Source organism: Phacochoerus africanus, chromosome 7, assembly GCF_016906955.1.
Source record: "Phacochoerus africanus isolate WHEZ1 chromosome 7, ROS_Pafr_v1, whole genome shotgun sequence".
Lineage (NCBI taxonomy): Eukaryota > Metazoa > Chordata > Mammalia > Artiodactyla > Suidae > Phacochoerus > Phacochoerus africanus.
In genome coordinates, this window is record NC_062550.1 from 29,178,297 (window position 1) to 29,466,654 (window position 288,358).

General features: G+C 34.7%; 1 non-coding gene across 1 annotated transcript; it reads left to right on the top strand.

Annotated features, from left to right (window-relative positions):
• The first annotated feature begins 122,732 nt into the window (after positions 1–122,732).
• Positions 122,733–122,839, top strand: LOC125131900 (U6 spliceosomal RNA). Its single transcript, XR_007136075.1, has one exon. It is a non-coding gene; the product is annotated as a U6 spliceosomal RNA (small nuclear RNA).
• The last annotated feature ends 165,519 nt before the right edge of the window (positions 122,840–288,358 follow it).

Here is a 288,358-nt window from a genome sequence, read left to right on the forward strand (position 1 = left end):
TTGTATTTAATTTTTGTCCATTTGATTAGTATGTGTCTTGCTGTGTTTCTCCTTGTGTTTATCTTGCGTGGGGTTTTCTGTGTTTCCTCAAACCTGATGAGTGTTTCATTTCCCATATTAAGTAAGTTTTCAGATGTTATCTCTTCGAATATTTTCTCTGGCCCTTTCTCTCTCTGTTCTCCTTCTGGGACCCCCATGATAAAATGTTGGTATGATTGATGTTGTCCCAGAGATCTCCTAGGCTCTCCTCAGTTCTTTTCATTCTTTTTTCTTTTATTTTTTTCCCCTGTGGCAGTGATTTCCACCAATCTCTCTCTCACCTCACTTATTCATTTTTCTGCCTCCATTATCCTGCTGTTGATTCCTTCCAATGTATTTTTCATTTCAGATATTGTGTTATCCATCTTAGTTTGCTAGTTCTTTAGGTCTTCTAGCTCTTTGTTAAACATTTCTTTTAACTTCTCAGTCTGTGCCTCCATTTTTTCCCCAAAAAAATCTTGGATCATCTTTACTATCATCACTCTGAATTGTTTTTCAGGTAGTTTACCTATCTCCTCTTCATTTAGTTTTTTTGTATGTCTGTGATTTTTGTCTTGTTCTTTTGTCCGATAGCTAGTTCTTCATCATCTTTTAATGTCTAACTTTCTATGTTTATTGTATCCTTGACAGCAGGTATCTAGATGCAGCAGCTGGTGCCTAGTCTTGGTGTTCTCAGGGGTGGTAGTGGCTCACATATACCCAGATCTCATGATGGGAGCTGTGGCATTACACTACCTCCCCCAGAGATGGGTGGCTGCTAGGAATTGAGTCTGTGTGTTGGCTGCAGTTCATGGTTCATGGGATTGTTTTTGTGGCAGAAGTAGCAGCACTGCTTCCTGCAACCCATCTTGTTTCCAGGTAGAACTCAGGACAATTTCCTGTAGTTGGCAATATCAGCAGCTGGTCCTGTAGTCCCTCTCTTTGTCAGTAGGCTCTCGGTGTTACTCTCTGCAGCTTCAGCAGAAGAGACCTTTCTGTAATCAATCCCTTTGGATGGTCTAGGAAGTGTTCTCTGTAGCCCCAAGCGTGTGGGCTGCTCCCTATCTGTTAGTAAAAGGCTCTCTGTTGCTACAGACCCTGCACCATTTCGGTAGTCCCTCACATACTGGGCTGATAGAGGAGTGCTCTCTGAGGCCCCTGCAAAGTAAAACATTTGCCAGCAGGACCCTCTTGACTCCTTTGGCTAGTTGTGCAATGTATGCTTCTTCCACAGTCTCGTACTTGATCATTGGCTGGGATCACAGAACTTGTGCTAGTTCAGAGGATCCTTCATGCTGTTTCAGAAATAACTTTCTTCACCCCCTAGGCAAATTGAGCCTCTCTGCCCACCTAGGGGCTCTGTGTGGACTCCTGCACAGTCTGTGCTGCTTCCAAATTCACCTTCCACCTCCTAGACAAATTACACCTTTCCACCCACTTAGGAGACCCCTTCTGACTCCCAAGATCATTTTCCGAGTTTCAGGAATAATTTTCCCACCCCCTAGGTAAATTGAGGCTCTCTACCTACCCAGGGGGCCCCATGAGAACTCCTGCACAGTCCACACTATTTCCAAATTCATCTTTTACCTCTGAGACAAATCACAGCTTTCTGCTTACTTAGGAATCCCCATCTGATCCCCAGAATTATCTGCACTGTTACAGCAATCACTTTAGTGTTCCCCTGCCTGGCTGTTGGATGGCATTGCAGGGCCTGTGCTATTCCTAAGATCCCTTCGCCTGTCCCAAGGGATACCTCCATTTGCTCCACTTTCTCTGTAGCATTAAGGGCAGTGTACTGCTCCCCAGTTGTTGCTAAGCAGCCACTGCTTGGGGATTGATCCTTTAGCTGGAGCAGTTGGCAACTTGCAACCTGAGAGCACTTGCAGGGTGTAAGGCTATAGTGGTGGATCCTGCTCCTTCCATTCAGCACCATCTAACAATGGCTTCTAGCTTCCAAGCCTGAATAGTTTCCCTCAGTTTACAGTCTCAGATGTGGTCACTCCAGACTCTAGTACCTTTGGGCTGTCTCTGTGCCACCAAACTTAGTTTTTTTTCCCATGTATCCAGCCCCAGATCTCTGAGTCTGGTCTCTGAAGCTGGAGCTTCAGTTCCTGGCCCCTGATCACATAAACCTATGTGCAGGGTGGTCAGACTGACTATTTGTTGAGGATGGTTTCTGTTTCAACTACTTTATTCCAGATATCCTCCTCTGTCTTGGGTGGTCTCCTTGCTGGTGTGTGGAACTTCCCAGGGTGCAGGAGTCATTCATCTTTCCAGCTCCCTCTCAGGGGCACAGGACCTGACTCGCTTCTCTCCATTTCTTCTTTCTTTTTTCCTACACAGTTTTGTGAAGTTTTTCCTGCTTTGTGGGAATCCTGGGGTCTTTTGTCAGCATTCAGCTAATAGTTTCTGTGAGAATAGTTCTGCATATAGATAGATTTTCAATATATTTGTGGGAATAGGTCAGCCTCATGTCCTACTCCTCTGCCACCATTTTTTCCTTCCTCCCTCTCTCTATATATACAATCTCTAGGGTCTGATATCTGTCACTTTGCATTTCTATCAGTATTTATCTTTAAAATGTGATGTCATTGATGCTGATGATACCTATGAAGAAAATGATAATTATATTGAATATCTGCTGTTTGACAAACCCTGAGACAAGTGTTACATGTGCATTAATTATTTTAATTTCTTAGAAATTACTTTCTTTCAACCCTGCAAGATGGCTTTACTTATTTCCATTCTACATACTAGCCATATTGATAGTATTCAGAGAAAATGTATAACTTCTTTAAGACCACACAACTAGTAAATGCGTTTCTAGATTTTCTCCTTAATCAGGCAAAATGACACATGGTCAAGCCCATACTTCATGGATTTGACTCCTAGCTTTATCACCTGTTGGTTGTGTGACATGGATATGATATTTTCTCTCCATTTCCCCATGTATCAATGGACCAGTACTAGTAAATACCTCATAAGTTATTCTAAGTGTCCAGCAAATCAACAGTTACAGAAAATATTTTAGAATACCATTTACTGTGGAGTAAGAGTAATAAACTTATTTTTATCATCTCCCAGAATTCTCTAATTTGTATTCCTTTATTCCCCCAGAATTATCATATCTTTATACCCAGTTGCTTCACTCGCATTGCTTCTTATATATACAGTGACCCATGAATAATAAAGTTAAGTATTTTTATACTTTAAGTTTACAGTTAGAGAGGAGTTCTGTGGTCTACTAAGCACATTTTTATGATACATGAGAGTGGATTAAGAAAATATTTGGCACAGTTGGAGTTCCTGCTGTGGTGCAGTGGGTTGAGAAACCTACTGCAGCAGCTCTGGGTTGCTTCAGAGGCATGGGTTCAATCCCTGGCCCAGCACAGTGGGCTAAAGGATCCATCATTGCCGCAGGTGTGGCATAGATCACCTTTGCAGCTTGGATTCAATCCTTGCCCGGGAACTTCTATATGCCATGGGTGTGGCCATGAAAATATGGCACAGTTAAAGAGAGACTGGAGTAAAGAGTTTTATACTGGGGGCTGGCCAACTACTTCTGTAAAGGTCCAGGTAGTAAATATTTTAGGCTTTATAAGACACACAGTCCTTGTCACAACTAGCAAGCACTGTTCTTGAAACACAAAGACATCTGGAGTTAATATATGAATGAATTTACCTGGATATTTTCCCCAGAAAACTTTGTTTTTAGACAGTAAATTTCACATAATTTTTATATTTCAGAAAAAAATAATGAATTTTATCAACCATGTAAAAATATAAAAAGAAATATTCTCAGGACATGAGCTTTTTCTTGTGGCCTTAGTTTGGTGATCCCTGATTTAAACAAAGAAACTCAGCCCAGAAATGTTTATATTTAGTTCTCCTCCCATAGGTTGCTGTGTTAATTGCTATTCAAACATTATTTTATTTTATTTTTTAATCATCAATAATTACACTATTTTCTTTTTGAGTTTTAGCTGAGGCTCTTCTCTGAGGCAGGAATAGGTAAGGTCTGTGTTTGAAATATCTGTGGATGAAGAAGGAGCTAGGACGGTGTAATTAACAGGACAGCAGCTACACACATACACTTCTACTACCTCTGTAGAAGATTTTCCTAGCACATGTGTACCAGTGAAGAAATGTGACAGGTGGTAACTCTGAGTTGGAAGACATGAGTTCTGAATGAATTGAATAGAGTGGGCATGCAGACAGCTCTTCCTTTATTTATTCAGGCTGATCTGGCCATTTACTCTCTGTAGATGAGGTTGAAATATCAAATGTTATTTGAAACTTAAGATTCTTGAGATCTGCCTTTAGTTACTCCCAGCACAAATTACTTCATTTGGAAAAATCTAGCATTTGAGAGGTGAAGCAAGAAAGGGCCCTTCTGACATAATGTGTTTCCTTTGGAGATATCCTGACAAAGAGAAGAGCAAATGTAGGAAGTAAATATCTGACAAAAGCAGAAAAATCAGAAAGGTTCAGTTTTTCATTTCACTGCCTACCTTGCAGTTTAGTTCCTTTGGAAATCAATGAGAATCTTTAATGCAGGGGAGCTCTGCACAGGCCAAGAGAAATGAAGGTCCGATCTGCAAAGATTGGTGTTCAATAAAAGATTAAATAAATTGCAGCTGTTTTGTTTTTCCTTTTTCCTCCTGACTATGAAAGCAAATGATTTTGGGGTAGACATTCATGTAATAATGTAGTTATCTGGTTAATTGTTACATAGTACTACTTTACCTAGGGTTTAATTCAGGTTTGCTATGGGTTGAAAAATCTTGGCAATTTCAACATGAATAAAAAACATGATAATTGTGAATGTTAAGGGAATTCCTGTCTTGGCACAGTGGAAATGAATCTGACTAGGAACCCTGAGGTTGCGGGTGGATCCCTGACCTCGCTCAGTGGCTTAAGGATCTGGCGTTGCCGTGAACTGTGGTGTACATTACAGATGTGGCTCGGATCTGGCGTTGCTGTGGCTGAGGTGTAGGCTGGCAGCTGTAGCTCCAATTAGACCCCTAGCCTGGGAACCTCCATATGCCATGGATGTGGCCCTAAAAAGACAAAAGACAAAAAAAATTGTAAATGTTAAGCATGATGTAATTAATAAAGAGAAGATTTGTGATTGAACCTGTAAGGAAGATTAAAGTATGTGATATATTTTTTGGTAAGGTGTTTTTGTTTTTTGTTCCATTTTTAGTTCCATCATAGAAGAGTTTACCAGCCCTAACAAAACATTCTTGCAAAAAGCTGTACTTAAGTCTTTGCACATCTTGATTTTTCCAATTTGCTTTCAAGCCAATACTCCACTTAAACTTATTCATTGTCTCATGATTCAGGGCCAGACAGCTTCTATCTTTTTGGAAAACCTGATTGACTATAAATTTCAAAAGAGAAAAAAATTCTAATCATAAATTCCCTAGAGATTACTACAGTTTAAAAGGTATTAATCCTTATGATTATATATATGTATAAATTCACTTAAGTGGAGTGAAATTGTGGAAGGAGTAATGATGCTAATATCAATCACAAAAACTTGAGTCTATTCATTCTAAAACAAGTATATAAAAATTAGGAAATCCTAAATGTAAGACTTTCCTGTCTATCACGTCTCTGTCACCTTTTACTATTGTGTAAGAGGAAACATATTTATAAACAGGAAAGTATATTTTTATTGTCTCACATTAACCCACTATCCATGTTGCTTAGCGTCTTATGAAATAATCTGACTCGTTAGCAAAATGTCAAATAGTCAGTTCATAGATTGTAAACAGTGGCTAGATAAAAAATTATGAATGAGCCATCAGGATTGTTGCCCACCCTTCTGAAAGCTTTGCCTGATAGCAAGAGTTCCCACTGTGGCTCAGCAGTAACAACCCCGACTAGTACATATGAGGATGTGGGTTCAATCCCTGGCCTCGCTCAGTGGTTTAAGGATCCAGCATTGCTGTGAGATCTGGTGTAGGTTGGAGATGCGGCTTGGATCCTGTGTTACTGTGGCTGTGGTGTAGGTCAGTGGCTATATCTCTGATTTAACCCCTAGCCTGGGAACTTCCATATGCTTCAGGTGTGGCCCTAAAAATACCACACACACACAAAAAAAGAGTAGAGTACAAAAGGACTTGACCACCATAGGTTTTCCATTATTCAGTATTATATGGAGGAACTATTTGGTACTGTTTTCTTATTATTAAATTACTAGAGAAGAACCAGACTTTATCCCTACAAAGGCTGGTAGTTTTCTTAATCCTCAATTTATATATATTAATTGTTCAACCTGCTATTTATAAAGACTATGGTGGTACTAGGACAGGTCTTCAGATAATGATTTAAAACACAGTCCAATTGATAAAATTTTTTTTTCTTAAACACCTTTTATAAAGAAGAATTTAAATAAGCTATGTAGATACACAGCCCTCCCCTCCTTGAAAAGTTGGAACATAATTTCCCATCCCTTAAGTGTAGGCTATTTTAGGTAACTCATTTTCAAAGAGTAAAGTAATGAAAAGAAGAAAAAATAACTTTAAATGAAGAAATCTGGCAAAATTTATAGTGGAAAACCCAGCATACCTTTGCCATATAATAAAGGGAAACATTACCAGTGATAAGTTATGTTGATAGAATGTGCTCTTGTTATGATATATTGGGAATATTTTCTTCACCTCTATTGTCTTTCACCCAGAGACATATAACCCCAATCTAATTATAAGAAAATACCAGACATATCCCAATAGGCATGCTACAAAATATCTTATCATTACTTTCAAACTGACAAGGTCATGAAAAACAGGTTAATTCTGATAAACTTTCCCAGTCAATAAAAATCCAAGGAGACATGATGACTAAATGCAATGTGATAGAGATACCCTGAGTGAGAGTGGGGACTAGAAAATAAGATATTTGGTAAGGACTAATGAAATCTGAAGAAAATACAGACTTTAGTTAATTATACATATTATTGGTTCATTAATTGCAACTAATGTACTATAACTAATATTAGGAAAAGCTACATGTAGGATATACAGGAACTATGTTACTATTTTTGCAGTTTTTTGTAAATCTATAACTATTCTAACATAGAGTTCATCAAAAATTTGTTATAGTTTTTAAGAAAAAATTTGCAAATAAATAAAAGATCATGTATTTAACAAAAATTGGGGGAAAAAATATGGAAAGCCTAACAAACCCAGTATCAGTGGATGTGTTTTTGACTAGTTTGAAAACTTTGGTGCTATATCATCTGTTGTAAAAGTAATACAGAAACAAAAAGTAAAGTTACAGAGGTGTATCATACACCAAATAAATTTATTTACATACTTATGTCTGGCACAACTGAAGAGCTACAGTAGAACACAGATAAGTAACACAATCAGGAAAGCAATACAGGAACAAACGAGAAGTTCAACAAAAAGAAAACATTAAGAAGAACCAAACAAAAATATATGAAATAATGAAAAAAATAGGACATAGGAGCAAGTAAGTCCAGTGTAAAGGTTCAAAATTTCTGTCGGAATTGAAGAAAAGGGAAACAAATAATTTATATTAATCCATAATGAGGCACAAATACATATTGTAGTCTGTAGAATAATCACTAATATATGGTTCAAAATATGTAATTTACAAGTTGGAAGTAGAAAAAAAGAAAACAATAGCATTTGTATGATCTAAAAATCAAGACAGGAAAAAACATTATTACTCAAAAACCCGACACAAATAGAAAATGAATATTAAGATGGTAGTTCTAAAGAATACCATTAATTGCATTAAATCAAAAAGAAAAATGCACCAAGTAAAAGTTTACAATTGTCAAATCAGAAGAAAAGTTTACTCACTTTCATATAGCTTAAAAGACACTTCTATAAGACTACTCAGAATGATTTAAAGCAATAGTGCATGCAAATGTTAATTAAAAGAAGCTGATATATTTCTATCATACAATGTTGATTTTAAGTAAGGGATCTTTAATGCAGAGAAAGAACACTTTACAATAATAAAAAAGGTTAATGCAACAGGAAAAGATCATAAATTTTCATGGTATACCTCCCAGAATTAATCTGTTCTAGGAACTATTAGGCCAGCACATAAATATATTACTCTTATCCACAGTCATTTCAGCCTATGAAACTGTCACTAGAAATACACAGTGGTAACCAGTGTGAACACTTAAGAACCGAAACTCATGAAATTTAATTGATTATTTGCTTTATCCATGAAACTGGTTTTAGTCTCTAGGAAATATAAATGATAAACACAGTAGTTACTTTGCAGATGACAATTTCATGCTGAATACCAATTTGTCTTATTGTATCCATAATAATGGCAGAATACATTTGGCTTTGATTGCCAAGTATCTTTATATTACTGACCCTGGAAATGTTTAACAAAAAAGAATTTACAAATTTCTCCTTTAGGTACTTTTTTCACATATATGTTTACACTGCACAGTTTGATCTTTAAGGAGTAATAGTTGTAAAGCTATTGATATTCTGTGGTCACGATAATTACTAAAAGTATTTAAAAACATCTAAGAAAGTCATCAATGTTAAAAAAATAATAACCAGTTCATGTTGTGAACTTTCTTAAGAAGTCATAGTTTAAACCAAAATTGAATTTACCATTAAAAATAGTAAAGGGCTCTTCTGTCAAGAAAAAAAATAGAATTTATTATCTTGAAAATATCTTAACTAGTAAACATTTTGCTTTTTAAAATCTATAATCAGATAAAAATTGATTTGAAATAGCAAAGCCTTTGTTCCAGTTACTAGGATCGAAATTGAGAATGGACACCAAAATTAAATAGCTGTCAGAATTTTCTTGGCTACTGACTTGAAAATTTCAGATATAGGTTATGATTTATCTGTAATCTTCTATTATTATATTGAAAAATCTTGGCTTTTATGAATGATTAAATTTGCCAATTAGTCCTACAGCACTGTTGAGGGAACAAAGGTATTAAACAAAGCCAGCTCTTTAATCTAGGAGATTCCCCACAGTGATTTCATGTACTGCCAAATTTCACAGATTGACATCTTATTGTAATCCTTCATAGAAAAACAGAAATATTCACAAGAGGTAGATACGTTGACCTGGAAAAGAGATGATAGCATAATTACAGTGTCTCCACTGTAGAGATTATTGATATTTTTTGAGATATGGTGAAAATAAGAGACCTGATAGATAATCTTTTCCACCTGTAGCTTTATGACAAAAATATTACACAAACAAAAGTCCTGCCACATTTTTTAAGAATTAATGGGAATATATATATATATAAATAGCATATCCTCTTTGTTTCTTTGCACTTTTTGGATAGGTATACAATACTAATTTATGGGTCATTTATATATATATAATATTTAGAATTGTAGTGGTTATTAGATTTAATCAAGCATTCATTTTACAAAATGAGGAAACTGAAGCTGGGAATTCAAGTGTTTGTGGAAAAATCTATCAATCTTTGACTCAAACCAATGACCTTGAATATGTGTACAACATAACTGTCATATTATAATGCAAATGAGTATTTTCTTCTCTGAATTCCCTTTTATAAACTGTCTTTTAAGAACAGAGATAATAATTGGTTAATTTTTTGAATAAGATATTAATCATATCTCATTTGGTACGTTATAAGTGTTAAATAAATGTTTCTGAATACCACACAATATCTTCACAAAAATTTCACAGTTACAGTTTACTCATTTGAGAAGGAGTTTATTACTTTTAAAAAGCAGATGTTTAAATGCCACTTATTTTCCAGATTTTCATAAAAAAATAGTGTGATAGTAAATTAGCAATTAATACAAATTCCAGTGCCAGTCTATATGGCCAATAACTAAACAGTTATATACCCCTTATCACTGGCCTAATAATTTGCATGGTTTAGCTCAAGGAAACTTTAGGGTTAATCATGCCTAAGAGGTAGGTACTGTTGTTATCATGCTTTTACAGGTAAGGAAATCTGAATGTAGCAGAGCTGGAATTTGAATTTAGGCTCATAAGAACCACATTGTTAGGCCTTATGGGTTTCATTTAAAGTGTCTTAGCGACGTCCATGTAAAGATGTACAGTAGGGTATTGGAAACACAGAACTGCCTAAAGTTCAGGAGAAAGTGAAACTTTGAAGATATAAATTTGGAGCTCATCATATATCAAGGGAGTAGTTGAAAGGTCCAAAAAACATAAATTAGGCCTTGTGGAAATGTATCACTGCAGTTCAAATTTAATAATGTAGAGTTTGAGTAGCAGAGTCCTTAAGACCAAATCGAGTCTCTTACACCAGAAACACAGTTATAATGAAGGGTATAATTTAATAGATATTTTTAAAATCAACAAACTGTCATATATTTTCAGTTTTATTTTCATTGTTAAGTACCATTTTCTGGGTTAAATAATTGATAATAAGAAATATTTATGCATTGCTATTCTAAATAAATTATGGAATTATCAAAATAGAGAAAGCTTGTTCACTGTACATTGTTTTGTAATCTGAAAAGATTTTAAACATATTGAACCTTCTACCATGAAATTGCCTCACTTCACTTGGATAGTGATAGATACATAGGCATCATTGCAATTTAATTCATTCTTTTATTCCCTAAAGAATCTATTTTGAGAGGGAAAGAACAGTCACATAACTTTAATTGTAGTATCTTGTTATAATTGTCCTATTTTATTATTGGTTGTTCATTGCTTAACTGTGCCTAATTTATGAATTAAACTTTAACATAGTTATGGATGTATAGGGAAAACCATAGTACATAGAGGGTTTGGACTATTCATGGTTTCAGGCATCCACTGGGGGTCTCAGAACACACCCCGCACGGATAACGAGGGACTGCTGGAGGTTGGGTAAGGAATTGTGATACTTGGTCTAGGAATGAAACAGTGGAAACTATGAGATGTGACTAAATTACCAGTATACTTTGGGGGAATTTCCACTGTGGCTCAGCGGGTTAAGAACCCAACATAGTGTCCATGAGGATGCGGGTTCGACCTCAGCCTCTCTCAGTGATCTGATATTGCCATGAGCTGTGGTGTAAGTCACAGATGCAGCTCAGATCCAGCAGTGCTATGGCTATGGTGTAGGCCTTCATCTGCAGCTCCTGTTTGAACACTGGTACTTCCATATGCTGAAGGTTTGGCAGTTTAAGGAAAAAATGTATTTTAGAGGTAAAACCAGGAGTGCTGATGACTGAATATTGAAACAGAGGGACATAAATTGATCAAGAATAACACCTGGAGTTTTGGTCTGAGCCATGGGGTAGATGATATCCTATGCTGAGATGAGGAAGAACTAGGGAAGAAGGGGCTTGTGAAGGGAGAGTGGGAGAAGAGATGCAAAAATGCCTTCAAACCCCTTTCTTTTCTTCATCACTCCAGTGAGCTTGGATGAAACTATTGGAAGCAGATGGGCCACTTTATTTTGTATAGAAAGAATTAAGTAGTAGAGAGAGGCTTGGGGATAAAGGAGGGATTTTTAAGAATGGGCATAGCTTGCTTTTGTTTAAAGACTGAAGGAAAGGAGCTACACGTGATAGGTAAAATGATAGAGAGGAAGTGATTGATGAGCAAACCTCCTGAAAAGGCAAGAAGGCAGGACGTTATGTGCACATATTTTTGAACTGGTTGTCTATAAGGTCTTCCACATTATAATGCTTGAAGAGGAGCAGTAAGAGTTGGTTTGGATGAAGTGATGAAAGTGGTAAAGCCTTTCAAATCTAAAAGTGATCTATTACAAATCAGAAAGGATGCCGGAGAGATTTAAAGACTGTTAGACAGCCTTGGGTAAGATATTACTTGGTGATGATATATAATTCATTTTTCCATGTGACTGGATGTGATTAGCTAATATTTGTTAAAGATTTCTGGATTTATGTTCATAAATGCTATTGATCTATAGTTTTTTTTTTTTCTTGTGTTGGCTTTATCTTTTTTTGGTATCAGAGTAATATTGCCTTATAAAATGAGTTGGGAATGGTTTTCTTCTCTATTTTCTTGATGTTGTTCCATTATCCTCAGATTTACAAAATTTGTACTATTTTTTAGCAGGGCTTATTTTTTGTGTTGTGATAGTGAGGACTCCTGCCTAGCTGTGCAATTTTTTTTTAAATTACCTTTTGTTTGTTTTTTTCTATTTCCTTGAAATAATGGAGATTATAAGAGTAACCATGTCTACGAGAGAGGTTGAGAAGATTAAATAAGACATCATAAAGGTTCTGTTATTTTTCTTCTTTTTCTCTGTGATTTTAAGATCATGTAATTTCTATTAATCTCTCAAATTCACTGATCCTTTTCACTGCCATTAGAAATCTGATACTGAGTACATCTACTGAATTTTTCATTTCATTTATTTTCCTTTCAACTTTGTAATTTTCATTTGTTTCTTTTTTATAGCTTCTATATCTATTGAGTCCCTCTTTAATGTCATTGTAATCTTATTTTACTTCAGTTATTTAAATATAGTTTCCTTTAATTCCTGGAACATATTTATAATAGCTGCTTTGAGGTCTTTGCATGGTAAATTTAACATCTGGGCCCACTTATGATTGTTTCTAATGACTTTTTTTAACTGAGTATGTGTCATACTTTGTTTCTTTGCATGTGTCATAAATATTTGTTGACATATGGAGGTTCTTAATAATACACTATAGTAATTTTATATTCACTTTTGTTTCCTGAAAAAAAAATAACTTGCCTGAACTTAATCTGATTTACATAGCTCTAAAATGACTGCTTTAATCATACTGTGCAGTATTATACTTATTTCTTGGACGGAGGATAAGCTTATTTTTTGTAATGTGATAGCTAGGACTCCTGTCTAGCAGTGGAATTTTTTAAAAGATACCTTTTAATCTGTTTTTCTATTTCCTTGCAATAAAATGGAGATTATAAGGGTAACTCTGTCTAAGAGAGATGTTAAGATTAAATAAGACATTATAAAACACTTTTAAAAATGTTTGGCACATTGTAAGTATAACATAAGTATTAGCTTTTATTATTCTTTGCATTCTTTTTTTTTAAGTACCATAAAATCTGTACAGGGAATTATTCATATTTAATGAAGTTGTGCCTCAATAAAATGCTTTTTTTCTAAAAATAACAGTGATTATTTATGCAAAACATATAATTTATTGAAGACTGTTTCTGTACATGAAAAAATTTGTTCCAGTAGTCATGGAGATAAAAAATCAGCCTTAAGGTCTAACAAAAGTCCCACTAAAAAATAGTACAAATTTTGTAAATCTGAACGTAAAGAAAACTCTACTGAAAAAATCACATGCTGCTGTAAAATAAAATTACACCCTAAAAACTTTACCTTTAAATTAAATTAGATTAAAAAAACACTTTTTGTATCATCTGAATATTTAAATCCATTATAAGTTTTAATTTCCTTTCAAAGTAAGTATAGAAAAACAGTTTTTTTTAATCTGCTTATATATCTTTAAAAATAAGCCTGATACCTCTGATAATATACTGCACCCACCTAAATGTTCAGATTTATGATCTTCTGAAAGGAGAATTATGTAGCTGCCACTGACAAAGGACAATTTATGGATGTACATATACCCTACATGCTCCCAAAGAACTCTGTTAAATTAGGATGTTACTAAAACTTCTACCCCAATTAGTTGATGCTTCCTATATTTGAAAGCAACAAAATCTAATTTAACTCTATTCAATAAATATTTATTCAGGAAATATAATGTGAAGCACCCTTCTAGAGTTTCAAGAGCTATGCATACATGCAGTGATAGATGGATAGATCTTGCATCAATGGACAGATCATCTAGATAAATCAATATGTGTAAAAGAATGAAGTTAGAACATTTTCTTATACCATAATCAAAAATAAATTCAAAATGGATTAAATACCTAAGTGTAAGACTGGAAACCATAAAACTCCCTAGAAGAAAATATAGGCAGTAAGCTCTTTGCCATAAATTGTAAATTTTTTTGCATCTGTCTCAGTCTTTTAAGGTAAAGGAAACAAAAGCGAAAGTACACAAACAGTGTCTAATTAATCTTAAAAGCTTTTGCACAGAAAAGGAATCCAATGATGAAATTAAAAAAAAAAAAACCACAACCTACTAAATGGGAGAAAATATTTGCAAATGATATGACTGATAAGGGGTTAATTCCCAAAATAAATAAAGAGCTCATACAGCTAAATGTAAAAAAAAAAAATTAAAAATCGACAGATCTGAGTAGACCTTTTTCTTAAGAGTACATACAAATGGCCAATAGGCACATGGAAAGATGTTTAATATTGTTAACAAATCACAACCACAATGAGATATCACTTCACATCTGTTAGAATGGCTATCATTAAAAACACAGTACATAACCAATGTTGGCAAGGATTTGGAGGAGCGAAACACTTGTATCATTCTGGTGGGGATGTAATTGGTGCTGTCACTGTGGAAAACAGTATAGAGGGTTCTCAAAAAACTAAAAATGGATCTATCATATGATCCAGTAATTTCACTCCAGGGTAAATATGCATGTACACACACACACACACGCACAATGGGATGCTACTCAGCCATAAAAAAAATAAATAAAATTTTCCATTTCCAACAACATGAATGCACCTTGAAGGTATTATACTTAGTGAAATAAATCATGCTGAGAAAAACCAATCACGCTGTTACCACTTATATTTGGGATCTAAAAAATAAAACAAACGAATGTAATAAAACAGAAACAGACTCACAGATGTCAATTACCAGTGGGATGAAGGAAGGGGAATGGGCAGGATAGGGTTAGGGGATTAGGAGGTTAAAAAATACTTTGTATAAAATTAATAAGCTGTAAGATAATATTTTACAGCATATGTAATATACCTAGTATCTTATAATAACTTTAAATGTTGTATAATCTAAAAAATTTAAATCACTACATTATATACCTGAAACTAATAAAATATTGTAATTCAACAGTAATGTAATAAAAGAAAAGCATAAATGCATTTGTTAATAGAATGTAAGTAGATCAGTGTTTTATTAAATATGTATTATTTTTCATGAAACACCTTTTTTTTTTATTTAGAATTTTTTTTTTATTTAGGATTTTTTTTTTTTTTTTTTTTTGCTATTTCTTTTGGCCGCTTCTGCAGCATATGGAGGTTCCCAGGCTAGGGGTCCAATCGGAGCTGTAGTCGCTGGCCTACGCCAGAGCCACAGCAATGCGGGATCCGAGCCGCGTCTGCAACCTACACCACAGCTCACGGCAACGCCGGATCGTTAACCCACTGAGCAAGGGCAGGGATCGAACCCGCAACCTCATGGTTCCTAGTCGGATTCGTTAACCACTGCGCCACAACGGGAACTCCATGAAACACCTTTCAATCTAAAATATTTCAGAGTTTCTTTCCTTTGCAAATGAATTTAGGATTTAGCTAGAATATTTTCAAGATACCTTCAAGTCTTCAAATCTACAACAATCCACAATGTATTATATTTTAGGGATGCTTTTACTCAAGGTAAGTCATAGCCAGACCAAAAGTTTTGGAATAAGGTAATCCTCAAAAAGTACATTAGGCTGAAAAAATAATAATTAAATGAACACAGCTCAAGAGTATAAGTTATTTTCTAGGTTGTTAGGTTTAAGTCATAACCAATTTTACATATGCTCAATTTCTAAGAGATCAAGTATTATTTCAACTACTTGATATATATATATATCTTAGATTATCTATCCTAATTTATTAATGAAGTCAGTACTATAGCTGATCACTTCACTTAGAGAGACAATTCCTGAAGTCAACATGTGACTGACAAAGAGATTATCCAACCAGCTGAATCATGCGCAAAAAGAAACCTTTCTTTCTACATCAATTTATCATCTCTTTTCAGTACCTTTTCCAAGCTGCTTCAAGTTTGGCACTTTTACTGACTTCAAGGAAACTTTGGCAGTGTACCAGCTTTGTAGGAGTATGCATCCAGGCCAAGACACAGCACCTTCTGGCATGAAAAACAGTCAATGATCCATATTTTAAAATAACTGTCCATAAAGACAAAGCCATTTGTAGAAAGGAGTCAGGCACCTGAATGAGGAAAGTATGTTAGGCAATTGATGAGTCATAGAAGATAAATATTGCACGAAAAGGAACCACACCATTTAATTCATAATTCCACCTCTGTGAGAATTTGAACATTATTGTATTCCTTAAGGGGTGTTAATATATCCATGGACATATGTAATAAGCAGTTCTAAGTATAGTAAGACATACTTTGTTCTTATACTGTGGTCCAGTTTTTTACTTTCTATGTGTGACCATCTGTATGTGTATAAGCACCACTGTTACACAATTATACCACTGCTTTCTGGGTAAAAATACATATGCTAGACACAGGTGGAGAAGAAAGGTGACAAATAAAAAACAATAGTTAAGTAGAGACCTCTTCAGTCTTTCATAACATGCATAGCATTGTTTTTTTTTTGGGGGGGGGGAGATTCTTTGACCAAAACAATATCTAAAATTTTAGCACCTTGGTGGTAATACTTTCATTCTCTCCTCAGAAACACAGTGAAGACGGTTTTACCTCCTAGAGGTCAGTCTCTGAAAATCAATAACAAGAGAATAGAATAGCTGAAAACATTCTTATTAAGAAATTATGTATTAAAACCAAAAAATGAATATAGAGTTAGAATTGAGCTAAAATAGCTTTGACTAAATTCTTACCTAACCCTACCAACAAAACCCTGCCACTGGTCCTAGCGACCACAACAAATGACTTCCGAGGGACTCTCTTTGGTAATCCTCATTGTTAATCTTTTATAAATATATTTTAAAGAAAATAAAAATATGTAACATCTAAAAAGAGATATCTTTGTTGACATTAATTTCATCTTTGTGGTTTTTATCTCATCTGTGATGTGGAAGCACAATAGGATAAAGTTACTACTTCAGAGTCTTTTGGAACAAAGGCGGCCCTCAGCAGCATTTGATCAAGCAGTTACTTTACTGAATAAGTATGATCATCTTTTTTTAGAATTGGAATTTAAGAAAGTTGAATCCTGTTACAATATTTGCCACTAGGTTTTAAGTAGTAAAGATAAATAATAGCTTTATACAGTATAATAAAAGTTCCTTGAAAACATGAGTTAGAAATCAGTTTTTTGTAACTAAGTTATATGTTAATATATAGAAATCACTTTTAATAGAGTGCCAGAAATGCAAATTTCATGTTTATTCTTATTTAGATGCTTATGTGAGTCATATATATTTTCCTAGGAGTAGACTAATTGAATGAGAACAGCTGTATCTTATTACAATTACAGCAAAATGAACACACAAAGAGAAATATTGAAACTAATAAAGTTTTTGATTCTCTCAAGTAAAGTTAGAAACATTTTAACTAAAATGAGGTGTTATAAATACATATTTTTAAAGTTCTTGATAGTTATTTAATATTTAGTCAATGTATTTTCAAAGCTTTATTCAGGACACAAGCCCATTTAAAAAGTCAACCCTGCAACTATCTAATAAGATATATTTCCCTGACAGCATATTAGAAAGCAATCAGTATCTCACCTGACATGGCTCATTTTGTCCCAATTAAAATGAAATATAAATTCACAAAAGCAATTTCAGAAACTGCTTGAGCAAAATAAATTCTGACAGACCAAACACATCACCAGTATTTGTCTTAAATCTTGCTGCCATGCAAACCTTTTCACCACTGGATACCGTAAAAGTATGTGTAACACTCCTTAATAGAAGAGAAATCCCTTCCAAAATTAACTCTAAAGCACTGTTTTATAAAAAAATGGAATAGAATTCTACTAAACTTGATTACAGTAATGATTTTAACTTGAGAAACTGACATTAATAGTAGGAAAGTAAGGAAAAAGCTACCAGTAATCATATTTCACACAATGGAATTTTCTTTTCTATTCTTATATTTGTTTCAGATTTTCTGATGTTCTTGTCCAAAAATATATGTTTTACATAAAGTCCTTATTTTATAACTACAAAACTTAGTTGGCAGTGGGAAATGGGTCATTCTTATAATTCCTTTATTATTCAGCAATGTAAAACGAAAATTAAAAATGTTCTTTTTGAATGTATAAGTGATTATTATTAATATTATAGTACTTAATCCTGGAAGTGCCAGAGATCTGATTTTGTATATTTTATGGCCTTGGACATAGACACTTAAATATCTATTATCATCTAAGCCCTTAGTTTTCACCTCGATGTGAGACAAATATTAAATATTATAAAATTTTATTAATTACTGGAGATATATATATATATTTTAGGGCTGCACCTGCAGCATATGGAACTTCCCAGGCTAGGGGTCAAATCAGAGCTGCAACTGATGGTGTATGCTACAACCACAGCAACATGGGATCTGAGCCACATCTATGCATCTGTGACCTACATCAGAGCTCATGGCAATGCCAGATCCCCGACCCACTGATTGAGGCCAGGGATCAAACCTGTATCTTCATGGACACTAGTCAGATTTGTTTTCCACTGCACCACAACGGAAACTTCTAGGATATAAAACAATTTTAAAGGAGGGTTTGAAAAGGAGGGGGATACAACAGGAGGGAGAAAAATGAAGAAGAATGAGGAGGTATCAATTTTGAACTCATATTACCTAGGTATATGAATATATGCTAATTTATTAAGTCTACAAAATAGTGCTATGACAAATTCTGTTTTTATACAAGATTTCATAAAGTAACTATGAAATTGCATATTGTAAATAATAAGCAATCTCTAGAGTGTCTCAGATATAAACTAAATCCCAAATTGCCCTACTGCTGATTTTATGGTTTTGACATGCCATTTGACCTTACTGAGTTTCATCCTCATCAGATATACAATGAGATAATATTTGCTTTAAAAATGTGTTCAAGATGGAAACAAAGTATATGTAGAATGCTTAACAAAGTGCTTAGTACATGGTAAATATCCATCCAGTGCATGTATTCACCACCCTTTCTGATGCCACAGAGCTAATATATGGGACCCAAAATAAATGTGAATTCAAAGCAATTCCACTCCGTTATCTATGGATTTGGAACATGGATGTGAATAATTAAGGAATTGCTTAGTAAATATATTTCTGGGGAAAACCACAAATATTTGGTATAGAACACTCCTAAATGCCTTAGCTTTCTGAACTAAAACTCTGCCAATTGTAAGAAAACAAAATCAAGTGGGAAGGTAAATATTTAGATATTCATGAGGCATTAAAAATGGTTGGGTTTATTTCTCTATGAATTAAAATTTGTTATAACTTTAATGATAAAATGCCAATAAATTATTATTCATCTAGAAATTATAACATGCATTTGAATATAAAATATTTGAAAGTGGTAAAAATAGCACCTCTCTAAACCTTGACTAAAGCAACTCTCATTGGTTTTACACATTGATAAATAAATTCTTGAAATTCATTATAGATGGAAGGTTCCATAAGTTTGAATGTTTACAAATGTTTGAAGTAGAGTAAATATCACCCGGTGAAGCAGACAGATCATCTAGCCACTGCATGTCAACACCAGTCTTTCTTCAAGACACTATTTTCCAGAAGTTTCACACAGACAAAGGAGGACTCACACTTTTACAATAATTCTATCTTGCCAAGAAGCAAAGTCCTAGCTAGTTAGAATATCTCCTGTAAAGTCCACCACTGAAACTTTCCAGTAATTCCTCTTGACTTTTTATTTCTTAGATACAAATTTCTATTCAGCATAAAAAGAGGACATTTTAACTTGCAGAGGTATCTAAGATATTTGTATATGGGTTTCATAGAGTAATAAAGTATGTCTCAAGAAAATATCAGTAATTAGAAAATAGAGAATGGAGTTCCCGTCGTGGCTCAGTGGTTAACGAATCTGATGAGGAACCATGAGGTTGCGGGTTCGATCTCTGGCCTTGCTCAGTGGGTTAAGGATCCAGCGTTGCCGTGAGCTGTGGTGTAGGTTGCAGGCGCGGCTCGGATCCCGCGTTGCTGTGGCTCTGGCATAGGCCGGCAGCTACAGCTCCGATTCGACTCCTAGCCTGGGAACCTCCATATGCTGGGGGAGCGGCCCCAGCAAAGGCAAAAAGACAAAAAAAAAAAAAAAAGAAAAGAAAAAGAAAGAAAAGAAAATAGAGAAGGCATGTAAAAGTGGGTATAGTTGTTCATATCCAGATTATAACACAGCATCTGCAGTCAGATGACTTGGGGTCAAGTCCTGGGTAAGCCAGGTAGTACTCAGACATATCAATCAATCACTGATATTTGATACCCTTTTTATTCATTAAGTTAATTCAGATTTGCAAAATGATTTTTATGGGACTTGCAAGATTCAGATATAATAATGATTGTAAAGGACAATCTGGGCCACAAAACACACCTCAGCAAATTTAGAAGAATAGAAATCATACAGTATCTACTCTCACACTGCAGTGAAATAAAGATAGACATCAAGAATAGAAAGATAATAGGAAAATACATGGAGATCAAATAACACACTTCTTTTTTTCCCCATTATAATCCTTTTTATTTCTGTAAGATTAGTAGTCGTGTTCTCTCTTGTTTCTTTTTTTTTAAATTAAATGAAATTGATAATATTTATGGTTGTACAACCATCATCACAACCTCATTTTAGAACATTTCCATTCCATTCCAAACCCCAAGCCCCATCCCTATCCCCTCAACCTGTCTCCTTTGGTAACCATAAGTTTTTCAAAGTCTATGAGTCAGTTTCTGATCTGCAAATAAGTTAATTGGATCCTTTTTTTTTTTTTTTTTAGATTCCACATATAAGTGATACCACATGATGTTTGTCATTACCTAACCTCATTTGACATGATGATTTCTAGGTCCATCTACGTTGCTGCAAATGCCATTATTTCATTCCTTTTTATGGCTGAGTAATATCTCATTGTTTATATGTACCACTTCTTTATCCAATACTATCAGTATTGCTTCCATGTCTTGGATGTTGCATATAACACTGCAATGAGAACGGGGGTACACATATCTTTTCAAGTCTTGGTTTTCTCTGGATAGATGCCCAGGGGTGGGATTGCTGGATCATATGGTATTTCTATTTTTAGTTTTTTGTGGAATCTCTATACTGTTTTCCATAGTGGTTGCATCAGTTAACATTCCCACCAACAGTGTAAGAGGATTCCCTTTTCTCCACAACTTCTCCAGCATTTATTCTTTGTAGATTTTTGATGATGGCCATTCTGGCTGGTGTAAGGTGGTACCTCAAAGTAGTTTTGATTTGTATGTCTCTAATAATTACCGATGTTGAACATCTTTTCATGTGTTTTTGGGCCATCTGTATGTATTCTTGGAGAATTTTCTGTTTAGATCTTCTGCCCATTTATTGGTGAGGTTGTTTCTTTGTTTTTTTTTTTTTTTTTTTTTTTTTGGTATTGAGCTGCCAGTAGTTTTTATACATTTTGGAGATTAATACCTTGTCAGTTGGCTTCATTTGCAAATATTTTCTCCAGTGCTGTGGGTCATCTTTTTATTTTAAGGTTTCCTTTCCTGTGCAAAATTTTTAGGTTTGACTGGGTCCCATTTGTTTATTTTTGTTTTAGTTGTCATTACTCTAGGAGATGGATCTGAGAAGATATTTCTGTGGTTTATGTCAGAGGGGTCGGTCTGTGTTTTCTTCTAAGAATTTTTAGTATCTGTCTTATATTTAGGTCTTTAATCCATTTTGAGTTTATTTTTTGTAGATGGTGTTAGGGAGTGTTCTAATTTCATTCTTTTCTGTGTAGCTGTCTAGTTTTACCAGCACACTTATTGAAGGGACTGTCTTTTCTCCATTGTATATTTTTACCTCCTTCATCACAGATTAATTGAGTATAGGCACATGTTTTTAATTTTTGGCTTTTTATCCCGTTCCATTGATTTATATTCCATGCCAGTACCATAGTGTTTTGATTACAGTAGCTTTTTAGTATAGTCAGAAGTCAGGGAGCCTGATTCCCCCAGCTCCATTTTTCTTTTTCTTTTTCTTTTTTTTTTTTTTGGTCTTTTTTTCTTTTTAGGGCCACACTCATGGCATATCAAGGTTCCCAAGCTAAGGGTCCAATCAGAGCTGTAGCCACCAGCCTATGCCAGAGCATCAGGGGATCCAAGCCTTGACTGTGACCTACACCACAGGACAAGGCAATGCCAGATCCTTAACCCACTCAGGCCAAGGATTGAAACCACATCCTCGTGGATGCTAGTCAAGTTCACTAATGGCTGAATCACAATGGGAACTCCTCCAGCTCCATTTTTCTTTCTGAGGATTTATTTGGCTATTCTGGGTCTTTTGTACTTCTGAAAAAACTTTAAAATATTTTGTTCTACTTCTGTGAAAAATGTCCTTGTTAATTTGATGGGGATTGCATTGAATCTGTAGATTGCCTTGGGTAGTATAGTCATTATAATAATATTGATTCTTCCAGTCCAAGAGCATAGCATATCTTTCCATCTGTTTGTGTCATGTTTGATTTTTTTCATCAGTGTCTTAGAGTTTTCAGAGTACAGGTCTTTTGACTCTCTAGGTAGGTTTATTCCTAGACATTTTATTCTTTTTGATGCAAGGGTAAACGGGATTATTTCTCTAATTTATTTTTCTGATCTTTCATAGAAATGCAACTATGCATATAGAAATGCAACTATGCATATAGAAATGCCATCAATTTCTGTGTATTAATTTTATGCATTGTACAACTCTACTAAATTCATTTATGAGCTCTAACAGTTTTATGGTAGTTGTCTTCAGGATTTTCTATGTATGGTATCATGTTATCTGCAAACAGTGATAGTTTTACTTCTTCCTTTCCAATTTGGATTCCTTTTATTTATTTTTCTGCTCTTACTGTTGTGGCTAGGACTTAAATATATCTTGAAAAGTAGTGGTGAAAGCAAACATCCTTGTCTTGATCTTAGCAGTAATTCTCTCAGCTTTTCACCATTGAGAATTGTGTTAGCTATGGGTTTGTCATATATGGCCTTTATTATGTTGAGGTAGGTTGCCTCTATGCCCACTTTCTGGAGGGTTTTTATCAGAAATGGGTATTGGATTTTGTCAAAAGCGTTTTTCTGCATCTATTGAGAGGATCATGTGGTTTTTATCATTCAGTTTGTTAATGTGGTGTATCACACTGATTGATTTGTGAATACTGAAAAATCTTTGTATCACTTCTAAATCCTACTTGATCATGGTGTATGATCCTTTTAATGTGTTGCTGGATTCAGTCCTTTTTTTTTTTTCTCTGTCTTTTTAGGGCCTCACACACAGCATGTGGAGGTTCCCAGGCTAGGGGTTGAATTGGAGCTTTAGCAACCAGCCTAGACCACAGCCACAGCAACGCCAGATCCAAGCTGCATCTGTGACCTACACCACAGTGCACAGCAATGCCAGATCTTTAACCCACTGAGTGAGGCCAGGGATCAATCCTGTGTTCTCATGAATGCTAGTCAGATTCATTTCTGCTGAGCCATGATGGGAACTGTTGGGTTTCCTTTTCTTATTTGTATGTATATCTATTGTACATTTTGAATTTTCAGTTATAATGAAATTTTGTTAAAGGATTATATATGTGTATGTATATATATATATGTGCATGTGTGTGTGTGTGTGTATTCCATGTCTGTGTTTGTGTGTGTGTCTATACACCAGATTGTTTAAAGTTGTTGGTCTCTTAATTGCAAATGCATCTCCATTATCCTGCATTTGTACCCTCCTCTCCTCACAATTTCTGGTTTTGGTAGCATATTTTTGTGTGAGTGTTTTCCTATCTTAGCTATACGTATGCCTTTTCATTTTTAATATTTTTGTTTCTAGTTGTGGCCTTTTCTTTTCCACCTAGAGAAGTTCCTTTAGTGTTTGTTGTAAAGCTAGTTTAGTGGTGCTAAACTCTCTGGAGTTCCTGTTGTGGCTCAACTAGTATTCATGAAAATGCAGGGTCAATCCCTATCCTCGCTCAGTGGGTTAAAGTATCAAGCATTGCCATGAGCTGCAGTGTAGGTCACAGATGTGGCTCCGACCTAGTGTTGCTGTAGCTGTGGCGCAGGCCAATGGCTGTGGCTTCAGTTTGACCCCCAGCCTGGGACCCTTCATATGCTGTGGGTGCAGCCCTAAAAAGACAAACAGTTAATTAAATAACTCTCAGTAAATGAGGAATGGAGAGGAATTATTTCAACATCATAAACACTATGTACACAAAACCTACAGATAACATTTTACTTAATGATGAGAAATTTGAAGCTTCCCCACTAAGATCAAGGACAAGGCAAAGATCTTCACTCTTCCCACTCCTTTTTAACATTATACTCCCAGTATTCATTATACTGGATATTCTTTCTCATGCAATTTAACAATGAAAGGAAATAAAATGTATATACATGCTCATCTATATAGAAAATCCAAAATAATAGAGAAAAAAATCTCCTGTAACTAATGAGCAAAATAGCAAGATTCCAGGAAATAAACTTAATATATAAAAGACAATTATTTTCATATACCAACAATAAAAAATTGGAATTTGAAATTAATAACACATTTACATTAGCACCCCCAAAAATGAAATCCTCAGGTATCAATCTAACAAAATGTTTATGAGATCTATATGGGGAAAACTATAAAAGTTTGATGTAAGAAATCAAAGAAGAGCTAAGTAAATTCAGTTATTCCTTGTTCATTGATAGGAAGACTCAAAATGGTCAACATGTCAGTTCTTCCCAAACTGATCTATAGATTCAGTGCAATCTCAGTCAAAATCCTAGCAAGTTTTTTAATGTATATTAACAAACTTATTTTAAACTTTATAAATAGAAGCAAAAGACCAAGAATAGCAAACAGTATAAAAAGAGAAGAATAAACTAGAGAACTGACACTATCCTACTTTAGGACTTACCATAAAGCTCTAGTCATAAAATGTGGTATTGGCAAAGAATAGACAGATCAATGGAGGATAATAAAGGGCCCAGAAATAAACCCTCATAAATATAATCAACTAATCTTTGACAGAGAAGCAAGGCAATACAATGGAGCAAAGACAGTCTCTTTAACAAAAATCCTGGAACAACAGGATATCCTCCTGCAATAACCTGAACCAAATAAAGACCTTATAAACTTTAAAAAATTAACTCAAAATTTATCATGGACCTAAGTGTAAAATATAAAACTATAACACTCCCAGAAGGTAACATAGGAGAAAAGGTATATGACCTTAGGTATGGTGCTATAACGCCAAAGAGACAGTCCATGAAAGAAATAATTGATGGCCTGGGTCTCATTAAAATTAAAAATTTCTGCTTTATGAAAGACAATATAAAGGCATTTATCAGACAAGCCACAGAATGGAAAAAATATTTGCAAAGCACATATCTGGAAAAGGATTGTTATCCAAAATATACAAAGCTCTCTTAAAACTCAACAATTAAAAAATAACCTGATTAATAAATAGGCCAAAGACCTTAACAGAAACCTCACCAAGAAAGATTTACAGTTGGAAAAGATATTTCACATTGTATGTCATCATGGAAATGCGAATGAAAATAACAAAGAGACATCACTATATACCTATTTTATTGGCCAAAATACAGAATACTGGTAACACCAAATGTTGTTGAAGATGTGGGGCAACAGAGTCTCAGTCATTGCTGATAAGGATACAAAATGGTAAAGCCACTTTGGAAAATAGTTTGTTACTTCTTATTCAACTAAACATACTCTTAGCATATGATCTGACAGTCATATCCCTTGGTATTTACCCAAAGGAGCTGAAGACTTACATCCACACAAAACCATTCACATACATGTTTATAGCAGCTTTATTCATAAATGCCCAAATTGGAAGCAATCAAGATATCCTTTAGTAGGTGAATGGATAAACTGTGGTATATTCAGAAAATGAAATATCACCCAGTACTGGAAAGAAATGAGGTACCAATCCAAGAAAAGACATAAAAGGACCTCAAATGCATATTACTGAATGAAAAAAAAAACAAATCAGAAATGTCTATATGGTATATAATTCCAAATATATGACATTCTGGAAAAGACAAAAATATAGATAAAATGATCAATGGTTAACAAGGATTGTGGGGAATTATGAAAGGGATAAATAAGCAGAGCAGAGAGAATTTTAGTGCAGTAAAAATGCTCAGTATGCTATTATAATGAAAGATATATGTAATTAGAAATTTGTCACAACCTATAGAATGTATAATACCAAAATAGTTGAATCTCAGGATAAACTATGGATTTTAGGTGATTATGACGTGTTGGGGTAGGGTCATTGGTAAAAGATATACCATTCTGGTTAGTGATATTGATAAGGGGCAAGGCTATGCATGTGTGAGGGCAAAGGCCATATGGGAAATCTCTACCTTTCTCCCAGCCTAGTTGTAAATCCAAAACTGCTCCAAAAAAGTGAAATCTTTAATCAACAAGTAAAATATACTAATAAACACAGGCAAAGATCTTGGCACTTCATAAGTACTGAGTTTATATTAGCTAGTCACTTGTGTAAAGTGAGTTTCTAGATGACACACATTCTTATTTCCTACTCATTCATTCTCCAAAATAATAATAATAATAATAATAATAATAATAATAATAATAGGAGTTCCCGTCGTGGCGCAGTGGTTAACGAATCCGACTAGGAACCATGAGGTTGCGGGTTCGATCCCTGCCCTTGCTCAGGGTTAACGATCCAGCGTTGCTGTGAGCTGTGGTGTAGGTCGCAGACGCGGCTTGGATCCCGCGTTGCTGTGGCTCTGGCGTAGGCCGGTGGCTACAGCTCCGATTCGACCCCTAGCCTGGGAACCTCCATATGCCGCAGGAGTGGCCCAAGAAATAGCAACAACAACAACAACAACAAAAGACAAAAAATAATAATAATAATAGTAATAATAATAATAAAGGTTTTTAAGTACGTCACTTAAACTATATATATGTTATTTCCTTGAAGGCAGTGATTCCTTATAATTCATTTTTATATACTCTTTACTAGCTTATAGGGTACTTTACAATGTAGGCATCCAATAAATATTAAAAGGCTGAATAAATATGCTCCATTGGCCTCACTGCCCAAAAATAACACAGAGTTAAACCTCATGTTCTTCAGATTTTTTTAAAATTTAATTTAATTTTTTTTTTTTTTTTTTTTGCTTTTTAGGGCCGCATCATGGCATATGGAGATTCCCAGGCTAGGGGTCTAATTGGTGCTACAGCTGCCCTCCTATGCCACAGCAATACCATATCTGAGGCGCATCTGTGACCTACACCACAGCTCACGGCAACGCCAGACCCTTAACCCACTAAGTGAGACCAGGGATCAAACGCCTAACCTCACGGTTCCTAGTGGATTTGTTTCCACTGCACCACGACAGGAACTCCCCGATATTTAACTTTTAGATGGATTCACCTTTTGCAGAATTATTTTTATACAAGAAATGTAAAACTAAGTACCTTATCCGATTAACTTACAACCTCTCTATCCCTAACTCATTTTTTTTTTAAAGGGGATTTGTGGATGTTCTCATTGTGGCTCAGCAGCACCCAACTACTATCCATGAGGATGTAGGTTCAGTCTCTGGCCTTGCTCACTGGGTTAAGGGATCCAGCATTGCCGTGAGCTGTGGTGTAGATCACAGATACATCTCGGATCCCATGTTACTGTGATTGTGGTGTAGACTAGCAGTTTTGGTTTCATTTCGACCCCTGCACAGAAAACGTCCATATGCTGCAGGTGTGGCCCTAAAAAGCAAAAGAAAAAAAAGGGGGGATTTGCATAGAGAAACATTTTAATATGGGATAGGCATATGGAAAGGAAAATAAAAATAATTTATATTCTTCAAGCAATGATTTAAATCTCCAAAAAAAAGGTAAAAACACTACTGTATACCTTAGCCACCAGTGGCATTTTAAAAATGATGTTTCCAGCTTATATCCTCTATTACTTTATCTTGAATTATAATCCATTAGAATATCAACAAGGATATGATCTAAATCATCCTTTCAGTTCTTCAGTACAAATGCAATGGGAATTGCACTTGAAATCCTATATAGAAACAAAGATCCTATGAAAACTATGACAAAGTAATCTTAGAAGAGCAGATATCAATATGTTGTAATATTTCCATTTGTCTAAATAAATGTAAGAATGTGTTAAAAGTCATTTCTAGACAAATAAAGGAAGCACAAAGTTTTAGATTATTCATTGAATTCAAGTTTTCTTAATAGACAATTCAGGTGGTTCGGGCAGAACAAATCTCAATATATGATTTAGAGACACCGGAGCTAAACAATAGCCATAGACTTGCAGATACAGGTTGCTTTATAATCATATGAATCTAAGATGAATGCTTATATGTGTTAAAATGCAGGGTATTAAGGAATTTGAAACACTGAGTTGGGCATGAAATTTTTAGAAAAATTTTTAGCTCTATGGTTGAATTGTACATAGAAAAACAATTTTCAATATAGGCAAAATGGTATAAGGGAAGAAATAATGAAGTGGAATGAGAAAGCTTTTCCAGAAACAACTCTATTAAAAACTACATTGAGCAGTTAGATCTAGCCTCTGAGTTTCAATTCCTTAAATGGTAAAATCAAGTGGTGGAGATAAATTATTTTTAATATAATGTCACGTGGTTTGTAAATTACAAACTGTCACTTAAACAGTATCTCATGTCTACATGCTCTGTTATCAGTATAGAGAAAAACATTATTTCTGTTATAATTAAAGGTATATGGACAGGATTTTTTTTTTTTTTTTTGTCTTTTTGCTATTTCTTTGGGCTGCTCCCGCGGCATATGGAGGTTCCCAGGCTAGGGGTCGAATCGGAGCTGTAGCCACTGGCCTACGCCAGAGCCACAGCAACGCGGGATCTGAGCCGCGTCTGCAACCTACACCACAGCTCACGACAACGCCGGATCCTTAACCCACTGAGCAAGGGCAGGGACCGAACCCGCAACCTCGTGGTTCCTAGTCGGATTCGTTAACAACTGCGCCACGACGGGAACTCCATAAAGGTATATGGACAGGATTTTGACCTCAGTCCCTTGTGTAAGAAGTTATTTTTTTACAAATTATCCCGGAATTGGCATCTTTTTAATACATTTCCAAAGAGAATTGTCTTTTCATTTTATTTATGGTTTCCTTTAGTGTGCATAAACCACCTGCCATGAAGTGTCATAAACCACCTGCCATGAAGTGTCAGCAGGGTCGAGGCATCCTCCCACAAAGACAGAAATACTCAATCTTGTGTTACTGCAACTACATGTAAAGAGCAGAAGTTACACCTTATACTTGTGACAGTCACTACAAACATGTTATGGACTGAACTGGACGTTCCAAAATGTACATGTTGAAGTCCTGACCTGCAGTATCAGAACATGTGATGGTTTTTGTAGAACCTTTAGGAGGTAGTCAAGTTTAAATAAGATCATATAGGTGAACCCTAATCCATTGTGACTGATGTCTCTATACCTAAGAGGAAGAGACACCAAGAAAGTATGTGCACAGAAGAAAGGCTATGTAAGAACAGAATGAGGAGGTATTTATTTGCACATCAAAGAGAGAAAAACTGCAAAAGAAACCAAACCTGCTGATACTTTGATCCTGCACTTTCAGATTCCAGAACTGTAAGAAAATAAATTTCTGTTGTTTAAGTCACCCACTCTATTATTTTGTTATGACAGCCCTAGCAAGCTAACATTGAAAATGTTACTCTATATTTTTATCTTTCATATGTCCATGTTGGATTATTTTGAAATGTCTCATACATCCTGATTTTAAAACAAAGTTCTGCATATAAGAGTATTTTGTAAACTATAATGTTTTCACAAATGCAAAGCATTTTCATTAATATTTAGGATGTTCTCTGAGTGCATTGTTTCCAATGCATTGATTTGTATATGGTTCATGGAAATATTCTGTGAATAAAGAAAATATCTTTCTAATAGTGTCAACGTCATATGAAAATATAACTTCACACATGTTGGTTTACTGCATCCTATAAAATCTAATATATGATTCTGGCAGGACTTCACATGGGCATAATTTCACATGAGAATATTATGGCTCTTATAAATATCCTCACCTCTCTCAGAAAAATCATTTAAGAAGTTGAAGGTATCAGATTTGTCTCTTTCATAATCAAAAGCATACTGAAGAAAATTTCTGGGTTTAGAGATATATAAACAAGTTATTTTACAAGGATCATTTTACTTCAAGAGAGAAAAAAACGAGAAGAAACATATCATAATTGAGAGTATTTGTGATCATCAAAATGTTGCTTTTAAAACTATTTGAGGAGTTCCCGTTGTGGCACAGTGGTTAACGAACCTGACTAGGAACCATGAGGTTGCGGGTTCGATTCCTGGCCTTGCTCAGTGGGTTAAGGATCCAGCGTTGCCGTGAGCTGTGGTAAAGGTCGCAGACGCGGTTTGAATCCCGCATTGCTGTGGCTCTGGGGTAGGCTGGCAGCTACAGCTCTGATTCGATCCCTAGCCTGAGAACCTCCAAATGCTGTGGGAAGCGGCCCTAGAAAAGGCAAAAAGACAAAAAATAAAATAAAAATAAAAAAATAAAACTATTTGATATTCAATTTATTGAGTAATTTACTTTTTTTTCTCTTTATAATGGGCACAATCCCAATAATTGCATCTGATAGCCACAAAGCAGTGGGATAAAAAGGATTCATGCTTTGATTGTAGTAGTAATTTATTTAAATTAATTTAAAGAAATAATGTTTCATTGACATCTAATTTCACTAATGGAGAAAAATATCAAATTCAAGCAGGTAGCTGGGATTTTAAAGAAAAAGGATTATTTTATGGCCAAAGTCATTTACACTTGTCTCTGTGAAGAATGGGATGATTAAATCATATAATATCTAGTGATTTCTAAATTGAATAAAAGCTAGTAAAAATGTTTTCTACTATGTTTTGCAGAATTTCTCAAATGAGTTATTCACTGTAATGGATATTCATTCTTTTAATGTGGAAGTCAAATATTGTGCTCTAGTATATTTTCATAGTTTGTTTGTAGACCTTGCTTAGAATTTAACCATCCTTAAAACAGTAAAAGCCTTTGGAAATTGCTAACCATATTTACTGCTGAGTAATTTGCCTCCAAAGATTTGATAAAAGTTATTCCAATTAACAAAACTTGATAGTGGATTACTCTTAGAGAAAAATTTTAAGCAAGGCAAACAATAAAGTTGTATGAATCTTCTTAACAGTATTTCTTAGTATCGATGAAAGTAATTTTATAGCTCTGCTAGATGGAAATACAGTGGTTTTAGAATGCTTGGTAGAACTATCTGAATGGCATTGCAAGTGAGAGAAAATTACTGGTGTATAAATATACTCAAATTATTGATTTCAAGAAGTGAAAAAAAAGGGTTTTATTTGATGTGAGGGGTTTAAAATGATTAGTGATAGATTACACATGGTCAAGTTCAATATTTTGCATTCAAAGTAAAACTAAATTAAAACGGAATCAGTCAGAAAGTCATAAACAGAGAGAAGCAATACAGGAATTTCCCACTTTTTGAAAGTTCACTTTATGCCCCTTTGCTTTTATGGAAGATCTTCCTTAGATCTTTCTTTCGCTAACCAAAAGAAATCCAAAATGAGAATAGCATTCATTGTTAGTTTTGCAGCGAGCTCCTTGCAGAGGCAGGACATACCCTGACTTGGGAGAGTTACACCTTCGTGCTCTTTCCTGGGAAATACACTTGACATCTCAGCATCAAGCCTCCATAGCTTTGAACTGTGTCTGTGAACATCTGTGCTTTATCTTGATTTGCTTTGTACATTCATTAGCAAGATATGTCTGTCTTAAGGTATTTCTTTTTTACTTTTTACTATTCTGGCTTAGGAAAGGTTTCTTAGGGGAAACCTATACATAATTCAATAGTAACAAAATTACACAAACATGCCTATGTAGCCAAATCCTGATTGGATCTTCAAGAATATAATGTTTAAACAGCAAAAACAACAATAGAAAAAACAAAGTAACAAAAACACTGACCCTATGTAAGTATAATTTACAGAAGAGAAAAGGAAATTCTAATAGATTTTATTATAAACTACTGTGGAACTTATTAATAATTTTCAATTTCAAGAAAAAGTCTTAAATTGATTCACCTTCATGATATATTGCAAATATATATATATATATACATACACACACACACACACACACACACACACACATACATGTGTATATATATTTTATCATCTCAGGTTTTTCAAAGTGTGTATTACCCATAATCTCATTTTTATGCATGCATTTATATAACTGCACCAAGCTTTCATCTTCTCAATAGAGTTATTAGCTTAACCCAGATAAAGTAGATCAACTCGCAGTAATAGGGGGATAAGGATAGTAGCTTGTTTGTGTGTTTATCAATAGGGAATTACTCTGTGCTATACAGTGGGTCCTTGTTTTTATCTATTTTATATATAGTAGTGTGCATATGTTAATCCAAAATTCCTGATTTATGCCTCTCCCCTTTCTCCTTTGGTAACCATATATTTGTTTTCTATGTCTGTGAGTCTGTTTTTGTTTTGTAAATAGTTTCATTTGTATTCTTTTTTATATTCCACATGTAAGTTATATGATATTCATCTTGCTCTGACTTACTTCACTTAGTATGATAATCTCTAGGTCAGTCCATGTTGATGCAAGTGGCATTATTTCATTCTTTTCTATGGCCAAGTAAGAGATCTCTGCATATATGTACCACACTGTCTTTATCCATTCCTCTGTTGATGTTTAGGTTGCTTCCATGTTTTGCCTGTTAATAACACTGTAGTGAACATTGCAGTGCAGGTATCTTTTCAAATTATGTAATTTTTTCCAGCGATATGCTCAGGAGTGTAACTGCTGGATCATATGGTAGTTCTGTTTTTAGTTTTTAAAGGAAGCTTCATACTGTTCTCCATAGTGGTTGTACCAATTTATCTTTCCACCAGCAGTGTAAAAGGGTTCCTTTTTCTTCACACCCTCTCTAGTATTTATTCTTTGTAGACATTTTAGTGATGCCCATTTCGACCAGTATAAAGTTATACTTAGTGATGTTGGGCATCTTTTTGTGTGCATTTTGGTCATCTGTCTTCAGAGAAATGTCTGTTTAGATCTTCTGCCCATTTTTTGATTGGCTGGTTTGTTTGATATTGAGTTGCATGAGCTGTTTGTCTGTTTTAGAGACTAATCTGTTGTAGGTCACTTCATTTGCAAATATTTTCTTCCATTCTTGGTTATCTTTTCATTTTGTTTACGGTTTCCTTTGCTTGTAAAAGCTTTTAAGTTTAATTAGGTCCCATTGATATATTTTTAGTTTCATTACTCAAGGAGGTGGGTCCAAAAAGATATTGCAGTGATTTGTGTCAAAGATTGTTCTGCCTGAGTCATTCTCTAAGAGTTTTATAGCATTATTTATATCATTATTTTATATTATAGTATTATGTTTATATGTAGTAAAATATATAATAATATAATGTATTATTTATAGCATTTATATATATGTGTGTATATATAGATAAGCATATAGCCTTACATTTAGTTCTCTAATCCATTTTGAATTTATTTTTGCAAATGTTGTTAGAGAGTCATCTAATTTCATTCTTTTTCATGTAGCTGTCCAGTTTTAAGCACTACTTATTAGAGAGACTGTCTTCTCCATTGCATATTTTTGACTCCTTTGTTGTAAATTAATTGGCCATGGGTGTGTGGGTGTATTTCTGGGCTTTCTATCCTGTTCTGTTAAATTATATTTCTGTTTTTGTGTCAGTATCCTACTATTTTGATGATTGTAGCTTGGAAGTATGGTCTGGTATCAGGGAGCATCATTCCTCTAGCTCTGTTTTTCTTTCTGAAGATTGCTTTGGCCATTTGCAGTCTCTTGTGTTTCTATACAAATTTTTGTTGTTATTCTTCTAGTTATGTGGAAAAATACCATCGGTCATTTAACAGGGATCACGTTGAATCTGTAGATTTCCTTGGACAGCATAGCCATTTTGAGAATGTTTATTCTTCTCATTCAAGAATATTTTATACCTTTCCATTTGTTCACCATCTTCAGTTTATTTCATCAGTGTCTTACAGTTTTAAGACTGCAAGTCTTTTGCCTCTTTAAATAGGTTTATTCCCAGGTATTTTATTCTTTTTAATTCCCTGCTAAATGGAATTATTTCCTTAATTTCTCTTTATAATCTTTCATTGTTAGTGTAAAGAAATGCAAGAGGTTTCTGTGTTTTAATTTTGTATCATGCAACTTTGCTGAATTTGTTGATGATCTCTATTAGTGTACTGCTAGCATTGCTGGGATTTTCTATTACCATGTCTTCTGCAAACAGTGACAGTTTTATTTCTTCCTTTTCAATTTCAATTCCCTTCATTTCTTTTTCTTCTATGATTACCTATCCAAAGACTTCTAAAACTATATTGAAAAAAATGGCAAGAGGGGACATTTTTGACTTGTTCCTGATTTTAGAGGAAATGCTTTCAGGTTTTTACCATTAAGTATGATGTTAGCTGTGGGTTTGTCATATATGGCCTTTATTATGTTGAGATAGTTTCCTTCTATTCCTACTTTATGGAGAATTTTTATCATAAATGGGCATTGAGTTTCATCTGAAGCTTTTTCTGTATTGAGATAATATGGTTTCTATTCTTTAATTTGTTAATATGGTGTATCACAGTGATAAATTTTCAAATATTAAAAAACCTTTGTATCCTTGGGATAAATCCCACTTGATAATTGTTTTGGATTTGTTTCTATAGCTCTCTTCTTTTCCCTTCATCTTTTTTTCTCTTCTGGTTTTATGACCATCTTTAGTGTTGTGTTTGGATTGCTTATTCTTTTGTATATGTGTCTATTGTAGATTTTTGGTTAGTGGTTGCCATGAGGTTTTGATATAGCAGTCTATATTCATACAAGATTATTTTAGGGTACTGGTTTCTTTTTTTATTGTTATTTCCCCAATACAATTTCTTTCTATGGTACAGCATAGTGACCCAGTTACACATACATGTACACATTCTTTTTTCTCCCATTACCATGCTCCATCATAAGTGATTAGACAGAGTTCTCAGTGCTACACAGCAGGATCTCATTGCTAATCCATTCCAAAAGCAATAGTTTGCATCTATTAACCCCAAGCTCCCAATCCTCCCCACTCGCTCCCCCTCCTGCTTAGCAACCACAAGTCTACTCTCCAAATCCATGATTTTCTTTTCTGTGGAAAGGTTCATTTGTGCCATATAGTAGATTCTAGATATAAGTGATATCATATGGTATTTGTCTTTCTCTTTCTGACTTCACTCAGTATGAGAGTCTCTAGTTCCATCCATGTTGCTGCAAATGGTATTATTTTGTTATTCTTTATAGCTGAGTAGTATTTCATTGTGTATATATACCACATCTTTCTAATCCAATCATCTGTCAATAGACATTTGGGTGGGAGTTGGTGTGGAGCTGGGTCTTGTCCTTCTGGTGGGCAGGGCCATGTCAAAGTATGTTTTTAGAGGTGAGATAGCTATAGGCTCAAGGCAAATTTAAGCAGTGTGTCTGCTCATGTGTGGGGCTGAGTTTCTAGCCTGTTGGTTTTTGGCCTGATATGTCCTAGCACTGGAACCTACAGACTGTTGAGTAGACCCAGGTCTTGTTACCAAAATGGCAGCTTTTGGGAGAGCTTATGCCAATGATTAGTCTATGGTGCCTCCACCACCAGTGTCCTTCCCCCTGCAGTGAGCCACATCTGACCCCCCACATCCCTAGAACACTCTCCAAGACTTGTAGGTACATTTGGTATAGGCTTCTGTGGAGTCACTGCTTTGCACTGGGTCCCTGTGCACATGGAACCTTGTGTGAGCCCTCAAAGAGTCGAGTCTCTGTTTCTTCCAGTTCTATGGAGCTCCTGCACTCAAGCCCCACTGGCTTCAAACCCAAAAGCCCTGTGGGCTTCTCCTTCCAATACCAGGTACCCAGGCTGGGGATCCTGACTTGGAACTTAGTATTCTCACTCCTGGGGGACAAACTCTGCTATATCATTATTTTCTACTTTGTGGTCACCTACCTGACATGTATGGGATTTGATTATATCATGAAATCACCCCTCCTACCATATTGTTGTGATTTTTCTTTGTCTTTGAATGTAGAATATCTTTTTGGTAGGTTCCAGTCTTTTGTGTCAATTGTTGTTCAGCAGTTAGTTGTGATTTTGGTGTTTTCATGAAAGGAGGTGAGCTCAAGTCCTTCTAGTCTGGAGTCTTGTCGCTGAGTATTAATTGGGCTTTAGTGATATTAGGAGCTGGCCTGCTTCTATCACCTTTGCCTTGGTTTCTCTTTAGAATTAATACTAAGGAGAAGGACACAAAATAACTTATTGGCTCTCTTCTTCTTATCTTCAGCAAGGGAGGGGGTTAAAGAAGAAAAATACCAAACAGGGAATGTGATCCATTGTTACCTCAGTAAACAAAGAAGCAAAAGATGGGTCTCTCTCATCAGTACTCTGGCAAGTGTCCCCAGATGGATATTACTGCTGTTCTCCTAGAAGTTCCTTTTGGCCTCAGAAATTAATATCATCTCCAGTGATATAATTTCCCATCTTTAAAAATGAAGTAAAATTACAAATTAATTATTAACAGATCTTAAAGAGTTTGGAAAAATCCATATACCAGTGTAATCCATTCCCTCATCAACAAGTATTTCTATGAACAAAAAACGACCCTTGGCAATACTCACCAGGATGCCCTTTCTCTTTTTTATCCAAAGGAAACCATTTTTCTCATTCTCCTCAAAGCAGATGTAGGTGTGTGTTTCTTTCTCTGTGTGTATAATGTCTTTGAGATTCATTCATGATGTTTTATGTATCCACTGTTCATTGTTTTTCACTGCTTTTCATTTATTTAAAAAATATATTTTTAATCCAGTAGGTAATTGTTTTGTTGCCAAATTGTGACTGTTATGAATTTAGATGGTATTTTTTTTGTACATGTTGGGAACATATAGTTTCATTTTTACTGGTAAATGCCTCAGAGGTAATGGCTGTACTTTAGATTATGTATGTTTTTGACTCACAAATCTGCCAAACCTTTCCCAAGTGGGAAAATATGCAAACATTTTGCACTCTCACCAGCAGTTTATGAGAGTTCTAAATGCTCCACATCCTCAATGACATTTAGTGCTGTCAGTAGTTTTCTAAGACAATTTTAGCCATTCTACAATGTATGTAATGATATCTCATTGTTTTTAATTTGCATTTCCCTGCTGATGAACACTATTAGCAGTGTTTCATATGCCTATTTTCTTTTCATATATCTGCTTCCGAGAAGTTATCTATTCACATCTTTTGCTATATATACTCTGATAAGAGTTACAACATATATTTTTTCCCAAGGTGTGGCTTTTATAACAATATTATTGATGAGACATTTTATAATTTGATATAGTCTAGTTTGTCTTTTTTTGTTGTTTTGTATTTAGTGCTTTTTGTAATCTGTCTCTCAACTGACCATGTAAATGTGGATCTGTCTCTGGATTGTCTATTAGTTCCATTAACTTAATTCTTATATCAATACCACATTATCTAATTACTCTATTATTACAATAATTCTTTAAAAAGGAAATGTAAGACCTCAAATATTGTGTTAGGTCTTTTGAATTTCCATATAGAATTTAAAAGTTTCTGATAATATTTATGATTAAACCTCATTAAGATTTTGATTGGGATTGTGTTGAATCTATCAGTTATTTTGTGAAGAACTGATATGTTAAAAAAGTGGGCTTTGAATCAGAGGATGTTCTATAGCTTTCCATTTACTTTGACCCTTTTAAATATATCTCAGCAATAACTTGTTATTTTAATGTATACATATTGACTATATTTCATTAAATGTATCCATAATTATTTCAAGTTACATAATATGATTGTTAATGAATGTCACTTTAACTTCATTATCCATTTGTTTGCTTTATATAGAAATAAAATTGATTTTTGTATACTGACCTTTTCTAAATTTACTTATTACCACCTACTATGTCTAGTAGTTTGTGGGGAATTCCTGAGGAATGTCTCTGTACACAATTATGTCATAGGAAATAATGATAATTTTTCCTCTTCCTTTTCAAATATTATATATTTTACTTCTTTCCCCTTTAAGCAGTGGATATGGCATCTAAATAAAAATGTTGAATAAAAATGGTGAGAGCACAAATCCTTGCTTCTTTTTTTTCAGGGAAGTAAGGAAGAAGCATGTAGCAGTTTACATTTATGGATAATGATTGCAGTCATTTTATGTTGCTGCCAGAACAGATTATCACAAATGTCAGTTGCTTATAACTAAGCAAATTTATTATCTCATATAGTTTTATGGGTTGGAAACCCAGTACAGATCTTGCTGGGTTAAAATCAAAGCGACAAGAAGCCATATTCTTACTTGAACTTCTGTGGAAGAATTTGTGTCTTTGCCTTTCTCAGATTCTGGAGGTAATCCACATTCCTTGACTGTGCCTCTTTCCTTCACCTTCAAAGTCAGCAATGGCAGTTCATGTCCTTTACATGCCATCATTTTTTCTGGTTCTCTTTCTGTCTACAGCTAGGAAAAACATTCCACTTTTGAGGATTCATGTCTCTAGATTGTTCTCACCCAGTTTATCAAAGATAATTTTTGGATTTTCAAGTCTTAATTGTTCTTAATTACATTTGCAGTGTCTCTTTCACCATGTAAGGTAATATTGCAAGGTCCCAAGATTAGGATGAGCCTCTCAGTGGCCAATGGTCAGCCTGTGATGGTTAGAATGATAGTTATAGATTTTCTAAACAGATGCCCTTTTCCAGATAAAGAAAGTCTCCTTCTCATGCTAGTTGCTGAGAGATTTTGTTTTTTGCATGATTGTTAAATTTGTTGTCATTTCTACATCTGTTTGAAGATAATGCATGACTTAGGACTTTTCTTTTTTACTCTGCTAATGTCATGAAACATATTGATTGATTTTCAAATATAGAATCAAACTTGCTTTCCCGGGAAAAATACTTCTTATTCATGATGTACTATTCATTTTTATATTGATGAATTAATTCTGATATTTAGATAAATACTTTTTATATATTCATTGAACATTTTAGTCTGTAATTTTCTCATCATGAAATGTTCTTGTCTATGTTATGATTATTATGATGTCAGATCATGTGGACTTGAAAAAATTGAGGGAAGTCTTATTTTATTACATATGTAAGAATTTAAGTTTAGGATTATATATTTTTTGCATAGTTAATAAAATTCGCAGGTGAAGCCATTAATCTGAAGTGTGAGAAGCTTTGTGAGAAGCTTTTTAAATGAAAAATAAATTTATTTAGTAGACATAGTACTATTTAGATTTCCTATTTCTTCCTTTACATCCTGTAAATTTTTATTTCAGGGAGTTTGTACATTTTATCTAGAAATGTTACTTAATTTTCAAATATTTAGGGATTTACCTAAAGATATTATTGATTTTTAGTTCAGTCACTGTAAATGAACATGCTTGCTATAATGAAATCCCGTAAAATTTATTGAGACTCATTTTACAATGAAGAATATATTCTATCTTGGTTAATAGTTAATGTGTTCCTAGAGGAAAAAAGAGTGTATACCGCAAGTGTTGGAAGAGTGCGTACAAATTTCAATTAATTGATGATAAAGTTTTTGAAGTCTTCATCCTTACTGGTTTTTTTTTTTGTTTTTTTTTTTTTGTCTAAATGTTCTATAAATTCTTACAAGAAAAATGTTAGTATGTTTAACTGAAATTTTGGGTGTCTCTTTCTCCCTAAAGGGAGAACTAAAGTTCTGCTGGGTTTTGTTTCATAAATCTAAACTTCCATAATGTGCACACATTTCTCTACTTGTGATGTCATTTTTATAAATCAACCTTTTATTATTATTGGATATCCCTTTTATCACTGCCATCAAATCCTTGGTTTGAAGACTGTTTGCCATAAAGTCACAAACTCCTAATGATAAGGGTTGCCATAGTTCAAATTATTTACCCTTATAATATCAATGTGATTGGTACTTCAATTCTCTTTCTCTCTCTCTCTCTCTTTTTTTTTTTTTTTTTGCTTTTTATGGCTGCACCTATGACATATGGAAGTTCCCAGGCAAGGGGTCGAATTGGAGCTACAGCTTCCACCCTATACCACAGCCACAGAAATGTGGGATCTGAGCTGCATCTGTGACCTTCACCACGGGTCAAGGCAATGCCAGATCCCCAACCTTCTGAGCAGGGCCAAGGATCAAACCTGCATCCTCATGGATACTAGTCATATTCATTTCTGCTGTGCCACAACGGGAACTCCAGTTCCTTAATTCTTAAAATGCGCCTCTTATGTTTGCTTTTGCTGCCTGTATTTTTGTTGTCATATTCAAGAAATCACTGCTTAGATCACTGTCATGAGTCTTTCTCCCTGTTTTTAGTCTAGATGTTTTTACAGTTTTAAGTCTTATATTTAAGTTTTTGGCCACTCTGAGTTCATTTTTGTGTGTGAAGAAAATAAGGGTACAGTTTCATTCCTTTGCATAACAAGTGGGATTCCATCAAGCCTAAAAGCTTCTGCACAGCAAAGGAAACAGTCAACAGAATGAAAAGATAACTTTTTGAATAGGAAAAAAATATTTGGAAACTACATAAGAGGCTAATATCCAAAGTATATAATGTACTCTTGTAACTCAAGAGCAAAAATATATATATCACCCAATTAAAAAGTGATCAAAAAGCTTGAAAAAAAATATTTCTTCAAAGAAGACATACAGATGGCAAACAGGTATATGAAAAGATGGCATTACAGTTCATCAGGGAAATGCAAATCAAAACTATAATAAGTTATCTTCTCAAACCTATTAGAATGACTATTATTAAAAAAAAAAAAAAACAGGTAACGGTGTTGTTGTTTTTTCTGGCTGTGCCCATAGCATGTGGAAGTTCCCAGGCCAGAGACTGAACCTCAGCCACAGCAGTGACAATGCCGAGTCCTTAACCACTAGGCTACTAGGGAACTCCCAGATAACAGTGTTGACGGGATGTGGAGAAATAGAATACTTTTATGCTGTTGTTGGGTTTGTAAAATGCATAGTCACTATAGAAAACATGGTCAAAAAACTAAAACTAGAACTACTTTATGATCCAGCAGTCTTACTTCTGGGTGTATAACCAGAGGAATCAAAAGAATCTTGAAGAAATATATGTATTTCCATGTTCACTGCCGCATTATACAGAATATCCAGGACTTGAAAACAACCTAAATGTCCCTTGGCTGATGAATGCATAAGAAAAATGTGTTGTATACAAACAATTGAATATTATTCAGCCTTAAAATGAAAGAAATCTTGCCTTAATATGTAAGCCACAAGGATATAAAGCTAAGTAAAATAATGATTTCGCTTATAAATATATCCAAAATAGTCAAACTTAGAGAAGGAGATAATAGAATGTTGGTTTACAGGGTTCAGAGAGAAGAGGAAATGGGGAGTTGCTGTTCAATGAGTATAAAATCTTATCATACAAGGTAAAAGATAAAGAGATTCTAGAATCATCTGTACAACATCATACCTATAGTTAACAATCCTCTTTTGTGTACTAAAAAAAGTCTTTTAAGAGGGCGGATAATACATTATATGTTCCTACAACAACAACAAAAAAATCTCTTTTGAACAGATATAGGCCCTCCTGCTTTTTTTTATTCCATTTGCTAATTTATGACTTTGAGTGCTTGGTCAGTTTACATTTGCTATATTTATTATATGCCTGGAGTTAAGTCTCCCATCTTGGTATTTGCTTTCTATTTGCTTCTTCTTTGTTCCTGCATCCCTGCCTTATTATTAGTTATTTTTAATATTACCTTTAATTTTTCTGCTGACAGTTTGCCTATACATGTTTGCATGTGTGTCTGTATGTATGCGATTGTTCTAAGGATTTTAATATACAACTTGATATAATCACAGAAAAATATTTATATAATATTTTAATCATTTTACAGGCAATGCCAGAACCATAAAACAGTCCGTTTCCACATAGCTTTTTCTAACCTTTTATACTCTTGAAGTTATACATTATATTTTAGGGCCATTATTTCTTTCAGTGATTTTTCTGCATCGGTCTCTCTCCTCTCTCTTTTCCGTGTGAGACTCAAATTACAAGATATTAAGCATCTTGATATAATTACGCAGGTCACTGAGGCTTTGTTCCTTTATTTCCTCTTCTCTTTTGAAATCCTTTAAACTTATGTCCTTCAGTCATCAAGTTTTACTGTTCATTTCTCATGCAGTTTCTAATTTTCTCTTAAGTTCATCTATTTAGTGATACTTTTATTTTAGATATTGTATTTTTTTTCCATCTAGAATTTCCATTTGGTACCTTAAAGATTACACTTCTCTGTTAATATTGACCACATATTCACTCATGATACTGGTCTTTTTTGTTTAAATAATTACACCTGTTTATAATGCCTAGTTTTAATTACTTCTAATTAATTCTAATTACTGCTAATTCTAAAATCTGTGTTTTCCTCATCATATTTGTATGACTGTTTTCTTTTCCTGGCTATGGGTCAAATTTCCTTAACATTTTAGTATACAGTATGAATTTGATTTTATCCTTGCCATAGTAGATGCACCACTGTTGAAGATCTGAGTCATGTTATCCTTGTGCATGTAGTGAATTTCATTACTGATGGCACAGCTAGACACTTTGTCCCTTAGAGTTCATTTGTCTCCCATGACCATTGGCCAGTCTCTGATCCTCCACTTATATATACCATTGCTCTTTGTATGGGCTTTATTTCTCTATGCCACTATTTAGAGGGATTTCAAGGCACACAGCTAATGCTTATGTGGATCTTACCTGTGCGGTTAGGATATATAGGAACAGCCCTGGCTATTTGTTGCCCAGTCCTGGAAAGCAGTTGCTTTTATATATTTTTCCAGTTTTATATTTTGTGGTGTTTTTTGTTTGTTTGTTTTTTGGTGGGAGGATAAGTTCAGTAGCCAGGTATTTCTTATGGATAAAATTGTAGGTTTTCCTTGTTGTTTTATCTGGATCAAACAACTCCTACTACCGTTGGGAGGAGAAATGTGGCTCCAATATAGCTGATCATGGCACTGTCTTTGCAAACTGTTTTATTAATCTTTAATGTGACACAGGCCCTATTTTCCTGCATGATTGAGTTTTTGAACTCTTTGTATTCTGTTATGCTGTAGATTTAATATAATGATCAAGGCAGAAAAAAAAAATGAACTTTTCCTTTCTCTTAAGCATATTGAGTGTATGCTCTGTATATGACATGGCAGTTTTAATGGAAGTAAATGAGGCCAAGTGGCTATTAATCTTTCTTTTCAAATCAGAAAGACAGGAAATGAAATATTAGGAATATGTGTTACAGATATAGTATGACCAAAGGATTCCCCTGTCAGTATGAGAGAGATAAAATATATTTAAGTAGTAAAGAATTGAGAGGAATGGAGACCTATTGTTTTAAATGCCAGTTATAGAGTTAATTGTGTATGTGTGCTTATGAAATTTAAAATGGCACTGTTTACAAATGTATAAAGTAGCATTCAGTTATTTTTTAAGTTATTTATGATGCCAAGAAGCTTACGAGCACTGCCTCAAGGACATTATATCCCTCTGTTCACTAAATTTGAAATTCCTCTACTTTTTTTTTTTGCTATTATAATGAATCTGTATGTATGTAAGTTTGGCCTGCACTTCCACACATGTGTTTAAACATATTGTCAGACTCTCTTGTAAAATGGAGTACCCTCCCCCTTTGGAGTAAGAAAATTTCTGAGAAAATAATATTTTACACATTCTGGGGAAAGTAATATTTTGGTGACACATTTTATATTTCAGGTACATTAACATTTTAATCAGGAAATTCAGTAGTGCATCAGTTTTTACATATTGTATCATTAGTTTTCATTGCTGACATTTCAATTTTTGATTAAAATTTTCGAAACAATATAATTATAACATCATTAATACTTTGATCAACATTGATAATAATATTAGGCTAAAATATAGTTGTAGAGTAGCCAATTTTTAAGCTTGCTTAAAATGTGTTTTCTTGTTTGGTTTTTGAGCTGCTTAATTAGAAAGTATATTTTATTTTATCACAGCACGTTTTCAATATTGAATTTTTTAAAAAGATTTTTGCAATGCAAATGATACCAATAGCTTAAACTTTACACAATAAATTTCCCTTTTCCTATTAACTTTTTATCAACCCTTTAAAATAATACCCTTGGAATTTCTATCACAGACGTTAGTAAATATGTCACCTTAATTATCCAACATCAACCAGACTTTGTTCAATTGCCAGGCAAACCAAAATAAGAGATCTTCCTCTATATTTTTTCCTGGAATAAACTGCATTGGCTGGCCTTCTTCTTTCCATTAATTATTTTTGATGGAGAGTTTGGATTTTTATTATTTGTGAATATAGATCATGCCTTCAAGGAATTTAAACATTTCATAGTAAGGCATTATTTTTTCAACAGAATAATTGGAAAAAAAACTAGATGTATAAATGTTAAAATTATAAAACTACCCTAGAAGCTGAAAATAGGTAGTGAAGGCTTCGTGGAGTAGATTGAATTTGAGTTAATATTTGATTCCTAAAAGCTATATTTAATGAGTATATACTGGGAGTCAGCTCCTTGGGAAATGGTTTTACATGAATATTTTAAATTTTACAAAGACCAGGTAAGTAATACTATTAATAATTTTTTTCTCAATTTTCAGATGATGAAACACTAAAAAATAATAATTTGATCAAGTTCACACAGCAACATATATTGCTTAGTCAGACTTTATAAGTCAATATAACTTAAATCCTTCTCTATTAACTACCATATTTTAAAGCAGAGGACAAAAATTGGTTCTATAGAATAAGAAAATCAATATTAATCCTATAAGATATATAGATAAAGAGACAGATAGTACATATTTTAGGCTTTTCAAGCCATTCAGTCTCTATGGTAACTATTCAACTCTGGTTGTATCATGAAAACAGACAATATGTAAATGGGCGTGGCAATTTTCTAACAAACAAACCTTTAATTACAAAATAGGCAGTGATCCAAATTTAGCAAGTAGTGGTCCATAGATTGCCAATCCATAATATATGGCCCCAGCTAGTTGTTTTATTCTGCCACGAGAAAGCAAACAAAAATATTCTACTTAAAAAATACAATAGAGTTATTTATATTCTACATCACAGAAGTAAGTTTTCACAACACAACCAAGGTTACATGTCCTGAGTGCACAAACATATTTAGAGCTACATAATGCATCTGTGTAACTTATACATAAGGCTTTTGATAAATATCGAAAGAATAGCACTGAAGTTCTTATGTGAATATTTTCCTTTCCTCTTAACGCCGTTCATTCAACACACATTTCTAGCATCATAAAAATCTATTTTCTATAAACAATCATAGACAGATTTCATAATTAGCTACCACTAATTGTTTTGGAAACCTTTCTTCATATTTTCAGCTCAGATTATTTACGTGATAGGCATTGTTGATTCTAAGGGCTGCCTTCTAAGATGAGTGTAGAATGAAGATCTGTATCCAAAAGTAGTCACATTGAATTAGGCACTGGAAACAAATAGCAATTGGATTACACAATTTGAGTTTCTAGGTTATATATTATCTCACAATAAAATTTTTGATAATAAATGAGAATTCAGGATGAATTTGCCTGCTTTTCTTTTCTTTTTCTTTTTTTCTTTTTTTGGCCACACTTGCAGCATGTAGAAGTTCCCAGGTTAGGGGTTGAATTGGAGCTGCAGCCACCAGCCTACACCTCAGGCTCATGGCAACACCAGATCCTTAACCCATCAGTGAGGCCAGGGATCAGATTCACATCCTCATGGATACTAGTTAAGTTTGTTTCTGCTGAGCCACCATGGAAACTCCAGGAGCATCTTTTATTATTATTATTATTATTATTATTATTATTATTATATAGTATAATTGATTTACACTCTTCCTTCAATTTCTGATGTACAGCAAACTGATCCAGCCACACATACACATACATACATTTTTTTCCATCATCTTTTTTCCATTTTTTTCAATATACTATCTTTCATCATGTTTTAACTGAAGAGAATGGGCAGTTCCCTGTGCTATACAGTAGGATCCCATTACTTATCCATTATAGATGTAATAGTTTGCATCTATCAACCCCAAACTCCCTGTCCATCACCTTCTCTCCCCCTCTCCCTCAGCAAACACAGATCTGATCTCCATGTCTGTGATCTGTTTCTGTTTTGTAGATAGATCATCTGTGCCATATTTTAGACTCCACATATAGGTGATATTATATGGTGCTTGTCTTTCTCTCTCTGACTTACTTCACTTAGTATGACAATAGTTCCATCTCCGTTGCTGCAAATGGCATTCTTTTGTCCTTTTTAATGGCTGAAGAGTATTCCATTATATATATGTATCACATCTTCTTAATCCATTCATCTGTTGATGAACATTTGGGTTATTTGCATTGTTTGTTGTGAATAGTGAGTGCTGCTGTGAACATAAGGGTGCATATAGCTTTTTGAATGAACATTTTGTCCATATATATGCCCAGAAGTGGGACTACTGGATCATATGGTAGTTTCTTATTTAGTTTTCTGATGAAAGTCCTTAGTGTTTTCCATAGTAGTTGTAACAATTTACATTCACACTGATAATGAAGGAGGGTTCTCTTTTCTCCACATCCTCTCTAGTATTTGTTATTTGTTGACTTGTTAAAGATGGCCATTCTGACCAGTGTGAGGTACATCACTAAAGTTTTGATTTGCATTTCACTAATAATTAGTGATGTTGAGCATTTTTTTTATGTACCTACTGGCCAGTCTTTTCAATTGGGTTGTTTGTTTTTTTGTTGTTGAATTGTATGAGTTGTTTGTATATCTTTTTTTTTACTTTTTAAATTTTTTTTATATTTTGTCTTTTTGCCATTTTTTGGGCTGCTCCCACGGCATATGGAGGTTCCCAGGCTAGGGGTCAAATCAGAGTTGTAGCCACCGGCGTACGCCACAGCCACAGCAACTCGGGATCTGAGCCGAGTCTGTGACCTACACCACAGATCATGGCAAAGCTAGATCCTCAACCCACTGAGGAAAGCCAGGGATCGAACCCGCAACCTCATCATTCCTAGTCGAATTCATTAACCACTGAGCCACAATGGGAACTCCTGTTTGTATATCTCGGAGATTATTATTTGCAAAAATATTCTCCCATTCTGTGGGTTGTCTTTTCATTCTTAAAATGGTTTCCTTTGCTATGCAAAAGCTTTTGAGGTTAATTAGGTCCCATTTGGTTTACTTTTGTCTTTACTGTCATTATTCTATGAGGTGGATCAAAAAGATGTTGCTGTGATTTATGTCAAAGAGCATTCTGCCTATGTTTTCCTCTAGGAGTTTTATAGCATCTGGCCTTACAGTTAGGTCTTTAATACATTTCAAGTTTATTTTTGTGTATGGTGTTTGAGAATGTTCTAATTTCTTTCTTTTACATGTAGCTTTCCAATTTTCCCAGTACCACTTATTGAAGAGACCGTCTTTCTTCCACTGTATGTTCCTGCCTTCTTTGTCACAAATTAATTAACCATAAGTGCTTGGGTTTATTTCTAGGCTTTCTCTCCTGTTCCATTGATCTATATTTCTGTGCTGGTACCATACTGTTTTGATGACTATAGCTTTGTAGTATAGTCTGAAGTCAGTAAGCTTGATTCTGCCAGTTCCATTTTTTTTTTTCCTTTCAATATTGCTTTGGCTACTCAGGATCTTTTGAGTTTCCATATAAATTTTAAAATTATCTGTTATATTTTGGTGAAGAATGTCCTTGGTAATTTGATAGGGATTGCATTGAATCTATAGACCGCCTTATGTAGTATAGTCATTTTGACAATATTGATTCTTCCAATCCAACAGGATGAAATACCTTTCCATCTATTTGTGTCATCTTTGATGTCTTTCATCACTGTCTTATAGTTTTCAGTGTACAGGTCTTTTGTCTCTTTAGGTAGGTGTATTCCCTATGTATTTTTTTCTTTTTGATATGATGGTAAATGGGATGGTTTCCCTAATTTCTCTTTCTGACCTTTCATTGTTACTAAATAGAAATGCAATCGGTTTCTGCGGTTTTTTTGGGGTTTTTTTTGTTTTGTTTTGTTTTTTGTTTTTTGTCTTTTTAGGGCTGTACCCACAGCATATGGAGGTTCCCAGGCTAGGGGTCGAATCATAGCTGTAGCCACCAGCCTACACCACAGCCACAACCACAACAATGCCAGATCTGAGCCACATCTGTGACCTATACCACAGCTCACAGCAACACCAGATCTTTAAACTGCTGAGCAAGGCCAGGGATTGAACCTGTCCTCATGGATGCTAGTCAGATTCATTTCCACTAAGCCACAATGGGAACTCCCCATTTCTGTGTATTAATTTTGTATCCTGCAACTTTACCAAATTCATTGATAGGCTATAACAGTTTTCTGGTAGTGTTTTTATGTTTTTCTATGTATAGTATCATACAAACAGTATGATACTGCAAACAATGATGGTTTTACTTCTTTTCCAATTTAGATTCCTTTTATTTATTTTTCTTCTCTGATTGCCATGGCTAGGACTTCCAAAACTATGTTGAAATACTTTGATAAAAGTGAACATCCTTGTCTTGTTCCTGATCTTAGCATGAATGCTTTCAGTTTTTCACTACCGAGAATGAGGTTAACGGTGGGTTTGTCATGAGTGGCTTTTATGGCGCTGAGGTAGTTCCTCTCCATTGCCACTCTGGAGAGTTTTTATCAGGAAGTGTGTTGAATTTTATCAAAAGCTTCTTCTTCATCTATTAAGATAATCATATGGTTTTTACTTTTCATTTTGATGCTGTGGTGTATCACACTGATTGATTTGCAGATATTGAAGACTACTTGCATCCCTGGGATAAATACTGCTTGATCATGGTGTATGATCTTTTTAATATATATTTGAATGCTATTTGCTAACATTTTGTTGAGGATTTTTGCATCTGTCTTCATCAGTGATATTGGTCCATAATTTTCCTTTTTGTTGTATTTTTTGTCTGGTTTTGGTATCAGGTAATTGGGCTTCACAGAATGAGCTTGGGAGTGTTCTTTCCCTAGAAATTTTTTGCAAGAGTTTCAGAAGAATAAGTGTTAACTCTTCTCTCAATGTTTGATAGAATTCACCTGTGAAGCCATCAGGTCCTAGAGTTTTGTTTATCGGAAGTTTTTCAATCACATTTTCAATTTCAGGTCTTGTGATTGGACCATTCATATTTTCTATTTCTTCATGGTTCATTCTTGGTAGGTTGTACCTTTGTAAGAATCAGTCCATTTTTTCTAGGTTGTCCATTTTATTGGCATACAGTTTCTCATAGTAGTCTTTTATGATCCTTGGTATTTCTGTGATGTCAGTTGTAGCTTCTTTTTCATTTCTACTTTTATTGACTTGAACCCTCTTTCTTCTTTTCTTGATGAATGTGGCTAAAGGTTTATAAATTTTGATGATCTTTGCAAAGAACCAACTTTTGGTTTAATCTGTCTTTATTGTTTGCTCTGTCTCTATGTCATTAATTTCTGCTCTAAAGTTTATGATTACTTCTACTAATTTTGGGCTTTGTCTGTTCTTCCTTCTCCAGATGTTTTAGGTGTAAGATTAGGTAATTATTGGAGTTTTTCTTCTTTCTTGAGATACAATTTATTGCTATAAACTTCCCTCTCAGAACTGCTTTTGCTGTGTCCCATAGGTTTTGGATTGTTGTATCTTCATTGTCATTTGTCTCTAAGTGTCTCTTAATATCCTCTTTGATTTCTTCAATGATCCATTGATGTTTAGTAGCATATTGTTTAGGCTCTGGGAGTTTGTGGGTTTTGCTGGAGGTTTTTTGGCTTTTTTTTTTTTTGGTCATGTAATTGATTTCTAGTCTTAGCATTGTGGTCAGAGAAAATGCTTGAAATGATTTAATTTTTTAATAAATTTAGCTAGGCTTGATCTGTGGCTTAAGATGTGATCTATCCTGGAGAATGTTCCATGTGCCCTTGAGAAGAAAGTATATTCTGCTGCTTTGGGGTGGTAAGTTCTATAGATATCAGTTAAGTCTATTTTGTCTAGTGTGTCATTTAAGGCTTGTGTTTTCTTGTTGATTTTCTGTCTGGATGATCTGTCCATTGCTATCAGTGGGGTGTTAAAGTCCCCTACTGTTATTGTATTGCTGTTGATTTCTCCTTTTATGGTTGTTAGTAGCTGCCTTATATATTGAGGTGCTTCTATGTTAGGTGCATATATATTTATGATTGTTAGATCTTATTGGATTGATACTTTAATCATTATATAATGTCCATCTTTGTCTCTTGTGAACTTAATTTCAAAATCTATTTTGTCTGATATGAATATTGCTACTCCCACTTTTCTGTGATTTCCATTTGCATGTAATACTTTCTTCATCCCCTCACTTTAAGTCTGTATGTGTCCTTAGATCTGAAGTGCAGAACATATATATGTGTCTTGTTTTAGTATCCCTTCATCCTGTCTGGGTCTTTTAGTTGGAGCATTTAATCCATTTACATTCTATGTAATTATGGATATGTATGTACTTATTGTCATTTTCTTAATTTTGGGGGGGATAATTCAGGTCTTTTTTCTTCCCTTCCTCTTTTGTTGTCTTTTCTTGTGATTTGCTGACCATCTTTCGTGTTATGTGTGGATTGCTTTTTCTTTTTTATGTGTGCATCCCTTATAGCTCTTTGATTTGTGATTCCAGTTATATTTAGATAGAACCATTTATATGTGTGCAGAATTGTTTCTGGTTGCTGGTCTCTTAATTTTAAATGTATTTTCAATGTTCTGTATTCATCCCTTCCTCTTCTCATGCCTGCAAGTTTTTTTTTCTTTTTTTCTTTTTGCTATCTAAATTAGGCTGGCACACTTCTAGGTCCTCTGTACTGAGGCTTCAGACATCTATTTTGGGGGTGTTGGGGCTACAGGGGAACATGAAGCCCAAGGGGATGTGTTTGAACCAGAGTTATAAGGCTTATAAGGTTGGCCTAATGCTGAATTCCTCATATCTTCCTGCACATTAGACTCCATGTCTAGATGCTCAGCTCCATCCCAATTAAATCACAATCTCTAGAGTGGGTTGGTGGCACAGATATTTTTAAAATTTCCCAGGGGACTCTAATGACTGGCCGAGAATTACTGAGTTTGATTCAGAGGTTAACAGAGAAGGGAACCCTCAAGACAAGTGGCTGGGGACTTCTCTCAACTCCTTTCAGAAGGACTCTGCTTGATATCATTTTATTTCTTTCCTCTTTCATTATAAACACAGGAATAGGAACATTAAAAAAAGTCACATGAGAAACTGGAAACTCGAAAGGCCTTGTTGGTGGTTACAAGTCAGAAACCATTAGGATTCTTTCCAACACTCAACAGGCTCCATTTTCTTCTCATGTTTGCTAGTTTTGATATCATATTTGTCAATGTGTGATTTCCTCTTTTTATATTATTTTTGCCTTTATCAGTGAGCTGTGTGATTTCCTCTTTTTATATTATTTTTGCCTTTATCAGTGAGCTTCTTCATTTGTAATATTCTTGTTTCTAAGGGTGGCTTTTACTTTTCTGCTTAGAGAAGCTCCTTTAGTTTTTGTTGCAGAGCTAGTTTGGAGGTGCTGAATTCTTTTAGCTTTTGCTTGTCTGAAAAGCTTTTGATCTCTCCATCAAATCCAAATGAGAGTTTTGCTGAGTAAAGTGTTCTTGGTTCTGGGTTCCTCCTTTTCATCCCCTCAAATACATCTTTCCACTCCTTTCTGTCTTATAGAGTCTCTGCTGAAAAATCACCACCTCTTATCCTTATGGGGACTCCCTTGTATGTTATTTATTGCTTTTCCCTTGTGGCTTTTAATATTTTTTCTTTGTATTTCATTTTTGTCAGTTTGATTAGCATGTGTCTCACTGTGTTTCTCCTTGGGTTTATCCTATATGGGATTTTCTGTGCATCCTCAACTTGAGTGTTTACTTTCCCACATTAGGGTAATTTTTGTTATAATCTCTTCAAATATTTTCTCTGGCCCTTTCTATCTCCCTTCTCCTTCTGTAACCCCTATGATGCTAATATTGGTAGGTTTAATTTTGCCCCAGAGGTCTCTTAGACTCTTCTCAGTTGATGCTCAAGGTATTTGGGAGGCTGGGACTGTTGAACATCTCTTTAAAAACAAGCTTCCAGAGTTCCTGTCATGGCGCAGTTGAAACAAATCCAACTAGGAACCATGAAGGTTGTGAGTTTGATCCTTGGCCTTGCTCAGTGGGTTAAGGATCTGGCATTACTGTGAGCTGTGGTGACTCAGATCTGGTGTGGCTGTGGCGGAGGCTGGCAGCTGTAGCTCCAATTGGACCCCTAGCCTGGGAACCTCTATATGCCATGGGTGCAGCCCTAAAAAGAAAAATAAATAAATAAATACATAAATAAAATAAAATAAAATAAAATAAAAACAAGCTTCCTTGTAGTTCCTGTTGTGGCTCACAGTGTTACGAGCCTAACTGTGAGGATGCAGGCTCAATCCCTGGCCTCAGTGGGTTAAGGATCCAGCATTACCATGAGCTGTGGGGTATGTCAGAGTTGTGGCTCAGGTACTGTGTCATTGTGGCTGTGGTGTAGGCTGGCAGCTGCAACTCCAATTCGACCCCTAGCCTGGGAAATTCCATATACTGCAGGTATGGCCCTAAAAAAGAAAAAAAAGATTTCTGATGATATTGTCGTAATCTGTTTTGTGCTGTGATCAGCCTTGGCTCAGAAACAGTGCAAGGCTGAAAATAATGGTATTAGTTTACTAGGGCTTCTGTAATAGACTCCACTAATTGGGTAATTTAAATGACAGAAAGGTACTGTCCCTAATTTCTGGATTCTAGAGGAGATCAAGTATCAACAGCATTGCTGCCTTCTGACAGCTATGAGAATCTTTTCCATGCCTCTCTTTTAGATTTTGGTGGTTTGCTGGCAATCTTTGGCATTCTTTGACTTGTAGAAGTATCACCTCAGACACATGACATTCTTCCTGTACACATGTCTGTTTCCAACTTCCCCCTTTTTATATGGACATCACTCATAATGGATTAGAGGTGCACCCTGCTCCAGTATGACCTCATCTCAACTAATTACATCTGCAGTGACCCTATCTCCAAATAAGATCATGTTCTGAGGTGGGATTTCAACATGTTAAATTTGAGAGGACACAATTCAACCTATAACAATATTCATACTGGATCTTCAAGTCATTAATACTGATTCAGTTCTCATGGTAAGAGAGATTCCATTCTCTGAAACAAACTGATTTATTTTTGTCACTAAATAAACATTGGGTATGTAGTCATAGTTTTATACTTACTTTAATCTTAATTTTAACATTATAATCTTTTAAATTTATCTTTAATATGAAATAAAGTACTTTAATAACCGTCAGCTCAAGATATCTGTATTTCAAAAATTAATATGTAATCCTTTTACATGTAATTTAGTTATACACAAAGAAAAAAAATTAAAAGTCCATAGTTTTTAAAAAAGTGGGTCATGATTAATTTTAAAAGGTCATTATTTAATTGCTGAAGAAAATTCAGTTACACACATAATTTATATATTTTCAGTGAAAATTCAGTAAAATCATTCTCCCACTTGTATTTATAAACTGTGATATGCTAAAGCATTGTCATGTGTCTGAGCTTAGCTATTTCCAACTCTTTCAAACTCCTCACATAAAGCATTTAAAATTTTTCCTTTGTTTCAATACCAGTATTTGTGCCCCAGTTTTAAACTGTTCAGTAAAATATTTTATAAATAAGAGGTATTTTTTTGAAATTATCTTTTGAGTACCACATAAACTCAAAATTACTGCCTCAGATCATAATTATTGTGTTCTCTATCTACTCTATTTTAATAAGTTTAGCATTTAACTGTGAAAACAGGCCAACACATTTTGTGTGTGTGTCAATGATCTAATCTTACTTTTTCTCAATGTTTAAAGAGGTGATGATCACATGCATATAAATGAATTGACCTTGTCAAATCTATTAACCAAATAGTCTGATGACACTGACAAAACTTTTTTTTTAATACAATATTAGTTTTTTTTCTGTACTAAATTAAAATCCTCTGCATATTTGCTATTACTGTGGTAATAGGTAGTTTAGCAATGTGAGGCGATGATACTTGTAACTGCCTAGGACAGGCATTTATTGCTTTGGTTTTGTTATTTTGATACTACTCTTTCTCTTTACACATGAATTTTATTAAGGACTATTGAAATCATCTTCTCCTTTTTCTTCTAAAATTTTATTGTGAAATAATGTTAAATTTACAGTAGAGTTGTAAAGATAGTACACAGGTTTCGTGTATACCTTTTACCCAGCTTCCTCTGATGTTAACATCTTACATAACAATTGTGCTTCTATCAAAAGTGGTATGTTAATATTAATATAATGTTGTTTTATTTTATATTTTTCCTTTTTGTGAATGCATGTGAAGCACATGGAAGTTCCTGGGCCAGGGATGAAATCTGAGCTGCAGCTGCGACCTATGCCACAGCTTGGTGTAGTGGGATGCTTAACCCACTACACCATAGTCGGAACTCCTGATACAATATTATTAACTCAATTCAGACTTTTTAAAAATTGCATCTGTCTTCCACTCATTTTTTTTCTCTTCTAGAGGGCATTTTCTTTATTTGTACCATTTTTTCCCCCAATTTGGGACAGCCCAGTCTTTGCTTGTATTTCATATTACTTTTAAAGACTAGGGTTAAATTTGAGTTTGTCTAATATTTTCACATGATTGGACTTAGTTATGAGTTTAGGGGTACAATATCATAGAAGTGAAGTGCCCTTTTCATCACATCATATCAAGGAGTACATCATATCAACATGAGTTATTACACTTGATGTTAAAGTTGATTATTTGGTTAAAGTGATGTCTGTCCAGTTTCTCCAATGAAAAGTTAACTATTTTCCCTTTCTATTTTCTGTTCTTTGGAAGTGAGTTACTAAGTCCAGCCCATATACAAGGGGACACAAATTAAACACATCTCTTAGAGGGAAGTATATCAAAGATTTTGTGGACATGTATTAAAGCAAGCACAGGAAGTATGTTAACTCATTTCTAAATACATATCTATATGCATTTCTGTTTTTATCTATAGCTAAATATTAGTTCATAGTTTTCTCTCCAGCTCTAATCCAATACTACATGGTGCATTCCTCCTTACTTGTACAATAACTTCTTTCTTCGAGAGTGGGAAAGTGGGAATCTTGGCTCTCATTATTCACCACCTGTTTACTCATTTGTCCAACCAAAATATACATGTAAATTACTTTCAGAATCACTAAATTATAGCTTTTTGAGAAACATAATTACCTGCTAGAATATACTGTTTGTCTTTAACCTTATAGTATCTAGAAAAAACACTGTTCAACAGTGATTTTAGTCAATTTCATTTTCCTAATCGCCTTCAGTCAAGTTATGTCATACATTTATATCACAGTTAATTCATTTTTCATAGTCTTGATCATATCCTTATTTCCCCTGATATCCTGGTTTATTATTTTTATTGTCTGATAAGAGAAGTCATCTAGTGTGGTATACATTTTTATGGGCTTTAATGAACACATAGTCATGGATCAACTGCCACAATATCATAGAGAACAATTCAGCACCTTACATATTCATTTATATATGGCTCCTTTGTAGTAACCCAATCTCTCCCCCATAACTCTTAGTAATGATTGATGTATTTTCCATCTTTGTAGTTGTGTCTTATTAGAATGCCATATAAACGAAATTGTGCAAAATGGAACATTTTAGGCAGGTTCCTTTCACTTAGGAAAATGCATTTAAAATGTATACATACCATGTATATCAAATCATTCAGGCATCTCTGGGAAAAATCACACTTGATAATGGTATATGATCCTTTTACTGTATTAATGAATTTTGTTTGCTAATATTTTGTTCAGGATTTTTAAATCTATGTTCATGTCTGATACTGACCTCTAGTTTTTTTCCTATCCTTTCTTCCTCCCTTCCTTCCTTCCCTTCCTCTCTTCCTCTTTCCTTCACTCCTTCTTTTCTCTCTCTCATCTTCCCCCTTTTATTTGCCTGGTTTTGGAAGCTGGTTATGCATGTGCACCCCTTCTATCATCTCATTATGGTTCCTTCTTTATATCTATAGTTGCAGAAGAGCTAGTCTTCCAAAATTCTCATTGATAATTACTCTGTAAATAGTTATAATTTTGGTGTGCCCAAGGGAGGGGGTGAGCCTAGGATCTTCCTACTCTGCCATCTTGGACAGTACCTGTTCATGGACCTTTGTATGTTTATTTTGTAGGACTGTGGCCTTGCTAAACTCACTTATTACTTAGAGTAATAGATGTCATTGGATTTTCATTTAGACCTTCCTATGGCTGCTTTCATGCTGCAGTGTCAGAGATGAGTAGTTGCAGAGAGATTGTATGGCCCTCATACAAATAATTATATTAAAATTAAATCACTTTTAATTTACTTTCTGGTTATTTACTTCTTTGAGTTAGTTTTTGGAAAGTCATGTATTTCAAAGAATTACAGAATTTTATGTAATTTCTGAAATTTATGGAGATAGAGTTGGTAGTGATATTCCTTTTTCTTTTAATTTCTGTGGGGACTGTAGTGATATCCTCACTTTTATTCCACTATTGGCAATTTGTGTCTTTTTTTTTGTCTTTTGTCTTTTGTCTTTTCAGGGCTACACCTGCAGCATATGGAGGTTCCCAGGCTAGGGGTCCAATTGGAGCTACAGCTGCCAGCCTACACCAGAGCCATAGCAATTTCCAGATCCAAGCCGCATCTGTGACCTACACCACAGCCCATGGCAATGCTGGATCCTTAACCCACTGAGCAAGGCCAGGGATCAAACCCACAACCTCATGGTTCCTAGTCAGATTTTTTTCCACTGCACCACGATGGGAACTCCATGTGTCTTGTTTTATCTTGATCAGTGTGGTTATATCAATTTTATTCATCTTGTCAAAGATGAATTGTTTTCACTTAAAAAAATCTTTTGGAGTTCCCATATGGCTCAATGAGTTATGGATTTGATGTTGTTACTGTGGCACCTCAGGCTGCTGCTATGGCTCCAGTTCAGTCCCTGACCTAGGAACTTCCACATGCTGCAGGCACAGCCAAAAAAAAAAAAAAAAATTGTTTTCATTGTTTTTTTTTTATTGTTGTTTGGTCTAAATTTCATTAATTTCTGTATTATATGTCATTGTTTCATGTATTTTGGCAGTTTTTTTGGTTTATTTTTTCTTTGTATTTTTTAAGGTACTCCCTATGATAACAAATCTATCTTTTTTTTTTTAACAAAACATGCAGTGTTCTAAGTTTCCCTCTAAATATACCAGCTGCATAAAACAATTTTGAAATATTTTATTTTCATTTTGCGTCAATAAGGCAACAGAGATCCTAAATGACACAGTAGAAAAGTTAGACTTAACTGACATTTTTAGGACATACATCCAAAAGAATCAGAATCTACATTCTTCTCAAGTGCACATAGAACATTCTCAAGGATTGATGACATAATGGGGCATAAAACTAACCTCAGCAAATTTAAGAGTACAGAAATTATTCCAAGTATCTTAACTGACCACAATGGCATGAAACTAAAAATCAACTGCAAGAAAAAAAATTGAGAAAAAATAACTACATGGAGACTAAACGACATGCCACTAAAAAACAAATGGGTCAATGAGGAAATCAAAAAGGAAATTAAAAAGTACCTTGAGACAAATGATAATGAAGACACACCATTCAGATTCTATGGGATGCCACAAAAGCAGTGCTGAGAGGGAAGTTCATAGCAATACAGGCCTTCCTCAAAAAAGAAAAAAATCTCAAATTGACACTTAACCCACCACCTAAGTGAATTAGAAAAAGAAGAACAGGAACCTAAAGTCAGGAGAAGGAGGGAAATCATAAAAATCAGACATGAAATCAATAAAATAGAGATTCTGGGGTTCCCTCCTGGCTCAGTGGTTAACAAAATCCGACCAGGAACCATGAGGTTGTGGCTTTGATCTCTGGCCTCACTCAGTGGGTTAAGGATCTGGCATTGCCCTGAGCTGTTGTATAGGTCGCAGACGTGGCTCGGATCTGGCATTGCTGTAGCTCTGGCCTAGGCTGGAGGCTACGCTCCAATTAGACCCCTAGCCTGGGAACCTCCATATGCCATGGATGTGTCCCTAAAAAAATAAATAAATAAATAAATAAATAAATAAATAAATAATAAAATAGAGGTTCAAAAACATGAGTCATTGTCATGGTTCAGCAGAAACGAATCTGACTACGAACCATGAGGTTGTCGGTTCCATCCCTGGCCTTACTCAGTGGGTAAAGGATCTGGCCTTGCCATGAGCTGTGGTGTAGGTCACAGATGCAGCTTGGATCTGACATTGCTATGGCTCTGGCATAGGCTGGCAGCTGTAGCTCTGATTCGTCCCTTAGTCTGGGAACCTCCAAATGCCACGGGTGTGCCCCACCCCACCCTCAAAAAGAGAAAAAGAAAAAAAAAAATAAAACCAGGAGCTGTTTCTTTGAAAAGGTAAGCAAAATCTGTCGTATACCACATTAACAAAAGAAAAGTCCAAAACCACATGATCATCTCAATAAATGCAGAAAAAGCATTTGACAGAGTCCAACATCCATTCATGATAAAAACTCTTACCAAAGTGGGTCTAGAGGGAACATACTTTAATAGAATCAAAGCCACTTATGACAAACCCACAGCAAATATAATACTCAATGGAGAGAAGCTGAAAGCCTTCCCACTAAAATCTGGAACAAAAAAGGATGCTCACTCTCACCACTTTTATTCAAACAGTATTGGAAGTCTAGCTGCAGCAATCAGACAAACAAAAGAAATAAAAGGTATCCAAACTTGGAGAGAAGAGGTAAAATTGTCACTGTACGCAGATGATGATATTATATATAGAAAACTGTAAGGACTCCACACAAAAACTGCACGAACTGATCAAAATATTCAGCAAAGTAGCAGGATATAAGATTTACACTCAGAAATCAGTTGCATTTCTGTATACTAACAATGAACTATCAGAAAGGAATACAAAAATACAGTATCTTTTAAAATTTCACCCAAAATGATCAAATACCTGGGAATAAACCTGACAAAGGAAGTGAAAGACTTATACACTGAGAACTATAAAACATTAATCAAGGAAATTAAAGAGGTTTCAAAGAAATGGAAAGATATTCCATGCTCCTGAGTTGGAAAAATGAATATCATAAAATGGCCAAACTACCCAAAGCAATCTATAGTTTCAATGCAATCCCTATCAAATTACCCATGATATTTTTCACAGAAGTAAAGCAAACAATCCAAAAATTTATATGGAACCACAAAAGATCCAGAATTGCGAAAGCAATCCTGAGGACTAAAAACCAAGCCAGAAGCATAACTCTCTCACACTTCAGGCAATATTACAAAGCCACAGTAATCACGACAGTGTCCTACTGGTTCCAAAAGAGACATACAGACCAATAGAAAAGAAGGGAGGACCCAGAAATAAACCCAGACAACTATGGTCAGTAATCTTCAACAAAGTAGGCAAGAATATAAAATGGGAAAAGACAGTCTTTTCAGCAAGTGATGCTTGGAAAACTGGACAGCCACATGTAAATCAATAAAATTGGAACACACTCTCACACCATGTACAAAAATAAACTCAAAGTGGCTTAAAGACTTAAACGTTAAGACAAGATACCATCCAACTCCTAGAAGAGAACACAGGCAAAACACTCTCTGACATCAACCTTACAAATGTTTTCTCAGTTCAGTCTCCCAAGGCAAAAGAAATAAAAGCAAAAATAAGCCAATGGAAACCAATCAAACTTACAAGCTTTTGAACAGCAGAGGAAACCATAAAAAAACCTTAAAAAAACAGCTTACTGAATGGGAGAAAATAGTTTTAAATGATGCAACTGACAAGGAATTAATCCTAAAATATACAAACAATTTATATAACTCAACAGCAAAAAAGCCAACAACCCAATGGAAAAATGGGCAAAAGACCTGAAGAGACATTTCTCCAAAGATACACAGATGGCCAACGACATGAAAAAAATGCTCAACATCACTGATTATTAGAGAAATGCAAATAAAAACTACCATGAGACACCACCTCACACCAGTCAGAATGGCCAATGCTGGAGAGGGTGTGGAGAAAAGGGAACCCTTCTGTACTGTTGGTGGGAATGTAAGCTGGTAATGTAAGCTGGGAGGGAATGGGAATTTGGGGTTAATAGATGTAAGCTGTTGGCTTTGGAATGGATTAGCAATGAGATCCTGCTGAATAGCACTGGGAACTATATCTAGTCACTTATGATGGAGCATGATAATGTGAGAAAAAAGAACGTATATATGTATGTGTAACTGGGTCACCTTGCTGTACAGTAGAAAATTGACAGGACATTGTAAACCAGCTACAATGGAAAAAAAAAACCAGTATAAAAAAAAGAAAATAGAAAAAAAGATTTCAGAATTATTTTAGAAAGAATGGTGATGGACACTCTTAAAGGAGAAAATCAAACTGCTAATCTCAGAGAATTAAAACAAACCTAACAACTACAGAGTGATCATGCAAGGGAAATGAGTTCGCACAATGTCATAAATGTATTATTGTTGCCTACATTTATTGCCACTTCCCCAGAGAAAATTATTTGTAAATAATTTTATGAAAGTCCCAATCACTTCAGACTTCATAAAGTGACGTGCTTTATCCACTGATATAGCAAGTGGCATGTATTTTGAGTAGTTTTAAAATCCAGCACATGTTTTATAATTTTTAGATTTCCTCTTCTGTGACAACCAATACAGTTCCAGAAAGAGGGTATTCATTTAGTCTAGGTCCTACAGTGAAGATGAAGTGGAACATAGCCTAAGCCAACTGATGGCAGATATGCATTTAGAAATAAGTATTTGTTGTTGTTCATCTTTGATATTTTAGCTTGCTATCCAATATAGAGCAGTCTAGCCTCTTCTGATACAGAGGTGTGACAGCAATTAGTATAAAATATGAAATGTAAATATAGTTTTAAAAATTATATACTTATCAGAGATGTCTACTAAAATAGATCAAGTTCCATAAAAGAAAATGAGGGTGTCTTTTCAAATAATAATAACATTTATGTTGCAAATTTTTAGTAAGTATTGCTAAAGTACTTGAGGCTGGCTGAAACCTATTATTCTAAGGACTATCAATGCAACTCTTACAAGCATGCACTACTTAATGAACCATTTACGGTGGCATAATTCAATGATTGGTTCACCACTGTTTGGTATGGCTTACCAAAACTGTGAATAAATCAAGGCTAGAAATACCACAGATAATACATTTTTGTTGATTTCCATCAAATATCTGATCTTTACAAACAGGAACACCTGAATAAGAGTCCTAGTTCTGCACTTGGTTATTAGTTGTATAATATTGTGGAACTTATTTCATTATATACCTCATTTTCCTCAACAAACCCAATTTATCCCATAGTAGCTGTGGTAATTGTAAGCTTTTGGCATTGTGCTTGGTTCTGAATAATCAATAGTAAATAAATCAAACTCTTGTCTTGACCTCACAGGGATTAGTTTGTAGTAGAATGGACAGAAAACAAATAAATAAATAATTTTAAAACTGTATAAAGTGATAGCAAGTGATAAACAGAGAGTGACAGAGAGATCCTGTTTAGATGAGGTGTCAGAGTAGGTGTTTTTGAGATGCCTTTTAAGTTAAGACCTGAAGAGAGAGGAGCATGGAGAGAAAAATGGAGGACTATTCTTTCAGGAAGACACAACAACTTTTAAGAGGCTCTAAGAAAGAAAAGAGTTCTTAGGAAAAGGAAAAAGGCCCAGATGGCCTGTGTATAGAAAAATATAGTATGATATCTTAGAGGTAGTTAAAATCCTCGTAAGCTACGACAAGGAACTTGATTTTAGTCTAATGGTGATAGATGCCTTTGAAAGGTGCTTTGCAGGGGAAATGATATTACTAGACTCATGTTTTTTTAAAAATCTACTTTGAGTAACCTCTGGAAGAGTTTGAAGAGGGGAAGAGGTGCATTGGCTAGTCTTTACCACATTTTAAGTCACACAATCTCAGTGGCAAACCATTCATTTTTTACTAATTAATAGATGTGTGCCAGCTGGACAGCTGGAGTGGCTCTGTTTTTTTTCCCTTATGTTGAGTCATATTTACTCCACATATCACATTCTTGTGTCCTGTGTGTGGAGGCATCAGGTATGTCAGAGGGACATGTGTTTTGCAAGGTGGAGAACAGGAGCTCCCAGAGAAATAAATATGAACAAGTGATTTTGCTTAAGGTGGAGGCTTGCAGTTTACACCAGATCATTTCAAGTTTTTTTAAAAACTACTTTGAGTAACCTCTGGAAGAGTCTGAAGAGGGGAAGAGGTGCATTGGCTAGTCTTTATCACATTTTAAGGCACGCACACAATCTCAGTGGCAAACCATGCATTTTTTTTTGTCTTTTTGCTATTTCTTAGGCCGCTCCCACGGCATATGGAGGTTCCCAGGCTAGGGGTCAAATCGGAGCTGTAGCTGCCAGCCTATGCCAGAGCCACAGCAACGCGGGATCCGAGCTGCGTCTGCAACCTACACCACAGCTCACGGCAATGCCAGATCGTTAACCCACCGAGCAAGGGCAGGGACCGAACCCGCAACCTCATGGTTCCTAGTCAGATTCGTTAACCACTGCGCCACGATGGGAACTCCCAAACCATGCATTTTTGACTCACTAATAGATCTGTGTCAGCTGGACAGCTGGAATGGCTCTGGCACTTCCTACTATATTCCATTATCCAAATAACATCACATGGACAAGGCCATGTGTGTGGAAATTCACATGTGGTGTGGGAAAATACATTCTCTCCATAGAGAAAATGGATAGGAGAGGAGGCTGGGCTTATCTAGATGAGGTTAACGTTTGTTCCTTATGAGTATTTATTGGTTAAAAAGCCGAACTCCACAAAAGAGCAAAAAATGGACAGTAACAAACCTACCATAATAGTTCAAGTTAGAGGTGATAATGGTAAAAATAAGTATATTTACAAACAAAGCTATCTTATATTTAGTAACTTACTATACTCCAGGCAATATTTATGTACTTTACTTTTATTAATTCATCTAAGTCTCAAAACTACCTCTGATTAGATCTGAAAATTGATACTCAGAGAGGCTAAGTGGTTTTTCCAATATTATAGCTTGTAAGTAGAAGAGCTAAAATTTAAAGGCAGGCAATCTCTGCAGAACTTGAAATCTTAACAACTGACTAGGGATATTGCAAAAATTAAATAAGTGAAGTATATAAAGTGGTTAACAGAGTGCCTACCATAGAGTAAATGCTAAATAAATGTTATCATTACCAATATTTAGGAAAGGAGAACGATGATTTGAAAAGTGTAATCTCTGATCTCAGTGGATATTCAGATTTAAATGAGACAAGATCATATCCTATGGAGCATAGTTAAAACAAAAGACTCCTATAATCTTTTTTTTTTCTTTTTTTTGCCTTTTTAGGGCTGTACCCACAGCACATGGAGAATCCCAGGCTTGGGGTCAAATCAGAGCTGGAGCCAGTAGCCTATGTCACAGCCACAGAAATGCAGGATCTGAGCCATATCTGTGGCCTATATCACAGCTCATGGCAATGCTAGATCCCCAACCCATTGAATGAGACCTGGGATGGAACCTGCATCCTCATGGATACTAGTCAGGTTCATTAACTGCTGACACAGAATGTGAACTCCCAAGACTCCTCTAATCTTGATCAAACAAGTGTATTAATTCTATGTTAGAAATGAAAACTTGAAGTTTATATAGCTTATTTAATGTGCTAGAGTCATATAGCTAAGTGTCAGACCTCGGATTTAACTACTTTAACCTGAATTCAAGTCCAGGGTTCTTTCTCTAACTCCATGCTGGGCAATGCTGTTTCACCATTGGCAGATAGTCACAAAAGATGACAGAATAAAAAGCACAGACCCACACAAACTTAATTATTCACACTTATCTCTCTCTCTATCATACTAAGAAACTGTGAAGATTCAATATACTGTAAAAGTGTATATATGGGATATAATAGTGTTGGATTTTTTTTTTTTTTGATTACTTAGTATGTCATCAAGCAAGGAGGCTACACTAGAAACGGATATGTAGTGATGAGAACGATCCCAACAGTATACTGGGATATGGAAGATACCTTTTCCTGTCTCCTCACTTGCCTTTCTTTCCTTAAATGATGGCTCTCGGGTTTCTTGGAATTTTCCAGGTAGAAAGTCCTGGTGTGTTACCAAGGTAGATGACTTATGACTTTTACTTCTTGAGGATAGATCTTCTCAGTTGATACGGTAGTGACTATCATGGCACTAGAAGTCTGACAGATTTTAAGCTATTTAAAAGTAGCACCTATATTTGGTCTTGTTCCATTTCTAGAAGAATGCCAGGCCCAGAAATGCTCTCAATAAATAATTCTTAAATGAATAAACTCAGGAATGAATGAAACCAAAGGTTCTCCATCTATAGAGGTAAGATTTGTTGATGTGAAAGGAGGCTATGGGTGAATGCTTTGGATACAAAGATGTGGTGTGCATGGATAGAAAGCAGAGTGGTGTAGCTGAAGGTGCCCAGCTTTGATGCATCAAAGGGTCTCAAGAAGGTGCTTTCCTGCTTGTAACCCAGGTAAGAAATTTCTAATTTTTTAACTGACCTGCATACTGCAGATCAGTTCTTACCTTGATGCATCCTTGGGATACCCAGAGCATACAGTAGAAATCATTCTGTTCACGATTTAGCTCTTACAAATAATGATCAACTGGGGGAGTTTTGATATCACTGTGTTCATGGAAGTTGTGAGAAATAGTGGAGTGAAAGCTATGGTTGCTAGAAATAATGACATCCTCCTTTCAAGGGTAGAGAAAGTTATTAAAGTAAAATTCTCATATGGTAAATTTAAAATACCTGTTGTTCTTAATGTAAGACCTAACACAGAAATACATGGTTTTCATATATTGCTGATCCTTTTAAGTTGGCACTTGGTCACTTGGGGCTGACACACCTAGAATGACAGGACACACTGACCACGGGCACACTGTTGGTATTACAATCAGATATCAGGCACTTCCCCATTCACACACTCAACCTGGGTAATTTTATGGGTCTTGGCAATAGCAGGAGCAGACCCTGGATTTACAAGACCCTGGGATAATATGCTTTTGGACTCCTCTTTGAGAAAAATAAAACTAAATCATGAATATAATAGTACTTGCATTATTTAGGTTAGAAAGAAAAGCAATTGTGGAAAATTATTATAAATATCTTACCATTTTATAGACACATCTGAGTATATATACACATTGTCAGAGTCCTTTCCAGGGCCACACTAAGGTTCCTTCCCAGGAGAGCATGAAGTTTAAGTTTCATTTGCTCATAGTAAACCCATCTCTCTCAGTAAAGGATATACATCAACAGTGTTCAACCAAACTCTTCTATTCCTGGGATCAGATAAGAAGTTCCAATAATTAGAACAGAATTTGAATCCTACAAATCTGACCAATTTTCCTGAGGTTGAAAAGAATTTTCAAGTGGATATATGTTGACTACATAGGCTGTCTAATTAAGAGAAGAGTTTGGGAGGATGTAAGAAAAGGTGAAAATTTAAGCCTTTCTCAGAATATGTTTTATAAACCATGTACTTGAACAAACAAGAGTCATGACATTTGAGCAGTTTTGTAAAGCTATATTCCTGCTACTAATACAAGATTCCTTCTTTAAAAACACTCTGAGTTATTTTAGAAGTTATTGATTTGTCTATTGTCAATAAACCATACAACTCCAGAATTCAGAGTCATGCAGAGTCATTTGCATTGAGAGTTAGTAAAGATGTAATTGCTTTTACTTCTTGTGTCACATTATCAAATATTGCTCTTCATATTTGGCATCCTCTCTCTTCTCTCCTCTATGCCATAGATGTCTCAGGAGGATAAATGTATATTTTACATTGATTTTGATCAAATGGCTTTTGCCCTGGGTAGTATTAGATGGCTAGGTCATTGCAGCAATTATACAGCAGTATTCCCTGAGCAGACCTTTCATCTACTTGTAATATAAAATCAATAATGCCTAAACAAGGACTGAGATAGCATTTTAATGTTTTCCAGAGAGCATTTAGACATATGAGCTGCCTCAGAAGTGGTTTCAAGATCCATTTTGAAAATGGGGGCAAAAAAAAATGTTCTCTATGCCTTGTTTGTATACTGAAATTATACCTTTCTAGGTAAAGAAACAAATTTATCTAATTGTATGGTTTACAGCCTATGCTAATAAACTTCTAGCAAACTACTGTTTGTATTTGCTATTATAAATAGAAGACATGGCACAAATTTTGCAAAACAATATTCTTTACACAGAGAAATACATAATTAAAAATGCAAATTGTTCCACCACTAATTTTGAAATCTATTTCACTGAGATACAGTAAACTAATAGCATATTTATTAGTTTTGCATCACACAAAGTTCAAAATGTGGATTTTATTCAGTGACAACTTTTATACCATCCTAGCTACAAGGATATTTATAAACCTGAATTATTCTCTGCTCTGTATTATAAAAAATCAGGTTATATATGAGATAAAAGGTTTTAATTTATTATTTCGTACAACAACAAAAAAAAAACCTGAGGAAATCATTTCCTTTGCTGTTTTCCTAATTACTTAAAGAGAAATATTTTTAACAGAAAGCTCTTGAGACAACTTTCATTTCATCAGAACTATAGACCATTAGACATTAGTGATGAACGTAGGCACCAGTTTCATCACAGGTTAGCAAATGTCCTGTACTATACACAGGAACCTGGAATGACGCCTAGGAAGTAAACTCGAAATAAGCTCAGAAGATATTTCAAGCTAGTGACCTTTCACTGAGTAGGGTTAAACTGACAAATGCTGTAAAAGGTACAGAATTCCTCTGAGAAGCAGAGGAATCATTTCAGTCTGTGCAATCAAATGACCCAATTAATTCTTTGACTCATGCAATATTTACAGATGCTATGTAAGCAGGTCAGCTTGTTAAACTAACTTACCTCTGTCAAGCACATCATTACATCACAGGCCAGTGAATAGATACAAATCAGCCACCTATTGCTCTAAGGAATTACTGAATCAACTAAACCCCTGGCATATCCCAAAGAAGTCGTTTATCTCTTTTCATAAAGAAATACTGTATGAAGTTTACTGCAATCCTCTACCATTGCCATACCACTCTATTTATGAAACTTAGAATGAATTACCTAAGTCCCTAATTACTTAAATTCCTAAAGCTGCTCAAAATCACCATTATTGATTCTTTCATACTATAAGGAGCCATCATATTATTAATGTTTGTTCACATTTGAATTTTCTGTCTATGTAGAGTAGAGATCAATGATTAAGACCTTCCAGACCTATAAGTTAGAAAATCTTGAACATGATATGGTAAAACTAAAAATGTCATTTTTAAGCTTTTAGTATTTCCAAAATACCTTATTATAATCTCAGCCAATAATTTAGGTAGTGAGAATATTTGTACCTGCATTATACGTAATGGGTAACCTGAATTAATATTTTCATTATAAACCATCAAGTTAATTAGCATCTATCTACTATAAATCTTATTTTATAACCATCAAACTCTGATAAGTAATCTGGCTAAGGTTATACAATGAAGTTGATTTTTAGGCCTTTATTTCCCTGCCCAATCAAAAACATGACAACTTTGTAACTGAAAGTTTTTAGAACTGTCTTTTTAAAATTACCTTAGAAAACAGTTATTAAGATATCCCTTAATCCATCCATCCATCAACATTTACCCATTTACCATGTATTGATCATGCATTATAACTGATATGCTGGAATAAATTAATACATGTGTTCTTCCTTCTCCTTATTGCCTCTTTGTATGTATCTGTCTTACAGTCTTTGCAGGGTACTCTTAGTTAATCAGAAATGTAGATGTAATACTGTGCTTGATACAGGTACCCTATTTTTTGATAGACTTCAAAAAATATTCTAGAGCATAATAAAGTTCACACGTTGGATTCATCTAATAAGCATGTAAAGAAATATTTCTAGGAAAACTAAGGGTAAGAGGAGACAAAAGCTAATTTAAAGATAGTAATTGAAGGGTCGTCATGTTAGAATGAACTTCAGCATGGCTCAAAAACTTAATCAGAAGCTCTCAGTGTTACATAAGGGAAAAATGTGACTCAGTAAAAGACTAAAGGTTCAAAACTTTAATTATATAGAAATTTTTAAAATTTTATAAATGTTTGACTCAAGTTATTTCAAATTAAATTCAAATTTAATAATATTTAGAAGTGAGCCCAAACTCCCCAAATTTGAAAGAGACTGATGAAACTCCGCCTAGAAACCTACAGATAGTAAACATTCCCTACTTATGGAACTTATTCTATACACACTAATGTTTCTACACTATTAAATGGTGTTATGCCATAAGTAGTTGCAATGTATGTAAAGGATATGTAGTTTTCAAGAAATACATTTTTCATTCTCTGTGATCTTTTGAGTATGGCAAACTTCGAAAATGTTAGCAATGAACTTGCTGACTTGCAGGTGTATGACACATTACTTTCAACTTCAGAGTAATATTATATGTCATCAATTACTACACTATACATGGCACTTTGAAAGCTACAAGCAGCAATGCATGGAGTACATATCAAAATACATTGGAATAAAAAGAATCCTGGAGTAACACTGTAAAAGGCATAGAATTTAATCTAGATATTAATGCATTCTTATCACCATTCAATTTGTCCTTCTAAAGACCAGTCCTAGCCATAAGGGATTTGAAGTAATAAGGTAGCACAAAACTACTGGGAGAAGAGAGCTGGATCACATAAATCAGACAAAATCTAGTCAGTTTTCTCATGTAAAGATGAAGATGCTGGATAACATACTTGAAAAAGAGGGTAACCACAAATCAAAAACAAACAGTGCGTTCAGAAAAACCAAGAGGACACAAGCATAAAACAAAAGAAAGTCATCAAACCATAAAAATAAAAAGAAGGTAACAAAGAAACAGAATCAATTGGAAAACAAAGTTTAAAATAGAAATAAATACTTATCTATCAATAATTACCTTAAATGTCAATGGACTGAATGCTCAAAGAGACCTAGAGGGACAGACTGGATTGAAAAAAAAAAAAAAAAAGCCTACAATATGATGCCTACAAGTGACTCACCATAGAGGAGAGGACACATATAAACTGGAAGTGAAGAGGTGGATAAAGATATTTCTTGTGAATTGAAATGACAGGAAAGCAGGAGTCATAATACTCATATTAGACAAAAAAGACTTAAAAGCAAAGGCCATAAAGAAAGATAAAGAAGGACACTAATGATAAAAGGATTAATTCAGCAAGAGGATTCTACACATGTTAACATATATGTCCCTAATATAGGGGTACCTAAATACATAAATGAATACTAACAGACATAAAAGGAGAAATGGAGGGGAATACAATAATGGTAGGAGATTTAATATCCTACTCACATCAATAGAGAGATTCTCTAGGTAGAAAAACAATAAGGCAACAGAGATCCTAAATGACACAATAGAACACTTAGACTTAGTTGATACTTTCAGGACATTGCGTCCCCCCAAAAAGAATATACACTATTTTCAGGTACACATGGAATATTCTTTAGGATTGACCAGACTGGGGTACAAAACTAACTTCAACAAAGTTAAGAGTACAGAACCTTACAAATCTCTGGGATGCAGCAAAAGCATTTCTTAAAGGAAGGTTCACAGTGATACAGGCCTTCCTAAAAAAAATAAAATAAAATAAAATAAAAAACAAGAAAAATCTCAAACAACCTAAACTACCACCTAAAAGAATTAGAAAAAAGAGTAACAAACAGAACCTAAAGTCAGCAGAATGAAGGAAATCATAAAGCCCAGAGAGGAAATCAATTAAATAGAGATTTTAAAAAGTAGGAAAAAATCAATAAAACCAAGAGCTGTACTTTGAAACAGTAAACAAAACTGACAAACCTGTGGCCAGACTCACCAAGAAGAAGAGAAAGAGAACCCAAATATACAAAATAAAAAATTAAAAAGGAGAAATCTCAATTGATACTGCAGAAATATGGAAAACCATAAGAGAATACTATGAACAATTATATACCAACAATTTGAAATCTAGAAGAAACACGACTTTCTAGAAACATACAGCCCACCAAAACTGAATCAAGAAAAGTAGATAATTTAAACAGACTGATCACTAGAAATGAAATTGAATATATAATTTTTTAAAAAAAACTCACTACAGATAAAAGTCCAGGAACAGATGGCTTCATAGGCAAATTCTACCAAACATACAAAGAAGAACTTATACCATCCTTCTTAAACATTTTCGAAAGACTGAAGAAGGAACACTCCCAAAGACATTCTATGAAGCCATCATCATCCTAATACCAAAACCAGACAAAGATACTACCAAAAAATAAAATTATAGATCAATATCTTTGATGAATATAAATGCCAAAATTCTCAACATAATTTTAGCAAATCAAATCCAACAACACACAAAAAAGGTCATACACCTCAACCAAGTGAAATTTATCTGAAGTTCACAAAGATGGTTCAACATACACAAATCAGTGTCATTTACCATTAATAAGAGAAAAGTAAAAAAAAAAAAAAATGACCATCTCAACAGATGCAGAAAAAGCATTTGACAAAATCCAACATCCATTCATGCGAAAAACCCTTACCAAAGTGGGTATAGAGGGAACATATCTCAACATAATAAAAGCCATTATGAAAAACCCATAGCCATTATAATACTCAACAAAGAAAAGCTAAAAGCCTTCCCACTAAAATTGAGAACAAGACAAGGATGGCCACTCTCACCACTTCTGTTCAACATGGTATTGGAAGTCCTAAACACAGCAGTCAGACAAACAAAAGAAAGAAAAGATCCACACTGGAAGAGAAGAGGTAAAATTGTGACCATATGCAAATGACATGATACAATGTATAGAAAACTTTAAGGACTCTACACAAAAACTACTTGAGCTGATCAATGAATTCAGCAAAGTAGCAGGATACATTAACATTCAGAAATTGGTTGCATATCTTTTAAATAAATACCTTTTAAAATCACACCCAAAATAATTAAATACCTAGGAATAAAACTGACCAAGGAAATGAAAGACTTACATGGTGAGAACTATAAAACATTAATCAAGGAAATTAAAGAGGATTCAAAGAAATGGAAAGATAGTCCATGCTCCTGGATTGGAAGAATTAATATCATTAAAGTGTCTTTTCAAAATATTAAAAAGCATTAATATCATACTACCAAAAATAATCTACACATTTAATGTGATCCCCATGAAATTACCCATGACATTTTTCAGAGAACTAAACAATCCAAAAATTTATATTGAACCATAAAAAACCCAAAATTGTCACCATGCTGTATAGTAGAAAATTGATAGAACACTGTAAACCAGCTATAATGGAAAAAAATAAAAATCATTACATATATAAAAAAAGGCCCCAAATTGCCAAAGCAATCCTGACAGGAAAAAAAAAAAAAAGCAAGAGGCATAACTCTCCCAGACTTCAGACAATATTACAAAGTTACAGTAATCAAGATAGTGGGATACTGGTACAAAAACAGATATACAGATCAAGGTAACAGAACACAGAGCCCAGAAATAAACACAGACAACTACAGTCAATGAATCTTCAACAAAGGAGGCAAGAAGGTAAAATGGTAAAAAGAAAGTTTCTTCAGCAAGTGGTGTTGGGACAACTGAATGGCTAAAAGTAAATCAGTGAATCTAAAACATACCCTCATACTATGCATAAATTCCAAATGGCTTTAAGACTTAAGCATAAGATAGGGCCCCGTAAAACTCCTAGAAGAGGGCTAAGGCAACACAATATCTGACATGAACTCTAAAAGAATTTTATTAGATGAGTCTCCAAAGGCAATAGAAATAAAAACAAAAATAGGAATTTACACTGTGCCACAATGGAATCAGCAGTGTCTCTGGAGCACTGAGATGCAGGTTTAATCCCTGGCCCAGCAGTGTGTTAAGGATCTGGCATTGCTGCAGCTGTGACACAGGTTGTAACTATAGTGGATCTCTGGCCTGGGAACTCCATATGCCATGGGGAAGTCAAAAAGGAAAGGAAAGATAAGAAAAAAGAAAAGAAAAGGGAATATAATAAAACTTACATGTTTTTGCACAGTAACAGAAACCATGAAAAAAGAAAAGAAAAAAAAACCCACAACCTATGGAATAGGAGAAAATAGTTGCGAATGATGCAACCAACAAGGGCTTAATCTCCAAAATACACAAACAACTCATATAATTCAAAAGCAAAAAAACAACCCAATCAAAAAATAGGCAGAATACCTAAATAGACATTTCTTCAAACACACACAGATGGCCAGTGGACACATGAAAAGATGCTCAAGATCACTAATTATTAGAGAAATGCAAATCAAAACTATAATGAGGTACCATCTCACACCAGTAAGAATGGTCATCATTAATAAGTCTGCAAATAACAAATGCTGGAGAGGGTGTGGAGACAAGGAAACCCTCCTGCACTGTTGGTAGGACTGTAGATTGGTACAACCACTATGGAATACAGTATGGAGGTACTGCAGAAAACTAAATATAGAACTACTGTATGATCCAGCAATCCCATTCCTGGGCATATATCTGGACAAAACTATAATTCAAAGAGATACATGCACCCCTATTGTTTCATTATAGCACTATTTACTATAGCTAAGACATGGAAACAACCAAGATGTCCACTGATTGATGAATGGCTTAAGATGTGGTATATATGTATGTGTGTTTATATATATGTAATGGAATACTATCCTGCCATAAGAAAGAATGAAATAATGTCATTTGCAACAACATTGATGCAACTGCAGATTATCATACTAAGTGATGTAAGGCAGAAAGAGAAAGTGATAACTAGGGAACATCTGTCCCTAGTTATCACTTATATGTGGAATCTAAAATAAGGCACAAATGAACCTAACTACAACACAGAAATAGACTCACAGACATAGAAAACACATCTGTGGTTTCCAAGGGGGAGGATGCAGGAAGGACTGGGAGTTTGGGGTAAGTAGATGCAAAATGTTATGTTTAGAATGGACAGACAATAAGGTCTGACTGTATAGCAGAGGGAGGTATATCCAGTTTCTTAGGATAGACCATGACAGAAGATAAGAAAAATTATATCTATATGACTGGGTTACTTTTCTGTATGGCAGAATTTGGCACAACATTGTAAATCAAGTAAGCTTCTATATAAAAAAGATGAGGATTCTCATAAAGTCATCCTTATATGCGGCATCACACAAAGGGGATGGAGTCCACATGTCCTTCGAAGGTAGGATGCACATAACTGGTACAAAATAATTTTTTTTTCTGATGAAATGCATGGATGAGTTGAACCAAAGACCAGATCTGGTTGATCACTGAACTGTAGGGTTTCCTAAGCAATTCCTTTCTGATCCAGGAACTGCAATTCTTGGCCAGATTAAGCTCTAACTATCAGTTAGGAAAGACACAGGCAGCAACTGTTGGCCTCTTTTACATTCTTATCAAGGTTTTATAATCTTTTGCCTTCTGAAGATGATCTAGGAAGGACTTAGAGCATTTAAGAGAAAATAAAGCAAGTTTCTGTATCTTGTTTATAAAGATCCATATGGCTATAATTCCATCGAAACACCAAATTACATCAAGAATGTTGTTTAGGGATCAAACACGCTAACAGTCTTAAAAGTATTAGAATATCATGAAATGCTTTCTAAAGAATGTTTACAGATAGTGAAATTATGATTTTGATTACTTTGAGCAGGAAACTGTTCCTCCTTGTGCAGTGTTTGATTGGAATGTCAAATAGAAAAATATGAGAATGCATCATGTGGCCACAAAATAATGACAAGATATTTAATATAGTACAAATTATAAAGAAAGTAGTGTATTATAAATAGCCTTCCTCATGTGGTACTATTTGTTCTATCCATGTGAAATGTGGCCCTTAGAGATCTTACAGTTTGGAGGATACAGAACAAAATGAGAGACTGATTGAATTTTTGGTACATCCAGGAAATGCCGACAGAGATCTGGCCTGGCTCTGTTCTTCCTGGATTTCTGATATATCATTTCTAGATTGATAGATGACCATGATACACTTTGCTTCTAGGATATAAATGAATAAATTTATGTTACTGGCTAGCAGTTTGTGGATGCATTCTTCAGGATTTATCAGATTTAGCTACAAGTGTAAGTATAGAAACAGAGTTAAGAGCTATAAAACCCCTTGTATATATCTAATGCCATTTTCTCTAAATCTTTTTTTCTTGATAGCTTTCCCTTTTGTCCACTCCCTAAGAATACTACTAGCATTTCTACTTTCACTCAATTCATGTGAATTATGACTATGGTGCTTAATTATCTTCTGGTATGATATTCTTTCCTGCATCTCCTAATACTTGAAATCCCTTGAGAGTGGGTGACAGGCAACATATCTTTCTCTAATGTGTACTTTGAAGTGATGTTTTATGGACATCTTGCACATTTACTGAAGAAGTGAAAGGTGAGCAGTTGTACAACCTGATATTATCTAAATGCTGCATGGAATATATTACCTGATAATACAACCATAACTCCAAATATCTAAATAAAGTATAAACATTTTGATTAAAAACTGAGATATTTAGCTACATATAGCTGGGAAGGCATATTTTATATATTCAAACTATAAATTTTATGTATGGTTTTCAAATTCCTGTCCCCACATCTGTTGGGATGGACATTTTAAAAAAAAAAGGAAAAACAAACAAAAAAAAGAATGGAAGTTCCCATGTGGTGCAGCAGGTTAAGAATTTGGCATTGCTGCAGCTGGGGCAGAGGTTGCAAATCTAGCATGGGTTTGATCCCTAGCCCAGGAAATTCTACATGCCACAGGTGCAGCCAAAAACAAAAACATCTTGTGATGTTACTAAACTCACTGGATATGAAGGGAGCAGGTCATAAAAGTGGTAAAGAGAGTGATATGATATAGGCAAGACTCAGTTCATCTCTGCTAAATCTGAAGATGAAGGAGAAAGGTTATGACCCAAAGAAGGCATATTCTTTAGAAGCTGGAAAAGGTAAGGAAACAAATCCTACCCAGATCCCACAGAAAGGAAGAAGCCCTGGCAACACTTTGATTTGCTCCCAGTAAGATCTATGTCAGACTTCTACTCATAGAAATATAAAAAATAATAAACTGTGTTGTTTAAGCACAAAGTTGTGGTAATTACTTACATAGGCCATAAAAAACTGGTACACAAGTCAAAGGACTAACCAGGAATCTGAGAAGTAACAGATAAGTACCTACAAGGAGCAAGAGAACTGAAGTATTAGTTGACCAGGGTAGATGCCATTGGACAACACAGAAGCAAGTAAAAGATTCAGCTATGTTTTTTAAAAACAAATTACTAAAGGCTGAGTTTGGGATAAAATGAGAATTTGCAGCCCGAGGGTGCTTTTGACATAAAGGGATGTATACTCTCTTATAGGCTTTTCCTCCACAAACTTTACAGGCAGTCATATGGAAGATCAAGAAGAATATTGAGAAACTTGTTTTTGTATTACTAGGTATGGGAGAGAAAAAGCTGCCATGCTGAAATTCTGCCAAAACCTAATTTTCCTACTTATCCTTTGAAAGGAAAATTTTAATCTGTATGAGGAAGATCAAGGAAACTTGCCACCTTAAAACACTGGTAGAAACCTCTTGGAACTATATGCTGTTTTCAAGTAACTTATTTTAAATATAAAGATATAAGATACATAAAAGATATTTTATATATATATACACACACACACACACCCCTGAATTAAAAGTAAAAAATGAGAAATATATGGTATACAAACAAAATAAAAACAGAATGGATATCAAAATTAAGATGGAGGAGTTCCCATCGTGGCACAGTGGTTAACGAATCCAACTAGGAACCATGAGGTTGCGGGTTTGGTCCCTGCCCTTGCTCAGTGGGTTAATGATCCGGCGTTGCTGTGAGCTGTGGTGTAGGTTGCAGACACGGCTCAGATCCAGCGTTGCTGTGGCTCTGGCATAGGCCTGTGGCTGCAGCTCCGATTCAACCCCTAGCCTGGCAACCTCCATATGCTGCAGGAGCGGCCCAAGAAATAGCAAAAAAAAAAAAAAAAAAGACAAAATTAAGGTGGAGATTTCAGAACAAGGAATATAACAGAGAAAAAGAGATGTTAATAATGATAAACAAAAATTCTGCAAGCATACATGGCAACCATAAATGTCTACGCACCCAAAAATACAGCCAAAAAACAAGTGAGGCAAATCTCACAGTTCTGAAAGAAAAAAGCAGACACATTCACAATTACAGCTGTAGGATTCTACAATGTGAATAATTGGTAGAACCAGCTTAAAATCAATAAGGATGTAGGTGATCTGAACAACACTATTCATAACATAACCTATTTTACAGTCATAGAAAACTCAGCTAAAGAATGTCCACCAGGGCAAATGCACATTCACCAAAATAGAACAAAAATAAATCTTAACACACTTAATAGTAAAAAAAAAAGAAAAAAATCAACTATGTTCTCAGATCATAGAATTAAACTAAGAACAAGTATTGGAAATAAGTCTGGGCAATTAGCACAAACATTTAGATATACATAAATACTCTTTAAATAACACCTAAATAAATGAGGGAGCTATAAATAAATTAAAAATACTTTTGTATTCCTCTTCTAATATTTCATTGTTAGTATACAGAAATGCAACTGATTTCTGACTGTTAATCTTATACCCTGCAACTTTGCTGAATTTGTTGATCAGTTTGTGTAGTTTTTGTGTGGAGTCCTTACAGTTTTCTGTATTTAGTATCATGTCATCTGTATACAGTGACAATTTTACCTCTTCTCTTCCAATTTGGATACATTTTATTTCTTTTGTTTGTCTGATTGCTGCAGCTAGGATTTCCACTACTATGTTTGAATAAAAGTGGTGAGAGTGAGCATCTTTTTTTGTTCCAGATTTTAGTGGGAAGGCTTTCAGCTTCTCTCCATTGAGTATTATATTTGCTGTGGGTTTGTCATAAGTGGCTTTGATTCTATTAAAGTATGTTCCCTCTAGACCCACTTTGGTAAGAGTTTTTATCATGAATGGATGTTGGACTCTGTCAAATGCTTTTTCTGCATTTATTGAGATGATCATGTGGTTTTGGACTTTTCTTTTGTTAATGTGGTATATGACAGATTGATTTGCTTATGTTGAACTCTTCTTGTGAACCTGAGATAAATCCCACTTGGTCATGGTGTATGATCTTTTTTATATGTTGTTGGATTCAGATGGCTAAAATTTTGTTGGGAATTTTTGTGTCCATATTCATCAAAGATATTGGCCTATCATTTTCTTTTTTGGTAGTATCTTGGTCTGGTTTTGGTATAAGGGTGACAGTGGCTTCACAGAATGTCTTTGGGAGTGTTCCTTCTTCTTCAACCTTTTGGAGAGTTTAAGGAGGATGAGGATAAGTTCCTCTTTGTATGTTTGGTAGAATTTGCTTGGGAAGCCATCTGGTCCTGGACTTTTGTTTGTAGGGAGTGTTTTTATGACATATTCAATTTCATTTCTAGTGATCCATCGGTTCAGTTGATCTATTTCTTCTTGATTCAGTTTTGGCGGGCTGTAAGTCTAGAAATTTGTCCATTTCTTCTGGGGTGTCGAATTTGTAGGCATCTAATTGTTCATAATATTCTCTTATGGTTTTCTGTATTTCTGCAGTATCCATTGTGATTTCTCCTTTTTCATTTCTTATTTTATTTGGGTTTTTTCTCTCCTCTTCTTGGTGAGTCTGGCCAGGTGTGTCAATTTTGCTTACCTTTTCAAAGAAACAGCTCTTGGTTTTATTGATTTTTTCTATTGTTTTTTGAATCTCTATTTTATTGATTTCCTCTCTGATCTTTATGATTTCCCTCCTTCTGCTGACTTTGGGGTCCATTTTTTCTTCTTTTTCTAATTCATTTAGGTGAGGGGTTAAGTTGTCAATCTGAGATTTTTCTTCTTCTTTGAGGAAGGCCTGTATTGCTATGAATTTCCCTCTAAGAACTGCTTTTGCAGCATCACATAGGTTTTGAAGGGTTGTTATGTCTTGAGGTATTTTTTAATTTCCTTCTTGATTGCCTCGTTGACCCATTGGGGTTTGTTTTGTTTTGTTTTGCTTGCTTTTTATTTAGGGCCGCACCCATGACTTAGGGAGTTTCCCAGGCTAGGGTCCAATCAGAGCTACAGGTGCCGGCCCACACCACAGCCACAGCAACACAGGAGCTGAGCCATGTCTGCGACCTATACCACAGCTCACAGCAATGACAGATCCTTAACCCACTGAATGAGGCCAGGGATCAAACCCACAACCTCATGGTTCCTAATTGGATTCATTTCTGTGTGCCACAATGGGAACTCCTGACCCACTGGTTTTTTAGTAGCATGTTGTTTAGTCTCCATGTAGTAAGTTTTTTCCTCATTCCTTTTCCTGTGGTTGATTTCTAGTTTTATATCATTGTGGTTATAGAAGATACTTGAAATAATTTCTGTACTCTTAAATTTTTTGAGGTTAGCTTTATGCCCCAGTATGTGATTGATCATTGACAATGTTCCATGTGCACTTGAGAAAAATGTATATTCTGATTTTTGGGGATGTAATATCCTGAAAATGTTAATTACATCTAACTTTTCTATTGTGTCATTTAGGATCTCTGTTGCTGTATTGATTTTCTTCTAGAAGATCTGTCAGTTTTCCTACTATGATTGTATTCTCATCAATTTCTCCTTTAATGTCTGTTAGTATCTGGGTGCATATATATTGACAATTGTAATATCCTCTTCATGCATGGATCCCTTTACCATTAAATAGTGTCCTTCTTTGTCTTTCTTCATGGTCTTCATTTTAAAGTCTGTTTTGTCTCATATGAGTATTGCAACCCCTGCTTTCCTGTCTTGTCCATGGGCATGAAATATCTTTTCTTGTCCCTTCACTTTCAATATATATGTGTCCCTTGCCCTAAGGCGAGTCTCTTTTAGACAGCAGATTATAGGTTTTTGTTTTTTATGCAATCTGCCACTCTGTGCCCTTTGATTGGAGAACTCAGTCCATTGACATTTAAGGTAATTATTGATAGATATGTGTTTATTGCCACTTTAAACCTTGTTTTCCAATTTATTCTATGTTTCTCCTTTGTTCCTTTCTTTTTTTGGTTGGATGATTTCCATTTATTTTATGCTTGTGTACTTTTCTTTTTAGTTTTTTTGTATGTAATGTTTGGTTTTGATTTGTGGTTGCCCTGTTTTTTAAGTATCTCAACCCCTCCCTGTATCTGCTTGCTTAAGCCTGATGGTCTTATAGGCTCAAACGCATTATTAAAAAAATAGTCTATATTTTCTTACTTTCCTTCCCTACATTCTGTGATTTTGAAGTCCTTTTTTAACATCTTCATGTTTGTCCTTTTGCTGTTCCTTGTATTTATCATTGATTTTACAGTAGTTTTTTTTTTTTTTTTCAACTTTTAGACCTGTATGCTGGCTTATTTAAGCGATTGCTTTCCAAGTGTGGTTTCCTCCATCCTATTTCTTCTTACTTTTTTTATTTAGAGAAGCCCTTTCAGTATTTATTTTAGAATGGGTTTAGTATTGCTGTACTCTTTTAGCTTTGTTTGTTGGAGAAATTCTTTATTTCCCTTTCAATTTTAAATGATATCCTTGCTGGATGGAGTATTCTAGGCTGCAATTTTTTTCCTTTCAGAAAAAACTTTAAATATATCTTGCCACTTCCTTCTGGCCTGTAATGTTTCTGTAGAGCCTTATGGGGATTCCCTTATAATTAATGTTTTGTTTTTCTCTTGCTGCCTTTAGAATCCTCTGTCTTTATCTTTTGCCACTTGTATTACAATATGTCTTGGTGTGGGCCTATTTGGGTTCAACTTGTTTGGGGACCTCTGTGCTTCCTGTTCTTGATATCTGTTTCCTTTATATTTGAAAAGTTTTCAGGCATAATTTCTTACTTTTAATCCCCTTTTCTTTTTTCTTCTCCTCTGGAATTCCTATTATGTGTAGATTGGCCTGCTTTATATTATCCCATAGATCTCTTGTATTTCTTTCATGTCTTTTTCATTTGGTTTTCTGTCTGCTGTCCTGATTGGGTGATTTCCATTATTGTATCTTCCAAGTCTCTGTTTCGTTCCTCTGCATTATTCATTCTACTCTTTAGTGTCTTTAGCTCAGTTTGCATCTCTGCAAATGAATTTTATAATTTTTCAATGTTCCTCCTTGTATTTTCTTTTTCTTTTCTTTCTTTTTTTGGTCTTTTCTAGGGCTGCACCTGTGGCATATGGAGGTTCCCAGCTAGGGGTCTAATCAGAGCTGTAGCCACCGGCCTATACCATAGCCACAGCAATGCGGGATCTGAGCCACATCTGCAACATAACACCACAGCTCACGGCAATGCCAGATTCTTAACCCACTGAGTGAGGCCAAGAATCGAACCTGCGACCTCTTGGCTCCTAGTCAGATTCGTTAACCACTGCACCATGAGGGGATCTCCCCTCCTTATATTTTCTAGTTCCTTTCTAAAGGAATCTGCATTACTGTTAATATCCACTCTTAATTCCTTTATATTCAGCCTTAATTCCATCAGTATTTTCAGTGTCTCCTTTTTTTTTATTTTCCCACTGTACAGCAAGGGGATCAAGTTATCCTTACATGTATACATTACAATTACATTTTTTTCCCACCCTTTGTTCTGTTGCAACATGATGGGAGGGGGAGGGAGTGGGAGTGTCTCCCTTTTGAACTCAGTGTCTGTCAGAGGGCAGAGATCTGTTTCATTGTTTTGCTGCTTCAGGTGAATTCTCTTATTCTTTTAACTGGTAATGGTGCCTGAGCTTCTTCATCTTGCTTATGTTTTCTTTTTCTGTGAGTTTAGAGAAGACAAAGTGTAGTCTTGGAGGGCTGCTTCTATGCAAGAACACCCCTTTGTATTTTGTGAGGAGTTATTATTTATTTTTGGTGTGGGAGTTTGGATATTCACTGTCTCTTTCTTCAGTGTGAGCTGTCTGTTATTCCCAGGGTGCTGAGTGTCTTTCCAGGGAGGAGGCAATAGGTAGAGTTAGTAGTCAATGCCTGGTTGCTGGGCTTTTAACACCAGCAAGGACCTGCAGGAAGGTGGTGCAGGCTACTCCTAGTTGCAGGCCCCTGGGAAGTGGTAATAAGCCTTAGGCAGATGTTTGAGGTGTCCAGAGCATTTGGGAGTGGCAGCTGCAGGGTGTGTGCATTCCCAAGGGAGTGAGAGCAACAACAGGTAGTGCCCTCCTCTAAGGTGGCTGGGGCCACAAGTGGTGCCTTTTCAGAGACCCCTAGTGGTAGCGGGCCATTCCCACCTCTGGAGTCAGTGATAACTGAGGTGGTTTGCCCCCGCCACATGTAGAACACACAAGAAGTAACCCATCCCATTTAGCCCACATAGGAGGTGCTGCACAGCTTGCTCCTAGTTGCAGGATCCTAGGAAATGACAATGATCAAGCGTGTTGGCACTTCCCAGAGCATTTGGCTATGGCAGCAGCAGGGCCAGTGTGCTTCTAGGAGTGCACAAGCAACAACACGTGGTGTTTGGCCTCAATGCCCTCATCTGTGGTGCCCTTAAGGTTTTGGGGGCCATAAATTGTGCCTGTTCTTAGACCCCTAGTTGTGGCGGGCCACGCTCAACTCTGGAGTCAGAGATAACTGTGGTGGTTTTCCCCTGCCACCTGTAGAACATGTAAGAAGTACCTTGTCTTGCTTAGCCCTCACAGGAGGTACTGCAAAGGCTGCTCCTAGTTGTAGGTTCCTGGGAAGGGACAGTGATCAAGCGTCTGGGGACTTCCCAGAGCATTTGGCAGTGGCAGCAGCAGGGTGGGTGTGTTCCCAGGGGAGTGAGAGCAACAATGGGTGGTGCTTTGTTGCAGTGCCCTCTTTTATTTTGCTGACCCCTGAGGTGACTTGGGTCACAGGTGGAGCCCTAGTGGTGGCAGGCCACACTTCCCCCATCCTTTGAGACAACTGTCACAGTCTGACCCTGCTGTCTATAGATCAAGCAAGAGGTACCACATCACACTTAGCCCCCCCACTGCCCTTAGCCCACAGAAGAGGTGCCTGGCTACCCATAGCCCGAGGAAGTGGCTTCTCACCAGAGGCGCCCCCCGACCTTGAGAGCGCATGCATGTACAGGGAGATTCCTATGGCAGTCTACCTTTCCGCCTCTCACCCTCCCCAGCAATGACGCCTTGCTTCTCCTGTGGTTCCCTCTATTGTAGTGTTCCATTCCCCAGCCAGTAGCACACTGATCCCCCACCTGTGGCACACTGCTCCTTAGTCCCTCAGACTGTTTACACACAGCCAACCCTAGACCTCTCCTCAGAATTAATCTCTGGACCCTGAGTCTCAGTGCCCAGACCCCACCCGAGCATCTCAGGCTATGGTGTCTGGAGCCATGGTGCAGATGATATGTGTGGCTCTCACTCTGCTTTGCCTGCCTCGGTCCAGCTGCTGTACTTTTCTCAGCAACTTTGAAGTCCCTCCATCTCAGCTGATCTTTTTGGTTAGGTGGCTTCCAGGGATGTGGGTTCCCTTTCTCTTTTACAGCTCTCAGCAATACTAGTCGTCTCCTGATTCATGTTCTCTCTCTTTTTTTCTTTTGTTTTTTTTTTCTTTTATTTTGCTCTACCCAGTTATGTCCAGAGTCTCTTGCCCTTTTTAGAGGTTTAAGTTCTTCTGCCAGTGTTCAGTACATATTCTGTGTGAATCATTTTACATGTAGATGTGTTTTTTTGATGTTTTTGTGGGAGAGAATGTGAGTGCGACGTCTTACTCTTCTGCCATCTTGATCCTCCTAATTCTGCAATCTCAACTGACCATACAGTGTAATGACTACATCCACTGCTATTGTCTGACTCTTTCCCCCAGAATTCATGTGCTCAGTGTGATGGCATTAGGACCTGGGGCCTTTGGGAAGTGATTAGGTCATGAGGATAAGCTCTCATGAATGGATTAGCACCCTTAAGAAGACACTACAAAGAGATTCCTGGTCCCTTCCACCACATGGGGAGACTACTACTAGAAGTCTGCAAACTGGAAGAGGGTCCTCATCAGATCATGCTGGTACCCTAATATTATATTTCTAGTTTCAAGAACTGCCAAAAATTTTAGAAGTTTATAAGCCACCTAGTCTATGGTATTTTGTTACAACAGCCAAGGCATCTACCATGATCAAGCCTGAGACTTTAGAACCAATATGACAATAAGTAAACCATAAAATTTCAGTGCTAGAAAACTTTAACTTTAATAATATAGAATATAACCTGAAAGCACTATTATTTTGTATGTATCTTTATGTGACCAATTGGACATTAGAAGCCACCTAGGAAGAGGGGTGATGATGTCAATTCTGCCAAGTCAGAGGGTGATTAAGGTTAGCCTTACATGGGTATTTCTCCAAATAACATGTCGTTAAAAATTAAGAATAATGATAAATAATAATATTGAAGGTAAAGGTTTCTGGTTAGACTCAGTATAAAATTTGAAGATGTAGGTTTCATAAACAATGATGTAGATGAGGGGCCATCAGTTCATTTATCTATAATGGTGACATTAATATGGACTGAAATAATCCTTCAAAGAACAATAGTAAGTTCAGAAATTTTCCCCCAGAGTTTCTGAGGGGTAGGGCTAGAAAACTTTTCCTTTCTTCCCCTCTAGGTTCTCTGGCTGGTCTAATTAAATTTTCATAAAACAGATTAGCAGGAGAAAAACAAATTGCATATGAGACTCACTGGCAGTCAGGACACTGAGTGAAGAAGAAGCAGGGAGCAGTATGGGACTTCAAGGGCAGAAGACAATTCACAGGAAAGTGAGAAAAGCAAATGTTTGTGGGAGTTCCCATTGTGGTTCAGTGGGTTAAGAACCCTACTAGTATCCATGAGGATGCTGGCTTAGTCACTGGCCTCTCTCAGTGGGTTAAGGATCCAGTGCTTCTGCAAGCTGTGGTGGAGGTCACAGATTCGGCTTGGATCTGGCATTGCTATGGCTGTGGCTGTGCTGTTGACCAGCAGCTACAGCTCTGACTCAACCCCCAGCCTAGAACTCCGCATATGCTGCAGGTGTGGCCCTAAAAGGAAAAAAGAAAAAAAAAAAAAAGCAAATGTTTGGTAGATAAATGTATTCCATGCCATTCAAGTAAGACTCTGATACATTAAGTACCTGTGGTAATGGCTCTAAATACATAGCTATCCTCTGAATAAGTAGAATGCAGTGAGACAACTACCTTAGACCCAACACATGGTGCTTAATCCTCTTGAAATTCCTTTCTTTTAACAGCCTTACCACTGTCCATCAGAAGTAGGGCTTCCTGGTAGTCTCCCTATCTAAATTCTTTTAGCCAGTTAAAGGGGAGGTTAAAAAGCTCTTCCTAATTCTGCTGGGCCCCAGCTGTCCTCAATCTCAAAATAATCCACATGACAAAGTGACACATTCTGGTGTGGTGTATTTTGTTCCTGCTCTGAAGTGTCCAAGATTGTTATCAAGATGTAGATATAGATAATTCTGTTGTGTTTTGTTTTGTTTTTGTCTTTTTGCTATTTCTTTGGGCCGCTCCTGCGGCACATGGAGGTTCCCAGGTTAGGGGTCCAATCGGAGCTGTAGCCGCCGGCCTACGCCAGAGCCACAGCAACTCGGGATCCGAGCCGAGTCTGCAACCTACACCACAGCTCACGGCAACGCCGGATTGTTAACCCACTGAGCAAGGGCAGGGACCGAACCCACAACCTCATGATTCCTAGTCGGATTCGTTAACCACTGCACCACAACGGGAACTCCGATATATATATAGATAATTCTGAAGATACAAAGTTGGTAGTCTAGAAAGTCTAGATATTAGGATCAGTGGTATAAGAGAACAGAGTAGCAAATAGAATCTAAGTTATATCATTGGTGAACCAGCTAGCCCAAGCCTGGTACTGACCAGCTAGTCCAAGTATTGGGTCATACATAAAAGAAATGCATATATCCTTGCCTAAAAATGATATTTATCTTCCTGGAAAGCTTAGAAAAGGTAACCGTGGCATGCTGTCTAAGCAGATCAGTCAAATTTTATCAGAAGAATAAGAGATACACTGGCTAGACTGCTATTACACATTTCTTTATTCTACATGATACAGCTCCTCAATCTCAGTTGTCGACTTCTTTCTCTCATGTGGTTCATTATGTGTTAGAATTTGTCAGCACTATCCGATATAGGCTGTTCTTATCAGGAACAAAACCATCATGTGCAAATGTGTGACTCAGAGCCCTCTGTCGGGGAAAACAAGTGCTACATCTGGGTGCTAACATTATTAGATTTGTATAGGGTAGTGAGAGCTGAAGAGAAACAGTAATGGTCATGGATCCTGATTCAGGTGGGAAGAAGTTCCATCGAGGCTTCTATTTACAGATTCTGTGAGTTAATTAGGAGGATAGGAATAAATATATACTTTACCATATCAAAATAGATAACAAGGACCTATTGTGTAGCACAGGGAAATCTACTGAATAGTCTGTAATACTGTATGGGAAAAAAGAATGGATATACGTATAACATTCACTTTGCTGTATATCCAAAAGTAATACAACAGTGTAAGTCTACTATATTCCAATTTTGCTTTTTAGGGCCTGCACCTGTGACACATGGAGGCTCCCAGGCTAGGGGTCGAATTGAAGCTGTAGCCACTGGCCTACACCAGAACTACAGCAATGCCAGATGCAAGCCATGTCTGAGACCTACACCACAGTTCATGGCAATACCGGATCCTTAACCCCCTGAGCAAGGCCAGGGATTGAACCTGTGTCCTCATGGATCCTAGTCAGATACATTTCTGCTGTACTGTGACAGGAACTCCAAAATATATATTTTTAAAAAATGTTGTTTTCAGGAGAGCTGAGGCAGTTGTATTTGACATCAGAACATCCTATGAATAAGTAGAATGTACTGAAACAACCACCCTAGACCCAATTTATAGTGCTTAATCCTCTTGCAGTTCTTTCTTTTTTTTTTTAACAGCCTTACTTACTTCTGCCATCAGGAGTAGGGTTGCTTTTAATTTCTTCCTCTCCTAAGGTTCTTCCTTCAGAAGAGAAGTATTTAATCCTCAGTTCAAATGACTGACTTTGTAAGTCAGATGTATTAGTACTAGGAAATTAAAGTGTGTATATATGTGTGTGTGTGGTGTGTGTGTGTATATGATTTAATTGTATACATAATGTATGAAATTTTTAATTATATACATATATAATTATGGCTTGGGGGATAAGTGTTAATTAGCTTTTGTTAATTACTTTTAAAAACTGATTTATTTAATAAAAGCAGGCATTCTATAACATAGATTCTCATTTTTTTTCCATTGAAATATAATTGCAGTATATTGTTGTGAAAATTCCTAATGTAGATCCACAAATCAGACATCTCTTTAATGAGCTGAGAGATCTCTTAATTACTAGTTCTATTCAGTTGGGATGTTTGATAAGTTGTCAACCATTGTATCACAACTCTATCTATAAATGGTCTAGGTTTTGAAATATATAGTATTAAATGATTTTTTATTAGATTCTGTGAACTACATGTGCTAAGTTCCAGTATTGTCAAAATATTACTGTTCCTTTCTGAACCCTCCCTATGGGAGAATTATATTTACTATCTCCTGGATATCAGGCATAGATACATTATTAGCTCTGAGCATGAATGAATTAGCTCTGGGCAAGTGTCACGTGAAAATTCCAAGCAGTAGCTTTACAAGTCATTGTGTGATATCACCATCTCCCTTTTCCTCACTTATGGGCCTGGCAATATTCCAGATACAAGCAGTTCAAGTGGATATTGAACAGAAACTTGCAGAGGTAAACATCCACTATTGTGCAAGCCATCAGGATTTGGGGCTCAGTGTTTTCCCACAGTCACATAACTTAGTCTAAGAAACATTTATAGAGAAATGTTTCTCAATATAGCACAAAGATATAATTCAGTTGTTTCTGTTAGACAAGCACAAAGGCATTAGGGATAGAGAAAACACAAAAATCTTGTGTAATTTTAATGTCATGTAGTGTAGTAAAAGAAATTACTGTTGAATGTAAAATTAATGACTATATATAGAGATCTGGCTTTTCATACAGTGCTATAGGAGTGTAAATTGGCACATTTCAAAAGGGTAATTTTCAATATATGTTAAAAGTACTAAAGATACAATCTGATACAGTAATCCCGTTTTAAAGAAAATAACAAAATATTCAAAATATACACAGAGGAATAGTCATTTTAAATAAGAATAAAATATTCTGAAACTGTGTAATATTCAAAAGTAGAAGATCAGTAAAATCATTACCTGTAAAGTGAAATATAATCAGCCACTAAAGTAATGTTATGGATGATATTTAATGGTATAAATGTTTTTGATAAAGAGCAAAAGCAAAAATAGAACTGTAAATAATGCATGACCTCAATTATTTTGAATCATAATAATAAACTTGTACACAACAACTGGAAAGAAATGTATCAACATCTTGACATTGATTTTAATTCCATTTTCACTGGTTTTGAAGTTGGGCTAGTGGTGTCAAATCAAGGAGTTCCTAATCTTTAAATATAATGCTCTTAAGTATATTATTACTATCTCTTTTTCAGACTATTGGAGAGAGAAAGAATTTGTGGTAATTAAATATTATTTAGTCATTAATTCCAGCTCAGATTGCTGATAATTATGTCCCAATATGATTTACTCTAAGATATCTCAAAGGCCATTGATAAACAGCTGAGAAGAAAAAAAGCAGGGGATTAAGAGTAATTATCACAAAATGGTTTGCTATTAAATTAATTGAATAAAAAGTAATTGGATTATGTATGATCTTCAACAGCTACTAGGGTTTAAACTTTAATTAAATTGTCATAGTCCTCATTTGAAAATGAATGTTTGAGCATAAACTATTTTTAAACAACAAGAATAGCAGAATACTAATCAGGGCAGCCTATACCACCAACCCTAAGTTGAAAGCTCTTTCAGACTGATTACCAACCAATTTTCCACACATTAAAATCATTGGAAAAGAAGGTTGAGCTCTAGTAATCATTTGCAGGCTTTTCAAATATTAGTACTTGATAGGAAGTCAATTAGCATTGACTAAGAAAACTCATTCTTAAACTATTAACTAGATAGGCTACATTAAAGAAAACCTCAGCTTTTAAATTTGCTTAGATGTATTTAGATTCACAATTCCGCAAGTCAAAAATGATATTTTATCAACTACTTCTATATCAACCATGAAACATATTTTTATGCCCAGCTCATTCTATTCATGTTCTAAACATAAGTAAATAAGATATTATATATGAAATTGTATTATACATATTTACATACATGTGTATGTATGGCACACCCATGTACTCGTGTATATACAGGCATACAGAAAAATATATATGCATATTATCTGGTACATCTTTCAGACAACTATTTAAAGACTGTTGGATAGATTATTAAAACTTTTTTTGAGAAAAAGACAAGCTTTTGCTTTTCATTTTCTAGTTCCAACCTGTACAAAGCTGTTAAAAATAGGAAATTGCTTCATGCAAACACATAGATTTCAGTCAGAACTAAAAGTGAGAACTTTAGTTTTCTAACTTTAAGATTTTTTAAATTCTATATCTGAACTGTCCTCAGAGAAAGTTCTTTATTTAACCTTTTCAAGAAATGCTTCATGGAATGATTCTCAAAATATACCACTTTAGATTTTTTAAAAAATTATTTTCAGGAGTTCCCGTTGTGGTGCAGTGGTTAACGAATCCGACTAGGAACCATGAGGTTGTGGGTTCGGTCCCTGCCCTTGCTCAGTGGGTTAACGATCCAGCGTTGCCGTGAGCTGTGGTGTAGGTTGCAGACGCGGCTCGGATCCCGCGTTGCTGTGGCTCTGGCGTAGGCTGGCAGCTACAGCTCCGATTCGACCCCTAGCCTGGGAACCTCCATATGCCACTGGAGTGGCCCAAGAAATGGCAAAAAGACAAAAAAAAAATTATTTTCAGTTACTTTTAATTTAAATGGAAGACCTTCTCTAGCTCTGTATAGTAGATTTGAATCATTTCCCTTTTATATTAATATTTTAGATACAGATTTTTACAGCTTTCATCTTTTATCAGTGACTGAGCATATGTATCTCAGGAATATTTAACTTCTGTTTTAAAATAAGGTCAAAAAAATTAAAATACATTTTTTGAATGCCATTTTATGCCATGTATGTTAAATACACTATTTCATTTCTTTCTCTCAAAAGTATTATGAGAAAGTTATTTCCTTTTAAAAAGTGAGTAACTGTAGTTTGGAAGGGCTCAGTACTTTAAGGTCACACAGGAAGTGAATGATAGAACAGGGCATATATCTGAAAGCCTTGCTTATTACACTATTCATAAAACACATGAGGATGCCGTAGGCCTAGGATGAGGTGGGGTGGGGTATAGGGAGGAAGATTGGAAATCTTTTCTTTAATTAGTTCCCCACAGGCAGTTCCTCTACCTTAAAGTAAATCTACTGGATTGACCCTTACCACACTCCTTGATCCTAAACTTAATTTAGAAAGACTGACAGTCCTATGTTTAAAATTAACTTGCTACATAATTTAGGATATCTGGCAGCAAAGTTAATGCCACTGATTAAATGAAACTAACCCTAAAGGCAACTTATATGAATATTTAAAATAATGCTGCCAAATGAAGATTTTTAAACACAATAACAAAAATTGTCAAATAGTATGTAATCATTTTATGCAGCCTGAGAGGAAATAAAGTTTTTTGTTGTTTTGTTTTGTCTTTTTAGGGCTGCACCCATGGCATATGGAAGTTGCCAAGCTAGGGGTCGAATCAGAGCTGCAGCTATCCTATAGCTTCTGGCCTACACTGTAGGCACAGCAACATGGTATCCAAGCCGCATCTGTGACCTACACCACAGCTCACAGCAACACAGATCCCCGATCCACTGAGTGAGGCCAGGGATTAAACCTACCTCCTCATGGGTCCAAACTGGGTTTGTTACTGCTGAGCCGCTACAGGAACTCCTGAAATAAAATTTTGAATGGTAATTATTAAGGTGTTACTGAGTATTAAGGAAATGATAGTTAAGCTAATACAAAATATCAAGTTTCTCTTAGGTAAGTATAAATCATACCCATAAGCAATTCTATTCATTCATTCAGCACATTTTTATTAACCAATTTTTTGTGTCAGGCAATTAGTGAAGAACCAGAAATATAAAGGTTCCTATGATATGGCATCTGATCTTGAGAAATTCATAAAAGGAAAAAAGATGCATGTATCAAATCCTTGTGATCTGATATGATAAGTGCTAGAATGAGAGTCTTACAGTATTTGAGGAATGAAGTAGATTGAAATAAACTTGAATAGGCATTACTCTGAAGAAAATATACAAATAGTCAAAATGCATATGACAAGATGCTCAACCTCACTATTCAGGGAAATGCAAATCAGAGCCATAATAATATATTAGTGCACACCTCTTAGGATGGCTATTAAGAAAAAAGATAACTGTTGGTAGATGATGTGGAGAATTGGAACACTTGTACGCAGTTGGTGGGAATATAAAATAGAAAACAGAATGGATATTCCTCAAAAACTTGAGATACCTGCATTCTGATGCAGATACCTGCATTCTGATGTTCACTGAACCATTATTAACAGTAACCAAGATATGAAAATGATCTAAATGTCTGTTGATAGATGAATGGATAAAGAGATAGTGGCTTTAAAAAAGAAGGGAATTCTGTTATTTGCAATGGCGTGGATAAACCTGGAGGACATCATGCTAAGTCAAATAAGGCAGGCACATAAAGAGAAATGCATGATTCCACTTACATGACATATTCAAAATGGTCAAACTCACAGAAGCAGAGAGTCGAATGGTGGTTGCCAGGGGCTGGGGAAAGGAGGAAATGGGAAGTTGCTATCAGTAACTGTACTTTTCTCCGTGATTTCCTCTTTTTGGTTTGATGAGCTTCTTGCATCTGTAGGTTTTCATCCATTCTGGAAAACAATGCTCATTATTTCTTTAATTTTTTTCATCATCTCCTCATTCTATTGACTCCAACCATAAATATTTGGCCACTTACTTTTATCCCACACATCCTTGAAGTTTTTCATTTTTTTCTAAAAAGTTTTCTTTCTCTGTGTATCATTTTGGGTAGTGTATATCATTCTTTTCAGTATCACTACTAATCTTTTATTCTGTAATGTCTAATCTCAATTTTACACAGTATATTTTTCAAATTACACATTGTAGTTTTAAATGATTGAAATTAGATTTGGGTTTTTAAAGGTATCTTCCATGTTTTCACATGTTTAAAATGTACTTTAACTTTTGTTTTCATTTATAATGATTTTTATTTTTCCATTATAGCTGGTTTACAGTGTCCTGTCAATTTTCTACTGTACAGCAAGGTGACCCAGTTACACATACATATATACGTTCTTTTTTCTCACATTATCATGCTCCATCATAAGTGACTAGATATAATTCCCAGTGCTATTCAGCAGGATCTCATTGCTTATCCATTCCAAAGTCAACAGTTTACATCTATTAACCCCAAATTCCCATTCCCTCCCATACCCTCCCCTCCCTCTTGGCAACCACAAGTCAGTTCTCCATGTCCATTATTTTCTTTTCTGTGGAAAGGTTCATTTGTGCCATGTATTAGATTCCAGATATAAGTGATACCATATGGTATTTGCCTTTCTCTTTCTGACTTACTTCACTTAGTATGAGAGTCTCTAGCTGCGTCCATGTTGCTGCAGATGGCATTATTTTGTTCTTTTTTATGGCTGAGTAGTATTCCATTGTGTATATATGCCACATCTCCTAATCCAATCATCTGTTGATGGACATTTAGGTTGTTTGCATGTCTTGCCTATTGTGAATAGTGTTGCAGTGAACATGCAGGTGCATGTGTCTTTTTCAAGGAATGTTTTGTCCAGATATATGCCCAAGGTTGGGATTGCTGGGTCATATGGTAGTTCTATGTATAGTTTTGTAAGGTACCTCCATACTGTTTTCCATAGTCGTTGTTACCAGCTTACACTCCCACCAACAGTACAGAAGGGTTCCCTTTTCTCCACAACCTCTCCAGCATTTGTTATTTGTGGACTTATTAATGATGGCCATTCTGACTGGTGTGAGGTGGTACCTCATTGTAGTTTTGATTTGCATTTCTCTAATAATCAGTGATGTTGAGCATTTTTTTCATGTCGTTGTTGGCCATCTGTATATCTTCTTTGGCAAAATGTCTCTTCAGGGCTTTTGCCCATTTTTCCATTGGGTTGTTGGCTTTTTTGCTGTTGGGTTGTATAAGTTGTTTGTATATTTTAGAGACTAAGCCCTTGTAAACTGCATCATTTGAAACTATATTCTCCCATTCTGTAAGTTGTCTTTTTTTTTTTTATGGTTTCCTTTGCTGTGCAAAATCTTGTCAGTTTGATTAGGTCCCATTGTTTTGGTTTTTTTTTTTTGCTTTTATTTCTGTTGCTTTGGGAGATCTCTAAATTCTTTAAATTGTGGAATCATTATCAAACTCTTGTAAAGTGTCTCTGTCCAAAATTCTCTCATCTGTTTGATTTCTTGGTTAGTTTCCTTGATGATTGCTTCTCCTTATTATAGAACTATGAACTTTTCCAGTCTGACTATGGAAACTATTAATATGCCCATTCCTCTGTGAGCTCCAGATACTGTTTCCTCCAATTTTTTTTCATAGAGTTATTTCCCTGACCTGTAATATTTTCTTCATATCCATGCACCAAATGGTGCTCAATTGCATAACCAAAATGAACTCTGAAGATCCCTGGATTTTTCTAAATGCCCAGTTCTCTCTTCTCTGTAGCTGTCCTATAACAAAATCTTCCCTCTTTCTTTGGTGGGACAGTATTTCCATCATTCAAAGTTGTTTTCTGTACAAACATCTTTGAAAAAAACAAAATCCAGAACAAAAGACAATACAAAGTTTGCAGAAATGTGAGAGATCCATGGAGAATTGTATCCAAAAATACCTATCATTTTTTTACTATCTAGTCATCATTCTGGTCCAAGCCACCATTATTTCTCATTTGGATTGCCCCAATAACCTCATAAATTATCTCTGTATCCATCTTTCCCTTTTTCAATCATTTTTATAATCAGAAGCTAACAAGAGCAATCATTTCTTCCCTTTGAAAGGAGAAGGGTTTATTAAAGAATAAATATTTTAGAACATTACTGAGAAATATGCTGTTTTTTTCATTTTTAAAGTTTTATTAAATTCCAATGTTGTGATAATTTCTGCTATAAAAAAAGTGATTCAGCTATATACATACATTCATCCATTCTTTTTCAATTCTTTTCCCATATACGTTTCAACAGAATATTGGGTAGAAACTGAATGGCAGTTTCCTTTTTATTCCCTGAAATCTTGGATCATCCTTACTGTCGTTACTCTAAGATCTTTTTCATGTTTATCTCTACTTCACTTAGCTATTTTTCTGTGGTTGCGTCTTGTTCCTTCATCTGGCTCATATTTCTCTGTCTTTTCATTTTGTCTAGTTTTTGTGTGACTCCTTTTTGCAGGCTAGAAGGATTATAGCCATTCTTGCTTCTGGTGTCTGCCCCCTTCTGGGTGAAGTTGATACAGGGACTTGTGTCTTGCTTCCTGATGGGAAGTACTAGTGCCTGCCCACTAGTAGGTGGAGCTAAGTCTTGAACCTCTGGTGGGTGTGGCTTTGTCTCTTGGTGTGATCAAAGGAAGATGTGTGCCTGGGAAGACTTTAGGCAGCCTATTTCCTGATGGATGGGGCTGTGTTCCCACCCTGTTTATTGTTGGACTGGGGCTTCTCAGCACTGGTGCGTGGGGCCAGATTTTTCCAAAATGGTAGCCTCTAGGGCTTCTCACACTGATGATTATTTCCCAGGACCTCACCCTAAGTGTCCTGTCCCCACAGTGAGCCACAGCTGCCCCCTGCTTTCCCAGGAGACCCTCCCAAGACCTGAGGGTAGGTCTGACCCAGATTGTTATAGAGTCCCTGCTTTGCCCTGGGATCCAGTGCACATGAAACCCTTTGTGCACTCTCCAAGAATGGAGTTTCTGTTTCCCCCACTTCTCTGGAGCTCCTGTGCTCATGCCCTGCTGGGCTTCAATGCCAAGTGCTCTGTGGGCTCCTCCTACCAATGCCAGACCCCAGTTAGGGAACCGGATGTAGAGTTCAGAACTCTCATTCCTGTGGGAAAACCTCTGTGATACATTTACTAGTCTGTGGGTCACCCACCTGGGAAGTATAAGATTGTTTATATCGTGAAAGCACCCTTCATACCATCTTGATGTGGCTACTTCTTTGTCTTGGAGTAAAGGATATCTTTTTTGGAAGGATCCAGTCTACTTTATTGATGGTTGTTCAGCACTTAGTTGTAATTTTGGTGTTTTCATGAGAGGAGGTGAGCTCGAGTCCTTCTACTCCATCATCTTACCTCTGATCTCATGAACTTCTTAAAATATAGCTTCATTATTTTTTAATAAACTCTTGGTGGGCTTCAACTATATGTAAAATAAAATCAGTCACCTGCTACATCATGTTAGGCTCCTATATACTATAAATACCTGTATACTCCTCAAATCTGCTTTCTTTCTCTATTGCCTCTTACTTTACACATGCAATAACTTTATAAAGAGTTTTGAATATTCCAAGTCCTTGCCACATTAAGACCTTCATATATGCTATATGTTTAAAGTGCTCTTTCCCCAACATGGCTGGATCCTTCACATAATTTTGATCTCTAGTTACTAATTTCATTCAAAATATTTTAGTTATTAACATTCTCCTTTAAAAAGAAGCCAACTCCAACTACTGTCACTATAGTCAACACCACCCCTTTATTCAGTTTTCAACATCTGTTTCCCATACTGCATTGAATGACTACTTGATATTTTTGTCTAACTATTTATGATCTATAAACATGTAATGAGGACTCGTTTCTGTAAGAAAGACTTGGGTTTGTATTATTCAGAACTAATCACAGAATACACAGAACAATACTTAATATTTGGGCTCTTCAACCCACACCTGTATTATTTAGAACTAATCACAGAGTACACAGAACAATACTTAATATTTCTTAAATACAGTGATAATTATTTGATTCCTGGTTAAATCATGGTGTACTTATATGTGTGTGAGATGTTTTTCATAGTTTGCAATAATGCATAATTGAATTATATGTGCTAAAGTTTATTCACCTTCGTAGTCTCTGCTGATCTGCCTAACTTAAAACGTTGTGTTCAATAGTGACTCTGAATGTAATGTAACAGATATGATAAGTATCTATTCTAGACCCTGCAGATATAGTGCTGAAAAAAACAGGAAGTGTTCCTTATTTCTTTGAGTTTGCCACTTACTGGAAAGAAATAAGCCCTAACAAATATTTAGGCTGATGATAAATATAATAGTTAAAACATTGGACTTAGTAAGGAGATAGTAAATGATGACATGAGTGGAGGTGGCCTGAATTTGATTGAGAGTGGTCAGGAATAACTTCTTGGATAAATAACTGAAAGCAAAGTCATGAAGGAGTGTATATATTTACAGAGTAGCAAGTGTTCACGATTCCTGCCTTTATTTACACCAGGTTTTAGTATATTTTTCAATGCTAAGCCAGACAGTGAATATTTTAGGATTAGTGGGCCATAAAGTCTTCCACAGCCACTCAGTTCTGCCATTGTAATTCAAAAGTAGTCATAGATAGTACATGGGGAAATGAAGGTAGCTGTGTTCCAACAAACTTTGTTCACAAAAACAGGTGGTAGGCTGAATATGGCCCATGGTCTATTATTTGCTGATACTTGATTTATTTGAAGACTGTTCCAGAAAAAGGGACCAGCAGATGCAAGGACCTTGAAAAGATAGCATTCTTGACATATTTGAGAAACAGCAAGGAATCCAATGTGACTGGAATGGAATGAGAACGGATAGACAAGTTCAGAAATATAATGAACACCAAGCTATAGTTTCATATGGAGGTGAGAATTATTGGAGGGCTTTGAGCAGAGGAGTGATATAATCCAATTTATGTCTTTGAAAGGTCACCTTGGCTACTAGTTTCAAAATTGATAGGTGTGGGTTGAAGAGCACAGGTTTAAGCAAACTACTGCAATGTTCATGTGAAATTATGGTTGCTTGTGTTAGAGTGGTGATGTTGGAAACCATCATGAGTTGTCAAATTCTGTACATATTTCAGAGATGGAGCCGCAAAGATTTGCCTTTTGCCTGACTACGATAGGTATGAAATGGAGCAGAGTCTAGGGTGACTCCTTATGGAATGTTCTAAATACCAAATACTTTTAAAGTGTGTTGTAGTTGTGCCAGCATTACCAGGGGTAGTCATCTGACCTAGGGAAAATGTGGAAAAGTATTTTGTAGGAGGAAATATTTGGGGTTGTTATCTCTAAAAGATTCATACTTTTATACCAGTTAAAGAAATGGAGAGAGAAATATCCCACCCAATGGGGAAAAATACCGCAGAGATCTGAAACTGTTGGAAATGTTTGAGAAGTGAAATTTCATTGTAGGTGATAGATAGATAATGATTTTTTTGTTTTGTTTTTATACATAAACATGAAAGGAAGACAAAGCTTTCAGTTAGTAAAGTGAAAGTTCATTTCTTAATGTAACCAAGCTGGAGAAGTAAAAATGTGAGTTAGGGGATATTCAAGTGAGAGGTAAGAAAGACTTGTTCTTTCTGATGCATACTTGCTTAGAAATTCACTAGAGTAAATAAAATAACTCGTAAAAATATGTGTATTTTCTCTTCAGAATATTTAAACACGTGGCAAGCAATATGCTTCAGTACTCTATGAGTAACCTGGAGACAGAAATTGCTCTTTGATGTAAAGTTGATCTTTGAGATAAAAACAGCCTACCCATTTATTTAACTACATTTCATTGTGTCAGACGATCTTTATCAAAGTCAGTTCTGTAGGTGGATGCAGTCTTCACTTGATTTCTAAAGCCCTTTTGAAACATCTCAGTTTCTTTTTCTTTTTTTTTCCCTTCTCTTTTGATTGTGCCCATGGTATACGGAAGTTCTCAGGCCAGGGAGCAAATCTGTGCCACATCTGAGGCCTACACCACAGAGACAAGGCAATCATTAACCCAGTGTGCCACAGCAGGAACTCCTGGGCATCTCAATTTCAATTCAGTTTAACTAGTGACTATCTCTGATTCGTTGGACAATTTTTTGCCCCCAAAGTCATTAACTGAATGTGGCTTACCAAGAATTAAAGAGACTGGTCTGAAGTTTTGATGAATGATGTAACTAGATCAATTCTTCGGTTTAAAAAAAATAAGGTTACATATTTTTTGCCTTTTCTAATTATAAATATGACCTATATATCTATCCATGTATCCATCTATATATATATATCTTATATATCCCATGCAAAACTCAATTTTAGTATAATTAATATGTGTAACATGGTATTTATAATTTCACTTTGAAAACAATGTAATGTTATCTAGGCAAAAAGATTTGGTAGCCATAAGTACATGTATAAAAAAGAGGATGATGATAATGATGGCTGTATGAACATCATAATCCTATTTCTTCCTGAAGGGGGTGCTGTTCTTCACAGAACAAATAATTTCCCCAAAGCATTTCAGCCCAAAATATGTCAACCAGATGCTTCTGAATTCCATATTTATTGATATTAAGGATATTTTCTTGGGAAATGTTTCCAGTCAGTAAGTTTTTTTTTTAATTTGGATTTTAAAAATCATTTCCCTCTCTAATTGAATATACTTTATCTTCATATATCAAGGTAGTATAGCTGTTCTAGTCTCTACTCTCTAAATAGTAATATTTAAGTAGTTATATTAAATATCGCATGATTTCTAATCTTCCTTTTGGCCTATAGTAGTGATATTAGTATTCCCAAGTTTTGTTTTTCTCTAATGTCTTTTTTTGTTTCTTCTCTTGAGAAAATTCTAAATCCTATCTAGAATTTCCAAACTATACTAAATTATAACACCAAATTATAATAATCATAATTGGAATGGGAAGAATTAAAGAGCATAACTAGGATAACCCAGACATTTTCTGTAACCCCAGAGGTGGTGAAGCTTTAATAGTTATACATTATCTAGAAAACTCAGACCACTGGGTGGAGGAACTAACTAGGAAGAACTACTAGTGAAATTTTAACATTGGTAAAATTACATCACTGTTTTTAATGTATTTTTAAGAGTATAAAACTATATAAACTTATTGCTTTTTTGAGCTTCCCAACATTCATTTACTGTGTCATGAAAAAGTTACATAATTTCAAGGGAAAAACATTTTTCTGCGTGATGCAGACCTGGACATAAAACGGTATGCACAGACTCATATACACATCTACCCCCAGGAAAGCATTATTTTTGCATCATTTACTTTTCCAAATAGAAAAGAAGTTATTGTTACGTTTTTTAACTGCAAAGGTTTTTTAAATTGTCATATGAGAATTGTTATCTCTTTGTACATTCTTTTAAACTGTGTACCTGTGTGGAGTTCCCATTGTGGCACAGTGGAAACCAATCCAACTAGGAACCATGAGGTTGCGGGTTTGATCCCTGGCCGTGCTCAGTGGGTTAAGGATCTGGCATTGCTGTGAGCTGTGGTGTAGGTTGAAGACGCAGCTCGGATCTGGCATTGCTGTGGCTGTGGTGTAGGCCGGTGGCTATAGCTCCAATTGGACCCCTAGCCTAGGAACCTCCATATGCTGCGGGTGCAGCCCTTTAAAAAAAAGACAAAAAGATAAACTGTACCTGTGTGTATATACTCTATCAGTAAAGAATCCAATTCCTCAGACTTTTCCAAACTACACTGTATGTATGAGGAGGTGAAAGATGGAACAATTGTCTAAAAAACAATTAGGTTTTTATATTGTACATACATGACAGTCAACTTTTCAAAAATGTGAATTCCTCAACTGCACAGGAAATAAACATTTTCAAGGGTTATTAGGGAAAAAAAGCATTGATTAGCTGCATACTGTATTTCATGATTTAATGCAGATGTAAAGTGATTTTATATAAAAAATCAAAGGCATATTTAAAGGTCATTTTTTCTTCCAACTGTAGGTAATATAAAACCAGAGGTGCAAGATACGACAAAATTTGTTTCATGCTTAACACTTCAAATGGCAAAGTAGAGTTCTTAATTTTTATAGATGTTGAAAATGGTAGTGAAAATCAAAGTGCCAAGGCAGCTTTTACTCCAAAAGTGATCCCCTAATAAAATTTACGAGGTTCAGTTAAGTTTTTGATGATGTCCTAGCTCTTATAACTTATAACCGTCTTCTCATAACTCTTCAAATTCATCAAGAAATTGAAAAGAGTGACAACTTTTTTTTTTACAATATTATATTTAGTAATCAAAATACAGCTAGAAAAATTTTGGTTATGGTAAATTTGTTTTCCAGATACAGTGTTTCCTTGTGGTTGTAAGAATGTTAATCATGAGATATATTCTGTTAGATTTTTAAGTTTAAAATTCAGCATTTTAAATGTATGCACTATGCTGTACAGCAGATCACTAGACCCTATCTTACATAAAGAGAACTTTATACTTATTATCAATAAATTCCCATATTCCCCTTCCTCAGGCCTTCACAACCAGCATTCTACTCTTGGCTTCTATGTGTGTAATTATTTTACATATTTCATACAAGTGAAATCATGTAATATTTGTCCTTCCGTGACTGGTTTTTAACTGAGCATGATGTCCTCCAAGTTTATCTCTCTTGCTGCAAATGACTTTGCTTCTTTATCCCTTCATCTGTTTTTAAATTGCTGCCATGTCTTCAATTATAAATAATATCACAATGAATGTGGGAATGCAAATACGAATATCCTGATTTTAATACTTTCAGATATATCCAGAATTAGAATTGCTAGATCATATGATAGTTCTATTTTTAACTTTTTGAGGAATTTTCATATTATTTTCATAGCCATTGCACCATTTTACATTCCCACTAACAGGGTACACATGTTCAGTTTCTCTGCATCCTCTCCAACAGTTGTTATCTTTTTTTTTTTTTAAACAGGTGTGAGGTGGTATCTCATTGTGGTTTTGATTTGCAAAAACCAAAATAGATTTTGGAAACTAAACTCAAAATAAATTGACTAAAAATACTAATCTAAATTTGGAATTTAAAGAATAAACGTTCTCTTTCTTCCATAGCCGTAAAAAACTCACCCATTTTTTTCTGCAGGAAAATTTAGAATTCCAAGTTAGTAATGCACTGCAATATTTCCTTGTTGGTTAAAATTAATGTTTGCCTTTGAATATACAAAGAAAGACCTACCTATGGCCTTCTATACTTTAAAATGTATTGTTGTTTACATATCTGATTTATCACCCTCAAGTCTTTTTCTAGAATTTAAATGTTGATGAGACTTACTTTAAAATTAGTAGACTCTTGATTTAGATATTCTTTGCTGGTGAAAAATTTGGTCATCTTTCCAAAATAAACTAATTTTGAAATATTCTTACACTTTTTAGAGATGTTTTGCTTCCCAAAGAATATACCTTTCAATGAACTTTATTCAACCAATGAATATTCTTGCTGTATCTCAAATTTCAGTAATCATGTTGTGCATCAAATATCATAGCATCGTACAATTTTCCCCAGGTTTCTACAATCAGAAACTTTAGTAAGACTGCTTAGGCAGTAGAAACTATTCCCCATACAAGCGATCAGCATGCTTCTACTTTCTTTTATTCACTAATGGAATGTCACATCTACTTATACTGCATTTGCTGTACACACATACATCAGTGACCAAGACATGCTATGCAAGTTACCTATACATTCCTTAGCACCATTTAAAGATTCTTGCCTACTATATGCACATATATTTAAGAAAAATATTTTCTAAAAGCATTTCTGAAATTAATTATTTTGAAATATTTTAAATTATTCAGAAGGATAACTACTGAATGAAAATAAGTTTTTTTCAAATTTATTGGGCATGGTAATACTATGCTCAGAAAATACCTATTTAGGTAGTTAAAAGAACATACAAATGTAATGGTTCAGCAAATCACTAAACATTTTACAGATGGAATACATAAGCCTACCTTTGTTAGAAGAGGTGTCAAATGGAACATCAATTTGTACTGGAGTTTTCACATTTAATATTAAATAAGTCAATTATTTATGACTTATTCAGAGTATCATAGTTTTTTTTAATACAAAAACAAAAGAATGAGAAAAAGGCTTATGTAGCAAACTTTCAGAATTTACCCATGAAGTATGTTTCAAGAAAAAGTTTTGATTGTAAAACCATGATTTTTGATTGCTAGGCCCATTCAGTCCATGTTAAGTTAGTTATACAGAACGACAGTCTAATTAAAACATCAGAATTACACAAAAAAAGAATAAAAATTATCACACAAAATGAATGTAAAAACTCAGTTCATAGTTTGGAATCCATATTAAATATTCATGGCTTAGAATCATTGTTATGTTTTTGGTGTAGAAATAAATATTTTGATACAATCCAGTCAGTGACTTGTATTATGGTGTGGCTGTTGCTTCCCTTTGTTTTGTCTTTAGAAAATACATTGAACTACCTGAAAAAATAAATAAATAAAAGTTCATTTGACAGGCTTGCCAGCTGTTTTACAGGCAATCTGAGCAATTTTCCAAAGTTCTACACTTGGAAGAAAATTCTTTATTAAATTTGCTTCAAATTGCATCATGTTTTAAAAAAATGCTTCCAAATCATCAGACTGAATGTGAATTTGCATTTTACACAGCTGGGATTGGAATACTTAAAATTTTAGTTAAAAATATAAACTGCAACACTGTCAGCCAGTAATCACTGTTCACTTTAAAAATATTTTTGCAAATTACACTCTTAGGGAAATATCTACCTACATTAGTTATGCATATAAAATGTATTATTATTTAGATCCAAGGAAATGCATTTTGTATTGTGTGTCTGACTATGCGTGTTCAATAAAAATATTACACAATCTCTTTAACTTTAAGGGTCATATTCACCAAATATTGACATTTTATTCCACATGTTACATTAGTCTACAACTGTCCCATCTACTATTCCTGAAGGACTATTTTTTAAGGTAATTATACATATTCATTATTTTCTTTCAAAAGCACTAGAAGAAGAGAATATACTGACAATGTTTACATGTGAAATCTAGGAAGGAAGATTCTCAAACTGTGATTAAATCTCATTCTGAATTTTTAGCATTCTTGTTAACAGAAAAAAATATGAGGTATTATATTCAGTATGTATTCAATAGAGAATACATTTTATGCCTGCCATGTCAGGAATGAAAAAAAGAAAATAGAGGAATCAACTAAAGAAACAAGGGCATTCTAAATCTATTGCTGCCTAAATGTGGAGAATTAAACAAAATAATTGCTCCAGAACTATACAGTTCTCAAATGTGATTTTCCAAGTCATTAGAATGTTTCTGATTTCAGAGATATCAGGCCCTCTTCTTCCTCTATCTCTCTCTCTCTCTCTTTCTTTCCTGTGTTTTAGGGCCACACTTGTGACATATGGAAGTTCCCAGACTAGAGTTCAAGTTGGAACTGCAGCTGAGGTCTCCACTATAGCCATGGCAACACCAGATCTGAACTGCATTTGCAAACTACACCACAGCTTGCAGCAACACCAGGTCCTTAACCAATTGAGCCAGGTCAGGAATTAGACCCTCATCCTGACACTATGCCAGGTTCTTAACCTGCAGAGCCACAACTGCTCTCCTCTCCTCTGAATGTTTCTCCACCAATGATCAATTTGCCTGATACTCTTATCTATAAAGCCTCTTTTTAGGATTCTCAAGCATTTTAGTTTTTAAAGAGGTTCTTTTGGGGAAGAGTATAGAATGGCATCATGATGTGTGGAGACCAAGAAAGATTGTACTGGAAGTCCCAGGAAAGAAGAGGTAGGTCGCTCTTTGAATATTTTGCATTTAACTGACTTTGGCTCCAAATTCTATATAGATTAAATAGTATTTGATAATCTCTTTAAAACTTTTTAAGTACAAATTATGCTACAGCATAAGCCCCAAGAATATACAGGTGTGATACTCATTATTTGCAGGTTCTGTATTTGATAATTTGCCTACTAGCTAAAATGTATCATAATCATAAAGTTAATACTACCAAGTCTTTTATGATCATTTGCAGATATGTACATAGCAGCACAAAATCTGAATTTGCTTATATACACACTTTCTGCTATCGTTGTACATGGCAGTGTTCCACCTTTTTGTTTTAGCTCTCATATTGTGACTATGTCTTTGTCATTCTGATAGTGCCATTTTTTTTTCCAAATTTTTGTGGGGTTTTGTAGATAATTTTTCTGTTTAACATAGTGCCATGTCATTGGTTAAGGTTGTTCTTAAGTATTCCATTCTTTCTGATACTATTGTATATAGGATTGTTTTCTTAATTTTTTTTCAGTGTGGTTTGTTTTTAGTATAGAGAAATACAACTTATTTTTGTGTGTTGATTTTTTTATCCTGCAACTTTAGTGAATTTGTTTATTAGCTTCTGTTGTGCATTGTGCATTACAGCTTTGTATGTGCATTCTTTAGGGCTTTCAAATATAAGATCATGTCATTTGAAAAGAGATATAATCTTATTTTTTTCCTTTCTGATTTGAACTCCTTTTATTTATGTATTTTTTACCTTAATGTTCTGGCAGAGTCGAGTATTATGTTGAATGGAAGTGTTAAGAGTACTTATCCCTGTATTCCTGATCTTAGAGAAGAAGCTTATTATAGCTTTTCACTTTTGAGTATAATGTGAGCTGTAAGTGTGATATAAGTAGCTTTTATTATGTTAAAATACTTTCTATACTTTCTTTTTATATTTTTCTTTCTTGGAAAACTGGATATCAACATACAAAAAGTGAAACTGAACTCCTTACACCATATTCAAAAATAAACAGATTCCATGCAATCCCTATCAAATTACCAAGGCCATTTTTCACAGAACTCAAACAAAATATTTTAAAGATTGTTTGGAAGCTCAAAAGACCAAGAATAGCCAAAGACATCCTGAAAAAGAAAAATGGAGCTGGAGGAATCAGGCTCCCTGACTTCAGACTATACTACAAAGCAACAGTCATCAAAACGGCATGGTACTGGCACAAAGACAGAAATAGAGATCAGTGGAACAGGATAGAAAGCCCAGAATTAAACCCACGCACCTACAGCCAACTAATCTGTGACAAAGGAGGCAAAAATATACAATGGAGAAAAGACAGTATGTTCAATAAGTGGTGCTGGGAAAACTGGACAGCCACAGGGAAAAGAATGAAATTAGAACACTCCCTAACACCAGACACAAAAATAAACTCAAAATGGATTAAAGACCTAGATATAAGACCAGACACTATCAAACTCCCAGAGGAAAACATAGGCCAAACACTCTCTGACATAAACAACAGCAACATCTTCTCAGATCCACCTATCAGAGTATTGACAACAAAAACAAAAATAAACAAATGGGACCTACTCAAGCTTCAAAGTTTCTGCACAGCAAAGGAAACCATAAACAACACAAAAAGACAACCCACAGAATGGGAGAAAATCTTTGCAAGTGAATCAACTGACAAGGGATTAATCTCCAAAATTTATAAACACCTTCTGCAGCTCCATACCAAAAAAACAAACAAGCCTATCAAAAAATGGGCAGAAGATCTAAACAGACAGTTCTCCAAAGAAGACATACAGATGGCCAAGAAACACATGAAAAGATACTCAACATCACTCCTTATTAGAGAAAGGCAAATCAAAACCACTCTGAGGTACCACCTTACACCAGCCTTAATGGCTATCATCCAAAAGTCTACAAACAATAAGTGCTGGAGAGGGTGTGGAGAAAAAGGAACCCTAGTACACTGTTGGTGGAATTGTAAATTGGTGCAACCCTGTGGAAAGCAGTATGGAGATTCCTCAGAAAACTAAACATAGAACTACCATTTGATCCAGCAATCCCACTCCTGGGCATCTACCCAGAGAAAACCATGACTCACAAAGACATGTGTACTCCAATGTTCATTGTAGCACTATTTACAATAGCCAAGACATGGAAACAACCTAATTGTCCATCGACAGAGTGGATCAAGAAGAGGTGGTACATATACACAATGGAATATTACTCAGCTGTTAAAAAGAACGAAATACCAGCATCTTTTGCAACATGGATGGACCTAGAAACTATCATGCTAAGTGAAGTCAGCCGTACAATGAGACACCAACATCCAATGCTTTCACTGACATGTGGAATCTGAAAGAAGGACAGACTGAACTTCTTTGCAGAACAGATGCTGACTCACAGACATTGAAAAACTTATGGTCTCTGGAGGAGACAGTTTGGGGGGGTGGGGGGATGTGCCTGGACTGTGGGATGGAAATCCTGTGAAATCAGATTGTTATGATCATTATACAACTACAGATGTGATAAATTCATTTGAGTAATAAAAAATAAATAAATAAATAATAAAATAAAAATAAAAAAATAAACTCAAAATGGATTAAAGACTTAAATATAAGAAATGAAAGTGTAAAACTCCTAGAAGAAAATATCGGGGGGAAGGTTCTTGAGATTGGTGTTGGTAATGACTTCTTGGATATGACACCGTCATCAGAGGGAGCAGAAGCTAAAAGAGACAAATGGGACGTCTTCAAACTAGAAAACTTCTGCACAACAACGAAAACAATCAACAAAAATATATAGGCAACCTACAGAATGAGAAAAATATTTGCAAACTATATATATGATAAGGGGTTAATATCTAAAATATATAATTGACCCTTCGGCTTAATAGCAAAACCAAAACAAAAAACCCACAAATAACTTAATTGAAAACCAAAGGACTTGAGCAATACATTTCTCCAAGGAAGACACAAAATTTTCTAACAAGTCTATGAAAAGATGCTCAACATCATTAATTATAAGGAAAATACAAAATCAAAATTAAAATGAATTATGACATCATGTATCATATGACCTATTAGAGTGATTTTTTTAAGGTAGTAAGTATTGGCAAGGATATGGAGAAATTATGCATTGTTGGTGGGAATGTAAAAAGGGGTATAGCCAATATGGAAAACAGTATGGAAAAAAATTAAAAACAGTACTACTATATGATCCAATAATCCCACTTCTGGGTATATATCAAAAGTAACTGAATTCAGGATTGTGAAGAGATACTTGTACTCTCATGTTAATGGAAGCATTATTTATAATTGCTAAGACATCAGCAACCTAAATGTTCATCAATGGATGAATGGATAAAGAGAATGTATAATATACATACAGTGAAGTATTTTTCAGCCTTATAAAAGAAGGAAGCCCTGCCATTTACAATAACATGGATGAACCTGGAGGACATTATGCTGATAAAAGCTAATCACAGAAGAACAGTTACTGCATGATTTCATTTATATGAAATATCATTCAAAATTAGAGAGAAAGTAATCTTCACTGCTGCAAGTTGGGGGAGGGGAGAAATGAGGAACTGTTTTCAACATGTATAAAGTTCCACTTACACTATATGAACAAGTTCTAGAAATCTTTTATTCAATATAGTGCCTATAGTTAAAATACATATAGTATTTGCACTTGAAAATTTGTTAAGGTAGCTATCATGTTAAATGTTTTAGTACACACATATACACACACCAAAAACAAAAGAAGTAGAAACCCACAGCCAGCATAATACTCAATGGTGAAAAACTGACAAAGTCTCCCTGCTAAATCCAAGAAAAACATAAAGATGCCTATTTTCATCTATTTCATGACTTGTATTCAACAGTGTTTAAAGTCCTAACCACAGCAATCAGACAAGGAAAAGAAAGAAAACATACCAAAATTGGAAGAGAATAGGTAAAACTGACACTATTTGCAAATGACATTATATTCTATATAGAGAACCTTAAAGTATTCAGACAAAAACTATTAGAATAAATGAAGTCAGCAAGGTAGTAGGATACAAGGACACAAGATTAGTATTAAAAATCTGTTGCATTTCTTTAAAAACAAAACAACAGAAAAGAAAGTTAAAAAAAAATTCCATTTAAAATTATGTAATGTTGGAGTTCCTGTGGTGGCACAGTGGAAACAAGTCCAACTGGGGACCATGAGGTTGTGAGTTTGATCCCTGACCTTGCTCAGAGGGTCAAGGATCTGGCATTGCCGTGAGCTGTGGTGTAGGTCACGGACACGGCTTGGATCTGGAGTTGCTATAGCTGTGGTCTAGGCCAGTGGCTACAGCTCCGATTGGACCCCTAGCCTGGGAACCTCCATATGCCACAGGTGTGGCCCTAAAAAGACTAAAAAAATAAAATCATGTAATGTCAAAAATAAATAAATAATACCTAGAAATAAACTTAATCAAGGAGGTGAAACACTGATAAGGGAAATTAAAAATAATTTAAAGAAATAGAAAGATGTCATGCTCTTGTATTGGAAGAATTAATGTAGCTAAAATGGCTATAGTGCCCAAAACAATCTGTAGATTTAATAAAATATCTGTAAAAATACCTATGACATTTTTCACAGAACTATAACAAATAATCCTAAAATTTATATGTAACCACAAATGACCCAGAATTGCTTAAGCAATCCTGAGGACAAAAGATGGAGGCATAACCCTTTCTGACTTCAGACAATACTACAAAACTGTAGTAATCAGAATAGTGTGGTATTGGTCATTAAAAACAGATATGTGCATCAATGGACTAGCATAGACAGTCCAGAAATAAACCGCACACATCTACAGACAAATGTATGACAAAGAAGGGAAGAATACACAATGGAGAAAAGACAGTCTTTTTAGCAAGAGGTGTTCGGAAAGCTGGGCAGCTGCATGTTAACCAATGAAATTAAAATACTCCCTCACACCATATACAAAAATAAACTCAAAATGTTTTAAAGACCTAAAGATAAGACATGACACCATAAAATTTCTAGAAGAGAATGTACGCAAAACATTCTCTGACATAAGTTGTGCCAATATTTTCTTAGGTCAGTCTTCCAAGGCAGTATAAATAAAAGTAAAAATAAACAAAGGAACTTAATAAAACTTAAAAGATTTTACACAGTAAAGGAAGCTATAAACATAACAAAAAGACAAGCTACAAAACAGAAGAAAATATCTGCAAATGATGTGACTCACAAGGGGTTAATATCCAAAATATATAAAGCTTATAATACTCAACAACAACAAAAAAAGCCAATCAAAAAATGAGTAGGAGACAGAAATAGACATACAGATAGCCAAAAGGTACATGAAACGCAAATCCAAATCACAATGAGGTCACCTCACATTATTCAGAATGGCTGTCATGAAAAATAAAACTAAAAATAATAAATGCTGGTGAGGGCATGTAGAAAAGGGAACACTTCTACACTGTTGGTGGGAAAGTAACCTGGTGTAGTCACTATGGAAAAAAGTATGGAACTTCCTTTAAAAACTAAAAATAGAGTAACCATATGATCCAGCAATCTCACTCTTGGGTAAATATATGGAAAAAAAATGAAAACTCTAATATGAAAAGATGCACCCCAGTGTCACAGCACTACTTGCAATAGCCAAGACATGGAAACAACCCAAGTGCCCATCAATAGATGATTGTTTTAAGAAGATGTGACATATAAATGGTATTATTTCATTCTTTTTTATGTCTGACTAATATTCTACTATATGCATGTATGTGTGTGTGTGTATATATTATATATATATATATATATATATTTAACATAAAAAGAATGAAATACCATTTGCAGCAATATGGATGGATCAAGAGAATACTTAATGAAAAAAGAGAAAGTCAACTACTATATGATGTCACATATGTGGAATCAAAAAAAATACAAATGAATTTATATATAAAATAGAAACAGACTTACAGACATAGAAAACAAATTTATAGTTACCAAAGGGGAGAGGGAAGGAAGGAGAGACAGATTAGAAGGATGAGATTAACAGATACAAACTACTACACATAAAACCGATGAGCAACAAGGATTTAATAGATAACACAGAGAATTATATTCAATATCTTATAATAACCTATAATGGAATATAACCTGAAATATATAATGAATCACTTTGCTGTATACCTGAAACTAACACAATATTATACATCAGCTAATAATATGAGAATATGATATTATATACAGAAAATTTCACCCTGCTTTTTCATTTAATATCATAAGCATCTCTGTCCCTCAATAGAAACTTCATAGCATTTGCAAGATAACATATTTAACTTCTTAAAATGTAAAGATTCACCTAGCCACTATACTGTATAATACAGTATCTTTAGAGCTTTTCATTTTCACTATTATTACACAGTAATGTTTGAATCAACATCTTTGTGCACAAATATGTATGTTCAAGTACTAGGGTGTTTGTTTTTAGGGAAAAAAACATATTCAAGTTCTAAATTACAGTTAAAGATTTGGTAGAAGATATTCCTTTATTAAATTTTCAATTATATAGTTTATCTCTGTGCATATTTTGTGATGCAGATATAGAAAGACAAATGAGACAATGATCATGGCTTCAAGTAGGATTTAGTCTAGTGGATATATAGAAAAGTTAATTGACCATGACCATAAAATATATCAGGGTGAACTATATGAAGCTGCTATTTGGTAAATTAAAAGCATTTGCGTATAGGCATAGTTACATGCCTTGACATGGTACTGTTGTCCAGATGTTTGTGTCCTGCTCAAATTCATATGTTAAAAAATCTTCATAACATGATGGAGTTAGGACTAAGGGTCTTTGGCAGATGCATAGTTCATGAGAGTGGAACTCTCATGATTGGATTTATATCCTTATTAAAGAGACCCCACAGAGTTCCCTAACCCCTTCCACCATGGAAGGACACAGCAAGAGGTCAGCAGCCTAAAATCTGGAAGAGAGTCTCACCTGACCATGCTGGTGCTCTGATCTTGGACTTGCAGTCTCCATAACTGTGAGAATTAATTTTTTGTTATTTATAATCTAACCAGTCTGTGGTATTTTGTTTTAGCAGCCCAAATGGACTAAAGTACATGGCATTATAATAATTGTTATGATGGAAAAATGTGTAGGGTGTGATGAGAGCAAAAATGCATCAGTTATGATTGGCAAAACAGCATTAGCTTTCAGGAGCTGGTGAAATAAACTATTTAGGTTTTAGCAGATAATGGGGGAGGAGTTTGAGGAAGAGTAAAGTTCCTAAAATACCACAGCCAGTTATTCCATTTGGCATATCTCTAGTTATCTTTCAATTTTTCAAGTCTGAATTACCACAGCAGTAATTTGGCCTCATTCTTACAATGGCCAATTCCAACCCCAAATAGCATCTTAAATGGATTTTAAAAACCTAAAACTAAATCTCTTTAAGATTCTTACTGTATCTTCAATTTATTCTGTGTTACACTACATTGGAAAATAAACTAATGAAGATTTTATTTGGAATTGGCAACATTAGTTAAAAAAAGCTATGGTCTTTGGTTTGCAATTCTTTCTGATAGAATATCTTGAAATACTGTTATCAAAAAACTCGTATTTAAAGCAGTTATATCTAGTGACTAAGATGAATGGACAAAGACACTCTGACATGCATGATGCATAGGAGATGCTTATGTATAGAATCCATCTTTTTGCCTCGTATGTCTCTTTATTTTATGAGAATATAGTTCATTATCTCTTCAAGGTGATAACATGTGTACTTTATTTTTCCTTTTAGACATTGATGATTTTTTTATTATCTCCTAAACTTTTTATTGTATAATAAATCCAACACAGAGATGAAAATTAACAATAAAATATAGCAAAATTGCAAAAGAGGAAAAATTTCAAATATGCAAATTTTGTCAACAAATAACAAATTTTAAATTTAGGAAGTTGCTTGTCAAAACCAATTGACTAAACAAATGCTAAATTAAATCCTAATAGAACTAAAAGTAATCCATAAACTGTCTTTACTTGAGGTATAAACTCTCTCTTTTAAACACAATATGATGAAATATAATAAAACAGTATTAAAAATGGCATTGCTCTAGTAGTGTTTCTTCCCTATTCAAAAAATAGTAGTACTTTTAGTATTTTTTATGTTTGGCTTCTGGCAAGGTCAGTTTCATCTTTTGGGGTATTAAAAAGGTGAAATAAATAAGAACAATTTCACTATTTCATTCTCTATGGTTATATACATGTATATATTGACAAAGTTCAGTAAAATATATCTGATTTTTATTTCTACCTAAACTTTATTTTTTATATATATGTAAAACTTTTAAAATATTTCTTATGATGACTTGATTTGAATTATATCCCTTTTGAATTTTGTGTTGCTTTTTAAAAAACTTGGCGATTGCTTTCATTAATTTTAATTTTTAATCTGATAACTTTATAGCTTTTCTCTTTGACTCTTTGATAGTGTTTAAAGAGCAAACTTTTGTATTATCTTTAAATTTTCATTTCTTACATATTTGTGTTTTCAAGCAACTGAAGCAAGGTAAATGGAATGCTGTAGATTCTTTTACAAGTTATTATTTGTAGTCTTAGTTTGATAGTGCTGCAAATCAAAAATATGAACAATGACTTAATAAAGATGTATGGGTCTTTATTTTCAAAGCACACCATTATTTAAGACTTTTATTTGCTATGTGATCGCTTTCTAATTCACTTATCTTGTATAACTCTTCTTTTGATTCTGTTAATCAAATCTATTTTTTTATTGTTGTTACTTTACATTTCTCTGTTGTATAATCATTATTAGCAGAAACAAATGCAGTTTACTAAGTAAAATCTATTTCAGAATATATTTAAAGAAAATGTAAGCATGTTTTCATATTGTTATTTACTTGAAACTAAGTTTTGTTTATCATGTAAATAAATTCCTTTCTGTCTTATTGGCATTTATTCAACTTTTGTTCACTGTTGTCCCCATAAGTCTAAGTCTTTTTGTTTTATAGATCTTCCTTATATTGTTTTTACAAAACTATCAAATTAAAAGTAAATTATAATTCTTACTATGAATCTGTTCTTAAGATAATGAGCTATAAAATAACTAGTAATTTTCATGTCACTTAGAACTGTGTTTCTCTACTCCATCATTTCCAGGTATAAAACATTTTGGTATGAAATGTGTCCCATATTTTGTATTCCATATTCCAGTTTGATTAGTAAGGCTATTGTGATCTCCCTAGCTTTTGGAATCTCATTTGAGAAGTAAATAAGTAAACAAAAACCATAATGGACCAGTCCTAAATTATGCAAATAGGAATACAAGGAAATTTGTGATAAAGCAGCATGAATTCACTAAAAAAATTGTATTCATTGGTTGCACCATGGATAAAAGTGTTTTGATTGGCAGTTCTTATAATTATCACCTAGGGCACTGGGCCACCCAGAATGGGTAAACAGCAATAAATGGAAAGCAGCAATGCATTCAGAATGTTGCACTGTGGGATTGCCAGGCCAAACTGACATTTCTGTTATTGGTTATAAGTTGAGTAGAAGTTGAAAGAGATATTTAAGCATTATATCAAGATTGGAAGTTGATCAATGCTAAGGTTCAAATTGAGTGACAGTCTAGCCTAGTGTCATCCAAACATCGAAGTAAAGAAAGAAGAAAATTTTGAAAGATGAGGGGAACTAGTAACTCTGTCCCTTTTGCAATTCTTATACCAATTCTTATTCATTCTGTATGATTGTTTTGAAATCTGTCATTTTTACTTCTCTAGTACAAACAAATGTTTCTTACCCATTAAGCCACATAAAAATTAGGCAAGCTCTAAACCTCAGTTACTTGCCATTTTCCAAGTGGATTGTGAATTCTTTGTCAAATCCATTTTTACTGTAAAACTTGGGGAACTTCTTTTGTGTGTCTCTGATCTCTTGTGAGACCATACTAAATAATTAAGAATTCCTGTTATGGCTACACTAAAAACTACATATTATAGAATGATATAATGAGGTTGGAGTACTTGGGATACTTAGGTTTAAATCCTGATTCAGTTACTGAAAACTTTAAGAAAATCCTTTTTAGTCTTTTTAGTAGAGTATAGTAGAGCACTTAAGTTGATGGATTTTAGACATAGACTGCTTGGATTCACATCTTTAGCTATTTACCCTTCAGGAAGGTACTCTTCTCTCAGGAAAGAGTGAAGAATGCTTCTCTGCTTACTGTAGGTACCAGCTCACAGATGGCTAGAGCTGAAGGAAGGGAGAAACTTACTCTTAAATTAATTTCACAGTTTTTATTATTAGTATTGATCTGGACTTAGTAAATACTGAACATAGATTGTACTTCTGGACTTAGTTTTTTTGTTTTGTTTGCCTATTTGCTTTTTTAAAATAAAAGATTAGAAAAATCTTAAGGACTACTTTTCTTATCATTGGAGGCAAAGAAAATTAGATGAGTAACTTAAAGGGATGGTGGAAGCAAAAATTGAATTGTTTTATAATTACTGTCCTAAGCCCTGGTTGTTTACAATAGCAGTAATAACCAGATTTTGCAAAGATATAGCTGCTATGTTGGGAACTCCTCCAACCCACTGTCAACACTGCGCTTTTCTGAATGCAACTTAATACATATAAAGGAGCCCTATTCTCTTTGTAGAATTATTCCTGACATATTTCTATTTTATTTAATTTTGTCTAACCCTGGTCTTGTTATGGTTCTCTTAAAATACTCTCATATATTTACTGCATATTATCTTCTTATACTAAAAAGAAACATAACATTAAATGTAATAAGTAGGGTTAACATATCCGAGGCACCTGTATAAAGTGAATCCTTGGTTTTAAGACTAATAGAAACAGTTGAAACACCAGTTACAATTTGTTGACAGCAATATGTCCCTGGAAATTACAGTTCAATATCAGTTTCTGTGGTCCTCTACTTATCCTCTGTGTAGTGAAAGAGCATATGGATGAAAAGAAATGGTAGCATACTCTTCACTTTCAATGAATCATAAATACTTTACATAAAAGGACAATTGAACTTTATGTATTGAATGTGCTATGTAACAGTCTATCATCCTTGATAGTTTTATTTTCATTCCTATGGAAGACACTGCTCTTTGGAACTTACATCATCTCCTATAATATATCATCTACTTGGAGGGTACCATGTGACCAGTATTTGAGAAGTATTACTCAAACTACCAAGACCAACAAGGTGAATGTCACAGCTAGAATGAGTTCTCTCCATACAAATAATTCCCTTGGCCTCATGCCTTTTTAGAGTCTTTATTACAATTTCTGACTTACTGTAATTTTCCAAAGAGATTTGTAACAACAAAGAATGAGATAACTCAAATAGCTACGATTTTCAGACTCTGCCAATGTGGCCTGAAAAATCCAGGAAAACTGCCTAGTTAGTAAGTATGTCTTTCAAGCTTCATCTGTGCTTTTTCTCTGATGCACTCCATAAGCCAAGGAACTTTAGGAAAGTAAAATACCTGACAATAATGTGATCTATATAAATTTCCTCTATATGTTTATTAGACCATAAAATAATGGCCTTTCATATTCTAACTATGCATTGTTCTCATGTTCCCCCATTATTGATTATATATGTTGGCATATTACTCTTCTAATAGCTTCTGTATGACATTTACAATTGTAAACATAACTTAAAACATCATAATATTAAAATGAAAAATACATAGCCATTTTAGAAGTGAACCCTGCTGCTTGAGGTATGGTTCTCAGATCAATAGCATCAGCCCTTTCTTTGGGAACTTGTGAAAAATGTAGAATTCTCAGAGTCACCTCAGATTTAGTATATTAGAATCTGCATGTGAGCAAGATCTCTATTATATATACAGTGAAGTATAAAAAGCACTATTCTAAAATTGTAATAGAAATCTTACAGAGGAACTACAGACATAGATTAGAGTAAATCAACACACTCTATTTTTCTTCTATTACAAACTTTTAAAAATGATTATTGTTTTCTTTGAGTAAAACATCATAAGAAACTACTGAGTCAAAATCCTATTGACTGATGATTAGGTTTATTTGATGTAGTAATATGGAAAATAGCATGCAGTGAGGATGGTTGACTATAGGAGGGGATGGAAACAAAAAATACAAGTTACCAATGTTTTATAGCATAATTTTTGAAATGTAAGTACATTTCAAATATGTGTGATCAATTTATGTGTTGCTTTTTAAGGATCACAGGTTGTCTTTTGTTTGTGTTGATTTCTTATTCTGCTGTGCAGAAGCTTTTTAGTTTGATGTAGTCTATGGAACATTGTCTTTAAAGTGATGGAAGAATGAATTATGTAAGCACTGTACCTGCATTTGAAAACTTCTGACTTAAGGCCTTTCCTTAAAAATGTTTTAGATGCCTGGAATTTTCTATTCTTTCTTACATAAATTACTTACATATGATATTGGTTCTTCTTATTTTTTAATGGAGTGAAAATTTAGACTCACTGCAAACTTTATATTTTTATAATCATTTTCTCTGGTTTTAAAATTTGCCATTGTGCTATATTTATTAACTTTTTAAAATAATATGTCATTAACCTTTGTAAATATTTTACTCAGTATTGACATGAAAAACTTTTATTATTAAATCCAAATTGCTTAATAGTAATTTTATGTAATAAATTTTCATAAATAAGTACTACCAACATAAATTTGAGTCAGAACAAACTCTTGTTAAGCATACTTCTCAATTTGTGGGTGTAAAGGAAGTAGCCTACAAGCTATAAATTTTCTGGTCATTTTCAGTAGCAGAGTGAATTTATGAATTCTGAGTTGGCTAAGTGGAGGTGGGTTATATCTTCTTAATTTATTTTACATTTTCTGTTATTTTAGCTTTGGTTGCTTGATTCTTTTTGAGTTTATTTTTGCAGGATACAAAATATGGTGCACATTTTACCTTACCTATACGTTCTCATTTTTCCACTGACACATGGCTTAATATGCTACATGTATCTCACAGATCATAGCATAAGCTGTACTCCATGTGATCAGAAGGACAGCAGCATTATGAAATACGTGATTGACCTAAAGCAAGCAGAGTGCCAAACATTGCTCCACAAAGAGGGGTTTATATGGGACCAGCAGAGAACTGTATTTAGGGTTTGCAACTATGGCAAGTCACAAGCAAGCTCCCACATAGCAAGGGAGAGAGAAGACAATTACAGTGGAGAAAGGCAGTTGGGCAGCTATAGCAAAGGGTCCTGGGTTTTCAATGACTGAGTCCTTGACAGAAAAGAAGAGTAATCTTTCTTTTTATTGAGTTCTGCTATTGTCGCAGGACATGAGAGTTCCTCCTTCTGGGCTCCCAACTCTCTTAAACTGAAGTTTCAGTTTGTTAATTTTTTTGACAACAACTCTCACCACCACCTGAAACTAACAGAGTTAGATGATGAGAGGAGATCAAGATGGCAGAATAGAGGGACATGGAGCTCATCTCCTTCCACAAATACATCAAAAACATATCTACATGTGGAACAGTTTTCACAGAATTCCTATTGAAAGCTTGCAGAAGAGCTCATACAAATAAAGCTGTAAGATCCACACTTAACCAGGTAGGACCAAAGGAAAAGGAAGAAGAGTAGGAATCAGGATGGAACCTGTGCCCTTGAGATGAAGCTGTGAAGGGTGAAAGGTTCTCTCATCCTGAGAACCACCTTCATTGGCTGGGTGGGGCACGGGGGGGGGGGGGTCTGCCAGGACAGATAGGGAGCTTCAGAGGCACAAGAGGAAAATGTGGGAGCTGGCCTGCACCCTCAGGGTAGTGAGAATGACCAGCACATACAGTTCTCTGCACATCACTGCACTTTCCAGCCCAAGATGTGCATGTGCTGGTGTGCTTAGTGACTAGGTGCTGAAACTGGGCTTTGGTAGTCAGATCCAGAGAGATGACACAGTCTGGCTGCTTGGAAGACAGCCCCAAAAGCCTGGAGTATAGCTAGGGCTGTGACTTGGGGTGTACACAAGATGTAGCACAGGTTTGCCAGAGGAGCCTCATTGTCAACGTGGGAAGGGAGGGGCATGTTTTCCACAGCAGCCTCACTGGCAGTATGCTCACAGTGGGGTGTGTCTCTGGTCACCTGGGTTTTTTCCAACTTTGTGAGTGTGCACACATGGAGGTGGGGCTTAAATCTGAGATAATTGCCAGCTCTCCCACAATAGACACAGGGACAAGCTTCAGTGGGCTTTCAAACAGGTGGCTTTGTGAGGAATGTCCAAGGCAATTACTGGACAACCCACATAGGATGTGGCCCCTGAGGGAATCACCAGAAACAGTGATCTTTGTGAGCACACATACCAGGTGGCCACTGGCATCACAGACTTGCATACCCCTGTGGACACCTCTGAGGGAAGAATATGCAATGGCTTCTTTTCCAGAGGGAGCACTCCAGTCCTGCTTACCTCACACTGTAGCTTATAACTGGATCCAGGAGCTTCTAGTCCAACCACTGGGTTGTTGACCCTGTCCTCAACAAAGCTGTGACAACTAGAACACAAAGAGGAGGCTGTGCCTAACATCCAGTGCAGCCTCTAGTCATCACACCAAACACACCCTTTATCAATGGGACAAGGGCCAGTACATCCTGAGGAAAGATGTTGCAAGAATCCTTAGCAAAAAGAACCCTCACACCAAAAATACTGGACTCACACAGTCTACACAGGGTCACTCCCACATAAAAACAGTCTTCAAGACTACAGTGGCTGTTTCTCCTAAATTTATAGTCAGAGGAGTGTTAATAAAATGAAAAAGAAGAACAACTACTTTCAGTTAAAAGAACAAGAGAAATCTCCTGAATGAACAACAGCATCAACCTATCTAGTCTACTAGACTCCGAGTTCAAAAAGGAGGTAATAAAAATGCTGAAGGAATTAAAAAAGTCTACTGTAGGAAATGCATATCACTGTAACAAGGAACGAAAAATTACAAAAAGGAACAGATCAAAATTAGACAATTGCTGAGATAAAAATGAGCTAAAGGCAATAAATAGCAAATAAATAATGCAGAAGAATGAGTAAGTTATCTGGAAGATAAAAATAACAGAAACCACCCAATCACAACAGCAAACAAAAAGACCAAAAAAAAAAAAAATTAAAGCAACATACAAAATAGTGGCATAATATAAAGCATATAAATCTACACATAATAGGAAATTCCAGAAGGAGAAGAAAGAAAAAAGGGGGGAATCAAAAAATATATTTGAAGAAATTATAGTTGAAAAATTCCCAAACCTAAAGAAGAAAACAGATATACAGGTATAAGAAGCACAAAAGATCCCAAACAAGATGAACTCAAACAAAACCTACTCTAAGACATATCATATTAAAATGGTAAAAAATAAAGATTTGAATGACAGAAAGAGAATTGCCCTAGGGCTAGCAGTTTTTTGTTTTTTGTTTTTTTGTTTTTTGTTTTTTGTTTTTTAATTTACAGAAACCTTTCAAGCCAGAAGTGAGTAGCAAGATATATTCAATGTTCTGAAAGGGGAAGATGTCTACCAAAGACACTACTCAGCAGGGTTATCATTTAGAACAGAAGGAGATATAAAGAGTTTCTCAGAGAAGTAAAAACAAAGAATAAAGCAAACCTATATTAAAAGAAATACTGGGGAATTCCTTTTGTGACTCAGCATTAATGAACACAACTAGTATCTGTGAGGATGGGGATTGATCCCTGGCCTCACTCAGTGGGTTAAAGGATCCAGGGTTGCCATGAGCTGTGGTATAGGTCACAGACATGGCTTGGATCCTGTGTTGCTATGGCTGTGGGGTAGGCTGGTAGCTACAACTCCGATTAAACTCGTAGCTGGTAAGTTCCATATGCCATGGGTGTGGCCCTAAAAAGACAAAGAAAAAAGAATCCTAAAAGGTCCTCTCTAAGTATAAAAGAAGCAAGAATCTATAAAAAAGGGAAAAGTCATAATAGCAAAGGCAAATATATAAAAGTATTGAAGATTGGGCATTCCCATTGTGGCTCAGTGGGTTAGGACATGGTGTTGTCTCTGTGAGGATGCAGATTTGATCCTTGGTCTTGCAATGCTGGTTGCAGATATGCCTTGGATTGGGCATTGCTGTCACTGTGGATAGGCCAGTAGCTACAGCTCCGATTTGACCCAGGAACTTCCATGTGCCATAGTTGCAGCCTCGAAAGGAAAAAAAAAAATTGAGATCACTTAAATAGATGAAAAAACAATAAAAAGTCTGGGAAAACAATTACTTTATATATTTATTTATTTATTTAGTCTTTTCAGGGCTACACCCATGGCACATGGAAGTTTCCAGGCTAGAGATTAAATCAGAACTGCAGCTGCTGGCCTATGCCAAAGCCACAGCAATGCTGGATCTGAGCTGTGCCTGTGACCCACACCACAGCTCATGGCAATGCCAGATCCTTAACCCACTGAGTGAGGCCAGGGATTGAACCCATGTCCTTATGGATACTAGTCAGGTTTGTTACTGCTGAGCAACGATGGGAACTCCAGGAAAGCAATTATAGTTACAATGAAGAACAAAATAATGAACATGAACATGTATAACAGGACATCAAAACTAACAAAATGGAGGAGGGGAGTAAGAAAACTTAGATCATTTAGAATGTGTTTGAGCTTATATGACTACCAGTCTAAAGCAAGTATACATAATTATTGGTTAACATACTTAAAAATCAGAGTAACCACAAATTGAAAGCATACAATAGATTTTTTAAAAAAAACCCAGCAAATTGCAAGCATAATGCAAAAGAAAACCATCAAACCACCAAAGGAAAATCAAAAAAGAACAAGAAAAAAATACAAAATCAATTGCAAAACGAGGTTTAAATGGCAATAAATAATACTTATCAAGAATTACTTTACACATCAATGGACTAAATTTACAGATCAAAAGACACAGAGTGACATATTGGATAGTAAACTAAGATCCTAAAAAATTCTACCTATAACAGACCCACTTTAGGGCAGAAGACACATATTAATTGAAACTGAGGGGATAGAAAATGATATTTGGTGGAAATGGAAATGACAAAGTAGGGGTATCAATATTCATAGCAGACAAAATAGACTTTAAAACAAAGTCTAAAAAGAAAAACGAAGGACACTTTATAATGATAAAAGAATCAATACAAGAAGAGGACATTAAAATTGTTAACAAATATGCACTTAATATAGGAGCACCTAAATACATAAAATACTAACAGACATAAAGGGAGAAACTGACAGAAATATTATAATAGTAAGAGACTTAAACACTCCACTGACATCAAAGGACAGTTCTCTCAGACAGAAAATCAAGAAGGCAGCACAGACTCTACATGACACCATAGGACAGGTAGACTTAACTGATACCTACAGGACACTACATCCTGCCCAAAAAATGGAATACACATTCTTTTGAAATGCACATGGAACTTTCTCTAGAGCAGACTACATACTAGGACACAAAACAAGGCTTAACAAATTTAATAGGAAATAAAGTATTAAATATCTTTTCTGACAATGGCATGAAACTAAAAATCAACCATAGAGAAATGAGAAAATAAATGATTACATGGAGACTAAATAGCATGCTACTAAAAAACCAAGGGGTTAACAATGAAATCAAAGAAGAAATTTTTTAAAAATTGAGACAAACAATGATGAAAACCCAACCATCCTATAAAACCATCCTATAAAAATCTATAAGATGCAGGAAAAACAGTCCTTAGAGCAAAGATCATAGCAATATGGGCCTCTTAAAAAAAAAAAAAACTAAAAAAATGCCAGGTAAACAAACTAACCTACCACCTAAAAGAATCATAAGAAGAATAAACAAAACCTGCAGTCAGTAGAAGGAGGTAAATAATAAAGATCAATAAGGAAAGAAGAGATTTAAAAATCAGAAAAAAAAATCAAGAAACCCAAGAGCTGGTTCTTTGAAAGGATAAACAAAATTGACCAACCTCTGGCTAGGATCACCAAGAAAAAAGAGAGGACCCAAATAGACAAAATAATAAAGAGGAGAAGTAACAACCAATACCACATAGATACAAAAATGATAAAATATTATGAAGATATATGCCATGAAAATGGACAGTCTAAAATAATGGACAAGTTTCTAGAAAAATAGAGCCTTGATTCAAGACTGAATCAAGGAAAAACATAAAACTTGAAGACCAATCACTAGAAGTGAAATAGAACCTGAAACTTACAAAAACTCCCTACAAAGACCTAGGACCACATGACTTTGCTGGGGAATTCTACCAAATATACATAGAATAATTTATACTGATAAGTCTCAAACTCTTCCAAAAGATTGAAAAGGAAAGATCACTCCAAAAATCATTCTATTAAGCCACTATCACCCTGATACCCAAAAGAAATTTGCAGTCCAATATGTTTTATGAATATAGATATAAAAATCCTAAACAAAACATTAGCAAATCAATGCAACACATAAGAAGTGTCATACTCCACAATCGAGGCAGAGTCATCCCAGAGTCACAAGGACAGTTCAATATATGCAAATCAATCAATGTAATACACCCCACCAAGAAAAGACAAAAACTACATAATCATCTCAATAGATGTAGAAAAACCATTTGATAAAATTCAATATATATTCATGCTAAAGATCTCTTGTAAAAGTGGATATAGAGAGAACATATAATAAAAGAATTTATGACCACAGCCAACATAATACTCCATATTGAAAAGCTGAAAGCTTTCTTGCTAAAATCTGGAGGCGAGCAAGATGCCCACTCTCACCACTTCTATTCAACCTAGGGGTAGCAGTTCTAGCCACAGCAGTCAGACAAGAGAAAGAAATAAAGGGAATCCAAATCAGAATGGAAGAAGTAATATCATCATTATCTTCAGATGACATGATACTCTATACAGAAAACTCTAATGACTCCATACAAAACCTATTAGAACTGATGAATTTGGCAAGATGGCAAGATATAAGATTAATATACAGAAACTTGTACTTCTTTATACTAACAATGACATATCAGAAAAAGAAAGTAAAAAGTTATCCTGTTTTGGGGGTTATTGTTTTTTTGTTTTGTTTTTTTGCCTTTTATAGGGCCACTCCCATGGCATATGGAGGTTCCCAGGCTAGGGGTAGAATCGGAGCTGTAGCCACTGGCCTACACCAAAGCCACAGCAACGTGGGATCCAAGCTGCGTCTGCAACCTACACCACAGCTCATGGCAACGCCAGATCCTTAATCCACTGAGCAAGGCCAGGGATGGAACCCACAACCTCATGGTTCCTAGTCGGATTTGTTAACCACTGCACCACGATCGTAATTCCAAAAGTAATCCTGTTTAAAACCACATCAAGTGCTCACTTTGGCAGCACATATACTAAAATTGGAATGATATAGAGAAGATCAGCATGGCCCCTGCTCAAGGATGACATGCAAATTCGTGAAGCATTCCATATTTTTAAGACATGGAAACACCCACTGACAGATGAATGGATTAAGAAGATGTGGTATATGTATACATGATGGAAAACTACTCAGCCATAAAAAACAAAATAATGCCATTTGCAGCAACATGGATGGAACTAGAGACTCTCATACCAGGCGAAGTATGTCAGAAAGAGAAAGACAAATACCATATTACATCACTTATATCTGGAATCTAATACATGGCACAAATGAACCTTGCCACAGAAAAGAAAATCATGGACATGGAGAACAGACTCATGGTTGCCCAGGGGGAGGGGGAGGGGGAGGGAGTGGGATAGATTGGGAACTTGGGGTTAACAGATGCAAACTATTGCCTTTGGAATGGTGAAGCAATAAGATCCTGCTGTATAGCACTAGGAACTATGTCTAGTCACTTATGAGGGAGCATGATAATGTGAGAAAAAAGAATGTATACATGGATGTATAACTGGGTCACCTTGCTGTACAGTAGAAAATTGACAGAACACTTAAACCAGTTATAATGTAAAAAATAAAAATCATTATAAAATATGAAAAAATAAAACCACATCAAAAGATAAAATATCTAGGAATAAACCTAACCAAGAAAGTGAAAGACTTATACATTGAGAACTATAAAACATTAATAAAGAAAACTGAAGGTGATTCAAGGACATGGAAAGATATCCCATGCTCTTGGATTGGATGAATTTTTAGTTAAAATGACCATACTATACAAATCAATCTATACATTTAATGCAATCCTGGAGTTTTCTTGGGGTGCAGTAGGTTAAAGATCCAGTGTTGTCACTGCAACTGCTTGCATCACTGCTGTGGCATGAGTTTGATCCCTGGCCCAGGAACTTCCACATGCCTAGGGTATAGCCAAGAAAGAATAAATAAAGAAATTTTAAAAATAATTAAAAATATAATGCTATTAATTTACCTATGACATTTTCATAGAACTAGAACAAATAATCCTAAAAGTTATACATAACCACAAAAGACCCAGACTGCCAAGCAATCCTAAGGAAATAGAACAAAGCAGAGGTATAAGCCTTTTAGACTTCAGACAACACTACAAAGCTATAATAGTCAAAACATCATGGTATTGGCACAAAGGTATATAGATCAATGGAACATAATAGCCAGCCCAGAAATAAGCCCTCAGACCTAGTCTATTAACCATGAACAAGAAGCAAGAATATTTGATGGGGAAAAGAGAGTCTCTTCAGCAAGTGTTAGGAATTATGTATGACGACATGTAAATCAATGAAGTTTGAATACTTCCTCACACCATACACAAAAATAAACTCAGAATGGCTTAAAGACTTAAATATAAGACAAGATACCTTGAAATTCCTAGAAGAGAATGTAGGCAAAACATACTCTAACATAAATTATAGCAATGGTTTTTTATGTCAGTCTCCCAAGGCAATAAAAATAAAAGCAAAAATAAATAAATGGTGCCTAATAAAAATTGTGTACAGAAAGGAAACCATAAACCAAAGAAGATAACCTATGGACTGGAAGAAAATATTTGCAAATTATGTGAATGACAGGGCTTAATTTCCAAATATACAAATAGCTTATACAACTCAATATCAAAAACAAGTCAATAAAAAATGGGCAGACGAGCTAAAGAGACATTTCTCCAGAGAAGACATACAGATGGCCAATAGGCACATGAAAACATGTTCAACACTGCTAACTATTAGACAAATGAAAATAAAAACTACAATGAAGTATCAGTTCACACTGATCAGAATGGCCATTATCAAAAAGTCTACAAATGATAAATGCTGCAGAAGGTATGGAGAAAAGATCCCTCCTACACTGGTGGTGGGAATATAAATTGGTGCAGCTGCTACAGTAAACAGTATGGGGGTTCCTTAAAAAAACTAAAAAGTTTATCAAGGTCAGCCTAGCTATCTTAACATCAACATTTATTAAAAATACTTATTTAAAAGTGAAAAATCCAGGATAACAAAATGTCACTCAGTTAAACCCTGGGATACATTTATACTAATTATAGAGAACTTGGAATGGAAATATAGTTAGGTATAATAAAGTCCATTTATTATTGAAGAAATTTTTGAAGGCTGCTCACAGATTGTCTCATTCATATTTGCATATACCATGTGTCTTAATTGCTTCCAGATATATAGAAGAGGTATAATATTATTTGAAGAAAAAAATTAATAATCTATTTTATCACCAAATTGTGCTATAAATCAGGCATATATTTGTGAGAAGTTTGCTTAGAAATGTTGTTAATGGAAATAGAACAATGCCACTTAAAACACGAGTAAAAGCCCACGTCCTAACATTATTAGTGGTTTAAGCAAATTAACTAGAAAAAATTCTACTGTGGACTGTAATGAATTTGAACTCTTACTACTTACAGGAGAAATTAGATAACCTGAATAAAGTAAAAATCCTAAAGAATCATTTTGTCTCTGAACTCTTCAATTTGTATGCATTAAATATGAAGATATTTTTAAAAGTTAATCATATCTCAGTAAAGTGGTTTAAAAAAAGAATTATCCTGAATTTTTGTGAAACAGTTCAATTATTTGTACAACTAGTTGAATCATTTGCATTATTATTACAAAGGGCGGGGTTGAAAAAAACTCCCTGACTCTGTATCAGTGCTATAGCTGCAGAAAGCAGCAGTTACACAAATGTCCAACAAAATGCTTCTGAAATAACTTTGAAAAAAATTATAGAAATATTGCTTCTGTGAGATTCTAAGAGATGCAGAGCTTTAGTAAGGCTACTAAAAATAGATGATTGATAGAAGTATAATACATTGCTGTTAATGAATACACAATATTTTATGATCCATGGCCACTATAAAATGCATGATCAGGCATACAGGAACTCAAATATTAATGCAAAATAAACATTATTGTATCATAATAGTCTTAGAAAAATCTAAATCAAAAGGTGAGTCAATGCTACGTTGTCAACAATACAATTAGGTAAATATGCATTTAAAAAGATGGACTGTTAGTGAAATGATTAAAGACATGGAACCTAGAATGCAAGCTATATATAATTTTTAAAGTATCCACTTGTATGTTTATTTCTGAGTACTATTTGGCAACTCTTATAGATATTAATATAATAAATAAAATGATGAAGAACTAAATATTTAATGAACACAATGTCTTTGAAATTTTCAGATATTAAAACACTCTCTGAGGCTACCCAAAGTTTTGATGTTTCAAAAAAAGAAAAGAAGGAAAACAAAAAGTAGCATTAATACTAACTTATCCAATCAAGAAACTACTAGGAAAAGAGAAGAGGGTGACTTATTTGTGAGTAACATCAATTGTTTCATCTCATAATTGGTCTCAAAATTGTACATAAATTAATTCATATTTTCCATATTAGATACAACATCATCTTAAGCCAAACAAAACAAAAAAATGGCCTACTAAAGAGCATTATGGTCTTTTTAGTATAGTAAATACACAGACTGAACAATTTCTAGATTTATGATGGATTATTAAAATTTTCTACAAGTAATAAAATATGCTATAATATTTAAGGTATTAAGACCTTAAGTTATTTAGAAATGTAGTTTCTCCATTAATATATTGCAATACATTTTAGTATTAATTTTATGAGCATATAGGAGTTTGCATATTTTTGACAGTATATATTTAAATTTTCTTATAGCAGTATATTGTAAAATACATTTTCCAAAATTAAATTTCTCAAATGACTTTGAGTTCTGCAGTGTTAACACAATACATTTTCTAATCACAAAAATAAAATTAGAAAACCACTAACGAAAAATCTATCTTAAGAAATCCTATTAGTCTAGAAAAAAAATAGTGATTTAAAGAGAAATTCATAAGAGAAATCATAACGATTAAGTCAATACATGTTAAAATTTGTGGAGCATAGCTAAAGCAGAATTTAGAAGAATGTTGTAGCTTTAAATTTTATTTGAACACCAAGTTTGAACTTATATGGACACAAATGAATTAGTATTCAGTACCATAATAGAGTCAATAACAAGATATGAATAATTATGATCAGTAATCAATAATTATAAAGAAAAAATTGGAGGGTATTAGGACTTTACAAAGACGAAGAAGCCAGGCAATATTTTTGTGAGAGTGAAGAATAAAACATGAAGACAAAAATGAACAAAATACAGAATGGAAAAGTATACTGAAATCTTTATGAAACATATTCTGGAAAAATCTAAGGCATCAAAAGCATCATAGTTGAGATGAGAAAATGTAACTTGCTTATAGAAAAGCAGTCAAATAGAAAACTTGAACACCTGTACTCAATTACTCTTCAACAATAGAGAGAAGACAGTCGCTTCAGCAAATGATACTGGGAAAACTAAACAGCCCAATATAAATCAATGAAGTTAGAAAACTCCCTCACACCATACACAAAAATAAACTCAAAATAACTTAAAGACTTAAATATGAGGCAGGGTACCATAAAACTCCTAGGAGAAAATATAGGCAAAACATTCTCTAACATAAATCATAGCAATGGGTTCTTAGGTCAGTCTCCCAAGGCAAAAGAAATAAAAGCAAAAATAAACAAACAGGGCCTAATAAAACTTTTGTACAGCAAAGAAAACCATAAATAAAACTAGAAGATAACCTAGAGGCTGGGAGAAAATACTTGCAAATTGTGCAACTGAAAAGGACTTAATTTCCAAAGTCCAAGCTCATACAACTCAATATCAAACACAAACAATAAGAAATGGGCAGAATTGCTAAACAGACATTTCTCCAATGAAGACATACAGATGGCCAATAGGAACATGAAAAGATGCTCAATATCACTATTAGACAAATGCAAATCAAATCACAATCACGTATCATCTCACACTGGTCAGAATGGCCATCATCAAAAAGTCCACAAACAATAAATTTTGGAGAAGGTGTAAAAAAAAGGGATGCCTCCTGCACTGTTGGTGGGAATATAAATTGGTGCAGCCATTAGGGAAAACAATATGGAGCTTCCTTAAAAAACTAAAAATAGAGTTACCTTATGATCAAGCAATCTCACTTATGGGCATATGTCTGGAGAAAATGCTAATTCAAAAAGATACAGACATCCCAATGTTCACAGCAGCACTATTGACAATAGCCAAGGCATGGAAGCAAATAAAATGTCCATCAATAGACTCTTAGCTTAAGAAGAGTGTGGTATATATAAATACATGATAGTATATTATGCACCCCTAAAAAAGAATGAAATAATGCCCTTTGGACCTAGAGTTTATCATACTAAGTGACATAAGTCAGATAAAAATAAACACCATATAATATCACATATATGGAATCTCAAATATGATACAAATGAACTTATCTACAAAACAGAAACAGACTCACAGACCTAGGTTATGGTTATCAAAGGGCAAATGGGTGGGGGGATAAATTAGGCTTTTGGGATTACCAGATAGAAACTACTATATACAAAATAGATAAATAAGAAGGATTTACTGTATAAACATAGGGAAGTATATTCAGTGTCTTATAGTAACATATGTGTGTGTATATATACATATATAACTTACATTATATGTTATATCTATAGATATATGTCAATCACTTTGCAGTATACCAGAAAATAGTGCAGCATTGTAAATCAACTACTTCAACAACAGAAACAAAAAAGAACAACAGGGATATCCTTGAGCTGATCAGGCAACCCTGTCTTTCATCTTGCCTTTAAAAATGCTTACCTGAGACCATTGAGACTTTTGAGCAGCAGGCACCCACTCTCCTTTTTTGGCCTTGCAATAAATACTGTACTTTCCTTCACTATAAAAAAACAAATAGGGAGTTCCCATTGTGATTCAGCAGTAATGAACCCAACTGGTATCCATGAGGACAGAAGTTTGATCCCTGGCCCCCTTGGTGGGTTAAGGATCTGGTGTTGTCATAAGCCATGGTGTAGGTCATAGACACGACTCAGATTTGGCATTGCTGCAGCACTGCTGTAGCTGTGGCATAGGTCAGACGCTGTAGCACCAATTAGACCTCTAGTCAGGGAATTTCCATATGCCACAGGTGTGATCCTAAAAAAATACAAAAAATAAAAAGAAACTTGATAATATATTAATTCAAAAAAACCTTAGATCTAGATGATTTTCTGGTAAATTTTACTATATCATCCAATTTTGTGTGTATGTATGTGTGTGTGTGTGTGTGTGTGTGTGTGTGTGTAAAATGAGAAACTGAAGAATGATTCCCAATCAATTTAATATGGGTAACATAGTTTTGATTCCAAAACTTAATGAGAATAGTACAAAAAGGAAAAGTTATGGAACTTTTTCTCATAATGATAGTTTTGAATATCTTAAATAAGGCAGCACTACAACACGTTCAATGGTGAATTTAGGCAGACTTCATCTCAGGAATAAAAGAATGGTTTAACTTCAAAAAGTCTATCAGAATAACTTACCATAACATAGAAAAAATAAAAGAGTAAAAAAGGTAAAATTTGCTCAACCAAATGAATAAGAATTGTTAAAATGTTGAATGTCTTTTCATGATAAAACCTCAAATTAATTAGAATCTATGAGAACTTTCTTGACAGTTTCTCTACCATTAAAAACAAGCCACCGTATCAAAATCATATTTATCTGAGATATATTTTCTTTAAAACTGGAAATAAAGTGAGTGTGTTCCTATTATAGAGTGTAGTTCAGGGTATACACAAATGATAATTATGAAAATAAAAGATTCAAATATTGCAAGAGAAGGACTAAATTGTCAATATTTAGCATGGCTAGCTCAAGTACTAAATATACCAGAATCAATGCACAAGTTTCTTGCCTTGCCAACAAATATCAATAGGTTTGGTAGAAACAAAAATCAGAGGAATAGACCACTTAAAAATGAGGTAGTTAACCCAATACCATATACTAATGAGGACATAGAGAGATTAAGCCCTCATACCGATGAAGGTTTAAACAACTGCAATCTGCCTGTAGAATAAGCCAGTTTTTCTCACCGATGTTAATATTTTTATAACCTATGATTTAGCAGTCTATTCTTCAGTATGTAACCCAGAGTAATTTTTATGTAAGTAACCCAGAGTAAATAACCCAGAGTAATGTTTATGTAAGAGGATCTATAAGAGTGATGGAACATAAGACGAGGGTAGTGGGAAGTTGAAAATGAGTCATCTACCATGAGAAACGGTAGGTAGGATATTGAGGGCACGTACCTAAGAAGCAATCGGAGGGGAATAACCTAATATGCACACCAAAGTAGGAAGTTATCATAAAGCCAGCACTGAGTGAATCAAACTGAAATCAAAGATACTCTATTGCTTGATAATAGTTACATGGGAAATACAGAGATAAGCAGCATGTATATATTACAAATATATTTACTTTTTTAAGGGCATATACTCTAAGTAGGCCCATATGTAAAAGAGCATGGAAAGAAGTGAAATAAAAGAAAGGCATAACATAAAGTAAGAAAGAGGAAAACAATTATAGTGCTCTGTGCACTAAGAATAGGAGTCTCAGAACATGATACTATAATATAAAATAACTGATATTTAAAATAAAAATATTGTCTCAATATTAGCTCTGTTTGTCACCTAATCCTTACAATAATTCTATAAGTTTACTGTTACACCTACTCTCACTAGAGTGTTTTTAGACATCTATGATGCCCAGCCCATATAACCAAGATTTAACATGCCTAGAACTAGTATTTTATTTCAATATTGTAAATAAATAGAGTTTCTCCTGTGGCACAGTGGGTTAAGAATCCAGCTGCAGTGGCTTAGGTTGCTGCAGAGATGTGGGTTTGACTCCCAGCCCAGCGCAGTGGGTTAAAGGATCCTACAAAGGTTGCACCTTTGGCTTGGATTCAATCCCTGGCCTAGGAACTTCCATATGCCACAAGTGCAGGCATGAAAAAAAAAATGTAAATAATTTAATACAAGTATATACATGTAAATAATATAAGCAGAGTTTGACTATCCTAATTTACTTGATGTAGCTCTAGTTTTTAAAAATAGCTCTTTTATGTTGTTTAGTATGTTTTAACAATTTGACTTTTAACCAGCTAATTCTACCTATTTTTGTTTCCATTGTAACATTTGATAAATAAAATTTTGTAGAAAAAGCGAAATATTTTCTCTTCGGGGGTAAACATTTCCTCAATAATGTTGTTTTGAAGCATGTTAACCTTATATGAAATATGGGTACTTTGAGGCTGCAGGCTAGGAGGAACTAAAGTAATGACTCATGTGATTGGCACCATTAATAACTTGTGTTGTTCCTCCTTCAGACTATCATGACTCTACTTTTTACTGCATGTTCTTCTTTCTTTACAGTGCCCAATCTGGAAGAAATCAGTTGACTTCAAAAGCCCAGTACTAATCACAACAATTTCCCTATAGAATTTGCTGGCTGGAGATTCAATATTACATTTTCAAATAGGATTTCATGTCTCACATGAAAAAGTCCAATAATAAACCTAATTTCAAGTGTTATAAACATAGATTGAGAGAGATATATGTAAATGCTTTCAATATAAAGTATATTGTTATAAAATAATCAAATATGTTAAAAAAGGTGAATGTCATATCTACTTCATATATCAAAGTGTGTACTACTATAGCTAAATTTAATATATGTACTTTTGGTGAATATACACAGAAAATTATATTATTTCTATTTTAAGATCTTTGATATAATATTTCAAGCACTGTCACATTACCTACTGCCACAGACTACAAGCCTAAAGGCCAGTATTTACAAAAATGTCTACATTAGTAGGGATAGTAAGAAATAAACACCAATGTAATATACTTGTGAACTGAAGTTTGGCACTTGCCATCAGCCTCTACATGGAGTAAACCATGAGCCACTATAGTTGCTGACCTGAAATACCCTTGAGTGGAGCTCAGGGTGGAGACCAGGAGTGGGGCACTCTGTGCTCTGGGCAGACTGGAAGCAGGTCTTCAGATAGTGAGATGTTTTTAGGAGAAGATTTTATGAGCCCAATTCTTGCATGTCCTCATAGCTAGAAAAACTCTAAAATCCTTCAATGATGACTGATGTCTGTGACTAGTAGTAACTTTCACGAGACCAGCAGCAAACCTGTAAAATGTGTGCATGGCTGCATGCATCTTCCTTTTCACCTTTATGATATATATGTATGATATATATTTCCCCTTTCCTCTTTGGAGGAAACTACCTGAAATACTACCCCCCCCCCCCCCAGCTGCAGTCAGTGGAAAAACAAAAGGTGTCATCTGTGAGAACAGCCACTCCCAAGGGTGGGCCAGTGAGCCCTGAAGGAACTCAGGAAAGCATTTCAAAGGAGTGATTCCAGTAAACCCAGACCTTTGCATTTTCCCATGGAAACTCATTGTCTATACATCTTCTGTGAAAATGGTTATCTGTAAAACTTTTGTTCCTACTATCTTCCCTTTGTTGCAGAAACTCATATATCCTACCTTCCCCACTGGCCTCCTCAGAGTGGTTTCTCAGGGCTACCTGAGATGCTGTCTCCTGGGCTTATGTCCTAATTTCACCCCAAATAAAACTAAACTCTCTACTTTCAGGTTGTATTTTTTTATTCAACATACTATATATATAATAAATAAACTCAGACATGTTAAAATGTATATGTCATAGGAATAAAATTTAAATGTAAACATGATATACATACTGTATTATTCAGACCAGTAACACTAGCAAAGGAAGTTAAAAACATACACTTATAGTTCTAAATATTTTGTTGAGTGGCCATTCATAAAGATCACATTCTCTCCAGTATAGTAAAAGAAGCATTGTTAGATTTATAAATAACCACAATTACTTTAAAAGTTAGTTAATTTTATAAAATTTATGTACCTTTGGAGTTCCCATCATGGCTCAGTGGTTAACGAATCCAACTAGGAACCATGAGGTTGTGGGTTCGATCCCTGGCCTTGCTCAGTGGGTTAAGGATCTGGCGTTGCCATGAACTGAGGTGTAGGTTACACACTTGGCTCGGATCTGTGGCTCTGGCGTAGGCTGGTGGCTATAGCTCTGATTAGACCCCTAGCCTGGGAACCTCCATATGCCGTGAGAGTGGCCCAAGAAATGGCAAAAAGACAAAAAAAATTTTTAAAAAAATTATGTACCTTCTTTCTTCATAAAACCACTTCATACATTCCACTTTTCTTGTTAATGAAAACATATTAATAAAAAAACAGTTTTTTATTTAGTACCTGCCTTTTGTAAAATCGACTACTTTTTTTAGAGCTTTTAGGTTTAAAACCAAATTGAGAGGGAGATACAGAGATTTCCCATATAACCCCTATCCCTGCACATGTTTTGCCTTCCCATTATCACCATGCCCCACCAAAGCAGTAATTCTGATGAACCCACCAAGACCTAACATGATCACCCAAAGTCCATAGTTTATATTAGGGTCACTCTTGGTGTTGACATTCTGTGGGTTTGGACAAACATGCAGTGACAAGTATTCATCATTATGGTGTCCTCTGGGCTCTACCTAGTCATCCCCCTTCCCAAGAGCCCACCTTTTAAAAATGTTTTCTTTCAGACCCCAGAATAACCAACTTATTAAGAATTTATCATGTATTTATTAAAAATAAATTATTTGTTATCATGTATTTATGCTTTATCATTAATAATTTATTAGCAATAATTTGCATTAGGCACTATGCTCAGTGGATTACATGCACTATATCATTTTTACTATACCCCTTTTGGCTAATTATTATTATCATTAATTACCTTTATTACTTCAATTTTTTAAAATGAGGAAACCAAGTCATATGAATATTTTTTAATAATATGCACAAAACCAAATAGCTTAAAAGTGACTGAGGCAAGATTTGAATTAATTGTCTCTATTCCAATATTAAGCTCTTACCACTACACCTATTTCTTTATTGAGGGACAACTCCAATGTCATAGTAGTTGTCAGATCATCCATCTCTTAAATTAGAAGACACAGGGTATTTGTTAATTGATAGCTTTTCATCTATCCAGAGTTCCCCTTTCTTCATGAGAACCTGTCATTTTAGTTTCTCACACAGTATTTCTAACCCATTCAAGCCTACATTTAATATACTTTTCAAATACCTGTAACTTCCCTCAAATTACTTAGAGATAGGCTGGAAATAAATATTTTTTATCAACCAAAAATGAAATTTTGAGACTAAAAAGGGGTTACTATTAAGAATTTCACAGGACAACAGGCATACAGTGAGGCTGGCCCTGGGTAAACCAGAGCTTATGATTATCCTATTTAGAGAGAAACATGCCTATGTCTCTGGAATAGTTGGAGATCTATCTGTATCTGGAATCTCTTTGAAGTACACTACATCAGGGGTCTTATATTCTGTAAACAGTTTTTTTTTACATTATAATCCATGTATTGTAAGAATGAGCCCTTTAAGAATTCCCAACATGGTTCCAAAAATTAGACCTCGGGTTCTTCATTGTAAATTGAAAAACAACAGAGAAAACCAACCATTCTGTGTTCCATACAGCTATTCCATGCAGCATCCTATGTATCCCATACAGCATGACATGTGTTGCTCCAGGAGAAGAGGAGGATTACTGTACCACTCTGTTAGACACATCTGTTGTTGGGCTGACTCAAAGGAAGCTTATATGCGTTTGCACTGAATTGTCACCTAAGTAATATGCACTTGAAAGATTACTTACACAGGTCAGAAAATTAAAGTCAGTAGTTTCAAGTCTCTATGATAAATTGCTAGCAAGGCGCCTAGAATTTCAGAGTTAAAAAGTGTCTTCAAGAAAGGCCAGTACTTTTAATTAAGCAAACTAAAGTTCGAATCAGTTAATTATTCACCAAAAATTGGTGATAGATGTCTTACAACACTTAGCAATCTCGACATGGCACATTCAGTGTTCTCTGCTATGGAGGACTGACCCAACAAACTGTAGCCGCTGCAGAGTCTTTTGTCCTATTTCATCAGAATGAAGTAGTAAATATCCAAGAATCTGAATAGTCCACATTCTATAATTTTGCCAAGTCCCTCAACACCCCTCACTGTAAATAAAGGGGAATTTGCTTACTGTAACCCAAAATATAGTTTCCTTCTGTTTCTAGAATCCCTGTAAATTAAAATGGTTTGCTTTTTAAATTCTACAAGAGTCTGAACAATATTGGTCTAATTCTAGAGTGAATAAGTTCATAAAAACTAATGTTGGAACACAGAGTGTTAAGACTGCAAAATTAAAGGTTACAACTCAGATGCTGTAATTTCAAACTATGGATCATTGGTAATTTGTGACACCTCTGGGTTAGTTCACTGGCATGCGGCAAATAAGCAAGTTAGGTTAAGTATGAATGATGAATATCAAAGTAACTCAATTTTTTAAATGTTCATATTTTTACTAAGCCAGTATTTTCTTTTTTATTCCCCCATGGTTGGTCTACAGTTCTAATCTATGCATTTGTTTGTTTATTTGGAAAATGATATTGCCTCTATTAAGGATAGAGCTAAAAGAAGCAGCTTTAATTAAAGACAGAGCTAGAAAAATTAAATGAACCATTTGCAAAAAAATTTGTTCAAAATCTGTAAAGGTATAGGTAATCATCAAATAAGTTTATCTCATATTAATAAAAGAGTATAATAAAAACACTCTCAAAAACAAGGTATGTTGTACTTTTACCTGATACTTTGAAACATTATAAAGTTAGCAATGAATTAAAATATATTAATATTCTTCAATTCAAATGTCTTTAGTCTTTTGCATGGAAAGAACTATATACTATACATATATTTATACTATATATATAGTTAATACAAATTAACATGATTAATTAAATATTGGAGAAGCAATTTGGTGTATTTTAAAGATGATTTATGTACAACTATAAAAATCAGGCATATTGCGGTTGGATGTATTTTGCATGTTCAGCAGTGTTTGATACTGCATATTTTATTTCCAACTGTCAAGAAATAAAAAATGTTCAGTATCCAAACCACATAGAACTTAAAGGAATACAAGTCTGTGTTAACAAGTGAAAGCATTTATTGTGAAGTTGAAAATGAAAGCAGAAAGCCTTTTTTCTTCACCTAACCTGGTGGGATGTCCTGTTTACTAAGGACATAGTAACTTCGACAGGTTTAATATAAGCATGAAGGAGTCGCCAAGCTGCTGTTTTTGTTTCAGCAAAACAGTGAAGGCTTCAGTGAAGATTTTATTCTTTTCAATTCTACCTAAGTTTGCTTCCTTTTTAAGTTGTTGTTTTTACTTGGGGACACCCCTGCAGGAGTGTTACTGGCAACAGCCGGGAAGCAGACATGCACATCCCAAATGATCCCCACAGGAGCAGTCTTTGACATTCAGAAAATATCTTATGATCACAAGTCCACCATACTTCAAGATAAATCTTTGCACTTGATGGATTTCTAAATGTGCTTAAACAAAGCTCATGTAATGAAAAAGTAATCAGACTTCATTAGGTTTCCTCAGTTAATGAATCCTCTGAATATTTAACCCCTTTATAAAGAAGTTGACTATTTTAAAGAAAATAATCATATACATTAGCAAAAAATGTTTGCTTCTTCCATATGTTGATATCCACTACTAATTTACATTCTCCCTTTGCTTCCCTAACCCTATAACTACAAATACACGCATGCACACATACACACAGATGCAACACTCACATGTATTCATGCATCATCTGATCCTCCCTAGATTCCTGGGAGTAGCAGAGTGCAGACAAAGAAAAATTTGGTTCCCAGTAACTTTGGCAATTCTATTTAAACCTCATCATCTCAGGTGCAGCTCAAGGAAAGAACATGTACAATGATGTACTCCAGAGACTACCACACAATATGTTGATTCTTTCTTCAGTATTGAACCAAATCAGTCCATCAGTGTGAACAGCACACATCTCAAAGAAACAAAGTAGTAAGGTATTAGAAAGAATAAATTTCAGTATTTATCTTTTGAAGGATAGCATATTTAAATCTGTATCTTTATAAAATTCTGCCTTCCTCTGATCTTCAAAGTGATCAGTTAAGGAGCACGGGTGCAAGAGTCCATTTGCTTCATGCCCAATTGGATAGGACCCTACCACACTGCCTCTCATCTGTATGTCAGAATTGCCAGGAAGCTTAAGTTTGTGTTAAATAAATTCAGATGGTTACTTCTTTATATTTAACTGTTACTGTGGACGATACTCTGAGAAAATGAATATACATAATAAGGGGGTTAATTTTTATCACAAAATACCACGGCCAGAGAAGAAGGAGGACCCCAAAAAGGACTAATTTCTTTAAACAGTATCATTAAGTTTTTGGTAAATTTCTATTTACTGTACAGCCCTGTAAGTACTTCAGAAAAGGAGTGGTTTAAATAGGAAAATACAGAAATCTTTTATACTGTAGATCATTTCTGAATTTAGACCTTAGAAAAACAAAGACAAATGTTGTTTTATATATTTTGAATAGCCAATTATAAAAATCAGGAGAAAACTTTCAGGGTAATTGACAAGAAATACTTAGACCATCTGTCTGTCTGTATGTGTCTGTCTGTCTGTCTGTCTATCTATCTATCTATCTATCTATCTATCTATCTATCTATCATCCATCTGTCTATGAATCAATCTAGAAAGACAGAGAGGCTGGAGGGACTGATCTGTATTGACTCTCCTACAGGAACTTAAATTCTCTATATACTGTCTTTGTCACAGAAACTTCAAGTGGGTACCCCTGAGTCTATTTTGGCATCTACTCTGATAAGATGCAATATCTGCTCATTTAAATTCTATTCCAAGCAAGGTAGATGCTATATTTTTATTTTTTGTGTCCATATAAATTCTATGGAGTTATGTTCTGGCAAACAGACAAATCAGCTTGCTCCTGTGAAACATAAATATAATAAAATTCATTGAATTATTATAATAGAATTAAAAAATAAAAATTAAAACACCTTAGTTTCATGTATTGTTAGGCAGGATCCAGACAATTCCTCATTTAAGGGCTAGAGACATCCTACTTAAAACATCTTTCTTGGGTTACAGTAGAATACCTGGGTGTTCAGTGAGGTATTTTCACTGTTGTCCATTAGATGTTCTCCGCCTGGCCTTGCAGTATGTCTCAGTGCATATACAGCTTAGTCTCCAGGCAAATGCTCAAGGAGGACTCTATGGAGAAATCCAGATCTGCTCATCTGTGCTAAGCTTTCATCACTGATTTCCTGTAGTACAAATTCCAACTAATTCAGGAGCCCCAGCCTCCAAGCCTCTGAACCATATGTATATCTTATTTATTTATTTATTTATTTTGTACTTTTGAGGGCTGCACCCATGGCATATGGATGTTCCCAGGCTAGGAGTCTAATCAGAGCTACAGCTGCTGACCACAGCCACAGCCACAGCCATGCCAGATCCAAGCTGAGTCTGCGACCTACACCACAGCTCACAGCAATGCCAGATCCCTAACCCACTGAGTGAGGCCAGGGACAGAACCCACGTCCTAATGGATCCTAGTCGGGTTTCTTACTGCTGAGCCACAATGGGAACTCCCAACCATGTATCTTCTAGTTAGGTCTCTGCTCTGTTTAGGCTCCAATTCCTTGTGTCACAATTTGGGTAGTGACTCCATAGAAAACAAATGTGGATGTGGAGGTCACTTCTCATGTTCCTTTCTCTTAAGCATCACAGTCTGTTGCTGTGCAGTGTCTGATAAATAGATGTTTCATGTGTGCTTATCATCTTTGCTTCTTAGTTGTTCAGGCAAAAAGATCCAGAAGGATCTGCTATGGTATCAAGTCTCTATCCTAGGTTCCTGTCTACTTTTCATGTCTCTTTGCTTGCTTTTATATCCCTCAAATTTGCCTTTTAAGCAATGACTTGAAAAATATGCATGCTTTCCTACTATTGGTGAAAACATTAGATTTTATCACCATGATTTACCAGACTACTTAAAAAATGCATTACTTCTGATTACTTTAAGATAAAATTTTTAACATGATTTAACTTCTTTTTTTTTTCTTTACCAATAGCTTTGTTTTAGAAGCAAAACTATGATTAACCATATGGTTTTATATTAATGGAATTGCTTTCAGGAGTTATTTTTAGCATCTATATTGCCTCAATTTTTAATGAAATTTTGATATTATTTTCATAGTTTTATCTCTGTAACTGATATCATTCTTTTATACCATATTTTCTCATTGCTGAATTCTCTACCAAGTGAAATTAAAGCATGAAAAGCCTGGCCTTACACAGGCATTTCATAAATAATATCTGTTGCTTCTACTGTCATCATCATTAAATGACACTACAATCAGAAGCAACATCAAAATTTCTCAAGCCACAAACTGATTTTGAATTCATTCGCCAATTATAAAAGTGACAGATCTAATGACAGATCTCTTTTGTAATAAACTGAGTTTCTTTCTCTCTCATGTTCTTTCTCTCTCTCCTGAAAAACATTTTGATGATTAGTTGACTATACAAAAATAATAATAATAGAGAAATAAACAAATGCTATAACAGAGAAATAAGTAAGTTCTATGATATATTTAATAATATTGTGATTTTAAATGCTAAAAATTTATGAGGTTATTTGATTTATGGACTACTCTAAAAACTTTTGGAAATATCAAATGTCACTGTAAAGTCACTATCTAATTAAGTTGCAGAGATAATGCACAGCATCTATAAATCACTGTGATTAATTAAAAAAAAAACAACGCAGTACTTCTTTTCAAGAGAAATATTGCCTCAAATAGGCAATTATATAGGTTTATAGTGACTTTGATCATGACACCATGGTCTTTGAACCTCAATTATCATTAAGTGTTTTTCCTGACCCAGTTCTCTCAAAAAGTATGCCGTTATGAGTGTAGAAGTGATTTATAGCTGAATTTCAATCCAGTTTTATGTCAAATTAACTAATAGGAACAGTGAGGTTTAGGAACCCTTGAGATGGAATGCTGTGCCCTAACTTTCCATGTATAAATCGGAGGAAAGAATAAATGATATGTGTTGGGTTTGTTATTGGTGCTATGAGGAAGACTAAGACAAAAAAAGTATGTTGATAACGTCAGTCTTTTCATTGTCATTTTATAAAGATTTTATTTTCTATCAAAGATGATTTACTAAGCTCTCCTGATACATATGTAAACTTCCTGAGGAGACATTTGTGTCTCTAATGACAAAATTGAACCCCTTATATAAAGTAAGCACCATTAAAAAAGAGATTTGTAAGAAAATTGAAACTGTTTAGAAGTCCAAGTCAGTGGTAGAATATATGTACAGATTTGAAGTCATGAATTCATTTGCATTTTTAAGGGAGTCTAAATCAATTCCCTTTAAACATACCTGTCACACTTTGGGTTTAAGGTTTCTAAAATATGGTGTGAGAAGCGGAGGTCATGTAGCCCTTGTAATACAGGTTGTGGTTACCATCTTAGTAAAGATATAATGAATCATGTTCATAATAAATCATTATAATAGCTTTTTCTGGTAGAATTCAGGTTCACACTTTTCTTTAGCATTAGATTCTATAATCAGTCTAAATCCATGTGCCGAGAAGCCATGTATGAGCTTGGGGTTGTAGTTCTCTGTACAACCTATTGAACATAAATATGGATACTAAGGAAAAGTAGGGTTTTTTAGTTTGTTTGTTTGCTTTTTGGGGTTCCGAGGCTAGGGGTCGAATGAGAGCTATAGCTACTGGCCTACACCACAGCCACAGCGGCGCAGGATCCGAGCCGTGTCTGCGGCCTACACCATAGCTCGTGGCAATGCTGGATCCTTAATCCACTGAGCAAGGCCAGGCATGGATCTTGCAACCTCATGGTTACTAGTTGGATTCGTTTCTGCTGTGCCACAGTGGGAACTCCAAAAAATAGATTTTTGAATGTAAAAAATTATCCCCTAAATCTTTCAAAAATTGGAAAACTAAACTTTACATGCACAATTCCCATGCCTCCATATCCTCATATGCAAAATTATAGAACTGTGATTATCTTCAAACTTTCTCCAGCTCAAAAATTCCAAAATTTGATATAAAATTATATAAAATTGAAATTCAAGCCTTTTCTAAATAATAATAACAGTTTTATTTCCTAGTATATATTACCAACAGAGATTTGAAATCTATCTTCCAAAGGATCTTAAATATCAGTATGAATGTTTGTCATTCTGGAATTTTTCAAATGCAACTGCTCTATTTCAGCTATTGGGTTTGTTTTGTTTTGTTTTGTATTTTTAAGGCGACACCCACAGCATATGAAGGTTTCTAGTCTAGGGGTCGAATCAGAGCTGTAGCCACTTGCCTACACGACAGCCACAGCAATGCCAGATCCTTTGCCCACTGAGCGAGGCCAGTGATTGAACCTGCATCCTCGTGGATGCTAGTCAGGTTTGTTTCCACTAAGCCAGGATGGGAACTCCTATTTCAGCTATATTACGTGTAAAAATATCACCTAACATGAAGATATGGTCCTTTACATATGGAATCAACATGTACTTTACTTGCCCATGTGAAGGGAGTGAAAAAACTTTACTATTAAAATTTAAGATATTATCTATTATTATGGTATTATTGTTATTAGCAGTAAAATTATATTCCATTATCTTAATAAAATAAAATTAGTTGGCCCTTGACTTTAGAAATTTTCTAACCTGAGACAAAATTAGTGTTTATACAATTTTCAAAACTTGCTGTTAAAAGAGGGTGCACCCCTTCCAGGCATCAATTTTTAAATTATTAGTTATCATTTACTTATTTATGAATAACTCATCTTTACTTTAAACCATGATGGCACAACTAGTTTGTTTCTACAAGTCATAAAACTCTAGACTTGCAAAGATTTGGGAGCAAAAATAGATGTGGTGAGGACGGGAAGTAAGGTAAGAAAGGTAGCACACTAGCTCTAATATATTGATCAGTCTTAACAAAACCATTAACTTTCCCTTTTACTTTACTAGACAAATTAAAGGCATAGAAGCACTCAGTTGTCACACAGGAGCTTCTATAGAAAATGAGAAATATCTTCTATGTTGCAAGTAGAGGTAATCGCATGCTTAATCATGGTTCTCAGTTAGCTAACCAAAACAGCTGTCCTATATGAGTCCACCTACTGAGAAAAGAAGAAAATAACACAAAAACAAAACCCGCTGTCTTGTCTCTTCATTCTCCCAGAAACAAACTGCCACATCTATGCATAAACCAGTGCCTTCCCTGGGCATAAACCACATAGCAGATTCAACAGTCAACTAGGCCACATTATAAGTTATACTGATTTGAAGCTCACAAGTCCCTTCTAAGAGAAAAGGGCCTCACATCTAGAAGTCTGAAGCAAGAACATATTTGGAGTCTCCAGGTAGGTGGTGGTTAAGAGAAAAACAAACTTTACTATCTCTTTTTTCTTTCTCTGAGAACTGAGAAGCCCCCGAGGAGTACAAGGGGAGTAATTCTGTCTGTGATAGTTTACAATCATCCAGAAGCCTAAGGTTTTACAATAAAAGATGACTCCCTCGCCTTCATTGATGAATGGCTATAATTTTCCATTGGACATCCTTAACTGGCTACCCTGTCAGAACAGGGAAAAAAGCTCTCTAACTCTGAATTGAAAGTATAATTCTAAAATGTAAGGCTTTACTGTGCAACAATAACACATTTTCTAGGAATCTTTGATATATAAGAGTTGTAGAGAAAAATAACAGGGTGGGTATTTATAGAGCCCAGGCATATAGATAAATTTATATATTTTAAGTGACAAAATCATAATGAAGTAAAAAATCAATATTCCGAATCAGTGGTAAGAAATTTAGTAAAAAAAAGGAAATGAACTTCAAACAAAACTATAATCAGTCAAAGTGTCTTCAGTACCCAGTGATTTTTCAAGCTTGGAAAAAATATGGTGGCCACATACTTCTACACAGGCAAAAACCTCGCATTCTATTTTAAAGAATTATAATATACAGGAGATAAACTTTAATAAATGAGTAGGTATGAATACACATGTTACTGTAAGATAAATGATATCTCATACTTGGAACTTATAAATTGTCTTTTTGATTATTTTACCTCTTCTCTGTGTCATGATGCCCCTAGATGTAATTATTCCACTCTATTTTCAGATATCTCAAGTTGATTTACCCATTACCTTTTCCACTGAGGAGTCAACCACTACAGTATTAGCATTAGAAATAGCATTACATTTAAGATATTTGTATTAATTTTTTTTAATTAAAAGTTTAGAAATTGTGTCTAATTACTGTAGTTACCTTGCAGTTTGGATATTACTACTGCACTGTAGTAATGAATGAATGAAATTCATTTCAGTGTCAATTTGTGCATTCAATGAGCAAGACAAAGCAATATTAACTCATTTAAATATTTCCAAGACAGTGTTAATACTGAATAAATGACAGTGAACTGAAATAAGCAATCAAAATGCCTGAGTTTCTGTAGATAAATTGCTTACTTAATTAGGCTGTTGTATAGAAGGTATCAAAGCTTTTATTTCTCTGCCCAATGAAACTTTGCAATTGGATTCCAATTAAAAAGTGATTTTGTTTTGAAATGGATACATTGTAAATGAAGAATAATAAATTAAACGTTTGCTGGATAGCAGAAATTGACACAACATTGTAAATCAACTATACTTTAATAAAAAAGAAACAAACTTTTTAAAAGTAATGTTTCCCCCAAAAGAATATTACTATGATTGTGGATAAAACACATGGCTCTCTAATAAAACACAGACATTTAAGCCCATGTAGACAGAGTTTATATGGGACAGATAAGAGTTTAAATCAGTGGCAGCTCCTATATTTATATAGAAAACCAGCTGACCACAGATGACCAGGTATACTCACTGGTATCCCAGAGGTCTCTGCTTTGGCTGTGTGCTTATGTGGAGAAGCAAAGATTTCCTTTGATGTCCAGGTACCACAGCACCACACAAAAAAGATACAGTTGATTCCTAATGTAATTAATAAAGAGGCCATCAAAATTTTAAGGTTTTGGAGCAAGTAGCACTTAACAATATAACAGTAGTGTGTAGTTAAATTCAACTCTGACCAAACACATTAAGAGAAAATTAAGAATATGAACGCTGATAAGGAGCCACAAAAGTATAAAATATTAGAATAGAGGAACCCCAATAAATGTAGCCAGAAATCATATTAATAATTTTCAGTTCATGTCTTCATTTTGCGTTAAGAAACTGTCTTGGCCTTGGAGTTAGGTCATTTACTTCATCAATTACTAAGAGGAAATTAAGACGATAACAAAGTCCCCAATTTTAGTATTAAAAGCAGATGCATAGTCTTTGGGCTTTTGTTGTTGTTGTTTGTTTATTTTGTTTGTTTACTTTTTAGGGCCATGCTTGCAGCATATGGAGGTTCCCAGGCTAGGGGTTGAATCCGAGCTACAGCTGCTGGCCTGTGCCACAGCCACAGCAATGCCAAATCTCAGCCACATCCATGACCTACCCCACAGCTTGTGGCAATGCTGGATCCTTTAACACACTGAGCGAGGCCAGGGATAGAACCCACATTCTCGTGGATACTAGTTGGTTCTTAACCCACTGAGCCACAATGGAACTCCCAGATGCACAGATCTTTATACTTAAAATTAATATAAATATAGTTTTCAATCAATAAAATTCACTTATTACCAGAAAAAAATTTTCATAAAACTTTCACTTAAAAGTATCTGCTGTAACAAGGAGCTGACATGACTTGACCTGAGTAAACCATCTATTTATATCATCCTGGTTCTATCTCAGGATGCATCCTGTATGGAATATGAAACAGAAACAGCAAACTGTTCAGTGGCCCAGCTTAACCAGACTATTTTTAAGGGCTATCACCTCACAAGTTTGTAACTGATGCCATTTCACATGTCAGTGTCTTGAATTTGCCTTTCCTTTGCTTGGAACATTCCCCATTCTTGTCCATGTCCATAGTTCTATTCATTCTCAAAAATTCTATTAAAACCCTGATTCTTTTTTTTTTTCTTTCGGCTTTGCTTTCCCATTTATATTTGGCCTGCATTTACCATGTATAGTTTTGTTTGTGAAAAGCCCTATATATTATTTCAAATTTCAAGCACCAGTATAGTTATATATTGAATATGTAACATATACAATATATTCCACTATATTATAATGCTTGTATATATTATATATATCATGTAGCACATATATATATATCATATATATCATATATATTTAAATACAAGTTTATAATATAATTTTTATGCAAACCTAAACTAACTAATCTACCTCCCATTTTTTAATGCTAGTTCCTTTCCTAGTAGCAAGGTTACATCATTTTTGACTTTGCTTTTCCAGGGCCAAATAATGTTGTCATGTCTGTGTTGATTCAATAGAATTTCTCCCTAATATTTAGATAGTCATAAATACACACTAAATAAACACTAGGCAGAAAGTTAACACCAGAAACAGAAAACTTCAAAAACAGTTAACTGAGTGATTTTATTCTTTTTCAGATGAAAAAATATGAGGCCAAAAGAGAAGAGGAAGTACTAAATGTAGATTAAAAAATGAATACTTCTGGTACTGTCTATGTTAAAACTAGTCATCAGTGCTGGTCAGATATTTGGGAACAAATTTAACATGAATAAGAGCAGTAGTAACAACAGAGAAACTGATAAAAGTTACACTAATTATTCACTTACTATACATAGAAGCCTCTGAGAGCTTTGTGTCAAACCCAGACAACAAAATGGTTCTTGATACCCAAAATGTGTGTTCAGAGCAAGACGAAAATCATTTTAAAAGCATCCTTCAATAAAGAATGAAAAGTGTGGTCTCTAGAGCTCTTCATGAGGGATGGATAGTAGATTTCTTCTCTAAAATACTGCTAAAACACCAGATACATCACATAGTAGGATGTATGGAAGTTACCGGATGCTACTAAAAACCTCAGACTCACACCAATGAAGCTCAAGCACTAAAGCTCCTGAGACTGATAGATAGTCAAGCACAGCAAGTCATATGCTTGGAAAGGAAGAAGATTTTTTCTTTCCTTGTTATGCTAAATGTAACCTCAGGGAGGAATAGGGCCTCCTGAGACACAGAACATCAAAGTAAATAAAAATGCACCTTTCACAATCAAGTGGAAATATTATGCACCTAGAACCAGAGAACAGTTTGAGACTGCACTTTTTCCTGTTGCCTTGGATTTACGTAGCCACTATTTGCAGTAAATTTTTACAAAATGAATAACTTTATTTTAATGAGGAAACTATATTACTCCTTAGAAGTGTAATACAATGCTTGGGGCTTAGTCTTCATAGCCAGCATACAGTAAAAATAAAATGTTCCTGCAAAATAAGTTAAGTTACAAAGCCTTATGCAAATTTAAAGAATTCAAAGATGTTACATCTAAACCATATGTGAAAACTGATGAGTGATGGAGGATTCCGGGAGGAATGCAAAAACCTAAATAAACCTCTTCTCTTATCCCCTGGAAGCAAAAAAAAAAAAAAAAACCCAACTATATAGTAAACCACTGGGGAGACCTGAAGAAACCCATGATAGTGCTGTGATTGTGACTCTAGGCGAAAATGACGGTATGGAGGACAATTGTGTGTAAAGGGTAGACAGGCCAGGGAAAGAAATACATCATTCTTCACATGGATAAAGTTTCAGAATGGAGCTAGGTGCGTATACCACTGATCCCACATTAGGAGTAGGGTTTGGAGGAATTACTCAGATGATTTTCATTAATGCCCATGAACTGGGATGGACTGCCAGGGCTAAATTGTTCATGTGGACCCTATATAGTTCCTACCAAGGCTGGCAGGATTGAATGTGTTTGTGGTTTGTGCTGAGAAGTCTTCCTATTGTCTTTGTTTTCTAAATATAGACATGTTGTCCCCTATAAACCTTGAACTAGAGGTCAGAGCTTCCTAAGCTGAATTCCATAAAACTTAAGAACAAAGCTCTGCCTCTTTTACTGCTTACCAAGCCATGGCTACCTATGAGATCTCAACAGGCAGACCTGAGGATTGAGGAATCCCACACCAGGCTTAAGCAGGCACAAAAAGGTACACAAACTGTTTAGGAAGAGGGATCAAGAAACACAGGTTAGGGAGTTCCTGTTGTGGCTCAGCAGGTTAAGAACCTGACTAGTATCCATGCGGATACAGGTTTTAATCCTGGCCTCCCTCAGTGGGTTAAGGATCTGGCAAGGCCACAAACTGTGGCTTGGGTGTATATGCAGCTTGGATCCTGCGTTGCTGTGGCTATGGTGTGGGCCTGCACTTGAAGCTCAGATTTGACCCCTAGCCTGGGAACTTCCATATGCGATAGGTACGGCCCTAAAAAGAAAAAGAAAGAAAGAAAGAAAAGAACAAAAGAAATACAGGGTAGAGTGTGAGTATTGTTCTGGACAAGGAGCACAGACTATAGGCTGTTATATCAGTTTAACTTTCTGCCTCACCATTTGCTAGTTTACAAGCTTTAGAAAATAACTTAATGTCTCAGTATCTCAATGTTTTCATCTATAAAATATGAATTGCTATATCCAACTGATAGAGTACTTTTTGAGAATTAAACGGATTGATTTTTACATTAAGCCCATAGAAGACTTTGTGCATACAAAGTTTTATGTATGTAAGCTACTGTGATATCTTAGCAAAAATTTGAATTAGAGTCAGTCTTGATTTATTCAGAGTTCTGGGAATGTCTCAGTGAGGTTACTGGAAAATCTCTAAGCAAAGTTACCTAATCAAGGGGTTTGTAATCTCTTAGAACTGGGTCAAGGTTAGAGTCACTCTGAGGCTGGCTCTTAGAGATGCTATTTCCCTAATGCTGACATTCCAAAAATGCTAGCCTTCGAGTGACTCAATGGCAGGGCCTCTGAATTTCGAATTCTGAGAAGAAATAATCTAATTACTAGGCTTGGATATGATGTACCACCCCAGATCTGATATCCATCCCTGCATCAGTCAGCCATGCCTGGGATAGAGCCTCTGGCAGATGTAATGAGAAGATTATGCTGTGTTGTCTACTACAGATATGATTGTCACACATCCATGCAGAGCAGGTACTAAAAAGGGGGGGGGGGGTAGAATCTCATTTCTTATTATTGCTGTTTACAGTTTTAGCAGGTCTTAGAGAAAAATAAGCTAACATAAAGAATTATTTCTGAATTCATCTTGGAGAAATGAGTTACTGAGGCTCTATGCTCTTAGAAATGGAAATTTTCAGAGAGAAGGGTAGAGGCAGAAGCATAATAAGTGGGTAGAGCACTGATTGAGTTTATGGATAAGATCTTACACATCTTCCCCGGTGATAAGTTGCACTTCACAGATTTCCTGAGAAATGTATAGAAGAAGCAAGCAGAAGTCAGGTTACAGTCTTGGTCAAAAATGGATCTCTAATTCCATAGCTACTGTCTCTGTCTCTTGTTCAAGGAAGATATCTGAGTCAACATTCGTCAGGTGCAAACATGAGAATAAACATGATGGATTATCAGTTCATGTCATTTGCTTTGTTTTCTTCTTTGTCCAGTGACCCAATAAATGTGCTTCTTTCATTGTTGCTATATTTTTTTTAAAAGCCAGCGTTTTAAGGTTCCAAGTCTAGTTAAGGGACCTGAATGTGTTGAAAAGAATTAAGGTAGAGTAGATTTTAAGCCATCTACTAGTTCAGAGTCAGATGGTCAATAGAAAACAGTTTCCAGCAACACTAGGCAATGGATAAAGTTTGATTTTATTAAACTTTTTAAAAACCTAAACCTTCCCTTCCTATTTCCTCTCACCTCTAGGGAGCCCATCCGTTTATTATATCCATAGTGAAAATTTTCCCTGTATTGTTCTGAGAGGGGATTACCTCAAAAATTGCACAATTGCCCCATCAAATGATCCAATTCCCAAAGTGCCCACATTTCAGCCACCTGCCCCAAGACATCATCACATGAGACCGTGGCTGATGCCACTTTACATCATTGCATAGTTTTGGTTTGTGAAAGCTATGACAATGAATGAACATAGAGCATGATTATTATTAGGAAATAAAAAAACACAAGAAAAAAGGTGTCCAATATTTCATTTTTAAGAACAGGGAAGGAAATATACAACTGTGCTATTAATATCTTAATAGTGCCTTTCCTATTTTGAACTTTGGTTGAGACTGTACTTCCACTAAATCCCCTTCAATTTGCTTTTCAAATGTATTGTTCTGCATATAATATAGAGTTGTGTATACTACCCAATAAAGGGATTGAGATCATTTTCATCTTACAAATACTTGAATAAAGTGCTTCCTAAAACTTGTTTTTTGTTACTTAGATATTTTCCTTCAATATCACATTTCAAGCATTCTTATGGCTGAGAACAGAGGGACTATAAAATGTTGTCATCAATTTTCATGTAATTCTAATGTAATTTTTATTGAGAAGTAATCACATACAGAGTACATATATATGTAGGCACAGCCAAAGAATATTTATGAAATGAACACGTAGGTAAACACAGTCACATCACTCTGTCTCTGGAGTTCATCACCATTTTGACTTTTGTCACGATCTTTGCCTTGATTTTTAAAAGCTTTTCTAATTAATGGAAAAATAATTTGGTTTTTGCCTATTTTAAATTTTATATAAATAAATATAATCATGCTTTCTTTTGTGACTTTAATATTGTGAAATTTATATAATGTAATGTGTGTAATTATATTTAACTTTATTTGTGGATTAGTATCCTGTTATAGGAATATACTATATGTCATGTATCCACTTGCATTACTAAGATTAACCACACCTCAAGGTCAACAGAAGGATGGAGGTTAGGATGTCAAGAAGCAGACAGCACCTTGAGAAGCAGTCAACAAACACTAATCCCGTGGAACACTTTGTTGGAGGAGATCACTGAAAAAATACGGCCACCAGTTTGACCTGCAAGCTGGGCCCGTAATCAGAGGCTCCTCATCCCCTCCCCATCCTGGGAATGTGCAGTCTGTCTACTGTTCCCACAGTGGGAGCTTTCCAAGGACACAACCTTAAGAGAGTAAGATGTTGTTGAGACCATGTGGACCAAATTGACTGAATCCAGTTAAGGCCTCTCTATAAACTTTGAAGATTCTGGCAGGAAGATGCAGAAAACTACTTGTCCTACAGCTGCCCAAGACAAGCTTCCTAAGCAAGTTCCCATGCTTATTAAACCTTCCACATACTAATGTGGAGTGGGCTGCCTCTTTCTTTGGACTCTCCTTGCCCTCTGTGAGGCTGGTTTTAGATTACTCCTGGGAAACTCCCAGGTTGTGAGCTAACACACCTTTTATTTGTTTTTCTGCAGGTGCTAAGCAGTGACTCTAAAAAACCATGGAAAAAGGAGTGGTTGGTAGGCACAGCTTGGCTCAAGGAATGGATTGATATTTCTCTCTGGCTCTGTCCCTCCATCTCCCCAAACTCCTAATCTTGACTACTGCTCAGTCCTACCAAGTGCATCAAATGACTGCCTCTTGTCGTTGTCAACACAAGGGGATGGAGTTGTCTTAGGATCAGTGGCTTCTGGACTCAGAGAGTAAATGTTTAGTGTTAATTAGTATGGTTTGCTTAAATGCCAATTGGAAGAGTCCCAGGCATTTTGAGTACAACTAACATTTTATTGGTCTGTAGTTGCATCAGACATGTTCTGATCCATTATACTCTGTGTTATATAATGCCTTACCTAACTATTATTAGACAGATTTACATAATCCATAAGTCATTTAACACTTCAAAAATATATTCCAGAAATATCTGGCGCTTTTTTTTAAAAAATTTATTATAGTTTATTTACAATGTTCTGTCAATTTCCGTTGTACAGCAAAGTGACCCATATTCTTTTCTTCACATTACCATCCATCATGTGCCATTACAAGTGATTGGATATATTTCCCTGTGCTATACAACAGGACCTCATTACTTATCCACTCCAAATGCAATAGTTTCCATCTACTAACCCCAAACTCCCAGTCCATCCCACTCTCTCCCTCTCCCCCTTGGCAGCCAAAAGTCTGTTCTCTATGGCCATGAGTTTGTTTCTGTTCTGTAGATAGGTTCATTTGTGCCATATTTTACATTCCACATAGAAGTGACATCATGTGGCATTTGTCTTTCTCTTTATGACTAACTTCACTTAGTATAAGACTCTCTGGTTTCATCCATGTGGCTTCAAGTGGCATTATTTTGTTTATTTTTATGGCTGGGTAGTATTCCATTGTGTACCATATCTTAATCCATTTATATGTTGATGGACATTTAGGTTGTTTCCATGTCTTGGCTATTGTGAATACTGCCCCTATGAACATACAGATACATTATATATATATATATACACCCAGGAGTGAGATTGCTGGATCATATGGTAGTTCTATATTTAGTTTTCTGAGGTGCTTCCATGCTGTTTTCCATAGTGGTTGTACCAATTTACATTCCCACCAACAGTGTAGGATGTTCCTTTTCTCCACACCCGCTCCAGCATTTATTATTTGTAGACTTACTAATGACAGCCATTCTGACCAGTGTAAGGTGCTACCTCATTGTAGTTTTGATTTGCGTTTCTCTAATAATTAGTTATGTTGAGCATTTTTTCATGTGCCTGTTGGCCATCTGTATGTCTTCTTTGGAGAAATATCTATTTAGATCTTCTGCCCATTTTTCAATTGGGTTGTTTGTTTTTTTGCTGTTGAGTTGCATATGTTGTTTGTATATTTTGGAGATTAAGCCCTTGTTGGTTGCATCAGTTGAAATGATTTTCTCCCATTCTGTATGTTGTCCTTTTTTTTATGGTTTCCTTTGCTGTGCAAGAGTTTTAAATTTGATTAGATCCCATTGGTTTATTTTTGTTTTTATTTCTGTTGCTTTGGGAGACTGACCTAAGAAGACATTTGTATGGATGATGTCAGAAAATGTTTTGCTTATGTTCTCTTTTAGGAATTTGATGGTGTCTTGTCTTACCTTTAAGTCTTTAGGCCATTCTGAGTTTATTTTTGTGCATGTGTAAGGGTGTGTTCTAGTTTCATTGATTTACATGAAGCTATTCAGTGTTCCCAGAACCACCTGCTGAAGAGGTAATATCTATTGCCCATTTTAAATTCTTGCCTCCTTTGTTGAAGATAGAGTGACCAGAGGTATTTAGGTTTATTTCTGGGTTCTCTATTTTATTCAGTTGGTCTGTGTGTCTGCTTTCATACCATTACCACTCTGTCTTGACTACTATAGCTTTGTAATATTGTCTGAAATCTGGAAGAGTTATGCCTCCTGCTTGATTTTTTCCCCCCTCAGGATTGCTTTGGCAATTCTGAGTCTTTTATGGTTCCATATAAATTTTTGGGTTATTTGTTCTGGTTCTTTGAAAAATGTCATGGCTAATTTGACAGGGACTGCATTAAATCTGTAGGTTGCTTTGGGTAGTATGCCAATTTTAACACTATTAATTCTTCCAATTGAGATGCATTTTCCCATTTCTTTGAATCCTCTTTAATTTCCTTGATTAATGTTTTATAGTTCTTAGCATCTAAGTCTTTCACCTCCTTGGTTAGGTTTATTCCCAGGTATTTGATTTTTTGGGGTGAAATTTTAAAAGGTATTTTCATATTCCTTTTCTAATATTTCACTGTTAGTATACAGAAATGCAACCAATTTCTGATTGTTAATCCTGTGTCCTGCTACTTTGATGAGTTCATTTGATCAGTTCCAGTGGTTTTTGTTTTGACTCCTTAGGGTTTTCTATATATAGTATCATGTCATCTGCATTCAGTGAAAATTTCACCTCTTGCAATTTGGATACCTTTTATTTCTTTTTTTGTCTGATTACTGTGGCTAGAATTTTTAATACTATATTGAATAAGAGTGGTGAGAGTAGACATCCTTTTCTTGTTCCAGATTCTAGCAGGAAGGCTTTCAGCTTTTCTCCATTGAGTATCATATTGGCTGTGGGTTTTTCATAAGTGACTTTATTATGTTATACCCACTTTAGTAAGAGGTCTTATCATTAGTAGATGTTGGATTTTGTAAATGCTTTTTCTAAACCTATTGAAATGATCGTGTGGTTTTTGACTTTTTTGGTTAATGTGGTATATGACATTGATTGATTTGCATATGTTGAACCACCCTTGTGAACCTGGGATGAATCCCACTTGGTCATGGTGTATGATCTTTTTTATACATTGTTGGGTTCAGTTGGCTACAATTTTGTTCAGAATTATATTATCCCATCTCTCTCTCTCTCTCTCTCTCTCTCTCTCTCTCTGTCTTTTTTAGGGCTGTACCCACAGCATATGGAAATTCCTAGGCTAGGGGTTGAATTGGAGCTGTAGCAGCCAGTGTACACCACAGTCACAACAACTTGGGATCTGAGCCATATCTGTGACCTGCACCACAGCTCAGGGCAACAGCAAATCCTTAACCCATTGAGCAAGGCCAGGAATTGAACCCACATCCTCATGGATACTAGTTGGGTTCATTACCACTGAGCCGCAATAGGAACTCCTTTTCCTACAGATCTTTTATATTGCTTCCTTTTTTTTTATTTGGTTTTCTGTCTGCTGTCTTGACTGAGTGATTTCCATTATTCTATCTTTTAAGTCACTTACTCATTCCCCTGCATTATTCAGTCTACTCTTCAATGCCGTTAACCCAGCTTGTATCTCTGCAAGTGAATTTTCTAATTTTTCTTGTCTCCTCCTTATATTTTCTAGTTCTTTTCTAATGTAATCTCCATTACTGTTGATATCTGTTCTTAATTACTTCATATTTACTCTTAATTCCTTCAGAATTTTGGGAGTTCCCATCGTGGCTCAGTGGTTAATGAATCCAACTAGGAATCATGAGGTTGCAGGTTCGATCCCTAGCCTCGCTCAGTGGGTTAAGGATCTAGCATTGCTGTGAGCTGTGGTGTAGGTTGCAGATGAGATCCAGCATTGCTGTGGCTCTGGTATAGGCTGGTGGCTATAGCGCTGATTAAACCCCTAGTCTGGGAACCCCCATATGCCATGAGTATTGCCCTAGAAAAGACAAAAAAAAAGGAGGGGGGGAGAATTTTCACTATTCCCTTAGACTGCAGAGGTCTGTTTCATTGTTTGCTCCTTCAGGGGAATTGTCCTATTCTTTTACCAGGGAATGGGTCCTGAGCTACTTCATTTTGCTCACATTTTTCTTATTCTGTGAATTTAGGGAAAACAAAACCTGCAGTCTTGGAAGGCTATTTATATGTAAGAGTGCCCCTGAGTAGTTTGTGAGGGCTTTCTTTTCTCTTTTAACATCAGGGCTGCTTTTGGTTTGGATGCTGCTATCTCTTTCCTCAGTGTGTGCAGTCTTTTATCCCTTTAATAGGGGGTGTACTGGTGTACACCAGGGAGATGGAGGCAATGGGCAGGGCCTGTACCCAATGCCCAGTTGCTAGGCTCTTGACAGTGGTGAGGACCCATGGGTAGGTGGCAAAGGCTGCTCCTTGTTGCAGGGCCCTGGGAAGTGGCAGTGACCCTCATGCAGGTATAGGCGGTGCCTGGAGCCTTTGGCAGTGGCAACAACAGGGCATGTGCATCCCAGGGGAGTGAGAAAAACAACAGTGGTGCTTGGTTGCAGTGCCCTCCTCTGCAAGGACCCCTGAGATGACTGGGGCTGCAAGTGGCACCTGTTCATGTACCCTTAGTGGTGGTGTGCCAAACCCACCTCTGGAGTCTGAGATGGCTGTGAAGGTTTGCCCCTGATGCCCATAATCTGTGCAAGAGATGCCCCACCACCTGTAGCCTGCACAAGAGGCACTCCGCCACCCAAGAGCCCACACATTTGCAGAGAAAGATATTCCTATGTCAATCCCGCACCTCCTCCTCTTTCCTTCCCCAACAATGGTGCCTTGCTTCTCCTGTGGGCTCAGGCTTTCTCCCTCATTCCCTCAGCTGTGGTGTTCCACTCCTTAGTCCCTCAGGCTGTTTCCACACAGCCAACTCTAATCCTTTCCCCTGAACTGACCTCCAAAGCCTGAGTCTCAATGCCCTGCCCCTGCCCAAGTGTCTCAGTCTGTGGTGTATGGGGACAGTGGTACTGATGCTTTGTGTAGCTCTCTCTCTGCTTTTCCCTCTTCAGTCCTGCTGCTGTGCTTTTCTCTGAGGCTTTGATGTTCTCTCTCTGTCTAGGCTGATCGCCCTATCAGTTAGGTGGCCTCCCAGGGTGTGGATTTCTTTCGTCTTTCCTCTCAGGAGTGCTGGTCCCATCCAGATTCCCCTTTTTGCCTCTTCTCTTTTCTTTTTTTCTACCCTGTTATGTGGAAGGTATCTTGCCCTTTTTGGAGGTTTAAGGTCTTCTGTTAGTATTCAGTAGATATTCTACATGAATCATTCCACATGTAGATTTTTTTTTTTTGATGTGTCTGTGGGAGAAGGTGAGCATCACATCTTACTCCTCTGCCATCTTGATCCCCACATCTGGCACTTTCTTAAACATATTTACTGTAACTTTAAAAGTGGTTAATTTTAAAAGAAAAAAGTGCTTTCTAGCATGTAAAAACTTCTGAGAAAGATGACAGTTTTAATAGTCTCAGTGAACATATTTACACTCATATATTAAAATGTAAGATGGGGCATGCTTTATAAACTTCTTTTGACACATAACAGATGATCAACATACTCAGAAGTCTATCACTGTATTTATTCAAGCCCTGTGAAAACCAGACACCAAGACTGGGTAAGAAATGCAAAAGATTCACTGGGTGTTATTCTGTTAAGAATAAAGTGGAGGGAGAACACAGGGGGAACCTTAATACTATGATGCAGATCTGACAACAGTGTAAGATAGGTTTGGGCAAGAAAGTCTCAGACTACCGACAAGTTCTAAGAAGGTTCTGGCCAGATTAATGACAGAGTTCCAAAGCCAAAGGTCATGTTACAGGAGTATCATGCCCCATAGACATGGGCCGGCATTGGTACCCTGCCACGCTCAGTCATTGGCTGACAGCAAGTGTGTTCTTGGTGTGAACATTGTGGCAGTTTCATAAGAATGGTAACAGGGCTGTCAGTCAACAATGGTTCCTATAGCCATTTCTCTTGATGAACACTGAATGGCACATTTCCATTGCTGCCATAGTCCACCACTTGTCCCATGAAGATCCATTCCTCCCAGACAGTGATCATGAAGAATGTTGGTGACTACAGCCAGCACTCCTTTTGCCACTTAGTTCCTAAATGCATGGATTCTTCTTGAGATACAGCATACTATCAACACGTTTGGTTTAATAAATATACTGAATTCTGAAGGCAACTCATCTTTCAAAATATTGCCTCCAGGTAGGTGCTTTATCCATGTCCCTAGTTGGGTGCTCTGGCACTCTATTAGGGTAGGAGCATCTAGATGGGGTGATATATAAAACCAAGCCATCTTATAGTCATGGTCTATTCTCATATCTCTTTCTCTGTGAACTGGATCACTTGATAAGATACTGTGTTATATGGGATTCTTTGTAAAGCATTAATTAATAAGCCCCTCAGTAGAAATTCTAACTTAGGTTCTATGGATTGAAAAGGCAAACCCATACCCAGAAGAGGTATCTACCTGTCTGAAGACAAACTGATGGCCCTTCTGTGACATAAGGTGTTTAATATAGTATAATATGGTACCTGATTCATCCTTAAGAAATGATGCTGTGTCAGGGGATCACCATTCATCTATATAGCTTTTAGGTTCAATAGTCATTAGATTATTAGCCATATTCATGACAGTAAATGAGTCAACAATACTGACCCCACACATACCCTCCATATCTGCCACAGCTGTGGCTACTTTATATACCATTATCTCCAACCTGAAGTAGCCAGTGAAGATAAGCTAATGTTAATTATTCTTGGATGTTGAGTGTCTATTATCTGATGTAAACTGGAAGACATTAGCATGTAAATACAGTATATTCATACTTCATGCCCATGTCTGCTCACATGCCTAACTCTAATCCCCTTATCTCTAATTGTCCAGCCATTTTTCTTCCTAGCTTCCTGCCATTAACCACTTTCCAGGAATCCGTACTATTAGCCCATTTCTCTTAGCCCATTTTTCTTTGCACACAATATGGATTACCAAGTATACTAGTGACAGCTCTGCCCACTAGGAAATTTTGCCATCTTACCTATCTTTCAGGGCCACCTGAAATGTGACAGTAATATAGCTCCCACCTATTTTGAACTTGCTCTGGCTGGATGCTCAGCAGAGAATTCTGCTATGCAGGGGCATCATCCTGGGATGCTTGTCTTTCCCCTCCCAGCACTGACACACCACGAACCAAGTCCTTGTGATGTAGCTAGAGGTAGGAAGAAATCAGGAATTCATGCACACAGAACACAACATTTCCTACAGTCAGTGAAGGACTCTTGGTAGTCAGCAGAATACATGCATGTGGATTTCATTCAGATCACAGGGGATGAAATAGAATGATGTAGGGGTGGGTTTAAGTTGAAGAATGAAAAAGAGTTTGTTTTATCTCAAATGATAATTCTATATTTTGTTTATGGTATGTTTACTATCCCCCAACAGAGTTTGTTTCTTTGAGCAAAGGCAATGTATCTCTGGGAACCTCCTGTTAAATTACAAATATCTCTAAAAGAAGAAATATCCCATTAGTAACTTCACACAGGGGACAGTTTAAGAAGTTATTTCCCAAAAGGATTTGCCTGTGTGTTAATAAGGGCAGCTATGCATCCTGTGTTAGGAATAGGAGACAAATTTGTGTATTCAACCTTCTTTAAATATTACGATGTGATTTACCATCATCTGCAACAAGATAAAATAGATGTTCTTGCCATGGACTCTAAAATCTTTCCTAATTTAGGCTTTGCATACTCGTGTATTCGTTTTTTTTTATCATTGTTTTCTATTTACAAACCATCATTTAACTAAATCAAATTTTTATTGTTTCCACTGCCTCAACAAATCCCCTGTCTGTTAAGTGAGCTCTATTCACTATTTAAGATGTAACTGAGGGTTATTTCCATAAAAGCTTTCAGGTCTACCTTTGTTCATCCTTTCCCTCAATCTTGATTAGATGGTTTTTCTATAGGTTCTCATAATACACTGTGCAGACTCCTCTCCAAACACTTACTGTACGAATGTTCAGACTACCTGTTTGTTTCTTCCATTCAAATAGATAGCAGCTTTATGTCATGTGGCTTTTATACAATGACCCAAGTATTGTGCCACATAACAGGTAGTCAATAAAGGACTCCAGATCCAAGGCACCTCCCATGCTGAACAGACCTCAAACAGCTCCTCAATGAGAGTTCCTTGGACTACAAAAAAAATTGTAAATTTTAAAAAACATCACCTCAATTGGATATATTTCACTGAGAATTACCCTTGCACAAATAAATAAATAAATACACACACAGACACTGTGCCCTATAGGAAAATTAAGTTATCTCTAGAGATCTCTTGGAAATCACTTTCATAAATCACCAGAGAAAAGACCCAGAAATGATAATTGTTTGGGGAATTTGCAATAAGGAGTAATTCAAAAATAGAGTAAACTAAGTGGTAGGCATCATAAAAAAATTAAAATCCTTTCTTCTTCAAATTTTAAATCCTTTAACTGCATTTAAATATTTAAGGCTTAGCCTCTTTGGAGGAAATGATGGCACCAATGATGTCTCCAGAGGGATGCTTCTATCCAGTGCTCCTGAACTAATGTCAATATTTAAATGTTTTAAAAGTCATCTTTGAATAGCAAAAATTCTTCTTCCTGAAATAGTTTGCCTTTGTTGCAGCCTAAGAAACTATAGATGTTTGTTTCACAATCTGCATACTAAAAACCCTCTTCATTTATAATGCAAGTTAACTTGCCTCAAAGTCATTTATGTAAAACTCAATTTCCATTTTCCACATCTTTTGCTTCTTTTAGTAATTGAGATAGTAACTGTTTATTGAATGTCTTCTATATTCTGGGACTTTATATGAAATTTCTCTAAAACTCACCCCTGGTTAAATATGCTGTTTTTATCATATAGATGAGAGAACCAATGGTAAGAAATGGTAACTGACTCACTCAAGGAGTAACTGTAACTATTTTAAGGTTCAGAGTTGCAGAAAGAAACTTTTCTAGAGAGTCCATTGTTTAAGACTATACCAAAAGAAAACATTGAGTATCTGCAGTCACAAAGATTAAAAACAAAGTAAAATATATGACCTAAAAATGAAAACACGCAATTCTGGGAGAAAAGAATGTGGGATAAGAATGTCTGTGACATACAGCAAAGGATTAACAGAAGGCAGATAATAAAAGAAATTATCATGAAAGATAGTATTTTCTTACTTATCCCAAGAGTTTTCTCAGTTTCTCCGATGAGAAAAACTGGAAATTTATATAAAAATTTTATAATTACTCAATTTATCTCCATAGTTTATGCATTTGATTTCAGAATATATGGAATTAGTACTGTATTTTTATCACTTCTAATCAATGCATGTTAATACATACACACACACACATATATATAAATATATGTAACACATATAAATATATATATATAGTTTTGAGCACACTATTTAAATGCATTGACCCTCACCAATAATGTGTAATGTATATATGCACAGCACATAAGTATTATTACAGCCAAGACTATAAAGGTAAAAATAATCCATGTGAACAGAGCTCCTGATAACATGCTTCTGTTCGTTCAGACTTACTTTGTATGTGTTTTAAATTATATAAATATTATGGGAGTTCCTGTCATGGCACAGTGGTTAAGGAACCCAACTAGTATCCATGAGGATTCGGGTTCAATCCATGGCCTCGCTCAGTGGGTTAAGGATCCAGTGTTGCCGTGAGCTGTGGTGTAGGACATAGATGTGGCTCGGAACTGGCATTGCTGTGACTGTGGAGTAGGCCAGCAGTTACAGCTTGGATTCGACCCCTCGTCTGGGAACCTCCATATACCACAATTGTGGCCTTAAAAAGACAAAAGACAAAAAAAAATTATTATACAAATATTAGGCCACTAATCAGCGAAGGTCGATAGGAAGAATCTGAATATCAGATGTAAAGCAAAGAAGAAGAAAGGAGTAGAAGACAAGGATGAGAAAGAGAAGGATGAGGAGAGGAGGGGAGAGAGAAAGACAATGGTTATTCAGCAGTCTTATAGATTTGAAATTAAAGATGTAAAAATATTTTGGACCATATATTATTAAGTTAGATTATGACAGAAACACTACTAATAATATCTAGATGTATTTATTGTTTCAGCCACCACATTGTACAAAACAATGAAGATATGACTATAAAAAGATTATTTTAAAACTTAATAGCTAATCTGAGTACTTATATATTTATAAACATTTGAAAAATCAACTTTTTCAACCAATGATAACATTTAAAATTATCACTCCACATACTAAGTTTCAAATTGTAAATGGATTGCCCTCATCCCACAATATGCTTTTGAATTATGTGTTACAGTAAGAAAACATAAAAATGATACCTAGAGAGCTAATACAACCTTGCCAAGGCCAGTAAACAGAACGCTTTATCATGAGTGTACCTATCTATGGCCAAGAAAAGATTTGTGGGTGAAAGATGCCTCACCATTAGTAGTTTGCTATTTGAACTTGAATTGATGCCAAATGGCAGTTTCATCTATGATTCTCATATGGCATACCCCACATTAAACAGTCAGTTAAAGCCATCAAAATTATAAATATTACAACTCAGTGCACTGGAATGGTTATTTTGAAAAGCATAGATGTTAAGAAAAAGATTAGAGGCTCAATAATATGATGTGAGACTCAGACAGTGCTGGATGCAAAAATACTGCTGTGTCCCCAGAGGATGATTCCCTCTTGTAGATTTCCAAGTTCTGCAAGAGTTTCTTGAAAGTAAAAGTATACAAAATGCATAATATTATACAAAAGAAACAACAACCAAATACTGTATTCCCAAAGCTGAAATTTGGGAACCAAGGTCATTAAAATATAATTGCGGAGATCTTAAATAAATCTAGTCAAACAAGTAGGAAAAGTCATGGCCACTTTACCAGAACACACTCTGGTCACAAAACATATTTTGCTTATTCCAAAATATGACTTGCAGATTCTTTGGTGCTTAAAAGGCTAGTATAAAATTTCCATTGTTCACAATCTCAATGAATAACTCCATAATAAAAACTGTAGGAATAGTAGTAGTGCTACAAATCTTAAAATCACCATTAAACTCTCACTTCAAATGTCACTTTGTCAGATGCCTTTGAAGGTTACTGAAACCAAAGAGTTTAAGAAACTACCATTTCTAGTTTCTACCTGGATTATTAGTCACTTTGATTCACCACACAGTACCTAATGCTCACTGAAATTATTATAACTGTTCATTTGATTATTTATTTATTATCTAATCTCCACTCTTAAGTGTAAATTTAATGGGTAGCTGGGGCTTTGTAGATCCAGTATCTGGAAAACTTAATAAATGGCATGTCCTAAAGAAATATTTGTTCAATCAATAAATTACTATCCAAGTTTATTTAGGTTGTACCATATTATAGGTGCAAAGTTAATAATGTTTTGCACCTTATCTATTTTTTTTTTGTCTTTGTCTTTTAGGGCCACACCCATGGCATATGGAGGTTCCCAGGCTAGGGGTCCAATTGGAGCTGTAGCCACTGGTCTATGACATAGCCACAGCAGTGCGGGATCTGCGCTACATCTGTGACCTATAGCACAGCGCACGGCAATGCCAGATCCCTAACCCACTGAGTGAGGCCAGGGATCAAACCCACGTCCTCATGGATGGTAGTTGGGTTTGTTAACCGCTGAGCCACAATGGGAACTCCTGCACCTTATCTGTTTAATCAGAGACATTTAAGAATGAAAGAGTAACCTGCACAAGATAATATGTATTATATTGGCTAATATTTTTGTGGTGGTAAAGGGAAATTTGAAATTATTATAAAGCTTTAATTTAATATTCATACAATAAAATGTATTTACTAGCTTCTATATGCTAGTTATTCAGACCTTTTCTTTTACATATATTTTCTGACTCAATCCTCACAGTCTCCATGTGAGGTCATTATTTTGTCATCAGTGCAGAGTAAGGGAAACAGGATCTAAATAAAATGCAAATAGTATACCCAGTATCACAAAGCAAGAGTTAGTACTTCTAATGCTAAGACACTGTTTATGCTACCACATCACAGCTAGATAACAAGGTATGTAGGCTATCTGAAAAGCCAGAGAAGGTAATATTCTTATACATATATTGATTTTACACTTATAACTTAGGGTCAACCTACGAAATCACTGTCCCAGAAATATCTCAAAAGTTTAAAAATATTTAAGAACTCTTAATGTGTTTTAGAACATAATGAGTCAACCTCTTATCTGGAATGAACAACAGGATTAATCACTATCTCAACAAGTGAATGCCTAGGTATCACAACAATGGTGTCAGTGATACTAAACGGCCTGATTTTCTGGAAATCTTACTCCATCACAAGCACTCCAGGACCAGAGTCCATGTACAGATTTAGTCTGATCGTCTGGATTTAATAAGATTCAAATGCAAGAGTGTATGAAACAGTTTTCTTAATGCAGAATTTGTTTTAAGAGAATAGTGTAAAAAGGAAGATTAAAAAAGGAATTTGTTAGTTTCCATACTCACATACTTGCATGCATTTTTTTTTTTTAACATTGTTTGGAAGTGCCATAATCTATGATGGGGAGAAGGGAAGGCAAAGAGGGGTATGCAAGCATGAATATCTGCTTAAAGGATCACTTTTATAATAATATTTACAAGGTTTTGGAGAGATGGGGGAAAAAAAAGAGAAAGCATTTCCTTAAAGATATGGAATTCACATTTGTCCCTACCTAGATGTGATTAACGCAAGCTGACTCTCCATGGGGTTCTGAGTTTGTATTTTCTTTCATTTTACTATCTTTTTTTAATTTTGAGATTCAAAACGACATCCCTACCAACTTTGAAAAAGTAATAAAAACTCATTTTTCTTGGGGGAAGTATTTGAAATCTATAAGGAATAAAGAACTTATCAAGTCACTGTCAGCCTACAGTCTGGAGAAAGCTACAACAAATCAAGGGGGAAACCTCCTATATGAAGAACTCTTGACATCTGATGTTTCACCCACTTTCAGAGTGACTACTTGCCAGAAGAAAGAACATCCAAATAGCAAGAGAATACGGCTATGAGTTGAAAGAGTAGACAGAGCAAAGTTCTTTTTGGAAGGGCTCACTTTTTCCTCATTAATATTTTTCATCTAATGATTCAACAAACACATGCTTATTTCACTGTGTTTAACAAATTAAGCTTTGAAATTTACCTAGCAATAAAAAGGCAAGGAAAGTACAATTGCCAAACAAAGCAAATATTAGAACAATGTTGATTACTTCCAAGATCATATATTGTAAATAGCTGCCATGTTTGTAAGAACGCAAGAAAAAAATAGGAACTGAATTGGCTTTTCCATTCTGGAAGGTAGCCTGATCCTTGGCATGCTGATATCCTTCTAATATATCTTAAATTAGCTAAAGTATTATTTGCTGTTTTATAGAATATAAATAATTCTACTTGTTACACTTCGGAACACAGCCTGAAGGATGGTACTCAAAGTGAGGTAGCTTCACACTTAAAATTGTTTAGAAAAAAAAAATCCCAGTATTTACAGAAAGCACTACTGTTTTAGAATTGAGTTTCCTTGATATACCATAAATATCCATAGAGGAAAAGACTACCTGATCTGCATATAAAATACTATTTTCTTTTTCTTTTTTTTTAACATCACAAAATACAACTATTACTTGTTTTAATAGAAATCTTTTGTCATCTTTGCATTTTCGCATCTTCATGTATATCATGGAGAAAAAGTTCAGACTACACAATTGTGTTACTCAAGTAAATGATCTTTCAGGAGACCCAAAGTAAGTGACATACAGTTATTGCATGATATGTAATTACTGATTATATATAATTCTTAATTTCTATAATCCTAATGTTGATTATACATGAAAGAGCTCATCCTTCTCCTTGGCAAAATAAAATATGAATTATATAACCCTCATAACTGTATCACAGTTGAGTACATCTCCCAAGAAACTTAGATCCTTTATCAGGTGTATGTGTTTGGGCAGAGGGAGTGAAGGGATCTTGCAAGAAAGATTGAAAAAGTTTACACAGACTTCCTAATTACAGCCCATGGAACAGTTCCTTCCTGAAAATGGCAGAAAGGGATAAATCAACAAAATCCAATGGGGTAAGTGTAGGTGTCACAATGCCCACAGGGAAAATGTTATGTAAACACACATGTTCTGAAAGCTTAATAGATGCTCTCTGGGTCCCTTTCAACACAATCTTTGTTACTGACTGATTTCTGAGCTCCCGATTCCTTCTACTAGCTTCATTAGCTCCAGTGCACCCACCTTGACCACAAGGGAAAGATTTTTATGTGGCTACTTTCCCAACAGTGTTGCCCAGCATTTCCTACAAAATCCTGCTTCTTTGCATCAAGCTGGCATAATCGCTTTACTAACCAGCTTTCTTCTTGCAGTATAGAAGACTTGTCTATATTTTGTTCCATAAATTATTAACCCTACCAAATATTTGGCTCAACATTACACTTTTTTTTTTTTTTTGCTTTTTAGGGGCACACCTGCAGCATATGCAAGTTCCCAGGCTAGGGGTCAAGGGGTCAAATCAGGGCTACAGCTGCCCACCTAAACTATAGCCACAGCCTCACGAGATCCAAGCTGCATCTACAACCTACACCAAAGCTCATGGCAACACCAGATCCTAAACCCACTGAGTGGTTGAACCTGCATCCTCATAGATACTAGTTGGGTTCATAATCTGCTGAACTTCAACAGGAACTCCCTCTATTCTTTTTTTTTTTTTTTTTTAAATCTTTCTTTATCTGGCTGTTGGGAAGCAGCTCTCTTTGATTCTCCTCAGTTTTCTTCCCAGGTTCCTCCTCTCCGGCTTGTAAACATAGCTTTGCCTTTTCAGTCCCTGTTCTCCCCTTTTCTGTCCATATTCATTTCTGGAAAGACAGAGAGCCCATCCACCTAATGGCTTTAATTACTGTGTACATGCCAGTGACATCAGAATTTATGTCCCTGGCACAAGCTTCTCTCAAACCATAGGATTCACATCCATGACAACTTGACACCTCCACTTGGGTGCCTTATACACAATTTATACCTACTATGTTCTAAACTGAACTCTTTTGTTCTATCCCCCCGCCTAGTGAACGCATACCATCCTTCCCTCTGTTCAGGAGGAACATTCTTGGAGTCATCCTTTACACGCATCTTTTTTCTGAGACTCCGGAAAACCCATCAGAAATTCTTTTTCACTTCAAAGTATATGTTGATTTTAATATTTCTTACCATTATTTTATTTTGCCCCCATGGTCCAAGCCATCACTCTCTTTCGAATTACAGCAACAAACATCTATCAATCTTGCTCTAAAGAAACCTATTCAAGATTGTTTAATGCAGGCTTAAGTTACTTGACCATGAAACTACATGTAGTAACATTTTTGTAACATTTCTTAACTTGTGTTAGAGTATATCTTGGAAAATGCCACTGTAAAAAATGCTGGTGTGTTAAGAGCAAGCCCAGTCTTTCTTTATTTCCCCTTAAGCAATTTCTTTTTCGAATTTTTTTCAGGGTAACTCAATTTTACTCTTATTGTCACCCCCCCCCCCACCATATCTCAGCAGGTCACAAAGCAGACACAAATTCAGTTTAGATGTATAAGATTAGTATTTATACACATATATCAGTCTGAATCCCAAGAACTTCTCTTGGTTAGCTTATCCACAAACCATCATGATGATGCTTTTAACATGCCTGAGTTTCAGTATTTTTATGTTTGGTTCATATGACTGCCAGCCATCCTGCGATCTAAAGACTACTTCAATTTGAATAATATTGAAAAGCCTTATTTGATTTGTTTCACCACAAACTTCAAAGCATAATGGCACTCTAAAAGAAAAAAAAAAGTGAATGAACTTAGTTTTCTTTCATTCTAAAGGAAGAAAACATGAATATATTTAGGATCCTCAAAAAGTTTTTCAAGCAAACGAAAGTGATATATTCTACTCATTTTATGATCCTTCACTGTTCACTGACCCAAGAGAGATATTGACCACTTAGTTATATGTTTCTCTCTCTTTTCAGACTATTCTTCCCTAAAATGCAGTGATTATAATTTATAAGAGGTTGCAACTCTATTGCATAGCCCAGTGTAATAAAGTGCAGTCATTCAATTAAATGCTACTGAAGGAAACTCTTAGGTTAATCTACACTCTGAGGTTCACACTTTAGAATTTATAAAGGAATGGAAATAATGTAAAAGACACAAAAAGAAGAAAATATAAAAAGAGACAATTTCTAAAAGTATAAAAAACCAAAATTCATCATTAATTTAATGTTTCATTTTACCTAGAAGTTTGGTGAAAAATAAAGTATTTCAATGTGCTTAAAATAAAATGTTACTATTCTTTAAAAATTACTGCATAGTATTTAAATGTGAGCTAGGCTATTGATGGATTTTTTAAAAAATAAATTAAACATACTTATGAATAAGTCCATGATTTTATGAGACTCATTTAGAAAATAGATTTGATCAAAGAATCAAATCCTTCAATACTGACTAGAAGAAATAAATCATAATTAAGAAGAGAATCTATAACAATGTCCTAACCAAAAATAAGAAAATTTCTCTTATTTATGAGAAATCAGAGTGACTATTTTCAGAGCAAAAGAATATAATTTGACACTAGTATGATATTTTCCTTCATGGGGTCTTTAAATGTAAATTAGAGTGTGATTGAACTGAATGACTTTTTGACTTCCTTCCAGTTTGCTGACTCCTAGATATGACAGCATTTCTTTTCACTCACTATAGTACTGGAGGGATATTGCCTTAGAGGTCTAGTCATTCATGGATATAATCCTGAGCTTGAGAGGTCAGTGGTTCATAAAAGAGCCTCTATCTAGTCTGGCACAGCTTGGAATATTTGGCAGGATTTATCAAAAATAGGTCCAAGACTGGAATAGCAGAGGCATTGCTGACAGAAACACACAGGGACACATAGGGATGCTTGCCTTCCCTGTTCTTGGCTCTAGCTGGTGCTATTTAGCCATCATTTTATGAAAACATGAACACGAAGTTCAGTCATGCCTCTTTAAATAAAGAAAAAAGCTAAACTAAAAGTGGGCCACCATTTCATTGAGCTTCAGTCACATCTTACCTGGTGTGCATTTGGTGTTGACCAGCAGACTCCCTAGAAGTAGATGTAAAGTTTGCCTGACTTATTCTTTCATGTATAGATATTGCTCAGACTATGATGTTTTATTCAATTTTAAGTGCTATGGACCAAAATTTTTCCTGGTAGCAGCAGAGTGAATCTCTATCAACTCCGGCCATGGAATGCTTTAGCCATGTCTACATGAAGACAGAGACAGTAAACTCTGTTTCCTTTTGAAATATAATGTATAATATTATGGGATTTGTCTCCTTATAACTAATTTAGTTCTTTTCAAATAGAAAAGACTATTTACAAAAACATCCCTTAGGATCTACGTGCTCATTGAAATCTAAATCTGACTTCATTGGGAAAATAATATGAAACAAAACTCTTGATAGATTTTTATAACCATCTTCTTTGTCACATAAACATGTCAAATAAATAATAATCTATCCCACTTCTAGTAATGAATATATTTTTGGAAGTGAGTTTTGTTAGTCATATGAAATAAATTTAGCAGATTTACAAGCAATATTTCATATGGTTTAGTTTATAATTTATTTCAATGCTTGCATCAGCTATATTTTTGTGAATGAAAAATATAAAAATTAAATTTAAACATTAAAAGTACATAATAAATACAAAATATATAATTAAAATAAATAATATATAAAATTAAAAGTAACAAATATAAAAATAAATATTAAAATTAAATAAATAATACATATAAAATGCAAAGTAAGAGTTCCTGCCATGGCTCAGCAGAAACGAATTTGACTAGCATCCATGAGGATGCAGGTTGGATCCCTGGCCCCACTCAGTGGGTTAAGGATTCGGCGCTGCTATGAACTGTGGTGTAGGGCACAGACCTGACTTGGATCTGATGTTGCTGTGACCATGGCGTAGGCCAGTGGCTGCAGTTCTGATAAGATCCCTGGCCTGGGAACCTCCATAAGTCGTGGGTGTGGCCCTAAAAAAAAAAAAGTGTAAAGTAAATATAAAAATTTTCTTAAGTGATTATGTTGCAAATACAGTGCTTTAAAATCTATATTTTATTCCCAAATGTTCCTAAATAAATTTTCTATTACTATTGTGACATATAAAAATTCAATGTTACAATTTTTAATTTCATAATCCTACCATCATGATGTTAACCAAAAATGAACATTTCAAGTGTATCCTCTCAAACATTTCTCTTTGTTCAAATAATATAGTATTTGAAGTACCTTTTTACTTTTCTCTTACAGAAACTCTAGTTAAGAGATGTTTGATTATATTAACATTATAAAACTTGTTCTTTCCCAAAGTTGCCCCAGTTTAATTTTATATCACTACAAAATATTTCACACAAAATAATGGAATCCTGGATCATGATGGACAAGTTTCTTTAACTTTCTGAATTCTGCCAAATTCCTAACTTAAGGGGTTATAATAATTTATATTTCAAATAAGTCGAAATAATCTCTTTCACATTCTTGATAATATGTGGAATTGTCAGATTTTTTTTTCAATTCTCTAGAGTGGAACTGTTATCTCAATGATATTTTAATTGGGTTTCCTCTTTAGTGACTTGTCTAATTATCATTGTGCCTGCTCAAAATCTCTGCTTGAGTGTCTAGCAGACATGTCAATATGAAAATGCCCCAAACTGAGCTTCCGATATTTATTCCCCAAAGTGCTCATCCTGTGGATTTCTTCATTTCAGATAATGTCCACTCCATCTTTTCTTTCCTGTTCCCAAGAGCTAACTTCATGGAATCATCTTTGAGACCTTACACACACTCCTTCTGCAAATACTATCAACCCGACTTGAAAAACCCATCCAGTATGTATTCAACCTCTTCTTACCTCCTTATGGCCACGACCTGATTCTCAGCCATCATTATGTCCTCCCTGGAATGTGACAGTGCCCCTTAACTGGGATCTTTCTTCAGGCCTTGCCCTTGATATTCTCAAAGGTGTTAAAATCTCTTCCCATTCTAGTCTTACTAAAAAGTGAATCATTACATTGGGCTATAAGCTCCTACAAGATCTGATGTACCTTTAATTCTCCCACCTCATTTCCCAGTGCTTTTCTCCCAGTTTGGCATCATGCAAGTTCCAGAGACACACCAGAGACAGGTGTGTGGGATTTAGGGCTTTCTCCCTGGTCTGCACGACCTTCTTCATGGAATGTTCTTTCTTCAACTATCCACATAGTTTCTCTGTTCCTTTATTATCATAGTCATTTTATTTTCTTAAACATTCTCTTCAAAGTGTGTCCTTACCTGTTTATTTTATTTAAAATTGCAAAATACTCCTTTGGTATCTTCTTCTCCTTCTTTATTTTCTTCCATTGTACTTATCACCACCTAACACAGTACATATTTTACTGACTGACTGACTGATTTATTTATTTATCTTTCACCCCAATATTTACTCGTACATTCCATTCCATCCAGGCTTCAATATTTTTCTTCTTAAGCTTCAATTATTTATCAGTTGGTGGCAGCCTCATTTTTTGTTCATCTTAATTTTTGGGATCACTCTTGTTATAATGGTTACTCTTCTGGTTTTCAGCAAGAATCTAATAGGACAAATCCCATAATGACCTACAATGTGGTGTAGGTGAAAGAGTACAGCACTGGGAGTCAGATGACCTGCATTTTTCAAGGTCTTCACTATACAACAAGTTAACAATGAGATTATGAACCAATATTTCAATCTCTAGGCTAAGTCCTAAAATGAAACGATAAGACTACATGATCTCTAAGGTCCCTTCCAGTACTAAAATTTAACAATTTTAAACTGGTGCCAATTAAGTAAGAGTCATCACTTGAGGGTTGGGCCTGAGAAACAGGTGAGTGAATAAAGAATACGAAATTTAAATAATTTTTTTGCATATGTCTTTTTATTTCATTTAAAATTTGATTACTAAGTTTAATGAATCTGTTTATTCCATATTGTTTTTATTGGCAATCTGTATAGTTTTTGAAATTCATCTTTAAAAAATCTTCTTTTTGTCTTTTATTTCCCTGAAGCTTCACATCAAAAGTTTATGTACACTTCTTTTGATATGTGCCACCCAGTGGCTTGTTTCTTGAATCCAGGAATTCAGGCCTTTCAAAAATTCTTGTAATATTTCTGCTATTAACTTGTAAATATTACTTCTTCTATGGTCTGACTCTTTCTATAATACCTATTAGATACACACTTAAAAAAATCCATCTTCTACACTTCTGTTATAAAGCAAGTATGTAAAATTGTATTAAAGTGGCACAGCACATCCTAAGTATATGGCTGTGTACATTTTCATAAACAGACACCGTTCTCTACATTATAGGGCAACATAAAGAATATTGCCAGGGAGTTCCCGTCGTGGCTCAGTGGTTAGCGAATCCGACTAGGAACCATGAGGTTGCGGGTTCGATCCCTGCCCTTGCTCAGTGGCTTAAAAGCTCCGGCGTTTCCATGAGCTGTGGTGTAGGTCGCAGACGCAGCTTGGATCCCGCATTGCTGTGTCTCCGGCGTAGGCCGGCAGCTACAGCTCCAATTAGACCCCTAGCCTGGGAACCTCCATATGCCGCGCGAGCGGCCCTAGAAAAGGAAAAAAAAAAAAAACATTGCCAGTACATCAGTATTCCTAATCTAGCTCATACCCCCTGACAAGACAACCAGTATAATGACTTTTAACACTAAAATCTTTCCTGATTTTGATATTTATGTCATTGGCATCAGTAGTATATACTTTACTGAGTACAACTTACTTTACTCAATAGTAAGTTGTTGAGAGTCATCAAGGTTTCATAGAGTTCATTCATTCTCCTTGCTGTACAGAATTCTGTTATATATATATATATATATATATATATATATATATATATATATATATATATATTCAATGTGTGAATCAACTATTCAGCTGATGAACATTTAGATTGATTCCAGTTTGGGGTTCTTAAGAATAATGCTCCTGAGAATATTCGTTCACGTGTCTTTGGAGGAACAAATGTATACCTTTCTCATCACCAACATAATGATTATCCTAGTATTGTTTTAACAACAGGCAAAGGGTAGGGGGAGTAGTTTCAGAAGTTTTTTGCCTGGCTTTTCCCATTCCAAGGACTCTGGAATCAATTTGAAGATTCTGCCAACTACCAAGTATGTCCATAACAATCAAGTATGTGATCCTTAGGAAATGACCACTAGTAGACCCGACAGACCTAACGGACTGATTAGACCTAGCAGACCAACTCTGAGGACCTAGTAGACCATCTCTGATTCAGATCCTGACCCATCATTTTATTTGCCACCTTATCTACATATTTCCCTGAGTGGCCATGGGAGCACTTTTGATCCCTGAATATCAATTCAGATCTCATGTCCAATAAGCATTCTCTCAGTGAACAGGTCGCTAAATAGGGTTCTCCAGAGAAACAGATTTATTTATTTAGATATTTAAAGGAATTGACAATTGGCTTATTACTTAGAAAAATATTTAATCATAGTCTGGGTACTATGGCAAAGTTGGCATATAAACTACCACCTTGTCAAGTAAATCAGTCCCATGTATGAATGACTGGAGAGATTAATATTGATCCTCTTACTATCAAATTATAGGGTCCTTCCTCATCAGAACATGTCTTTCTATTTAACTGAAGGCTTAATGGTCTGAGAACTGGCTCAGCTTTCTGGTCATGCATCCCTGATTTCTTCTGATTGCATGAGTTGTGCAATATCCTTAGCAACTTCACTTATATCTTGCCTTGAGAACACTTTGTACAATTAACCAACCCACTGTTGTCTCCAGACAAGTCCATGAATGCCCCTCCAATCTTGCTGCCCATTACTATAACTTCATGTACATTGATTCTGATGTTAAAGCAACACTACCTGGATTCTGTAACTTGAATCCCACCACTGTAGTTACAGATCCCATTATAAAAGCATCTTCTATTAACCCTGGCATGCAAACTAGAACCACCACTTAGCTCTGACTTACTCTGGTGCCATCTCACCAGATTATCCCTTACCGCTTTGGTAATAGATTTTCCAGAACATAGTTGGTTCATTAATGTTCTGGCTTCCTATTTTACTACTATAACCATTTCTCAACTTTTTAAACTCCTTTCTCTGATACTTAATACTGTATTTCTAGAATTGTTAATTAATTTAGCATAGGACATCAATTCTCCCAATCTTTAAAGAGACATCTTACTAGTATCTTAGAATTTTCTCTTGGGATTCTTGTCAGGGTCCCTGCCAAAGAATTCTAGGTTGGCAGTTTTTGTTTTTGTTTTTCTTTCGCTATTTTAGTAATATCCTTCTGCTATCTTCTGGCTTCTATCACTTCAGTTAGGTCATCTATCAGTCTTATTTTCCCCTCTAAAGGTATCTTTTTTTCTTTTTCCTGGACATGTTTGTTTGCTTGTAATGTCCTTTAATTCTTTTCTTTAGACATTTAATACTTTTAAACTCTGTATTATATCATGTATAATACACACACATTTTTCATTTTTCTTCCAGTTCATTTATTTTCCCTTTATTTTGATTTTTGATTCATTTTGTACTATTTAATATCTGTTGGCACTTTTTGATAATAACTTTTTTTTTTTTTTTTACTTTTCTAGGGCCACACCTGCAGCATATGGAGGTTCCCAACTTAGGGGTCTAATCAGAGCTTTAGCCGCCGGCCTATGCCAGAGCCACAGCAATGTGGGATCCCCAGCCGCATCTGCAACCAACAGCGGAGCTCATGGCAACACCGGATCCTTAACACACTGAGCAAGGCCATGGATCAAACCTGCAACATCATGGTTCCTAGTTGGATTCATTAACTACTGAGCCATGACAGGAACTCCTGATAAAAACTTGTTCTCAGTTTTTATGTTTACTTCAAGATTTTAAATACTTTAACATAGTTATAGATTCTGTTTATTCATCATAATATATGAATTTCTTGGAAACCTAATTTTGCTATTTTTACTGTCTGATGACTGACCCTATGTACAATATATAAAGTCCCAGTTTCTTTTCTACTAACACTATCACATCCCTTTGGACACCAGTTCTTTCTTAACTTCTTTAATTTTTACTTTACTTTTTGATTTGATTCCTGAAGAGCTTTATGTAATTGTTAGCCTGAATAATTTTTTTTAAATTAAGTTTTTATGTGTCTTATCCAAAATTTTGTCATGTTTTGACATGAAAGATTTTCTAGAAGATTTTTACTTTAGGTAGTTTTATGGTTTCTGAAAAGCAGTGTGAAAATTGTTTTTTCTTAACTTGTCAATAATTCTTGATATATTTCCATTTCAAAACATGTAGTTCTATAAATTCTACTTGAAAATATGCTACTTAAAAATTTTTAGTGCACTTTATTCCACTATATCCACCACTCATGCAGTCTCCATTTGTTATTGCTCTATGCAAAAGACTAGTAAAATAAATACCATCTATACATACCTTTATGGACTGGGATTTTTATATTCTTTACAGAGTCTCTAAAAGTGGGGTTTTATACCATTTACAGAACTCTAAAGGTGGGATTTTCCAATTACAAAGAATGGGTATTTACAATTTAAAATAGTAAATAATTAAAGGTATATTATTTTATTAGTTTTCTCTTCAATTCAGCTTCCAGATTCTATATCATAACTGCTTTCTCCCAGAAATAGTGTGTCAATACTGTCATAGACATGTTATGGATTACAGAGCTTGTGAACAGGCCATGCTATTTTGTAGAAAAATGAAAGACAAACAGGAGGAAGAAAATCCACTCCAGAAAATTTAAGTAAAATAGAGATGTATAAAGTCTCAGATTTGTCAATTGTCTTAAATATGACACAAAAGCATGAACAAAAAAAAAAAGAAAGTAGAGTCAAATTGTACTTCAGTAAAATGAAAAACATGTGTACACCAAAGGACAGTATCACAAACATGAAAAGGCAGTGTGCAGAATGGAAGGAAGTATTTGTAAGCCATATATGTGATAAGGATTGAGTATCCAGGTTATATGAAGACCACTTAACAACTCAATAACAAAAAGACAAACAACCCAATTTAAAAATGGACAAAGGGAGTTCCCGTCATGGCGCAGTGGTTAACGAATCCGACTAGGAACCATGAGGTTGCGGGGTTGGTCCCTGCCCTTGCTCAGTGGGTTAACGCTCCGGCGTTGCCGTGAGCTGTGGTGTAGGTTGCAGACGCGGCTCGGATCCCGCGTTGCTGTGGCTCTGGTGTAGGCCGGTGGCTACAGCTCCGATTCGACCCCTAGCCTAGGAACCTCCATATGCCGCGAAAGTGGCCCAAAGAAATAGCAAAAAGACAAAAAAAAAAATGGACAAAGGATTGAGGAGACCCTTCTCCAAAGAAGACACATAAATGCCAAGAAGCATGTGAAAAGAACAGTATTAATCATTAGCAAAGTGCAATTTAAAACCCACAATGAATTATTACTTCGCCCCTACTAAAGTGGGTATAGTGACAGATTTAAGAAGTGGATAATAACAAGTATCAACAAGAATTTGGACAAATTTGAACTTCTATACATTGCAAGTGGAAATGTATAATAGTACAGCCACTGTGAAAACAGGTTGATGTTTCCTCTGACAGCCAAACATAGAATAAGCTTATGACTTAGAAATACTACTTTTAGGTATATTCCTGAAAGAATTGAAGCCAGGTATTCAAACAAGTTCCTCTGTACAAAATGACAAAAGAGGCATTATTTTAAACAGTGCAAAAGTGGAAAGAACCCAGATCTCTGTAAGTGGAGGAATGTAAAAACAAAATATGGTATATCCATATAATGGATTATTATCCAGCCATGAAGAGTACTGGATTATTGACACAAGCCACAACACAGATGAACTTTGAAAACATTATGCTAAGTGAGAAAAGCCAGACACAAAAGGCTAAATGTAATATTACTATATATACATGAAATATGCAAAAAATATAAAAATATAACAATAGAAACAGAGGGAAGAAGGGGGGCTGACTACTTGAGTACAAATAAACCAATGAAATCAAAAGCTGATGATTTGAGACTATCAATAAAATTGACAGCATAGATGTAGATGGATCAGGAAAAAAAAGACAAAAACACAAATTACCAATATTAATAATTACAGAGGTGATACCATTGCAGATTTGCAAATTCTATAGCTACTTAAAGGATAGTGAGTGGATATTGAGAACAACTTCATGCCTACAAATCTGACAACTCTAATTAGATCCACAAACTATCAATGATCACTCTAAAAGAAATAAATCATCCACTTAGCTAAATATCTATTGTTTAATTTATCTGTATTTAAAAACTTCTCCTCAAAGAAAATTCTAGGTACTGATGGTTTCTACAACAATTTTTATGAAAACTGAAGAAAAGAGTACATCTCAGCTTATTCTGTAAAGCCAACATTATCCTGATACCAAAACCAGATGAAGATAATACAAGAAAATATTTCTATTGAATGTAGAGGGAAATCCTATACAAAATGTTAGATGAACTCAGCAATATATAAAAAGAATATTGTAGCATGATTGAGTGCTTTATCCCAGAGATGCAGGTTAGATTTTATGTCCAAAACAGAATCTATGTAATTTGATACATCAACAAATTACAAGAGGAAAGCTGTACAGTCATGTCATTTTATGTAGAAAAGCATGTAAAATAATCCAATATCCACTCATGATTCAAATACCTCTCAGCAAAGTAAGAATAGAGAAGAACTTCCTTAACCTGCTAAAGGTCTTCTGTGAAAAACCTATAGTTAACATCATACTTAATGATGAAAATGAGGAATGTTTTCCCTTTAACCAGAAACAAGCCAAGAGAGTCTGTTCTTAACACTTCCTTTCAACAGTGTACTGGCTGATCACCTCAGCACTGTTAAATAAGAAAAATAATTTTAAAATACCCATTTTGTAAAGATGTAAATGTATCTTTATTCACAAATGAAATAATTATTATATAGAAAATCCGTTGGAATCCATAAAATGTTTCTAGAATTAATAAATGAATTTGGCAAAGTTGTAGGAATTAATATATAAAATGAATTACAATTCTCTTAGCAATGACTGAAAATTCAAATTAAAAATAATGCCACTTACAAGAGTATCAAAAAATATGAGGTATTCAGGACTCTATTTTGATAAAAATAAAAGACCTAAAAAGATATAAAAAAACCTAAAAGCTGAAAATTATAAAACATTGCTTAAATAAATTAAAGAACACCTAAATAAAAGGTGGTAAATACATATTCACGGATTAGAGGATGCAGTAACTTTACGATGTGAATTCTCCTCAGGGGCAATCTAAAGATTCAGTGCAATTTTACTCAAATTAGCAGACATTTTGGTAGAAATTTTCAAACTGATTCTAAAAGTACTATTGAAAGCAAAATACACATAGCCAAAACACTTTGAAAATTAAAAACAAAAAGAGAATTAGAATTATTAGCCTTCTAGATTTATTATAAAGCTACACTGTGTATAACAGTGTGATATTGGTAAATAAACAAATTGAATAGAATCAGATTATGCATATGTTATCAAATGATTTTAAAAAAAGGTGAAAAGGTGATTCAGCAGAGAAAGGATTGTCCCCTTTTTTTTTTTTTTGGCCATGTCCACAGCTTGTGGAAGTTCCCTGTCCAGCAGGGATTGAACCTATGCCACAGAAGTGACCTGAGCCACTGAAGTGACAATGCTGGCTCTTTAACCTGCTGTGCCACCAGGGAAGTCACAAAAGAAGAGTCTTTTTAAAAATATTGTTGAAACAACTGGCTCATGCAAAACTGGACATGCAAGAAAAAAACCCACAAAAATTTGACTTATGCCTGGTACCACATTCAAAATACAATTAAAAATTAATTTTGTACCTAAATAGAAAACATAACATTATAAGAGAAAAATAAAAGTATACAATCTTATAAAACTTCATATGAATAGTCATAGCCAAAAACTGATCATGGCACCATTCCTATCAATAAAAGAATGGATAAATGATATATGCATAATAAAATATAGTCAGTAATGAAGATAACAAACTATTGATACAAATTACATGTATCTATTTCAAGGAAATTATGCTGACTGAAAGAAATAAAAGAGTGCACACTGTAAAATTCTATTTAAATAAATTTCTAGAAAAAAAAATAAAATAATTTATAGTGACAGAAAGCAAATCAGAAGTTGCCTGGGGATGGGATGTGATAAGATTCTAGCAAAGACAGGGACTGAAGAAACTTTGGGGTGACGTATATGTTCCTTATTTGATCACGCTGATGTTTTCTTGGATACTTACACATGTCAATACTTAAAGTTTACACATTAAAAATGTGAAACTTATGTAAATGGTATAATCAGCAACTGCTAAAATTGGAACAAATTTAATGTTTGGAGCCTGAAAGTTTTTGAACTTTAGATTTTTGTACATAAAGAAAGCTAATAAAGTTATCCTTACAGGGTGGGGAATGACACATGTAAATGCTTGAGTATTGCCCACCAAAATGGGTCCAATAAGGCAGATTCAGCTTTAACATTTAGCATTTTTAAATGGTTCATTTTTTTAGAAATAATGCAGATATCAGATGTAGTTTTATGTAACATAGATCAGTCTAGGTAGATTAGATAGAGGATGAAAAAGATGGATGGATGAATAATTGGATGGATGAATAAAGTGATAGCTGAAAGTAGTAATGGGGTAATAACCACATAAATCAATCAGTAAGTGCATACTTTAGTCTAACCTTGAAGTTTGTATCTCTGGATGTTTATATAATCCAGGTTAAGCTAAATGCTTTTTCAAATTCTTTGAAGCATCACCATATGGATGGATTCTTAAGCACAGAGGCGTCTCATTTGCAACTGATAACCCACAAGAGAAATGTGAGAAAATGTGATTAAGCTAACTAACTATGTACATCACAGTTCCGTTTTTATCTATCTATGCATTACCTTTCCTGCAAAAAGAATTTTTTAAAATGATGCTATTACTTTAATAGCTTCCATTTGCATTTTGAATTTTCATTGTGCCAGTTATCCGATTCCACTTATATGGTGGAATTTGTGGGCCTCGTGGCCATTTTAATGTGATGCCTTTTATAATGTAATTGAGAGAAGTCTCCAATGAATAAAATAAATGGTTTCAGAGGGTTCTTAAGCCCTCAACAGACATCAGCTAAAATGTTAAGAGTGCCTCCAAATCCCACTGGTGCTATATTTTCTAACCATGAAAGAAATGTCATTATTGTAAATTCCCAGCTTTTGTCTGAAAATCTTGTACTAGATCCCTTGAGCACCAGTTCAGTTAATTAATTCAAACAATTTCCTCTCTAATCTCTAAAACATTTTCATATTTAAGACAATAAATGAGGTACTTAAGGGGCTCAACTCATTGTTGGTCATTAATATGCCAGGGAATTAGAAAAATTGCCCCTAGTCTTCAGTGACATGAATAATGTCTCTTTTTTTTTCCTTACAATGGTTCTGACCTGGACAAGGTTAAAAGCATGGTTTCTCTGCAACTGAATTTAAAAAAAAAAATCCTATTTTCCACTTGCTTTGGTTTTTAACACATATATCCAAATAACTCTGTCTTTCCTTTCAGCAATAAATCTGATATGGAGCTTGATAGGTTATGCCAATTTAAAGATTAAATTAGTTAATAATAACTTTGAAATTAGTGATTAGTTTAGAAGAAGAATAATTGCATTTTCCTTGAACCAGTACATAAGGTTAATGCAGTTGGGAATGTGATGGCTCCAGTAACTCTGACACTAATTGGTGATTGTGTTACATGTTAAGATAAGGAGTCAGCATGAACAAATTCTCATGAGGTTTGCAGGAAGACAAAGCTATTTCTTCCCAAACCTACTTTTCTCCATTTGAACGACTGGTTTAATTTCATAAAAGGTTGGTATGTGACCTTCAGGGTAAAATTTCATAGCATTTCATGCTATAGACTCTGGTGTATTAAGTTGAAACAAAGCACAAAAAACAACTTTTTTTTCTGTAAGGCAAATTCAGCCATCTATTTATCAATATATGAATCTAATAGTTCAATTTCTGAAATTGACTATCTTGAGGCTGGAGGGAATATGTGAGATGAAAAGAAAATCAACTTTGTAATTGTTCACATTGCTTTATGTTTATATAGCCCTTACTCCAAAAGTCTTCTAAATCATTATATAACCATTTTAAATTTAATCTTCTTAATGTAAATGCAAACATATTATCATAAGTACGATTTTGAAGTATTGAAGAAGAATCTATATTTTTTTGCAGAAAGGTAGCATAATTATGCACAGCAAATTGTCCATCAGATAATTACAGCAGATAAGAGAAAATGCCCGTAAATGCTAATGCAGAATTACAGGTTCAATGTTGTCTTTGGTTATCAATATTGCAACTCTAAATAAAAGGTTCCTATTATTATAGTTTTATCATTTCTAGTTTTTAAAAGCTTAGTTATTTATACTAGTAAACAATTCCAGCTGGTAAATAACATTAAAAAGTCACAGCACAATGTTTTCTTTATCAAGCTGTTAGAATTTTACATCTAAAATGCATCATTTATTTATTTACTCATCTATAGATCTCCTTATAATGAACATTACCATAGTGAAAAGCATGTTTGGTTAAAACAATGATGTAGATAGATGTTGCAAGTATATTCTTTAATCTGTTGCTAATTCAAAAGTGGGTTGCTTTATTTAACAATATTACATTATAAGCCACAGTTTTCAAAAATTGTTTAAAGTATGCATACTTTGTTTAAAGTAGGACTTTGCTTATCTTACCATATGCAGTGTGTTTTAGTAGCTGTAAGGGCTTAGAAAAATATGATGATCATGTTCATATTTTCCATATTTAAAAAGGTTTTTAAATTTAAAAAGAAATATAATTTTTTTGAGATTCTTTTTCTTTTAGTCACTAGCAGTAAAGGTCAGTGCTTATAAGGTTTTAACATGACAACCTGGAGAGTTATTTCCCCAATACCTGAAATACAGTATTTATAAATTAAAACATAAAAGTAACCCATCACTCGAGGCTATTCAAAGGAAAATTTGAATAAATTTTTTAAAATAAGAAACCTAAGTATTTTCTGCTTACGCCCCCAGCAAAATCCAGATTTTTAAAAAATAAGTATTTTCCTAAATATTATTCAAATAGATATAGCCAAAAGACTCCACATTTAGGTGGATGAGTACTAAAGACACAGTGTCATGAAAAGAAAACATTTTGTGTTGATTTAGAGAAAATAGAATACCTCCAAATGATAAGGTGCCTATTTGTAGCTGTGTTACCCAATCTGAGCAACTTATAATTTTTCATTTTACTTCTGCTCCTTTCTCCTCAGTTCATGGACTGTTTTATTCCAAAAATGACAATAAAAAACAAAAATGGAATGTTCAAAGAAATTAACAACTTTTAAATAATGTAAGAAATAAGGAAATAATGTTAAGTAAGGAAGAAATAAAAATAGAAAAGGTAAATACATAGTCAAGATGACAATATTTTTTACAGGTTTTATTGATAGAGAAAATAATGAATTTATTTGAACATATGTGAACATGTTTTTCTTTAATAATAGTTAATTAGACCAATTACCATAAATATGCATTTTACATATTTCAATATTTCTGTAATTATTATTACTTTCAATTTTTTTTTCTTTTGTCTTTTTAAGAGCATACCCATGGCGTATGGAGGTTCCCAGGCTAGAAGTCCTAATTGGAGCTGTAGCCTCTGGCCTGTGCCACAGCCACAGCAACTCTAGATCTGAGCAGCATCTGTGACCTACACCACAGCTCATGGCAATGCCAGATCCTTAATGCACTGAGCAAGGCCAGGGATGGAACTTTCATCCTCATAGATACTAGTCAGTTTCGTTTCTGCTGAGCCACAATGGGAACTCTTCAAATTATTTCATTACTGCTGCTTATCTAAAATATACACTTGTATTAAAAAAATACATGTACAATCTATCACTTGTTTCACCACTCTAGTCACCACTTTGCAGGTGTCTTTAACAGTGGTATAAAATAACAGAGTAGATGGAGTAAACTTACTTTATTCAATCATTGTCTTTTTTTTTCCATATATTTTCAGGATTGGAATCAATGGTTCAAAGGATAAGTCAGTTTCTAATGTTAATAGATCATTTCAAAATTATTCCCAATAAAATTATAATAATTCACAGTATCCCTAGAAATTTAAGGAAATATTTCTTCTCCCTATTATCCTGATTTCCTAACACTAGTAGATGACATTGGTCATGTTTTATTTTGTTTTATCCTTCAAATGTATGGAAATAATTATTTTTTAGCCATTAATGGGGCATATTTTTTAAAGTTTATTAATCGTTTGCATTTATTCTTTTGTACTAATTAAATTCTGTCCTTTTTCCCCTTTTTATTAACATATGTTGCAAGATTTTCATATTTTTGTAGTGTTCTCCAGAGACACAAAACCAATAGGATGTATATATAAAGAGGGAGAGATTTATTTTAAGGAACAGGCTCCTGTGATTATGGGGGCAGACAAGTCTGAAATCTGTAAGGCAAGTCAGCTGGTCAGAAATTGAGATAGTGCTCAAATCTGCAGTACTGAGTCAAATTCATAGGGCAGCCAGCAGGCTGGGAACTCAGGCAGAACTTCTATGTTATAGCTTTAAGATATAATTCCTTCTCTGGAAAATTCCAGTGTTTGCTTTTAAGGGCTTTAACTGATTGAATAAGGCTCATTCACCTTGTGGGGGTTAATATGCCTCACTTAAAATAAGTTGATTGTGAACACTAACCGTAGATACAAAACACCTTCACAGTAACATCTATCATCGTGTTTGACAAAATAACTGGCCAACATGGCTAAGCCAAGATGACACATAAAGTTAACCATCCTGTTTGCACTGTCTCTCATTCATTCATTCTGACCACTGTATGACTGAATTTTCCAGCCTATTCTTCATCCATTTTTGTTCATTTAGGTTATTTGTTTTTTGCTATTGTACATAGCTTCTTTCTTAAAAATTTTGTATGTTTAATCTTTGATAGGCATTTCAATTTTTCTTGGCTAAATATAACTCTTTTAAAATAAAGAATAGGGAATTAGACTTGCCCTATAACATGCCAAGACCTTTATAAACCTATTCTAATTAAGACAGTATTGTAACTTACAGGAAGAGATAAATGGAACCACAGAATAGAAATAAGAGTCCATGCATGGATGGTATTTTAATAACATGTCAAGTAAGCTGGGAAAGCTATCTTCCTACGTTACACAAACAACAAAGAACAATAATGTTATAACAAAGAACATTAACATAAAAACATCATGAAAATATCTTAGTGAATTATGAATTTTTGAAAATATATTTAATAAAATCTGGCCAAACTATTCATGATGACAACTTCCCTTAGTATTATTCAGCACTGATTTTATGTTTTGGGTTAGTGAAGACATAAGCAGGATAGTAGGTGAAGCTAAGCTACCTTCTCAATGAGTTTTTTTAAGAAAACAGATAATTTAATTACTATGTATAAAGCACTATTTTAATTATATCTGCATTTTGTCATCTGGGCTTTATTGCTAAAAAGGACTATAACTCACTTTGATGGATCAGTTGGATCTTCAATATACCCTAGGTATCACCTAAATTGATCTTTGAAATTAAGAAAAAAAAAGTCCTCAAAACTTTTATTGCAGCGATATTGAAAAATGTATTGCCCTCCACAGGCTTTCTAAAAATTCCCAAAAGGCATATGTCCTTATAATCATGTATGGTTCATAAATCCTGCTTCTGCTAAATTAGTTCAATTTGGAAATCATATGCCATTACATTTGGGCTGTTCTTGCTCTCTACCACATTTGCCCAGCTATAACACTTTGCCCTTTAATTAAATTTTTATGTACACACACACCCACACACATGTACACAACAATATTTTAAGTTGATTGTATACACAGTGTGCTACTGTGACTGTCAAGAGATAGGAAAGATACAGAGGGTGTATTATCTCAATTTAAAGCGTCACATTCTGATCATTACCTCCTATTTTCCAGATCATTTCCTCTAAGAGCCCAATTCAAACAATCCTAAAAATAAATCTGGATCTTCTTCAATCCTTAGATCCTTTTTGGTTTTTACTGTCTATGACCTGCTCCATACTCTTACTTCCCCTTGCCCACCTTACACCACAAGGAAAAATATCATTGTCACCCCTCACATAAAGCTCTCAAATCAAATCTAGCTTCTAATACTGGCTTAGATCACAAAACGAGCTAAACCTAAAATTCTAATCTCTCCTCATATGTCCTTACACAGGTGAACATAAATGAGAAAACATGTGAATTGCTATCATCTTAGGTTCTTGACAAAAACCTCAAACAAGTCCTTATGTTGCTGGAAATTAGACTGTATTGAATTTAAGCATTTACATTTCCACTTTCTTAGTTAATTATTTTGTAATTTATCCACTTAAATCAACTATCAGTACTGCCTTTCCCATCATCACATTAAACTGATGACATTGTTGCTTATTTCACTGAATCTCCCACCACCCATCTATCTACGTTCAGTCCATTTACTCTTTTTGAACTTCCCTCTCTCATAGCTAAGGCTAACCACTTTACCTATACAAAACATCTCAAATTTTCTTACTTATTCAAAGTTTGCTATTGAATTGGAAAACTTTCTCTTTTTCCTAAATCATCAATATGTATGGCTCTTTGGATCATTCCTGTCAGCATATAAGCATGTTATTATATTCCTACCTTAAAATTTGCACATCTTTCCAATTATGACCAATATGGAGTAACTGGATTTATACTTAAGTTCTTACTGTTATTAATTGTAAAGGGTCATCATAATACAGAAACAATGGCTTACAAAATGTGGATGACAACTGGCAAGTCTACAATTAGTGAAGCAAAGGAAGAAGAGGAACAAAGTCAGTGATTCCCCGTATTAATCCAGGCTTTATTCAGGAGGGCATTTTTCACGCAATCATGGAAAAGGAAATAAGAGTGAGACAGAGATTTCAAGCCACAACTATCTTTCTGAATGAAGAAAACAGGGACTGGAAGTCAAGAGCGGCCTTGCTGTTTTGGGCCTTCTCTGGGGTGAAGATGCATAGAAGGGGGATTTATAGAAAAGCAACCCCATAAATCTGTACAAAAATTCTTGCAGTTCCTTGGTTGGTCATATATATATATATATATATATATATATATATATATTTATATATATATATATATATATATGACAAAACTGTAAGAGGCTTAACAAAGAATAGCCACTACATTTACAGAGTAACTACCAGAGATTTCAGAGATTATGCAAGGCTGAAAAAATACTAAAGTTCATACACATCTAAAGTAAAGATGACCTCTTTCCAAATGTACATGGGATATTTTCCAGAATAAACCATATACTGACTATAAACAAAATTTTGACAATTTTCAAAGAATAAAATTTATATAGGATATGTTCTCTGACCACTGTTGACTTCAATTACATCTCAATTACATAAAATGCTCTAGAAAATGTTTGAAAATTGAGTGATATGTTTCTATACAATCCATATTTTGAAGAAAAATCAATTGATATTAAAAATACTGAACAGGTAAACAATAAAGAAAATACAACATACCAAAACTTATAGACTGCAACGGAAGTAGTGCTAAAAATAAATTAATAGCTTTAAATGCATATATTAGAAAAAAAGAATTTTAAAATGAATAATCTAAGCTTCCAACGCAGTGAGCTAGAAAAATAAAAGGAATTTAAGACAAAATTAAAAGAAGGCAAAAAAAAACCCAGCAAATAAAGGAATGAATCAATTTAAATAAAACAGAGAAATCAATAAAGGCAAATTTGTTCTTTGAAAAATTATCAAAATTGATGAATCCTTAGGAAATCTAATTATAAGCAAAGGGAAAAGTGAACGGTAAATATAAAAAGTGAATCACTGAAAAATATTTTAATAAAACTGGCACATGAGGAAATAGAAAACAAATGATCATATATCTGCTAAAGCAATGAATCCATAATTGCAAACATTCTCTAAAGGGAAAGTTCAGGATAACGTACCTTCAATAGGGAGTCTATTAAAATATAAAGGATAAATTTTAAAAATTTGCACATTTTCCAGAGCATACAAAAAGTAAGAACAATCATGAGGATAGCATAAATGTGATACCAAATTCTTAAACAGACATTAAAGGAAAGTAATAAAACAGCATACATCTGTCACAAATATCATCAATTAACCATTAATAAGCAGAATAAAGATACATAAAGAGGATAATATATCATGACCAAATCACATTTATTTTAGGAATGAACACTGTTTCACACTTCACAAATCATTTAATGGGATTCTCTAAAGTAGGAAAAAAAAAGGAAAATATATATGGTTTTCTCCCCATATGCAAAATATGCTCTCATTACTTATGGATGGTATGATTGTGTATGTGGAAAACCATAAGGATCAAAGACAAACACTTAGAAATAATCAGTAGATTTTGCAATGTATCTAGATATAAGGTCAATATTTTAAAATGGATTTTTGTATGGAGTTCCCATTGTGACACAGTAGAAATGAATCTGACTGGTATCCATGAGGATGTGGGTTCGATCTCTGGCCTCACTTAGTGGGTCAGGGATCCAGCATTGCCATGAGCTGTGGTATAGATCACAGACGCATCTCGGATCCCACATTGCTACGGCTGTGGCATAGGTTGGCAGCTGCAGCTCTGACTGGACCTTTAGCCTGGGAAGCTCCATGCACTGCAGGTGCGACCCTAAAAACCAAAAAAAGAAAATTAAAAAAAAATAAATAAAATAGATTTTTGCATATCAGCAATAAAAAATGAAAAGTGAATCTTAAAAATATAGATATATGAACAATATGTTATTCATATGTATTTACTATCTAACAATAAGTATAATAACAGGTGTGAAAACTTCCACATTGATAATCATAAAATGTTAGCATAAGAAATCAGTGAGGAACTAAACAAAAAGAGGAATTTACCATGTTTTGGGAAGTAGAAAATGAATATGTTTGAGTCTCATTTCTACTCTAATAACACTATTTAGTCTATGTAATATTAGTGAAATATTGACAGCTGTGTGTGTGTGTGTGTGTGTGTGTGTGTGTGTGTAAGTAAATTCAAAAGCCTAGAATGGTCAAGATAACACTGAAGAAGAATGTAGCTATTAGTATACCGGCTAAGATTTAAGACTTACTCTTAAGCTATAATCATTAAGACAGCATATATTGTCATAGATAAAAACACAAATTCAGAGAAAATAAAGCAATGACACAGAATAGCATGCATTTAAACAGATCCACACATATGTATAATCACTTGATTTATGACTGCAATTTAATGTGGAAAGCTGATCTTTCCCAAAATTGGTGCTGGACTGACAGTATATTTTGTACTCATAACAAACAAAAACTAAATTTATCTGCCTCAAAGATCAACTCTAAGAGGAAAAATAGAAAACTTTTAAATGAATATACATGAAAATACCCTTATGTCTTTGATATAGATGAAGATTTCTTAAATAAGATATAGGAGTCAATAATAAAAGAAGTATGATAAATGAGCCTTCAATAAAATTAAGGACATTTGTCAATTAAAATCACAATTAAGTAAGTTAACATAAATGCAGATTACATTCTGGTAGAAGATCTCAGTACCACCCTTATCTGAAAAATATCTCATATCCAAAATATATTTAAAATTCTAATGAATTATTTACAAGAAAAATACAGTCAACCCCATTAAATAGACCACAGACTTCAACAGGCACTTGGAAAATGTGGGTTTCAAAATGGTCATTCCCAACAAAAAGTGGTTCACCTCACTATTCATGTGAGAAATGCAGCCACTAAAACATCTCAGTCTGAAAATCCTGATACTACTAAGTGTTGATGAGGATATAGAACAGATTAAACATTTTTATGTTGTTAGGGTGGGTATAAATTACTAAAACAGCTTTGGATAGCTGTTTTTAAGTACCTTCTGAGTACTATTAGAAATATAGTTCCAAAAATAGGGAGTAGTAATGTCCATAAAATACATGAACAAGAATGTCCATAGCAGTTTCACTGCTGTGTTGGAAAAAAGCCAAATATCCATCAATGGCAAGATGGGTGAATAATTTGTAATAGAGTTTATAAAATGGATACTACACATTGTGACACTACACAATGAAAACAAATGAGCCATTTTACAACATGAGTGAATTTACAAAAATATCCATACACCCCTAATGTTTATACCCCTGCCTTTTTTTTTTTTTCCTACACTTTGGGTTATATCCTCCTGCCATGTTTCTCAGCCTCAGTCTCATGCCTTTCTTCCTGAGATGCTTTATGAACTTTGACTTCCAAATCTAACATCTAAAATTCAGCTCTCTCAATTCTCATACTCATATCCAGAGCCACAATTTCTTATCCAAATCCATCGAGATTCTCAAGAAAAAAAAATTGAAAATCCCATTTTTTAAAATCATATCCACCTTCCTAAAAGAGGAGTTGCCTATCTGTTATACAACCATGGCTTAATTCAGTTTCAAAATATACACAGATACATCCTTCTTTCCCTGTCATCTTAGCCATTTGCTAGGATATGTGCATGTCTTCTCAAGAGGATAGATTCTTTTATTTTAGGCATGGAAACATGGAGAAAATATCTCTGTAGGTTTTGTGATAGAAGGTATAATCAGGGTATTATTAAATGTATGTATCTACTAAATGGAATATATAAGAGAAAAAATTTGCTGGAGTCAAACAATTAGGATACTAATTTACTTTCTTCCCCCACTGGTTAAAGAACTCTGTTTTACCCTATATATACACTATTGCTAGTTCTTCTAAACATAACTGAAACACTCAAGTAGACAGATTTTTCTCATCACTTATGTTACACTGACTCAATCTGTAATTAAAATGCACAACTCCATGACATAGTCAGACTTCAGCGTTGTGTTAAATTCTCCCTCATTTCCATTTTCTCAAGAGTACTCCATGTCTGGCCAACAGGAAGCACTCATGCATTCCTTACCCTGTCAAATTCTAAGAAAACAAGCCTTGAAACACAACCACCTCTCCTTTGGCTCATCCATCAGCACTTATTGTGCTCTTGCCTCATGCTTTGGTTTCTCAGATGGCCCACAAGTTGCCCCAAATTCAGGAAATAACATGTCAACATCTATAACAGGTCACAGTAAAGCCCCTGTCACAACACTGAATGAGAGGGAAATACTTTCTACCTTTCTCCTTGGTAAAGCCAGGATCATAGTAGAACAATATTTTAATAGGCTTGAGGCATATAATATCTAGATCATCACATAAGTAACAGAAGCCAAAGGAAAAGGAGTAATATATACTACTAAGGATTAGGTGAATTCAAATGACTGGTTTTATAGAGCAACATTTTCTTCTGTAGAAAAAAAGAACTTAATAAATGTCAAAATGGGAGCATCAGGAAAAAATTAAATCATTCCTGTTATTTTGAGATCTTGCCTTCTCTAGAGATATATTTGAACTTTTTAACCTTTTAAGTCATAAGTTATAAAGATAGCTTGTTAACGCCTGATGCCATATCAAAGACATCTTTTCAGGCATATCCAGAGTACATTTTCATAAAACATCAATTTAGGTTCTGTCAGTTACATCTGCTCCTGAGAGATTTCATCAGTCACATTGTGTTAAATCACATGACTTTACATGAAATGATTGAGAGCATGCAGATAGAACACATCCAAATATGTAGATTTCAATAGAAAATTTTAAAACAACCCACAAGAACTTCATATACCAAGAATTTTAACATGACTTTATTCCACAAATAGATTTAACTCAGAGAGTTAAATAAACACAATGTAGAACATTAAAAGTCAAATTAAAAAGACACTTTTCCTCTCAAAAAATGTGAAGTTTTATGGAATTTTCTTAGCAAGTACTAAAGTATAGAATATTCAAACTTTTTAATGATTTAAAAAAAACATTTAATTTCAAATAATTCTACATGTATCAAGTCCAGGGTATTTAGTTACCAAAATCTATTCAAAGAAGTCAAATTCAGTGCCAATGAAGGAGAAGTCATATTAAATGGGGCTTGGTGAGAACATTCTTATGAAATTAATTTTATTATTCCTTTACATAAAATCCATGAAGAGTCTAATTCCTTAACTACCTTACAATCTTCTGTTTTAATTATCTTTTGAGATGTTGTAGGATATATTACCTGCAAGAAATACTCTCAAACTCACTTAAGAAAAGCAATAAAGTTTCAAAATGTCTGTTAAAAGTTATATTTTGATTTCACCAGAATTAGAAATCCATACAACAAGAAGTCTCTCAGTCTTTCTTTCTTTCTTTCTTTTTTTTTTTTAAGGCTGCTCTATTCTCTTTTCTGCAGACCACCTACCTTCTTCTATAAGGTATAAGTCTTTGGTTTTTCATATATTCCTCTCATGCATTATTTGGGATTGTCATGAGGTATCTCTTTGTCTCAGAATTACATGATTCTGTGAATCCAGTGCTTAACAGTTTGACAAATTCAAGTCCCATTCTTAAATTCCACTTCCTAGATAAAAAAATCCACTTGCTATAACTTTATTCAAAGATGGAGTTACCATTGTGGCTCAATGGTAACAAATCTGACTAGGATCCCTGAGGATGTGGGTTCGATTCCTGGCCCACGGCAGATTCCTGGTTAAGGATCTGGCATTGCCGTGAGCAGTGATGTAGGTTGCAGACGTGGCTCGGATCCCATGTTGCTGTGGTTGTGGTGTAAGTAGGAGGCTACACCTCCAATTCAACCCCTAGTCTGGGAACTTCCATATGCCACAGGTGCAGCCCTTAAAAAAAAAGGAAAACAAAACAAAACAAAACAGAACAAAAGGTGTATAGCACTCCAAAGCAAATTTTCTAGGAAAGAATTAAGGTGGTGCAAAATGATGGTCATTTTTAACACCCAGTACCCAAGTATGTTTGATCTTGGCAGAGCTATGGAAAGCTTAATCTTGGCCTAATTTTTCTGTGCCCATAATTTTTATCCACTTTATATATAAATCAGCTTGATTTATTATCAGTAATTTGCAACTTTTTTTCTTTCTTTCTTTCTTTCTTTTTTTTTTTTTTTTTTTTTGCCTTTTAGGGCCACACCTATGGCATATGGAAATTCCCAAGCTAGGGATTGAATCTGAGCTACAGCTGCCAGCCTATGCTACAGCCACAGCCATTGCAACGCAGGATCCCTGCCACATCTGTGACCTACACCACAGCTCTCAGCAACTCTGGATCCCTGACCAACTGAGCAAGGCCAGGGATTGAACCTGTATCCTTATAGGTACTAGTCAGATTCATTTCTGCTGTGCCACAATGGGAATTCACATCTGTAACTTTTTTATAACTCTTTTCTTAAATATTTTTAAATAGAAATTATTTTTAATTTGATAATTTTAAATCACTGTCAACAATCATTGAACATTCTTTTAATTAGCAAATGAATTACACACTGGATCTGTAACTATGGTTTACTATTTCTGCCATCACAGTTATATTTTTTCTAATAGCAGCTTTCAAATATTCTGTGCATAGCATGGTTTAATGGTTTATCTTATTACAATACAGATTCCAAACTAATTTGTGTCTAAGATTTTTCAGCCACTAATTTCAACCAAATCAGCGAGATAAAAAAAATAAACCGAAACAAAATGTTATATGTTACACAGAATGTGAGTCGCATATCAGGTGCTAAGTATATATAGTATTTGTGTTTTAAAATCTATCAATTAAGCTTCCATTTATAACTAATTTCATCAGTAGACAATTAATTGCACACTAATTTATGACCTTGCAGTATTACTGGGTGACTCTTCAGGAGTTTTATTCTTGTTTGGGATGGTATAATGAGTTGTGAATGATCCTGTTAAAAAAGATTTTGGAAGTTTCATTATAAAATGTCCTGATGAGGAGTAATAAGTAGCCAGACAGAGAAGGGAAGAGCAAATGGGAGATTTTATGATGGAAACCTCGTTATTAAAACACCTACAAAATAACCAATACCTGGATTTGTGATAAACAGAAAGCTCTAATGAGAGAGCTAATAGCACTTTCCATGTATGTTGAACCCTTTTCCTTTAATTTTCTCTCTTCCTTTGCCCAACAATATAGAAATCAGAAACAGCAGCTTTTCAGGAATGAAAGGAGGAAATGAGAGGAAATCCACTATACTCTCCCTTTTCTCAGTGACTCACAACACTCTCAGGTCGGTTGGTCCAAGAAGAGACACAAAGACATAAATAAGAGGGCATATTTTTAATTTAAATAATTATAGATTAAATTGCCTGCCCTTGATTCACCTCCTCTCTGCTCCTTTTTTAATTTTTATTTTTAACTAATTTAGTAGATTCCCAGATGATGTTTGAATGTGTTACAAACTAAGCTTCCCTACTTGTTCAATACAAATAACTCCACGGAGTGATCTATTCTCTACGACCTAGCCCCTTGTACACTCTAGTCATTTTCAAAGTTCTGGCATAGGATCTTTGGGTCCCTGAGTAAGAAAGAAACTTGTACCTTAAGGAGACCAGTTGTGATGACCTGATCATAAATAAAGGATGTGAAGGTAGTCATTCCAGAGGATAAAAAGAGGTCTCCAGTACACTTGGTACTCGCTTCATGATTTCATCCTGGGCTGTACTTGGTTCCTCAGATGTGAAACTATGACCAATTTTTGGCACTTCATCTCTTTGCCCCTCTGTCACATCAGAGGATGTCATGCCATCTTTGCCCCTCTGTATGTTGCCAGAGCAGCCAGTGATCATATCAGAATTTATCCTTTAAGCTTTCCTTGGCATTTATGGTAAACAACAAGGGAAATCCTCCAAAAGGCATGCACATTTATTGAACCATGGGGAAGAATCAGAATATAAAAATTAGACTTTAGGTTCAAACAAATAATTAGAGATCCCAAGCCTATGATCAATATGCCAAATCTAAGTTTAGCACAATTTTTAAAAAATTTTGGCAAACATTTTAAGACAGAATATTTTGTATAAAAAAACATATTTGGAGACTATTATGGAACTCTCGTCCTCTTAACAGGCCCACAGTCCTACTTGTCAGGTATCAAAAGGGTTTGAGTGTGCCTGTACACTTTGTACAGGCATCTGCTCTCTTATTTGTCAGAGTCCCTACACTGACATTTTATATATATACATATATATATAAATATATATATATGTGTGTGTGTGTGTGTGTGTGTGTATCTATGTGTATGTATGTATGTATGTACGTATGTATGGTGACATATATAGGAATTAGGATTCTCCAAAGAAATGGAGCCAATATATATGTGATATGTGTCAGGATATATTACTATTAAAAATGTTCATTTGATTATGAAGGCTGAGAAATCCTTAAACTTCAAAATCTGAGGTGGGCAAGCTGAAGACCCAGGATAACCAGTACAAAAGCTGGCAAGCTCAAAAACCACAAAGAACCAACTTCCATTTGAGTAAAAAGGCAGGAAAAGACCAATGACCCACCTAAAGCAGTCAGACAGGAGAAGTTCTCTCTTACTCAGCCCTTTTGTTTAATCCAAGTCTTCAAATAATGGGAAGAGACTCCCTCATAATAGGGAGGGGAAGCTGCTTTACTCACCTACTGATTCAAAAGTTACTCTCATCCAGAAATACACTCCCAGATACATGCAGGATGACGTTTAACCCAACATCTGGGCACCATAAGAATAATCATCATAATAGGCTAATCCAGAGGTGACAATTTCATAAGCTTTCAGAGATATGGCTGCTAATAAACTCGACATCACAGCCGTGACTCAGGCTAAGTCTCAATTCTGAAGGTGATTATGTTCTACTCGGGGAGGAAGCTGCAAAGCAGTAAGTGTAACTACTGTGAAGGTAATGAACTTACTACATCTATTTGGCCTTATTGTAGCCTTACCATCTGTATCCCTGAAAAGTGTGGCAACTACAGCAGTGCTAGTCATCACGCTGCCACCTAGGGGCTGCCGGATTGCTTGATAACCAGTCTGTGACAATTCTGATAGGAATCTGTAAATGTCATGTGGGAGGGTTTCAGGACATTAAAATGATCATATCCGAGTCAGTACCTACCACCTATGTTCCCTTCTAGAACTTATGCCCGGGAGGATTTGCAAATCCTCCAATTAGAATATGGGCAGCAACGACTCCTGTCAAAACGTAACCATTCACAAACAGCAGCAACACTCCTGCTCAGATCATCCAGGGAAAATGGGGAAGGAAAAGTAGCTTATTTTGTACCAAAAAGATCAGTTTGGAATATAAATTTTATATATATAAACAAATGGATTCATCTAATAAAATCCCTTAACGTGGAGAAGGAGATTTTATGACAATACGAACCATTGCCTTGAAGTTAAGATTAGAGGAAGAAATTAAAACTATTTTCCTGTAATCAAACCTAAAATTTAATCTGAAAATATATCTGTTTCACAGGAACATTAGGTTATTCCTTTCTTTTTATTTTCAGAGACTTTTTTTGCAGTATCTATATATAAAATGTAACAGTAAAAAACATTTAGTTTTAAGTATTTTGTCATCAAAATTATGTTTAAAAATTTGAAAAAACTGAAATAATAGAAATATATTAAATTATTTTAACTGTTAAATTTCTTTCTGCCTATGGAAGATTAAGGAAATTCGGTTTATTTCCTTCATTAGCAATGTATGCCTCTTATCCAGATTATACTGATTATATATGTATATTTTAATGTCTGCATCTACAGCATATGAAGTTCTCAGGCTACGAGTTGAATAAGAGCTGCAGCTTCAGGTGTATACCACAGCCACAGCAATACCAGATCCAAGCCGTATCTGCAACCTACACCACAGTTTGTGGCAATGCTGGATCCTTAACCCACTGAGTAAGGCCAGAGATGGAACCCATATCTTCATAGAGACAATGTCAGGTGCTTAACCTACTGAGCCACAACAGGAACTTCAAAACCTGATGTATACTTATAGTCTGTATAATTTTTAACAACATTTGTCTTGGTTGTTCTGAATCAGTTTTTTTTTTTTCCCAAGATCTGAAAGCCACTGCCTAATTGAAATCTATATTATTTTTTCCCATTCCTAAGCATCTATCAAGAGAAAACCATGACTTGAAAAGATACATGAACTCCAATATTCATTGCAGCACTATTTTTAATAGCCAAGACATGGAAACAATCTAAATGCCCATCGACAAAGGAGTGGTTGAAGATGTGGTACATATACACAATGGAATATTACTCAGCCATAAAAAGGAAAGAAATAATGGCATTTGCTGCAACATGGATGGACACAGAAATTATCAGTGAAGTCAGTGAGACAGTGAGACGTGAGACACCAACATCAAATATTATCACTTACATGTGGAATCTTAAAAAAGGACACAATGAACTTTGCAGAACAGATACTGACTCACAGACTTTGAAAAAACTATGGTTTCCAAATGAGACAGATTATGAGGTGGAGGATTCGCTGGGGGTTTGGGATGGAAATGCTATAAAATTTGGTTGCGATGATCATTGTACAACAATAAATGTAATAAAATTCATCAAGTAATAAGAAAATGAAATTTCTGTTGGCAAAAAAATAAATAAAATAAAATCTATGTTGTTTCTGTTACAGTTGTTTCTAATAAATTATATATAACTTAAATATTCACCATAAGATTTTATTTTGTTTGAACCAAACATTATAAATCATTTCTAAACAAAATTGCATTAGAAAAATTATTAAAATAATAGACAGTAAATTTATGTAACTGTAAAGCATTAGTCATATGTAGAAATGCTTGTGCTGTAATATTCCATCTTGAGTAAGACCTAGTGAGATTAAGAGTTCCTCAAATTAATGAGGTTCATAGAGAAGATGAAACTTCTGAGTATTTGAAGAACAGTGGGTTCCAAATATTTCTTATTTGTGTTTAAAATGCGGCTATGTTGAAAACCATGATTGGAAACAAACTAGATTCCTAGTTTCATGATTTATCAGCCCACAGGCACAGCTGTTGGGATTGAATATGCTTTTACCCCACCAACAAAAGTCAGCCTGAGCATCCTGGTAGAGATCTTAATATACACCATTATTTTCTCCTGAGCACAGGGGAAGATTATATTTGCTTGTTTTCATGTATGTACAATCAAATGATTAGTTTTAGCAATGAAAGGTGTGTAAAAATAGTGTGTCCTTAGGTCAAAGTGTTTTATTGCTAATACAAGAGCCTCTAGAAGCCACAGAGGTCACATATCTAGGTGGTACAGCTTCAAGACATAAAACTTTCGTATCCTGTACATCTGAGTCACCAAGTATAGCAGAGGTTCCACTGACCCTGGACACACATATTATGTAGGCAAAAAATGAATCTGTTGGGTTAAGTAACTGGGGTTAAGGAATAATTATTTACTGTGAAGTTGTCTAGTCTATACTAATACAGTGTTTGCATATATTAGCACCATTAGCAACAACAGAATAGCACCTCTCCAGCAGACTACTAAAGATGCTTCTATCTACTTTTCCCATGAAAATTCTATTCTATGTGGATGTCTATTTCCCTTTTGTTCCCTATATTTCCATTTTTTTCTAAAACTAAATCTATAAAAATTACTGAGACTAACCTCTTTATTCAATGTTATCATGCATTTATTTCTTAGCTTGTTTGGAGTCTAAGGTTTGTTTTGTGTTTTGTTTTTATAGCATATGAGAAAAAGGTTCATTGCTCCTTTTAATTTAAATAATTCTAGCTACCTATTAGGTTGCAAATATGCATTGTGTACCCAGAGCTATATATTATAAAATATTTTTCAGTGTTTAGCATTTTTAATAGAGTTATTGTGCCATACTGTGTTACAGGAATAGCTTTACCACGAGCAGTCTATCTAGCATATTTAGATTCTCAATCCTATCTCCTTTTAATGTTATCTACTCTATTTTAGAGTTTTCCTTTTTTAATGGTTTTTCTTTTTTTCTGGACTCCGTGCACGATGGACTCCAAACTTGTTCTGATCTGTACATATATATGACTCTCCAAGCTTAGCCATCTGTTTCTGCATGAATTTTTTTTTCTTTTACAGCTTTATGCTATTATCTAATGGTAATATATTTTGTAGGAAATATAATTATTGATTTTTAAAACAATGTTTCCTACTAGAAAATAAGTGACACCGTAATTTTTAAAGAATTGTAGATAAACCAAAATAGCAGCAAATCTACTTCTTAATAAAACAATGCAAATTACTTCATCTGTTTTTTGTGATCCATGTGTATTTTCAATAGTCGTTTCAACTACTTAAGAAACTATTTCCATCCCTTGTCTTCCAGGACTCTGTTTACTCAAGTTAAAAGTGACAACTGCTTGAAATATTTCTGATATCTAAGTGAACATAAAAGGAAGGACATTATGCATTCATATGATTAAGTAATACTTTCCTGATAACTTTTATTTACGTTTCTCCAGGGAGTGCTTAAATTTGACACTTCATCATAAAACAAAGCAGTGTATGTGTAAAGCAAGTTTTGTGTTTGAATCAAAGCAATATATTTTAAAAACTGTGTTAAAGTTGTTTATAAAGTGATGTTGTTATATGGCACAGTTTTTCTTCTTAGAAAATAACTAAAGTAGCAAAAGACGGGAGTAAGAAAGTGGATGGTAGTTAAAGGGGTTCTTGTTGAAAACAGAAAGATTAAACAATATCATGTATCATTAAATTACTTAATTATTCTTGTTCATAATTTACTTAAGCAAAGTACTTTAACTCAGAATAAGAATGTCAGTTAAGACAACTCATGGAGTTCCCTGGTGGCCTAGTGTTAAGGATTCAGTGTAGTAACTGCCATGGCTTGGGTTCGATTCCTCAGCATGAGGGAAACACAAAACCAAACCAAACCAAACCTCATGAAAGATTGTCAAAATTTTAGTAAATTAAAATGAAGTCATAGCTTAAATTGTGCCTTAATCTGAATTTATTTTCCAACTGAAACAATCTAGTCAAGCAGTATCAATGCATATCAATCCTTCAGAAAAAAACTAAGGCTTATCTGGATTAAACCCTTCACTGAAGCTCTGAGGAGACTGCGATTCAGAAAAACAAAGTGAGGTACGCATGTCTTACAACTCATGACTAACTTTTAGCCTTTCAAGTTCACTACTGCTTTTCTTCTTTCTCTCCTTTTTTTTCTGTTATTTATTAGTCATCCTCAGACATTTTTTCCCCTTTGGTGCTATTATGCTGTTGAGAAAATTGGTATTTCAGTTTTAAGACAAGACATAACATTTGGGCATGCAATTCTAATGCAGTTTTTAATAGTATTATCTTTACAACTGGGAAAAGATTTAATAGCTTTGGGGGCTTGTTTGTTTCCTACTAAACACAGAGAATTTTTGACTCCTGGAAAATTAGTGCCTGGGCCTTGTAACCAAAGCCTACTTACTATAGGTTTGAGGAAAGCCTCTCTGTCCCAACATTGCATTTATTTTTTTAATTAAAGTATAGTTGATTTACAATGTTTCTTTAATTTCTGTTGTACAGCAAAGTGACCCAATCATACACAGTTCCTTGTGCTGCACAATAGGACCCCATTGCCAATCCATTCCAAATGTAACAGTTTGCATCCATCAACACCAAACTCCCCAACCATCACACTCCCTTCCACCCTCCCTCTGGGCAATGAAAATTCTGATCTCCATGTCTGTGATCTGTTTCAGTTTCGTAAATAGGATCATTTGTGCCATAGTTTAGATTCCACATATAAGTGATATCATATATGGTATTTGTTTTTCTCTCTCTGACTTCACTTAATGAGAATCTCTAGTTTCATCCAAGTTGCCGCAAATGACATTATTTTGTTTTTTTTATGGCTGAGTAGTATTCCATTGTATACATGTACCACATCTTCTTAATCCATTCATCTGTCAATGGACATTTAGGTTGTTTCTATGTGTTGGCTATTATGAACAGTGCAGTGATGAAATAGAGTTGCATGTAACTTTTTGAATGAATGTTTTGTCTGGATATATGCTCAGAAGTGGGATTGCTGGGTCATATGGTAGTTCTATATTTAGCTTTTGGAGGTACCTACATACTATTTTCCATGGAGGTTGTACCGATTTACATTCCCATCAACAGTGAAGGAGGGTACTCTTTTCTCCACACTCTCTCCAGCAGTTGTTATTTGTTGACTTGTTAATGATGGCCATTCTGATTGGCGTAAATTGGTATCTCACTGTAGTTTTGATTTGCATTTCTCTAATAATTAGTGACATTAAGCATTTTTCATGTGCCTGTTGGCCATCCATATGTCTTCTTCAGAGAAATGTTTGTCTACTTAGATCTTCTGTCCATTTTTCAATTGGGTTGTTTGGTTTTTTGTTGTTGAGTTATATGGGTTGTTCAGATATTTTTGAGATTAGGCCTTTTTCTGCTGCATCATTTGCAAAGATTTCCTCCCATTCTGTGTGTGGTCTTTTTGTTTTTTTAATGGTTTCCTTTGCTGTGCAAAAGATTTTGAGTTTAATTAGGCCCCATGGGTTTATTTTTATGTTTATTGTCATTATGTTCTAGGAGGTGGATCAAATAAGATATTGCTGTTATTTATCTCAAAGAGCATTCTGCCTATGTTTTATTCCAGGGGTTTTAAAAGTATCTGGCCTTATATTTAGGTTTTTAATCCATTTTGAGTTTATTTATTTATTTTTTTTTTGTCTTTTTTTGCTATTTCTTGGGCCGCTCCTGTGGCATATGGAGGTTCCCAGGCTAGGGGTCAAATCGGAGCTGTGGCCGCCAGCCTACGCCAGAGCCACAGCAACGCAGGATCCGAGCCGCGTCTGCAACCTACACCACAGCTCATGGCAACGCCGGATCTTTAACCCACTGAGCAAGGGCAGGGACCGAACCCGCAACCTCATGGTTCCTAGTCAGATTCGTTAACCACTGCGCCACGACGGGAACTCCTTGAGTTTATTTTTGTATATGGTGTTAGATAGTGTTCTACTTTCATTCTTTTACATGTAGCTTTCCAGTTTTCCCAGCACAACTTATTGAAGACATGATCTTTCTTTCATTGTATGTTTTTGCCTACTTTGTCATAGATTAGTTGACTGTGGATGTATGGATTTATTTCTAGGCTTTCTGTTCTGTTCTGTTGATCTATATTTCTGTTTTTGTGCCAATACCATATTGCTTTGATAACTGTAACACTGTAATATTGTCTGAAGTCAGGGAGCCTGATTCTTCCATTTCTGCTTTTCTTTTTCAATATTGCTTTGACTAGTTGGGGTCTTTTGTGTTTCCATACAAATTTTAAAATATTCTGTTCTAGTTCTGTGAAGAATGTGTTAGTTTCATGGTGATTGCAATGAACCTGTGGATTGCCTTGGGCAGTATAGTCATTTTGACGATATTGATTCTTTCAATCCAAGAGCATGGTGTATCTTTCCATCTGTTTGTGTTTTATTTGATTGCTTTCATCAGCATCTTATAGTTTTCAGAGTATAGGTCTTTTGTCTCTTTAGGTAGGTTTATTCCTAGGCATTTTATTCTTTTTGATGTGATGGTAAATGGATCATGTCTCTGATTTCTTTCTGATCTTTCATTGTTAGTATATAGGAATGCAATCAATTTCTGCATAGTAAGAGCATTGCTTTCGATATTATACCAAGTAATGCTCCGTATTTACCTATTTCATACTTTTTCACTTTGGGCTTTCCTATCTTACTTAAAGTACTTTGAAAATCACTAACTTCAGGCACTTGTTTGATCTTTATATTATAATCAATGTTTAAGGAAAAACTGGTAACTTGACCAAAATCTTTGAGGCAAATAGAAATACATTTGGCCCTCTGTCTCTGTGGATTTTACATTTGCAGATTCAACCAAATTTCAATCTGTGGTTGGATGAATCTCTGGATGTGAAACACACAGATAGGAAAGGTTCACTGTGTTTATTGTACTGCACCATTTTATTGACTATCCTTGGGTTTTGTTATTAACCCAGGACTCCTGGGATTAGTACCCTAGCAGACACTGAGGGATAATTGGTTTGTTGTCTTTTAATTGTTTAAGGACGAGAGAGTATGGGAAATATGGTGGATGTTTTAAGAAGAAAATAAGCAATGTCATGTATAGAGGGAATTTTTAACTTCCTGGCAATTATATTCATCAATCTGGCATTATAAAAGCTTGTTTGTCAGCCAATTCCTTGTCATTTCATACACATTATATAAGACTTCTAGAAATTTCCAGTAGGCAGCATTAATTTGGAATATCTACCACCAGTGTAAGAGAGGTAGTTAAGATTTATGTTTCATTGAAAGAAGGATTAAAGCAATTTAACTCAGTCTATTTTTTTTTGGTCTTTTTTCTAGGGCTGCACCTGTGGCACATGGAGGTTCCAAGGCTAGGGATCCAATTGGAGCTACAGCCACCTGCCTACACCAGAGCCACAGCAACACCACATCCGAGCTGCGTCTTCAACCTACACCACAGCTCACAGCAACGCCAGATCCTTAACCCACTGAGCAAGGCCAGGGATCAAACACACAACCTCATGATTCCTAGTCAGATTTGTTAACCACTGAGCCACAATGGGAACTCCAATTTAACAGAGTCTATTATCCTGTGGGTGTGAAGAGCAGAAATGCTAAGAAGTGAAGATTGAGGAACAAAAGGAAAAAAAGATGAAAGGATAGAGTGCTGGGTTTTAGGAAGCTAGGAACAAGGGCAACAGTATGAGAGATGATAGATTCATTATATTTATAAGTAACTCGGTGATGCCTGCCCATATCAAGTTGCTTCAACTGGCATGGTTGCCCATTGGGAATAAAGAGGGAGTCAACATGTTACTTGGTTGTCTCTGACCTGTTTATTCCCACTCATGATGTGTGAAGGTTGAATCAGCATATACTGAGGATTACTATCATCTTAAAATTGAATGGGAAAAGAAAAATATAAAATGTTTTAAATTAAAATATTATTTTGTAACAGATGTCCAGAAAAGATTATGGCTGCACAAAGTAGTATTCTGCCTTGTCAACTAAATAAAACCTCATAAATAACACCCTGTAGTTCTTTCTCTCATTCATTGCCCACATCTAAGCAATCTCTAAGCCCGGATGATTCTCCTTTCTTAAGAGTCATTCACATTGTCACTCACCTCCAACTACAGTCCCAGTACTGCTGACCTATTTCCCATTATGGCTGTGCCTTATCAACCCTTGCCTTCAAATTTATCTTGCTGCCTTTAATCTCCTGTTCAAACTATTCTCTGTATTGACTCTAATATGCAACATTGCTTATTAATATCCAAGAAAGATTTTGCATCATGAAGATTGGTGTTCTCAGATGTTAGTTTCTCTGAGATTCACTTAAGAGTCTCATATTCTACCTGAGACTAAAGACTCAAAACTATGTGTAGAATAAACAAAGTCACATTTAATTTTGATCTTTAAGAACAAATAGATATCAGCTAGGTAGAAAAAGCAGAAAAGAATATTCCAGGTATAAAACACATTCCTTTGAAAGAAAATATTTTTAAAAAAATTAGAATAGACCTATAGCAGATTTCCAACTTCTAATCATAATTAGCAGACGTCTAATAAACCAAATGCATGTCTATGTGTGTGCATAAATACACACAGACCTATACATTTATAAAAGAAGAAATTGAAAGAAATAGTTTAATTCTTTAATTTATGCAAAAATACTATACCTGGGAACATATTGCAACATGTTGTATTTTTCAAAAGATTTATCATTATATGACATTTTACCTTATTTTAAATTTCCAACCTCAAAACAATACAAACTCAGCCTTCCTCTTTGATGTGACTATCACCCAAAGAGTTTTCTCTGTGGAAACAGTTATAAAAGTGGGTCAATTATAAGTTATGAAATAATTGCTTTCAGATTTTGAACAAGAAGCAGCACAGGATAGTGATCTCTAATATGAATGAAACAAATGAGACAAGTGTAGGGAATCAGTCCTTCATGAGTGTCCCACATTCCTGCACATATTTTCAACATGGATATTGATGGCTCTTGTCCTTATTCTTCTTTAGTACATTTGTATAACAAATAGATGTGGAGTAGTGAGGTAGTATCTCCCTTCTAGGCAAAGGTTGGGCAAGTTTTCTTACAAACCCCATATAAAAAATTGTGATTTGATAGGTTCAGGGCTCTTCAGCTATAACACAAACTCACAGCTTATGAAGCATCCACCTCAGCCCACCTCTGCATCACACCCATAAAACCCAGAGTACAAGGGGAACTCACATGAACATAAAGCCTGATGTACCATAAGTAATACATATTTTGTTTCTGATACTAGACTAGGAGTCTGGTATTTTCTACTAGCAACCCTGTAACTGTGGCAGGTTAACTATTTAACTTGCATGTAGGGTAAATCCTGGATTCATCAAAGTTTTTGACAGTAAGACATACCACTCTTTGGCTCTCTATCAAAGTTCTGTCCAGATTGTGGTACAAGGAAAGAAAGTACAGGGCATGATGGTTTTTATCATGAGAGAAATATGTTAGAGTTGAAGCCATTGAGTCAAGCAGAGATTTGTGGAACAGAGTACTAGAAAAAGAGAAGGTTTCTTTTAAAAAATTCTGGAAATTTCATAGATATTCTTCTGAATCTCTCATCATAAGCAAGGCTTCAAGAGGCCAAACTAAGACAAACTCATCATATAAACAAAGTTTGCCACAGAAAGAACAACTGTTGGAAATCTATCAACTGAATAACTACTAGAGCTCGCATGTGGTTATAAGATATTTGATTTCAAATAATAAATTTAGAGAGATCTCTTGAGCATGCCAAGAATTCTCAGTTATATTTCAGAAAGGCAATGCCTTTAGAATAAGGCTAATCTATAACTAGGATAAAAACTATTCTAGATCCATCCTAATAAAGCTTAAAAACAAGCCTATATTGGATCAGGCTCATCTTCAAGTAAATGAATTCCCTAATTTAACGAGAAAGTAAAATCTTGAAAAACAAAGAGTGTTACACCCATAAGGTCCATAAAAATTATTAAACAATGGAAGATGGGGGAAATGTGACCTCTTAACATATTCTATTAAGAATATATTCAAAGATTTAAAGGAAAACCTGAACATAATGAGGAAACTAACAAAAATATAGACAGAGAAACTGAAGGTACAATAATCAATGGGAGATTTAAGAGATGAAAAATATAATGTCTTAAACGACAAATATACTAGCTGCAGCTAATGGCAGATTATACACTTCAGATAAAAAGATGAATAAACTTGAAAGAAGGGCAACAGAAATTTTAAAAAATGAACGTACAGAGGTTGAAAAAGAAATGGAAAACATGACCTATGGAACAATATCAAGGGGTAGAATGTGCACGTAATTGAAGTGTCCAATAAGTGAATAGGGAGAATCATTCATAACAATGTGAAGAACTAGTAGTTAAAATTTTTCTTCAGGAAAATTATAGGCTCAAAGTTCCAGGATGCTCGATTTAACTTCAAGTGGAATAAAGACAGAAAATAATGCCAAAGCACATTACAATCAAATTGCAAAAAATCAATGATATAAAGAAAAACCTTAAAGGCATAGAGGTAAAACAAAGACATTGAATTAATTCCAGGGAGCAATGATAAAAATGAACATTGTGTTCTTTAACAATGATAATTTAATAAAATATTAAAATACCTTTATATTTACTTTTTGAACATAAGTGAAAAAGTGTTTTTACATCATATGAGAAAAGTGGGCAAGTCTTCTATCCCTTCAAAGAATTTTATTTTATCAGCTTCTGTTCCAAAAGTATTTGAACAAAAGTAATTATTCTGTTTTAAAGTATTTCACGCTGTAACATATTTCAGTCAAAAAGTTATATACATGAAAACTAAACATAGGGTTTTATTTTTTTAGTATTTTTCATATTTTGAGAAATTATATATTCAATTGCTTCCTGGACAGATGAACAATGGAGAAAACAAGAAAACATATTAATTTTAGAAATAAGAAGATATAAATAATAAAATGTAAAGACAAATACTGATATTCATACCCTCAATCTCAGAACAAATACTAAGCATAAAAATAAGCCAAGTACACGTTCAGCTGCCAAAACTCATCCTTAAGCTGTTGCTAATTTCCCTTCTATGGGCACAAATTTTATATTGCTTACATCTCCTAGGACATGCACTTGCAACTTTGTCCTCTTAAAGCTAATTACATATTTCATCCATCTGTGGGATTTTCTTCTAATATAATTAAAATCTGCATTATATAGTATGGTACTGGCACAAAAACAGAAGTAGAGATCAGTGGAACAGGACAACAAGCCCAGAAATATATACATAGAAAGAAAGAGACATAAGTACATATGTATATATACCGATATATAACATGGTTTTGTGATATCTGATGAATTATATAATTATATTACACTATAAATATATTTTACAATGTTTTTCATTTAATATTATTTTTAAAATCTATTCTAAGAGTTGCATCAATTTTCAATGCTATGTAATATATAATGCTTTGTGTAAAGAATCCCTACCCAAAGATATTTAGTCATGTTTCTAATTAAATTGTAAACTTTTAAAAATGTCTATAATTTACCACAAATCCAACAACGCTAAAGTGAACATCATTAAACACACATCTATTTGTAAACTCAGGTGAAGTTTTATTTGGAATAAAAGTTACTTCTACCTCCCCAAAGAAAATCATATTCCAGTAATAAACATGAGAATTTTTTTCTCCCTAAAAATTAGAAATGATTACATTGGAGTTCCTGTCATGGCTCGGCAGTTAACAAACCTGACTAGCATCCATCCCTGGCCTTGCTTAGTGGGTTAAGGATCTTTCATTGTCATGAGCTGTAGTGGTATAGGTCGCAGACATGGCTCAGTTCCCACATTGCTGGGGCTGTGGCATAGGCCAGCAGCTTCAGCTCCGATTACACCCCTAGCCTGGGAACCTCTATATGCCATGGGTGCAGCCTGAAAAAAACCAAAAGACCCAAAAAAAAAGTAATGATTACATTTATATAGGGAAGCTTTTATGTTAGCTTCAGAGGCATCTTCCTGAATAAAGTTCACAATCAGTAGATTTACCAGTTCCATCAAAGGATGAATGCTTTCTTCACTAAATTATGTCTTTTTACTAAAATATATTACACTGTGGGGCATGCTATTTTGAAAGGGGTATTGCCTAAATAATTCACTTTCATTTCCATCCTATTTTTTTAAATAATGGTAAAATGAAGTCCATTTCCCTGATAAAAGAAGGGTAAAAACATAGAATTTCTTTTCTACCACTGAAATTATAGTCATTTGTGAAAAAAAAATGCATAGTTTTGTGAGAAACAAAGCTTACTCTGACCTCCCTTCAGTAAATATCTATAGCTCAAGGTTTGTCTCCTACTTTTAAAAATAAAAAAGGACATACATGTGCATTTGTTACATGAATGATGCCTTGACCTATAGATAGACTACAAAGGAAATAGACCAATAAACAGATCTTCCATAAAGTACAGTTAAAATTCTAAGTTTTTTGGGGGTGCATAGATATCTAACCATTTGAAATGGCACATGGGCTGCAAATAAAATGATAAAGAATCAGACCAAAATAAACATGAAAAAATAATGGATTATAGAATCTAAATAAATGCTGTTTTTGTAAACTTCAGTTTATTTACTTTTTTTACACTAAACATTAGATAGCCAGAGTTTTCCACAATATTCTGAAACCACCTTGCAGAGCAATGAGGCACTGCAAAATGTGAAAACACACACACACATTATAATTATCAGCTTGTTAAAACAGTGCAGTAAGTTTCCAATTTGGTCTATAGCTTTGCTCTATAAGATGGCATTTAACCTAAATGGATTGATTTACATGCTACTGTATTAACACTATACCGATGAATTTTTGGAACAAAAATATTTGAGTTAACTAAGCAAACTGCCCTGCAACAAGGTCCCCAAGAACATTTCTTAAAATAGAAAGGCATGATATCTACTGATCTATTTATCTATCCATGCATTCTTTCCTTATTTAAATTTGGAAAGCACTGTAAAGTGAAGCCCCCAAAGAACATTTTCTAAAAATTGTGTGATACGAAGGGGCACCATGAAACTAACAGTGACTCATGCCATCTTACTTTTGAAAATCAAAATATTAGGTATTAGTATGATACAATTAAGTAATAAAACAATTCAAATATAGGTTTAAAGCAACATCATTGGAAAGGGTTATAGTCACAAACAATAGCTTTTTTCTGTTCTTCTACTTGACTTGTTATATATCATATTTTAATCACATTATCCTGGAATCTGTCATTTTCTAATTTGCAGAAAGAGTCATATTACAAAGTTTAAAACATGAAACTATTTTTCAGAAAACTATGTATTAAGTAATTACTTAAAATTAACATGTATACAATTAAAAAAAAGACAACTTACAGAATGGGAGAAAATAGTTTCAAACGGTGCAACTGACAAGGGCTTAGTCTCTACAATATACAAACAACTTATACAACTCAACAGCAAAAAGCCCTTAACCCAATTGAAAAATTGGGCAAAAGACCCAAATAGACATTTCTCCAAAGAAGACATGCAGATGACCAACAAGCACATGAAAAAATGCTCAACATCACTGATTATTAGAGAAATGCAAATCAAAACTACAATGAGGTACCACGTCACACCAGTCAGAATGGCCATCATTAATAAGTCCACAAATAACAAATGCTGGAGAGGGTGTGGAGAAAAGGGAACCCTCCTGCACTGTTGGTGGGAATGTAAATTGGTACAAGCACTATGGAAAACAGTATAGAAGTACCTCAGGAAAACAGTACAGAGGTACCTTAGAAAACTATATATAGAACTACCATATGACCCAGCAATCCCACTCCTGGGCATATATCCAGACAAAACTCTTCTTGAAAAAGACAAATGCACCCACATGTTCATTGCAGCACTATTCACAATAGCCAAGACATGGAAAAAACCCAAATGTCCATCAACAGATGATTGGATTAGGAAGATGTGGTATATATACACAATGGAATACTACTCAGCCATCACAAAGAATGACGTATTGCCATTTGCATCAACATGGATGGAACTAGAGACTCTCATACTAAGTGAAATAAGTCAGAAAGAGAAAAATGAACACCATATGATTTCACATATATCTGGAATCTAATATATGGCACAAATGAACCTTTCCACAGAAAAGAAAATCATGGACTTGGAGAATAGACTTGTGGTTGCCAAGAGGGAGGGGAAGGGCATAGATGGATTGAGAGCTTGGGGTTAATAGATGCAAACTATTCCCTTTGGAATGGATAAGCAATGGGATCCCCCTATATAGCACTGGGAACTATGTCTGGTTACTTGTGATGGAGCATGATAATGTGAGAAAAAAGAATGTATACATGTATGTGTGACTGTGTCATCTTGCTGTGCAATAGAAAATGGACAGAACACTTTAAACCAGTTATAGTGGAAAAAATAAAAATCATTATAAAAATTAAAAAATTAACATGTGTATATTAATAAAATAAAAATGTATAAATATCAGATGCCTTTCTCAATGTGGAATTTATATAGTGATGTGGAAGAATAAAAGACTGCATGTATTTTAAATATTACAAAGAATATTCTAATGTAATAAGACCAGCCAATTTGAAAATTCCTAAAATGTTTATATTTAGTTATACTATAAAATTTTTTAGGGCTATAGTAATAACCATTCTGGAAAAAGAGTGGGTTTACCCATAGAAACATACTAATAACAGTAAAAACATTAAGGTTTTCCCCTTTGCATCTAATTCAAAGTATTATATGCAAAGCAGCTTGATATTACTAGAGAATACTAATTTTTGTCTGCCCTTGTTAAATAGACTTATTCTTTCTATGGATTAATGTGAGGCTGGCTATAGAGTATTTTCATGACCCAGGAGAATATGACAATGTTGTTTTCAGAACTGTATGAGTATTTTCAAATATTACGCATTGTAGAAATCACATATTCATGCACAATTTGTTCTTTGCTACCCATGCACCTAACCTATGTGATATAAATGCATTGACGGTGCTGTTTGCAAATGTATTTCTACATCTCAGGGTTTATAGTCATTAGTCTCCTAGAAGACTTTTGATTTCTGGGAAGAAATTCATAGCTAGAAAAAAAATACAATGAAGCAATGAATAAAATACTGGGTACTACTACGGTACAGTGAAATTCTTAAGGACTTAACATTTAACTGAACTTTATTGTTTTGGTACCACATAGGAAAGAAGCAACAGGTTATCTCTGAGATTTAACCCACTACCCATTATCTCATTTTCTTTCATCTCTCTCATTTATAAATTATGATCTGAATGTTTGTGTCCCTGATATAGGTTGTCTAAGGAATGGGTTGTATCTTGTTTTTGTTTCTGTTTTTGTTTTTAACAGCCTTATTGAGGTATAACTGACATAAAAAAACTACACATAATTGATGTATATAATTTGGTGAGTTTGGACATATGACTACACCTGTGAAACCACCACTACAATCAAGGTAATAAACACATCTGTCACCACCAAAGGCTTTTGGTGTTGTTATTTTCACATTTGTGGTAAGAGCACTTACTATGAGAACTACCTATGCTAGCAAAAATTTTAAGTGCACCACAGTATTACTAATTATAGGTACTATGTTGTACAGAAGATCTCTAGAACTTACTCATATTGTTCTACTAAAACTTTATAACTACTGAGCAATGACTCCACATTTCCCCCTTTCCTCAGCCTCTGAAAACCACCATTCTACTCTCTCCTTTGTGATGAACTATTTTAGATTCCACATATAAGTGAGATTGGAGAACATGTATTATTAAATGATATATCATGTACCATAAGAATATTTCTCTCTAGAGTTAAGCCAAAACAATGAAGAAATTGTACAATAAACGGTTTTGTAAACACCTTCTATGAATTTTAATGTAAGTACTGAATGACAAAAGATTGTACAGGCTCACTATCTATGGAGTAGTCTCCCAAGGATAAAAGTGTATGATGCAAGGGATTGATCAAAGTCATGTTTGCTTAATGGCATTAAACATATATAGTTAAATATCTCAATTTTTACATGGCACATGGTTGAGACACCATTTGTTGAATGTTTGAATGTGTCATCACCAGAGCATATGACAGTATTGTGAGTTTTAAAACAGTGACAAAAGACAAAAGCTAACAATATAAGATAGAAAAATAGCATTATTTGGAATAAAAGCAGTACAGCAATAAGCAACACACAAAGAGTTTAAGACAAGAGACATTTAGGGTTGTGGGTAGTCATAGTCCAGGTGTTTAAAGAAAGATATAGTGAGAAGGAACATTTATCCTGAGTTCCCAGTGTGGCTCAGAGGGTTTAAGCATTTGACTAGTACCCATGAGAATGTGGGTTTGATCTCTGGCCTCCCTCCGTGGGTTAAGGATCCCGTGTTGCTGCAAGCCACAGCGTAGGTTGTAGATGCAGCTAGGATCCCACGTGGCTGTGGTATAGGCTAGCAGCTGCAGCTCTTATTTGACCCCAGCCCAGAAATTTCCATATGCCATGGGTGCAGCCCTAAAAAGAAAAAGGAAAAAAGAAGAAGGAACATTTATCAATATAAGATGCTGTAAGCACGGTTCTTAGAACAAGGAGGATTTGATATGGATGATGTTCATATGTAAGATAGAATCTCTATGTCCCAGGAAGAGTTTGGAACACTTTACATGCATAATACCATTCAATCTCATCAGCCTATGAAGTAGGCACTTTTATTACCCCCACCGCACAGATTAGGAAACTAGGCTCAGGTACATTCAGAAGCTTATTCCAGTTATACAGCTAGAAGTGGAGCTAGAATTTAAATGCAGGAAATATTAATCTAGAAATTAGACTATTGACCATTTGTAATACTAATTCTTCATAAACCCAGGATTTTTAGTTAAGCCACCTCTGGGAAACAATCTAGCCAGAAGAAATGGTTGAGGCAATAATGACAGGAGTTTTAGCCATAAGATTTTAAAGCTGCCAAACGGCACTCAAATAGGAGCAAAGACATAGGAAAAGTACAGTGATGGAGTATCTATCTACATTACTAGGTAAGGAGTCTATTAGTTAAGTTACACATCTATGAGGAAATTTATTCACTGGAAAAATAACTTGGAAAGTGATATTAGATTCTTCAAATAAAAGCATTGTTTGAAAACACCTGGATAGGATGTTGGCAGCATAGGTATTATGAGAAATTCTAAAGATACAAACTACTGCCTTTGGAATAGATTAGCAATGAGATCCTGTGTGTAGCACTGGAACTATGTCTAATCACTTATGATGGAACATGATAATGTGAGAAAATAGAAAGTGTACATGTTATGTATAACTGGGTCACCATGCTGTACAGTAGAAAAAAACCGTATTGGGGAAATAACAATTAAAAAAAAAGAGAGAGAAATTCTAAGAGCACTAAAACCGTCTCTTCATATAAGTAACCCATAAGCTAGCCTGGAAAAGATATGCATCACTGTTAAACAAATTAACAAATAAAATTCTTGGGATATAGGAAATTGAACTCTTAAGACTCTGATATATTAAATAGAATTCATTTTAAGGTCAAGAACATAACTTATCAAGCCTTTGAGATGAGCTGTCTGCAAAACTTCTCTTTGATAGCACCTTCCCATTTTCAGAACTTCCCCAGCACTGCTTCTATTCCTACATGTCTATTGATTTTTTGTTTCCTATGATCAGATCAACATCACAATATGTTTTTGCACAAAAATGCTTGTATATGTTTTAGTATTTTAAATTATAAGGACAGTAACTCTCTTGTGATATTGACACAAACCATAAAATTATTACTTAATATTAATTGCCTAAGACATGACTTCCCCAGTTATAGCTATTAAATAACACTCACCGAATGAATTTAGAAACAAAAAATAATCTGTTCCTTCTCATGAGGATGAAAGTAAAATCACTCACCACGCTACTAGTTTAACAGAAAGATAAATACTTCAACAGAGGATAGTGACAATCAGAAGTTCTGCAGACCTCAAGTTTCTTCAGATATTGTCAAATTGGTATTTAATATCTCTGCCAAAGTTTGCATTAACTCTAGGAGTCACTCAGGAACACCTTCTTACTGAAATATAGACCCAAGTGCAGGAAAAGCACGGTCAATGGCAAATGATCAATGATATATGTTGAGTACTTGATAACTGCCAAGCCTTGATTTGAAAAGAAAATTTTAAAAAGAAAATGATATGGGGTCAGGACAGGATTTAATTTTTTTAAGAATTTATTTTTAGAACAGATTTCAATTTTCATGAACATACAAAGGTACCATAGATGGTTTCCATCTACCCGTACCCAGATTCCTCTGTAATCAATATCTTAAATTAGCATAGTACACTTATAATTAATGAACCATAACTGATGGATTATTAACAAAAATCCATTATTTATGTAGACTTCCTTTGTTTACACCCAATGTCCTTTTTCTCCTCCAGAACCCTATTTAGAAATCCATATTGTATTTTGTTTTCATGTCTCCTTAGGCTACTGTAAGCTGAGATATTTTATACAAAAAGTTCTTGTTCTTCATGATTTTGACAGTTTGGAGGATTAATTGTTAAGAATGTTGTAGAATACCCTCTACTGAAATTTTCTGATACTATTCTTATCATCAGGCTGGGTTTATGGGACTTAGGGAGGAGGACCACAGAGGGAAGTGTCATTTTTATCACACCATATGAAGAGTACACACTATCAACACGACTTAAAACTAATGTTGACCTTGATCACCTGGCTGAGGCAATATTTGTCAGTTTTCTCCACTTTAAACTTGCTCCTCCCCACTTTCCACACTGACTCTTTGGATGCAAATCACTAAGCACACCCCACATTTAGGAAGTAAAGAGTTATGCTCCTTTTTAAGGTGCAGTATCAACATAATTTGCAATTTTTCTATACAGAAAATTTGTTTTTTCTTCACTTATTAAATTACTCATTTATATCAGTATGGAACACTCTTCCTGTCTTTACATATGTTCTAAATTATATAATTTTCCTTCTCCCTGGTCAATTTCATTTTTTTTTTTGCAGGGGAAATTAGCTATTAATTCTGTCAGTTTTGATTTGTCTGATAAAGTATTTCTCCTTTACTTTTCATGGTTAATTCTGCAAGATTTATAATAGGTAATCATTTTTTCTTTTGAATACTTTTTGATATTTCATTAAGTAATATCTTCTTTGTATGGTTTCTGATTGAAAGTCCAACATAATCCTTATCCCTGTTACTCTATAGGTAAGGTGGTTGTTTTGCCTCTCTGATTTCTTTCAACATTTTACCTTTGTCTTTGGTTTTCTGCAGTTTTAATATGATATGCTTGTTTTAGGTGGGTTGTTTTTTGTTTGGTTGGTTGGTTGGATGAGTGGGTTTTTTTGGGGCAGGGGTAGGTATTTATTCTGCTTGGTGTTCTCTGAGTTTCCTGGAACTATGGTTTTATATCTGTCATTAATTTTGAAAAATTCTTGACCATTATTATTTCAATATCTCTTCTGCTCTGTTCTCATTTTCTGCTTCTGATATTCCTATTACACATACAGGCACACCTTTGAGATTCTGCCGCTTCAGGTCCAGACCACTGCAGTAAAGCTAATATCACAAGAATTTTTTGATTCCCTGATGCATATAAAAGTTATGTTTACATTATACTGTAGTCTGTTAAGTGTACAACAGCATCATATCTAAAAAAACAATGTACATACCTTAATTTAAGAAATACTTTCTTGCTAAAAGAAAATCCTAACATGAGCCTTCAGCATGTCAAAATCTTTTTGATGGTGGAGGATTTGCTATATCAGGAGAATTACCAAAATGTGATACAGAGACAAGAAAGGAGCAAATGCTGTTGGAAAAATGGCACCCACAGATCTGCTTAGGGCAAGGTTGCAATAAAACTTCAATTTGAAAAAAATTAAAAAAGCAGTATATACAGAGTGCAGTAAAGTAAAGCACAATGATATGAGGTATTCATACACTGAAACTGCTTCACAGTTCTTAGATACTCTATTTTTCATTTTTTTCTATTTGCATTTCAAAATAAGCACAAAATAATTATTGAAAAATAACTCCAAATTAAAAGTTAGCATACATTTCCTTAAAAAAACCTGAAATAGAACTACCATATGATCCAGCAATCTCACTTCTAGTCATATATCTGGAGAAAGTAATAATTTGAAAAGATACACACGGCCCTATATTCATAGCAGCACTATTTACAACAGCCAAGACATGGAAGCAACCTAAATGTCCATAGACAGAGGAATGAATAAAGAAGTTGTGGTACATACATACAATGGAAGTAATCAGCCATTAAAAAAAATGTCATTTTTGGCAATATGAATGGACGTAGAAATTATCATACTAAGTGAAGTCAGAGAGAAAGACAAATATCATATAATAGTACTTTTATGCGTAATCTAATAATTATACAAAAGAACTTATTTACAAAACATAAACAGACACAGATTTCGAAATCAAGCTTATGGTTGATTAGGTCTTGGTTACCAAAAGGGAAGTTGGGAGGGGGATAAATTTGGAATTTGAGATTAACATGTACATATTAATACACACAAAATAGATAGCTAATGAGGATCCTGTAGAGCACAGGGAAATATATTCAATATTCTGTAATAACTATGTATGAGAAGAATCTGAGAAAGAATGGATATATGTCCATTCATAACTGTTTCACTTTGCTGTACACATGAAACTAACACATTGTAAATCAACCCTACTCCGATAAAATTTTAAAAAATAATAAAAGTTAGCATAAGTAATTCAGTGTGTTATTAGAAAATTATAAAATAACACATCAGAATATGTGATAGGATGCATTGTCATGATGACAATGAGAATAAAACAACAAACAAATCTATTATTATGACTATGAAACATATGCTGATAAACGATAATGACACTTCTTTCTTGAGAAAAAATATGTTGTTAAGTTTCTACTTTATCTATCCCTTCATTCAGCAAAATACTATTGGGCATGTACTAAAGTGTACATAATTTGCTCAGGCTAAGGATAAAAATTAAACTTTCATACTCTGCCTTCAACTCTGAAGAACTCAAATCTAAAAAAAGTGACATTTTAAAAAGCTAAAAAAATTAAAAAATTAAATCATGTATTTACTGTAGAACATAGAAGAAAGGTCACTTAAGAGTATTAGAGAATTCAGACATAAGACATCTGTGTCTTACTGAATAACTAAATCACTTAGCATGATAATTTCTAGGTCCATCCATGTTGCTGCAAATGCCTTTATTTCTTTCCTTTTTATGGCTGAGTAATACTTCATCATGTATATGTACCACATTTTCTTTATCTACTCCTCTGCCAATGGACATTTAGGTTGCTTCCATGTCTTGGCTATTGTATATACTGCTGCAATGAACACTGGAGTACACGTATATTTTTGAGTTGTGGTTTTCTCTGGATAGATGCCCAGGAGTGGGATTGCTGGATCAAATGGTAGTTCTATTTTTAGTTTTTTGAGGAATCTCCATACTGTTTTCTATAGTAGTTGCACCAATTTTCATTCCCATTAACAGCATAATAGGTTCCCTTTTCTCCACACCCTCACCATCATTTATTGTTTGTAGACTTTTATTTTATTTTATTTTGTTATTTCCGCAATACATTTTTTTCCCACTGTACAGCATAGTGACCCAGTTACACATACATGTATACATTCTTTTCTCTCTCATTATCATGCTCCATCACAAGTAACCAGACATAGTTCCCAGGGCTACACAGCAGGATCTCATTGCTAATCCATTCCAAAGGCAATAGTTTTCATCTATTAACTCCAAGCTCCCAATCCACTCTACTCCATCCTTCTCCCCTTTGGCAACCACAAGTCTGTTCTCCAAGTCCATGATTTTCTTTTCTATGGAAAGGTTCATTTGTGCCCTTATTAGATTCCAGATATATGTGAAATCATATGGTATTTGTCTTTCTCTTTCTGACTTCCTTCACTCAGTATGAGAGTCTCTAGTTCCATCCATGTTGATGCAAATGGCAATATGTCATTCTTTGTGATGGCTGAGTAGTATTCCATTGTGTATATATACCACATCTTCCTAATCCAATCATCTGTTGATGGACATTTGGGTTTTTTCCATGTCTTGGCTATTGTGAATAGTGCTGCAATGAACATGTGGGTGCATTTGTCTTTTTCAAGAAGAGTTTTGTCTAGATATATGCCCAGGAGTGGGATTGCTGGGTCATATGGTAGTTCTATATGTAGTTTTCTAAGATACCTCCATACTGTTCTCCATAGTGGTTGTACCAGCTTACATTCTCCACACCCTCTCCAGCATTTGTTATTTGTGGACTTATTCATGACAGCTATTCTGACTGGTGTGAGGTGGTATCTCATGGTAGTTTTGATTTGCATTTCTATAATAATCAGGGATGCTGAGCATGTGCTTATTGGCCATCTGTATATCTTTCTTAGAGAAATGTCTATTCAGGTCCTTTGCCCATTTTTCAACTGGGTTGTTGGCTTTTTGATAATGGTCATTCTGGCTGGTGTAAGGTGGCACCTCGTAGTGCTTTGATTTGCATTTATCTATTAACTAGTGATGTTGAACATCTTTTCATGTGTTTTTTGGCCATATACATGTCTTCTTTGGAATTGTCTGTTTAGATCTTCTCCATTTTTTGAGGGGGTTGGTTTTTTTGGTATTGAGCTGCAGGAAGGTGTTTATAAATTTTAGAGACTAATCCCTTGTCATCGCTTCATTTGCAAACATTTTCTCCCATTCTGTGGGTTGCCTTTTCATTTTGTTTAGGGTTTCCTTTGCTGTGCAGAAACTTTTAGGTTTAATGAAGTTTCATTTGCTTATTTTTGTTTTTATTGTCATGACTCTAAGAGGTGGATCTGAGAAGATGTTGCTGTCATTTTATGTCAGAGAGAGTTTGGCCTATGTTTTCCTCTAAGAGTTTTATAGTTTCTGGTCTTATATTTATCTTTAATCCATTTTGAGTTTCTTTTTGTGTCTGGTGTTAGGGAGTATTCTAATTTCATTCTTTTCCATGTGGCTGTTCAGTTTTCTCAGCACCATTTATTGAAGGGACCGTCTGTTCTCCATTGTCTATAGTTCCCTCCTTTGTCATAGATTAGTTGACTGCATGTGTATGGGTTTAATTCTGTGCTTGCTATCCTGTTTCACTGATCTGTATTTCTGTTTTTTGTGCCAGTACCATATGGTTTAATGACCATAGCTTTGTAGTATAGTCTGAAGTCAGGGAGCCTGATTCCTCCAGCTCCATTTTTCTTTTTCAGGATGGTTTGGGCTATTATGGGTCTTCTGTGCTTCCAAAACAACTTTAAAATATTTCGATCTAGTTCTGTGAAAAATGTTCTTGGTAATTTGATAGGGATTGCATTGAATCTGTAGATTGCCTTGGGTAGTTCATTCATTTTGACAATATTGATTCTTCCAATACAAGAGCATGGTATGTCTTTCCATCTGTTTGTGTCAACTTTGATTTCTGTCATCAGTATCTTATTGTTTTCAGAGTTCAGGTCTTTTGTCTCTTTAGGTAGGTTTATTCCCAGGTATTTTATTATTTTTGATGCAATGGTAAATGGAATTGTTTCCCTAATTTCTCTTTCTGATCTTTCATTATTAACACATAGCAAAACATTTTTGATTTACTAAGACAGCCAGTTGTTAAACAAGAGAGGTAATAATCAGTACAATATGATATCTATCTCTCACATAAAACTTAGAGGTTTTAGGCAACTCTAAGCATCCTGACTGCAAAGCACGTCTGAAACTCTTTCTACTCAGTCTCTCTTGCTCCAGAAAGCAGTCTTTCCTTGATAAAAGCATTCCAGTTATTATATAGGAAATTACCACTTCCCCTCTAGCTATCTCTGCCTGTGGTTTAGGTTGATCCCTGAATAATTGCCAGTTTTGTACAACAGCCATCAAACAGAGGCAGCCCTACATTGATGGCACTGATGGCAAATTGTAGAGTGGAGTTCCTGTTGTAGTTCAGTTGTAATGAATCCAACTAGTATCCATTAGGACACAGGTTTGATCCCTGGCCTTGCTCAGTGGGTTAAGGATTGGCCTTGCTGTCAGCTGTGGTGTAGGTTGCAGATGCAGTTCAGATCTGGTGTTGCTGTGGTTGTGGTATAGTTCAGCAGCTATAGCTCTGATCCTGGAAACCTCCACATGTGGGGGTGCAGCCCTAAAAAAAGCAAAAAAAAACCCAAAAAAACAAACCCCAAAAAACTTGTAGAGCAAGAAAGTATGCTTCTGAATAGTAAGATGCATCAATAACAAAGGGTAGTTATTAAGCTCAACAGCCTACAACCTCAATGAGGTTTCTGAGAAGTTGTATTATGGAGTAAAAAAGTAAAGTATTCATATTAAATTACATGATCTCTCAGGTCTCTTGCAGGAGACATTGAATTAATTTAGTTGACTAAAAATGGTAATCCCCAAAATCCTATTTAACATTATAAAAAAGGATAAAAAGGGCAGTATTTTTAAGCAAATCAATCTTTGTAGTTATCTGGATATATTTTTAAGGAAATTACCAGCAAAATTTTACAACTAATTCCTTTCAGTGAAACTTCTCCTATACCTATAATTTAATCTAGTGAATGAAACCTCTCCTATTCTCTTATTTACTAATTCATGTATTTGAATATGGAGAGTACATTTTGATATTTTAATAATGAAATAAAACATATGCAGTGTGCAAAGCAGATTGAGTTGAACCATTTTATTACATACAGATGTTTTGTTATCAATTTGAAGTATTTCTTTTTGAGGTACAGAGTGATATAATTTTATATTTCAGAGCTGAATATTCCATTAAATCATAAAATAATAATAACTCAATTTAATCATCAAAGAATATATTGTGATAACCTAAATTATGTTTTAACAACTCATTAATATAATTGGTCTTATATAACAAACATGATTGGGCCCTGGTAAGATATGAAATTTAATTGGCTCATTTCCATAATTGGAGCTATCCCATTAACTTACTATTTCTCTCTTTTAAAAACACAGTTGTTTCATTTTCTCAGAAAAAGACTTTTGCATTGGATATGAGAAGTAGAACTATGGTGAAACTTAAGTACTGGTCTCCCAGATTAAACCTAATGGACCCCCTTCTTAATTTTAATTACAGATCCATGCATGTAATACAGATTTTGCCTGTGGCATTCCTAGACCATAAATTCTGTCTACCTTTGAGATTTCAGTCTTTAAGATAAAAAAAGAGAAGGTATTTCTCCTCACATGCCTCTCATGGATATTAAATTAATAAAATTAGGTTATAGCTTTCTAAAAATGTGATATTTTGAATTTACTTTCTAAATTGCAATACTAGTTCTGCTAGCTCTGGTAATTCAGGTTTTATGAGTGTGGGTTTCTGATTGCTGGAGTTGAAACAAAATGCCTGGGCAGATACATCACTGGATGTTTCAGTAATGCTCTCTGAAATGAAATATTGAGTAAATTCAGCAAGAAGAGTAGTTAGGCATCCAGAAAATGGCTTACTGAGAGTGCTTCATTTATAAACATTCAAAGAGACCTGTAGGAGGTTACTAAAGGTGTATGAGAACATCACATTTAAAAGTATGACCCAGAACCACATCAACAGACATATGCTAAGACTTGTGATGGACCTATATATACCAAAGTGGTAAGCTTGGGATCAAAAATCACATATGCTCTTCCTACTTTCTAAATGAAAATATCACATGTTTTCTTAAACACTGCCTTTGGAAACCAAGTGAAAATATTATATTTCCCCCTCTTAACACAATTCTGATATGCCCCACCAACACTTCCATCTTTATAAATACTTCAGAGCTTGAAAAATAGTAATACTAATGCAAATAAATATTAATTGAGCTCTTACTGTATTCTAGAAACAACTTTTATTACTTTACTAATAAAATTTAATCTTAAAAAATAAGCCTAAGTGATGGTTAATAACTCACTTATGGAGCCCTACTCTTGACTGAGCTAGGTCCCTCTAATTAGAGTTTTCTTACTCCCTGCATGTTGTTATATTCACCATAATTTCTTTTTATCACTGGTTTTATTTCCTTCACCCTTATATTTTAAATATAGTGTGGGCAGGTGAATTGTCTCTGCTAGTCATTATGTATTCCCAGCTCCTAACACATTGATGTGCTCATAACAGATATTTGAAAGTATTTATTAGATTACACAATAAAGGGTGGTTTGAGTTAGTAGTTAGAAAATTAATACATTTTTCTTCAAGAATTCTCAGTTAAAGAAAATAATTAGATGGTATAAATGAATCCCATGGTGGCCCTTTAAAATATGTGCAATTTGAATAATTTTAAAGGATGGAAACAAGAAAATGATTGTTTAAATGCCTCGATTTCAATATATCTGAATAATAAAGATTTAGTGAATTTCTAGTTCCTGCCTTTGGCCAGATATTTGAAAATAAATACACAGGTATACCCAACTAAATTAACACCCTAATCATTTCCTTCAGTAGACTTTCACAGGGCTTATTTATCTGCCTGCAGGTGAAACCACTGTGTCTTAAAAACCTAAAGCTGAATGTACTCTGATCCTGTCTCCAGTGGTGGTTTAGATCCCTAACGTCTGTTATGCCAATCAACCTGTATGAACATGGGTTTCAGCTCTGGAGTGTGCCATATTGAATGCTTTGCCAGCTGACTAGGCTTTGTGTAAAGCTTTATTATCTCCACCCTGTCCTGCTTCTCTTTCTGCTCTTCATCCTTGATCGGTTACATTCCCTGCGGTGGCAGGGGAACAAAGCACTTGCTTTAATGGGTCTTTTCCATCTCTGGTTTCTTCTTCCTGCTTTCATTATTTCCAGCTGTTTCCTAATATTTTTCCAGTGTGTATGAAAAAAGATCAAACCCTGAGAGGTACACGGAATAATTCAAGGGATATTCCTCTGAATTTAAAAACCTAGAGGTTTAAGAAAACCCTTCTAAAGAGAAGTATGTTAAATAGCCTTTCATGTGTACAGGTTTATATTTATAGCTTTAGATAACAGTAAATGCTACTTGGCCCGTTGCTCAACAAAGTAATTATTCCACTGCTATAGGAATATGTGAATTATAACTTTATTATTAAATATTTGTTGGTATCCACTGCATCAAATAAATGTCTTATATTGTAATTATTTCAGTTCTTTGAAGAGAAACTGTACAGTTATTAACAGTGATGTGAAGAAATTAGATCACAGGTAAGAACTATTGAGGGTAAAAAAAAGTGTAATTAAAATTTTTAATTTCCCACATTTAACTGGGGTATACTAACAAACTAAATTTTATTAAAAACAAATTACATAATTTAAAAGCATGTTAACTTGTAGACAATAAATTAACAATTGACATCATGATCATGATCTACTTCTGAATAATTAAATGGGATATTAAGTTTTTATATGAGAGTTAGATTATCTGCATTTTAAAAACTACCTGAAATTAATATCATTGCTTATGATATCTTGAGTTAATTTTCTTTGTTTTTAAGGTTTTTTTTTTAATCCTAATTTCCTAATGGACTGATGGATTTTTGACTCAGTCAGTCTCAGCACTTGATACTTAGCAATCCTACAGTCATTAAAATATTTGCATATATCACACATAATTTTGAAGTATATGTGATATTAATATGTTTACTATTATAAGCAGTTCTCTCATGTTAACTTTTTTTTTTCTTTTTATGGCCACACCTGTGGCATATGGAAGTTCCTGGGCTAGGGGTTGAACTGGAGCTGCAGCTGCAGGCCTACACCACAGCCACAGCCACACAGAATCTAAGCTGCATTTGTAACCTATGCTGGATCCTTAACCCACTGAGTGATGCCATAGAATGAAGCAGCATCCTTACAGAAGCTACGTTGGGTTTTCAACCCACTGAGCCACAAAAGGAACTCCATGTTAACTTTTTTTGACTTTGTAACAACCGTATATAGTATGTAAAACCCTTATTACCATTTCTTTTTCAAATCTTTTTGTCTTTTCTAGGGCTGCACCCGCGGCATATGGAGGTTCCCAGGCTAGGGGTCTAATTGGAGCTATAGCTGCCAGCCTACTCCAGAGCCCTGTCTGCTACCTACACCACAGCTCACAGCAATTCCGGATCTTTAACCCACTGAGCAAGACCAGGAATCGAACCTGCAACCTCATGTTTCCTAGTCAGATTCATTAACCACTGAGCCAAGACAGGATCTCCCTTATTACCATTTTATAGATGAGAAAAATGAGACAGAGAGGTTATATAATTTGAGGTAACTCGCCTAGTAAGAGCAGAGCCAAGATTCAAACCAAAGATTATTTTTCAAAGCAATATGCACTTAGTATTCTACAACACAGCTCTATGTAAATGACAAGAATAAGGAACAGAAGAGTTTTTTAAAGTATATTTGGGTTGTCTCAAAATAGGCATCAATGGAGCTTTATTTTTAAAATGTTTGCATTTTCTCATAAGCTAAACACTAATCCATAACAAATGTTTCTTTCACCTGAAAAACATTCATTTGTACACCTTTAAAGAAAACTATTTCTAAACTTGCAGGAAATCATGCAATACCTGTTTTTAGAGTCAATATATTGTTGTTTGAGGGAAATTCTTGTAGGAAATTGTTCAATTAGTGCCTCTAGGTCAATATATTTTTCCTAAAATATAAACTGAAATGAGGTAAATATTAAAATATTTTTAACAGTCTTAGGCAAGTAACATTGTTATTTGCTGTATGGAACACTATTTGAATCACGACAGGTATAGCAATAATAGGAGTGTGGATAAAAATAATTCTCAAATAGAGATATGCCATTTCTGTTTTATACTGCTGAATAACATCAAAAATTAGTGGCCTTAAATAATAGAAATTCTTTATTTCCCAGGTTTTGGTGTGTTGACCAGATTCACTTGGCATCTAATGGGGTGTCAGGATGGCTACAAAGTTAAACATGTCTTTACTCACAAGGCTGGCAGTTGGGAAATTAGTGGGGACCATTGATCAGTGGCATCAATACTCCTGCATATGAACCTCTCGACACAGCTTCTTGGACTTCCTCACATCATAATGGTTTATTTCCAAGAAAGAACACTCCAAGTGTATAAACACCAACATATGAACTCTTACCCAGCTTTCACATTCATCATGCTTGCTCATTTCCTTGGCCAGTGCTGGTTACATGGTCAAACCCAGAACAATGTGGGTGGAGACTACAGATGGGCGTGAATATAGGGGGTATGGTTCATTGACTGCCATCAAAGTAATAACTATCATTCAGTAAAAATAAGTAATATAAATCTCCACCTAATTTGCCATCTCTGCTTTAATCAATGACAAGTTCACTGAAAATCTAGCTCTTACCATCTTTGCAGACTCAGAGCTAGCATTATACAGACAGCCTCAGTCTAAGAATATTGTGGGATATAATTTTCTCATTGAATTCCTTGCATATTATATTTTAGGAATGAATGTGAACTTTCCTAATTTCCCTTGGAATCGAACTAAATCTTCCATCCTTTGTTTGAAGTGACTAGGATTTTTGCCTTTACTCTCTCTTCTAATATTTATTCAATTATTTTATTTTTTATTTTATAATGATTTTTATTTTTTCCATTACAGCTGGTTTAAAGTGTTCTGTCAATTTTCCACTGTATAGCAAGGTGACCCAGTCACACATACATGTATACATTCTTTTTTCTCACATTATCATGCTCCATCATAAGTGACTAGATATAGTTCCAAGCGCTATCCAGCAGGATCTCATTGCTTATCCATTCCAAATGTAATAGCTTGCATTTATTAACCCCAAATTCCAAATCCACCCCACTCCCTCCCTCACCCCCTTGGCAACCACAAGTCTGTTCTCCATGTCCACTATTATATTATTTTAAAATGCATTTCCTCTCTTGCTTTCAAGCATAATTCTGAAAACTAAGTCCACTTCCCCAGCTGCTGGCCTCTGAAGAAAAATATTACAATAATGGATATCTATTTAAGTAAAACACTAGCAACAATTCAGTCATAGGTTTCAACTCCGGAGGATCTCACTGTATACTGAGGGATATGACTCTCAAAATAACTTGTTTTAAAACACATACTAATATTTATGTGTTTCCTAAATGCCTTGCCAAACCAGTTATACTTTCAGTGTCCATCAAACCACATCTGGATAAATTTCCAAAAACCTACACTTCTCTGGCCATTTATTTTATTCCTGTATCACAGTTCTTATCTATACCCTCCTTATTTTGATCAGTTTTGATAAATGAATGTATTCATTTAAACATATGAATAAGATTAAGGACGCTTCCATGAACCAAAAGTTCTTTTTTCACTTACCAGTTAACAGTCACCTATCACTTTCTCAACCATCTGATTTCTGTCATTACAAACTAGATTCTATGGTTCGTTGGTTTAAAAACTGTGTCAAAACCAAACCCAAACCAAAACAAACAAAAAACCTTCAAAAAACTGCTATTTTATAAACTCTGCCAATTTTTAGAATGTAAATACTCCTACTATGGCACCATGGCTGATTTTAAACTACAAAGGTGACATCACTAAATGTAGATTTGGAAATAAATGTAAATTAGCACTATATACTAGTATCATTTTATATTACTCTAGTATTTCCACTTTAAAATACAATATAGGAGTTCCCGTCGTGGCGAAGTGGTTAACGAATCCGACTAAGAACCATGAGGTTGCGGGTTCGGTTCCTGCCCTTGCTCAGTGGGTTAACGATCCCGCGTTGCCGTGAGCTGTGATGTAGGTTGCAGACGCGGCTCAGATCCCGCGTTGCTGTGGCTCTGGCGTAGGCTGGCGGCCACAGCTCCGATTCGACCCCTAGCCTGGCAACCTCCATATGCCGCGGGAGCGGCCCAAGAAATGGCAAAAAGACAAAAAAAAAATACAATATAAATTAATAAACTTAACATAGATAAGTACTGATGAATTTTATTTATTATATATTACTAAATTATAAATTTTATATATTTTTTAATATTTGTTTTGTTCAACTGGCTCACAAAAATCTTGAAAATTTTACCACAAGTTACTGGGAAGCTGGTATGAGCCAACGCAACACAACACTAGCCATATTTGCCTATTCTGTAAAACAAATGCCATATAAATGAAATTCATTTCTATGTCTTCTTTTGCATCTGGTTTCTTTTGCACAAATAAGGTGTGTGAGATTCATGCATGTTACTGCATGTGTCAGTAGCTTATTGCCTTTTATTGCTGAATGATATTCCAACATACAAACAGAAAACAGTTTGTTTAACTAAATACCTCTTAATGGACATTTGTATCGTTTTCAGGTTTAGCTCTTTGTTTTTGGCTCTTTTTCTTTTCTTTTTTTGTTTCCATTTTTTTAGCCGCATCCACAGCATATGGAAGTTTAGAAGTTCCAAGGCCAGAGCTGCCACCTAGGCCATAGCTATAGCAACACCCAACCCTTAACCCACTGTGCCACAGTTGGAACTCCTTCAGGTTTGGTTCTTATTAATAAAACTATGGTCGCCTGTGTAGACTTTATGTAAACTTATACATTAATTTTATTTAATAAAATCCTAAGCATGGAATTGTCGGGTCAGTGAGTGTTTAGCTTTATGAGACAATGCCAAAATATCTTCCAAGTAGTTTTAATTTTGCATTTTTGCCAGCAATATATGAGTTTTTAAGTCAAATTATATTCTTGACAACACTTGAAATTGCTAGTCTTTGTATTTTATCCATTCTAATGGATAAGAAGTAGTATTTCATTATGTATTAAATGGACTTTGCTAAGAAATAATTTCTTTGAAAATCTTTCCAAGTAGTTCTTAGTCATTTTTATGTTTTCTATAGCAAAGTGACTTTTCAATATCTTTTCCCCCTTACACATATTTTGTCAGATTATGTGCAGTATTTTCCCCATTTCCACAGTCACTGCTCAGTAATGCTATGGGACAAAGGAATGTCATGTGGCTGGTAGCATGGACACCAATTTGGACTCATTGCCCTCTGCAGGATCTTTCAAAAACAAGGTCTGCACTCAATTATTTGAACTGAATTGGGAACTGAAAGGCTTACTAGTCAGACAGCAGCATACATTAAAGATACGGCAGACCTGTCACCACCACCCCTTCCCAGGGTAGTCCCTGTTTGAGAGACTCCTACAATTGTAAATAACATTTTTTTTTCCCCTTGGCATCATCTGTGCTCTGGGGCTGTACTTCTTGGGGGGAAGTCAGACATTCAGAAAACACAGTGACTTTCCTCTTAGAAGTAGTCATAATAGCATCTTCAATAATTTGAGAAGACAATATTGGTAGAACTAGCCCTCAGACAACAAAAGTCTCACCAAAATGAGGCTACCCTTTGCAAGGACCTTTCTAAAGGGAAAACTAAGATAGCTGTGTTGTTTATATTATCCAAACTTCAATTAGGAAAGTCTCCAATTAGGAAAGGTGGTAGAAAATTTTTAAAGTGATCACAACGGACCTGAAAAAATTCATGCCAGTCCCAACTCACTGTCTGGTGTTGTTATACATGATAGAATTGGCCTAGATTGCTTTCCTGCAGGCCCAGGTAGAGTTTCTGCAATCATTAGTACATCCTATTGTGTCGTAGGCTTTAATGCATGGATGGACCAAATGAAAAAGGTAGTACAAAAACTTAAGGAGAACACCACTTGGAATTCTAAGGTAGACACTGATGATTGACGAGAACTGCTCTGCTAGTTGTGTCATAGACTCTCCTAGTTGAAGTTAATACTACATTTGGGTCTGATCCTGCTGCTCATCCAGTAAATAGTAAGTTTAAAATTAAATGCTAGAATTGGTCTCATTTTACACTGGTCAGATTAATCATCAGAAAATTCACCAGAATATATTCACCAGCCAAGGTGATATAGGAACAAGGGTGCATATAGTTGAGGAAAACAATTTTCCAAGGGTCTATTTGTATTTCTCTTTATCTTGGAAGAATAGGCATTGACAGACATTTGTTCTAGACTATATATACCAGGTTATTTGTATTATAAACAGCCTTGGAAGATAGAGGTGATGTCTTCTTCCAAAGCAAGGATAGGCATTCTTTCTTTTCAGTATAATAATAATAATAATAATAATAATAATAATAATAATAATATAAATCTCCTTCTGAAATAAAGTGCTGGCAATCTTAATGCCCATTATAGAAAATTTGAGTTCCCTAAGCTTAGGGCTCTCTCTAAAGCACAATGCTTTGCATGTACTGTTGTCAATTGGCCCTCTTCATGCTATTCTATAGGAACTGGGACTCAGGGAATTAACATAAAAAGGCTAATATTCTAGGTACTGTTGATGTTGTGAGTAATAAACTGTCATTCTCTGACCCATGTAACTGTGGCTGGCTATCTTGTGAGCCTCTAAGAAGGATGACATCTCAGATCTATACAGTTTTTGGCAGTGTCTATGTCCAGTAAAATATAGGTAAGAGAAAGGTCGTAGCTGTATTATTGGTTAAAGAGTAAACTCTGGAAACAAAGTACTTATTTAAAGGAGAACAGATTAAAAGACTGTTGTAGTATATCTACACAATGTGTACTATAGTTATAATTACATGGTTATAAAAATTAAAGAACTGAAAAGCCTGACAATTTGGATCATTCTCAAAGACAGTATGTTGTGTGATAGAAGTCAGACACAAAATAGTATGTACAATATGATCCCATTTACAGAGTATACAATACTCTGTCAATATCAATAGAAAAACTGTGAAGGTAATCAGAAAACAAGGAAAATCTGAAAAAAATATCACATCCAAAAGAGCTAAGAAAACATGACAACTAAATGTAATATGACACACTGGATGAGATCCTGAAATAGAAAAAAGATATTAGGTAAAAACCAAGGACATCTCAATAAACTATGGACTTTAATTAACAATAACGTATCCCGCATGACTCAATCGGGATAAATGCACTAAGGGATAATTACACACTAAGTAATTACTGGGCAAACTGTGTATGGGTATGGTTATGGGAACTCTCTGTACTAAAATCTAAAACTATTCTAAGTAAAAAATTATTTAAATTTTTTAAATGGCTAAGCATCCTCACAGAAAGAGAGCAAGACAGCGCTGACTTCCGGGGCATGTGACTATTATCAGTTTTAAACTTTTTTCAGTGTTCCATACTTTTCTCAGTCATGTTATTTTATCTCTCGCATTTTCTATTAGTCTTTAATCACATATCCAAGGCCTCTTAGGAACACAATCAGTATCTAATAAATTTGTATATAGTGGTAAGGCATCCATAGGTCATTTTCCCTTAGTAACTTTTCACTATCAGTGATGAGACACTATTTCACTCTGTGTTTATAGATAATATCTACTAGAAAGAAAATAAACCAACTGGTTTCTACTGACACCAGGATTTTGTTCTACAAGTACTGGAGTTCTCCATATAATTTGCAGAATTATTTAGTGATTCATACTTCTTCTTAAGAATTTAAATAAAAATGACTTGATATTAGTATCTCATAATCAAAATATTATTCCAGCAAATGGGGAAGTTAGGTCATGTCCGCAATACCTTATAAATGGAAACATTTTAAATAAATCTTTCAAGTTACTACTGTTTATTTTGAAAACAAACCCCCACATAAGTCTGGCTCCAAATTATCAAATTTGCAGAATGGCAGACACCAACCAGCTGTCATTTAATGAACAGTTTTGTCATATATGGACATTACTAGAGTTTATTACTTATTCTGTTATCCTATAAAAATAGATATATCAATTAGTTCAATGGAGAAGTGGAGAAACAACAGTGACTTTGATAGGACATAATGCCAAGGCTAATATAATTTGATATCACAGGAACAATTGGATGATCCATTCTATACTGTCCAAAATGTTGACAAGCATTTCTCTAAGTAAAATATTTATAGAAATATCACAGACAAGAAACCCATGGGTCAAATCTGATTATATATTCAAGTAACATTAATCATGCCATGTCTCTAGATGTTTAAAATTAAAGTTTGAAGATTAACTATTAGTACAAACATGGGTGAGAAATTTTAATAATTTAAAAATAAATTGAGTACTAACAATTCTGAATGGTTCATTAGTTATTCAATTTTCTTTCTTTCTCTCTCTCTTTCTCCCTTCCTTCCTTCCCTCCCTCCGTCTCTCTCCCCTTCTTTCCCTCCTTCCCTCCCTCCTTCCTTCTTTCCTTCCCTCCTTCCTTCTTTCTCTTTTTAGGTCCACACCCAAGACATATGGAAGTTCCCAGGCTACAGGCTGAATTGGAACTACAGCTGCTGACCTCTGCCAAAGCCACAGCAACAAAGGATTCAAGCCACATCTTCGACCTTCACCACAGCTCACAACAATGCAGGATCTCTAACCCACTGAGAGAGGTCAAGGATCAAACTCGCATCCTCATGAATACTAGTTGGGTTCCTTACCACTGAGCCACAAGAGGAACTCCTAGATTTTCTATCACTACCTACATCAAATGAAAATCAAGACACAGATAGACTAAAATGTTAATAACTTTTTAAGTTGCATTTTTAACCCCAAAGTCTCAATCCTTTTGGTAATTTTTTGAGTCAAGAATGAAAGTATCTTTTATAAGATTTCACCAAATCATTATTGAATAAAACTGTACATATAAACATTCTTAAACTTCAAAAGAAGGTATGAATACATGCCCGGAAATAAAGTTTTAATCTGATTTCCATTGAAAGGAAGATTAAAAAACATAATCATATAAAAAATGTTTATATTTTTCCAAACACTTATATTTTGCTGAAAAGAGATTGCTAAAATCAATGTGTAGCTTGTATGTCCATTCTAAATATTAGATGTTGCAACAGAATTTTCTAAAGACTATGGAAAGAGAAAGAGATATTTGATTTGTATGAGTTTTCCAGATTACTAGGAATTAATTTTTTCTTTATCTTTTATTGTAATATTATTTTACCTCAAATTCCATTATAGAAATAAAATTAGGTATCCAACAAAATATAACGAAGTCTGTAGACAGAAATTACATTGCAGTCATCATTCTAGAGATGCTAGTAGACACACCACTTTTTGTTAATCTTATTAGACCCATAAAGGGCAGCCTTTGTTTAATAGCAAATTTTGACATTTATTACCTTGCTTGTAAAAGATTTTTCCCTCATCAATTTATGAAGTCATAAGTGCATCACTTTTCTTGAATATTGCATTATCTCTGATATTCTAACTTGTTCTTATTTCCTCTGTTCTAATGCACAGGGTTCTAATACAACATCCTTGAATAATGAACAGAATGTTTGTGTCTCTACAGCCAGTGTTCCTAGTAATGGCAGAAAGTTTTTCTGTTCAATGAGATATAAGCAATAGGTTTAAAATTTAAAATAAAAGAATTGAAGTTACATATGTGTAATCCCTCAGTACTCACGTGTTATTGTGTGAGAGTAAATTCATGTTTTTAACTGTGTGGTGGGAAAACACGTAAATATATCATCTACATCGACCCTACCTGCTACTAAAATAATTTAATCAATCTTTTTATTTTTTTCTAGTTATAGGACACTAGTTCGTTTTACTTTCTAAGAATATTTCTCCTTGTGGAAGTAAAGAGGCCTTTCAAATAGTTATTGAATAAGCTATATATTATATTTCAAACCTAACTTCACAGTTTTATTATCTTAATTTTTTTTTTTTAAGATGAAGGTTAGAACTGGATGACCTGGCCTTTTTTCTTCTTGTCTCTTTCCCGTTCAAAACCTTTCTATCTATTAATGGCCAGTAAACCTCAAAACAATTCCTTTTGAAGTTTGACCTTCTAGAAAATCTGCTTAGCCTGACAACCATAGCTGTCCTCCTTTCTGTCATAATGCTGCTTTCCTTGGGCACAGTGGAAATCACTGCACTTCTGGCCCTACTTCATGTTATGTGACTTGTACTTGCCACATCTGAATTGAATATCTGTATGTTTTAGGAGTGTTCACTATGTTTCCAGAAGTGCTAGTATAAAAGGCTATTTACTATTTTGTTTGATGAAAATAGGATGAGGTTTCTGGATACAGTTTTTGCATTCCATCAGACTGCTTCCACTTGAAATTAATTTAAAGAAATTCAGTTGGCAGAATGTGACACTATAAGATTTCATTTATAGTAACTGAAATATTGCTTTTGTTTTAAGCAACTAAAATACTTTATAATCTCTCAGATTTTCAGTATTATTTATATTTTGAAATGTAGATATACAGCAGAAATGTAGGTAGGAATAAGTCAATTGATTGCTCAAAGCTTTTAAAAACCCAGTTACTAATACAGCAAAATTTTATTGAGCATGTGATTGTTCTGGGCAATTTTCTAAGTATGGGAAGAGAATTGTGAATTAACTTATCAAAAATTCCTACTTCAAGTGGATTTTAGATTCTAAAAGGACAGAAAATAAAAAAGTAATTTCATTATTCTCGGAGTTGTCTATGTTTACTGACTTTCCTCTTCAAAATTTAATTATGCCTTTAAGTTTTCAAAATTATTAACCAACATACTCGAGTAAGTTCCACAGCAAAGTTTAAGGAAGGAAAACAAACACAAGGAATTAATGACATCATAGAGATCCAGACATTGAATCCAGTGCCATTAAATAATATTCCCGCATTTTAGGTATAGATAAATTTCAAAAAGTGATTTATTCAAGCTATAGAAATATATCTGAAAAAAATGTAGACTCTGGTAATAACAAGATTTTTATTCTACCTATAAAATATCATGGTCACTTCATAATCTTAGCTTACATATTTAAATTATTAATTTTAAAATTAATATTTTAAGGTCTCACAAAGACAAGTATTCTATGAGATCCAAGTTATCTTTAAACTGGAAAAATTTAGTATCAATTTGGAATTTTTTTTTACCCACTGCTTGTAGAATCCTCTATAGTTATTCAAAGGAGTGTTCTTCCAATTTAGTATAGTGGCTCTTAAACTGGAATTTAGAAAATTTGAGGTAAGACATGAGGTCAGACATTTATGTTATCCTGGCCATGGCTTTTCCTCTATTAATATGTCCATTAAAGTAGGTGATGTATAAAACTCTTTCCCAAATCAAATTCCTGAAGCTATTCTGATGAAACAACTCTAAATCTGGGCAGTGCGTATTGGAACACCCTAACTTTGACCATCTTAAAATCTCTAAAATGAACAACCTTAAGGTAAATGTAAATGTGGCTTTAAGAGATGTACCTAAGCAGTAATCAAGAAATTTTGAAGATCTGCTTGAGTAGAGTGATTATAAAAGAGCCCCAAAACCGCACATGACAGAATTATCAATGCATTACTTCTCAACTGTGAAATTTCTGAATGCCATTAAAATTTTGAAATCTCACAGAGACTGAAACTGTGAATAGGCCCCTAAGTCCTTGTGTTTTGAAGTAAAAGGCTTTCCCTTTAGACTCCCAGGCTTCCTCTCAGTCTCAAAAAACTGATTCAAGAGTTAATGAGCAGGAAATATTGTTACAGCTAAAAACTTGTTAAAACAGTCTCTAAGACCTTATGCCCTACCTTGGCTCAGGAAATTACTCTAACGGGCTTTTCGCAAATGATTTCTTCCTTGCTGAATTGCTTTCTTTTACTAATGGTTACTTTCTAGTTAGAGTTAGACTGCACCTGTGTTTTCTTAGGGAATTGGAACACTCCCTAACACGCTCTTCCTTCTGTGAGCAATCTTCACCACAGAGAGAAGGTCAAGGTGCAATAGTCCTGAAGGCCACCAGCAACTGTCACCGGACTATGTGACTCCAGCCTTAACAATTTTGAAATGATCCATGAAGGGAGAAGAAGGCAGGTACCCTAATCCTTATCAACAGCTAAACTTGTAAAACCCCTTGATATACCCTCTCAAGGGAGGACACAGTTTGGAGGTATTAGCCTGCTGCGGCCTCCTTTGCCTGGCAAAGCAATAAAGTGTTCTTTCTGCTTCACCCAAAGCTTCTCAGACTTAATTAGTGGTGGTGTACAAAGGCTGCGTTTTACCTACACATTTTGCAGATATGTTTACCAATAAAAGCCTTACCTTAATTATAAGCTAAATCTGATTCCTGTTTTAATTCTTATCTTTTAAACATCTACTTTCTCGGAGTTGCCGTGGTGGCGCAGTGGTTAACAAATCCGACTAGGAACCATGAGGTTGCGGGTTCGGTCCCTGCCCTTGCTCAGTGGGTTACCGATCTGGCGTTGCCGTGAGCTGTGGTGTAGGTTGCAGACGCGGCTCGGATCCCGCATTGCTGTGGCTCTGGTGTAGGCTGGTGGCTATGGCTCCGATTAGACCCCTAGCCTGAGAACCTCCATATGCCGCGGGAGCGGCCCAAAGAAATAGCAAAAAGACAAAAAAATAAAATAAAATAAAATAAACATCTACTTTCTTATATACATTGGAAAGCAAGCCTGGTTATTGCAGTAGCATTTGAAACTAAGAGGTATTCAAGAGAAAAGGTGTTTGTCTTCATCAGAATTTTACTTGTCGACAAGATCTGATGATGGAGAGATTCAAATCTAGATCTATGAGAAATGGATGCAAAACCTGAATTACAAAGTCCAGGGATAAAAAAGATTTGGAGAAAGAGATGGTGCTTAGTATAGAGTATGTTTTTTTAATTAAATATTATTTGTTTATTGTCAGCAAAAATTGTGAAAGACTGGTAATAGTCCAAAAAGATAATTTGATGTCTTTCATTGGAAAACTAAATGCTTTCTAGGATACCTTTCTGGATTATGTCCACCTTTCATTGTCTTCGATCTATTTTACGACTCTATAAGTTATAGAACACTGAAAATAATACAAATTAGCTGTATTCACAGAAAAGTAAATTTTCTGTGTCAGGTGTACTAATTATTGCCTTATGGATAGATCTATTTGTATCTACATGTAAATTCATTTCAGTATCACTTTTCTGTCTACATATATGTGATTTTTTTATTTTCCTTTGATCTGTTGAAAGATTTCATGGATCTTAATATTAAAATAGTATATTTTATGTGTGTTTATTTTACATTGTTAAGAGTCATTATCTTTTTTAATATTTTTATTCTTTAGCAGTATTCAAACATTTGTGTTCATAAAAATCAGATAATTAAAGATAAGGCATTTTTGGTTTATCTTTCACATCCTAAGAGTTATTTTTTGATTGAGAGGTTCAGAAAGGTACTGATTGATTATTTGAATGTATGTCACATTTATGTTACCTTACTACGTATAGTTCACACACACACACACACTTCATAGTTCAAATTGGCTTATACAACTTATATTGTATATACCACCTATAATATGTTAATGACAAAAGATGTCCCATGACCATCAGAAAAGATACAATTACGATCAGATACCAGTTTTTTTCAATGTAAAAAGGCTCAGAAATCAAACCTAAAAAATATTTTTTTGCTTCTAATTTTAAAAAGAATCAATTTTTATTAGGAACATATTTTCAAAAGATGGTAGATGATTAGCTTTTTTCAGTAGAAATATTTTTCCATTATTTAAATGTATCCAGTTGCTCACTGCCTGAGCTTTAGTTACAATGTGACTTGCCTAAATAAAAATTCCCTGACTTTATGCCTAAAACTAATATACCCATCTTTACTAGGAAGGAAGGCTATTCTTAATTCCTACAGGTAGCAAGATAAACATGCAGGTATAACAGAACAAAAGAACTCAAATTGGCTTTATTAGCTTCACAATCTATCCAAAAACATAAGCAAAGAAAGTTCCTTGCTAAATTATAGATAACCTGCTTCAGCCTCTACCACTTCTTTTCAATGGAAAAGTAAATATTCATGTAAAAGGCTATAAAATGGTTAATCATGTCATAACTAGTGGCCTGGTAGCTGTTTTCCCTATGTAGATCTAAATCCATGCACATTTATAATTTTGAGTTTATTGCATTTTCTTAGTTTGTAAATAGCCATTAAATATGTTTAAATAATTTAGGCATATGATGAGTTCCCTTTGTTATTTTACTTTATATTTTTTCCCTATGGAAAAGTACAATAGAAGTAACCAGCATATTAAGTTTATCATAAACAAGGCACTTATGTTTTTAAACCTACCAAATAACTGAAATCCCACTACCATAGCTTCAAGTCTTACGTGTAAACATTAATCCTTCTGATTTCTCTGGAGTTGCTATTACTTTTGTTTACTCTTTTGGTCAGGAAGCATTTTAGAATCTTCTACTTGGTCATTTTTATCATAGCAATTCATGGTTCATGAGTCAAGTGTCATGGTAGGCCTGTGACTTCTGACTTTTGTTGTATATTAAAAATAGGTAGATAGGTACATAGACACATAAATAGATTATTTTGCATTTAATATCCAGAAACTCAGAAAATAATTAAGGAATCAAGGTTTCCACTCAGATCTTTTGAGACTCAGATTAAAATTTCATTAATCACCTCTTATCACCATGATTGTCAAATCACAGTTTTCCAGGAATTAGTATTCACTTATATAGAGTACTGAACAACTGCTGAGGGTATCTCGATTTTCTTTTCCAGAGTGCAGTTTCTTGTCATAGATTCCCTTTTGAAACTGCTAAGGAAAAGATTCACACGATGCACCTGTCATATTATTTTGAGGTCATATTTAAAAAGCACTTGGGCTTTCCTTTCTTCCAAAATATGAGGTCTGTGAACTGACTTTCGGAAATTTGGCAAAAGGCTGTAATCCTCTATTGCAGTTGCTCAAATCAGGCCAGTGTTTTCACATTTAAATTTTGCTTTTTCCAATGCAAAAATTAATAGTAACTTAGTGAATTGCCAAACTATATCAGTCCTAGAGACCACAGAATCAAATACTTTTTCAGGTCAGACTATTCTGACGAATTCATAAGTCCTATATTTTATTGTGGAAACCAAATTAACTTTTGCATTCAGCACTGAAAAGCCATTACTTGGCCTCACTGTGAATGCAATATTGCCATAGAAAACAGAGAACCCATTTATAGTGTCATTCACCATCATCCATGGCCTATGACTCTCAGCCCCTGCTTTTTAAAGAGATAGCTTCTACCTTTACCAATGTGTTTTCCATTGTTTAGTTGAAGAATATGACTATGGACCCTCTTATAATAAAGTTTAAAAGTGTGTGCACAGATTAGATTTAACAATGCCACTAAAATAGTCTTATCTAAGTCTCTAAATTCCATCCTATAACTTACCCAAGTATTCTGGCGGCTTGAATTAATTTTATCGACTATATATCCAGATTTCCATCAGTCAACCAAATGGAACAAGTGCAAGTTCTTCCAGCCACTTTTGCTGGCACATGAAATCTAGTATATTTCACAGACATATCATGCTGATAAATTCACTTTTTTTCTAAAACTATACATTTCCAAAATTGGTTGAACATTCATTCCCAGCGTCAATACTACTGTGTATTCTCATAATTTTAATTTCTCTATAATTTATCAAAATATATTTTGTCTTATACATATTTAACATATATTTTGTATACTAATACATTTTGCATATTTGTCCAAGATTTAACATTACGATTATCCCTCCCACTTCTAGGTAGCAATGAATACAACTTTACTTTAATTACATGGAGATTACAAAGGATGGCTGGTTTTAGTTATGAAGAGAATTGTCTTTTTCTTTCAAAATACCAGCATCTTCAAACTGCAACGGGAAAGTCATATCAAAGAAAAAAAGAAAGAAAGAGCTGCTTTAGCTGTCAAGTAAAGTAAAGTTTGAGGGCTTAGAACTTAAACATCTCCATTTTATTTCTTGCTCCTTTTTTTGCCAATTGAAGCAATCAGAGCATATCAGCGACCTGGATAGTCTGGATTTAAATGTCTTTGAAAATCAGCAATGCACAGGATCAAAATGTTGAGTTTGATTTTAGTTTGCCTAAACACTGTGGCTTCAAGGGAAAAAATTACAGTACTATAATATAAAGTGTCTAATTATCAGAACATGACCTGAGATAAGACTGAAAATTTGGACTTTTATTTTCTATATGTTTAAGTTCCCTATAGTCTTTAGAAGACAGAAAAATCAAATTTCCTCCCCCCATTTATTGAAATTCATCTTGATCTTCATTTATTTTGTAACAACAGTTCCTGCCACCCCCCAGAGCTTCGCATTAGGTGGATGTTTCCTTCCAGACGACCGATATGAAAATAGGATTATTGTATACTATTATGACAGTCTTTCCAAAATTTTAACCTGTAAGAGTAGCTATGTTTTCACTACCCCCAGCCTTAAAACATCCAGAAAATCAATCATAGAATCTCCCCCGCTGTTGTCTGCAAACAATCTACATGACATTTTCTATAGCACTATGGATATATCAGTTCAAACAACAGAAAGCAACTCCAAAAGAATGAAGTTTTTTAGAGGATTTGGGAGAGGCTTAGAATTGTTTCAAGTCTCGGAGTTCCCGTCGTGGCGCAGTGGTTAACGAATCCGACTAGGAACCATGAGGTTGTGGGTTCGGTCCCTGCCCTTGCTCAGTGGGTTAACGATCCGGCGTTGCCGTGAGCTGTGGTGTAGGTTGCAGACGCGGCTCGGATCCCGCGTTGCTGTGGCTCTGGCGTAGGCCGGCGGCTACAGCTCCGATTCGACCCCTAGCCTGGGAACCTCCATATGCCGCGGGAGCGGCCCAAGAAATAGCAACAGCAACAACAACAACTACAACAACAACAAAAAGACAAAAAGACAAAAAAAAAAAAAAGAATTGTTTCAAGTCTCAAGGAAACTGGCTGGAGTGTACTCTGTGAATAGCAGGTCCAAAATCAGAATGTAGAATCGGTCTAGTGGTTTACACTTTCATTGGGTATAGGCATTACATACTCACACAACCAACAAAATCACTGGGTGCTGGAAGCTGCCACAATCAATGATACTATTGTTACCTCTATAAGTAAATCTCATAGACCAATTTTTAAAACTACTCAAACTATTTTTAGATTCAGTGTAACTGCTATCAAGATCCCAGTGGCGCTTTTTAAAAAATAAATGGAGAAAACCATCCAGAAAATACATATGGATTCTTAAGTGACCCCAAGTATCCAAAACAATCTTGGAAAAGAACAATACTGGAAGGCTCACACTTTGTGACTTCAAAACTTAGATACAGTAATCAAAACAGGTACTGGCATAAAACACAGACATATAGATAAATGGAATGCAATAGAGATATCATACATAATCCCTTACATACATGGTGAAAGGATTTTTGATAAGGGTGACAAACCTCTCAAAGGGGGAAAGAACAGTCATTTAAAGAAATGGTGCTGGGTAAACACGACTATCTACAGGCAAAAGAATGAATTTGGATTCTTAAACAATTCCATGTACAGAAATTAGCTCAAAATGTAGTAAATACTTAAATGTAAGACTAAAACAATAAAAATCTTAGGAAAAAAACAGAAAAAATGGAGTGACAGTGTACTTGGAAATGGTTACTTGGATAGTTAAAGGCATAAGCAACAAAAGAAAATATAGACAAACTGGGAGTCATGAAAAATTTTCAAATTTAGTATATCAAAAGATACCATATTGCAAAATATACAATTGATAAGGGATCAATTTCCAGAGTATACAGATAACTCAATAACAACAACAAAACTCAATAACCACAACAAAGAAAACTTTGATGAAAAATAGATTATGGACTTGAATAGACATTTCTTCAAATGAGATATATAAATGGTCAATAAGCATAAGAAAAGATGTGCAAGATTACTAAATATTAGGGAACTGTAAGTCAAAACTACAGGAAGATACCACCTCAACCCATCAGGAAGACTGAATGTGTATTCTGCTGCTTTCAGATGAAATACTCTTTATATATCAATTAAGTCCATATGGTCCAGCAATTCCACTCCCAGGTATATATCAAAAAAACAAAAACCAAAAAACAGAAACACTAATTCAAAAAGACACATTCGCCCCAACATTATTAACAGCGTCATTTACAATTGCCAAGATACAGAAGCAACCTAGGAATTCATCAACAGATGAATCCATATACAATAGGATACTACTCAGACCTAAAAAAGAAAGAAAATTTTCCATTTGCAGAAACATGGGTGGACTTGGAGGGTATTATGCTAATTAAAATAAGTCAGACAAAGAATGATAAATACTGTATGATATCACTTACAGATGAAATCTAAAAAATACAACAAACTAGTTACAAAAAAAAAAGAAGCAGGCTCACAGATACAGAGAACAAACTAGGGTCAATATAGGGTAGGGGAGTGGGAGGTACAATCTATTGGGAGTAATATAGAGTCAAAGATGTACAACATGTGGAAGAGCATCAATATTTTGTAATACGTGCAAATGGTAACTAACATAAAAATTGTGTAAAAAACTGGAAAACTAAGAAAGGAAAATAGAGTCATAAAATACTTAAAATGAGAGATGAGGGAAGATAACAAAGAAAGGCAACAAACGCAAACAGTTACAAACAACATGGTAGTTATTCATCTAAATACATCAATACTCACTTTGAAGGTGAATGGTCTAAATCTATCAATTGAAATACAAAGATTATTCAGAGTGAATTGGAAAAAAAAAAAGGTCCAACTATACTATATTAAGAAGTCCACTTTAAATATTAAAAAATCCAGATAGATTAAAAGTAAAGGGATAAAAAAAGGTATACCATGCTAACACTAATATAGTTGGGTTAGCTACAATAATTTCAGATAAAGCCATTCTCAGAATAAGAAAGATTATCAGGAATAAAGACAGACATTAAAAAAATAATAATAGAGTCAATCCTTTAGGAAGATATAATCTTTAAATGTGGGTGCACATAACAAAAGAAAATAAAACTGTGGTAAGGCAAAAACTAATAGAACAGCAAGAAGAAATATTCACTATTATAGTTGGACAGACTTCAACACTCTTCTCTCAATAATTTATAGAGCCAGTCAGAAAATCAGTAAGGCTAATGACTTGGGCAACACCATTAATTACTTTGATTTAACTGACATCTATAGGATGCTTCATCCAAAACCACCAGAATACATATTTTTCTCAAGTCCAAATGGAACATTCACTAAGATAAACCACTTTCTGGACCATAAAACAAACTTTAATTAATTCAAAAGAAAATACAACACAGAAAGCATGTTCTCAGAGCACAATAGAATTAAACAAAATCAATAATATGCTATGCACATAATTATAATTATTTGGAAATTAAATAACACAATTGGAAATATCACACAAATGAAAGCAGAAATCTCAAGAATTTTAGAAATATTTTAACTAAAAAAATGAAAATACTGTTAATATATGTGGAATGTAGTAAAAGCAGTACTCAGAGGGAAATTTATAGCATTAAATGCACATAGTAGAAAAGAAGAAATATGTTAATTCAATAACTTAAATTTTCACCTTAGAAAAAAGAAGAGCAACTTAAAGGTAAAGTAATTAAAGAAAAGACAAAATAAAAATTAGAGCAGAAAGCGATGAAAATGAAGAAAAGTTAGGGAATTCCACAAAACCAAAGCCTGGTTTTTTGAAAAGAAATCAGTATAATCATTAAAACTTTAGCCAGACTAAACAAGAAAAAAAAAAAAATACCAGAGTTCCTGTCATGGTTCAGCAATAATGGACCCAAGTAGTATCCATGAGGATGTGGGTTCAATCCCTGGCCTCATTCAGTGGGTTAAGGATCCACTGTTGCTGTGAGCTGTGGTGTATGTCACAGATGTGGCTTGGATCCTGCATTGCTGTGGCTGTGGCATAGGCTGGCAGCTATAGCTCTGATTCAACCCCTAGCCTGGGAACTTCCATATGCTGCAGGAGTGGCCATAAAAAGATCAAAAAAAAAAAAAAGAAAAAGAAAAGAAGATACAAATCATTAATATCAGAAATGAAAGAGTTGACCATCACCACCGATTTCACGGACATTAAATGGCTGTAAAAAGAATATTATGACATCTCTATCCCCACAAATTTAACTTAGATGAAATATACCAATTCCTTAAAAGGCACTGACTATCAAAACTCACATAAGGAGAAACTGACAACCTTAATAGCCCTATATCTGTTAAAAATTGAATCAATGATAAATAATCTTTTAATAAAGAAAGCACAGACCTAGATGAGTTCACTGGTGAATTCTGCCAAATATTTAAGAAAGAAATCATACCAATTCTCTTACAACTTCTCCCAGAAAAGGGAAGCAAAGGGAACACTTTCTGATTCTGTATAGGCAAAATTAGAAGCTATCAGGGCCAGGGGGACTGGATGGACCAAGCTCAGACTTTTTTTTTTTTAGGCTAGTGAAACTATTTTCTATGACACCTGTTGACCTGAAGCAAATAGACTACCAATGTTTCTCCAGCAAAGATGGAATTTTTTCAGGATCAGCAGAAAACTGCAGTCTGCAGCCATAGGAACTTCAAGTTCTCTAATGGCAAGGGAAGAATACTTTCATAGGAAGAAAAGGAAGTTGGGAGGGCTATGGTAAATAAAGACTTTACCTTTTCAGTGGATGCGTCCTTATCAGAAAAGAGCAGAAGTCTTTCTTCTTCCAGTTAGGTGCTATCATCGCAGGGCATGAGAGCTCCCCCTTTTGGTCTCCCTACCGTACTTAATTGAGGCTTCCGTTTATTAATTTTTTATACAGTAACAGTGGTAACTTGACATGCCACTATTCAGTCAAAACCCATAGAACTTTTCAGCACAAAGAGTGAACCCTAATGTAATCAAATACTAAAAAATCATTTAGGAGGTAAAAGGACACCAGTACCATATGGAAAAAGTGACAAAACAATCTGTTATTCAAACATATGAAACTACTTCACTGAAAGACGTGGGGTAAAAAAGTGCTAAACTAAGTAACTTTTGACATGAGTGGAATCTGTAAGGTTGAAGACAAACTGTATATAACCATGACACTCTAGATGGTAATTTTTTTTTTTTCCATGGCAGCATGAGTTAACAATTTTGGCACCTATACGCATGTATATTGGAAGTGAACAATTAAGTAAACCAATGGAGAATAGCTGAAACAAGGTTTCTCACTATTGTAGTGTGGATTTGCATACAAGGAAGGTAAGGAGGTTATAAATAGCAATGAATTAGAGTAAAAGACATCATTATAAACTCATATTTAGCTTAACATAGATACAGATTGCAGACTGTTACATATAAAGAGACAGACAGACAGACACACAAACAGACAGACACACAGACACAAACACACACACACGCGGGCAGATTTGTATGCACATGTTTCCTTGCTCTGCCAGCCTATGCCACAGCCACAGCAATGCAGGATCCAAGCCACATCTGTGACATGCACCACAGCTCACAGATATCCAGATATCCTGGATCTTGACTGCAAATAACATTTTAAAAAAAGAAATAGGGGCACCTTAGCCAAATGCATGATTTTAGCCCTGGGCAGGAAACATACAAGATGAATCTGGATCACATTTAGTGCCAGAAAAATAAGGCAATACTAAAAGAAAAATCAAAACAAACACAAAGAAAGCATAATGATAGGTGTATGTCAACGGGACAAATGAGCAAACTGAAAGACTTCCTAATGGCCAAGTAGGAACAATCTGAGTAAAAACATAAATAATATTCATCAAAGCCCAAAGTACGAAATACATTTTCTCAAGTCCATGCTGATACAAATGAATGAATAAATAAATAAATAAATAAGGGAGAAGAGACAAACTCTCATGAAAAAAAACTTAAATGAATCATCTAGATTCTGGGTCCTCAGTGAGAGGGAACATTGCCCACTTCTCCTCATTAAACAGAGGCTCCCTTTCATAATGAAAACTATATAATAAAAAAAGCCTAACCAGTCTCACCTGAAGAAACCAAAAGAGGCGATCAATTTTCACATCAATGGTGAAAAGGCATGCTGATAGTATATTCCCTTTTTATGTGATAAAAATGTCAGTCTGCCTCTGTGGTCTTCCTTCCAGAAACCCATGACTGCAGTCACATCATGATAAAGATACTAGAATCCCAATTTAGAGGCTTTCTACAAAATATCTCACCAAAACTGTTAAATATCTCCTTAAAACTGTTAATGTCATCCTAAACTAGGAAAATATGAGAAACTGTCACAATCAAGAGGAGCCCAAGGACACCTGTTGTTTATGTGAAATGTGGAATTCTGGATGGGACCCTGAAATAGAAAAAAAAGGATATTAGGGACAAACTAAGGAAATCTGAATAAAGTATAGCATCCATTTCGTTTTAATCCTGAATTTCAATGATGCCTGTGAATTATTCTAATGAATCCTGATTCCAGGTTTATAACCTACTAAACAAATAAAGAAACCTTTCCCCCTAAGGGTAAGATTTAAAAAGTTTAGAATTTATTAATGCAGTCATCAAAGGAAACTCAGTTCACATTTACAAATTTTAAAGAATCCAAAATGTTGCCCAAAGCCTAAAAATAACTGTGGAACCCTCAAAACTGTTTACCTGTTACTTAGCACTACAGGAAAAGTTTAAGTCACTTATACTTTGTCTCTCAGATTATTATATATGCTATCCTGCTGAGTGAAACTGTTGACAATGGCAACAATAACATGTGTCAAGTACCATAAAATGAATGTAAAAAATAATAAATCATCCATAACAAGTCAGGAAACAGGCTCCATTATGGGGGATATTTATTTTGTAATGTCCCAAGGTCACCTAGTAGGTATAAAGATGCCTTTAAATGCTATCCTTGGACATACAAATTTACACTATTGTGATATAGTGGTGATCAGATAGATGAACTGAGCTGATTAAATCTTAATATATCCACAATTCTTATCTGAATGAAAGAGATTTACTACTCTGCAGAATTTCATCCAGGAAAAACTTCCTACCGTTGGCCTGAAAGATGGGGAACAGATAGCTTCAATACATCATGCTTTTTTTGATCACTTAATATTCATAAATAAGCTTTTTAGAGGAATAAAATCAAGAAAGATTTTTTTTAAGTATGGAATATAAATTTTGTATACTTATTCTCATATATACTTGCATCCATATATATTTTATCTATTTCAATAATTCAATAATTGTTTATTTCAATAATTCAGGAAAACAGTTACACCGTACAAGCAATACACCTTATAATCCTGCCCCCAATTCATTCTTTAAGCTTGTTAATTCAATTTCTTCAGTAAGGAAAGGTGCCATCAGGCAGCAAAACTAACATGGAAAAAACGTTTTATACTAATTAGGATATTAAGCAGTGCCCAACCCTCTAGCGTCTGCTTCTGTGAGCTGGGTCTAGAGGAGTGAATTAAAGGCTAATGTTGAGATTTCTAGCATAGGCTCTAGAATCAAACTGCTTAATTTGAGTTCCTGCTCCACTTCTCTCCAGATTTCTGATTTGGGGCAAAATACATTTACTTGTGCTTCAGTCTTCTCATCTATAAAATGAGGGAAAACAGCAGTAACTATCATGAGGATGATACCCAGCTAATAAACCAGTACATCCTCGCCAGTCATTTACAGTCACGGTCTATTCTGAGTGGCCTGTATCTACCTCAATTCTGATGCATTAATCTGATTTCATACCAGTTGTAAATATGTTGAGAATCATTTATACCTACATCATAGAATATCTGTGACTCCTAAATGAGTTAATGGCATGAAATAATTGATCCAGTGTCTGATACACCAATTTTTCAAAAAACATACAATCTTCTATTATAAACATCAAAACTGAGGTTCTGTGAGAATGAGCTTGGGGGAAAGAATCTCCACTTCCTATGACATCAAGGTGCTTGAGCCAAAATATTTTAAGTGCTACATTTTGGATAGAATGCTCTTGAAAGAGGTCTTTGACTTAAAGAACTCACAGTAATCATTACAGAGGGCAGAGAAAAGGAAGCAAAAATAGCTGCTTAGGGCTACTCTATTATGTGCAGCTGTTCTGGAGGGGGGAGGGAGAGGTCCTAAAGAATATTGTTGTTTATGGAGAATACTGAAGTAAGAAAAGATAAAAGCTCTCAGTTTGAACACCCTAAAGGTAGCAGATAAATGTATTTAGATAAGGGTTTCTCCATTGCTGTATTATCTCCATAATAAGAAAATAACAAGGAGTAAATGAGCTTCGGCTGTATGTAGAGTGAGCGCAACCTCTGGTAATTCCATACATTTTAAACATATTCACTATGATGTATCAGAGAAGGCATGCTAATTATATTAGGAAGAATTCCTTTTTAAAATGGCATTTTTATATGCCACTTGCAGATATAGGCCTTAAATACCTGAACATGTCAAAAACTTAACTTTTTAATGTTTTCTTACAAATGAGGTGTTAACTGTAAGAAGTTATCTTAATTCTGGTGTATTTTCTTTAAGCAGTTTGCATTGGTTTTCCAGTTCCAAAATGAACCAAGAGAGCATATCATGTTGAAAAAAATGTATATTTCAGACCACTAAATGGTGTGTCTTATTCCAAGTTTATAGGGTACTACAAATAAATGAGAAATATTATCAATGTTTTTGTTATTAAGAACGCCATGACAACCTTAGTTCTGACTGCTTCTTGTTGGATTAAGTTATGTCTTGAGGGGTTCAGCTCTCCCACACTTCACCAAATAATCTCATTCTCTTTCCTCTGAGAGCAAAGATTAATCATTCAGAAACTTAATGAGCTGGAAAAACAAATACCAGTAGAAGAAAGAGGACTGAGCACTTTAAATAAATTAGTTTCCATTTGAAAAGTAAATTAGTTGATTTACAAATCTTTTTTTTCTCTATTTGTGCTTCTCTGTATTTTTACCATTCTTCTCAAACCCCCTGTCCCTTCAAAGGTAAAGTTCACTTATAAAAACTTTTTTTTTAAACTTCTGTTCATTTTCTATTTTAGAAGATATCTTTCCACCACAGATATTTTTATATTTTACATTTCTTTTCCCTAAATTGCCTGTCTTTCTAAATATTTACTAAAAATTTTGTTACTGAAAAACCGAGTAAAGTTTCCCAAAATTTGTGGAAAGAAAAATAAGAGACTAAAAATCAAAGATAAAGGAGTATTTATTTAATAATCCATAATAAAATAATTTGTTTTTACATATTTTTAAGTGTGGCTACCATGCTTATTAATGTGACTTTTTAAAAGAAAATCTTAATATTTGAATGTTTTCAAATATATTGTCTTATTTTGTTATGGGATTTTATTTAAAAATATATTCCATAACATGAACAATGCAAGAAAGCTCAAAAGATATCTTTTGGACTTGAGCTAAAATCTGTGTATCCTTTCTTTAAACAATGCTTGAAATTATGAACATTTAATTACATTTAATTATACTTATGTGAACAGTAATTTAAATTAAATAAGGTGAAAAGTTTATGGAAGTATATTTAGAACAACTTATGCACATAAAGATTAAATTCTTATTTATTTGAAAATATGCTTTCTTTTATCTAAAATTTGCTCTGTTATACAACTATCTCTAAATAGTTCCTATATTCTTTTTGATTACAGCTTAAACATGACTTCTCCAAAAGCCTTCTCTGATAGCTTCAATCTGAAATATCAGTTGAAGAATTGTACTCCCCTAATAGCCAGGCTTATCACTGGTATATTTTCTAGCACACAGATAGTGACACTGAATTTTCTAGTCAATATATTACACATTTATGGCGTCAACTAGAAAATTCCTAACTTGCCTTGGAGATCTCTTGATTATTCCCCTTTTGAATATTTAAGGAATTGTAGGCCTTAATTCGAGAAAAGTAACTCATCTAGAAAATGCTAGCCTTGCATGTCACATTAAAGGGCTTGTTTTTAATTTATAGAGTTTGCGGAACTACGTGACAGAATTTAAGACAGAATGGGACATAATATTTTTCATATGGAGGGACGATGGAAAAGATTTAGTGTTGGAAGGTAAGATGACACTGCTAAAAGCATAGTGACTGATAGATGAGAGATAAGTTCTTAAATAAAGATGTTACCAGAATCCAGGTTCTTGTTCACGCAGTCGAAGAATGAACTTCTCGAATACACATATTGTCAGTTGTTGCTGTTTCCTGTATGTGTGACTATGTGGTAGTAAGTGATGTTTAGAAAAAACATTTAGCCACTTTTTTTAAAGTACATGTTATTTAACAAAATCTCCCTCATTTTTATAAATCTAAATATTTCCTTTTTGTCTCAAGTCTAAATGTTTTCATAAAGAAATGAGAAATGAATTTTGATGAATTAATGATTCTTTTTTCTTTTTGTCTTTTTGCCTTTTCTAGGACCACATCCACACTATATGGAGGTTCCCAGGCTAGGGGTCGAATCGGAGCTGTAGCCACCAGCCTACGCCAGAGCCACAGCAATGCGGGATCCGTGCCGCATCTGCAACCTACACCACAGCTCACGGCAACGCCGGATCCTTAACCCACTGAGCAAGGGCAGGGACCGAACCCGCAACCTCATGGTTCCTAGTCAGGTTCGGTAACCACTGTGCCACGATAGGAAGTCCAATTTTTTCTTTTCCCCCCTAAGGCCCAGGGTAGGGGGTTGAATCGGAGCTGTAGCCGATGACCTACACCACAGCCACAGCGATGTGGAAACCGAGCCTCGTCTGTGACCTACACCACAGCTCCTGGCAACACCAGATCCTCAACCCACTGAGCGAGGCCAGGGATCGAACCTGCGACCTCATGGTTCCTCATCGGATTTGTTAACCACTGCGCCATGACGGGAACTGAATTAATGATTCTTTAGAACAGAAAATCTTCCCCATAATTGCTCAGTGCAAGCAGTCATCAAGTCAAGACATGCTGGCTGATGAATAGCAAGACAGAGAAGGCAGCTGTCACTGTGAGAGATATACATGTATTTCTAGTCACAAGTCCACAAAATTTTTATGAAATCAAGTAGCAATAACTATCATGAGCAAATATTATTAGGTGAAAATGAGGCAGAATAATAACCCAGGTATTCAGTGTTGGAGCATGGGCTTCAATGCATTCTTTGATATGGCTACTGATTAACATTTGTGGCTTAAGGGCTCCAGGGAGTAACATCCCCATAGCCCTTGTTTACTATAGGGAGTGTACCTACCCCTAGGTGGGCATTAATCTCTAACACCCTGTGACTCAGTTAACGGGAAGAAAAGGGCAAAGAAACCATGAGACTTCTGGGACATTTCCACCTCTAAAACCTCTATTGGATAAGGACTGATACAGGTAATTGAGCAAGGCCAATGGTAGAAAACCACATCTTTCTGCACCCCACATTGGTACCCCCCCATCTTTAAGGGATTAAAAACGCCTATAGGACAGTAGAGAGTGGCGGGGTGGGGGTGGGGGTGGGGTCTCTTCTTGGGAACTATTTGCTTTCCTGTAATAAAGACTTTGCTTGCTTGCTAATTGTTTACTAGTATTTCTGATGCTGGAAAGATGTTGCCGGAATCCAGGTTCTTGTTCATGCAGTCGAAGAATGAACTTCGTGAACACATCTTTCCGGCATCAAAAATATGAGTGAAAAGGTGAAACAGTTATGATTCCATAGCAAGATCATTCCCACGTCAACGCCTAAGGATCAGTTGTTTTTTGCCATCCTCTCAATTCTTGCTTTGATTTTATTCCCCTTCCCCCATCAGCACCCATTGTTATTCAGGACTCCACTCCAAAGTCACTTCTTCAGAGTTTCCTGAACACACTATCTAAATAAATGTCTCACCCCTGCCCCACCTCCAGGGCATTTTCCTTTAGTTCCTTATTTTCTTATTTTGGTGAAAAGAAAACAAAAGGTTTAATATATATACCTTCAGAAACAAAAGGTTTAATACATATATCTTCCTATTGGGAAGGGGTCCTGTAGAGGCATGAATACTTGATTTAGTCTCTGTTGTGACCTCAAGACCCACAATAGTGCCTGGCTGAGGAGAGAAACGCAAAATTAGTTTAATAAAATGTGTTATTACAGAATATTGTTAAAGAATATTATAGCTAATTATTCTTACATTGCATAAATCAGGGCTAATTGATATCAATGTCACTTGTGGTCTTAAAGTTACATACTGTATGCTCTATCAGTCCCTTAGCCAAACTATGCTCAAGGACAATTTTTAAGAAACTTGATCTTTTCGTCACCTCTTGTTCTTTGGCTGTCCACCAGTTTTCAATCTAATCTGTCAATTTTCCTTACTCTTTGACTTGACATCTTTCTTATCAATTTCTGGTGCCAAATGTTATAAAACGGTTCTCAAAAATTGAGTTAGCACATAATGTTTGTTACACACCTATTTTTGGTTCAAGATGTAAAACCCCATAAAATGCCAAGAAACAAGTCAAGCTACATTTTTCTTTCTTTGAGGTATCACTAGGAATTTTAGTAGCCTATCTGTGTAAATTTATGACTACAAACACAGTTAAAAGGTAGTTCAAAGGTCACTAGGATTAGTGTATTCTTAACCATCAATTTATGTGCCATTGTAATTTTCTTGCTTTGTGTGTGTACGCAAGAATATGCCAGATAGGATATAGCATAATTATAACTACCTGAATATTATACTCTTGCTTCTTTTGCAAAGGGAAAAATATTCCTACCTACATTTAAGGTGTTTAGGGAGTGAAAAAATATCAAATACTATGAAGATAACTTGCCTTCCTTGATAAGAAAAATCAAATATTTTCAGCTTCCAAATATATATTAACATCCCTTTAGTTGTCTTCTATGCTAAAAGTTAAATTCAAATAAAGATGTATCAATATTTGATATTTTTTTCCCCACAATTGTGGTACATGGAAGTTCCTGGGCCAGGGATTGAACCTATGTCAAAGCAGCAACATGGACCATTGCAGTGACAGTGCTCGATCCTTAATCCACTGTACCACAAGTGAACTCCTCAGTATTTAATATTTTATATACATTGCAATGGAGGCTTATATAAAAAGCAAAATAATCCTCATTTTATTTCCACATCAATCATATTCTACAAAAATATGAAACTATTTTTTAATTTTTTAATTTTTAATTTTTTAAAATTTATTTTAATTATTTTTTTCTTGCTTTTTTGGGCCACACCTGTGGTATATGGAAGTTCCCAGGCTTGGGGTTGAATCCAAGCTATAGCTTCCAAACTCCACCAGTCACAGCAATGCCAGATCCGAGCTGCCCCTGTGACCTACACCACAGCTCATGGCAATGCCGGATCCTTATCCCTCTGAGCAGGCGCCAGGGATCAAACCCACATCTCATGGATACTGAGCAACAGCAGGAATTCCAAGTATTTATTTTTGTGCATTAGTTTTATTATTAGCAGCATGGAGGGCTTATTTTCTTCAGTTTTATTCACTCTACTTCCCTTCTTTGTTGTACTTAATTTTTGACATCTTCTGGAGTGTGTTTATTAAGATGTATGTGTTGCCGTAAATTTTTGCCTTTGAAATGATTAACAATCTCTTCTTGCACTTTCTTAAACTCACTTTTGAAGTAATTTCAGAATTTCAGACATTACAAAAATAATATGAATGACTATCTCACAACTAGTGTATTATTGGGTGCTTTCAATTTGTCCATCAGTGTCTCTGTCCCCAGGTCTAGGGGATTCAGCAAATGTTTTAAGATTAAGGTTGCCAGATTAATCAAAAGATTTTTGCAAAAAAGATAGGATGCCCCATTACATTTGAATTTCCAATAAATAATGAGTAAATACTTAGTACAAGTGTGTCCTATTCAATATTTGACATATTTACATTAAAAAAGTATTCACTGTTTATAAACTTCAAATTTAATTGAGTATCCTATGTTTTTCCTGACATCCCTAAATGAGATGGAAATCAGTTGTGGGGTTTAGGCTCCTTGTGTCTTCAACATTCCACTCCAGCCTTGCTCAACCACAAAACACTTGGCTGGTTTCTCTGTCCATCTCAGTGGCCCTATGTCTCAGTCAGGCTTAGAGTCAGACCTTCTAGATCATAATGAGATTAGCAACCAGAAAAGGCAGATGCTTTCAAGAACAGCTGTAGAACATCAGCTCATCTCTGAAAGTTCATCACCTCTACGGAGTTTTAGTCCTTTTAGTCCTCATCATTTCAGCAATATGTTGCCTTTAAATGTATGATGTATATAATCATTCTGGATATTCCTATTTGTTCTCAATGGAATGGCTATTCTATTGTAATCTATCCCATATTGCTTAGCATCAAAATAGTTTTTTATGAATTATATTTTATTATCTGTTAATATAAAATATGTTCTAAACTTTATGGTAACTTTTGACCCACAATTTACCTAAAAGAATATTTTTTTAAATGTCTGACCTGCAGCTTTTCTAAAGTTTTTTTTTTTTTTTATATTACTAGTTTATGACAGATCTATTTTGGTCAAAAGATGTGCTCTATATAATTAAAATTCTTGAAATTGCTTGAGATTTTCTAATGATTCATTATTGGTACAGTTTTGTAAGAATTCTATGTATACTTGGCATGCACATAGTCTGTGCAGTATTTTATATGTCAATTCAGTCAAATATATTAGCTATAGGTTCAAATATCCCATATCAATGCTGATTTTTTTTACCTGCTTATTTAATGAACAAAACAGATTCTATTTTTAGCTGAAACTTGTTCTTAATATTGTTGATTAAGTTTTTATTTTAACAATGTTTCTTTTATATTGATGGATTGTTTTAGCCAGACCGACAATCTGTCTTTAAAATGGAATGTTACAACTTTTTAATACCTATTTACTCATTAATATAACTGGATTATAACACCAATACATTATTTGGTGTCTGCTAATGCTCTTTCTTTTGTTCTTCACTCCTTTGTTAGTTTCCTTTTGTATTTTTAAAATCATGACATATGATTCCTTTGGGGGATAGACACTATTTCTTTTAGAAGTTGTTTCTATTGTATTTAAACATGAATATCTAACATCAAAATTTGAGATAATTAGCATCTTTTTTGGAATAATAAAAAAGATGTTAAAACACTCCATTTATTCCATTTCACTTTGTGCTATTACTGTATTTTTAATTCTCACTTTTTAAATCTCACTGAGTATAAGTTTGCTTGGCGTCCCTAACAAAGTACCACAGACTAGGTGGTTTAAATAACAGAAATTTATTTTCTCACAATTCTGGAAGCTATAAGTTTAAGATCCAGGTGTTGGCAGGTTTGTTTCTTCTGATGCCAATGCATCTGGCTTGCTGATGGCCACCTCTTGCTGAGTCATTTAAGCTCATCCCTCTGACCGTGCTGTGTCCCAATCACCTCTTCCTATATGAATGCCAGTCATACTTGATTAGGGCCCACCCAAATTACCTCATTTTAACTTAATTACCTCTTTAAAGGCCCTACTGCTAAACAGAGTCACAGTCTGAGATGATGGGGGTTAGAGCTTCAACATAAAAATTTGAAGGGAACACGACGTAGCCCATAATACCCAGTGAACACTATTGTTATTGCTTTATTCAGCCAAACTGGTTAATTTTATTTAGATGTACCATTTATCACTCTCTTGCCCTTTACTTCTTTTTGCATTTTAGGCCTCTGCTATGGAGTTACTTTATTTTCTTTGTGAATTACGTTTGTAATTGTCCTTTGTAAGAATTTACTTGTGGCAAAGTCTCTCTCCTTTTTTTTTTTGGTCTGAAAATGACTGCTTGTATTATTTTCCTTGAGCGCACTGAATACATCATGTCACACAATAGCTTCCATTGTTTCTGATGAAGAATGAGTTTTTATTTTGACAATGACTTAAAGTAACATCACCTGTTTTGTTTTTTGTTTTTTTTTCCTAATTTGAAGACCGTTGTTTTGTTTAAAATTTCACAGTTTCACCATGATGTATGTACAGATAGGTTTCCCTTTTATTTATCCTATTGAAATATTTCAGTATTCCTTTTTTTAAAAATCTTCAGAATCTAGGTGGGTATAATCTAAATGATGGGTGAGAGCAAATATTATAAAGTGTTAAAGGTAGAAACTGTAGGTATGTGGCAAAATTCTTTCAACTTTCCCATTTATTTGAAATTTTTATAATAAAATATTGGAAAATAATTATACTCTATATACTAACACAAAATATCAGAAAATAAAATGTATAATAATAAAATATCCTAAAACATCAAATATTTAAAGCAGTATATGAAAACACCAAATATTTAGGAAAACATCTAAGAGATAGCACATAAGACCTCTTAATAGGAAACTAAATGTGATAAAAACACTAAAATTGATGCAAATAAGTAGTGGTATACTTTGAGTTTATGTACTAGAAGACAGTATTGCAAAAATGATCACTTATCTCAAATTGAAATATATAATCAACACACCCCCAATAAAAGTCTTTTCAAATTTTACGATGAATGAAAGTTAGCAAATAAATTGAATATTTATATAACACAGGACAAAAATAGACAAGTTAGAGAAGCATAACAAACTCAGAAGATATACACTAAAAATGTATGGTAACAGTGACAATGTATTACTATTTGGGAATAAAAATATGGGCATACGAACAAATAGAGAATATAAAAATGAACCCAAACATATATAGTCACTTGATTTATGACTACAGGATAGAAAAGTATGATCATTAATTAGATCTTGTTGAATCAACTGGATATCCGAAGAGCAGATAGAAATCTTAATCTTTGACATACATTAAAAATATCAATCCAGATGAATAATAAATATAAATACAAAAGGTAAAAAAATCTTCTAGAAAAAAGTAGGAGAATACTGACAGTCCCAGTCAGTCACAGTCAGGCATACGACCAAGACAGTAAAGAACCAATAGAATATCACCCATCCTGTTTTGCACTTTCAGTGCAGTATTCAACAAATTACATGAGACAGTCAACATTCGATTATAAAATAGGCTTCATGGTAGATAGTTGTAGGCTGATGTAGGTGTTCTGAGCACTTTAAGGTAGACAAGGCTATGATGTTTTTTCAGTATATGAGATTTTTGATTTATGATGGGTTTATGAGGATGTAGCCCCATCATAAGTTAAGCAACATTTGTATCTTTATGTTGTTAGGGCAAGAAAGCATTTCTTAAGAATTATACAAAATATCCTAACCATAATGAAATCTATTGATTAATTAACTTTATTAAAGTTAAGAACTTCCTTTCATCAAAAAAATCATTAAGAGATGATGTTTTATCCTAAGGCAAGTAGAAAAGGTCACAACACCTTTACCATTATGTCTAATACAGCATGGAATGGCCGGAGTACTAAATTATTTTGGTTTCACAACTGAGATGGCAAAGAAGTATGACGCTCACAGGTCTTACGTTTCCCTATATGCCCTAGTAAATTATTTTTTCCTCTTTATTTATTTTTTGTTTTTGTTTTTTTGTTTCTTTTTACAGCTGCACCCAGGGCATATGGAAGTTCATGGGATAGGGGTCTAATTAGAGCTACAGCTGAGGCCTAAGCCATAACTATGGCACCACCAGATCCAAGTTACATGTGCAACCTGGCAGCAGCTTGTGGCAATGCGGGTTCTTTAACAAATTGAATGAGGCCAGGGATCAAACCTGCATCTTCAGGGATACTGTGTCGGGTTCTTAGCCCCCTGAGCCACAACAGGAACTCCTATCCTTATCAATTTAATCATAGTGCTTAGCAATTCTTTTCTCATGAAAACAAAGGACAACATTCCTTTTTAATGGCTGCTAAAGTTACATCACTTTAAATGTTTGATATAAACTATACATTACTAGATACTTTTTTCTTTTCTTTTTAGAGCTGTACCCTCAGCATATGGAGGTTCCCAGGCTAGGGGTCTAATCAGAGCTGTAGCCAACGGCCTAGGCCACAGCAATGTGGGATTTGAGCCATGTCTATGACCTATACCACTCAGGGCAACGCCAGATCCTTAACCCACTGAGTGAGGCCAGGGATCAACCCTGCAACCTCATGGTTCCTAGTTGGATTTGTTAACCACTGAGCCATGACGAGAACTCCTATATATATATATATATATATATATATATATATATATATATATATATATATATATATATATTTTAAAGCCATCCATGGCTTATGGAGGATCCTAGGGGTTGAATCAGCAGTTGATCTGGAAATGCCAGATCCTTAACCCAGTGAGCAGGGCCAGGGATCAAACCCACATCCTCATGGACACTAGCTAGGTTTGTTACCACTGAGCCACAACAGGAACTCTGACATAGCTAGATTTTTAAAACATAAAGTTATTTTTATTACTTGATGAGCAGAATAGACTATTTGATGAGCAGAATCACAATTTTGAAAAAAGAATAAATAGCAAAAGAATTGAAAATGCATACAAAAGAGAAGATGTGAAGATATTTGTAATATATATGTATACACATATATATATATGAGAAAGGATAATATAAAGAATATATAAGTAACTCCTACACATCGATAAGAACATTTCAGGAAAATCTAAAAATTGAACAAAATATTTGTATGAGTACTTTATTAAAAAGGATATACTAATATTCAATAAGTATATATAAAATACTAAGAATCTGTTTAGTCATAAGAGAAAATATACAGGCATAAATAATGAATATTCAAAATACCTACCCATGTGACAAAAATTAAAATATAACTAGTATTGGAGAGCTTGTGGAGCAATTTAAATTATCATACTATTTATAAGATTATAAACTGGTGCAATCACTTTGGAGAAGTTTTTAGTAGCATCTACTAAAGCAGAATCTTTGGATTTCATAAGAACCAGATTTTACACACACACACACACACACACACACACACACACTAGAAAAATGTATCCATGTATTAACCAGAAGACAAAAGATATACACAAAAAAAGTATTTTCATAACACCACTAATAATCCAAACTAAATGCCCATCAACAGTAGAATGGGTCATAATTCCTAGCTATGGCAATAGCAAAAGAACAAGAAATAAAAAGGAATTCAAATGAAAAAGGAACAAGTAAAACTGTTATCTTAGATGGCATTATTCTAGATATAGAAATCCCTGAAGACATGACCAAAAAAACTATTAGAACTAATAAATGAATTTGGCAAAGTTTCAGGATCCAAAATTGATATATAAAAATTAGTAGTGTTTCTATACACTAACAATGAACTATCTGAAAGAGAAATTAAGAAAATAATTCCATTTACAATTGCATCAAAAGAATAAAATGTGTATGAATAAATCAAGGAAGTAAAAGATCTGTACTCTGAAAATTATAAGACTCGATGAAAGAAAGTGAAGACAGTACAAACAAGTGGAAAGATAAATTGTGCTTATGAATTGGAACAATTAATACTGCTAAATGGCTGTATTTCCCAAGGCAATTTATAGATTCAGTGAAATCCCTATCAAAACACCAATGACATTTTTCACAGAACTAGAAAAAGTAACTCTAAAATTTTAATGGAGACCCTGAATAGACAAAACAACCTTAAGAAATAAGAACAAAGCTGGAGACATCATGCACCCTGATTTCAAAATTTAGTAAAAAGCTACAGTAAGCAAAACAGTATGGTACTGGCACAAAAACAGACACATAGCTCAATGAAACAGAATTGAGAGCCAAGAAATAAACCTATGCCCATATGGTCAATTAATCTATGACAAAGTAGGCAAGAATATGCTATGGGAAAAAGTGACCTCTTTAATAAATGGTACTGGGAAAACTGGACAGCACATGTGTAAGAATCAAACTGGACTACTTCTTACATCATACACAGAAATAAACTCAAAGTGGATTAAAGACTTAAACATGAAGTCTGGATCATAAAACTTCCAAAAGAAACCACACAGTACACCCTTTGTCATTGGTCTTAGCGATATTATTTTTGGAACTGTCTCTTCAGGCAAGGGAAACAAAAGCTAAAATAAATAAATGGGACTACATCAAACTAAAGAGCGTTTGCTATTCATCAAGCTTCACACTTGATATGTATGTACTTTTTAGTATATACTTGTCATCATTTTGAAAAGGATTTTAAAAATCAATTAAACACAAAGAAAGTACAGATAGGTTACAATATGAATAAAGAAAATCCATGACTCATAGAAAGGTTAATAACATTTTGCAAAACACCAGATTCTGAGTTATTGAAAATTACATTAAAGATACAAAACAAGGAGTTCTCTTTGTGGCACAGCAGAAATGATCTGACTAGGAAACATGAGGTTGTGGGTTTAATCCCTGGCCTTGCTCACTGGGTTAAGGATCTGGTGTTGCTGTGAGCTGTGGTGTAGGTCACAGACACGGCTCAGATCTGATGTTGCTGCGGCTGTGGTGTAGGCCAGCAGCTGTAGCTCCCATTCGAACCCTAGCCAGAGAACCTCCATGTGCTGCAGGTGTGGCCCCAAAAAAGCAAAAAAAAAAAAAAAAAAGACTATATAAAACAAGACTTGACTCCTTGTATTAAAGGTGAGTCAGAATGCTGATGCATGTATGCCACTGGTACTTGATTTATAAGATTTCAGATATGTCTAAGTATCTATACTTTTGAATATGCCTGCATAAAAAAAGCTTTCTAGGAGTTCCTATCGTGGCGCAGTGGTTAACGAATCAGACTAGGAACCATGAGGTTGCGGGTTCAGTCCCTGCCCTTGCTAAGGGGGTTAAGGATCTGGCGTTGCCCTGAGCTGTGGTGTAGGCTGCAGACGCGGCTCGGATCCCGCGCTGCTGTGGCTCTGGCATAGGCCAGTGGCTGCAGCTCCGATTCGACCCCTAGCCTGGGAACCTCCATATGCCACGGGAGCGGCCCTAGAAAAGGCAAAAAGACAAAAAAAAAAAAAATTAAAAAAGCTTTCTAAAAACCTAGAAAGGTATACTTAGTGCCAGGTCATGATTCAAAGACCCTGAATGGAATGTGGATGCTAATAAAGTATCATATTTCATGCTGAAAATAAAAAAAATAAAACAGCTATTTAACTGAAAGTCTTTTCCATCTCTATCTTCTATAATTTATTTCCCTTACTACAGAGCGCTCATTAAGAGGAAAGTCGAATTATTTTCATCATTAAACATAAACCAGATGTATGTGATTTCACACCTTTGCAATAACAGTTGAGATTCAAGTAGGAAAAAAATATATATACAAGACTAACACAGGAATACATAAAATCAGCATGCAGTTTTTTTCTCCCATAAAGAACACGCTGAATGTCCTATAATTTTATAACAGCTACTAATCATGGAGTTAGAGCAGTTAAAATGGATACATTAGGATTTCCTGTTGTGACTCAATGGGTTACGAACTCTACTAGTATCCATGAGAATGGGGTTGGATCCCTGGTCCTGCTTAGTGGATTAAGGATTTGGTGTTGCTATGGCTGTGGTGTAGACCAGCTGCTGCAGCTAGGATTGGACCCCTTGCCTGAGAACTTCAATATGCCACAGTGTGGCCCTAAAGAAAAAAAAAAAAAAAAAAGGATACATGATTAGAAAGTGTTATATGTTCTTCTTTCATGAAAAGATTAGTAGGGAGGTAGGGAGGCAAATCTCAGAAAGAGGACTTAAGGTGTCCCTTTGCCCTCCCCGCTTTTTTGCCTTTTTGTCTTTCAAGGCCACACCCCTAGCATGTGGAGGGTCCCAGGCTAGGTGTCCAATCAGAGCTGTAGCAGCTGGCCTGAACCACAGCGACTCAGGATCCAAGCTGCACCTGGAACCTACACCACAGCTCAGGGCAACACCAGATCCTTAACCAACTGAGTGAAGCCAGGGATAGAACCCACATCCTTATGGATGCTAGTTGGGTTCATTAACTAAACTAAGCCACAATGGGAACTCCCCTTTGCCCTTTTCATAGTTTTCAACTATCCATGTTTCTGAATATCATGTACAATTCTAAAAAGTGGAAGAATATAACCAGAAAAAAATCCGTATTTTTCTTGTAACAAGTGCTTTCAATTTTAAAGAATCTCAAGTCTGTTACAATAACAAGTTTTAAAGTTCTTAAAGTAATAGCTATATAACAAATATCCTAAAATTTGATTACATTCAGAAAAATATCAATCTATATATAAGAATAAAGAAAATATAAAGTCCGAAGTTTCCCTTCATTATCATGTTATTAAAATGAGTTGAATTTTAAAAGAATATCTAACAGGTACCAGTATGTTGCATACCATTGGGTAATTATGTTTGTGGAATATGGCTTGTGTCTTTTAAAATAATATATTCAATCATTTTATCTTTAGAGGTTTTCATGGCATTGAAATTAAATGATGTTAAGAAAATTATATTTGTGCTCCATTCTGAGATTACAAAGAAGTATTTTTAATTACAGTCTACAAAACAGAACCTCTGTGGGCAATGCAGAACTATCACGTTGCATTGCAAATAGGCAAATCTGAACAAACGGCAGTCATTGAAGAAATTCCTCTTCATAGGTCATTTAGTTACTTTCAATGATACAGTCAGTGTGGTAAATTTAAACATATTGATTTTGGTACTTTGTTTTTAATTCATAAATTTGTTTGATTTTATAGCTGCATGTAGGAGTTCTAAACATGGAAGGTTTATGCCTTACTTTATATTTTTTTATATTAAAGTGACACTAGGATAAACATTATTACATAACACCGAGGGCCCACAGTTATTTTATATTTTCTTTAAAAATATATGCTACTTAAAATTTTTTTTAATTGAAGATTTTTAATTTTATGTATAAAGAGCACTGTTTCTTCGATAAAGTAGCTATCTTGGATAATTCATTCATTCAAAAAAGATTGCTTAGTCCAACTTGATGAAGCCTATGTCATTCACATACATTAACAGCACAAACAGAAGTAGCATTGCCAGAGGAGATCCTACAGGTTTCAGCAGATGCAAAAAAGGAGAAAATTTTAGCATGTGGCTGCAGTGCAGATGCTAGTGATCCATTTGGCCCTCAGGAGTCACGGCAGGACAAAAGACTACTTGACATTTTTTACATTCTTGGAAGGTAGAAATTTTACTTCATTCATTTTACAACTCAGAACGATATCTGCCATAGAGCTTTAGCTTAGAAAAATTTATGAAATTGAAGTTAGTCTAGTATGTACCTAGGTACAAGGTATAAAAATTAAAGTCTTTATGAAAGAATTCTATAAATGTAGCCTGGGTGTCCTGCCACCTGGTGTTGCTGTCTCCTTTGCGAGTCAAATAGAAGTATCTTAAAATTCTATCCCAAACTTTGGGAGACTCAATCTCTCCAATGAATGATTTTCAGAGTGAATTTGTAATTCTCTAACTCTACTTACCAATTTCTGCTGAATTAGTTCAATATGTTGTCCACATGCCATTGCAGACTGTCTGCTACTAGCCATGTCCCAATGGCTACATTACATTTCCCCAAATACAAGACTTGTGTTGAAGATTCATGAAAACAGACGATATTTCCCATGGTGGTACAAAGAGCATTGCCTTTCTGGAACAATTTTTGTCTACCCTGCCATGGATGTTTCTCAGTTAGCATTTAATGTAGGCTATAGTCCAGGACTTTAGTCTCTTTCTATCTCTTGTTTTCACTCTTCTCTTTCTCCTTTCTCTCCATTTGCTGTTCATTCTCTTAATGCCAAGGTTTCAGTTGGCCTGATGGGTTGTTCAGAGTAATGTGATACCTAGTTTTTCATTTTCTTCAAGTCCATGTCCTCAGTGGGAGTGCAAATATCTTGTTTTCCACAGCAACAGCCATTCCCAGGAGTTTTATCAAGGACACTTTCTGCCACTAAGTGTTTTCTCAGTAAGAAGACGGCTAGCTCCAGTTTTAAAAAAGAATTGTATTTCCACGGTATTTTGTAAAATGACTGGAATGGCCCATAAATTACACAAATTGCTTTGGGAGATTCGGTGCTTTTATTCAAATTTAGGTTGCATAATAACTTATTAAGAAAATATGAAAGCAAATCTTAGAAATACTAGTTAATTCAATAGTTCCTATCAGTTTATAGGTCAATAAAATCTTTTTAAGGATCTAATGAAAGCTACAGGCATGCAGTATGGACTCTACATTAAGAAACTCTGGCCTAGATGAATGACACAGCAGGTTTCCTTAAACTCTGATGATCTGAGTTTATGAATTACATAAATTTCACATTTATTAAAAATATTTTTCTTTTTAGTGGCAAAACCATAAAATTATAAAAGTTAAAATGCAAATAAAATCTGGATTCAAATTAGCCTTAATTTACTAAGAAATATCTTTTTTATATTAATAGACTTTCTTTCTTAGAATGGTTTAATATTTACAGAAAAATTAGGTAGGTAATACAAAGAGTTCCCATTTAACTCCCTCAATCTAAACAGTTTTTTCTTATCAATAATATATTACATTGATAGACAATATTTATTATAATTAATGAGCCAGTATTTACTTATTTTTATTACTTAAAGTTCATAGTTCATTCAAAGTTCCTTTTTCACTGTTCCAAGATCCTATCCAGGATATGACATATTTAGTTGTTTTATCTCCTTATCTCCTTTTGGCTGTGATAATTTCTCAGACTTTCATTGTTGATCTTGACAGTTTTGAGGAACCACTAGGTGAAGTATATTGTGCAGGACCCTCTGTTGGTATTTTTCTGATGTTTGTTTCATGATTAGAGTAGAGTTGTGGGTTTCACAGTGGAAGATCACAGCAGTAAAGTGCCATTTTCATCACATCATGTCAAGGACACACGATATCAACACAAATTTGTGATGGCTGATGTTGACCTTGACATCTGGCTGACACAGTGCTTGTCTGTTTTCTCTACTATAAAGTTACTCTTTTCCTCCCTTTCCATCCTGTAGTCTTTGGAAAAAAGTCACAATGTAAGGCCCACATTTAAAGAATGGGGAGTTATACTCCTTCTCAATTAGGAGGGAGTATCCGTATAATTTACTTGGAATCTTTTTGCACTAGAGATTTGTCTCTCCTTCTGCATTTATTAATTTTTTCAACAATGTATTTATATCAGAAATAGATATAAATAGATTTGCAGCATTTATTTTATACTATGGGTTGTAAACTATCAAGACTCCATTTTCTTGCTGAAGTTAGTCTGGCTTTGGCTACTGGAAGCTCTTTTATTGGTTCCTATGTCCATTTGACATATGTCTACCAGTATAGGTAAGTTTTTCAATCTTACTATGAAGAAATTATTATTCTTTTGGCTGCACCTGTATCATGCAGAAGTTCCCAGGCAAGTGACTGAACCTGCACCACAGCTGTAACAAGAGCCACAGCAGTGATAACAATATATCTTAAACCCACTGAGCCATGAAGGAACTCCTTAAGAAATTATTTTTATGACTATATGTGTCTTGTTCTTATTTAAATACACATATACAGATATACATAGGAAGAGGCAAATATAAAGAGACATTTCCATTATAATAGATTAGTATGTTAGAAAGGAAAATTATCTATATATAGCTTTCTAAGGTACCTCCATACTGTTTCCCACAGATGATTGGATTAAGAAGATGTGGTATATATACACAATGGAATACTACTCAGCCACAAAAAAAACAAAATAATGCCATTTGCAGCAACATGGATAGAACTAGAGACTCTCATACAGAGTGAATTAAGTCAGAAAGAGAAAGACAAATACCACATGATATCACTTATATCTGAAATCTAACATATGGCACAAATGAACATTTCCTTAGAAAAGAAAATCATGGACATGGAGAACAGACTTGTGGTTACCCAAGAGGGAGGGGGAGGGGGAGGAGTGGGGTGGATTGGGAGCTTGGGGTTAATAGATGCAATCTATTGCCTTTAGAATGGATAAGCAATAACATCCTGCTGTATAGCACTGGGAACTATGTCTAGTCACTTATGATGGAGCATGATAATGTGAGAAAAAAGAATGTATGCATGTATGTGTAACTGGGTCACCTTGCTGTACAGCAGAAAATTGACAGAACACTTTAAACTAGCTGTAATGGAAAAAATAAAAATCATTATAAAAAAATTCAATGCAAAAAAAGGAAAATTATCAATTATGAGTTAGACTTTTTTAAACTTTAAAACTTTTATTTAGCTAGCCAGAAGTAGAAACAGATCCCAACTAATAGATATAAAAACAACTCAAGTTCTGTTTCTATGATAGGTGAGATAATATTTGGATGAATATAACTTTTTAAATGTCCATTTATAAATGAATACTCAGACGAAATGAAAAGAGTGATTACTGATCTCAAGCTTACAAATAATTTTGTCCTACATTACCGCTAAGTTTCAGAGTCCAAGAATACAAAGTCATTGATTGTGCACTTAGAGGTTTTGGTTCATTTTTAAAGTCTGACATAAGAGAGTGAAGCATAACACAAAAGCTATGCTCTATTCCTGAATAGGTTATATTCACTCATGTAGAGCAGATTTGAGTAATTACTAATTATACTCAATGATTAATTTTATTTCTCATAATAGGATATAAAAAGTAATAACAGTAAGCATTATTACTCTTTTTCCTTCATTTTTACTTCTCAGTCATTTTTTTTGAGATGCTTATTTAACTTGGTTTTAATAAAAGACTTAAAACTCAGTCTTTCAAGTAACTAAGGATACAGATTATTTCATCAGTAATTATTGGCAGCAGACACTTAGTAATACACACGTGTAGATATAAGATAGTCTCACATTCTCCTAAATTGTATATCTGGCGTCAGTCATTTATGTGCACTAAAATATTTGCACAATATGTCTGAGTCCTCAATAAGTGGCAGACATATGCTCATTGTTTCAAAGAAGCAGTACACATGACTACTTTCCTAAAAGGAACACCTATTTTGGGATGTATATATTTTGCCAGCTGCATGTGTGTATTTATGTCACATAAGGCAGCCCCATTCCTAAAAAACGATGATCAATTAAACGATCAGTTTTATTTTATGTCATTCTACTACAGCTCCGCCCCACAAACTCATAATTATTTCTGGACTAATTTCAATATTTATTGCTTTGCTATTCAGATAATGTTACTAAGTGTTCAGAATTTCCAGGAGAATTAAATTCTGAGAATTTTTTTCCTATTTTTCCCCCTAAATTATCATGTCCAAGAAGTACAATGTTTTGGCTTTCTAGGGTGCCATTTAGGAACTTAGGGTTTGGAGTCACTTAAACCTGTTTCAGTCATGTACTTTGTGATCTTTTCTAAGTTACTTAAGCTTTTAGCACTCCAGTTCTTTTGCCTGTTAAATGGCCTCATTAAGGTTTTATAAGGATTAAGATGTTGTAATCTGTGCAAAGCACATAGTGCAATGCCAGAAACCTTCATTGCAAAACTCTACATGGGAAGTTAGGCATGTACAGAAAGTATGTGATAAATGGTAGTTATTGTTCTTATCATCAGGATCATTATTATTCAAAACACTCTGCTCAGCTGCTCACAGCCAGACATAACATACAATGCTTTAAGAGGAACATTTTTTAAGGTTTGCTTGAGACTATATGATCACATTATACAACTGCAGAGAAAAGGAAAGCATTTTTATTTAATTTCTAGGCTGCTTTGGAAACCTAAAATCAGAGGCAGAGGTGAGGCAGTAATGGGTTGCCAAGTAAGTCCCTCAAATTTGTGGAAGACTTAAAATATCTAGTCTGAATCAGGACAGTTTTAGTGGATTTGCGTCTAACCCAGCACATAAAAGTAGGAAGATAAAAGTAGGCCAGGGAAATTCTGCCTATTTTTTTCACATGTTCCATCCCTGAAAAACACTAGCTGACAAGTATTCCTGAAATAAGCTATGCTATGAGCTAATATGTAAAATATAAATTTTGTGTCTGAAGCTTAATAATCAAACCAAAGTGCCCAACCTATGCCATGTCAATCAAAATGTGTTAATGTTTGCTAGGTAATATATTAGGATTAAAGTCCTAAATTTAAAGAATGGTTTCCTAACAAACGGCTAACAGGCAAAAAAACCCCCACAAAAACTTAGATTAAGTATTCAAACATTAGTTGGCACAGACCCGACTTAGAGTCAGATGGGATCCTACAAGTCATTTTTTGGAGCAATATGGGTAGATGCTTAGAATCCTGAAAATCTGACTGGATCACCCATGCTAGGCCCACTCCCATTTATTGATACATTTCTTTGGTATATATAAAAGAAAACTAATAATCAGCTGTTTAGAGACACATAGAATAAAATTTGAAAAAGCAAATAATTTATTAAACTACACAAACCTTTTGGAGGAAAGCACCATTAAGAAACAGTGTGGGACAGAACTTGGAAAGAGGGGGAAAGAAGACAGGAAAAGAGTCAAGAGCTAATTCCAAAGGAAGAAGAACACCCAAACACCTTACTAAGTGGGGTAGGTGCCTCGAGGTTGGTACATAGTCTGTCCTGAAAGATCTAACCGTATAAGCAAGAGTGAAGTGGATAAGGGAATAGTGAACTAAAAGTTCAAGCCCTTTGAAGCAAGGATCAAAAGATTAGACTTGAGGAGGGACACGACTGGCAGCTACTTCAGGATAATGAGAGAGAAGGTCATGTTGCTTTGAGGGAAATAATTCCAGTTGCTGAGGGCTGAATAAATTGGATAGGAGAGATGTTGAAGCCAGGTCTCTACCTTGAAGGCTGTCTCTGTAGCCCTGGCACAAGGTAAATGAATTCTAGATAAAGACTGTGGCAGTGTGAATAATGAGTGGGTCTCAGCAATGTCCCAGAGGGCAAAGTGACAAGCTAGTGATGGACTGAATGACAAAGTCAAAGGAGCGAGTGAAAAATCGAACATGATTTTATTCCTATGGCTTTCAGGACTGCTAAGATACCTGTGCAAGAAAGTTTCTTTAAAAAGTATACTGAACTAAAAGCTCTGTTTTTGTCAAGAGGCCTATCAAACAGACTCTGATAAACGTTAAGTGCTAGAATATGGGAGTAAAAGAAGATTTGCATCAGCTCTTAGAAACCTGGAGAATGTAAACCTGTAAGAAAACTATTATTTGGCAGATTTTAATATACCAGGAGACACTAGACACACAAACCTAAATTCACTTATGATAATTAAATTAACTTCTACACAGATTTATTTTTTTCTTTTAATGACTAGTTTAGTACTTGGTATATGAAAGAAGCTCAAAAGTATTTGTTAATTAAGGCCAATATAATAATTGATCATTTCTATTTCCATGTGAAATACTGGACAAATCACCAAGTAATTAGATTGAATAAGACTTATGAATTAGAGTGTGTTTGTGTGTATGTGTGTGTGTGTGTGTGTTATAAAGAGACTAAAGAGAAGGTTGGGTCAGGAAATTAACTTTTAAGATTGTATAAAATACTCCCTGTTAATTATCAGCTAGCAGGTTTTTACCTGCTAAACAAGTCTGCCTATTGACCAAATTATTTTTTTTTTCCTTCTCATTACTAAGTTAACTAAGTTAGGTGAGCTAAAACTCAACTTAGACTTTTCAGGATGAATACTATTTTTCTAGAATATATTGCTACATTTATTATATAGCTCAGAAAGAAGAGCTCTCTTTTTTTATTTAATGGAAAAATATAGGTACTCACATTTAAAATAAAAGACATGAGAGGTAAATTTAACAAATTAAGAATATTGAAACATTTAAATTTTGACAGTCATGGCAATTTATATTTTGAAGTTTGCTTCCTCTAACTATTCCTTATTTCTCCTACAGTGCACCTATTATTGTCCAAAAGAGAAGGGAGGGACAGTTATTTTGATCTTCCTTTTTAAAGTCCTCTGTGGAAGAGAGTTAAAAGCATCTTTAGGAGATAATGTGCATTCATTCCATTCTAACACAATGATTTTTTTGGCAGTCAACACAGGGTCAACCTGGAAATTCTATTCCCTTTTATATGCTAATTGAAATATTATGCTTTCCTCTTATGTTTTGATAAAGTTATAACACAAATCTACCTCAAAAAATTTGCATATTTTTGAAATTTTTATCAATTTTTTTCTAGGAAAGGAAATGGCATCTCAGGTACTGATTGTATTATAAGTATCTTTATGAATTACATGAAATAATAATTAGTTATATCAAAAAAGCTATCTTTCAGTTATATCTAAATATAAATCAGTTATAAGGGGGGTAATTTAAGGAGGTTAAAAATGGAAAAAATAATCAAATATCTCAGTAACTTTTTAAAAGTAGTAGCTGTATTCCCTGAGAACTACAATTGCCACCAGGCGGCCCCTTTTCACTAGTAGGTCTCAGTGGACTTTTGTATACAAGTTTCTGCCGTGGCTTCTTCAATCCTAGACATGGTGATTTTTGCTGTTCTCTTCATCCTGCCTACTTCTTTGCCAAGTGTTCTGCCTCTTCCATCACTGAACCTGCCTGAATTCTGACTGAAACAGTGGTTGGTCCCAGAAGCAGCCTCAGGAAATAGACCCTCCAGATAGCTTACCTGTATAGGATTTTACCAGATAGATTTAAGATATGCATGGATAACCTCCTTGCCTGGAGTTATTCAGAACGAGTAATACATGACACTGTAAGTACTGTATTGTATTCCAAAATTATTTTTTCTAACATAAATCTCATAAATATTTCTGTGCACACGTTTTTCTTTTTTTTAGAAATTCCCAACAGATTCCCTTTTCCTCAAAAGGGAAATCTTAATCTATCCGCCACCAGATAGGTTAATGAATAGCTATGTTGGAAACACTCTATTTCCAATTTCCATGTGTGAAAAAGCATAAGACATGTTCCAGCCATCAAAACAAATAGATATTCAAGTTTTAAAACTAAAGGAAGTTAAATCTAGAAGATAAATAATCTTGTATGAAAATAACAATATGCAGGATTATGTGTGTGTGTGTGTGTGTGTGTGTGTGTTTCTTTTCTTGATTCTTATGGTTTGAGCTATTTTTATCAGGTTGTATGTGTATATGATTTATATATTCTTAAAAAAAAAACTGATTTAAATCGATGTCCTTTCTGCTGATTAGACATGTGACTAAATGGGGAGAGGGGAGAAAACAGCCCAAAGGTAGGTTTGTAGGTGAGATAAGGAGAGGTAAGGTGCTTTGGGAGATAAGCTGGCAGCAGATGAACGTGTGTTAGAAGAGGGATGGATCATGACAGCTGAACAGGAGAGATGAACAAGGGCAACAGGGTTTTAACTAATGGAAAACTAGGCGAAATCTATTTCCTTTTGCTCATTTGCCATGATTAGTTTCATGTGTTCACAATCAAAAGGAAAAGGTAGGTCAAAAACAAAGTAGAGCACAGGAAAGCAAAAGTGATGTTAAAAACTTAGAAGACAGAGAAATGATTAAGTTAAAGACAAATCTCAAAATATAAAGGCATCTTACATATTCTATTTTGAAATTGATACTGTTGAAATTCATAATTCAGTATGAACATAAGAAAGAGGAAATTTTTAAAGAAAAAATGCAATAGAAAATGTGTTCATACGTAATGCACATATACAAATGTATATGCACATAAGAAATGTATACATATATATTTTACATTTCCATATATAAGTGTATGGCAGGGAGCTAAGAACTGTTGGTGAATCAATTAAATGTAAATAATAACTGCTGTAAGTGGCTCTGATTCTAAGTTCCAGTATCACTTTAAAATTCTATTTTCCCTAAGAGTGTTGAGTTTTTGATTATTTATGAACCTGGTTCACGATTCTAAGTGTATCCCAGATAAAACTGTCTTCTTCTTGTGTTAAATCTAGTTTTAGCACATCTTCATATTAGAAAAAAAAGTGCTGTCTTCCAAAAGCATTGAAGAGCTGTGGAAATCTTTGGTGAAGCTTTTGTCAGAACGTCAAGGAGAAAACGACACACTGTAACATACTGCAAGATTTCTTTTAAAACATCACTAAATATTTCTTCTTCTCACTCCAGTTCCACTCATCACAGCAGCCTCTTAAATCTCTCTTCCCTGTCTGTCCCACTCATTAAAACTTACTGTCTTCCACTCTATTTCAGATCTCCTTGCTCCTCCCATGCCTTTGCCTCTCTTTCTCTATCGCTTTTGCTCATGAACAATTTTTCCTCATGCAAAAACATGTATCCCACAAAATTACTTAAATTCTGTTTATCTACCATTATACTGCTCAGAGAGATAAAAACTTGGCAGCTTGGTAGAACAAATGGTGTCCTACTTGGAAAACAATGTTCTGTTGCTATTACTTTGGGAATCATCTCCCTCAAACCTTAGTGGATTAAAACAAGAATTATTTAAATATATTTTGTGTGGCTCAATATTTTGGGCAAAGTTTGGCTGAGTCATTCTTGGCTTTCATGCTATGTCAACTAAGGGTCCATCAGTGGTATTCAGATGATGGTTGGTTTGATCTGAAAGGTCCAGGAAATCTTTGCTTACATATACATGACTTCTCAGAGGTGACAGCTAGAAGATCTTTGCTGGATCTTCCTCTCCATGTGGTCACAGGCCACTCGCTATGGTCTGGGCAGCTGGAGAGTCAACTACTCAGATGGCAACTCAACCAAGTGTTTCTAGAAAGTTAAGAGTAAGCTTGCAAGACCTTTTATGACCTAATATATAAATTAACATTATTTTTCCCATTCCCTCCATTCCATTGTATCTACATTTCCTTCATATTCCCTGCATTGTAAAAGGACATATATATTCACTTGGTAGCCAGTGTCAAAAGTCTAGTGGTCATTATTTATTCTGACTTCTTCTTACCCTCCAAGTCTCATTGTTGGTCTACTAAATGGATGACAATTTCCAATGCTGATCCGTCCCAATTGGCATTACCTGCTTAGCTTGTCTTATTTTCCCTGTGTTGCCCCCTTCAGTCTACTCTACACAAAACACTCAGAAACCAGAATGACTGAAAAGACCATGGTGTTCAGCTCAATATAGAACCTGTGCATAGATCTATATCTATCTGCCTTACTAAGGTGGCCCCCAGGATTTCCACACTCTGTTGTATATGCCTTGTATAATTTCTTTCCCTTGAAGTGTGAATGATACTTATAACTTTCATTTGACTATGATAAAAATAATGGGATATCATTCCAAGATTATGTTACATTATATGACAAGGATGAGAAGACTGTGTAGGTGTAACTTATGTCTTTAATCGATTTACTATAGATTAATAAAAGGTATATCATCCTGGATAGACCTGACCTAATCAGATGCTCTTTAAAAGTGGTAGGTTCTCTTCCTGGCCAAGGAGAAGCAAACAGCTATGATGCGAACACTAACAGGGAGGAGGAGCCTCTAGGAATGGGTAGTCTCAGTTCTAAAGCTGTAAGAAACTCAATCCTGCCTAAATGAACTTAGAGGATCCCTAGCTCCTGAAAGGATCACAGCCTGGCCGACATTCTGATTTCAGTCTTGTAAGATCTTGATCAGAGGAACTAGTTAAGCAGTGCCTGGACTCCTGACTTGTGAAAGCTGTGAAATAATAAAGTATTTGTGTTCTATGGGGCTAAGTTATTTAACTCCTTTGTTTAAAATATTTAAATGGGTTTCCAGGGAACCTCAGGGTAAAATTATAAGATGCTTCCTATAGAAGCATTTGCTCCTCTCTCCAGCCTTCCAGCTGTCTCTCTTAACAGTGTTTCTCTTGCTGCACAGGAACCAGTTATTTAAGGCTCTTTCAAATTTTCACAACTCAGACCCTCTCTTGCCTTTAAGTTTTTATACTCATCTAGTCAACTCTACAATCTCACTGCCACAACTTTGATAAAAGACACAGTCATCTTTTTCCTGAATTGCTCTAATAATCTCCTTACTGATCTCCCTGCCCTTGCCCCTTTTCCTCCCACCATAGCCTCTGCCTCTAACAAAGCAGTTAGACTAAAACTGCTAAAATTCAAGTCAGATAAAAATTCCACTCTGCTCACAACTTCACAAAGTCTCTTGGTTCTCTTTGGTTTTTCCTTTCGGTAAAAACCAAAGTCTTCAAAATGGCTTCAGAGACAGTACACAGTCTGACCCCCTATTATCTTCCCTCTCATTTCCTTCTGCTTTCCACTAGCTCACTTGACTCCAGCCTGATTCTTTTTCATTTCATTTCTTTATACTCCAGCTTGTTCTACCTGAGAGCACTGTTGTAACTTCTGGCTGAAATGCTCTTCCCCCAGTAGACACAGCTTATACTCTCACTTCTTTCTGATCAGTCAGATGGCAACTTACCACTGTGTCCTTCATTGACCATGTTATTTTGAATAACTACCACCATATGCTTCAACCATGTGTGGAGATAAAGTAGACGTCTCCGTGATCAAGAGACTATATAAATATTAAAAGTAAATGAATGAACTATACCTTTGAAAGTATATATGAAATGAATGCTTCCCAGTAGTTAATCACAGGTTACTACATCTATGTATACACACACACATATATACATAAACATATACACACACCCTATATATACACACATAGTAATTATATAATACATTATGTATATAAATACACATAGTAAATATATATGATATATGTATATATAATCCTTAGGACAATGTAGCTTTCTTTTATTTTGGCCACATCCACATTTTGTGGAAGTTCCTGGGTCAGGCATCAAACCTGTGCCTCAACAGCAACCCAGGCCACCTCAGAGACAATGCCAGATCCCACCCCCTTTTTTTTTCTTTTTAGGGCATCATCTGCAGCATATGGAAGTTCCCAGGCTAGGGGTCAAATTGCAGCTGCAGCTGATGGCCTACACCATAGCCATAGCAACGAGGGATCCAAGCTGCATCTGCGACCTACACCACAGCTCACAGCAATGCCAGATCATTAACCCACTGAGAAGGGTTTGGGATAGAACCTGCATACTCATGGATACTAGGTGAGTTCATAACCCTCTGAGCCATAACAGGAGCTCCCAGTGCTAGATCCTTAACCTGCTGTGACACAGCATGAACTCCCTAGCTTTCTTATAAATTGATTTTTAAACTGAATTTTTCCTTTAGATTTTTAATATATAAATTAGTAAGACTGTTTTTCATCAAATGATTACAGTAAAAATTTTCATCACATTTCAAATAAACATGGTATTTGTATTTAAACACTTTACCTTACATGCTGTTATTTGTACAGCAGCGAAGCATAGGATTCTTGCCCAAAGCTCAATTCCTCGACTACTCACCTCTGTCATAAAATTTGTGTTTTTTTGTTTTTATTATTTTTTTATTTTTGTGATTTTTATTTTTTTCCATTATAGCTGGTTTACAGTGTTATGTCAATTTTCTTCTGTACAGCATAGTGACCCAGTTACACGTACATGTATACATTCTTTTTTCTCACATTACGATGGAGCATGATAATGTGAGAAAAAAAGAATGTACACGTCATAAAATTTTTGTTTTAAGATCGAACTTACAACAGAGGAAAGACTTTTCATGCCATTTAAATTCCTTATAATGGCTGTATTCAGAACCCCTTCCACCTTATAATTTAAATAAACCATTTATAACCAATATTAACCATTTAATACACCATTTAAATATCTGAATCCTTCCATTTCTACAGCTCTCCCTACTATTTTTATTCAAATGTTAAGCATATCCAACTAAGAAGCTCAAAACAAATGACTTAATAGAAATATGAAGGCAAGGAATATATTGCTTAATAAAGAGTATTTTTAATATTTCAGTTTCCTGAACTGAAGAAATTTATAGACACTTCTGCTTAGTGTACATATTGCAGTTTTATAAACTTGTGTATAATATATTATGCACTCATATTTAGTGGAATGCTATTTTCCAGCATCCTTTAATAGCTTCATTTTGTAGAACAGGATTTATTTATTCCAATTGCTGTCAGTTTTATAATAGTTCTTGCGTGTCATTTAGAGGCATCCATCCAACATAATGATAAACTATGAAGAAAGGGGACAAAAATAAATGGCCATAATAAGAGAAGGTAGATATGGCAAATGCCTTCTTGATTCTCTTAATCATAGTTAAGCTTCATTTTCTATGTAAAAAATTTTCCAGCTGTCAAGGGACTCTACAAATTAAAGAATCATAAGTGAAACTGTAAGTATCTATTTTCCACCTTAATGCCAGACATTTAAGAAGCACAGAAAAAGGAAGGTGGTGGTTTTGGGTAATAAAATCATGCTTCTTAGTACAGGAAAATGACTGATTAATTGTATTTTTATTTTTATTCATACCTATTCAATTACACAGCTCTTTATATACTTAATGAGAGCCTGCGTTTTCCTACCTAATCAGTAATTGAGTTGTTGTTTAGTATACAGTGCACCACAAACCTGATCCCCATCAACCCAACTGAGATGGGAAAATAATCAGAGTGCAGACACTGAAAGCAAATCTCACCAAGGGCTGCAGAGATGGTGCATCAAGTCTGAGTGCCATACATCTGTCAACCTGCACAACTGTGGTACTTTGAGGATTGTCATTTGGGGGCAAGTAGGGCCTCATTATGAAGTTAAGCTATACAGCAAAGGGAACATCTCCAACTTTCCACTTTCTATAATAAAAATTTTTATTCATACAACTCAAAAAAAAAAACTGATTAGCTTTTTGACTTTGGAATGGCTTGAGGCCCTAGGTCAAAAGAACGGTCTCTGTTAATGTTAGTTACTTTATAGATCCCATTACTAATCTTTAATCCTTGCTTAAAATTATGATATGCCTTATTACATGAAATTGTGATTTATAAATGATAGAAGTGTAAAAGTGTCACTAATTCATAATTTTAGAGAGTATAGCTCATCGAAATTTTCTCTGTTATGCTTTATGAAAGGGGAAAAACTCAAGCCCTTTAATTAATAACCTGCCCTGGAAAACCATCTTTCTAGAAGAGTACTGAAAAGACTTAAAGATAGCCAATAATAGCCTGACATCCTCTTTTATTTCAAAAGGGATCGTTTGCTATTAATAATGGTAAGCAGGGTTTCAGGACATTTTATGGGCGCATCATTCCTTGAACTTGTCAGTTGGTTTTATGTTATAAAGAGGAGGGTGATGGGGTGAACCAAGCTTGCAGGCATATATAACATTATGGAAGGTGACGAATCTGATGCCTTATCAGACGAGCCATTTCATTTTGTCATTCAGTCATAGCAAGTCACTGCTGTCTAAGGAATTATTATAAAGTTATCATTTGCCATCTAAGGTTTTATAAAACTATTTATATATAAATGTAAGTACCAGTTTATATAATGATATCATACAAGGGAAATTAAATGCAAATATGTAAAGTATTTTGTTCCATTTAAAAATAGGTACATCAACTTTGTCTGCAAAATTAGGAATTTTATGGGCAAATTTTTCATTAATTGACATTACTGCTGGTTGGTGAAAATATAGTCAAGAAGGACCCCATGAAGCCTTCCAGGGACAGACCCTATGGCCTCTGCTTCAGCCTCTCTCTGAAGTACCTAGGCAATAATATTTGATGCATATTTACTGAATTTTTCAGATGCTAAGATATCACCAAAAGGAAGAAATTAACTTTTGTTTTTTGTCTTTTTGTCTTCTCTAGGGCCATACCCTTGGCACATGGAGGTTCCCAGGCTAGGGGTTGAATCAGAACTGTAGCCACTGGCCTATGTCACAGCCACAGCAACACCAGATCTGAGCCACGTCTGCAACCTACACCATAGCTACGCAACACCGGATCTTTGACCCACCAAGCGAGACCAGGGATCAAACCCACAACCTCATGGTTCCTAATTGGATTCATTAACCACTGCGCCGTGACAGGAACTCCAAGAAATTAACTTATTGATGAACATTAGCATGGAAGTTCCAAGATTTTCTTACGCCTAAGACTAATCACCATCAACCAGAGAATTGTGCATAAGCTGATCACAAACCCTGGGAAACCCCTCCTTCACCTTGCCTTTAAAAATGTTCTGCTAAAACTCTTCAGGGATTTTGGGGGTTTGTGAGCTCAAGCCACCCATTCTCCTCCCCTGGAGGAAGGGACAAGGTCATAGCATTTAGTTGAAACCTTGATGATGAGAATAAAAAATACTGAGGGAAAGTATTCCAGACAAGAATAATTAAAGACAGTTTTCTGTTGCCTGCTTTGCCCAGTGCTGAGAGGTTGTAGGATCTTTCCATAGGCTATCAATACTATGAGATCTTCATCATTTTTCTTCCTAAATACTAAAGACCTGAGCCTCAGAGACTTTCTGACCCTCAATCCTGAAACTCAGGAATGCTGAATTCTATCATGTTTATAGCACACTTAGATAAAATGAGGCATTTGAACTCAATTAGCTACTGTAAAAAACAAAGAAATTAAAGATGTCTAGGCATTCAGAAGCATTTTGCCTTCAAAGTGTCTCTGGCAGTGAACAGGCAAAGGAATAACACTTGAGATTTTTTGCTTCCTCTGATTTCATCTCTACCTTTATTTAATATCAGGCGTCATGCTTAATACTATTTTTAAAATAAATACTAAGGAAGTTCCTAATAGGAAAGATTATCAGAACTTTGTTAAAATATGAACCCATATCATAAGGAATCTTTGAATGTTCTCATGACTGCTTCGCATTGTGATATCAGAAAAATCTCACCTCAGAGCATGTTAAACAAAGAGTCTGATCTGGGTTCAGTCTTGAGGTCCAATACATGTGTTTTATTAATAGCATACCCTTCAGCTGTCTACAAATTCCCTAAAAGAAGTGGACCAAAAAAATTCAGTGTTTCTCAATGGACATGTATTGGGGATGGGAGGGTTGATACAAGAGAAAGTCTCTCTTACAGCATGTTAAGGGTCCCTAACATTCACTCACTAAATGTCATTGCAACTACCCACTCACTGGGACAAACAGAAAAACAAAATGTTTCCACACAATTCCAAATGTCTACTGAACTGAATAATCATTTCTTAAGCTATGTTCCTAATAATACTCTTCTATGTGGTGTTAATTCGTGTTACAGAAAGAAAAAGTGTTTATAGATCAAGCATTATCTTTGCCACATAATGAATCAAATAGTAAAGTAGTCTTCTTTTTGTGGCATTTTTTCAGACCTTAATAAGTAACGATAACTTCATATTTCAAAAGGAAGATGGTGGAGCAAATTGTTTATAGAATGTTTTAAGCTGATTCAACAAAAAAAGTTCTTTTCAAAAATCATTTATTGGAAATGGACCAGGGAGTTCCTCTGTGGTGCAGTGGAAACAAATCTGACTAGTATCCACGAAGATGCAGGTTCAGTTCTTGGCCTCGCTCAGTGGGTTAAGGATCCAGTGCTGCTGTGAGCTATGGTGTAGGTCATAGACATGGCTTGGATCCCACATTGTTATGGCTGTGGTGTAGGCCAGCAGCTACAGCTCCAATTCAGCCCCTAGCCTGGGAACTTCCATAGGCTGCATGTATGGCCCTAAAAAGAAAAAAAAAATGGATTACATGATCTTTCAAATTCATACAACATAATGTCACATATAGTATAGTTGACAATTTTATTTACACTGTTTTTGGAGATTCAATTGGAAAGACTGAAAAGCCTTCAGAAAAGAAAGGAAATGTGAAAAATATTTTATATACAGAAAGAGTCAAATAATATAACATAATATGCCAACTTCTATGTTAAACATTTTTCTTATATGTTCTCTTTTGATAACAGCCCTACAAGTAAGCTAATTATCTTTAATATACTGTTAGGAAAGAGGAGACAGAAAGAGATGGTCTGTTAAGATGCAGGCTAGAAATAGAAATGAAGAAGGAGGAGGGGGAATTATGATGGCAAAGTAGAAGGACTGGAGTTCACCTTCTCATGAAAACAACAAAATTACAACCAAATGCTGAACAACCTTCAAGGGAATAGATGGGAAACTCTACAAAAAGATATCCTACTCCAACAAAAGACAAACAGGAGACCACATAGGGGCAGCAGGAGGAGTGATTATGCAGTATAAGCAACCCCATAACTTCCAAGCTAGCTGCACACAGACTGGAGAGTAACTATATTGAAGAGGCTCACCCATGTGAGTGGGAGTTCCAAGCCCCATGTCAGGATCCTGTGCCTGAGGATGTAGTATTAGGAGAAGGAGGCCCCAGAGCATTTGGCATTGAGGATCAGTCCAGGTGCTCCATGGGACTGAGGAAAACAGATTCCACTCTTGAAAGATGCACACTGGTTTTCATGTGCACTGGTTCCAGGGCAAAGCAGAGACTCCATAGAAATCTGGGTCAGACCTGTCAGTGGTTCTTGGAAGATCTTCTGGGAAAACAAAGGATGACTATGGCTCAATGAGAGGTAAAAACATTGGAGGGAAAGGTGTAGGGAATAATCATCAGTGTGTTCTCTAGAGGTGGCCATTTTGGAAAAAGCTGGACCCACCTATCAGTGGTAAGAAGCCCCATGCCAAACAACAAACAGGGTGGGAACACAGCCTCACCCGTCAGCAAATAACATGCCTAAAGTCCTCCCAGGCACACAGCTGCCTCTAATCACACCCAGAGACAAAGCCCTACCCAGTAGAGGGATAAGAATCAGCTCCACCTACCAGTGGGCAGGCACCAGTCCCTCCCATCAGAAAGCCTGCAGCAAGCCCCAGTACCAAATTCAGCCACAAGAGGGGCAGGTGCAAACATTAAAAGCAAGAAAGGTTACAACACTATTGTCTGCAAAAATGAAATCACACTAAAAATCTACACAAAATGAAAAGACAGAGAATTATGACTCAGATAAAGGAACAAGAAAAAAACAACCCAGAAAAGCAGTTAAGTGAACTGGAAATTACCAACCTCCAGGAAAAAGACTTTAGATCAATGAGAATAAAGATTATTCAAGATCCTGGAAATAAACTGGAGGAAAAGATTCATAAATTACAAGAAACACAGAATAAAGAAATATAAGATGTAAAGATTAAGTGAGCACAGATGCAAAATACAACTAATGAAATTTTAAAAATTCACTAGAAGGAACCAACAGCAGAATACAGGAGGCAGAAGAATGAATAAGTGAGTTGAAGACAGACTGGTGGAAATCACTGATGTGGAACAGAAAGAGAAAAAAGATTGAAAAGAAATGAAGACTGCCTAAGAGAAATCTGGGGCAATGTTAAATACACCAATATCTCTATTATAGGCATGCCAAGAGGTGAAAAGAGAAAGAGCCAAAGAAAATATTTAAAGAGATAATAGCCAAAACCTTTCCTAACATGGGGAAGGACTTACTCACTCAAATCCAGGAAGTACAATGAGTATCATATAAAATAAACCCAAGGGAGAACACATGAGACGAATATTATTCAAACTGACCCAAATTAAAGACAAAGAGAAAATATTGAAAGCAGCTAGGGAAAGAAACAATTAACATACAAGGGAGCCCTGATAAGGTTATCAGCTGATTTTTCATCAGAAATCCTGAAGGCCAGAAGGGAGGGGCATAATATACTTAAAGTGATGAAAGGATAAAATCTCCAACCAAGATTACTCTACCCAGCAAGGCTCTCATTCATATTTGAAGGAGAAGTCAAAAGCTTTACAGATAAGCAAAAGCTAAGAGAATTCACCACTAAACCAGTTTTACGACAAATACTAAAGGAAATTATCCAGATGGAAAAGAAAAGGCCACAGCTAGAAACAAAAATATTACAAATGGCTAGGCTCACCAGTAAAGGCATGCATATATTGATGGTAGGAAATCATCCACACACAAATATGCTACCAAACCCAGAAATCGTGAGAAGAGGAGGGTATAAATGTAGGATACTGCAGATACATTTGCAATTAAGAGAACAATTATATATATATAGACTCCTATATTAAAACTTCACAGTAACTGAAAAGGAAAATCTACAATATATATACAAATAAGAAAAAGCAATCCAAAGAAAAATATTAAAGATAGTCATAAAACCACAAGAGAAGAGAACAAGGGGATAAGGGAAGGAAAAGACCAACAAAAACAAATCAAAAACGATTAATAAAATGGCAATAAGAACATGCATATCAATAATTACCTTAAATGTACTAAATGACCCAACCAAAAGCCACAGATTGGCTGAACAGATACAAAAACAAGCCCCACATCTATGCTATCTTCAAGAGACCCTCTTCAGTTCCAGAGATACATACAAATTGAAACTGAGAGGATGGTAGAAAATATTCCATGCAAACGGACATCAAAAGAAGTCTGGAGTAGCAATAGTCATATCAGACAAAATATACCTTAAAATAAAGAATACTGTAAGAGACAAAGAAGGACATTACATAATGATCAAAGGGTCAATCTAAGAAGATATCACAATTGTAAATATCTACACACACAACATAGGATCAACTCAATATATAAGACAACTGATAACAACCTTAAAGGAGAAATTGACAATAACACAATAATAGTGGGGGACTTTAACACCCCACTACGGCAATGGACAGATCATCCAGACAGAAAATCAACAACAAAACACATGCCTTAGATGATACATTACACCAGATGGACTCAATAGATATTTATAGAATAATACATCCAAAAGCAGCAGAATGCACATTCTTCTCAAGTGCACATGGAACATTCTCTAGGATAGATCACCTTCTGGGCAACAAATCAAGTCTCAGTAAATTTAAGAAAATTGAAATTATATTAAGCATCTTTTTTGAACACAATGCTACAAGACTAGAAGTCAACAAGATAAAACTAGAAAAAACACAAACATGTGGAGACTAAACAACATTCTACTAAACAACCACTGAAGAAATCAAAGAGGAAATTTAAAAAGACCTAGAAACAAATGACAACAAAGACAAAACAATCCAAAACCTATGGGATGCAGCAAAAGCAGTTCTAAGAGGGAAGTTTATGGAAATAGAAGCCTACCTCAGAAAATATGAAAAATCTCAAACAAAATACCTAACTTTATACCTAAAGTAACAGGAGAAAGAAGAAAAGACAAAGCCCAAAGTCAGCAAAAGGAAAGAAATCATAAAGATCAGAGCAGAAATTAATGAAATAGAAATGAAGAAAACCATAGAAAAGATCAATGAAACTAAAAGCTGGTTCTAAGAAAAGATAAACAAAATTGATAAACTCTTAGACAAACTCATCAAAAAAAGGGGGGGGGAGAGAGAGAGAACTCAAATTAGAAATGAAAAAGGAGAAATTACAGCTGGACAGCTGCATGCAAATCAATAAAACTAGAGCATACCTTCACACCATGCACAAAAAGAAATTCAAAATGGCTTAAAGACTTAAACATAAGACAAGACACTGTAAAATTCCTAGAAGAGGGCATAGGCAAAACATTCTCTCAGATCAACCATACAGATGTTTTCTTAGTTCAGTCTCCCAAGGCAATAGAAATAAAAACAAAAATAAACCACCCAGATCTGATCAAAATTATAAGCTTTTGCACAGCAGGGAATAAAAAAAAACAAAGACAACCTATAGAATGGGAGAAAATAGTTGCAAATGATTATACCGATAAGGGCTTAATCTCCAAAATATACAAACACCTCATACAACTCAACAGCAAAAAAAAAAAAAAAAAAAAACAAATAACCCAACTGAAAACCCAGAAGACCTGAATAGACATTTCTCCAAAGAAGATATACAGATGGCCAACAAGCACATGAAAAAATGCTCCACATCACTAATTATTAGAGAAATGCAAATCAAAAGTACAATGAGGTACCGCCACACACCAGTCAGAATGGCCATCATTAGTAAGTCTACAAATAACAAATGCTAGAGAGGGTGTGAAGAAAAGGGAACTCTCTTACACTGTTGGTAGGGATGTAAACTGGTACAACCACTATGGAAAACAGTATGGAGGTATCTCAGAAAACTAAATACAGAACTAAAATATGATCTAGCAATCTCACTACCGGACACCTATGCACACAAAACTTTCACTAAAAAAGACACATGTACCCCTATGTTCATTGCAGCAGCATTCAAAATAGCCAAGACATGGAAACAGCATAAATGTCCATCGACAGATGAATGTATTAAGAAGATGTGGTGCATGCACACAATGGGATACTACTCAGCCATAAAAAGAAGAAAATAATGCCATTTGAAACAATACAGATGGAAGTAGAGATTCTTATACTAAGAGAAGTCAGAAAGAGTAAGACAAATACCATATGATATCACTTACATCTAGAATCTAATATAAGGCACAAATGAACCTGTCTACAGAACAGAAACAAACTCATGCACATGGAGAAAAGACTTGTGGTTGCCAAGGGGGAGGGGGAGGAAGTGGGATGGACTGGGAGTTTGGGGTTAACAGATGTAAATTATTGAATTTGGAATGGATAAGCAATGAGATCTTGCTACATAGCACAGGGAATTATATCTAATCACTTCTGATGGAACATAATGGAGGATAATGTGAGAAAAAAAAGGTATATATACATGGGTTACTTTGCTGTACAGCAGAAATTGACAGAACATTGTAAATCAACCATAATAAAAAATGTTAAAAAACACAAAAATTGACATACCATATAATCCAGCCATTCTACCCCTAAGCATTTACACAGAGAAATAAAAAACACATGTTCACCCAAAGACTTGTACACTGATGTAAAGATTTGTTCATAATAGCCCCGAATTGGAAACAAAGTATACACTGCAGATGAATGGATAAACAGATTGTGGCATATCCATAGAGTAGAACACTACTTAGTAATATAGTGAATAAATTACCAATGAATATAGCCATATCAATTAATCTCAAAGGTACTACACTATGTGAAAGAAATCTATAATAAAAGAGCACATACTGTATGAATCCATTGATGTGAAATTCTAGAACAGTCAAAACTAATACTAGTGGTGACCTAGTATGAGGTTCTTGGGGGGGGATTGACTGTATAAGATCATGTAGGAACTTTTGGAATAACAGAAATGTTCTTCATATTAATTGAGATAGTGTTTAATAAAGTTCCTACACATGTCAAAATGTAGGCTTAAAATTGCTGCATTTTTTTGAATGCAAATAACTCGATAAAATTAATTTTTTAAAAAACCTTCCAACAAACAAAAGTCCAGGACCAGATGGCTTCACAGGTGAATTCTACCAAAAATTTAGAGAAGAATCAACACCTCTCCTTCTGAAACTATTCCAAAATATTGCAGAGGAAGGAACACTCCCAAACTCATCCTGGGAGGCGACTATCACCCTGCTACCAAAATCAGACAAATATACCACAAAAAAAGAAAATCACAGGTCAATATCACTGATGAACACAGATACAAAAATCCTCAGCAAAATACTAGCAAAGTGAATCCAGCAAAACATTAAAAGGATCATACACCATGGTCAAGAGGGATTTATTCCAGGAATGCTAGGATTTTTCAATATCCACAAATCAATCACTGTGATATACCATATTATCAAACTGAAGAATAAAAACCATAGGATCATTTCAATAGATGCTTTTGACAAAATCCAACAACTATTTCTGATAAAAAGCCTCCAGAAAGTGGGCACAAAGGGAACCTACCTCAACATAAAGGCCATTTATGACAACTAACACCATTCTTAATAGCGAAAAACTGAAAGAATTCCCACTAAGATCAGGAACAAGACAAGGATGTCTGCTCTCACCACTACTATTCAACATAGCCTTGGAAGTCCTAGCCATGACAATCACAGAATAAAAAGAAATAAAAGGAAGAAGTCACCTATCACTGTTTGCAGATGCCATGATACTATACCTAGAAAATCCTGAAGACACTACCATAAAACAGCTTATTGATGAATTTGGTAAAGTTGCAGGATACATAGTTAATATGCAGAAATTGACTGTATTTCTACATACTAACAATGAAAGATCAGAAAAAGAAATTTAGAGAAATAATCCCATTTACCCTCACATCAAAAAGAATAAAATGTCTAGGAATAATTCTACCTAGAGAGACAAAATACCTGCACCCTGAAAACGATAAGTCACTGATAAAAGAAATCAAAGATGATGTAAATAGATGGAAAGATATACCCTATTCTTGCGTTGGAAATGTCAATATTGTCAAAATGACTGCTACCCAAGGTAATCTACAGATTCAATGCAATCCCTATCAAATTACCAAAGGCATTTTTCACAGAACTCAAACAAAATATTTTAAAGTTTGTTTAGAAGCACAAAAGATCTAGAATAGCCAAAGCCATTCTGAGAAAGAAAAATGGAGCTGGTGGAATCAGGCTCCCTAAGATTATACTACAAAGCTAATGTAATCAAAACTGTATGGTACTGGCACAAAAACAAAAATATAGATTAATGGAACAGGACAGAAAGCCCAGAATTAGACCCATGCACATATGGACATGGCATGCTGAAGTTTAAGGGATCAAATACGTACCACAGCAGTGACCCAAACCACAGCATTAACAACACAGGATCCTCAATCTGCTAAGCTACCAAGAAACTCCAAGAAACAAGTTTAACGCAAAGTCTATGGATGTGGAAGAATATAATTTCTCTTATTTCTAATATCAACTTCCTTATATTCATACCCCATTGAGAGTTGAATTAGCTAGTTAAATACAGGTCATTTAACAAATAATACTAACAAAATCAGTGTAAAGTCATTCTTTTATTCATTAATGGGCCTCAAAATATAAAGTTTAAGGTTCAAATTTCTAAGCTCAGAGGTGACTTCTAAAAACTTTCTAGGGAGTTCCCATTGTGGCTCAGTAGGTTACAAACCAGACTCTTGTCCATGAGGATGAGGGTTCAATCCCTGGACTCACTCCATGGATTAAGGATCTGTTGTTGCTGTGAGCTGTGGTGTATGTTGCAGTCTTAGTTCAGATACCACATTGCTGGGGCTGTGGCACAGGTCAGCAGCTGCAGCTCCAATTCGACCCCTAGCCTGGGAACTTCCATATGCCACAGGTGTGGCCAAAAAAAATAAAACAAACAAAACTTTTAAGCCATTATAAGATCTCTAAATTATCTAGACTCTTGCACAAGGGAGAATTTTTCAACTAGATATCTTTTGGTTCTTGCTCTTTTTATTTTTTGCAAAAGTTTGTTTTTCATAATAGCTTTAAATTGTTGTGTATTAAAATGCTTAACTTGGTTTCATTCAATACTACTGGAGAAATAGCATTTTTTTCACAAATATATGTCCTTGAAATCTTAAACTAAGTACACAAATATTTTCTCTTAAGTGAGATAGTCCCCAAAGAGGCAAGTGTAAGTAGATAAATGTATGAATATAAGTATGGATATTTTTTCTCACAGTTACAAGTAATTTCTACCCTCAGGAGAGTTATAAGAATGTTCTTATATCTATTGAATCTTGATTATTTTTTTCTAAAGTTTGACCTAATGTACATGAATAACTTAAAGCCACATAAATTGCAGTGATTTTGTTTTTGCTTTTTTAAAGTTTAAATTTATCAGAATCTATCCCTGTAAAAATTATAAATAAATCCAAATCTGCATTTCATAATCCTCCCACCCCCTCTTCTTCCCCTCTCCTTATCCCAATCAATGTTAATTGACCCACATTCCTCTCAGGAACCAAAAGCCCTTTTAAAAATGGTCATTGTTTCAATGCTTTCTTCAAGATTATAATTTACAACCAAATTAATCCTGTTATCAACCCATTTCTTAAGCCAGTATAGTTGGGATACCAGTGTTTTTGAAACACAAAGTATTGTAAAAGTATTGTAACTTTCAAAGTTGCATCTAAAAGATGGCAAAACTGAAGAATATTTAGTTACCCCAAAAAAATGTTGGAAGGAGACCACTATGTTAGAATAATAAGCAGTTATTAGCTTCAGGGAAATACAATCATTAAGTATTGGGGTTACTTTTAATTCGTTATGGAAATCATTTGAATGTTGATGAGATTCAACTGCATAGTATAGGGCTGCTAATCAATAGTAAATGGCTTATCAAACAAAGCTAAATTTCCCTGGGGAAAAAAAAACCAAACAAACGTTTTTGGCCCCACCTCTGGCATGTGGAAATTCCTGGGTCATGGATCAAACCCACACCACAGCAGTGACCCAAGCCACTGTAGTAACAATGCTGAATCCTTAACTCACTATGTCACAAGAGAACTCCCTTTTTTTGTGCGGGTATATGAAAAAAAATCTTTTGAGTGGGCCTATTAGATAATTTTCTGAAACGGCAGTTACTGAAATGTACAAAGACAATCTTTTCCTTTATTTCCTTGTTTTGAATAATTTTTCTTAACATTTTAATTGCTTCTTTTAATGAATATAGTTCACTCCTATAACAATAAAGCTTTTTTAGCATAATTAACAATAGCCTACATGCATTGCCTTCATCTGAGATGAATAAAGTTTCTAGATTAAATAAAATATAATTTTTTTAACCAGAATTGACAACATAGAAAAGAGACATTAGCTTTCCACAATTAGCAAAATAATATATATTTAGGGCTCTCTAAATTGTGATTTCATATGATGTTATTTTTAATAATGGCAATTTTTTAATAACAGACATACTTAAAATTTTGTCAGATATTTTGATACAAAGAAATTCACATATTAGAAAGATATTTTATAAAATTTCTGATTATTTGTTCAGAAAGTAAGATCCTTTAATTGTTAAGTAAGTTAATTTCTTAAGTCAATAAGTAACAATGAATATTTACTATGTGCAGGGTAGTAAGGGAAGGTTGAAAAATGAACAAAAATGTCTTTTGCACTAAGAAGTTTATAATCTGGATGAATCATGAAAACGTTTAGTTAAGACTGTGAATGGTAGTCTAAGGAAGCTGGTGGAAAAAGTCTACTAGAGCACGGAAGGGAGAGGTTCCTAATAAATAGTGGAGGCGACTCTAACTTGGGTCGTGGATGAACAGTGAGATTCAACAGGTTGAGACAAAGCATCTGGCAGACACAAGGCTTCAGGCAGCAAAGCACTGGAAGCCAAAAGGAAATTTCCAAGGAATTTCAGATACATGACTTGAGGTTACTACACATTTACAAAGAAGACTAAGATAAATTATGAATGAAAGCTAAGGATGTGGCAGTTTTTGCTTCATCTTAAAAGTTACTGAATCTGTGTTTCTACCCCAAAACGAAATGTCTTACCACTTAGAACAATGTAGGTATTTTATCAGTTCTCTACAATGTATAAATGAGTGAGACTATCTTGGTCATTTTTCATCCTGTGTTTCTGTCTGTTTGTTTTCAATACCCATACAAAGAAACTCATACATGATGACCCGTGTTTAAGCTTTTTAAAAATATAATCTACCAGTATGAGCTAGCATTCTACTAAGAACTCTAGGAGTTTTAAATGATTCAGTTTGAAGGTCAATATAACAGACAGCTGGGACTCACTGAAGAGTTCTCCTGAAGAGAATGATATAATCAAATAGTACTTAAGGGTAATCATTCTGATCACAACAGAATGAATTAGAATAAAGACGGAAAGGAAGCAGATGAAACAGAAAGTTTTAAACTAGTGAAGAAGTAGTTGTATTCAGTTTAAGGAGAAAGTACTTAAAAGGGAAAAAAATAAAAGCATGAAACGAATATGATATTAAATTACAGTTTCATTCCATTATGAATTCTTCATCAAATCAGCAACAACTTATGCATACTATAACTCTTTACATATTATTTTGTACTAGATTTTTCATTACTGACTTGCTTTATAATCTACTACAATGTACCCAGAAGCAACAGTATTTAAATTATTAATAATCAAGATATTAAAACAGAACCCTGATAAAGATACAAATACCCAAATTTAAAATGAACACAGCAGAGACAACATCCTTTCCTGTTTAATAAATTTGCAGGAGTATAATAGTAAAATATTATTCAAGAGTGACATCCTCATTTAAGCACGTTATAAGTCATGAAACATATATAACACATATTCTGGACTCATTAAATATTTACAAGCCATAATGAGTTATCAGTGATCGTACAAATAACCTATTCATTTAATTTTATACATACTTAAATGAGGCAAGATATGCTGTATGGAATCATAGAAGATAGAGTGAAATAATGCTTGTGCGAAGTTCTTTGACAAGATTATAAAAATGTCCCATAGTTGAGAACTACTGTACTAGTATAATGCATTAAATTTTGGGGGGATTAGAACCTACAGTAATAAATGAATTTTAAATAGTAACAAAACAAAACACAACCCACGATTTATAGTAGCTATTTCAGGTAATATGAGGTATACTGTTTTAATTATCTACATATATAAGCGATCTAGTAGTATATAAGAAACTAACGTGACCTCAAATAATAATTTAAAAATCTAATCTAAAAGTACCCAGATTAAAGGAATGCTACATAATGATATTACATGATAATATTTTTTCACAGGGAGCAATATCCTTCTTCTTCCCATCCCAGCCCAGGAGACAATATCTAGGAAAGCTTTTATTATCATGATGGTGAAAGGGGGTGGGGATTGTTACTAGCAACTACTGGGCTAAGGCCATGAAGTTTAGGCTGCTAAATACCCTACAATGCAAAGGACAAAGTCCGCCTCCCTCAAAAAAGTAATTACGAGTAGCCCAGAATACCAATGATGCCAAAGTTGAAAAACTCTTAAGTGCTTTAACATGTAAGATGTGAAAGTCAAATTTACTTAGTAAATTAGTTTAATGTATTTTTTTTAATCTTGCTGTATTTTATTTTTTATTTTTTAGGGCCGCACCCATGGCATATGGAAGTTTCAAGGCTAGGGGTCTAACCCAAGCTACAGCTGCTGGCCTACACAACAGCCACAACAACGTCAGAGCCTTAACCCACTGAGCGAGGCCAAGGATCAATCCTGCAACCTCACAGTTCCTAGTCAGATTCGTTTCTGCTGAGCCACGATGGGAACTCCGAGTTTAATGTATTTTTATTACCATATCTTGATGGGTGGTGAATAGATCATGAAGATTAAGTAACATTCTTTATGCATCAGATTTTTTAATTTCATTTGACAGTCTTTTTTTTAGTCTATATATAGTGACTGATAATGTTCATTCCCTGTTTATACGAAAGCTAAAATCTAGCAAAAACATGTTCCTACTCATTTTCTGTGGGTATATATAAATACTTTTTAAATGTTATTAATTTAAAATGATAATCTATCTATATTTACCAAAATAAGGAATTCTATTAACCAATTCTTAGTACAAAAATGAAATCAGAAGGACAAAGGAAGTAAAAATTTAGAATACGAATTTTTCTGCTTTATAAGGTGGAAAGGCTCAATTTTCCATCAGTTTAGAATCATGCAAGAGGATATAAGCCTAAAAATGCAGAACACAGAATGCTGAAACTTTTAGATGAGAATTTCGTCATTGCTTCTAGATCTATCATTTTTTTCCTTAAAGAAAATCTCAGATTTGGCATGCAGTTTCATCTCTCTTCATTTATATTTCATACATTCTACCTACACATTTCCTATCTCTTATAAGAGAGATATAGGAAAATACAGAAAAATTGAGTTTACTGTCACCTGAACAATGATAAGCAATAAGAGACAATAAAATGAGTGCAACTGGATAGGTCGACAACTGACAGAGATTTGTTACATTATTTCTGATTTAGTGAAGATCATGCAAAATATGGTAACTCCATTTTCATAGATTTACGAAATGTTTTAAAAGATGTGTTTGGCAAAATTTTGATGATAATAAAAGGTAGTATAAAATGATGACAAACAATAATAGAGGGGATAGACTTTTTAGGAAGGGGCTCAATTAAAAATACTATTCTTCTTGTCATATTCTGTAGCAGAAAGTAGAAAACAAAGTAATAAACTCTTTCTCAATGTAGTTGGAAAAAAACAATGGGGACAATAAATGAACAACAAGAATGGAAGACTGGTAATGAAGACCTATGAGAGAAGCAACCAAAATTTAGCAATGACTAAAAGCTACCAAGAGCATCCTTTCCATTTGGGTACCACAATTAACATTGTTGGGGAATAATGACAAAAACTAAAATATAAAACACAGTTCACAAAAAAATTAACATAGATCAAATTAAAGAGCATAATAAAATATCATGGTAATGTGGGTAAAAACTTGTTTTTACACATTGTTGATGGGAATATGAAACATCTAGAAAACAGTCTGGAAGCAATAATTAAAATTTAAAAGAGTATATCTATTAAGTTTGTTATTGATTAAATGCTAATAATGGCAATGTCAGAAAAATTAGGGGATAGAAATGATGCAAATATTTAATTAATTAAGATAAAAAGAAAATAGCTATAAATACAAAGTTGTGATTTAATCAATTATTTGTGCAAATGAATTGTCTAAAAAATGGCCTTTTGGAAGTGTTTTGTAATTTTTAATAGTTTTTAAA